General features: G+C 46.3%; 2 protein-coding genes across 7 annotated transcripts; both read right to left on the bottom strand.

Annotated features, from left to right (window-relative positions):
• Positions 1–25,806: 25,806 nt before the first annotated feature.
• ulk1b (unc-51 like autophagy activating kinase 1) lies at positions 25,807–130,297 on the bottom strand. 4 transcript variants are annotated; one of them, XM_078554532.1, is made up of 28 exons: positions 129,874–130,297; positions 129,303–129,395; positions 129,138–129,179; positions 103,675–103,707; positions 103,225–103,261; positions 99,228–99,401; positions 94,342–94,415; positions 89,301–89,402; positions 81,798–81,856; positions 77,713–77,795; positions 75,357–75,407; positions 74,574–74,662; positions 72,826–72,997; positions 70,438–70,498; positions 69,303–69,389; positions 67,645–67,770; positions 63,964–64,112; positions 62,819–62,902; positions 61,466–61,713; positions 55,401–55,585; positions 51,439–51,554; positions 48,804–48,941; positions 46,306–46,514; positions 44,008–44,189; positions 38,966–39,084; positions 31,279–31,436; positions 29,306–29,441; positions 25,807–26,554 (listed from the first exon to the last, which is right to left on the bottom strand). In XM_078554532.1, the coding sequence occupies exons 1-28, from the start codon at positions 129,961–129,963 to the stop codon at positions 26,499–26,501; spliced, it is 3,153 nt and encodes a 1,050-aa protein (XP_078410658.1). In that variant the 5' UTR covers positions 129,964–130,297; the 3' UTR covers positions 25,807–26,498. The 4 variants fall into 4 exon arrangements, with proteins under 4 accessions (XP_078410658.1, XP_078410657.1, XP_078410656.1 ...); XM_078554531.1 differs by having other exon boundaries at positions 44,008–44,186; positions 69,303–69,392; XM_078554530.1 differs by having other exon boundaries at positions 69,303–69,392.
• A 29,883-nt stretch (positions 130,298–160,180) lies between these two features.
• mmp17a (matrix metallopeptidase 17a) lies at positions 160,181–205,204 on the bottom strand. 3 transcript variants are annotated; one of them, XM_078554547.1, is made up of 10 exons: positions 205,078–205,204; positions 201,100–201,229; positions 195,955–196,238; positions 191,400–191,576; positions 186,664–186,763; positions 184,215–184,297; positions 178,533–178,685; positions 174,746–175,003; positions 161,007–165,269; positions 160,181–160,961 (listed from the first exon to the last, which is right to left on the bottom strand). In XM_078554547.1, the coding sequence occupies exons 1-9, from the start codon at positions 205,115–205,117 to the stop codon at positions 164,950–164,952; spliced, it is 1,545 nt and encodes a 514-aa protein (XP_078410673.1). In that variant the 5' UTR covers positions 205,118–205,204; the 3' UTR covers positions 160,181–160,961; positions 161,007–164,949. The 3 variants fall into 3 exon arrangements, with proteins under 3 accessions (XP_078410673.1, XP_078410674.1, XP_078410675.1); XM_078554548.1 differs by having other exon boundaries at positions 201,100–201,252; positions 205,078–205,161; XM_078554549.1 differs by lacking the exon at positions 191,400–191,576.
• Positions 205,205–255,822: the final 50,618 nt, after the last annotated feature.

Consider the following 255,822-nt stretch of genomic DNA (forward strand, 5'->3'; position numbering starts at 1 on the left):
ATTGATAGCGAAGTGGATGACCCCTCCCTTTAATCCTAAAATCCAGAACAAGGAGATGCAGGCTTGCGATTGCCCCATGGGTCAGCCCCAGTTGTCTGCCGAAACTTTGACAGATACTCCTGCAGAGGCTATGAATGGCATCTTCATTCGTTTCTCCTGTTTCTTTGCTGCCTTTCTTCTATTTAATCATTGGAAAGAGCTAAAACCATTGTGGTTGGCCCAAGACACAAACTCTGTTCCCTGGCCATCGATTCCGTCCCTCTCCCTGGCCACTGTTTGAGGCCGTTTTCAATTTCGGGTGACCGATTTGACTCTGAACTGTGCTTCTGACCCGCTACCCTCTCCATAACCAAGGACCACTCCCAGCTGCGCAATGGTCGCCTGTCTTCTCCCCTGTCTCTGCCCCATCTAGGTCAAATCTGTCATGAAAGGTGGGGAGAGGGTGGGGGATGGAGTTGGGGAGGTTGCGGGGGGGGGGTGAATGCGGTGCGATTGGCTGGCTTCTCCAAAAGGGGGCAAAATTCTACAAGATTCCCATGGGAAATGGGAGAGCTGTGGAACCATTCAGTGACTTGGAAAATACCACCTATTTCCCATATGACAGCCCATCTCTGAACAGAAGGTTGAATTTCCACCGGCAAAGAAACACCACTTACCTTCGAGGTGAATTAACAAACAGGCCTATGGAGACCATACCGGGGGTCTTCAGCCAATCACGGACACTTTAGCCCCCCAATTGAAAAAGGCGACTTTATATTCCAAACGCTCCCACGCGAAAAGCGGCGCTGGGAGATGGCCGAGGTGAGGAGGGAGCTGCACGGTGTTGAGGAACTAAACAGCCAGAGGAAACTATACTTCGAGGAAAGGGAGGAATGATGGTATTTGGGGTATGATGCTGAGAGTGACACCTTACAAAACGCTGAAAATGACCTTGATAACCATGTTTTAGTGCTGGGCACAATTCTGGTTTCCATGTTGTAAAAAGGATCTAGAGGCATCAGATAAGATGCAGAAAAGACTTACCAGAACGATTACAGAATTGAGAAGTTATGACCGTCATGAAAGGTTCAACAAGCTGGTGTTCCTTTTACTATAAATGTGAAAGCTGATGGGGTGACCGGGTACATGTAAAATAATGAAGGGGCTTTAATGGGGTAAATGTGAGGGAAACCAGAACAAAGGGCCATAAATGTAAAATAGTCAGTAATAAATCTAACAGGGAATTACAGAGAAGTTTCTTTACCCAGAGAATGGTGAGAATGTGCAACTCGATCCCACAGGGAATTGATGAGGTGAATTGTGTAGATAAAGAGGAAGCCGGATAAACACATGAGGTGAAAGGAATAGAAGGATATGCTGATAGGATAAGATGAAGTAGAATGAAGGAGGAGGTTCATGTGGAGCATAAACACCAGCACAGACCCGTTGGGCCGAATGGCCTGTTTCTATAAATTCTGTATAATTTAAACTCAGAGCATTCTTTTAAGAGGGCAAATTCGTTGGCTCAAGAAAATATTACAACTCTTTTGTCTCCTTTAACATGAGGGGCAATTTACATTAATGTCAGACTCTCCTTCAGCCTCCTGTTTGTCTCAAAGATTCACAAACCCCCCCGAGGTTCAGAGCTTTAACTAGACACGCCAGCGCTAAGCCAATCTGAATCACGCCGCTGTCTGTCGGTCAGCATACTCTACACATTCAGTTATCGTGGGTATGTGGAGCCCACATATAGTGTTCCATGGAAATCGTGTCTAATCAGCACTTGTGTGCAGCTGTCCACTTACACTGACTGTCCCACACAGTCACTCCTCCCGGAGTCTCCTCCATGTGGTCGAATATATTTGCAACAATCCTACAATTGGCCACTTTCTAGAAACATTCTCTGCTCTGGCGCATTGCAGCTGATTCACAAGCTCCCCCCCACCCCCCCACCCCTCGAGTTCAGACTAAAACCGCGGGCGGAAACTTATGGAGGCAACGGGGGATCTCGTCCGCCAGCTGAAGACTCAGCGAGACCCCTGCATCGCCTCCTCTTTTAGGGAAGACCCATTGCCTCTTGCCCCACTCAGGCCATTTAACGGGCCAGCGGTGGGCCTTCCCTGGGATCAAGGACCCCGGGGTGGAAGCCCCGCTCGCCGTGAGCTGCTGGCCAATCAGAGGCAAGGCGGCTCTTCTGTCCTCGCAGCGCCGCGAGGGAGGTGGTGGCTGCTGCCAGTATGACACCCATCCGTAGCCTCAGAGGGACCCAGGCACAGGTGAGTGAGTGATGGCGGGAAGGGGTTTTGCAGGGTGGGGGGCTCGGCAACAAGGGCAGGGATGGCTCTCAGGAGGCCCGCGCCCCTCACTCCCCCCACCCCTGCTTTCCGATGTCGGGTCCCTCGGTGAACGAGGGACCCTCCCTAGGAACCCGCAAGCAAACCTGCATGGCAAACCCCCTGCTGGGTGAATACCAACAGCGATAGGATGGAGGCCCTCAAGTAGGCATTAACTGCTCACGCGAGGGCCTCAATTGGCAGCAGGCTGTATACCGGCCTTCCCGCTACCGACTTAATCAGGGTGGAGGCGGGAGGGTGACAGGGACTCTACCTGCCGCCCTCTCGTTTGATTAAATTTCCCCCCGACCACCCACCAAACAGGCCATGGAGAAGGGCATTAAATTCTGCCCCCCTGGGTGTGGATAGCTGCTCACTTTCTGACTGTTTCAGTTGTCAGATTCCAGAGTCAAAGTTGTCCCTCAACCAATGCAATAAAAAAAAACCATATGATCCAGCCACTTATCTCGTTGCTGTTTGTGGGAGTTTGCTGGGCTGTGCCATGCTTCCCTACAACAGTGACCACACTTTGAAAGTATCGCATCGGCTGTAAAGCACTTTGAGATGTCCTGAGATGTGAGATGTCCTGAGATGTGCTTGGACCTTCCTAAGTGATCGGGGGGGGGACACGGGCTGATAGTCTGGTGCTCTCTGTCCAGCTGCTTTGGTTCGGATTGTTTTACTCCAGAACCTTGCTGATAATCTTATAAATGCTGACTTATAAATCCTGACAAGTGTCAGCTACTGAAAGCATCAGTGAAGAAACCACATCACTCCACAAGCAGGATTTGTGATTGAACAGAGAACATACTCATTTGAAGAGTTTTGTTTTGACTCAATACAAAAGACAGCCAGGGTGAGGCCGGTTAAATTATTTTCATATAAAAGCAAAATACTGCGGGTGCTGGAAATCCGAAACAAAAACAAAAAATACCTGGAAAAACTCAGCAGGTCTGACAGGGTCTGCGGAGAGGGACACAGTTAACGTTTCGAGTCCGTATGACCCTTCATCAGAACTAAGGAAATAGAGAAATGAGGTGAAATATAAGCTGGTAGAGGGGGGGATGGGACAGATAGAGCTGGATAGGGGGCCAGTGATGTGTGGAGGCAAAGAAGAGATTGCCAAATATGTGATAAACAAAAGGACAAAGGGATGTTGACGGTGGTGATATTATCTAAGGAATGTGCTAATGGGGAGGTTGCTTATAGAGAAGGGAGGGCATTCAGGCTGCGAGTCTGCCTGGGGCCATGGTATCATCCTCCCCATGCGAAAAGGCTTCTCTTGAATCTGGAACTGAAGTAGGTGGGCGTGACTGAATCCTGTTAATTCCTACAGTTTATAAAGCAAGACATAATACAAAAGCTATACGAACAGGAGCATAGGAATATAGGGTCAAGAGCATGTCATTCAACCCTGTGAGCTTGTTTCATCATTCAGTTCGATCATGGCTGATCTGTACCTTAAATTTATCTATCTACCTTCGTTCTATTATCCTTGACACCCTTGCCTGTGCCAGTTCTCTGGAGGAGCTTTAGTTCCACTTCCCCTGCTCTTTCCCCGTAACCCTGCACGTTTTTCCCTTTCAAGTATTTATCCAATTCCATTCTGAAAGTTACCATTGAATCTGCTTCCGCCGCCCTTTCAGGCAGCGCCTTCCAGATCACAACAACTCACTGTGTAAGAAAAAAAATGAAGTGCACGTTATTAATCAGCTCAAGAATTTCAAGCTGCCTGGGAAAGCGATTGTCAAAAATTTAAGAGATCTCCTTGTCCACAAGAGCTCGACCTAAATAAACCTCACATTCTCTCTTTGAAGGGGAAGAATCGCATCATGACCAATCAGCCCTAACTTGCGAGTTATTGGAATGACAGGAAAGGGGGGAGGCTATTGTCTATTGTGCACTGCTAGCATCTTATTCCAACTCTTTCATAATTTCCCTTTTTAAATATTTATCCAACTCCTTTTAAAATAATATCACAGTCTCAGCCTTAGTGGCCGCTTCTGGTAAACGCGTCCTTTGTTCCAATGACACCCTGTGTGAAAAGCTGTCACCCGACCTCCGGCGTTAATTCCTGTCATCAATTACTCCCGTCCACACTGACCCACCATGACTCCCTTTATCCCAGTCAGCAATTTAAATCCATTAATCAACTGACTCTCCTGAGTCCATTCTCATTTATTTAATTGAGCCAGAGTGTCGGGTGCAATGACTTCTGACTCCGCTCTTGCTCCGTTACCTCTGATGTCCCCCGAGGATCTCGCTTTGGCCCCAACCCCCTCCTATTTCTCATCTACACGCTGCTCCTCAAAGGCATCAGCCACAAACACAGCGTCAGTTTTCACACCAACAGCCAGCTCTGCCTGACCACCACCTCTCCCGGCCCCTCCACTCTCTCTCTTTAAATGATCAGACTGCCTGAATATCCGACGCTGGGTAAGTAGCAATTTGCTCTTCAGTGGCCAGTACAAACCCCAGCCCCCGGCTACGGACCCCATCCCGCTCCCTCGCAACTGGCCGGGGCTGATCTGGACTGTTTGCAATCTTAATGTCATATTTGACCCCCGAGCTGGGCTGCGTGTGCTGATGCTGCAGCTGCAGAGGGCACACTCCCTGACTACGTAGTTCCAGTGCGTATGTTACTGATGGCGACGTCACAGCTGCTGTCTGCATCAAAGATGCTGCAGGTCAAATTATAGGCCGGAAAAGAATTACACCTTGAACCGAAAAGGGCTCACAATGATACATCCTCTTGTCTAAAAGGAAAATGCCTTTTTATTTTAAAACAAAAAGGTGATATTTAAGCAGATAATTATTGTCAGGTAATTACTGCACTAGGTTGAGGTGGTAGGGATAAACGTTTCAAGAGAGGCTGCAAGGGCCTGGGAGAGGCTGTGGGAGGCAGGGCAGCGAGGGGTCGGGAGACACGAGGAGAGTGAGCCAGCGAGGGCTCGGATGGGGATGAGGTGGCGAGGGCTTGGGGGTGGGGCAGTGGGGGAGGCAGTGGGGGCTTGGGGGAGGGGTGGTGGGTGAGGCAGTGAGGTCTTAGGGGAGGGGTGGTGGGTGAGGCAGTGAGGGCTTGGGGGAGGGGTGGTGGGTGAGGCAGTGGGGGCTTGGGGGAGGGGTGGTGGGTGAGGCAGTGGGGGCTTGGGGGAGGGGTGGTGGGTGAGGCAGTGAGGGCTTGGGGGAGGGGTGGTGGGTGAGGCAGTGAGGGCTTGGGGGAGGGGTGGTGGGTGAGGCAGTGAGGGCTTGGGGGAGGGGTGGTGGGTGAGGCAGTGAGGGCTTGGGGGAGGGGTGGTGGGTGAGGCAGTGAGGGCTTGGGGGAGGGGTGGTGGGTGAGGCAGTGAGGGTTTGGGGGAGGGGTGGTGGGTGAGGCAGTGAGGGCTTGGGGGAGGGGTGGTGGGTGAGGCAGTGAGGGCTTGGGGGAGGGGTGGTTGGTGAGGTGGCGAGGGCTTGGGGGAGGGGCAGTGGGTGAGGCAGTGGGGGCTTGGGGGAGGGGTGGTGAGTGAGGCAGTGAGGGCTTGGGGGAGGGGTGGTGGGTGAGGCAGTGGGGGCTTGGGGGAGGGGTGGTTGGTGAGGCAGTGAGGGCTTGGGGGAGGGGTGGTGGGTGAGGCAGTGAGGGCTTGGGGGAGGGGTGGTGGGTGAGGCAGTGAGGGCTTGGGGGAGGGGTGGTGGGTGAGGCAGTGAGGGCTTGGGGGAGGGGTGGTTGGTGAGGTGGCGAGGGCTTGGGGGAGGGGCAGTGGGTGAGGCAGTGGGGGCTTGGGGGAGGGGTGGTGAGTGAGGCAGTGAGGGCTTGGGGGAGGGGTGGTGGGTGAGGCAGTGGGGGCTTGGGGGAGGGGTGGTTGGTGAGGCAGTGAGGGCTTGGGGGAGGGGTGGTGGGTGAGGCAGTGAGGGCTTGTGGGAGGGGTGGTGGGTGAGGCAGTGAGGGCTTGGGGGAGGGGTGGTGGGTGAGGCAGTGAGGGCTTGGGGGAGGGGTGGTGGGTGAGGCAGTGAGGGCTTGGGGGAGGGGTGGTGGGTGAGGCAGTGAGGGCTTGGGGGAGGGGTGGTTGGTGAGGTGGCGAGGGCTTGGGGGAGGGGCAGTGGGTGAGGCAGAGAGGGCTTGGGGGAGGGGTGTTGGGTGAGGTGGCGAGAGCTTGGGGGAGGGGCGGTGGGTGAGGCAGAGGGGGCTTGGGGGAGGGGTGGTGGGTAAGGCAGCAGGGGCTTGGGGGAGGGGCAGTGGGGGCTTGGGGGAGGGGCGGTGGGTGAGGCAGTGGGGGAGGGGTGGTGGGTGAGGTGGCGAGGGCTGGGGGAGGGGCAGTGGGTGAGGCAGTGGGGGCTTGGGGGAGGGGTGGTGGATTAAGTGGCAAGGGCTTGGGGGAGGGGCAGTGGGTGAAGTGGCGAGGGCTTGGGGAAGGGGCAACGAGGCGGGTGTGGATATGGGGCGCACAACAATGATGTCAGCAGTGGGAAGAAACACGCACCAGTGGGTTCTGGATAGTCATGCACAACTATTGTGTTTGATGTCAGAAGTCACCGTGCACAAAAGACAGGTTATCTGGCCATTATCGCATTGCTGTTTGTGGGACCTTGCTGTGTGTAAATTGGCTGCCATGCATATTATATTGAAGTGATTACACTTCAAGAGTACCTCATTGGCTATATAGTGCTTTGAGATGTCCTGATAGGTGCTATAGAAATGTAATTAGTTCACTCCAATGCTACAATTTAACTAGAATTACATTTGCAGCACATGAAAATTTGACCAATTATTCACACAGCAACTCAGATATAAAGCTCTTGGTTAACAGGTCATCCAATGCTCAGATACAGCGCGGTGGAAATTCCAATAGCATGTGGCCACTGGCTTTGATACAAGTCTGTTTCCAATCAGAATGAGAATAGGTGAATTAGCATCAAAGTGGGATTCCAAACTGGCCTTTGAGTGCTGGCTCCTAATCCTAGAGTGCTGTCTGACTTCATTCACTGTGAAACCACGCCGCAAAATCTGGAATCCAGATAAAGACGTGAGGAAGGGAATAGAAAGATATATTGACGTGGTGAGATGAAGTGGGGTGGGAGGAGGCTCGTGTGGTGAACAAAGGCCAGCGAGGACCAGTTGGGCTGAATGGTCTGTTTCGGTGCAGTAAATATTTTGTAATCGTTGCTTCCGAGACTGGCTGATGGAGGGAAAAACCAAAACCTCTCGAGGTCTCGAAGGGGCTTAAACCCCTCCGTGCTCTACCCAATTTCTCCAATGCTCAGAGCAGAGGAGCTCAAAGTCAATGTGTCCTCAGGCCTCAGCTCGTTAAGTCAGGCACCCATGGTGGCGCCAAATCGATCACCACCCAGGCCAACTGGCCTGTTGGGGCCTTACCAATTTTGCCCAGTGTTCAGGCCCAGGTAGGGTTGCGAATTGTGATGAAATGCATTCCTGGAGGGTTCATCACATGATTTTTCTCCCAGGCTGCAGCCATTGGTTGGCCAACACATCCACCTTTGTGATGTAATGCCTTCCTCAGCCAACTGGAAAACAAAAAGACTCATTACCCAAAGGGGGGGATACTTGACTGTCAGCCAATCAGCCTTTGTTTACCCATTTTCAATATTTTTATACCTGGTAAAGAGAAATCTTCAAAGAAAATGACAAAAAAACCCACAATTTTTTTAATGTCCTGATGACGTTCCTCCAGGATTGCACACAGCAGTGACCTGGAGATTGATCTTCAATTCCTGGAGACTCCAGGCCAATCCTGGAGGGTTGGCAACCCCCAGGCCCAGAGGGATAGAGAGGGGGAATGGGAAGAGGGAATGGGTTGGTGTGAGGTGGGTGGGAGAGGTGGTGGTTGAACGTGGGGGTGATAGAGCCCCTGCAGTTATGTCGTGGAGAAGGGAGGGGGAAATCCTGCTCCTTCCAACACCACAATATATTAAAATTATTCAGCAACATTTTCTCAACATACCCTTTAGGCTACTCCAGGCCAGAATACCAGTTGGAACTGGCACATCGCAGGCTCCAACTGGGCAAAGAAGTTTGGGGTCTGAAATGAGAGCAGGAGTCTAACGAAAGGCTGTGACTAATTAAGCTGTGGCCTGAATGCCAGTGTAATGGGCTGCAGGTCTCTGACCTGTTAAATCATAACTAGTACATAGGAAGATGGTTGTGGGTGGTTGGAGGTCAATCATCTCAGTTCCAGGACATCACTGCAGGAGTTCCTCAGGGTAGTGTCCTCGGCCCAACCATCTTCAGCTGCTTCATCAATGACTTTCCTTCCATCATAAGGTCAGAAGTGGGGATGTTCGTTGATGATTGCACAATGTTCAGCACCATTCGCGACTCCTCAGATACTGAAGCAGTCCATGTCCAAATGCTGCAAGATCTGGACAATATCCAGTCTTGGGCTGACAAGTGCCAAACAATGACCATCTCCAACAAGAGAGAATCCAACCATCGCCCCTTGACATTCAATGGCATTACCATCACTGAATCCCCCACTATCAACATCTTGGGAGTTACCATTGACCAGAAACTGAACTGGGCCAGCCAGATAAATACTGTGGCTACAAAAGCAGGTAGAGGGAATTTCGCAGTGAGTAACTCACCTCCTGACTCCCCAAAGCTTGTCCACAAGGCACAAGTCAGGGGTGTGATGGAATACTCCCCACTTGCCTGGATGATTGAAACTACAACAACACTCAAGAAGCTCAACACCATCCAGGACAAAGCAGCCCACTTGATTGGCACCCCATCCACTACCTTAAACATCACTCCCTCCACCACCGACGCACAGTAGCAGCAGTGTGTACCATCCACAAGATGCACTGCAGGAACTCACCATGGCTCCTTCAACAGCACCTTCCAAACCCACGACCTCTACCACTTCGAAAGATAAGGGCAGCACATAGATGGGAACACCACCACCTGGAAGTTCCCCTCCAAGTGACACACCATCCTGACTTGGAAATATACCGCTGTTCCTTCACAGTGGCTGGGTCAAAATCCTGGAACTTCCCCCCCCTTAACAGCAACGTGGGTGTACTTACAGCATCTGGACTGCAATGGTTCAAGAAGGCAGCTCACCACCACCTTCTCAAGGGCAATTAAGGATGGGGCAATAAATGTTGGCCCTGCTAATGATGCCCACATCCCATGGTCAAATCTAAAAAAAACTGGTTCTTGCTGCATTCATTTTAGGCCCATATAAGAAGCCCAACAATGGTAAAATTATACCCCAAAGAATCGATGAGTGAGCCAAAGTAGAAGCATTAAACCCTAGTTGCCTTGCCCCCTATAATCTCGGTCTTCCCAGCAACATGCTCAACTTTTAGGTCAAAGGGCAGCACCAAACTCTAGTGAAACAGCTGAAGGTTCTTCACATGGAGCTTTCCTAAAGACACCAGTGGATTATGATCAGTGTTAATTAATCTCCCTGGGATTACTTGAAACGTATACTTCAAAATGGTGATTTTCATAACAAGACTTAATGCTTCCTTCTCGATGATCGAGTATTTTTGTTGACATGCATTAAGTTTTGTTGAGAATAAACCAATTAGACGCTCTGCACAAATGTCATCCACTGTTGTACCAGCACTGCTCCTACACCTATATCACTGGCATTGACAGCTGCTTTAAAAGGCCAGTTGAAATCCAGAGCAGCCAAAACAGGTTCGTTCATTAATATGGCCTTCAACCTCTCAGGGCAGAATCCCCCAGTCAGCGAGACCCTCACATCTCCATCTGGCCTCGTCTCCTCTGGAGATCGCCTCCTCATCCCGTCCATGGCTCCACGCATCACACACACACACACACACAACTGGCATCCTTCTCATTTGGCCTCATTTGGTCACACTCTCTCCATCTGCCTTTTTGCAGGACAAGATTGCCTTGCCCCCTATAATCTCGGTCTTCCCAGCAACATGCTCAACTTCTAGGTCCAAGGGCAGCATCAAACTCTAGTGAAACACCCCGTGTCATTTCCATTTTCAGGTCAGCGGGGGTGCAGCCGAATCAGCTGTGCGCCCGCCGACCTGTCAATGGCCAATTGAGGCCATTGAGAAACTAATTAAAATCATTAATGGAACTGCCCGTCCAACCTTAAGGTCGGTGGACAGGCCGGGAGCCCTGGTGGGCTTTGGAAAAAGCATCAAACCTCATCCATTGGCGGGATGAGGTTTCATGAGGGTATTTAAATTTTTTAATAAAGGTTTCAGTTAAAGTTATGGACATATCCCAACTCATGTGACATGGTTAACAGTGAGGTTGAGTGTCTTGGGCTACAGGAAGATATAGACGGGATGGTCAAATGGGCAGGTAAGTGGCAGATAGAATTTAACCCTGAAAAGTGAGAGGTGATACACTTTGGAAGGAGTAATTTGACAAGGAAGTATTCAATGAATGGCATGACACTAGGAAGTTCTGAGGAACAAAGGGACCTTGGCATGTGTGACAATGATCTCTGAAGGCAGAGGGGCATGTTAGTGGGGAGGTGAAAAAGGCATATGGGACACTTACCTTTATCAATCGAGGCATAGATTACAAAAGTAGGGAGGTCATGTTGGAGTTGTATAGAACCTTGGTGAGGCCACAGCTGGAGTACTGTGTGCTGTTCTGGTCGCCACATTATAGGAAGGATGTGATTGTACTGGAGGGGGTGCAGAGGAGATTCACCAGGATGTTGCCTGGGATGAAACATTTAAGTTATGAAGAGAGGTTGGATAGACTTGGGTTGTTTTCATTGGAGCAGAGAAGACTGAGGGGTGTCCTGATCGAGGTGTACAAGATTATGAGGGGCATGGACAGGGTGGATAGGGAGCAGCTGTTCCCCTTAGTTGAAGGGTCAGTCACAAGGGGGCATAAGTTCAAGATGAGGGACAGGAGGTTTAGGGGGGATGTGAGGAAAAGCTTCTTTACCCAGAGGGTGGTGACGGTCTGGAATGCAATGCCTGGGAGGGTGGTGGAGGCAGGTTGCCTCACATCCTTTAAAAAATACCTGGATGAGCACTTGGCACATCATAACATTCAAGGCTATGGGCCAAGTGCCGGTAAATGGGATTAGGTAGCTAGGCCAGGTGTTTCTCACGTGTCGGTGCAGACTCAGTGGGCTGAAGGGCCTCTTCTGCACTGTGATTCTGTGAGGGGACATGTCAGGGAAATTCTTCTATCATTTTTATTGCAAATTTTAATTCCGAGCCGATCTCCCTGAGGCAGCATTTAGCCTCAGGGAGATCAGTGCACTGTTCTACTCTACATGTTCTTATGTGTTACTATAGGCCACCTGATCATCGATACACACAATTGTGTCATTGGCAATTACTTGGCTGGTTAACTTTTGAGAGGTGGCAGGAACTTTCTTCATCCCAAAGGACTTTGCATTGGGACAGGCCACCCGCGGTTATGAATGCAGACATTTCTTTGGAACTTGCCACTAGCCTTTAAGCTAGTCAATTATACTAAAAAAAAGTTTGAACCTCTATCGATGCAGTCCTCCAGTTGGGGAATTGGATAGGAGTCAGCTTTCATTACAGCATTAATCCTGCAGTAACCGATACAAAACACAAGTCATCTATTGGGTTTCAGCATCAATACCACTGGAGAACTCCAACTGCTCTGACTTGGTTCAATGATGTCGTTGTCCAGGATAAATTTAATTTCCTCTCTTACTCGAGCCAACTTTTCAGGATCGGGTCGATAAGGATTTTGTTTGATCAGTGTAGCATTTCCCACATCAACATCATGTATAGCTAAAGACTTTCACCCTGGTTTATCACTGCACACTGACTTATATTTCATAAGCAGTTTGGCTATGTCACCCTGAGACCTCTCTGGAAGATGGTGTAACATTCAACTAAATTTCCTAACACCTCAGTATTGGCCAATTTTGCCAGGGCCAGTTCAGTCTGCTAGCCTTCTATCTCTGCCTTATCATGTGAACCATCCTGTGTGTTCATGTTACCTTTTCCTTTTTCATAACCGCAAGTACATTCACTGAAGGACTAGCTTCAGGGTCATAGTGGGGTTTTAACATATTTATATGACACACTTGTAGATGTTCCTTTTTATCTGGGGCACTAATTACGTGTAATAAAAACATAAAATGCTGGAAAATCTCAGCAGGTCTGGCCCTGGCTGTGGAGAGAGAAACAGAGTTAATGTTTCGAGTCCGCATGACTCTCCTTCAACTCTGCAGAAGTCATATGGACTCGAAACATTGGCCCAGAATATTGCCCTCGACGCGCGGGGCGGGTCCGACATGCCGACATGCAAAATGACGTGCGATGATGTCGGGCGTTCGTCCCGATGTCATCGCTTGTCATTTATATATTTCGTTCGGCGGGCGCACTCCGGAGGTGGCTATGCGCCCGCCGAACTGTCAACGGCTTATTAAGGCCGTTAAAAAATCAATTAGTTTGCAACGCTGCCCGTCCAACCTTAAGGTTTGGGGGGCAGGCGAAGAGCCCAAGCGGCCTTCATGTTTTCCAGGAAACCTCATCCACGGGCCGGGACGAGGTTTCCTGAAGGTTTTATAAAGTTATTAATTAATCTTTGCACAAGTCACAAACACGTCCCCACTCATGCGGCACTGTCACATGAGGGGACATGTTTAAATAATTTTTAATTTTATTATTTAAAAGCTTTTATCATGTCCTTGATCTCCCTGAGGCAGCTCCATGCCTCAGGGAGATTGCTGTGCTCTTTCGCGCACTTGTGGACACTGGCTCTCCCTCCTCCCCCCCCGCCCACCCACACAGGTAGTGCTGAGTGCTACCGGCCGCTCGCGAGCGGCGATCGGATCCTTGCCCGCGCTCGCCCAACCCAGCCGTCTGACATAGGTAAGTTTCTGGCCATTAACACTGTTCCTCTCTTCACGGATGCTGCCAGACCTGCTGTGCTTTTCCAGCATTTTTTGTATTTATTTCAGATTTCCAGCATCCGCAGTATTTTGCTTTTGTACTAATGATGTAGTTTACCTTTATTGAGTCACCTTTTAACATAATAAGGTCCACTAAACCTAGCCTTCAGTGGCTCACCCAGCAACGGCAATCAAATCAGTACTTTATCCCCGAAACAAAAAGATGGAGCTTCCGCAGTGTTATCTGCTCGGTTTTTCATTACTTTTTGGGAAACTCCAGGGATTCCTGAGCTACAGCGCGAGCTTTGGACAGCCTTCCTCGAAAGTTGGACACATAATCAAACAATGCAATTGCTTCTTTCAGGCCCAGGATTCTTTCTTTAATTCACTTAAGTTGTCCCCACATTTCATGTCCACAGACTAACTGAAGGGGACTGAACCGTGTTGGCTCATTAGGTGCATCTGTAATGGAAAAAAAACAAAAATGAAACTTCTTTTTCCCAATCCTTGGGATATTCCAGGCAATAAGCCTTAATCATTGTTTTGAAGGCTTGATACAATCTTTCCAAAACCCCTTAAGACTGTGAGTGGTATGCAGATGAGTTAATCTGCTTCACGCCCAGGCTAAGCACTGCCTCCTTGAACACCTGTGACCTAAAGTTTGATCACTGATCAGATTGAACGTCTCTAGGTAACCCAATACTTGGTGAAAAACTAAATCAGCCTGTCAATTATGACCTTTGCAGTGATTTTCCTGAAGGGGATGGCCTCTGGGAATCGGGTGGATCAATCCATAATGGGAGATTATGGATTTGTGTTTTCGTTTTGCGTAGGGGTCCCACACAATCCTCTAGAGCCCTATGAAATGGCTCATCAAAAGTGGGAATTGTACCAATTCTTCAGCTCTGAAGAAGAGTCATACGGGCTTGAAACATTAACTCTGTCCTTCTCTCCACAGATGCTGTTAGACCTGCTAAGCTTTTTCCAGCATTTTCCGTTTTTGCATCAAAAGTGGGAATTGGAATTAAAGACGCTGGTCTAATCGACAGCCGGGGCTTCCCAACTAATTGACAGGTGTGACATGTCTTACAGTATTGAACCACATCTCCATGCAATCCTAGCCAATAAAAGTGCCTCATTATTTTAGCCTGAGTTTCCTTTATTTCGAGGTGACCTGCCATTGGAATCTCATGGGCAATTCTTAAAATTTGCCTGCGATAAACAGGCGGGTAACAATTTGATGGGCCACAGTCCACTCCTCACCCGCCAATTTCTGAGGAGGTCTCCACTCAATTGGCTATCTTTTAGATAGTAACATTGAGGGACCCTGTCGGATTCTTCCTCAGAATACGCAGGCTGAGAAAGGCCCTATAAACCTTCCCATGCAACCGCAGAAGGTGCAACACCTGCCCCTTTACTTCCCCTCTCCTCACCGTCCAAGGGCCCAAACACTCCTTTCAAGTGAAGCAGCATTTCACTTGCACTTCCTTCAATTTAGTCTACTGCATTCGTTGCTCCCAATGCAGTTTCCTCTACATTGGAGAGACCAAACACAGACTGGGTGACCGCTTTGCGGAACACCTTCGGTCTGTCTGCAAGCATGACCCAGACCTCCCTGTCGCTTGCCATTTCAACACTCCACCCTCCTCTCATGCCCACATGTCTGTCCTTGGCCTGCAGCAATGGCCTTGCAGTGAAGCTCAACGCAAACTGGAGGAACAGCACCTCATCTTCCGACTAGGCACTTTACAGCCTTCCGGACTGAATATTGAGTTCAACAATTTTAGATCATGAACTCTCTCCTCCATCCCCACCCCCTTTCCGTTTCTTCCCACTCCTTTTTGTTTTTTCCAATAATTTATATAGATTTTTCTTTTCCCATCTATTTCCATTATTTTTATATGTATTTCCATCCATTGTTTTAACTCTACCTTTTCGCCTATTTCAATCCCTTCCCTTCACCCCACCCCCACTAGGGCTATCTGTACCTTGCTTGTCCTACTTTCTACCCTTAATTAGCACATTCCTTAGATAATATCACCACCTTCAACACCTCTTTGTCCTTTTGTCTATGACATCTTTTGGCTATCTCCACCTATCACTAGCCCTCTATCCAGCTCTACCGCCCCCCCCTTTAAACCAGCTTATATTTCACCTCTTTTCTATTTTTACTTAGTTCTGTTGAAGAGTCATACGGACTCGAAACGGTAACTGTGTTCCTCTCCGCAGATGCTGCCAGACCTGCTGAGTTTTTCCAGGTATTTTTATTTTTGTTGTGGATTTCCAGCATCCACAGTTTTTTGCTTTTTGTTTTTACCTATAAACTAGCGTCTGCCTGTGGGGTTTCAACCAAAAAAGTTCAGCTAAATAATTCTGTCTCGCTATGGTCCGGTCTTTACCCTTATTCGTGTTCCCAGAAAAGGCCCCATCCAGCCAAATGCTTGAATTATCCTCCCTCTCAATTCATTCCCCTTCCTTCTGTCTAGCCTTTTGAGCTTGGACGCTGGTTACTACACAATCGGGGAACAATCCAGGATGTTCCTCTTGCAAAACTTCCATTTCTCTCACCTCAACCAGCACTCACAAAACTACTCTTTAATACTTTCAAACTTGCCAAATCATTACCCAATATAAAATCCACCCCTTCAACACGTAAAGTATAAACAATTGTTTGCTAAGTCACTTCCTATCAACTTTGTTCATAAATCCCATGAATACCCCCATTAACATTTTAACTTTTCACCAAATCACCTACGACACAAATCGTATCATCAGCCACAAATCAACGACAGAATTGCCCCAGTGTCCCTTAAAATATTAATTTGTTTACTTGTTTCATCAGGGGAGTAAGGGAATGTTTCTCCCTTAGAGACAAAACCTCTAATATCCTGACTTCCTTTATCAGTACTCAAGAAAGAATCCCCTTGACTATCCTGAGCCATATCCCCCATTTTAGTCGGTTCTGAGGGAACACTTATCAATTGTACCACGGCTACTGTTTTACCATTCAGCTTCCAACAATTTGCTTTGCCATGCCCTGCCTTATGGCAATAAAAGAATACATTGTTAAAATAACTTCTGTTGCCTATACTAACACTTTCATTGACTGGAACAACTTCTGCCTTCTTCCCAAAACTAGACATTTTTTTTTAACAAATGGAGACCTACTGCCCCCTAAGATAAAAGCAAAATACTGCGGATGCTGGAAATCTGAAACAAAAACAGAAAATGCTGGAAAAACTCAGCAGGTCTAACAGCATCTGTGGAGAGAAAAAAAGTTAATGTTTTTAGTCCGTATGAACCTTCTTCAGAGCTGGTAGATCTGCTGAGTTTTTCCAACATTTTCAGCTCTGAAGAAGTCATACTGACTCAAAACATTAACTCTGTTTTTATCTCTCCACAGATGTTCTTGGACCTGCTGAGTTTTTCCAGCATTTTCCGTTTTTCTTTCTACTGTCCCCTAGCTGCCTTTGTGATATATCATATTCATTTGCCAGAGTCACTGCTTCTGATACATTAGAAACCTTGTGATCTTCCAGTTGTGACCTGATGGTTATTGGATGCCATTTCAAAACTCTTCCATTATCATTAGCTCTCTCACGTTCTCAAAATTCTGTTTAAATTTTAGTGTTCTCTAGTCCCACAACATTTCTTTCTCCCTAGCCAATTCTAGAAACATTTTCAGTTGGTCTTTTCTTTAAAGGCTGAAATTTCGACTGATATGCTTCAGGGACTAGCTTGTAGGCATTAAGTACTGCAGTTTTAACTGTTTCATTATCTGAGCATTGTTCTACTGAAAGATTAGAATACACATCCATAGCTTTTCCAACCAAAACTCTTTGCAAAATGAGAGTCCATGTGTTCTTTGACCACTTTAGCTTTGTAACCACCTTTTTCAAACAAGGTAAAATATCTCTCAACTCCGTCTTCGGTGAATTTTGGCACTAGGTGAAGTTTCTTTGTTATATCAAAGGTTGGAGTCATCATCCGAACTATCTCTCCTTTCACCCCCTAACCTAAGTCTTTCTTTAGCCTGTTCCTATTGCCTGAACCCTCTCTCTTTGAAACTCCCGGAATCTTTCCTTTCCCCTTTTCCTCCCTTGATAATTTCTCTCTGTGAATTTCAACTTCAAGCTTTCGCATTTCTTTCTTTTTCAAGTTCAAGTTTTTGCTTTTCTCCATCTCAAACGTTTTCATCTGCAACTGAATTCTAGTTAACTCAACTGAATTACTATCTGGATTAACTTTCCCTTCTTTCTAAATCCAAATTCTCTGCTGTTACTCAACTATGTCTGCCTTCTTAATGCTTGTGTTTTAACTTCAACTCTTCTGCTAACCTGATTAATCTGATCTTGATTAACTGTTGCAATTCACTCAGGGATAAATTTTCCCTCTCCAGAAAAGTTGTAGCAACTGACAAAGCCATTCCGATTTTCAATAAGTATAGTCAAATTTACAGTGCAAATCTTACCAGCCTCAACCCCAGCAAGTCTTAGCACTTATAGTTTCACGTGGATTCAAGATCCTGGACGAGGTTCCAATTTATGTGACGATCCGGTTAGGGACCGGTAACTTTTTGTTTAAAATAGGCAAAGTTTGAAATCCCAGGCACTTACTGAGAGAATAAAGCCACAGGATTCTACTGTTTTAAGCAAACAAAATAAACTTAACTATACAAAATCAGAAAAGTAAAACAATTTACAATATCCATCTTATACTCTAACATTCAGAATTAACATTAGGTAAATATGGATCAACAAGCAAACTGGTTGAACACATCACATTGCACATTAAATGGCCGATGTGACCAAGACAGATCCCACAGATTTCTTAGCATCCCACCCAGATGTCAGTGACCGCTGTGAGTCACAAGATCTTGGTTAAACTCTGTCTCCCTCAGGAGGTAATTTGACTTTTCACTTTCGAAGATCTAGCCTCTTAATTCCCTGGAAAGTTGCTTCGACTTGGACTGCCTCAGCAACTGCTCATCTTCTGATGCTTCAATCTCTCCTGTGACTGCATTCCACAGGATTCACAAACCTGTAATCCCACCTCTAATTACCAGCACACTTACAACTTTTTCGCAGACTGCTAGCTTCACTAAGCTGGCGCTACTCCTGGATCTCTCTGAACTCCAGTCTTGCGGCTGCATGGAGCTATAAATGGCTCCCAGGGTTTCTTCTGAGCCCGAACCCTCTCCAGCACAGAACCAGTGACATTCCACCATCTCCTCAGCTCACCAGGACTTCTCCTGAGCTCCAGCTGCACAGAGCCAGCTAACAGCAACATTTTTGCTGCCTGGAACCTCTCCTTCTGCCTCCCAACACACCCAGTCACTTGGGGGCCTTACCTAGTCCTACTACCATGGGTCCGGTGGTCAAATTTCCAGTCCACCACCATGCGGGTGCCCTGGTGACCTCTGCAAGTGCTCCGCAAAGAGCCCAGAACACTGGGCTGAGCATACGTGGCCTTCCAACTCAGTGCATGCACATGAACTCCCAGGCCATGCCGCCACTCATAGTCCTCAGCCTCTGCCTGGAAAACACCCCAGAGAAATGGGTAAATTCACGTTTCTTAACATCTACAATTCTCCGAGATCTCTGCACTCCTCCAATTTTGGCCTTTTATGAAACCCCCCGCTTACTTTGCTCCACCATTTGGCGGCCGTACCTTCAGTTGCCGAGGCCCTAAGCTCTCTCTCCCCTTCTTTAAGATGCTTAAAACCTACCAGCCGTCTGCCCTGTATCTCCTTCATCTGGTTCAGTGTCAGATTTTGTTTGATAACTCTTCCTATGAAGGAGTTTGTGTTGGCGTCATGGTTACATGGCTGGACTAATAACGCAGAGGCCTAAACTGCATCCGGAAAATAATGACTGCTGTGGAATTTAAATTCAATTAAATAAATAAATCTGGAATTATAAAGCTATAAAACCCGGTTGTCGTAAAAACCCATCCGGTTCACTAATATCCTTCAGGGAAGGAAATCTGCTGTCCTTACCTGCTCTGACCTACAAGACCCCAGACCCACAGCAATGAGGTTGACTCTTTCCTGCCCCCTGAAACGATCTAGCAATCAGCTATCGTCATCCTTTCCTCAAAGGTAATTAGGGATGAGCAATAATTGCTGGCCCGACCAGCGATGCCCATGTCTTGTGAATGAATTCAGAAAAATGCCGCGGGATGTTTTACGTTCAAGGTGTTATAGAAATGCAACTTATAGTTGTTGTTGTAAACAGAGGGCCTCAGCAATGTCAAGTTTTTGAGTTGCTCCACTGAAAGCGGCATATAACCCTATGTAATATTTGAAATAAAAACAGAAGGCTGGAAAAACTCAGCAGATCTGGCAGCATCTGTGAAGGCAGAAGCAGAGTTAATGTTAATGTTTCGGAGTCCAATGACCTTTCACATGTAATAATAGCTGAATTACATCACTCATTCTAGAAACCTCGGCACAACTGATAGCGTGCGTGCTGCTGTAAGCTAAACCAGACACTTTTCTGAAGCCTTGTTCATATGTGTGTCTGTGCCAAGGCATTAAATCTTTGTTCTGGCAAGTTTTAGAGCCATGAAGACAAGCCATAAAACAAGCATAGCTTTAAATACAGTTGACTGTATTTCCCTAGTCGTCTAGTTACTGAATTATCGACAATGTCACCATGCAACTGTTGTCATGTGCTTATTTTTTAAATTCATTTACGGGATGTGGGCATCGCTGGCTGGGCCGGCATTTATTGCCCATCCCTAATTGCCCTTGAGAATGTGGTGGTGAGCTGCCTTCTTGAACATCTGCAGTCCATGTGGGTAAGGTACACCGACAGTGCTGTTAGGGAGGGAGCTCCAGGGTTTTGATCCAGTGAAGGAACGGTGATATATTTCCAAGTCAGGATGGTGAGTGACTTGGAGGGGAACTTCCCTCTGTTCCCATCTATCTGCTGCCCTTGTCCTTCTAGATGGCAGTGGTCGTGGGTTTGGAAGGTGCTCCATTAATACTGTACTTAAGCAATAACCTAAGCTCAAATCACTGAAGTGGGAATTGAACTAACAACTTACTGATTCAGAGGCAACAGTGCTACTCACTGAGCTAATACTGACACCTGTTTGGAGGGGTGGGGTGGAGTGGGGGTGGTAGAAGAAGCGTGTAGGTCTTGCAAAGAGCTGGCACATGCGCGATGCGCCAAATGGTCTCCTCTTCTCCTGTAAAAGTGTCATGAAAGTATAATAATTTTCAGAATATTTTTCTGGTTTATTGTGAAGTAGGTTTATAGGGGTAAGTATAGTTGGGTTAGTGTGTGATTTAATTACATTTGGAGTCAAGCAGACTGCAAGTTTAAATCATCGAAAGAAGCTAGGCGCTTGACATGCTAATGAGTAAACATGGATGCTGGCTTAGCATGTAAGGTGTGAAGGGAATTTGCATTTTTAGATAAATGAAGGGATATTTGGATTTCAAAGGGATTTTAGTTTGTTAACTAGCCAGATAAGCAAGGCTAAGGGATGTGTTTATTTTTCCCCAAAGGTTACTGGCAATATTGCACCATGGAAGTTTTTATACTGTGAGGAAGATACAGTTTCAAAGACATATGGGACAATAGAATTTACATATTAAAAAGAGAGAAATATATATATATATATATATATAAAGGAGAATGAAAGGTTATGTGTCAGGAGGTGGCCATGTAAGATCTAATAAGAGTGTGTGAAAAGCCTTAAGGAAGCATTAGTCTGCCGTCTTATTAAATGGAAGCTGGAGAAAAGCCATCTGGAATTCCACAGTCCAGGGTATTGTGTAAACTTGCTGAGTTTGTTTTAAATCTAAAATCTGGTCATGGACAGTTGCCTTAAAGGGAGTGTAACTGGGAGTCAGGTTAATTAGGAAATTTAGGAGCTATTATAGTATTTGTAGTCTTATGTATGTTATTGAAATCTTTTATATTTTGTTAATAAATATTTAAATCTAATTTTTAAAATCTCTAAAGGTCTTGATGGACTCATTACTTCTGAATTCGGTGTACGCATCTCGTCATAAATAACAATTGCAAAACCGTTGTGATAGCGCGACCAAATTTCCCTGGTGCATTTGGTCCGCCTGGCACACATCATCTGCCACATCATAACAAAAAGTTTATGACTTTTTCCCCCAGTGCTGTCTGTTCTGAAGATGTTTATCTTCCTGTAATACAAACTGGTCTCAAAGGTGCAGTCTGTGCCCTGATAGCGCTGAATTGTGCTTCCTGATACTGGGCTCCTGCCAATTACATATACCAAGATTAATAGCGATTTAAATTTCTCCGCTCTTGTGAATTTGTAAATTGTAACTTGTAAATTACACTTGTAAATTCTTAAGGCAGCAAGGCTATTGATTTGGGGTTTACACAGGAAAACAGATACTGTGGTGTTTTGATTCCTTCAAATGCCAGCACAAATCCCTGGGAAAAAAAAAGATTTAAGAGTCAGCAAAGACGTGGGCCTGGCTATAAATGGACTATAAAATCCCAGACTTTGTTCTTAATTCACACGCCAGAGAAATAGCTTCTGATTGTCTAACCTATCGAACCCTTTTAACATTTTAAACACCTCGATTAGATCACCCTTCAGTCTTTTACATTTCAGATAATACAATCCAAGTTCACGCGACCTGCCCATCGTAACTGATGGCACTAATCCAATTCCATTCCCAGAACATTTACAAGCTAAAGAAGTGAACCATTACAAAAAGAAACATTCTGTCCAAATTAAAGTATCACCAGCAATTCCTTTGGCAATTGCTGTATTCAGATCAGCAGTGAGCTCATTGGGGTGGATTTTGACTTTGTCACAGAGTCAAGGTGTGGCCCATCACCAAGCTCATAACTTGCTCAAACACCCACACACCAACACAATACCTAAAATGCTCTGGCCTTATGCAAGCCAATTATAATTTCATATTTAAAAAAAAAATGTAAACTTAATTTTTAATATTTTATACTTCTGTAAGGATACAGTGGCACACAGTCTGGAGTGTTACATGTTGGGTCCCGGACCACAAACACTAAGCAAGATCCATCAAATGCAGATGTGTGAATGGAGTGTACCCAGTAGTCCACATTCAATGATGGTGGGGTACGAGCTGGTAATGAGCCCCACAGGATAGCTAACTGATTAAAGATCAAATCAAGGTAATCAATGCATCGAGATACTCGTTACATTCCTGCATGGACAGGTTGACACTTTTCACAGCTCTGGTTGCTTCGCTTCCTGAATAAGCAGGAAGTATTCCAACAATTTCATCAACAGTTTAAAGCTGAACTTTATTTAAATCACGTAACATTCTCGTTAAAACTAAGAGTTTGAGACATCGAATGCAATGCTTACATTGCCAGAAGGGACTTAGTACATTTTTCTGCGTTAAAGTCGTTGTAGAATCACACAACTTCTAATTATATAATCTAAGAGCAAAATGCTACAGATGCTGGAAATCTGAAATAAACAGAAAATGCTGGAATTACTCAATGGCAGCATCTGTGGAGAGGGAAAAAGAGTTAACGTTTCAGGTCGTGACCTCTCATCCGAACTAACTCCCTTTAACATAGTAAAACATATAGTTGCTTGGTAGTACAGAACTTGAGTATTGCTGAGAAAAGAGACATGTTGAAGCTTTTTGTCTTGCACTCATCAGGACACTTGGCAAGAATATCAATATAAGGGGTGTTATGGCACAGCCGATGGTAAATGCTGAGTTGATCAAATCCCAAAGGGAAACTCGAAACAACTGCCACAACTTGTTTTGCAATTTGTAAAAATTTCAAGATGCATGCCTTGAATTCAGTAGTAATAAGACCACCAAGTCTTATAGGTTTTTACAAAACTAGATTAAACATTTATTAATAAGAGAAATGATTTTAAATACATATATAGATCTACAAATTACTACTATGATAACTTCTAAATCCTCTACTTAATCTGACTCCCAGTTGCACTTTCGATAAGGCAACAGTAAGACACGTAGATTTTAAAAGACCCAGGTAGGGTGACACACGATACTCTGAACCAGTTAAATTCAAAGTGAGTTTTCTTAACTTCAGTTCTTTGAAAACAGTAGCTTGAGGCGTAGATACTGAAAGCTTTTCACACTTTTTAGATCTTAAAAATGCCTACCCTTACACACAGCCTTCACTCCTTTATACATATTTTCCCCTTTGAATGCAAATAACCATTGTTTCACTATGTCTTTGGACTTTATCTTTCTGGTAATAAAAAATATCTCATAGCACTAAGTTTTACCAGTAACCTTTGGGAAAAGTAAACACACTGGGCAGAATTTTACATTCGGCGTGCGGGCACGTGGCAGACGCGCCGGAACATAAAATGACGTGCGATGATGTCGGGAGTGTGTCCCGACGTCATTGTGAACTCGCGCGATATTTCGTTCGGCGGGCGTGCGCCGGAGTTGGCAGCGTGCCCGATGATAATTAAAAGGCCTATTAAGGCTATTAACCAGGTAATTGAGTTGAATTTTACGCTGCCCGTCCAACCTCACGTCGGCGGGCAGGCGAAAAGACCAAGTGGCCTTTATGTTCTTCAAGAAACCTCATCCACGAGTGGGGTGAGGTTTCCTAAAGCTAATACTAATTAAATAAAAACCTCCTTTTGAAAATAAAAACATGTCCCATCTCATGTGACACAGCTCCGTGCCTCAGGGAGATTGAAGTGCTCGTTCGCGCGCATGCACAGGTTGCGCTCGCTACCACTCGCGATCCACAAAATCGCGGTGTGGAGCCGATCGTGGGCAGCAGTCGGCTCTGTGACCGCCCCCGCCCCCGCCCGATGACTGGAAAATCCTGGCCACTGTTCCTAAACTTCACCTGGCTAGGTGACACATTTCACCCCTCCTTTCAAAACAATCTAATAAATGTCCTTTTACACCTCACATTCTAAACTTCCCCCATGTTTACATCAAAGCCTTCAGACTAGCTGCCTTTAATCCAATGAGTCTCACACACACACACACACACACACACACACACACACACACACACATACACACACACGATACCACTATTTTACAATAAATTCCAATAACATTATGAGAATTATTATATCTTGCTGACAAGGGGAAAACAACAATTTACACTGTATGTGAAGAGAGTGCTGATTAGTTGGCAAGTGGCATTGCCATGGAGAATGCATCACTGGTGTTGACTGACAGTTAACTGCCAAGCATTGTTTGAAATTTAAACCAGGCAGGGACATGCCCTGACCAATCAGGGTCAAGCTTAGATGTGTCTCTTTCCTCAGCAATTGTAAAACACCCCCAAACGTGCATACCCCAGGGATGTAATCAGACCCACTGATCCACATGAGGAGACGTGTGTCCAAATGCACAGACCAAAGATTGACTTGAAGCAATTTGGACCAAGGATTGACACTTGAACACTGGGAATGCTCGTCCATTCCAGTCACAATCAGCCAATACCATGATCTCAAAGCTCTCTTCAAAAGGCATGGGGAGTGGAGCAGCTAAACTGGTTCCAACTGTTTTATTTAATTCTGGGTTTTTTGTACAATTCAAAGACAAAAAAAAAGTTACAGCACTCACGGAAATAAAAACTGAAAAGAAAATGTTTCCAGCATTTTTAACATTGCAGAATAACAAAATACACTTTGAACAGTTCCAACCTGAATATATATGTCGAGAGTGGAGGGCCAAGCTCCTGTGGAATCTGTCAAACAAAAACTACACATCAACAGTAAAGAAATAACCAAGAAATGGTTGTCTTGGAAACAGTTGGTGCTTTGAGTACAGTAAATCACTCCAGTTTGCTTGTTTCTCACTGACTTCAAAGCAATAAATACTAACTGATAACATTTATCTTACACAGTTCAGGGTTAAGTCAAAACCACTTGTAGCGAGTTTGGTGGCACTGATATCTTTGCTATATATATATATTCTTGTGTACACACAGTGGCTAATTTTCAAGTATTTATGCAAGATAGAGAGGGGGGCGGGGGGGGGGGGGAAGAAATCATTGGTTGACAACCTGTAAATCATAAGTAGCCTCGAGACAACCTGTAAATCATAAGTAGCCTCGAGACAACCTGTAAATCATAAGTAGCCTCGAGACAACCTGTAAATCATAAGTAGCCTCGAGACAACCTGTAAATCATAAGTAGCCTCGAGTTTCCAAACGCTGGTACATTCAAGTGACAATCTGCGACAGTGTGGAATCACAGGCACTCAGCCAGGTACACACCGTGCTGCACACCTTTCCATTCAAATTCTTTGACCGTCCCCAACCTGGTTTGCCTCAGTTGCCGATGAAAAACAAAGCAAAGTACTCATGCACGCGCACTCATGCACACGCACGCATCACAGACGTGCACACTCAACTATATCACCACAAGGGAACAGAATAAAAAAAAAGTCCACAAGAAACAATCTACAGGTGCGATTGTCTGTTGCCACTGCTTGTGTGTGTGAAATGCTACTTGGAAATCGCTCCCACGCAGACTTTGACTGAGAAATGAATAGGGCCCACACACACACACACACTCTCACCCCATACTGTACCAGCTGCATGCCGAGATTATCAGATAGTGCAACACAAAAACAACTAATGGATGGCAGGTGGGGGTAGGCGCTAGGGAGGCAGGGCTGAGTGTATCTTAGCTTTAGATTCCATCCATCTGTGATAACATTACTTGGGCCATCAAGCAGTTCAAGTTTTTAACCAACGCTAATATAAAGTGCACCTCTACTTACAGGCTAGTGTGTGGGGGTTGTTTTTGTGTGTGTGTTTGTGTGTGTGTGTGTGTGTGTGTGTGTGTGTGTGCGTGTGTGTTTAACACTTCAGAAAAAAAGTGAGGAAAGTGCTTCAAGGCAGCATTCAATGAAAAACAAAAAAAAAATACCAAAAAGCTTCGTTGCTCTAAAAATGTCTCACTGACTTTCTTCAGGTGCCAGGGCAAGTCTTTAAACCTCTTCCTTAATGGATCAACTGAGATTTTCTGCTTGCTTTTTTAATCAGGCAACAGTGTCCCAGCTGAATATTCTTCCTTTAAACCCAAATACAATGTCAGAGAGGATTCCCGCTAAACCTTCTCCTGGTCAGTCAAGCGTCTCGTGGAGAACCGATGAAGACCCCTCTGAGTGACTTTTGTTAGAAGAAATCTACATAGCAGACCAGAAACATCTGTAATTGCTGCAGTGGTTTTGCAGGGGAGGGACATTTTCACTGAAATGTCCCCAACGAGTCACTCATTTCGCAGGTTGATATGCACAATAAAAGCCCAGCTTGTGTCCAATGGCAACTGGGACGGTTGCAATAGGGTATCCAGGCATCCGCAAGGCCCAAGACCTGGGAAGGTGTTCCAGTGTGTCGCGTCACGCGCACAGTCCTGGTTGCAACGCGGACAGTCTGCGTTCGATGCTCTGCTTACCTAGAAACAAGACAGGAAATGACACCTCTGTTAGTCGCAGGAGGAGTGACAGTCAATGGACAGTAAGTTGGTACATTGACTGTTGATGCCGACTGGCTGGTATTAATGACACCTTGTTACACGGGGACCCCAACACCAACCTGCATTTGATATTCTACCATTGTTGTGACATGGAAATTCTGAAATATCTTTTGCCCCAGGAAACGTGAACAAAAAAAAAAATAGGGATTGTTGGACATAAAAAGACCAAGGGCTGCATCTTCTGGTCGGCAAGACCCCCGGCAGAGCCCGCTCACTGACGCGTAAAATGATGTGGGGGTGAGGTCGGGCGTGTGTCCTGACACCATCGCGCGTCATTTAGATTTTCAGAACGGTCAACAGCCACTTAAGGCCTTTAAAAAAGTAATTAAGCCAATTAGTGGACCTGCCCGTCCAACCTTAAGGTTGGACGGGCAGGCGAAGAGCCCAGGCGGCCTTCAGAACAGACATGAAACCTCATCCATGGGTGGGATGAGGTTTCACGAGGGATTTAAAATGTTTATAAAATGTTGAAATAAAAGAAATTGACATGTCCCAGTTCATGTCACGGTGTCACATGAGGGGACATGTCAGGAATTTTTTTTTTAAAGCTTCCAAAAATTTTTAAAACTTCCAGCGATCTCCCTGAGGCTGCACTTAGCCTCAGGGAGATGAGTGCGCTCTATTGTGCGCATGTCACACTCCCGGCTCAGGGAATCTACACCCCCCACCGCCCGCACAGGGAGCGCACAGCACTTCCAAGTGGATGTCACGCTGGGCGGGCCTTAATTGGCCCGCCCACGTAAAATGGCGGTGTGCCCCCAACTGGGGGCGCCAATTGGGAACCCACCCCCCACCTCCGTGCCTGCTCCCGCACATCACCCCCCCCATCCCCACTGATGCTGGGAAAATGTTGCCCCAAGGTTCCTTTCATTCACCTTTTCCTATCCTGGTACTCACATGACCCAATAATAATGGAATTATCGATTAATCACAATGATCGATCTCTATCAATAAGTCTACAATAGAACCAGACACGAGGTGAGGAGAACCCCAGAGTAGGAAGTGTAACTTTATCAGTCTATTTGTTCCCTACGCTGTAATTCGAGTTGGGGGGAGGGGTGGTTCAATCCCACTGACCACAGACACCCAGCGGTATCTCACTCCAATGCCCTTTAACCTGCAAGAGCAAGCGTTGGCGAGCTGCTTGATAGTGGAGGGTGTTATAGCCTATCTCGACACTGCTGATCACACACACACAACAGGAATCACTGGACAGCACCCAGACCAAGGACTGAAGCAGAATGAAAGAAGAACTTGCATTTCTATAGTACATTTCACAACCCCAGGACATCCCAGAGGGCTTTATAGTAAATGGGGTGTTTTTGAAGTGTAGTCACTGTTGTAATGAAGGAACAACTACAACCAATTTGTGCACAGCAAGATCCCACAAGCAGCAATGTGATAATGACCAGATAATCTGATTTAATGATCCTGGTTGAGGGATGAATTTTTGCCAGGACACTGGGAGAGTTTGGTCCACTCTTTTTGCCACAGGATTTATGCCCACCTGAAAGGGCAGACATGACCTCAGTTTAGTGTCAAAACCAAAAGATGGCATCTCTGACGGTGCTGCACTCCCTCAGTACTGATCCTCCGACAGTGAGGCACACTCTCAGTACTGACCCTCCGACAGTGTGGCACTCCCTCAGTACTGACCCTCTGACAGTGCGGCACTCCCTCAGTACTGACCCCAAGACAGTGCGGCACTCCCTCAGTACTGACCCTCCGATACTGCGGGACTCCCTCAGTATTGACCCTCCGACAGTGCAGCACTCCCTCAGTACTGACCCTCCGACAGTGTGGCACTGCCTCAGTACTGACCCTCCGACATTGCAGCATTTTCTCAGTACTGACCCTCTGACAATGCAACGCTCCCTCAGTACTGACCCTCTGACAGTCCGGCATTCCCTCAATACTGACCCTCCGACAGTGTGGCATTCCCTCAGTACTGACCCTCCAACAGTGCAGCACTCCCTCAGTACTGACCCTCTGACAGTGCAGCACTCCCTCAGTACTGACCCTCTGACAGTGTGGCACTCCCTCAGTACTGACCCTCCGACAGTGCAGCACTCCCTCAGTACTGACCCTCTGACAGTATAGCACTCCCTCAGTACTGATCCTCCGACAGTGCAGCACTCCCTCAGTACTGATCCTCCGACAGTGCAGCGCTCCCTCAGTACTGACCCTCTGAAGTGCAGCACTGGTTTATTTACTTTACAGCAGCATTACCTTTGAGGTGATGTGCTAAGAGATCTATAAGATAATGAAGCAGCTGGATAGCCTGCCCATTGAGAGATCCTGTAACAGACTGGGAAGGAGCAGGTGACATGTGAAACTATGTACAAGGGGGAATATCAATCCAGTGAGTGAACCAGCTGAACTCTTTCTCCCCATCAAATCTGTACGTTTCTCAGCACATTTATAAGCAGGAGGCTCAGAGATACGAAGCCTGAATGTTTGGATAATGAAACTGTCACTGATTGCAGTTAAAATGCCTCTGATAAAGCCAGCTCAAAAACACTAAATCAATGCAGATAAAATAATCCCATTTGAAAAGTTATGTCCTGCAGAGCCATGTTTGGCTATGGCTTTCAAAATTACCCTGGAGCTTGTTAAGTAGTAGAAAGAGCGTGTACACTGAGTACGACCGGCTAAATAAAAGTTTCTTACACTTGCTGATGTTGTCCACATCTTCCTGCTCAGTGATTATCTGTGAGAGACCCTCCATTAACAGCAGCGCCTTGTGGTACCGTTGAATACAATCCTCTCCCTGCTGAAACATCTCATCCAGTGCTGTGGACTGCACCTAAAATCAGACAAAAACACGGTGATCATTCTCCATTCTGTACTGTCATTTGACAGATGAACAGGTGAGGGCTCATGATCTTTAAACAAGTGGCCCTTTAACCTGTTTTGAGACCAAAAAAGTGAGAGAAACATCTGGCAAAATTCTTCTGCTCTCCCTCACAAAGGTTTGGAACGAGAGAGAATTTCAGCACCAGGAACATGCCATTCAGCCCATCAAATCCATACAGATATCCTTCCCCACAAGACTCCCTGTCTATGCTCACTCCACATTCCCTTTAATATTCCTCTTTCTCCAGCAACATTTTTTTATGCACACTAGCTTGTAGAGATTTGTGTGTATGGACATCTAAACCTCTCTGCTCTTCCACAGCTCCCACCATTAAGGAAATATTTCAATCTATCTTTCAGGGGTTCAAGGTTCAACCTCTAACTTCCCAGAGTTCATCCCCAGCTGCCACTCACCTAATCTGCCCTTATCTCTTTGTAACCTGTTACTTCCATCCTCGCCATTTCCTATTTCTCTTAATGCAGTGTCCAACATGGGGATAGAGTAGGAAAGTGGAATTGAGATAGAGGGCCCAGCCATGAATGGTGCAGCAGTCATGAGGGGTCGAATGGCCTACTCCTATTGTTCTTATATGTAAATCTCTATTCCTCCCTCCAAGTGCAACACTTATTTGGACTGTAACAAGCTGGGGCACCAGTATAGATACCTGGGTGCATCACTCATCCCATCCCACCAATCAGAGTTAGCTCCTTTTATCCCAATGCTCTGTCTCCTCCCTCTCAAACCAATCATCAATTCATCTCACAAGATGACTTCCAGCTGCCGGCACTTTCACATCTGCCAACACAGCTTCTGGAAGCCCTTATAGACAATACCGGTAGGCACATCCTTATCCACTCTGCTAGTGACGCTCTCGATATTCAACCAGGTTAGACAAACATGACACACCCTTGACAAACCCATCCTGACACAACCGATTAATTCAGAAAAGTCCACATGCTCAGTCACCCTGACCCTAATGGCCAAATCTAGTAGCTCCCTCACAACCAACAGCATACGATACCTCTGGATTTTCCCGCCTTCTGTCTTCCTACTAAACTAATGGAGTCATTTTATTATCAAACAGCACAATCCCTGAACCAAGGGAGCTTTGAGAAATTATGACAAAGACGGCTGAAATTTTCCCGCTTATTCCTTTGATACTCCTGTGGCAGAGACGATCACATCCTGGAAACTCGTCTATCACACGTCTCGTTACTTTCTCCGTTACCATTTTGCACTTACTTTAAAGCCATTAAGATCCCCCTCCCCTTTGTATCATTGATATTTTAGCCTCTTTCTCTATTGTGAAAAGGGATATAAAGTATTCAATTGACAAACCTGCCATTTGCTTATTGTCAGTTACAATTCCATCTGCATCTGTCTTTGACTGGTCCACATTCCCCTTTAACCTCTCTTAATATATTTATAAAAACTTCTACAGTCATTTTAATACCTCTGGAAGTTTATTTTCCAATTTCCTTCGTGCACCGCACTCATCTCCAGGCTGAGTGAGTGAGAGGTTAGGGGCAGGAAGAGGGGCACAGGGGCCAGCGGGAAAGGCGGGGTTAACCACTCCCGCTTCCTACAGCAATCGGCCCACTCTTCCTGTACCTCGTCCTGCTCCTTCTGCCTCTCTGCCAACTCCAGCCTTCCCTCAACACCTCCCTCCTCCTCCTTCCTGTCCACCAGTTGGTGAAAGGTCTCCAAGGCATCCCTCGGTTTAGAAGGAGCTCTGAAGAAGTGGGAACTGTTGTTACTGATGAGTAGCAGGCGCAGGTACTTTTACCATTTGCACGGTATGACTGTAGATGAGTTTCTCGGCAGTGATGCTGTTTATCCTGTCCATGAGCCGCTGCTTATCCACAAAGAAACGCTGTAGCCTGACAGTCAGACAGCGGCAGTGAGACACGCAGGACTTGTAGTGTTCATTCAGCTTCTTCACCACTGCAGAGACACAAAGCAGCAACTTCCTTATTTATAGTTCAAGTTTCATTTTATCCTAGGACTGTCTGTCTATTATTAAGATAATATCCCATTCTCTTAGATGACAATAATGAAAGGTAAGACTTGCATTTATGGAGAACCCATCATGGCTTCTCAAAGTGTTTTATAGCCAATGAGATACTTCTGAAGTGTGGTCACTGTTGAACAATGGATTTTCACACAGCAAGCTGCCACAAACAGCAATGAGATAAATGACCAAATCACTTACTTTAATGATGCTGGTTGAGGGATATATATTGGCTTTGAAGACCGGGTTCCTCTTCTAATAGTGTCTATGGGAGATTTTATATCCACCCCTTCGTTTAATGTATTCATCGAAAGATGGCCCCTCCGAAAGTGCTGTGCTCCTTCATAGACACTGGAGTGTCACCCTGGATATTCTGCTCAAGACTCCAGGGCGGAAGCTGAACCCACAACCTTCAGATTTAAGGGTGATAGACTGTGCGCTACACACCGAGAGAGAGCATGCGCCCTACACACCGAGAGAGCATGCGCCCTACACACCGAAAGAGGGTGCGCGCTACCCACCGAGAGACCATGTGCCCTACCCACTGAGAGAGCGCGTACGCGCTTCCCACCGAGAGAGTGCGCACTACCCACCGAGAGAGTATGCACGCTCCCCACCGAGAGTGCGCGCGTTACCCGCCGAGAGAGAGTGTGTGCTACCCACCAAGTGTGCACTACCCACTGAGTGTGCGCGTTACCCACCGAGAGTGTGCGCGCTACCCACTGAGTGTGCGCGTTACCCACCGAGAGAGTGTGCGCGCTACCCACCGAGAGTGCGCGCGTTACCCGCCGAGAGAGAGTGTGCACTACCCACTGAGTGTGCGCGTTACCCACCGAGAGTGTGCGCGCTACCCACCGAGAGTGTGCGCGCTACCCACTGAGTGTGCGCGTTACCCACCGAGAGAGAGTGTGTGCTACCCACCGAGTGTGCACTACCCACTGAGTGTGCGCGTTACCCACCGAGAGAGAGTGTGTGCTACCCACCGAGTGTGCACTACCCACTGAGTGTGCGCGTTACCCACCGAGAGAGAGTGTGTGCTACCCACCGAGTGTGCACTACCCACTGAGTGTGCGCGTTACCCACCGAGAGAGAGTGTGCGCTACCCACCGAGTGTGCACTACCCACTGAGTGTGCGCGTTACCCACCGAGAGTGCGCGCGTTACCCACCGAGAGTGCGCGCGTTACCCACCGAGAGTGTGCGCGCTACCCACCGAGAGTGTGCGCGCTACCCACCGAGAGTGTGCGCGCTACCCACCGAGAGTGTGCGCGTTACCCACCGAGAGTGTGCGCGTTACCCACCGAGAGTGCGCTACCCACCGAGAGTGCGCGCATTACCCACCGAGAGTGCGCGCGTTACCCACCGAGAGTGTGCGCGTTACCCACCGAGAGAGTGTGTGCTACCCACCGAGAGTGTGCGCGTTACCCACCGAGAGTGCGCTACCCACCGAGAGTGCGCGCATTACCCACCGAGAGTGCGCGCGTTACCCACCGAGAGTGTGCGCGTTACCCACCGAGAGTGTGCGCGTTACCCACCGAGAGAGTGTGTGCTACCCACCGAGAGTGTGCGCGCTACCCACCGAGAGTGTGCGCGTTACCCACCGAGAGTGCGCGCGTTACCCACCGAGAGAGTGTGTGCTACCCACCGAGAGTGTGCGCGCTACCCACCGAGAGTGTGCGCGCTACCCACCGAGAGTGTGCGCGTTACCCACCGAGAGTGTGCGCGTTACCCACCGAGAGTGTGCGCGTTACCCACCGAGAGTGTGCGCGTTACCCACCGAGAGTGTGCGTTACCCACCGAGAGTGTGCGTTACCCACCGAGAGTGTGCGCGTTACCCACCGAGAGTGTGCGCTACCCACCGAGAGTGTGCGCGTTACCCACCGAGAGTGTGCGCGTTACCCACCGAGAGTGCGCGTTACCCACCGAGAGAGAGTGTGCGCTACCCACTGAGTGTGCGCGTTACCCACCGAGAGAGAGTGTGCGCTACCCACCGAGTGCGCGCGCTACCCACCGAGTGTGCACTACCCACTGAGTGTGCGCGTTACCCACCGAGAGTGCGCGCGTTACCCACCGAGAGTGCGCGCGTTACCCACCGAGAGTGTGCGCGCTACCCACCGAGAGTGTGCGCGCTACCCACCGAGAGTGTGCGCGTTACCCACCGAGAGAGTGTGTGCTACCCACCGAGAGTGTGCGCGTTACCCACCGAGAGTGTGCGCGCTACCCACCGAGAGTGTGCGCGTTACCCACCGAGAGTGTGCGCGCTACCCACCGAGAGTGTGCGCGTTACCCACCGAGAGTGTGCGCGTTACCCACCGAGAGAGTGTGTGCTACCCACCGAGAGGGTGCGCGTTACCCACCGAGAGAGTGTGTGCTACCCACCGAGAGTGCGCTACCCACCGAGAGTGCGCGCATTACCCACCGAGAGTGTGCGCGTTACCCACCGAGAGTGTGCGCGTTACCCACCGAGAGTGCGCTACCCACCGAGAGTGCGCGCATTACCCACCGAGAGTGTGCGCGCTACCCACCGAGAGTGCGCGCGTTACCCACCGAGAGTGTGCGCGCTACCCACCGAGAGAGTGTGTGCTACCCACCGAGAGTGTGCGCGTTACCCACCGAGAGTGTGCGCTACCCACCGAGAGTGTGCGCGTTACCCACCGAGAGTGTGCGCGTTACCCACCGAGAGTGTGCGCGTTACCCACCGAGAGTGTGCGCGTTACCCACCGAGAGTGCGCGCGTTACCCACCGAGAGTGTGCGCGTTACCCACCGAGAGTGCGCGCGTTACCCACCGAGAGTGTGCGCGCTACCCACCGAGAGTGCGCGCTACCCACCGAGAGTGTGCGCGTTACCCACCGAGAGTGCGCGCTACCCACCGAGAGTGCGCGCTACCCACCGAGAGTGTGCGCTACCCACCGAGAGTGTGCGCGTTACCCACCGAGAGTGCGCGTTACCCACCGAGAGTGCGCGCGTTACCCACCGAGAGTGTGCGCGCTACCCACCGAGAGTGCGCGCTACCCACCGAGAGTGTGCGCGTTACCCACCGAGAGTGCGCGCGTTACCCACCGAGAGTGTGCGCGTTACCCACCGAGAGTGCGCGCGTTACCCACCGAGAGTGTGCGCGTTACCCACCGAGAGTGCGCGCTACCCACCGAGAGTGCGCGCTACCCACCGAGAGTGTGCGCGCTACCCACCGAGAGTGTGCGCGTTACCCACCGAGAGTGTGCGCGTTACCCACCGAGAGTGCGCGCGTTACCCACCGAGAGTGCGCTACCCACCGAGAGTGCGCGCATTACCCAACGAGAGTGTGCGCTACCCACTGAGAGAGCGTGCACGCTTCCCACTGAGCCAAAACTGACACTTCAAAAGTAACTTCCATAATTATGAAGCAACTGGGAATATCCTGAGTTCCTGAAAGGTGCTCTACAAATGCAAGTCTTTTCTTTGTAAGTGAGAGACCATGACGTGTGCAAATTTCTTGGTGAATAGAAAGGAAAGGAAGGCAGTCAAAATCCTGGAACTCGCTTCCTAACAGCACTGTGGGTGTACCTACACCACATGGACTGCAGCGGCTCAAGAAGGCAGCTCACCACCACCTTCTCAAGGGGCAATTAAGGATGGGCAATAAACACTGGCCCAGCCAGCGAAGCCCACATCCTTAAAATGAATTTTTAACAATTTGGAACGTATATTGGTGCAGAGAAGGTTAAAAGGAGATTTGATTGACATGTTCAATATTATGAAGGGCCTTGACGGAGTAAATAGGGAGAATCTGTTTCCACCGGTAGGAGGGTTGGACACAGGTTTAAGGTAATTGGCAATGAACCAGAGAGGAGATGAGCAGACTTTTGTTTTACACGGCCAGTTGTTGAGATCTAGCATGTGCTGTCCAAAAGGGCAGTGGTTCAGATTGAATAATAACTTTCTAAAAGAGAATTGGATAAATACTTTGATGGAAAAAAATCTGCAGGGCTGTGGAGAAAGGGCGGGTAGAGTGGGTCTAATTGGATAGCTCTTTCAGGCATGATGGACGAAGTTTGTTCAATATTGCAGGTGATTCCAGCACCACAGAATCATCTAGCCTTTGGTGAGCTGCTGCTGTGTTACCTGGGCAGATCCAAGCTGAGGCCGCGTACACCTGATTCTTGGGCGCATTCAAGGAGAAGGGTGGCTGAGGTGGTTTCCTATTGCTTTCCTCGTGGTGTTGACCATCGGAAAGCTTTCTCTGAGGTGCACTGCGCCCCCCCACCCCCCCCGGGGACATAGAATAACAGAGTGACTACAGAGGGTGGCCATTCAGCCCATCGTGTCAGTGCCAGCTCTCTGCAAGAGCAACTGACAAAGTGTCACTGCCTTACCTTTACCCGCAGTGCTGCACGTTTTCTTTGAAAGCCACAACTGAATCTGCCTCCACCCCCCACCCCCACCTCCCTCTCAGCAGCGCATTCTACATCCTAACCACATACTGCATTGTGTAGCCACACGTGGGAGCCAAGTGCGGCTGTAATCTCCAGATGGGGCATTAGTGGGCAACTCGATGGAATTCAGCCCAGGTTTTAAAGTCTTGCAGTTTTCTCTTATTTTTACACAGCATACATACTTTGAGTTGATAGTATTTGTCGTGAAAAAGAACATCTCATGGAAATTTAGAGGGGGTTGGAGGAGTTGGTCAGACCTTCACAGAATGGCAGCTGGGAGGTGCAAAGTCAAGGCAACAAAACACCAGCACTATAGGGAAGGTGTAGTTGCAGCGTGACTGTTTACATATGCAATCTCCTTTAAAAAATGTGGACACGGGAATTTGTGACAGACTGTGATCAGACAGAGTGCACAGTATGTTATTCTGCTGCTAAAATGTCATTGTGTCTCTTTTTAAGACTGCAAAGTCAAATTGTTCTTCTAATTAATTGAGGTCAACTAGAGTCCAATTGCATTTTAGGCTGTAGGACAGAATCAGGAAATAGTTGGCTATTTTTTTGTTCGTTTGTTCAATATTGCAGGTATTCTGACTCCAGCACCATCGAATCATACAGCACTGAAGGAGGTCATTCATCCATCATACCTGTGCCAGCTCTTTGAAAGAGCTATCCAATTAGACCCACTCTACCCGCCCTTTCTCCACAGCCCTGCAGATTTTTTCCATCAAAGTATTTATCCAATTCTCTTTTAGAAAGTTATTATTCAATCTGAACCACTGCCCTTTTGGACAGCACATGCTAGATCTCAACAACTGGCCGTGTAAAACAAAAGTCTGCTCATCTCCTCTCTGGTTCATTGCCAATTACCTTAAACCTGTGTCCAACCCTCCTACCTGTGGAAACAGATTCTCCCTATTTACTCTGTCAAGGCCCTTCATAATATTGAACATGTCAATAAAATCTCCTTTTAATCTTCTCTGCATCAATATACATTCCAAATTTTTAAAAATTCATTTACGGGACTTCAGCAGTACCTTCCAAATCTGTGATTGCAAACCACCTAGAAGGACAAGGGCAGCAGATGCATGGGAACACCACCGCCTGCAAGTTCCCCTCTAAGCCACTCGCCACCCTGACTTGGAAATATATCACCGTTCCTTCACTGTCGCTGGGTCAAAATCCTGGAACTCCCTCCCTAACAGCACTGTGGGTGTACCTACACCACATGGACTGCAGCGGCTCAAGAAGGCAGCTCACCACCACCTTCTCAAGGGGCAATTAGGGATGGGTAATAAGTGCTGGCCTTGCGAATGGTGCCCACATCCCGGGAGCGAATGTTTAAAAAAAGCAGGGAGATTCCATTTGGTGCTTTGCTCATTTGTTGATGTGCATTGAAAGTGATTGGGAACAGGGTTTGTGACAGGGGTATATGTAACTTGTCACAAATGCTTTCACTCCACACAGGCTCTTCATATTCATACTGCACACAGCGTTGTGACAAATATCGGAATGTTCAGCAGCTCACAAATCACAATCACAGGTGAAGGTGGCATCTTGGCATCAGACCAGAGACCCTTTGTTAAAAGCAAAAGCTACTCAACTGAATGAGAAGCAGGAGTCAGTTTTGTGGTCAGTTCTACAAAGGAGTTGTCACTAAATAACTCTGCCTGATGACTGGGCCATGTCGCTTGTCCATTGACGATGTGTTCTAGTAACTGGTGGCAATGCTTTACTGAGGAGCTGAGATCTGTATGGATTTTGTGACAAGCCTTCTACAGAAAAGCAGAGATCAAACCCCACCTGTCTCAGACTATCTTCAAAAACAAAACATAACAAGGCAACTGGGGGAAGAGTTGGGTGGGGGAACCAATTGGAAAGCTCTTTCAAAGAGCCAGTACAGGAATGATGAGCCGAATGGCCTGCTTTTGTGCTGTCTGATTTCATTACTCACTGATTCTTGGCCAGACATGGTGAGACCATATGGTTAGACAATGGCTGGGTGTCCAATTTCAATGCTGACTAAATGTATTCCGTAAAAGCAAAAAACCGGGGAATGCTGGAAATCCAAAACAAAAACAAAAATACCTGGAAAAACTCAGCAGGTCTGGCAGCATCTGCGGAGAGGAACACAGTTAACGTTTCGAGTCCGAATGACCTTTCAACAGGACTAAGTAAAAATAGAAGAGAGGTGAAATATAAGCTGGTTTAAGTTGGGGGGGGGGGGACGAGAAGAGTTGCTCTCTTGCCCACATGTCTGTCCTTGGCTTGCTGCAATGTTCCAGTGAAGCTCAACGCAAACTGGAGGAACAGCACCTCATCTTCCGACTAGGCACTTTACAGCCTTCCGGACTGAATATTGAGTTCAACAATTTTAGATCATGAACTCCCTCCTCCATCCCCACCCCCTTTCCGTTTCTTCCCCCTCCCTTTTGTTTTTTCCAATAATTTATATAGATTTTTCTTTTCCCACCTATTTCCATTACTTTTAAAAGTATTTCCATCCATTGTTTTATCTCTACCTTTTAGCCTTTTCTGATTCCTTCACCCCACCCCACCCCACCCCCACTAGGGCTATCTGTACCTTGCTCGTCCTTTCTACCCTTAATTAGCTCATTCCTTTAGATAATATCACCACCGTCAACATCTCTTTGTCCTTTTGTCTGTGACATTTTGGTTATCTCCACCTATCACTGGCCCTCTATCCAGCTCTTCTGGTCCCACCCTCCCCCCCCTACTTAAACCAGCTTATATTTCACCTCTCTTCTATTTTTACTTAGTTCTGTTGAAGGGTCATTTGGACTCGAAACGTTAACTGTGTCCCTCTCCGCAGATGCTGTCAGACCTGCTGAGTTTTTCCAGGTATTTTTGTTTTTGAAATGTATTCTGTACCCTTTCCCACACCAGCATTATCCAAAATAGCAGCAAGTGTATTATTGGAAATACCAAGGCAGTTTTGTCATTCTGAGCTCCACTTGAACCAAACACATTTCAGAACACTTGACAGGCTTTGTACATGAGTAATAGGATTAAACACAGGCAACATCAGCTAACCTTGTTTGACAGTCGATGATGGGCACAGTTTTCCTGCCTTGATCTGGTTCTTGCTCATGTGCAAGGTCGATGACAGAAGCTCTGCAACCTTCATGTAGAGAACCAGCTGCTCTGCGTAGCTGCAATAACAAAAAAACTGGAACATTATAGTCAGGAAAAGATAGCGCACGCGTCTGTGTGAGAGTCCGGGTGTGTGTGTGTGTGTGTATCGGTGCGAGTGTGTGTCTGTGAGAGTGGGAGGGATTTTCTGGCCCTGCCCATGGTGTGACCCACCGGACCAGATGCAGCTGGTCAGTCAAAACGGTCCATTGAATTTCAGCGGGACCGTGAAATCCCAGACTGTGTGTGTCTGTGTTGAGAGATCATGTGTGCGCGAGTGTGTGCGAGTGAGAGAGAGAGAGAGAGAGTCAGTGTGTGTGCGTGTGTACGCACATGTGTCTGTGTAAAACTTTGTGCGTCTTTGTGTGTTTGTGATGGATTTCACATGAGGTGTTAAACTGAGGCCCCTGGCAATGTAGCAAGGGGAAGGGCTACATTGAATCAGAAAGGATGGGAGACAGAAAATTCACGGGTGACTCTGAAAGACAGAGGAAGCAAAGGTTAGAAGGTTTACAGCACAGGAATTTGGCAGTATTAAAACGTATATAATTAAATGCAAGGACAAAGCCAATCGGCAGAGGGCACAAATAGACACATGGCAGCACGATACCATCACTATAACAGAAACGTGGCTGAAAGAGAGGCAAAAGTAGCAGCTCAACATCCCTGAATATAGAGTTTTCAGGCAGGATTGAGAGGGGGATAAAAAGTTGGGGGTGTAGCGCTGTTGGTTAAAGAATCAATTGCAGCTGTGAGGAGGGATGTAAACTAAATGAAGCATCAAATGAGGCCTTTTGGGTTGAGCTCAGAAATAAAGAAGTGGCAGCCATACTGCTAGGAGTGTGCTATAGACCCCCAAACAGTGGAAGGGGGTGAGAAGAGCAAATATGTTGACCGATTTCTGAGTGTAAAAACAAATGGACAGTAATCGTTGGGGACGTCAACTACCCTAATATCAACTGGGATAGGAACAATGTGATGGGCACAGAGGGTACAAAATTCTTGAACTGTATTCAGGTGAACATTTTTAGCCAGCGCGTAACAAACCCCGGAGAGGGAGTGCAATTCTAGATTTAGTCTTAGGGGAATGAACTGGCGGGATGAGGATTCATGTCCGTTTTTAACAAGTTTATTAAAGTTTCACTCATATTTATTAACATGTCCCATCTCGTGTGACAGTGTCACACGAGGGGGACATGTTAATAATGTTTTTCTTTCTCTATTTTTAAAGTTTTTTAAAACTTTCAGCGCTCTCCCCGAGACAGCACTTAGTCTCCGGGAGCAGTGCGCTCTTCCGTGTGCATACGCAACAGAGCGCACTCTGACAGTTGGGGAATCCCTCCCGACCCCGCACAGGAAGTGCATAGCGCTTCCCGTCGGGCAGCCCGCTGGGTGAGCCTTAATTGGCCCGCCCACTCAAAATGGCGGCGGGCCCCGTTTTGGCGGCGGCGATCGGTTGCCCGCCCACTGCCGAGCTGGTGGGGCCCGCCCGCCCATCGAGGGCTAAATTCTGGCCCATAATACAGTTAGACTCAGCATAATTATGGAAAAGGACAAAGATAGAACAGGAGTAAAAGTTCTAAATTGGGGGAAGACAAATTTAACGAAGCTGGGAGGTGACATGGTGACTGGGTCCAGCTACTTGAAGGGATATCAGTGACAGGCCAGTGGGAGGCATTGAAAGGCGAGATTCTATGGGCACAGTGTAGATATGTCCCCACAAAGATTAAGGGTGGTACTGCCAAATCCAGAGCCCCCTGGTTATCCAGAAGCATACAGGGTAAGATAAAGCAGAAAAAGAAAGCTTACGACAGTCACAATTAGCTTAATACTGTAGAAAGCCTATAGGAGCATAGAAAGTATAGGGTGAAGTAAAAATGGAAATTAGGAAAGCAAAGAAAGGATATGGAAAAATATTGGCAGATAAAATCAAGGGAAACCCAAAGATGTTTTACTGGTGCATTAAGAGCAAGAGAATAACTATGGAAAGGGTAGTGCCTATCAGAGATGTACACGGTAACTTGTGCGTTGATGCAGATGATGTGGGCAGGATTCTCAATGAATACTTTGTCTCTGTCTTCACTAAGGAGAGGGATGATGCAGACATTCTAGTTAAAGAGGGGAGTGTGAAATATTAGATACAATAAGCATAGTGAGAGAGGAAGTACTGGAGGGACTGACATCCTTGAAGGTGGATAAATCACCAGGGCCGGATGGATTGTATCCCAGGCTGTTGAAGGAAGCCAGGGAGGAAATAGCGGATACCCCGAGGATCATTTCCCAATTCTCACCAGGTACAGGCGAGGTCCCAGAGGATTGGAGGTCTGCGATCATTGTACCATTGTTTAAAAAGGGTGTGAGGGATAGGCCAGAAAATTATAGGGCGCTCAGTCTGACTTCTGTGGTGGGCAAATTATTAGAATCAATTCTGAGAGACAGGGTAAACTGTCACTTAGAAAGGCACGGGATTAATCAGGGACAGTCAGCTTGGTTTTGTTAAGGGAAAATCATGTTTTACTAACATTATAGAATTTTTTGAGGAAGTAACAAGGAGGATTGATGAAGGTAATGTAGTGGACGTGGCGGTGATGGTGTAGTTGCCTTGTCACTAGACTAATAATCCACAGACCCGGGGTAACCCTCTGGCAGATGGTGAAATTTGAATTCAATTTAAAAAAAGCCTGGAATTAAAAGTATAATCATGACTGTGAAACCAATGTCAATTGTCATAAAAACTCATCTGGTTCATTCATGCCTTTTAGGGAATGTGGTTGACTCTTAAATGCCCTCCGAAATGGCCTAGCAAGCCACTCAGTTCCCAAGGGTAATTAGGGATGGGCAATAAATGCTGGCCTAGCCAGTGACACCCACATCTCATCTAAGAGTTAAATGGATTTCAACAAGGCATTTGACAAGGTCCCACCTGGCAGGGAGAGAGAGGCCTTGGAGCGCATGGCAGACTGGTCAGAAAAGTAAAAGCCCATGGGATACAGGGGAATGTGGCGAGTTGGATCCAAAATTGGCTCAGTGACAGGAAACAAAGAGTCAATGGATGTTTTGCAAACGGAAAATGGTTTCCAGTGGTGTTCCACAGGGCTCAATATCGGGGCCTTTGCTGTTTGTTTGTTATAGATTAATGATTTAGACTTTATTGTGGGAGGCGTGATTGGGAAATTTGCAGATGGCACAACAATTGGCCATGTAGTTGATAGTGAAGAGGATAACTGTCAGCTCCAGAATGATATCAATGGCCTGGATGAGTGGGCAGAAAAGTGGCAAATGGAATTCAATCCGGAAAAGTGTGAGGTAATGCATTTGGGGAGGGCAAACAAAGCAAGGGAATACTCAATAAATGGGACGATATTGGGAGGGATAGAGGAAGTGAGAGGCCTTGGAGTGCATGTCCACAGGTCCCTGAAAGTTGCAGGGCAGAGCCCAAGCAGGGCAGAGCATATGGAATGCTTCCTTTATTGGACAAGGTATAGAATACAAAAGCAGGGATGTAATGATGGAACTGTATAAAATGCTGGTTAAGCCACAGCTGGGATTTTGTGTACAGTTCTGGTCGCCACATTACAGGAAGGACATAATTGCTCTGGGGAGAGTGCAGAGGAGATTTACAAGAATGTTGCCAGGACTTGAAAATTGCAGCTATGAAGAAATATTGGGTAGGCTGGGGTTGTTTTCCTTAGAACAGAGGAGGCTGAGGGGTGACCTGATTGAGGTGTACAAGATTATGAGGGATCGAGATAGAGTAGACAGGGAAGACCTGTTTCCCCAGGCAGAGAGGTCAATTACCAGGCGGCAGAGATTTAAGCTGATTGGCAGAAGGATTAAAGGGGATATTAGGAAAAACATTTTCACCCAGAGGGTGGTGGGTGTCTGGAATTCACTGCCCGATTTGGTGGCTGAGGCAGAAACCCTCAACTCATTTAAAACGCACCTGTATCTACATCTGAAGTGCTGTAACCTGCAAGGCTATGGACTGGTGCTGGAAGGTGAGACTAGAATGGACGGCTAGTTTTTTTCATCCAGTACAGACACCAGGGGCTGAATGGCTTCTTTCTGTGCCATAACTTTTCTATGGTTCTATGCCCCTCAAGTCTGTCTTGCCGTTCAAGGTAAAAGGATGTGACACATTGCCCCATGGCTGACTGAAGACAGATCAGTGTTAGACCATGCCTAATCTGTATCTCAAAACCCATTTACTCACCTGGGTTCTGTAACCCAGACTTAACAAAAAAATTTACCTTCAGTTTAAACTTCTCAGTTGACCCCCGCCCCCCAGCCTCAACAGCGTTTTGGAGAAATGACTTAGTTCCACTATCCTGTGTGAAGAAGTGACAGAGAGTGGGGCTAACTTGCCTGTATGTTCTGTTCCCATTGGTGGAGCAGAGGGAGTTAGTACAAGAGGGACTGTGAGGACCGCGTGCGCTGAGTATCAGCCTAAGGCTCAAGTTCTTGGATTGGGGCTCGAACCTCCAACTTTCTGATTCAACAACAACAACTTGAATTTGTGTATCACCTTTAACGTAGTAAAACGTCTCAAGGTGTTCCACAGGTGCATAATCAGAAAAAAAGTTAACACTGAGAACCATCAGGGGATATTAGGACAGGTGACAGGAGGCTTGGTCAATGAGATGGGTTTTAAGGAGTGTCTTAAAGGAGGAGAGAGGGGCGGAGTCATTTCCAGAGCTCAGGGCCAGAAGGAACATCCACCAATAATGGAGCGACTAAACTAAGTGATGTACAGGAGGCCAGAATTAGTTGAGAACAGATATCTTGGAGGGTTTTGAGGCTGGCAGCAAATACAGGGATAGAGAGGGGTGAGGCCATGGATGAACTTGAAAATAAGGTAAAAGGATGTGGTACATTGACCTATGGCTGACTGAGGGCAGATCAGTGAATAAGCTTGACTTGTGTTTTCCCTCCACGTGCCTCACCTCCACTCCTTGCTCAGCAGACTAATCTGATCGACCACCACGCTCTCCTGCAGCTGGCATGCGGAGGTCACTGAGCTGCACCCCATTTCGAAGGGGTTGCCTTTGGCGGAGGCAATCTCCATCACACAGTGGACAAAGACGAGGGTGAAACGCAGGTTCTTCAGGATCTCTGTGTGCTCCTGCTGTGAAAGACACAGACATGGGTGTGAATCCCATAACTGACGGACACTGAACCCATCGAACACATACATGACTCATGCGGACAACAATGCACCAATCTTAAACAATTAAAAATAAATCTTTTGGCAGTTAACAAATGTGCAAGTTGCAAAAGACATTCAACCATCAAAAGGATTAATCTTCATTTCACTGAGTTCAATTGTACTCAACCTCATGAATGTACAGAATGTGAATATTGCTGAAGAGACACGTTGCTGAAACTTTTCATCTTCCGCTCATCAGGTCAAATGCAAGAATGTCAAATTTTTAAACAACCACAACAATTTATACTACAGGAGAAGAGGGTGCTGATTGTTATCTCCCCAGCACATCCGCCCCGCCCTCCCTAACCCAATATCATCATAGTCAAGGTTCAGGTGTAAACCTTGGCTCAGTGGGTAGCACTCCCTCTCTCGCCCAAGTCAGATGGTTGTAGGTTCAAGCCCCACCCCACACAATCCAGGCTGACACTCACAGTGCAGTACTGAAGGGGTGCTGCACTGTCGGAGGTGTCACCTTTCAGGTGAGACCTTAAATTGAGACCATGTCTGCCCTCTCAGTTGGACGTAAAAGATTGTGTACACCACCATTCTAAAGAAGAGCAGGGGAATTATTCTCCATGGTGTCTTGGATCACTATTTTATCCCTCACCCAAAATAAATGAGATGGTCACTCAGTTAATGGCTGTTTGTGGGAGCTGCGTGCCATTTAGCTGCCACATTTCCTACATTTCAAGTAACTACACTTCAAAAAGCACTTCATGCGCTTTGGGACATCATGAGGTGAGGAAAGGTGCTATAAAAATGCAAGTCTTTCCTTTTTCAGCGTGTCCATTGGAATGAAAGCGTTTGAACAGACAGCAGAGTGGAGCTTCCTGGACTCTGGTAAGGGGAACGTGTACTCCTGGGTGCAGAACAGAGAAGGAGGCAACACAGACTCATCACATCAAAACTCTTCGCCTCCACGGAGCTGCCCCTGGGTTAATGAGTCTCCCTGTGGTGATGCAACTGGGACCTCTGTTCCTAGCTGTGAGGGCACCTTGTGCCCGATCCCTCTCTGGTAGATGCTAGCGCTGCAGGTCCTGACTCACTGACAAGGACTTAAAATCAGGTCCACTGCTCCAGCTAGCAGCTGTTCCAGCCAAGACAACATTTTTCTGCAGCAGCAGTTGACATTCCAACCGCTTCTACTCCTTTTGCTTCACAAAGACCTGCGTCAGCAGATGCTTTGTCAGCTCTGCCAAGCGTCACGTCAACACGATTCACCTCCTGTGCAGCCAGCAGCTGTCAAAAGCCAAACCAGGTGGAAAAAAAAGAGTGCAGGCTTTGATAAACTAAAAAGACCCAGTAATCAGCAGATCACAATTCCCTTAATGCCTCCCAAACTTTTGCCTTGGCGTGAATTACACAAAGGAAGCAGAGTCACCCGTCACTGAGGGGACAGGAGCACAGCAAAGACCAGTTCCCCAGTCAGGTGCTGAAACCAGTCGTGAGTTGCAGAGGACTCTGAACTTTGATTAAAAGCGCCCAAGGAAACATAAAGAGCCATTTCTCTGAAATGTACTTTTTTATACGAGTGCTGTGAGGTCCAGTATCTATCACCAAGTTGGTGGAAATCTCTCCCGTTCGACAGTCTGTAAAGTTGTGTTGGTGCTTTTGGAAGGGATGAATAATAAAACTGTGACCATGAATAGTGCTAAAAACCAAAAGGAAACATGCAGTCAAAGCTTTTCAACTTGCACTCATCAGGACAGAGCGGGAGGCAGAGTGGGTCAGCGAGGGTAGCGGGTGAAGAGTGAATGGAACTCGGTGAGAGTTAGCACACGGGCAGCAGAGTTTTGGCTGACCTCCAGTTTTAGGGAGGGCGGAAGATGGGAGGCCAGAAAACCCAGGTAGAACTTTCCAGAAACATTTCAACACTTGTCACTAGACAAAAAAAATTATTGCAGTAAAAATCAGGCACATGTGAACCTGTGCTTCACCTTGAGGATACAAGTTTAGCTCAAGTTTGTTAGAACGTTCTAGTTGTTGACATGCATCACTTCAAACACAAATCAAAAAATCTTTAAATTTTATCCACCTCCATAAGGGTTTCTTCTGGTAACTCCGGTGCTTCAAAGGTCACCATTGCCTCCATGTTTGTTGCGATGGTGTCCGGGTACGTGTACCTGAGACTCGAAGGTCCTTCATACGGCGCCGGAGACGATTCTGCGCTCGGACCTGCCGGCGAGCACTGGAAAACACGGCCACTGCTGGAGCCCACCGAGCTTATCGAACTGGAGGAACCCACTGTAAAAAGGCAAACAACAAAAAAAATAAAGCACAGAGACACAATTGGAGCGTTAAATCCAGTGGCTTAACCTCAAACCTCAGGCTAAACATGGGACCCAGTCACCGTGTTGGAATGTCCAATGCAAACAAAGACTTTAGTCTCTCTGCTGAGTGGCCCAATTGGAGCTTCTTTCACAGTGTTTTACTATAGACATACAGCAGACTTGCCCGTGGGCCATGTGGTGTAGGTACACCCACAGCGCTGTTAGGAAGGGAGTTCCAGGATTTTGACCCAGCAACAGTGAAGGAACGGCCGATATATTTCCAAGTCAGGATGGTGAGTGACTTGGAGGGGAAACTTCCAGGTGGTGGTGTTCCCATCGATCTGCTGCCCTTGTCCTTCTAGATGGTCGTGGTCATGGGTTTGGAAGGTGCTGTCTGAGGAGCCTTGGCGAATTCCTGCAGTGCATCTTGTAGATGGTGGATGGGAGTGAATATTTAAGATGGCGAATGAAATGCCAATCACTTCAACCAATTGTTTTGATTTGAATTTAGATTTAGCCAGTTTCTAACCCCGAGCTGGATCCACTCCTCTAATGCACGAGTGTTGAAGTCAGCAATTAGTTCTGGTCATGGCAACAACCAGGATATAATTCAAAGCTTCCAGATCCAGACCGGTATTGTATCGACATTGCATGGTAATTAATCTGGGGAAGGATTGCGTTAGTCAGAACGGAGAGGAATCAAACAGAAAGGTGAAGTTGCTGACACCTCTCATTTCCAAAGGGATTCCCAATGAAGACTCAAACAACACTGACGCGGAGTTAGATATAAAAAAATACTGAAGTGAAGATCAAATATAGACGGAAGACACCAGAATGACAGAGGGGGTCAAAGGGTTAAATGCTGGTTACAGAAAAAAGTCTTGTATTCCTCAGAGTTTTGAAGGTTGAAGGCTGATCTCATTGGACACGTACTTGGCGAGAAAAAAAATTTCAGGGTCAAGGGGGAAGAGCAAGGGAATGGGATTATTAGGGTAGCCCTTTCAAAGAGCTGACACAGACAGGATGGGCTGAATGGCCTCCTTCTGTGTTCTATGATTCCATGGGTCTGATCCCCACGGTACCTGGCTGAATGTTGTAAAATCCGGAAGTAATACCCTGCAGAGAAGAAACCAACTCAACACCTGACAGAGGTGTACAAGAGTTTGACAGGTTTAGATAAGGGAAATGAGGAAAAGCTGTTCCCAGAAGCAAGGGTGACGAATGATTTCAAAAGGAAACTGAATGGGCAGTTGAGGGAAATAACCCTGCTGGGCTACAGCGATAGAGCGGGGGAATGGGACTGATTGAGAGAGAGAGAGAGAGAGACAGACAGAGAGCCGGCATAAACTTAATGGGCTGAATGACCTCCTTTGGTGCTATAATGACTCTGTGCATACCTGGTCTGGACATACACGGGGCTCAAGTCCCTTAATGTTGTCAAGGCAACTTGCGATGGGCAAAAAAATGTAGCCCTGCCAGCGTTGTCCATATCCTGACCAAATGAACATAACAAATGTTGTCTTTGGTCTCCTTTGTGCACCTGAATGGGTTGACCTTATTTGATGTTTAACTGGAAGAAGGCTGATTTACAGGAATTCTGCCCTAGTGTCTAAGAATGCACCATCTCCAAGGGGGAATCACATGAGCGCCTTTGGAGGATGCAGTTGAAGATTTCTGCTTGCTGTTAATTTTGAGGTTATCTGATACATTGGACAGGGTTGCCAACCCTCCAGGATTCCCCAGGCATCTCCAGGTATGACAGACTAATCTCACCAGGACACTGTAGCCAGGGAGAAAAATCACTTCAGCGTTCAGGCACAAATATGTTTTTTCCTATTGAACACTTTACTGGTTTTAAAATGTAGGAGATGTGAAGTCATGTCTGTTTGAGTGACAGCCAAGAATCATCCAATCAGGTTAACGGAGAGTCTGATTGGCTGTGGGTAGGCGGGCCATCGTGATGATGGAGATGTTATGTGACCAATGGCAAGAGAGTGGAGGAGGGATGGTCCAATGGCAAGAGAGTGGAGGAGGGATGGTCCAATGGCAGGAAAGTGGAGGAGGGGTGGTCCAATGGCGGGTGAATGGAGATGGGGCGGTCGGAGGTGAGAGGTTATATAATGAAACTTCCAGAATTAGCAACCCCAACACTCCCCTCCCTGTGAGTGACTCCACAATAACGACCCAATCATTGATCAAAAAAGACTCAATCCTTCCTCCCGAATTTAACTGACCAAACCAAATAAATCAGTGGTGATTGTACCTGAAAACATCCTCGTTCTGCCAGAGTGGGTTGGGATGTCACTGGGTGGAGACCCAACTGTAAAAACCACAGGTGCCGGACTGCTGGAGTACGCCACACCAACTCCTGAAGATACATAACCTCCGTGAGCACATGGAGCTGGGAGAGAGAGGAAAAAACAGGAAATTAACTCACTGGAATCAGTCAGAGATTTTCCACAACACTGAGGAGGAAAACCTAACCGGGAGTGACTCCCGGAAACAGGCACAGTAAACCCTACACAAGTAAAAATCATTTCTCTTATTCTTTCACAGGGTGTGGGCTTCGCTGGCTAGACTAGTATTTATTGCCCATCCCTAGTTGCCCTTGAGAAGGTGGTGGTGAGCTGCCTTCTTGAACCGCTGCAGTCCATGTGGTGTAGGTGCACCCACAGTGCTGTTAGGGAGGGAGTAAGCCAGTACAAAGGAACAGCAGGAGGCCATTCAGGCTGTCAAATCTCTTGTTATTCAATTGAATCAACAATAACTGACACTGATAATAGTGCCCTCTACGTTGTACCGTTTTTGCTCCCAGCACAGTGGGCATCCCAGGGGAGATGCTGAGCTGTTGGAATCCATGAGCCAGCAACCAGTTTCCAGGTGGACCCGTGTGAGACAGGGACTCTAGCAGCCCTGGCCAGCAGACCGTTCCACACATTTCCCCGATCGAGCAAAGCCGTATCGCTAAAAATCCACAAGCGTTTGTGAACGATTGCTGTAACTGTGGGGGTAGGGGGGGGCAGGGGATCTGCTCCTAACATAAACATCGGGCTAAGCTTCCAGGTTGGCCGAATGGGGAGGAGAGACCCATCGTAAGGCCATTAGCCTGGTCGTGAGGGAGCAAACTAGTTCAGAGTTGGCGCAGGTATCCCTGGTCAGGCCTGGGTTAGCTCACATACCGCTGGAGGTATCAGTGTTAATAAATAGATTATCCGGTCATGATCACGTTGCCCTTTGTGGGATATTGCTGTGCGCAAATTAGCTGCCGGATTTCCTACAATACAACAACAATAACATGATTTATGTAGTGCCCTCTATGTAGTAAAATGTTCCAAGCCGCTTCACTGGAGCGATTATCAAACAAAACTTGACTCTGAACCACATGAGGAGATGGGCTACCAAAACTAGAGGTAGCACATAGAGTGTCTGAAAGGAGGAGAGAGAGGTGGAGAGGTTTAGGGAGGGTTAGAGAGGGAATTCTGGAGCTTGGGGTCCAGACAGCTGAAGGTATGATCGCCAATGACTATACATTTCAAAAGTACTTCATTGACTGTAAAGTGCTTTGGGACATTCTGAGGTTGTGATAGGCACTATAGAAATGCTACTTCTTTCTTTTTAATATGGCTTCAGCAGTTTGCATTTGGGTGGGGAGTGGCAGGGTGGGGTGGTGTGAGTGGCGCGGAGGTGAATTGGGGAGGATTGGATGGGGTGGGGTGGGGAGTGGCGCGGAGGTGAGATGGTGGGACAGAGTCTGGTCCTGCAGAATGGGGAGGGGTGGGTGTAGCTGAGTGGGGTGGGGAGGGAGAGAATCCCGAGGGAAAAAGGCCCATTGAGAGCAGTCGACAATCTGCATGGAAGAAGTCGCTGAATTGAGGTGTTAGAATCCGGTCAGCATTGGGAAACTGTCCGAGAAAATCTAAACTGTTCTCTTGTTTCTTTGTGAATGTCTCACTCCCTCCAATCCACTCTCCACCAGAATGAGATTACCTAATGAGGGCTTTTTGGGCTTCCTGTGTGGCAAGTTACTGACATGGTGGCGAGGTGAGGTCCTTAAATGAATATTAATATTATACTTAAGGGCCTCAATTGGCAGCGGTGACGTTGTGTGCGTGTGCGTGTGCCTGAATGAGTGTGTGTGTGTGTGTGAGACAGAATGAGCATCTGAATGACAGTGTACGTGTGAGAGTGAGCGTTGAGCGTCTGAATGAGAGAGTGTATGTGTGTGTGTGTGTGTGTGTCTGTGTCTGAATGAGAGTGAGTGCGTGAGTCTGAATGAGAGTGTGTGAGAGTGACCGTCTGAATGAAATCATGTCTGTATGTCAATGTGCATGTGTGTGTTTATAAGTGCTTGTGCGTGTGAGTGTGTGAGTGTGTGTGTGCATCAGCTAATTTAAAAGTTATAAAATGCAATGTTTTAATCTTGGAGAAATGAAATAGAAGCCAAAACAATGAGACCAGCAAAGCATTGGGAGTGGGAGATGCCAGGTCATGACATTAATCAGACGGTTTCACTCAGCACAAAGGGCACTTACAAACTGACACTCAACAATCTGTAACAGCTTACATTTATATAGCACCTTTAACAAATAAAACATCCCAAAGTGTTTCACAGGACTGTAACCAGACAAAATTTGACACCAAGCCACACAAGGAGATGTTAGGGCAGGTGACTTAAAAGCTTAGTCAAAGAGGGAGGTTTTAAGGAGGTAGAGAAACGGAGATGTTTATGGAGCGAATTCCAGAGCTTAGCACCTGGGCAGGTGAAGGCACGGCTGAGAACAGGAGGGCATTTCACTAACGTCTTGTGTACACCAATATGGAACTTACATCTCACACCATAAATTAAAAAGCATGTCTCCAATCAGCCTCCTTTGCGCTGGTCGTTGAGGACTCCCTACCTGTTACATCCATTGGTCTCTCGGCGTTTAGGCTGTCGTTGCTGACAGCTTCTGAGATGGGTCCTCCAAATGCAGCCTTTAGCAGTAAATCAGAGAGTTTGCCAGCGCTGAGTGATCTGCAGGTTGAGCAGGTAATTCATGAGCAAATAGAAGAAACACAACTCTCACAGGTTTGTTGATAATTCCTTCCTATCCTTCTCACGGAGTCATAATATGTCAAAGAATGAATTTCAATTACCAATTGCTTCAAATACAGTTGTAATTTAATATTTCATTTGTTATAGTGCACGTTTAACCCTTTGGGTGAAACCATATCTATGCAGGGAGCTTCTGAGGGTTAATCACAGGAATGGCTGACCCAGCTATCTGGTCTTGTCAGCAAAGTTCCAACCGAGTCAAATATTACGGCCAGAATTTTACGTCCCGTGGGTGGGAGGGGGCTTGCCCGACCCGTCCGGCCATGAAATAGCGCTGAGATAACGTTGGGCGAGCGTCCCCACCTCATCGCGCGCTCACGTGATATCTCACTCGGCGGGCGCGCCCAACAGTCGGAAGTGGGGCTGCCGTCAACTAAGCCCATCGAGGAGGGACCTGAAGGCGATTTCATGCAGCCCGTCCACATTGACCGTTGGCGGATGGGCTGTTCTCCCAGGCGACCTTCACATTTTTGCTCGAACCTCGACCCAGGGGCTGGATGAAATCTCCGTGGGGGAAATAAAATATTAAGAGATACCTGGGGACCTGGTTTTTTTTTTTACATATGAGGTTTGCTTTCAGGTGCCTGATTGTGCTGCACGGACATATTTTGCAGCATTTTTGTTGTTGTTTTGTTTATTCTGCGGGGGTCTGCAGCTCCCTGGGGCAGCCGTCGGCCTTCAGGGTGCTCAGTGGAAGCACCACCCGCGGTGTCGTAGCGCCCGCCCTCCTCCCACCCCCACAGGCTGTGCTGAGCCTTTCTCAGTGCGCGTTTCCCGCTGGCTGCCCGTTAATAGGCCAACCAGCGTGAAATCGCGGTCGGCGACTGATTGCAGTCAGGGTCCCGTTTCCCATCTGCTCCCAGGCCCACTGATCACACGCGTCCGATGAGTGGAAAATTCAGGCCTATATCTCTACTTGTATCATAGAATAGTACAGCACAGAAGTAGGCCATTTGGCCCATCGGGTCTGCACCAGCTCTTTCAAAGAGCAAGTATTTATCCACCTCCCTTTTGAAAGTTACTGTTGAATCCCCTTCCACCACTTATCAGTTCGTGCATTCCAGATCCTAACATTCACTGTGTAAAAGAATTGTTCCTCATGTCACCTCTGGTACTTTTGCCAATTCGCTTAAATCTGTGTCCTCTGGTAATCAACTCTTCAGCTATTGGAAACAGTTTCTCTTTGTTTACTCTATCTAAACTCTTCATGATTTTGAATAACTATTAAATCTTCTCTTAGCCTCCTCTATGGAGATCAACCCCAGCTTCTCCAGCCTGTGCACACATTTCTACCACATATATCACATCGGTGTTTTTATTATTCATTCATGTGATGGGCCCAGCATTTATTGCCCATCCCTAATTGCCCCTGAGAAGGTGGCAGTGAGCCACCTCCTTGAGCTGCTGCAATCCCTGTGGAGTAGCTGTTTAATAGGTGGATATTCGTTTAGCGAACCAAGCAGCAGTAGACACTATGTGGAACACAACTGCTTTATTGTTAAACTATAGTTCAGCACAAATACCAGATTCCACTCTTTCCTCTGGATGCTCTTCCCTGTCCAGAGGCAAAAACCACCTCACTAGTGAAAAACCCAGCTCTTAAGTATAGGTTTCAATGAACATCACCTGCTCTCAATTCACACTAAAGCTTGTTCTGCTTTACTCTTAAAGGGACCTCCATCTCTAACATTGTCATAGATACACCCACAGTGCTGTTAGGGAGGGAGTTAGCTGCCTTCTTGAACCGCTGCAGTCCATGTGGTGTAGGTACACCCACGGTGCTGTTAGGGAGGGAGTTCCAGGGTTTTGACCCAGCAACAGTGAAGGAACGGCGATATATTTCCAAGTCAGGATGGTGAGTGACTTGGAGGGTAACTTCCAGGTGGTGGTGTTCCCATGTGTCTGCTGCCCTTGTCCTTCTAGGTGGTAGAGGTCATGGGTTTGGAAGGTGCTGTCTATGGAGTCTTGGTGAGTTCATGCAGTGCATCTTGTAGATGGTACACACTGCTGTCTTTGTGCATCAGTGGTGAAGGGAGTGAATGTTTGTGAACGGGGTTCCAATCAAGTGGGCTGCTTTGTCCTGGATGATGTTGAGCTTCTTGAGGGGAGCTGCACTCATCCAGACAAGTGGAGAGTATTCCATCACACTCCTGACCTGCACCATGTAGATGGTGGACAAGCTTTGGGGTGTCAGGAGGTGAGTTACTCACCGCAGGATTCCTAGCCTCTGATCTGCTCTTTTAGCCACAGTATTTATATGGTTAGTCTAGTTCAGTTTCTGGTCAATGGTAACCTCCAGGGTGTTGATAGTGGGGGGATTCAGTGATGGTAATGCCATTGAACATCAAGGGGCGATGGTTAGATTCTCTCTTGTTGGGGATGGTCATTGCCTGACACTTGTGTGGTCTGAATGTTACTTGCCACTTGTCAGCCCAAGCCTGGATATTGTCCAGGTCTTGCTGCATTTGGACATGGGCTGCTTCAGTATCTGAGGAGTCGTGAATGGTGCTGAACATTGTACAATCGTCAGTGAACATCCCCACTTCTGACCTTATAATGGAAGAAAGGTCATTGATGAAGCAGCTGAAGATGGCTGGGTCTCCAGTTACCAATCCTGCTGCCAGTGGAAATAGTCTTTCTTCATTTACTCTTTCAAAATCCTTCATGATTTTACAATAGGGTTTATTTATGTATCCTCTTCAATTTGGTTTTCAGCTCTGAATACTGTGCAATGATATTCAGGTGCAATTCCAAGTTCACAACAAGAAAATCCCTCTTAAAGACTTCAAGTACCAAGGGGATACGGTGGTGTCGTGGTAATATCACTGAACTCGTAACCCAGACACGGGTTCAAAACCCACCACGGCAACTGATGGAATTTAAATTCAATGAATTAATAAATCTGGAATTGAAAGCTAGTCTCAGTGATGGTGACCATAAAACTATCATTGGTTGTTGTAAAAACTCATTTGGTACGGTAATGTCCTTTAGAGAAGAAAGATGTCAACTCTTAAACGGCTTGGCAGTTCAAGGGCAATTAGGGATGGGCAACAAATGCTGGCCTTGCCAGTGATGCCCATATTGATTAAAACCCTAATAAAAGAATTTAATCAGCATTAAAATAATGACTGATTCATTTCTGTATGGGTGAGAGAGGCCATTTGGCCCATCAAGCTCTACTATCCATAAACCTACAGTTAACGCTCAGCCACAACATCCAACTCTCTCTCTCTCTCTCTCTCTCTCTCTCGAGTTTTCACCGGCACCTCACGCATCATCACAACCATCAGCAAATACTAGAGCCATAAATATAGGATAATCACTGATAAATCCATTAAAATTCAAGAAAAACCTCTTTACCCAGAGAGTGGTGAGAATGAGAATGTGGAACTCACTACCGCGGGGAGTAGTTGAGGCAATTAGCGTAGATGCATTTAAGGGGAAACTAGGCTAACACATGATGGGGAAAGGAGTAGAAGGATTACAGATAGGCTGAGGCAAAGAGGAATGGGAGGAGGCTTGTGTGGAGTATAAATAGGCCAGTTGGGTCAAATGCCTGGTTCTGTGCTGTACAATCAATAGAACTCAATGTAAAGAATTGATTGTTCTCTGTGTGTGAAGAAGGGAGTATCATCTGGAACATGCCTTTTACCAGTTTGTACCTAGATCCCCTTGCCCTGCAGTCGTGGCTTCAGAGCAACCACGGGGTTTTAGTGTTGTTGAAAAGTTGCTCATATTAGGGTTAATTTGCAAACTGCTGATCACCTGCCAAACGGTCCCTTGATGTCATCGCCAGGCTTCAGTCCAAGGTCAAGGTGCTGATGCTGGAGGGGGCTCAGGTTTGGCACGGTCCTGTTGCGAGCGGAGGCCAGTGTGAGGCCCTGGTGAGCAAGCAGCGTGACAAGATTTTGAGAGCTGGGTGTCTCAGGGAATTCAAAAGGCGAGTGAACCTGCAAAAACAAAACCGGGAGTTTACTCTTTTTTTCAAATTCGGTTTTCAAGAAAGGACACTTGATTCTACTTTCTACTCAAGTCACAAATTTTCAAAAGTTCACAGTAAGTTTATGGTTATCACATAAGAATGCAAAAATAATCTGCCTCACCGACAATCTTCATGTCTGTGCTGGTGTGTGATTTTAAGATTGAGGCGATCTTCAGGTTTCACTGATTAATGTCATGTGATCAATACAGACCAAAGATCGAGTCCCAACATGGATCCATACCCACCCTGTGACACCAGGGGGAAACTTCCAACCCATTTTTGTCCCTGTTCTCTGGGTGGAATTGTTCCGGATTTGCACTAACTGCAGTAACGAGTGCGGAAAAGGACGTTTTGCCCGCTGGCCGCAATGGCGGGTTTTCGCGCTGTATCGTCCCAGTCCTGCCTCATTAATCATACATTCCCGAGAAACACGCTGTGTCCTCCGATTCACCCGCCCCGCCACTAACTCAGGCCTTCAGTAAACCGGGAGCCATATTTAAAGGCCGCCCCTCCACACAGCCAGCGCTCTTCAAGGGACAGGAAGCTGCTGCGAGCTGAGGTCTGTCAAAGGGAGGAAGTGTGCTGCCCCCAGATTTCGTGACCCCCCTCCCTCGAGCACCTACTGGACTCAGTGGCGGCCCGCCTCAAAGTCCTCTACCCCCACTCTGAGCCAAGGCCAGCAAACAAGGTCACCAATCCAGCATGGGAGGGGGTGGTCAGCACCAATGCCCTGCAAAGGAGGACGGCCACCCAGTGCAGGGACAGGATGAATGGTCTCATCCGCTCCTCCAGTGTAAGTCACTCTTCTCATCACTCTCAACTCACAAACCCCATCGCACATCCAGGGACAACACCACTAACTCCCACACACACCCTCACATCTCCTTCAGGCTCATGTCCTCTCGAGCTCCCGTCCTCATCCCCGTCCATGGCTCCGCTTACCACACCTACATTCCACCCACTGCCCTGTGTCCTGCTCACACTCTCTCCATCTGTTTCCATGCAGGAGAAGCTGCCTCACGTCAGCAGGGAGAGTTCCCGGCCTGGGGGGGGTGGGTGGAGTGGCCCACATTAGGCCCCTCACTCACTGTGAGGAGCGTGCCATTGCGCTGACAGGTGAGGAGACGATTTTGCCCAGAAGATTTTGTCCTTTGTGTTTGTTTCTTTGTAGATGTAAAAATTGCAGTTGTTTTGAAATCCCTGCATGGCCTCTAATCCCCCTCCATCTCTGTAACCTCCACCTAACCCAACACCCTCTGAAATCTGCAAGAAGAAATCACTGGGGGTGAGGTGATGCCACAGTGGTATTAGTAACCCAGAGGCCCAGGGTAATGCTCTGGGGACCTGGGTCCGAATCCCACCACAGCAGATAGTGGAATTTAAAAGTCGAATGAGGACCAGGAAACTACTGTTGATTGTTGTAAAAACCCATCTGGTTCACTAATGTCCTTACCTGGTCTGGCCTACATGTGACTCCAGACCCACAGCAATGTGGTTGACACTTAAATGCCCTCTGAAATGGCCTAGCAAGCTACTCAGTTGTAACAAACTGCTACAAAGCCTCAAAAAAAAGGAATGAAACCAGGCAGACCACCCGGCATCGACCTAGGCATTGGAAATCTCATTGGCAATCTCAGCCCTGACATAGTCATCCTCACGGAATCATATCTTACAGATAATGTCCCAGACACCACCATCACCATCCCTGGAGAAGAGCTATACAGTCGGGAGGGAGTTGCCCTGGGTGTCCCCAACATCGACTCCGGACCCCATGAAGTCTCATGGCATCAGGTCAAACATGGGCAAGGAAACCTCCTGCTGATTACCATGTACCGCCCTCCCTCAGCTGATGAATCAGTGCTCCTCCATGTTGAACACCACTTGGAGGAAGCACTGAGGGTGACAAGGGCACAGAATGTTCTCTGGGTGGGGGGCTTCAATGTCCATCACCAAGAGTGGCTCAGTAGCACCACTTCTGACCGAACTGGCCGAGTCCTAAATGACATAGCTGCTAGACTGGGTCTGCGGCAGGTGGTGACAGAAACAACAAGAGGGAAAAACACACTTGACCTCATCCTCACCAACCTGTCTGCCGCAGATGCATCTGTCCATGACAGTATCGGTAGGAGTGACCACCGCACAGTCGTTGTGGAGACGAAGTCCCGCCTTAACGTTGAGGATACCCTCCATCATGTTGTGTGGCACTACCACCGTGCTAAATGGGATAGAGTTCGAACAGATCTAGCAACTCATCCATGAGGCGCCGTGGGCCATCAGCAGCAGCAGCAGAATTGTACTCGAACACAATCTGTAACCTCATGGCCTGGCATATCCCCCACTCTACAATTACCATCAAGCCAGGGGATCAACCCTGGTTCAGTGAAGAGTGCAGGAGGGCATGCCAGGAGCAGCATGAGGCATACCTAAAAATGAAGCATCAACCTATAACACAGGACTACTTGCATACCAAACAGCATAAGCAGCAAGTGATAGACAGAGCCAAATGACCCCACATCCAACGGATCAGATCTAAGCTCTGCAGTCCAGAAACTGTACTGGACTAGCCAAGGGGAGTAGTGGGGAAGATGGGAAGGAAGGGGAAAGAAGGGAGATGAGGGAGGGAAGGAATGCAGGGCAGCTAAGGGAGAGAGGTAATGGAGGGAAGATCAAGGGAAGGAGGTAACCGATGGAGGCAGTGGAAGATTGGGACACAAAATGGATGGAGGGAGAGAGGGGATGGGGAGATGGGGGGCAAGGGGGAGAGGAGATGGGGGGGGGAAGGGGGAGAGGAGATGGGGGGGGAAGGGGGAGAGGAGATGGGGGGGGAAGGGGGAGAGGAGATGGGGGGGGAAGGGGGAGAGGAGATGGGGGGGGAAGGGGGAGAGGAGATGGGGGGGGAAGGGGGAGAGGAGATGGGGGGGGAAGGGGGAGAGGAGATGGGGGGGGAAGGGGGAGAGGAGATGGGGGGGGAAGGGGGAGAGGAGATGGGGGGGGAAGGGGGAGAGGAGATGGGGGGGGAAGGGGGAGAGGAGATGGGGGGGGAAGGGGGAGAGGAGATGGGGGGGGAAGGGGGAGAGGAGATGGGGGGGGAAGGGGGAGAGGAGATGGGGGGTGAGGGGGAGAGGAGATGGGGGGTAAGGGGGAGAGGAGATGGGGGGGAAGGGGGAGAGGAGATGGGGGGGGGAAGGGGATGGGGAGATGGGGGGGAAGGGGATGGGGAGATGGGGGGGAAGGGGATGGGGAGATGGGGGGGAAGGGGATGGGGAGATGGGGGGGAAGGGGGAGAGGAGATGGGGGGGGAAGGGGGAGAGGAGATGGGGAGATGGGGGGGGAAGGGGATGGGGAGATGGGGGGGAAGGGGATGGGGAGATGGGGGGTGAAGGGGGAGAGGAAATGGGGGGGAAGGGGGAGAGGAAATGGGGGGGGAAGGGGGAGAGGAGATGGGGGGGAAGGGGGAGAGGAGATGGGGGAGAAGGGGGAGAGGAGATGGGGGGGAAGGGGGGAGAGGAGATGGGGAAGAGGGGGAGTGGGAGAGGGGAAGGGACAAAGTCAAAGTCAGAGATGACACTTAACCTTCTCAATCAGTAACCGTGGAAACTGAATTGCAACCCTGTGCATAGCTGTGAGATTATATGTACGTGAAAAGCCTGCTGGCCACAAACAGGTCCCACAGACTTCCTATATTATTTGTACAGGACTACAGAAAGTATCCCAATATAATATAATAGAAAACCACACATTATCCTAACACAAAGGGTCAATGATCTGGTATTTTATATTCCCTCGAGTATGGAAGATTAAGGGGCTGATCTAATTGACGTGTTTCAGATGATTAAAGGATCTGATAGGGTCGATAGAGACAGTTTCCTCTGGGGTGGGGAGGAGGGAGTCCAGAGCAAGGGGGCAAAACTTTCAAATTCGAGCCAGGCCATTCTAGGGTGATGTAAGGAAACACCTCCTCACATAGAGAGCAGTGAAAATCTGGAACTCTCTCCCCCAAAGATGCTGGGGGCGCAGTAGAAAATTTTATAATCGGAGAATGATAGATTTCAGTGCTGATAAAGAGTCATACGGACTCGATACGTTAACTGTGTTCCTCTCTGCAGACGCTGGCAGACCTGCTGAGTTTTTCCAGCTATTTTTACTTTTATTTTTGTTTCAGATTTCCAGCATCCGCAGTATTTTGCTCTTACGATAGATTTTTGTTGGGCAAGGGGTATAAGGGTCATAGAACCAAGGCCGGTAAATGGAGTTAAGATACAGATCAGCCATGATCGATCTGAATGGCAGAGCCGGGTCAAGGGGCTGATTGGTCACCTCGTGTTGCTATGGTAGCTTCTCATTAAAGGACAGCATCATTAATCAGGGCAAACACCGTCAGTATCAAATGCTTCCTTTTCTACGTTATAAATTTAACGTCGGCTTCTGAAGAGTTCCATAGCACTGGTCACGCCCATAGGCGGACCCCTCATCCTCAGGATTTAGTCTATATTGCCCAATATCTTGTTATGTGATTGTGTTATCTCCTCGAGTACATTTGTAAGTGGCTGTTTCACAGAAAACTAAATCGGCCTCCTGTCGAGGTGGAAGAATGCTCCTGCAGGTATCTTGAGATGTAAAACCTCTTCACTTGACGTTGATGGTATGAATGCATTTCATTTATCCAAAGCAAATAGACAACCGGGCTGCATTCACAGCACTCTCCAATATATTTATTGTAGAGCAGCACAAACTGAATTGAAGTCTAGAAAGTATTCTTTCATGGGATGTGGGCATCGCTGGCAAGGCCCAACATTTGTTGCCCATCCCTAACTGCCCTTGAACCAAGTGGTTTGCTAGGCCACTTCAGAGGGCAGTTAACATTGCTGTGGTAAAAACAAAAAACTACTGCGGATGCTGGAAATCCAAAACAAAAACAAAATTACCTGGAAAAACTCAGCAGGTCTGGCAGCATCGGCAGAGAAGAAAAGAGTCGACGTTTCGAGTCCTCATGACCCTTCAACAGAATCGTGAGGACTCGAAACGTCAACTCTTTTCTTCTCCGCCGATGCTGCCAGACCTGCTGAGTTTCTCCAGGTAATTTTGTTTTAACATTGCTGTGGGTCTGGAGTCACATGTAGGCCAGACCAGGTAAGGATAGTAGGTTACCTTCCCTAAAGGACACTAGACAGGTTTTTACAACAATCGATGATAGTTTCATGGTCACCATTACTGAAACTAGCTTTATATTCCAGATCTATTAACGAAATTCAAATTCCACTAGCTGCTATGGTGGGATTTGAACCTACGTCCACGGAGCATGAGCCTGAGCCTCTGGATTACTAGCCTAGCAAATTACCACTACACCACCATCTCCTCTTGTTATGCTGGACTATGTCCACATTGACAAATTATTTCAATTAGATAGTTTGGGGAGGACAGGAGTTGCACTTAGAAGTTACAGGAGGAGAAACCAATGTCACTAAAAACAGGTTATCTGATCATTATCACAGAACGGATTGTGGGATCCTTCTGTGCAACAACTGGCTGCCATGTTTCCTACATTACAACAGTGACTGGACTCCAAAGATACTTCATTTGGTGCAAAGTGCTATGGGATATCTGTGAAAGTTGCTTTAGAAATGCAAATCACTCTTTCTTTGTCTAATATTTTAGCAAAGTCAAGTGGTAAAATATAAAAGCAGGATACTGCAGATGCTGGAAATCTGAAATAGAAACAGAAAATGCTGGAAATACTCAGCAGGTCAGACAGCATCCGTGGAGAGAGAGAAACAGAGTCAACGTTTCGGGCTGATGACCTTGCTTATGGCAAAACAAGAGTTTCCCAATCGAGCGACGGAGCTCTTACCTTTGTCGGAGATCCCACGATTGTTGGGAGTGGGCTTCTCTGAATGAGCTCCGAGAGTTTGGGAGATGTCCGCATCTGTCTGCAAGGCTGCAGTGCTGGCATCTGCAGGGGCTGGCTGTGCTGAACCTGTGCCATGTACGTCACCATGGGCTCTGAATATTGTTTCCTTATCTTCTGCCGGCACTGATGTGTGTCCGAGAGGTTAGGAGCACTGTGCAGTCTGGAACCCAATCCGTGCTGGTGTGGTTCTGGCAAGAAGAGGCATGTTTCCAACACGCAAATCCATTAGCACTGCTTAAAACTGTCCACGGCTATCACGGTACCATAGCAACAGTATCACAATAACACGGTAGCTTAGTAAGATGGTGATGTTTCTGGCAGGAGTAGACCTTTGGGTCACCTAGTCTACCCTTTAGGTTCTTGCTGTGATCCTAGAACTAATAGCCCCTTATCCCCATTCATTACCAGAGTTCACTCATTCTTTTTTCAAACTCTGATGATTTTTCTAAACTAGCAGCCCAAATTCTTAATCTGTTTTAAACTTCAGCCAACCTCTTTGACAAAAAACCTATTTGCCTGAATTTCCTTATTTTATTTTGACATCCTGAACTTTAACCTGGGTTTGAACTTTAACCTGTGTCCTCCAGGGGTCAATCCCTCTGCCCAAACTTTCTTGGAGCTCAATTCTTCAAAGCTGGAAAATCTTAAAAGATCTCAACCAAATCCTCCCTTACGTTCCTCTCATCCAAAGGGTAAAGTGCCAGAATGCGCAATCTTTGTTCAAAACATGCCTCCTACTTACACACCATTTCTATCCACACTTTTTAATTTAGGTTCCCCCCCCTGCCCCCCCACCCAGCTCCGTCACTTCTGTTCCCAGGTCTCAGGAGGGTTCCCTCTTCTCTTAGCCCCCTTTTGCCTCCCCTTCCTAAATGACTTGCTTCCCCCCCCCCACTTCCCAGTCTACCAAAAATTCATGGGAGCGTGGTTCTCCCTCCCTCTCCACCCCCGATCTCTTGTGGACACTCCTGCCCATTCCATCAGCCAGGTAGGCTGGATGATCAGTCTCAATCATGGCCGTTCCTGTTCCTCTGGTGGGCAGTCGTCACCCTGCTCACTCCTCCTCCCTCTCAAGACAAAGCTCCAGGCTGACTGTAGAATCCCCCCCCCCGGCCCAGCACCACGGTGTAGGGAAGTCAATGCTCCGGTCTTGAGTGTCAGCCAAAGCTGTCGGTGACTTGAGTTGCTTTGAAACTCCACAGCAAACCTGTGGTATAATTTACAAGACACCTCGGGCCAATTCGTCTGACACTAGTGAACAATGGGACTGATATAGTTGAGAGATGTACTTACCTGGAGATGTGTGCTTAACCCGTGCCTCTGATCCAATGGGCGATGTATTGGCAAACTGGTCCGGCTGCTCAGGAATTGTGCCAACTTCAACACAGAAGAAAATATTTCCAGCGTTGTGAGTTTTGAATAGATTTGCTCAATGAAGCCAGAAAAACAGCAATAAATATTCTAGTTCTCGAGCCATCACAGTTCTCCATGTTTAATTGATGGATCTGTGTAATAATTAATTTTTAAAAGCGGCACTACCGCGACGTGCTGTCTGTGTTGTGCGATGCAGAATGAAGTCCAGTACTGGAACACACAGCCCTTCTTCACATGAGCGTTTTATTAGCTCCAGTTCCGGGGCTATGGGGCTAAATTTTGTTTTTGTGGTCGGTGGGGGGGGTCCTGTCAACAGGCCCAAAAGTGGCGGGACAACCCCCTATCGGGGGTCTGTGGGACCCCGGCCACATCCTGCCACCAGCAGGTTATCAATGGGGAGGGGAGGGGTCCGTCAATGTTAAGGTCAGCCACCTGCCCCCCAAGGGCTGCTGACCAATCAGAGGACAGGGCCACCCGGAGTGGTAATCACCACTGGGACTGTATGTGGAAGAGGAGGATGCCAATGGAAGCACACTGCCCTCTCAAGGAGGTAGATGGTGTCTGGGGGCAGGCCCCGGCGAGAGGGTGAAGGTGAGGTTGCTGAAGGCAGGCTGGACCATTGCCACAGAGGAAGGGCCAAAGAGTGCCTGACTAGAAGGATCCCCACTCAGCCCGCAGGGGGTCGCCAGGGTTCACCTGGTGCTTCCCCACATGATCGAGCAACCCCCCTACCCCCGCTGATGTTTGTGAAATGCCAGCGGGTGAGAAGAGGCCCTTATTTGGCTCAATTGACCTTCAGGCTTTCCACACCACACACACCGCTGGCACGATGGCATGGCAGTGGGAAGATGTTGGGCACTCCAGGCCTCCCTCTGGCTCTCCCTCACCGTTTTAAGAGCCCCCCCTCTCCCCTCCCAGTCCGTCCCCAGAGGGAGGGTAAATTCAACCCGTTAACTCTCCTGACGAGTTCAGATCTAAACCCTGACAGAGAATCAAGCTCCTGATTTCCAACACGTTAAATATTCACGTCTGGGCTCATTATACAACAGTAGCTCAGGGCCTACCTTGTGGTGATGGCAAGTAAGGCTTCATACTTCCAGAAGATGGCCTTCGAAATGGGGAGGATCCTTGTTCTCCATGACGTGGGGGTGAAGCCCCGGGTTTGTTGAAACTCAGCGGGCTGGTGCTGCTTGACCTTCGCACTCCCCCAGACCTGAGGGGTAAGCAGTTACAACACAAGTCAAGCCAGAAAATACAGAAGCTTTGTCTTTCACTGACTTTGAATTCTGAAGAATTGCCCCTTAATGGAGCAGAGATTCCTCCAGCTCATCATTTCAGTGAACTAAACAAAGTCAGCATGGGTAGGTGAAGGAGGTTTCCCCGCTCATTGCCATCAAATTTTTCATTGAAATTATCAGCAAGTTAAAGCCACAGAATGATACAGCTCAACAGAGGCCATTCAGCCCATTGTGCCTGTGCTGGCTCTTTGAAAGGGCAATCCAATTAGTCCCACTCCCCTGCTCACTCCCCATAGCCCTGCAATTTTTTCCCCCTTCACGCTTTTCTCCAATTCTTTTTTGAAAGTTGTTATTGAATCTTCCACCGCCCTTTCAGGCAGCTTCTGCTCCTTCCCGATGAAAACAACTCACTGCTGGAGCTGGACTTATCCAGGCAAGTGGAGAGTGTTCCATCCTGACTTGTGCCTTGTCGATGGTGGACAGGCTTTGGGGAGTGAGGAACTGAGTTACTCTCTGCCGCATGGTTACGGGGAGAAGTCGGGAGAATGGGGTTGAGAAACTTAACAGCCATGATTGAATGGCAGAGCAGACTCGATGGGCCAAATGGCCTAATTTCTGCTCCTATGTCTTATGGTCTTATGGAATTCCCAGCCTCTGTCCTGCTCTTGTGGCCACAGTATTTATATGGCTAGTCCAGTTCAGTTTCCGGTCAATGGTAACCCCCCCAGGATGTTGTTAGCGGGGGATTCAGTGATGGTAAACCAATTTAAACTGGTGAAAGGGAAATCATTAATTTCACTCTTCATTAGTTTGTGAGATAAGGTACCATCACCAAGATACAGAGTTATGTGTCATGAATATTAATGTGACCATTATACCAGAGTTTGGATCCAATGCTGTTAAACATTGTTCTGCAAAACAATAATTTCTATTTACTCATGTTAAACCCCTTTGCTTCAGGGCAGCTTGATTTCTGAAATTTAAGGTCAGCCATGATATTGAATTGTGGAGCAGGCTTGATGGGCCCTGTGGTTCACTCCTCCTCCTATTTCTTATATTCTTATGTTTCCTGGTCACAACACTCATTTCAATAATCTAACGCCTTAAGGCTTCTTTAACTAAGTAACTCATGAAGACTTTGTTGCGGGTCGGAGGGATGTCATTGGAGGCTGATCGCTTTGGCTCAGGGCTGTTCCAAACTGGCATTAGAATTCAGAACGCACTCAACCAACACAGCTTCGGAGAGGATGCAGGGGAGATTTAACATGGTATCAGGGATGAGGGACTTAATTTAGCTGGGGAATCTGGAGAAGCTGGGAATGTCATCCTTGGAGCAGGGAAAGTTAAGGGCAGGTTTAAGTAGAAAAGTTCAACACTATGAGGGCATTCTGATAAAGCAGTTAGGAAGCAGCTGTTTTCAATGGTGGAGGGTCAGTAACCAGAGGGGACACGATTTTAAATAATTGACCAGAAACTGAACTGGACCAGAGGGGAGACGCAGAAATCTTTTTATGCAGTGAGTTGTTGTGATCTAGAATGCACTTGCCTGTAAGCAGGTTCAACACTAACTTTCGAAAGAGAACTGGATATGTACTTGCAATGGAAAAACTTACAGGGCTAGGGGGAAACAGCAGGGGTGTGGGACTAATTGGATACTTCTACCAAAGAGCTGGCAGAGGTACGATGGGCTGAATGGGCTCCCACTGGGCTGTATCATTCTGTAAACCCTCTGTGGCATTTTAGTGAACTGGCACCTGAAGCTGAAAGTCTGCAGTATTCCTGGGCACTGTCGGCTGATCACCAAGTTATATTACCACCTCCTCAGTGCAACTGGCTGGGGGGGGGGGCAATAAATACCAGTTTCACATGTCTTAAATTAAAAGCCAGCCAGCCGAGCTCATTAATTGGATGTCAGAGGGGTAGAGGAGGCTGGGAATCCTCCCACTCAGACACAGGTAACCTCGAAGGCCAACAGCTCAGCAGTTAGGGTGGTCCTTTGGTAATCTATGTGATGTTAGCTGCTAAACCCCTGCATTGCCCCTGCACACACTTGGAGTTCCTTAAACTTCATCTTCTGACTTTCACTTAATCTCTCTGGCCTTGCCTAAGTAGGGGTCTTGCCCCAGTGGGGAGTGTACTTGGTAAACAGAACCCTACTGTTAGGGATCTATTTCTCACCAGCTTGGTTTGGAGACTCTCAAACATTTGCTGGGTTCCAGACACCCGCAGCCTTCCTCAGCTATTCGATCCATCTTTCAACGTTCCTGCCCTATCCACCAGGGCACATATGACAGGTAGCCCAGGGTAGATCTCTAATTCCCCTCTAAGCTGGATGCGTGCAGGGCCACACAGCAGGTGGAATGTACCGCCTAGTGCAACACCCAGCCCAAGCCCATACACAACCCAACACTCCCTTTAAGATGTGCAGCCGCACATTAATCTTAAAGGGTCCATGCAGCGCATCAAACAGGTCATGCACAGCAACCAAAAGTTAGAGGGAAGATTCTAAGTCTCTCCATTTAGTTTTCCCTGTTCATCATTGTTCACTTTCTCCCAGTACTGTGTCAAAGCCAGGGTGTGAGATGGTACACAGTCATCTACACAATAATCTTGGTGGGGAGGAGAAAAAGGGGCAAGATTGTACACCCTTGATACAACCATCCCAGTTTTCACTCCATTAACTTCCAATGCAGTGAAAATCAGGCCCGTTCTGTAACAGGAGAATGATTGTTGCCTAGGCAATGAAGTTGAAAATCTATCCCCTCCCCTCCCATTATTGGTTGCAAGATATTGTTTCATGGTAAAATCCCTCAATGTTATTTTACTGACCTATCTCTTAGTCATTTGGTATCTTAGAACTTGAGTATTGCTGATGTCAGGGGAAGCAGCAACTTTTTACTGTATGAGAAGAGAGTGTTGATTGGTTGGCAAGTGAGGATGAGGTTGCCGATTGTCTGCTGGGCTCACCGTGGGGCGCATGTGTGTGTACTGGAAGTTTCATATATTAATACACAGGGCCCTGTTCTTTGCAGACAGAATATGTACACACACTGTGCCTGTTTCAGCTAAACAAAGTAAATGACAGCCATTCGCTGGATCATTCCTCAGGGCAGTGCCCTGACCAATCAGAGTCAAGCTTCCTAGTTTGAATTTCAAACAATGCTTGGCAGTTAACTGTCGGTCACCATTAACTGGTGCATTCTCTATGGCAACACCTCTACCAATCAGAGTCCACTTGCCAACCAATCAGCACTCTCTTGTCATACAGTATAAAGTTGTTGCTTTCCCTGACATTGGTATTCGTGCAATTGTCCTGATGAGTGCAAGACAAAAAGCTTCAACAAAATGTATTTTTCCAGCAATACTTAACCTCTCTCTCACCTGGGTAAGGTGCACTGATTTTTCTACTATACCAATTGACTGTCAGACTGAAGTTGAATTTGAACTGAAGCACTGCGAAGTGGTTGCATGTAACAGAGTCCCGATCAACTCACTGGGAAGACTAACCTTGGTGAGCTGCAGTGCTTTGGAGACTGAAGGTTCTGTTCTATTCGCTGGTAATTGAGAACCTGCGTAGGGACAGGGATAGGAACGGTGTCTCCATAGGTGCTGATGGATTCCTGGCTCGGCCGACTGCAAGACACAGGAAGACCTCATATCACAAGGTGTTTACTAAATCCAACTTTCTAGGAAAAGATGCAACAGGCATTTCTTCACAGCACACTCATAGTTACAGAGTTCCTGCACTTGGACCTATATTAGCAGAAGTTTAGAAGGATGAGATGTGATCTCATTAAAACGTAAAATTCTTAAGCTGCCTGTCAGGGTCGTTGCTGAGAAAATGTTTCCTCTGGTTGGAGAGTCCAGATCACAGTGTCAGGATAAGGGGTCATCCATTTAGGACTGGGGTGTTGTGAATCTCTGGAAATTTTGACTCCAGAGAGCTGTGAATAATCAGCTGTTGAGAATATTGAAACCTGGGAGTTTGATAGATTTTTGAGGACTGAGGGAATTAAGGGATTAAGGGAGATAGGGCAGGAAGGGGGAGTCGAGGTAGGAGATCTGCCGTGTTCTTGTTGAATGGTGGAGCAGGTCCGAAGGGCTGAATGGCCTCCTGCTCCTATTTCTCATGTTGTGTTCAAACCGATCCCAATGAGTGGAGACTGGAGTTCCAGCTCAGAATTATAGCTTGGAATCCAGCAGCATACCCGTGTCAGGTGGGTATGGGTGCCCCCCTTCCTCTCTGAATGGGTTGCAAGAGCCCAGAACTATGGCCCCCATCAGCTGGGGTAAGAGGTCAATGGAAGGAGGTTCATGTTGCGGCCTGTTAGACTGATAATCAGCCTGCAAATCCATCAGCACAAACTCCATAGTCAGCAAGGGCCTCGGGGTTGGCCAATCACGCCGACACTAAGACCAGACAGTGGGTATATTGTCAGGGAATCTCTACCATCCAATCTGTGTTAGAAATAGGAAAATTACAGAGCTTCAGAGAAGAAATGCTTAGATTTATATCGCCCCTTTCATAAACTCAAAGGGCTTCACAACCAATGAAGTACTTTTGAAGTGTAGTCATTGTTTTAATATAGGAAGCACAGCAGCCAATGTGTGCACAGCAAGCTCCCACAAGCAGCAATGTAATAATGACCAGATAATCTGATTTTAATGGGGTTGTTTGAAGGATAAATATTGGCCAGGACAGTGGGGAGAACTTGTCTGCTTTTCTTCAAAATAGTTACATGGGATCTTTTAGATCAACCTGAGACAGCAAACAGGGCCTTGGTTTAATGTCTTATGTGAAAGACAGTATCTCCAACGGTGCTCCCTGAGTACTGCACTGGCAATGTGAGCTGCGATTATATGTTACTGATATCTGGAGAGGGGTCTAAACCCACCACCCTCTGAATCAGGAGCGAGAGGATTTCTCAGTAGCGGCAACTAACACCAGCTCCGTTAAAGAATTAATGTTGGTCATGTAATCCAGTAAACAAGCTGTTAAGCCATCCTCTGTGACATTTGAGGTCCTGTCAGACATGCTGTTGGCACCTTCCTGATTTATTAAATGTCAGGTTTCCAGGCAATTGTTTTGAGAAAATGTTATCAGAACGTGTAATTACAAAAATCTCATTAAACCTCAATTTAGTCCAACACTGCAGTAGTCTTACCCTGAGGGGCTTGGGGAACTGCTGCAGGATGCAGAAGGAGATGATGGTCTCCCTTGACTTCCTAACCCTGTGGAGGTCAGAACTGAACTGCTGGAACAAAGAGAGCAGGGAACAAGGTAATTAGCCCCCATTACACATGAAGCACAGCACAGCAGTGATATTGGAACTGAGTACCATTAACAAGTAGAACTCCTAAGAGTTTAAAGGTGCAATTTGACTCAAAAAATACCTTTCACAACCACAAGACGTCTTAAAGTGCTCTACAGCCAATGAAGTACTTCTGAAGTGTAGTTACTGTTGTAATGTCGGAAACACAGCAGCCAATTTGCACACAGCAGAGATCCCACAAACAGCAATGCGATAATGACCAAATAATCTGTTTTGGTGACGTTGATTGAGGGAGAAACATTGGCCAGGACACCAGCGAGACCTGCCCTGCTCTCCAGAATAGCGCTATGGGAATCTTTTGCCTCCACCCAGTCAGATGGGTCCTCGGTTTAATGAGTCATCCAAAAGATGGCACCTCCAATAGTACAGCACTCCCTCAGTATTGCACTGGAGTGTTAGCCTGGATTTTTGTGTCCAAGTCCTGGAGTGGGACTTGAACCTGGAACTTTGTGACTCAAGAGGCAAAACTGCTACCAACCGAACCACAGCAGACTCAGTGTCAAAGCGGAGTGTAAAATACATATTGAGGAACAAACAGTCTCATTATGAGGGTGCGGCCACCTAGGACTGACAGAAGGAGACACTTCTTCACTCAGAATCTTTCGAATCCTCTATCCCAGAGGGCTGCGGATGTTCAGTCGCTAAGTATATTGACGACGGAAATCAATAGATTTTGGACGCTAAGGGAATTAAGGGACATGGCAATAATGTGGGGAAATGGAACTAAATGGCAAGTCCTGCTCTTATTTCTTAGGGTCTCAGGGCAGCTAGGGCTGGATAATAAATGCCGGTCCTGGCCAGTGAGATTAAATCAAAAGTACAAAGACTCACCCACAAGAAGATGGACCTGAACAACGGGCTGAAGTCCACTGGGGACAAAGCGTGAAGGAACTAAGTCTAGTCAAAGAGACTGCTAGACTTTGTGCACATGCCCCCGCTGTGTCATTAGAGAGAGAAACAGACTTACCTGCTGTAATTCAGGCTGTCAATCGCTGTCCTTCCTGCCATTGTGTCACTCATCAGCTCACCTGAAGAGCAAAAGAGCAAGTATTTACCCTCTCTTTTCAACAATACAACTGACAAAGTATTTACTTCAGATTCATAAAGTCATTTCAGCACAGGAGGAGGCCATTCAGCCCATTGAGTCCTTGCTGGCTCTCTGTGGAGCAATCCAATCAGTCCCACTCCCGCCCCCCCCGCCCCCTGCTCTCTCCCCAGCAACTTTATTTTCCTCAAGTGCTCATCCAATTTCCTTTAGAAATCATTCATCCTCTCCGCTTCCGCCCCACCTCGTGGGCAGCGAGTTCCAGGTTATTACCACTCTCTGCGTAAAAAAAGTTCCTCCCCGCTTTCCTGCTTATGAATTGTATAATAAAACCAACAGGAAACTTCTGAATTTACTCGGGCAAGTTAGCAACGGTGAGAATATTGTGCCAGAATCCGAAAAACTTTTCGCGATTAACTTCCTCTCTGATGTATCAACGGAACTTCTCCCACAAGTTAAAACTTTTGCAAGCTAGTATCAACCTTCATCATCATTTCAGAGGTCTCAGAATCTGGCAGGATATTTTATATTCACAATCGATCCGGAATATTGCATCCACTATAAAAATTCAAGTACGTCCAGGTGAAATATTTGTGAGTGAGATTGAAATAGGATGCAGCATAGAGACAGTGAACAGAGCATAGTTTGTTATTTCAGTTTCTCACTCAAGTTTGTTCCCACTGGAAACTCCGTCTTTTCCCCTCACATTCCCGATCTCAATCATTGATCGTCTGGTTATGTTATGTTTTAGTTAGTCCTCTCAGTTAAATGTTGAAGCCTAATTTGGAATTAAACACACGGGACAATGTGAAAGAACGTGCTGGCTCCATTAACACGTTGCTCTTTATATTAGAGTGAGAGGTTTCTAAAGATTGCTAAACTTTGGTATAGGATTTCATTTGTGTATGCAAATCAGTTCTGAGCTGTGTTTATAGTAATTTGTAAGTTTTGCTATGGTCAAGTACATTGGGTCGGGGGGCGGGGTTGGTGAAATTCATTGCACAAGGATAAAAATGGGAGAACACTGGAAATTCTCTATAATTAATGAGCCATGGGCAAAATTGAGGAACAGGAGGCCATTCAGCCCTTTGAACCTGTTGCACAATTCGGTTAGATCATAGTAGATCGCTACCTCAAAGATATTCACCCTCTTGTTTTAGACCCCTTGATAACCTAAGCCAACAAAAATCCATCAATCTCAGTACTTTTACTGGAGTGACAAGGATTCCAAATCCTCCCTCCCAGATACAAATCCGAGTTTGTTAAGGGGATATTTCTCGTTGCTCTGCTAGACTTACTTCTTCCCAATCAAAAGTGCCCAAGTTAGGACAAATTCCCCACTGCGCTAATCTTACTGAAAGTACTCAAGGCTTGTAACCGTTACTGGGTGTATTTTACAACACACTGCTGCATTACTCAGGACTTCATACAACGGGAATCCGAGTGTATTTACTCCACTTTAATGAGGAGAGAGAGCAGGTCTTTGCTGTGAGTCGGACATGTCAAGCTGCACTCAATTTGGACAAGAATGTTGAATCAAAGAAGGTACAAGAACAACAAATTGCATCTATATAGCACCTTTAATGTGGTAAAACAAGGCAAATTAGGGATGGGCAATAAATACTGACCTCACTGGGGATGCTCACATCCCACGAATGAATCAGAAAAAGTCCCAAGGTGCTTCACAGTTGTGTGATCAAACAAAATTTGACACTGAGCCACAGTGGAGACAACCACTGTCACTTGTTCAAAGGGAGCGAGAGAGAGGGTCATGAGAGAGAGGCGAGAGAGAGAGGCGGAGAGAGAGACAGAGAGAGAGACAGAGAGAGAGAGAGACAGAGAGAGAGAGAGACAGAGAGAGAGAGAGACAGAGAGAGAGAGAGAGACAGAGAGAGAGAGAGAGACAGACAGAGAGAGAGAGAGGCATGAGAGAGAGAGAGAGGCATGAGAGAGACGGAGAGAGAGAGAGACAGAGAGACAGAGGAGAGGGAGAGACAGACGGAGAGAGACAGAGAGAGAGAGACAAAGAGAGAGGCAGAGAGAGAGAGGCAGAGAGAGAGGAGACAGAGAGAGAGAGAGACAGACAGACAGACAGAGAGGGAGAGACAGAGAGAGAGAGAGAGAGAGAGACAGACAGAGAGGTTTAGGGGGAGAATTCCAGAGCTTAGGGCCCAGGCAGCTGAAGACACAGCTGCCAATGGTGGAACACAAAGAGGCCAGAATTGGAGGAGCACAGCGATCACTACATTGATGTTGGAGCTCTGTTGGTGTGAGGACCCTGAGTGACGTGGCTGGGGAACGCCGACTTACCAGGGTAGTGTGTTGGGCTGTTGTAAGGCACCAACACAAAGTCGTCGATGTCACAGGAGGAGTTCTTGCTGCTGCTGCCGCCCGACTCCTTGGAGCCCTGAAGGAATCCCGGGGTCTCCTGGGTGGGCGATGCGAGGGCTTTCTCACAGAGCTGCTGCATATCGGCCAGTGACTGTTTCCAAGGGAAAGGAAGGTGTTAAAGGAGCGTCTTTCATATCGCAGCATTGACAGAATTACAACATCGCTTCAGTGCCCCTTGGTGCACAGTGATTTGTTCACCTGTCAGCATCTTGAGAACTAAAGTTAAGAACAACGTAAAGAGAGAGAGAATAGTGCAAAGAGGAGTGTGAAGGAGACAAAAAGAGGAAAGATGAAACCAAACATCATGACAACAGCATCTAGAGAGCAGGTGATGTTGCTGCCTTGTTATGAGTGCAGTCGTGTTGTGCTTATGTTACAGGATTAGTCATCCAGGGGATGCGAGTTCACTTCCCACTAGTTTAAGAATTTGAATTCTGTTAATAAAATGTTGGCCTCAGTAAAAGGAGCCACAAAGCTGTTGGATTGTCGTAAAAACCCTACAAGTTCACTAATGTTCTTTAGGGAAGGAAATCTGTCATAAGAAATAGGAGCAGGGGTAGACCATACGCAGCCCATTGGCTCCACCAGTCAACATGATCATAAGAATATAACATAAGGAATAGGAGTAGGCCATTCGGCCCCTCAAGCCTGCCCCTCAAGCCTGCCCCACCATTCAATAAGATCATGGCTGATCTGCCCCAGGCCTCAACTCCTCTATCGTGCCAGCTCCTCATAGCCCTCAACTCCCCGATATTTCAAAGATCTATCTGCCTCCTCTTTAAATACTTGCAGTGATCTAGCCTCCACAACTCTCTGGGGTAGAGAATTCCAGACATTCACTACCCTCTGAGAGAAGAAATTCCTTCGCATCTCAGTTTTAAATGAGTGTCCCCTTATTCTGTAACTGTGTCCCCTAGTTCGAGATTCCCCCACTGGTGGAAACATCTTCTCAACATCTACCCTGTCAAGCCCCCTCAGAATCTTGTACGTTTCAATAAGATGGCTGATCTTGGGCTTCAACTCCACTTTCCCGCCCATTCCCTTAATTCCCCAAGAGACCAAAAATCTGTCTATCGCAGCCTTAAATATAGTCAACGATGGAGCATTCACAATCCTCTGGGGTAGAGAATTCCAAAGATTCACAACCCTTTGAGTGAAGAAATTTCTCCTCTTCTCAGTCCTAAATGATCATCCCCTTATCCTGAGAATGTGCCCCCGTGTTCCAGAATTCCCGACCAGGGGAAACAACCTCTGTGCCGACCCTGTCAAGCCCCTTCAGAATCTTGAACATTTCAATGAGATCACCTCTCATTCTTCTAAACTCCAGAGAACATGGGCCCAATTTACTTAGCCTCTCGCCAGAGGGCAACTCTCTCACACCCCAGAAACCAGTCCAGTGAACCTTCACTCAACTACCTCCAATACAAGCATATCCTTCCTTAAATACGGAGACCAAAATTGCACACAGTATTCCAGGTCTCAAAGCCCCATGCAATTGTAGCAAGACTTCTTTATTCTTGCACTCTGATCCCAATCTCACCCTCTCCCTTACCTCTCTGACTCTGAGTCCACACCCTCCAGTCCCACGCTACCCCACCCGCCCTCCCTCACCCCTCCACATTCTGCAGTGATTTACCGGACAGCAGTGAGGATTCACATTTACTTACGGGAGGTGAAGCAAGGTGGGATGTAGAGGAGCTGCTGCAAGAACTGGTGGACGCTGAGCTGGGATACACAGGCATCGGTACTGGAGCAGCTGTGAACAGAGGGGAAAGCGATGGGTTACTACCTGACACGAACACTTGAGACGGTCACACACCACACAGCAGTTACACATTACAATTCACAAATGTCTATCAGATTGTGGCATCAAGTATCGCAGTATAATGTTACACGCACTACTGGCTGTGGCCACCAGTCCCTTCAAATATCATTAAAAACAGATCACCCGGTCGTTATCACATCGCTGTTTGTGGGATCTTGCTGTGTGCAAATTGGCTGCTGAATTTTCCTACATTACGACAGTGACTACTTTTTAAAGGGACTCTTTTGGCTGGGAAACGTTTTGGGGCATCCCAAGGTAGTGAGAAGTGCCGTAGAAATGTGTTTATTTTCTCCTCTTTCTCTATTCCTTCTTTCCAAAAGCACCACTCTCCGACAGTGTTGTTTGTTACAGGGGGCTGACAGGTGACTGCCCAACCGCCCCCCCCCCCACCCCCCCTCCACCCTGAGCACCCGTGGGTCCTATTGTGTCTAAGTGTGATCAGCGTTCAATGTGCCTACGGAGGGGACGACAGCCAGAAGCGGGCGAACTACACACGAGGGCGATGAGGCTGGGAAACAAACTATCTGCTCGATCGAACTACAAAGGAATCTCTCTACAGCGCAGCCCGTAAGTCACTCCACACTCTCCTCCTGCTGACATAGATCAGTCTTTGTCCCTCACTTACATTTCTTCATAGAACAGCTGATGTCTAGAAACGGGTGATGAAAAAATTCACCTGTAGAAAGAAACACACTGATCAGCTTAACAAAACCGCTTGTATTGTCGCAGCTCATGGGAAGGTGCCGGAGCAAAATATAAATCAAAACTCATATTATTCTGTATCGGCTTCTTTTTAAAACTACAGCAAGATATTATTGTAGAAAGCCATGTGCGAGAGGAGCTGTTTTTCCACTTGCAAGCGGTTGGGAGCACAAAAGTTGCGTTCTGATTCTAGGACTCGGCCACTAAAGAGTTAACAAGACTGCAAACAGCCCTTCCATAAGAACAGGAGGAGGCCATTCAGCCCCTCGAATCTGGTCCACCATTCAGTTAGATCATGGCTGATCTGTACCTCATGCCCATTTCCCAGGCATTTGTTCCACAACCCACAATACCCAACAAAAATCTACCGCTTTCGGTGTCAGAAGGCTCCATCGACCCCCCAGCCTCAACAGCTTTTTGGGCAAGAGATTTCCAGATTTTTGACGACCCTTTTTGTGAAGATGTGCTTCCTGGTCTCACTCTCCAACTGCCTAGCTCTGATTTTCAGATTGTGCCCCCATGTTCTAGGCTCCCTGCCAAAGGAAATGGTTCCACTTTATTGAATTCCTGGCAAATCCTCTTATCATCTTACACAATGTCAAACTAAACAGGCATACAGGGATACATGCTTTTATTAACCAAGGCATTGAATAAGAGAGCGTGGAGGTTATGCTGGAACTGTATAAAACACTGGTTAGGCCACAGCTGGATAACCGTGTGGAGCTCTGGTCACCGCACTATTGAAAAGAGGTGATCGCTGGAAAATAAAGAGAAACACATTTTTTGTCTTGTGTCCATCAGGGAAATTCGCAAGAAAATACCAACATTAAATTGGCCTGACAAGTGCAAGACAGAGAGCTTTGACAAAAAAAGTCTCTTTATCAGCAATACTCAAGTTCTATACTACCAAAGGACTATTTGTAAAGGTGTGATTGCACTTGAGGGGGTGAAGGGGAGATTTCCAAGGATGCTGTCTGGAGGTTTTTTACTTATGAGAAAGGATTGGATAGGCTGGGGTTGTTTTGTTTGAAACAGAGGAGGCTGAGGAGAGGCCTGATATTGAAGGGCGTCAAATTGTAAGGAGTCCAGATAGAGTGGACAAGAAATACTTTTCCCCCTTTGTTAGGGGTCAATAATCAGGGGCTATAGATTTAAGGTAAGAGGTAGGAAGGTTAGAGGGGATTTGAGGGGAAATACTTTTCACCGTGAAGTATAGGGGATCTGGACGCTCTGTCTGAAAGGGCAGTAGAGGCAGAAACCCTCCATTTAAAAGGTACTTGGATATGCACTTGAAGTGCCATAACCTACACGGTTATGCACTAAGAAAAGACCCTAAGATGACTAAATTTGATTCCAGTCCAATACCAACCTAGTTAATTGCCCTCCGATATGGCCTAACGAGCCATTGAGTGGTTTCAAACCACAATGTCAACGCAAGGCGGCTGCTCAGCACAGCTTTTCAGGGCAACTAGAGACGGGCAATAAGGGCTGGTCCAGCCAGCAACACTCACGTCCTGGAAATGAGTAAGTATAAAGGAAGAAAAGAGTTGGTTCTGTATTGGTCTGGTACAGGATTTGGGTTGCTGGCTCCTTGACTGAAAAGTCTCGAATGGGTCAGACACTCATATAAAACTCGTCAGATTAATTGGGCTGTAAAAGGACTCGAGTGGTTGCAATGCCCCTTCTCTGCAGGGTTTGAGTCTCCTGACTTTAAGGAAGGATATGCTTGGCCGAGAGGGAATGCAGACCAGAGGTTCACTAGACTGACCCCTGGGTTGAGAGGGCTGTGCCCTGAGGAGAGATTGAATACAATGGGCTTGTAATCTCTGAAATTTAGAAGAATGAGAGGTGATCTCATTGAAACGTATAAAATTCCCAGTGAGTTTGACAGGGTAGATGCTGAGAGACTGTTATCCCCTGGCTGGAGAGTCGAGATCTGGGGGGGTATTGGCTCGGGATAAGGGGTCGATCGTTTGGGACTGAGATGAGGCAGAGTTTCTTCACTTGAAGGGCTGTGAATCTTTGGAATTCTCAAACCCAGGCAGCAGTAGATGCTCTGTCATTGTGTACACCACGCTCAGCGACAGATACAATCAAGGTTGAGGCTGATAAGATTTTTGGACACTTAAGGGAACCAGGGATATGGGGATGAGGCAGGAAAATGTTGTTGAGGTAGAAGATCATCCAGAGCAGCTGCGAAGGGCTGTCTGGTCAACTCCTGCTCCTATTTCTCATGTGCTTAGGTTCTACCCCAGTGAAGGTAAAGGCTGGTTACTCACTGAACTCCATACGGTCCTTGTAATTACGGAGCAGGAGTCCCAGGAGCAGGTGACGCAGGTGGCTGGATGTCTCCCTCGGAATGCTGTTGACAAAAGGATAAATCAAATGGCATGAGCTGTAAAATCAAGGCCGAGTGTTCAGTGTGAAATCTGATCCTTTTCCTGGAAGGTGAAGGCCAGTGGAGTCCACCATCTACAAGGCATAAATCAGGAGTGTGATGGAATACTCTCCACTTGCCTGGATGAGTGCAGCTCCAACAACACTCAAGAAGCTCGACACCATCCAGGACAAAGCAGCCCACTTGATTGGCACCCCATCCACAAACATTCACTCCCCCCACTACCGACGCACAGTAGCAGCAGTGTGTGTACCACCTACAGGATGCACTGCAGGAATTCACCAAGGCGCCCTCACGCCTTCCTCTCCCTCCCAGAAACATGATAGGGTCCCCCTTGTCCTCGTTTATCATCCCACCAGCCTCCGCATTCAAAGGATCATCCTCCACCATTTCCGCCAACTCCAGCATGATGCCACCACCAAACACATCTTCCCTTCACCCCCCCGGCGGCATTCCGCAGGGATCGTTCCCTCCGGGACACCCTGGTCCACTCCTCCATCACCCCCTACACCTCAACCCCCTCCCACGGCACCTTCCCATGCAACCGCAGAAGGTACAACATCTGCCCCTTTACTTCCCCTCTCCTCACCGTCCAAGGGCCCAAACACTCCTTTCAAGCGAAGCAGCATTTCACTTGCACTTCCCTCAATTTAGTCTACTGCATTCGTTGCTCCCAATGCGGTTTCCTCTACATTGGAAACACCAAATGCAGACTGGGTGACCGCTTTGTGGAACACCTTCAGTTTGTCCGCAAGCATGACCCAGACCTCCCTGTCGCTTGCCATTTCAACACTCCACCCTGCTCTCATGTCCACATGTCCGTCCTTGCCCTGCTGCAATGTTCCAGTGAAGTTCAACACAAACTGGAGGAACAGCACCTCATCTTCCGACTAGGCACTTTACAGCCTTCCGGACTGAATATTGAGTTCAACTATTTTAGATCATGAACTCTCTCCTCCATCCCCACCCCCTTTCTGATCCCCCCTTTTCTAATAATTTATAATTTTTCATATATATATTTTTCATATATATTTTTCGTTTCCCACCTATTTCCATTATTTTTAAATGTATTTCCATCCATTGTTTTATCTCTACCTTTTAGCCTATTTCGATCCCTTCCCCCCACCCCACCCCCACTGGGGCTATCTGTACCTTGCTCGTCCTGCTTTCTACCCTTAATGTCACCATTAGCACATTCCTGAGATAATATCACCACCGTCAACACCTCTTTGTCCTTTTGTCTATGACATCTTTGGCAATCTCTTCTTTGTCTCCACCTATCATTGGCCCTCTATCCAGCTCTACTTGTCCCATCCCCCTTCAACCAGCTTATATTTCACCTCATTTCTATATTTCTTAGTTCTGATGAAGAGTCATACGGACTCGAAACGTTAACTGTGTTCCTCTCCGCAGATGCTGTCAGACCTGCTGAGTTATTCCAGATATTTTTGTTTTTTTCCCTTCAACAGTACCTTCCAAACCCACGACCACTACCATCTAGAAGGACAAGGGCAGCAGATACATGGGAACACCACCACCTGGAAGTTCCCCTCCAAGTCACTCACCATCCTGACTTGGAAATATATCGCCGTTCCTTCACTGTCGCTGAGTCAAAATCCTGGAACTCCCTCCCTAACAGCACTGTGGATGTACCTACACCACATGGACTGCAGCGGTTCAAGAAGACAGCTCACCACATGGGACAGACAGCAGAGCCTGTCCATTGACTCCAAGTAATGGGACAGCATTCGGGAGCAGGGTTTCTAACTGATTTCAAAGGAACAATTTAATAGTGTAGGAGGAAAGGCTGGGGAAAATGGAACTAAACAGAGAGCTCCTTCAGAGAGCTGGCACAGGTGTGGTGTGCTGAATGGCCTTCTTCAGTAAAGCCCTATGATTCTGTCTTTTTAACCTCCCCACAACCCCCATTAACCCTGGGGCATTGAGTCCAACTGAAGCTCCCCTCCCCCATCTCAAATTATGGGACGTGGGCGTCGCTGGCTAGGCCAGCATTTATTGCTCATCCCGAATTGCCCTTGAGAAATTGAGTGGCTTGCTGGGCCATTTCCAAGGGCATTCAAGAGTCAACCACATTGCTGTGGATCTGGAGTCACATGTAGGCCCAGACCAGGCAAGGATGGCAGATTTCCTTCCCGATGGGTTTTATTGTTAATCGACAATGGTTTCATGAGACTTTTAATTCCAGGCTTTTATTGGATTCAAGTTTCACCAGCTGCTGTGGTGGGATTTGAAACCCACTCCCCAGAGCATTACCCTGGGTCTCTGGATTACTAGTCCACTGACAATACCACTATGCCATTGCCTCCCCTAACATGGCATTAGGCCACAGATACAGCCTGGCACGTCTGCTGTCCATTTGCTTAGTCACACACCGGACAGATTGTTAAACAGCTGGGGGAGGCCTGTCTGTGAGGCCGAAAGCACGTTCTCTAAATTGGCCTGCCACAATGATGCTCCCTCTCATATTACTCAAGTCCAAGGCCAGTTTCCATCCTCCCAGCAGCCTCATGTGAAATCAGGCCTCAGCCCTATGGTTTGCAAACATAAGCCTGCTTTCTGCAAGCATTGCCACGAGTCACTCAACGTGACATGGAGATGGCACACAGAGCAGCGACATCACTTCCTCCCGAGGCTGACCAGCAAAGGCAGCTGGGATTGCTCTCTGAACTTTTACCCCGGCACGTGGTTCCAAACCCCTCTGTCTGCAGGCTGTCAAGGTCCGAGCCAAAATCGAGTTCACACAGTCAACCCCTTTCTTGCCTTCACCCAACCCCTCCCCTGTCCCACCACCCCTCCTCTTCAGAGGCTGGTACTTTATAATGGGACACAGTCCTATTGGCTGACTTGTACTATTCTCAATGGCAGCCGGTGACTAGACCATAGGTCAATTGAGCCAGACAGTAGGTTTAAAAGTGCGTCTGCCGGGAGTGGGGGTGAAAAATTCAACCTGCCCAATCCCCCCCAGCCTGCCCTCAGGCTGCTTGGAGGCGCATTTAACTCACAGAGCCATTCGGGTAGCCCAAGCTGCCTCCAACCTGTAGAGGACTTCCGGTGGGGATACACAAGAGGCCAGTATTGGAGGAGCACCGTCGTTTCAGAGGGTTGTAGACCTGGAGGTGATTACAGAGATGGGGCAGGGTTGGGGGGAAGGCCATGGTAAGATTTGAAAACGATGATGAGGATTTTAAGATCGAGACGTTGCTTAACCAGGAGCCAATGTAGGTCAGGGGGCACAGGGATGATATGTGAATAGAACTAGGTGCGAGTTAAGACACCATTGCTGGGTACGCAGGAATGGAATGTTAGAGCCCCGATTATAAGGTTGCCAACTGTGATTAAATGTATTCCTGGAGGTTTCACCACATGACTTGCCCCCACGCTCCAGCCATTAGTCGGCCAACACATCCATCCTTGTGACGTACGGCCTTCCTACGCCAAATGGAAAGCAAAAAGACTCACTACCCAGTTGGATGATGCTGGACTGCCAGCCAAACAGCCTTTCCTCCCCCCGCATTTTCAATATTTTTATATCTGGTGAACAGAAATGTTCAAAGAAAATGACAAAAGAAACTTCTTTCATGTCCCGGTGATTTTTCTCCAGGGTTGCACACAACAGTGACCTGCAGATTGATCTTCAATTCCTGGAGACTCCAGGCCAATGCTGGGGGATTGGGCCTAGTTGATTACTTGCCCCAGGCACCATAACAAATCAAAAGGCAGGTCAGTAATCCCGGGAGAGGCACATATTCAATGGGGAGCAATGTTGCCAAGTCTGTTACCTCACCATCTCAGACATGCACTTGTTACATTCAGGGAAATGCTGGCTCTAGTTCCAAGTCTTCAATCTAACATGCACCAAATACTTGCAGCAATGTGTGAGCAGAGGCATCGGTAAATATAACAAACACTAGCTCATGGAAACATCTAGAAACACAAGTGGCTTACTTTGGTACTAGAGTCTTGTTTTTTTCATAGAATAGACGCAGGTTCTGTGGACTGTTGGCCTGTAACAGAAAGAGTCCATTACCTTCAATCCTTCCATCTTCATCTGACAGAAACACATAGTCCCTCGACCGCGCAACAACAACTTACATTTCTATACTACAACAATTTACATTGCGTTTAGATAGTGCCTTTTACATTGTTCAAGGTTCCACATTCTCAGGAACAAAAAGCTACCTACCCAGAGGAGCGGGTATCAGAGCAGGTGATCAAAAACTTGGTCAAAAGAGCTAGGTTTTAACGATCATCTTAAAGCAGAGAACAGGTAGGGGGACGGGGAGGTTTAGGGAGGGAATTCCAGAGCTTAGGGCCCAGGCAGGTGAAGGAGCGGCTGCCCATAGCGGAATGATGAAAATCGGGAATGCACAAGAGGTCAGAATTGGAGGAGTGCAGAGATCACGGAGAGTTCTAGGGCTGGAGGAGGTTAGAGAGACAGGGAAACAAAACATAGGCAGTTTCCATCAGGACTACCACGAGCGAGAGCTCAAATTTGGAGCAACTTCATTAAAGTGAAATTTGGTGCTGACTTACAAAACAAGCCCAGCCTTTTCAAGTGGTAACTATTCCATTTTGAAGCCAGTTCAAAAATTGAGTCCGATGTTTCTTGGGTGGTTAGTCAGGGAGCCATCATGGGATGGTCAGTGGACGGCGGGTGGATAGTGAGTGACAGTGGACGGCGGGTGGACAGTGAGTGACAGTGGACGGCAGGTGGACAGTGAGTGACAGTGGACGGCGGGTGGACAGTGAGTGACAGTGGACGGCGGGTGGACAGTGAGTGACTGTGGACGGCGGGTGGACAGTGAGTGACAGTGGACGGCGGGTGGACAGTGAGTGACAGTGGACGGCGGGTGGACAGTGAGTGACAGTGGACGGCGGGTGGACAGTGAGTGACAGTGGACGGCGGGTGGACAGTGAGTGACAGTGGACGGCGGGTGGACAGTGAGTGACAGTGGACGGCGGGTGGATAGTGAGTAAAGTTCCGGGTATGGTGTATGAGCAGTCAGTGGGTGGTCAGAAGACAGTGAGTGGATAATGAGCGGACGGTGAGAGAATGGGCCAGTGTTGGGTGAGTGCATGACGAGTGGACATTGAGCTAATGGTCAGCGGATGGTCAGAGAATGGTCCGGTGTTGGGAGAATGGACAGGGAGTGGATAACGAGCAGGCAGTGAGCGACTGTCAGAGAACGGGCCAGCGTTAGGTGAGTCGACAGTGAGTGGACAATAGGATCCTTTTACACCCATCTATCCTCTTTGTACAATTGAGGGGAGGCATTCACTTCCCACTGATCCAGATTTATCAATATACAACCTGATGACTGGATAATGGTGTTGTACAATGATCAGTGAATCAACAAGAGAATAAAAAAGATGATGGCAGCAACCATGCCACGTGAATACTGACCATGTTTGAAGGAATGTTGGAGGGATTATACTGAAAATTCCCCTGAAAATCAAAGAATTATAGAATCTAAACAGCACACAAAGAGACCATTTGGCCCATTGTGCATGTGCTGGCTCTTTGAACAGCAGGACAAATCCAACCTGGCCAATTACCACTCCATCAGTCTACTCTCGATTATCAGCAAAGTGATGGAAAGTGATGTCAACAGTGCTATCAAGCGGCACTCACAGTAACAACCCGCTCACTGACACCCAGTTTAGTTCCGCTAGGACCACTCAGCTCCTGACCTCATTACAGCCTTGGTTCAAACATGGACAAATGAACTGAACTCTCGAGGTGAGGTGAGAGTGACTGCCCTTGACATCAAGGCAGCATTTGACCGAGTGTGGCATCAAGGAGCCCGAACAAAATTTAAGTCAATGAGAACCAGGGGGAAAACTCTCCGCTGGTTGGAGTCATACCTAGCACAAAGGAAGATGGTTGTGGTTGTTGGAGGTCAATCATCTCCGTTCCAGGATATCACTGCAGGGGTTCCTCAGGGTAGTGTCCTCGGCCCAACCATCTTCAGCTGCTTCATTAATGATCTTCCTTCCATCATAAGGTCAGAAGTGGGGATGTTCGCTGATGATTGCACAATGTTCAGCACCATCTGCGACTCCTCAGATACTGAAGCAGTCCATGTCCAAATGCAGCAAGATCTGGACAATATCCAGGCTTGGGCTGACAAGTGGCAAGTAACATTCGCGCCACACAAGTGCCAGGCAATGACCATCTCCAACAAGAGAGAATCTAACCATCGCCCCTTGATGTTCAATGGCATTACCATCACTGAATCCCCCACTATCAACATCCTGGGGGTTACCATTGACCAGAATTATATGGGCTAGCCGTATAAATACTGTGGCTACAAGAGCAGGTCAGAGGCTAGGAATCCAGTGGCAAGTAACTCACCTCCTGTCTCCCCAGAGCCTGTCAACCATCTACAAGGCACAAGTCAGGAGAGTCAGGAATACTCTCCACTTGCCTGGATGAGTGCAGCTCCCACAACACTCAGGAAACTTAACACCATCCAGGATAAAGCAGCCCGCTTGATTGGTACCCCATCCACCACCTTAAACATTCACTCCACCCACCACCGATGCACAGTGGCAGCAGTGTGTATCATTTACAAGATGCACTGCGGCAACTCACCAATGCTCCTCTGACAGCACCTTCCAAAGCCATGATCTCTACCACCTTGAAGGACAAGGGCAGCAGACACGTGGGAACACCACCACCTGGACATTCTCCTCCAAGTCACTCACCATCCTGACTTGGAAATATATCGCCGTTCCTTCACTGTCGGTGGGTCAAAATCCTGGAACTCCCTTCCTAACAGCACTGTGGGTGTATCTATAATGCATTGACTGAAAATTTACGTGCAAGTTCCCAGAAACAGCAATGAGATAAATGACCAGGTAACCGTTTTTTTAATGCTATTAGTTGAGGAATATTGACTGAGACAATGGTGAAAAATCTTCCACTTATCTTTGAAATGGTCGAGGGATCTTTCTCATTCGCCCAAGACAGTAGGCGAGGCCTCGGTTTAAGGTCTCATTTGAAAGACAGCACCTCTGACAGTGCAGCACTCCCACAGTACTGCACTGGGAGTGTCAGCCGAGATTTTGTGCGCAAACCTCAGAAATGGGACTTGAACCCATGACCTTTCTGATGGTCATTAGCTGTGAGGCGTTCTCTCTAATGTGGCTCTTCCCTAGCTTTCTGATTCCACGTACTCTTTTTTATTCATTTACGGGATATGGGCGTCGCTGGCTGGGCCAGCGTTTATTGCCCATCCCCAATTGCCCTCAAGAAGGTGGTGGTGAGCTGCCTTCTTGAACCGCTGCAGTCCATGTGGTGTAGGTACACCCACAGTGCTGTTAGGGAGGGAGTTCCAGGATTTTGACCCAGTGACAGTGAAGGAACGGCCGATATATTTTCAAGTCAGATTGGTGAGTGACTTGGAGAGGAACTTCAAGATGGTGGTGATCCCATGTGTCTGCTGCCCTTGTCCTTCTAGATGGTAGTGAAGTGGGTTTGGAAGGTGCCACGGAGCCTTGGTGATTTTCTGCAGTGCATCTTGTAGATGGTACACACTGCTGCCTTTGTGCATCAATGGTGGAGGTTGAATGTTTGTGGATATCGTGCCAATCAAGCAGGCTGCTTTTTTCCTGGACAGTGTCAAGCTTATTCAGTGTTGTGAGAGCTTCACTCATCCAGGCAAGAGAAGAGTATTCCATCACTCCTGACTTGTGCCTTGTAGATGGTGGACAGGCTTTGGGGAGTCGGGATGTGATTTACTCTCTGCAGAATTCCCAGCCTCTGACCTGCTCTTTTAGCTAGAGTATTTATATGGCTAGTCCAGTTCAGTTTCTGGTCAATGGTAGCCCCAGGATGTTGATAGTGGGGGATTCAGTGATGGTAATACCATTGATCATCAAGGGGCAATGGTTAGATTTTCTCTTGTTGGAGATGGTCATTGAGTGGCAGTTGTGTGGCGCGAATGTTACTTGCCACTTGTCAGCCCAAGCCTGGATATTGTCCGGGTCTTGCTGCATTTGGACATGGGCTGCTTCAGTATCTGAGGAGTCGTGAATGGTGCTGAACATTGTGCAATCAGCGAACATCCCCACTTCTGACCTAATGATGGAAGGAAGGTCGTTGATGAAACCCAAGCCTAGATTTTTGCTCAGGTCTTGCTGCATTTAGACATGGACCTGAAAGGACCCAGCCACTAACTGCCTAAGAACACATCTTTGCTGTAAAACGATTTTGACCCTGTGAGGTGTAAGTGTCGTTTTTGTTAAATGGTTAGAATGAACATTAGCTGCAGGAACGCTAACCCATTGAACTGTATTCTGGTTTGCAGTCCTCAACAGTCCAGGAGGTCAGAGGACTGAATCATTCTAATCGAGTCACACCATTGTTTTAGCATAAAAGAGAAATTAAACAAATTTCCGCTCATTAATTGTGAACAAGAGCAATCATTTAATTTCCTCGCTCCTCTTGTACAGGCACAAGCTAATTGCATCACTATTAACTTGAAAAAAATCACTGCTGTCTCCCTCCTACATCATTGAGATAATGCATAACAATGGTCTGAATGGAACATCATTAGCAGGCAATGAGCAATTTCCCTGAAGAGCGGTTTCAGTGATCACTAAGATAAAAGCAAAATACTGCGGATGCTGGAAATCTAGAACAAAAATACCTGGAAAAACTCTGCAGGTCTGGCAGCATCTGCGGAGAGGAACACAGTTAACGTTTCGAGTCCGAATGACTCTTCATCAGAACTAAGGAAAAATAGAAAAGAGGTGAAACATAAGCTGGTTTAAGGGGGGGTGGTGGGACAGGTAGAGCTGGATAAAGGGCCAGTGATAGGTGGAGATAACCAAAAGATGTCACAGACAAAAGGACAAAGAGGTGTTGATGGTGGTGATATTAGCTAAGAAATGTGCTAATGGGGACATTAAGGGTAGAAAGCAGGACGAGCAAGGGACAGATAGCCCTAGTGGGGGTGGGGTGGGGAGGATCGAAATAGGCTAAAAGGTAGAGATAAAACAATGGATGGAAATACATTTAAAAATAATGGAAATAGGCGGGAAAAGAAAAATATATATAAATTATTGGAACAAGGGGAATCGGAAAGGGGATGGGGATGGAGGAGAGAGCTCATGATCTAAAGTTGTTGAACTCAATATTCAGCCCGGAAGGCTGTAAAGTGCCTAGTCGGAAGGTGAGGTGCTGTTCCTCCAGTTTGCGTTGAGCTTCACTGGAACAATGCAGCAAGCCAAGGACAGACATGTGGGCATGAGAGCAGGGTGGAGTGTTGAAATGGCAAGCGACAGGGAGGTCTGGGTAATGCGTGCGGACAGACCGAAGGTGTTTCGCAAAGCGGTCACCCACTCTGCGTTTGGTCTCTCCAATGTAGAGGAAATCGCATTGGGAGCAACAAATGCAATAGACTAAATTGAGGGAAGTGCAAGTGAAATGCTGCTTCACTTGAAAGGAGTGTTTGGGCCCCTTTACTTCCCCCCTCCTCACCGTCCAAGGGCCCAAACACTCCTTTCAAGTGAAGCAGCATTTCACTTGCACTTCCCTCAATTTAGTCTACTGCATTCGTTGCTCCCAATGCGATTTCCTCTACATTGGAGAGACCAAATGCAGACTGGGCGACTGCTTTGCGGAACACCTTCGGTCTGTCCGCAAGCATGACCCAGACCTCCCTGTCGCTTGCCATTTCAACACTCCGCCCTGCTCTCATGCCCACATGTCCGTCCTTGGCCTGCTGCATTGTTCCAGTGAAGCTCAACGCAAACTGGAGGAACAGCACCTCATCTTCCAACTAGGCATTTTACAGCCTTCCAGACTGAATATTGAGTTCAACAACTTTAGATCATGAACTCTCTCCTCCATCCCCACCCCCTTTCCGATCCCCCTTGTTCCAATAATTTATATATTTTTCTTTTTCCACCTATTTCCATTATTTTTAAATGTATTTCCATCCATTGTTTTATCTCTACCCTTTAGCCTATTTCGATCCCTTCCCCCCACCCCACCCCCACTAGGGCTATCTGTCCCTTGCTCATCCTGCTTTCTACCTTTAATGTCACCTATTATCACGTTCCTTAGATAATATCACCACCGTCAACACCTCTTTGTCCTTTTGTCTATGACATCTTTTGGTTATCTCCACCTAACCCTGGCCCTCTATCCAGCTCTACCTGTCTCCCACCACCCCCCCCCCACCCCACCTTAAACCAGCTTATATTTCACCCCTTTCCCATTTTTCCTTAGTTCTGATGAAGAGTCATACGGACTCGAAACGTTAACTGTGTTCCTCTCCGCAGATGCTGCCAGACCTGCTGAGTTTTTCCAGGTATTTTTGAATTTGTTCAGTGATCACTGGATAGTTAACAGCATCTCTCCCCCTCCCTCCCCCCTCCGCTTCCTTGATAGATAAACAATAATTCAAGTTTTCTGAAGAAAACCTTGGGGGCAACAATCTAACTGCAGTTAACTCCATCTTCACTGTGCATCTGGAGTACAGATATCCTGAGCTGGATTTTCCCTCTGGGGGTGTCAGACAGAGGTCGGGACTGTTACAGGCTGCTGAACCCGCCCCGGGGGGAGAGAAATCACTTAATGGCATTTTCACAGGGAACGGTCTCCTATCCATTTAAGGAGAGCGGGCTGCCACCAGGTGGACTCTCAGAGCTGGAAGGCCAATGAAAGGCCCAGCAGCTTGCGCGAAGCAGTAGCCTGCTGTAAAGGGTAAGTAGCAGAGAGGCCGCTTCAGCATAAAGGCACCCGCCCATTCACCAACTCTTTAAAAAAAAAATTTAATTGGCCAGGACACCACTGTGCAGGGGTGGGGGTGTGGAATTCTTTTATAGGGGGCTTTTAGCTGCACCTGCACTCGAGCAGGAAGGGGAGGGCCTCTAGGCTGGTCTGGAGTGCTGGCCATCCCAGTTGGTCAATATAAGACCATAAGACAGAAGTAGGCCATTCAGTCCATCGAGTCTGCTCCACCATTCAATGAGATCATGGCTGATTTGATAATCCTCAACTCCACTTTCCTGCCTCTTCCCCCGTAACCCTTGATTCCCTTACTGATTAAAAATCTTGTCTATCTCAGCCTTGGAAAATCAGATCATTGGGTCATTATTCCGTTGCTGCTTGTGGGAGCTTGCTGTGCTCAAATTGGAGGCTGTGTTTTAACATTACAGCAGTGACTGTGCTTCACGAAGCACTTTATTGGCTGTAAAGTGCTTTGGGATGTCCCGGGGCTGCGTAAGTCTGTCCTTCTCACACAGGCTGGGGAATGGATAAAGAAAGAACACGTATTTTTATTGTCTATTTCATAACCTCAGGAGGTCTTTCGTAAGGTGGGAAGTAGAAGAGGCAGGTCAACGCTTTCCGGTGCTTGAGGCTTTGAAGGGTTACAGGTGTCAGCCTAGCCACATGTATCCAGCAGCACGAGGTAGGCGATGAAGACTGCTTACCTGGAAAGGGGCTTTGCCAGTCAGGCACTGGTACACAATAGTCCCAATACTCCACAGGTCGGCCTTGGCATCATAATGCTGGGACATGATAACTTCCGGAGCCTGGTGACAGACGGCCAGAGAGAAGTTAGAATCGTGGCTTCATCAAAAACAAAAACACTGAACGTTTCAATTTCTCCAGAAAAAAATCTCTCAAATTCAAATACTGAGTCTGCACAATTTTTTCTGTGGAGAAGTGATGCGGAAAAGCAGACTTAGTCCAGGCCTATTTATCAAATGGTATCAATCCCACATTGAAAGGGAAAATAGGAACATGAGGTTCGCTATTCAGGCCCCTCGAACCTGCTCTGTCACTGAATTAGATCATGGCTCAACTGTACCTCAACCCCATTTATCCGCCTCTGCTTCATATCCCTTGCTACCCTTACCCAACAACAACCTACTTGATCTCAGGTCTTGAAAACTCTCAGCACATCCCAAAGTTGATGAGTCAAAATCCTGGAACTCCCTCCCCTAACAGCACTGTGGGTGTACCCACACCACGGGGACTGCAGCGGTTCAAGAAGGCAGCTCACCACCACCTTCTCAAGGGCAATTGGAGATGGGCAATAAATGCTGGCCTAGTCAGCAAAACCCACATCCCGTGAAAAAATAAATCTATATTTTTTACAAAGTCCTTTACAGCCAATGCAGTCATTTTATTTTTGAGGTGTAATGACTGTTGTGTTGTGAAAAATGCAGCAGCGAGCTTGCACACAGCAAGATCCCACAAACAGCAACATGATGCAGCCACTGCCTTTGGGTCTTGCTTAGTAAGCACAGCTTCACTAGAATGCTACTGGAGCTTAAGGGGTTAAATTTTGAGGACTTACCATATTAATTTGGATTGTCTTCCCTTGAATTTAGAAAGTTGAGGGAATGATCTAATCGAGGTGTTTATAGGGCGGATGGAGAGAAACTATTTCCCCTGATGGAGGAAAGAGAAACGAGGGGACATCATTTAAAATGAGAGCCAGGTTATTCTGGAGGGAAATCGGGAAGCACTTCTTCACACAACTGGGTAGTTTGAAACTGTCTCCCCGCAAGGTGTCTGTCTGTGGGATCTTGCTGTGTGCAAATTGGCTGCTGTGTTCTCCACATTACAACAGTCATTACAGCTTAAAATTACAAGTATTACATCGGCTGGATAGGGCCTTTTTTTAACATCTTTATTCTTTCACAGGATGTGGGTGTTGCTGACTAGGGCAGCATTTATTGGCCGTCCCCAATTGCCCCTTGAGAAGGTGGTGGGTGAGCTGCCTTCTTGAACCGCTGCAGTCCCTGTGGTGGAGGGACACCCACAGCGCTGTTAGGGAGGGAGTCCCAGGATTTTGTCCCAGTGACTCTGGGACGTGATGAGATCAATGAAAAGCAGTATATCAGTGTGAATGCTTTAAGGTTGAACAGCTGAGAAGGGTGGTGGGGGTGGCGGAGAGGGAGGGGGGCCTGGTAACCAGGACCTCAGAGATGCACGCAATGTCCTGTTGCTTTCCTCTTGCAAAAAGTTTTTGTTTCTAATCTGTGGTTTCTGTGGTAAAATTCTAACCTTAGAAGGTAAACAAACCCAGTTGATGTTTGACTAATGATTCATAACAACCTGTTATAGGATCTGAGCAAGAGTTACATCAGCTAACAGACTAATACATGAATCACTGGCTTGGAAAAGTTAAGTCTATTCACTTTCCATGCAGTTGCTCTACTGCTCCAGTAAAGACAAAGTTGCATCAGAAACCTTGGCCTTTGTTTTTATTCATTGTTTCACAACAATGCATTCTTGCTGCTTAATTGAGATAAATATTGGTCAAGAGAACAATTCTTGCTCTTCTTCAAGATAATGTCATGGGATCTTTTACAACCACTCGTCAGGGAAGCAGTGCCTCGGTATAATGTACGATTTAAATAGATCCAGACACATGGGTAGATATTTCATCGACCTGGCAGAGATAGGCTGAACAGCTGTGTTTCCTCAGAGCTGCTTGTGTTCCACTGTTGTAGCTTTGCAACAAATGCACCCACAGGTTGAGCAACCACCCTGGGGGGTTGTTTACAAAGTTCGGTCAGGTGGTGGAGGCGGCCTCAGGCCTGAGTCCAGGCTCAAAACCAAACCCCACCCTCCCCCAGCTCCTACCATCCCGCTAGAACCCCCCCCCCCCAACCAACCAAACCCTCGAGCTCCTGTCAGTACCTCCCCAGCTCCTCTGGTTCCCCTCAGCACCCCACTCCTTCGCTCCCACAGTCTCTCGTGGCGAGGTATCCCTTATTTTCTCCCCTCAAGAGTTGGTCACCGTGGCAACACAAACTCTTTGGGCCTACGCCCAGTGAATTTACGACATAAGGGAGAGGGGGCCAGGGATGGCAGCTCTTTGGAAATTCTTTGCCAAATAATCCCAAAGGATTGGGTTTGGCTCAAACCTCTCCAGACATCATGCTGAGAAATGACAAATGGGCAACTGGTCAGATGACTGGGCGACCGGGTGATAATGAGGTGTTATCCTATCAGCCTCACCCATGTTACTAGTGACAACTATTGAAGGCAGCATACACAGTAACCTGGGCCCGATGACACTATTTATTTACAACTCATGCTAGGGATGTGGGCATCACTGGCAAGGTCAGCGTTCGTTGGCCATCCCCAGTCGCCTTAAGAAGATAAAAAACAAAAAACTGCGGATGCTGGAAATCCAAAACAAAAACAGAAACAGAAATGCCTGGAAAAACTCAGCAGGTCTGGCAGCATCGGCGGAGAAGAGCACAGTTGACGTTTCGAGTCCTCATGACCCTCCAATAGAACTTCTGTACTCTTCTCCGCCGATGCTGCCAGACCTGCTGAGTTTTTCCAGGTATTTCTGTTTCTGTTTTTGCCTTAAGATGCTGGGGAGCCATCAGTTATCAGGCTTGATACAACAGAGTGACCACTTTGAGGAGCTGTCAGGGGTCAGTCATGTGGGTGCGGGATTAAGTCACAGAGGCCCAGGCTGGGTAAGGGCAGCAGGTTTCATTCTCCGAAAGGAGCATTAGCGAACCAGTGGGGTTTTTAACGACAACAGTCTCACAGTCACTTTTACTGAGACCGGCTTTATATTTCCCGACGGTTTCATTTGAAAAAAAAAGGAATCAAATTTCTCACGGGGCTGAATGTTTTTTCTTGTCGGGCGGGCGCGGACCCGACCCGGACGAGCGTAAGATGACGCACGATGACGACGGGCGAGTGTCCCGACACCATCGCGCACTCACGCGATATTTCGGTCTGTGGGCCTGTGCGGGAGTTGTCAGCGCGCCCGCCGACAATGAAGCGGCCTAACAAAGGCCCTTAATCAATAAACTGACTCGAATATTTTGCTGCCCATCTGACCGTTCGGTCGGCGGGTGGGCGGGCGAATAGGCCAAGCGGCCTTCGCATTTTTGGCGAAACCTCATCCACGGGCGGGACGAGGTTTCCACCAGTGATTTTTAAAAAAAATTACGAACTCCTAACGCTCATGTTTAACATGTCCCTGCTCATGTGATAGAGTCACAGGAGGGGACATGTTTTCATTATTTTTAATATCTTTACTTTTATTGCTAAAAATCTGAAGCTCCGAGGCAGCTCAAGGAGCTTTTACCGCGCGCGCGTTCCCGTGCATGTATGCACTTCCGCGCTCGGGCTCCTCCCGCCCCCACCCCGGCAGCGTAGAGCGCTGCAACGCGCGTTTCACGCTGACTGGCTGTTAACTGGTCAGCCAGCGAGAAATACATGTCGGGGCCTGATCGCGGGCAGCTTCGCGGCCGCTCCCGGCCAACGAGGGCTGAATCCCGCCCATGTGCACGCTAGGGTTGAACTCTCATTCTCCGGATTATTATCGGTAGCTTTTAGGGAACATCTTAAAAGGGAGGAGTGGTGGAGCGGCAGAGATTCAGGATGTCCACACGGCTTACAGCACAGCAGGTGGAGCAACGGGAGAGGGAAATGCCCCAGAGGCCAGAGCTGGAAACACACAAGAGTTCTTGGAGGATTGTACAGCTGGAGGAGGCTACAGAGATAGGAAGGGTCAAAGACAAGGAGGCATTTCAACATCAGGATGAGAACTTCATGACCACATGGTTGGTGGACTGGGTGCCAATGTAGAGCAGCAAGCACAGTGGGTGATAGGCCACTAATGTAAGTATACGTAATATGATGTCAGTGATATTGTAGCTGAAAGTTGCAATATATAGGATCATGGTACCTGCATATCTTGCTCTTGTCTAATTTTATTGCACGATTAGAAGGCTTTTTAAAATTCATTCGCAGGGTGTCAGGTTTCGCCGGCATTTTTTGCCTATTGCTAGTCGTCTTCGAGAAGGTGGTGGGAGGTCTTAGTAACTTAACTGCCCTGCGAGCTGGCCTAACAAGAGTGAACCGCACTGGTGTGGGGTTTGGAGTCACACATAGGCCAGACCTGGTAAAGGTGGCAGTTTACTGAGGGAACGCTGCACTGTCGGAGGGGCCATCTTGAAGATGAGAAGTTAAGCCACTCCCTCGCAGGAGAGGAATAAAAAATCCCATCTCACTATTTCGAAGAAGAGCAGGGGTTGGGGGGCTTCCCACTCCCCACTCCCCCCCGGCCAATATTTATCCCTCAGTCATCACCAAAGAAAACAGATTGTCACATTGCTATCTGTGGGATCTTGCTGTGTGTAAATTGGCTGCTGCATTTCTTACATTACAACAATGACGTCAAAAAGTACTCACTGGCTGTAAAGCACTTCGGGACATTGTGAAAGGCACCACATAAATGAAAGTCTTTCTCTCTAAAGGAACATTAAGGAACCAGTTGAAAGTTTGGGACAGTCCAACAGCTTCATGGTCACTTTCAACTGTAATTTGCTTTTTTTAATTTCCATGTTTTTAACTGAAACCTAATGCTCAAAATGTCACTGTGGGTTTGAAAGGCACGTTCTCTGGAGGTGATTAGTCATGTAACCACTTCACTATCAAACACTAAGAACAAAACAATTCAAACTCACTCGGGTGTATACTCACCATGTACATGGGCGAACCACACAAAGTTGCTGCCAACATGTTGGTCTGTAAATATCGGGCAAAGCCAAAGTCAGCTGTGTTCAAATTAGAGGAGAAAAGGGTTCAGCGATATTGCCAAAGCAAGTCCGCACTGTGTTTACACTTCAAACATTACAAGAGGTTTTCAACAAAGTAACACAGCCAGCATGTTTGGGGTGCACTCATGTTATCAAAGCAATCATTTCCACTCAATTGGAAATAACTCGTTAAGTTACACCCTTTAACTGTTATCATCATGGAGGAATCACCACCCCAAAGGGTTGCAAATCCTTCAGGATTGCTCTGGAGTCTCCCAAGAATCAAAGAGCAATCTCCAGCCCGAAGCTGCAGGCAAAAACACAAGGGGGCAAAATCATCAGGACATTTAAAACACTGAGTTCTTTTTCATTTTCTCCGAGTGTTTCCACTTAATCACACACACAAAAAAATCTGGAGGTGGGGCAGAAACGCCATTGATTGGTTAAGTCAAGAGTTCAATCAGATAAGAGTCTGTTCATGTTTTGATTGGCTATGAAACAACAGGGCAATGGAGTTGTGGGAATGTCAGGTGGGACAATTTGAAACAAGAAACCATGTGATGAAACCCAAGGAAGACATCCAACTAGAGTTGGCAATCCCATGTGATAAGTAGGCCCATGTTAGGAGAGACTTTCTAGGGAGTGAGCCAGATCTTCGACAGGGCAGATCTCTGACAAGATTTCTCTCTCTCCCGATTCACATCCAAGCCTATTTCTGCAGCTGACGAATGACTTGAAATATTTTTGGCAGGTTTTCCAGCCTCCTCTTTTGAACCCATAACTGTAGGGATGTCTAACTCTGGTTGGACATTTTCTTGGAAGATTTCATCACAAGACCTCCTGTCTCCAACTGCCCCATCCCCGCCAATGGGCACCTGGCGCATTCATTGTCACTGTGCCCTGCCTTCCTACAACCAAATTGGAATACCAAAAAACTCTTTCTGGCAGGATTTTCCCAATGGGATTTGGAATCCCAACGTTTGGAACAAACAGAAGTCCTGAGCTTGCAGGCAATAAGGCCGGTACAGCCATATTCCTGGAGATGGTCTCCTGATTGGGTAGCGAGCTTGGAGGTGACCAATTAAGGACGGTAGGTGGGTCCTCGATGCCGCCAGCCAAAGAGGGCCCACAGCTTTGGATCCTCACAGCATCACTGGCAGAGGTATGGGTGCTGCTGAGGTGGATAAAGAGGGCACCTCAACATGGAGGCACTCTCCCAGGGGTAAGTTTAAAATACAACTTCAGCGAGGCCAAGCAGACAGACCCCTCTGATTGGAAGGAAATTCCCTCCAGGTGAATTATACGGGCTGTGAGTGCAGCCTTTTCTGGAACTGGCCCCCTCTTTGGGGGGAATAGGGCCTCCAACTCCCATGGGCCCCATGCCTTCTGCTGGGAGGTCTCCTCCGCTAAGTTGAGGGCCTCCCTACGAGGCAGGGAGTCGCCTCGCTGCTGATTGAATACCGGCCAGCACTCGAAATGGTCCCTAATTGGGGCCTTCAATGTGCACATTGGTTTCTCTCCTCCGGTGAGCAGGCAGAGGATCTGCCTCTGGGCCATCCCTGGGATACTTCCCCAGCAGCGGGAGCACATTGGGATGGTTCCCCACTACTCTCCCAGCACCCCGTCTCCTATCCCAGCACCAGGCCACGAAAATTCAATCCTTTGTGACCTAGTTGGCAGATTCTTGACTGTTCATCGAAAAGTGTTTCCCCACCATTCCAATATTTTTATAACAGGCAAACAAGAATGTTAAAAGAGGAATTTATTTCTGCCCCTGCATTGTTTCTCCTTGCAGAAGCCTCCTGGTTTTTAGTCCCTGGAGGCTCCGGGGCAACACAGATCAGGAAATTTGGGTAGGTGGAATGAGCCAGGGTTGTAGGGGGCGGAGGATGGTGCAGAGACAGGTGAGGCCACCGAGGGATTTAAAGACAAGGGTGAGAACCTTTAAACTAAATGTTGGGGGACTGGAAGCCAATTTCAGGCTTGGGGTAAAAGGCAAACAGGACTTGCGGATGAATTGGATACGGACAGCGCAGTTTTGGATGAGCTCAAATTCCCAGAGGGTGGTGGGTGGGAGGCTGGCCAGAGATCACTGGGGTAGTTGCGTTTACAGATAATATCTGGTTGAGGGTTTCAGCAGCAGGTGATGCAGGGCCTGGAGATATTCAATATTACAGAGGTAGAAATAGGCAGTCTTGGCGCTGGAGGGGTGACGGGAGTTAAAAGCTCAGCTGGGGGTTGATGTTGCAAAGTGGGGGGGGTGAAAATGGGATGACGTTAAATCTTTATTAAATGCACTCAATGTATTTGCTTTTCTTGCAGGGCAGGGGATACCAGACTCTAAGAACTCAGGGTCAGATAAGGACAGCAAGATTTTCTACAGCAGAAATAACTAGTCAATTGGGTAACAGTGCCAAGGAAAACACTTGGGGAGGAAGAAAGCAGGCAGAAAGAGCCTCAATTTCTGGGCAACTTCTCACATTTCGGATACACAAGTTGGTGCCCAGACCCGAAAAGAAGCAAATTTTCTTGTTGGGACTAAGTAAAGCTCACAGCTTTCGATGAAGCCTGGTTAACTGGTCTGGCTCAAACTGGTTGGTTTTGATTATTGATTATTTACAATTCTTATTCTCTTTGTAACAGGAACGTAGCCTTCCAACAACACTCTTTATTCTAAGCATTGTTAAATTCTTCTCTGTCATTACTAAATATGGCACGAGAAGCAGCAACGTTCACGGAGAGAGACATGAACCAAGCCTGGAAAGGATAATGTTTTGCATTTGTACAGTGCCTTAAAACGTCCCAAAACGTTTCACAGAGGTGTCATTCATCTGGCACTGAGCCTCCTAAGGAGACATTAGTAGAGGTGATTAAACATCTGGCCAAAGGGGTAAGCTTTAAGGAGCTTCTTAGAGGAAGAGACTAAGGTGGAGGGATTTAGGGTGGGAATTTAAGAGCTGTGGTGAAGACAGTTGAAGGCACAGCTGCCAGTAGTGGAGAGGTTAAAATCAGATGTGCAAGAGGCCAGAATTGAAGGAGCATTGAGAGTTGTGGGGTTGGAAAAGATTACAGAGATAGGGAGGGAAAAGGCCACGCTAGGATATGAAAACAAGGATGAGAATTTAAAAACCAAGACATTGTTGAACAGGGACCTGATGGAGGTCAGCGAACGTGGGATGATGGATGATTGGGAGATTGAAGAGAGTTAGGATATGGGCAGCAGAGAGAGCTGCAAACTGTGAAATTAATCATTTAAGTTGCTGACTCGCGGTGAGTGAGATATCAGAGAAATGTTAAACATATCACGGAGACGGTTGGTATATTGTGATTTTGCTTGGACAATCCAATATTAGATTTTGACCGTCCAATCTTGGATCTGTGTCGGCAGGGAGCATGTTGAGTGTAGATCGCTGGGAAGACTAATGCATTGATGGCCTTTATCATGAGGGTGCTGGAATACAAAGCAGAGGAAATAATTTTTCAGCTGTCCAGAGTTTTGGTCAGGCCCCCCACAGAGTAACTGTGTTCAGTTCTGGACATCACAGTGCAGGAAGGAGATATTGGCCTTGCAAATTCACCAGAATAATATTGAGGTTAAAATGTTAAATTATGATGGCAGATTGCATAAACTTGGCTTCTATTCCCTCGAGTCCAGAGGCGCTTTGATCAAAGTGCTCTAAACGACAAAGGACCCGGCTTTCCCAGGATGTTCCTCATCCTCTTCCTCCCAGAGGAGAATCCCCATAGGAACCATTTGGCAACCAAATCCTTTTGTTTTGTTTTTTCTTAAAACAAACTAGAGATCGTTTTAAGGGAAACTCAAATAAACCTTCAGAAACCGTGTCCTCATCTGTTCAGGTGGGCGTAAAGATCCCACGGCATCCACTGACAAAGAAATGAGAGCTCTCCCAGTGTGCTGGCCAACATTTCTCCTTCAAATAGCTGCACAGATTAATTGCTCATTCATCTCATTTTGGGCTAAGCACTTTGGGATGGTTTTCCTGTGAGGAAAAGAGCTACGGAAATGCAAGTTTTATGTGCAAAATGGCTGCTGCATTTGTCTATGTGACAACAGTGAATGCCAAGTAATTCATTGGATGCCAAGCCAGATATTATTTCGTTCAGCTGAGGGGTGGCTTAATACAGATCTTTAAAATTTGAAAGGTTTTGATTGAGTGGATACAGAGGGAATGTTTCCCCTTGCGGGGAAGAGCAGAACTAGAGGCCGTCAATATAAGACAGTCCCCAAGAAACCCCATAGGGAATTCAGAAGAAACTTCTTTACCCAGAGAATGTGAGAATGTGGAACTCGCTACCACAGGGAGTGGTTGAGGTGAATGGTATTGATGCATTGAAGAGGAAGCTGGATAAGTACATGGTGGAGAAGGGAACAGCGGGTACGGTGATAGAGTTTGATGAGGAAGGATGCGAGAAAGCTCGAGTGAAGCATGAACACTGGAATGGACTGGCTGGGCCAAATGGCCTGTTCTTGTGCTGTGTATTCTATGTAATTTTAGGTAAAGCCCTTTGGGAATATGATACAATGTTGTATAAATGCAAGGTTTTCCCCCCAATATACTCAAGCTGTTATGTGCCTTATTCTAAAAGCCAAGTTATTCATAGAATGATAGAGCGCAGAAGGAGACCATTCGGCCAGTCATGTTTATACCAGCTCTTTGAAGGAGCTGTCCAAATAATCCCACTGGCCCTGTTCTTTGCCCACGCCCCCTGCAAAGTTAAACAGTACAATCATGGGGATAGTGTGTCCGAGAGGGACCCATCCCACAGCAACATACGTGGAGGGTCCCCACAGCCGGCCTGGACTCTCACCTATCTTGATGCGGATATTGTTGGGGTTGGATTTACGGCCTCCGATGCAGGACAGTAGGATGTTCTGTGGTTTCAGGTCACGGTGGATGACCCCTTTGCTGTGCAACATCTTCATGGCCCCCGCTATCTGCTGCAGGAAAAGTCGGATGGTGTCCTCGCTGAGGGTCCCCTTCGCTGGAAAGTAAACATGAGGTCAGGCACCAGCTTTTGGTTTAACTCGGAGACGTGTTCTCTCTTATCGGAAAAACGTACTGCAGCTGGTGAATCGAGTGACTGGGATTCAGGGTGCTGTGCTCTGAGAATGCGCTGTCATTGGCTTCCTAATCAACCTCTAATCCTATCGGAGTGCACGTACTGACCATCCCTTTGTAACCATTGGGCCGAGTGCTTTATGTAAAAGTACTAACCTGCAATCGGCAAGGCCCCAAAGCAGGGTCCTCGTTCACACTGTGACACTGCGCATTTACTCTGCATGCAGTCTCCTGTCTTCACCTTACACATCCAACCACGCAAAGCAACTCTTCAATTCAGCCATGTTATAAACTGAGACACCAATTTATCTTTATAAAGAAAGAATCCCAGAGAACAATCGATGTGCACAATAATTTTTTTTATCAAGTGGTCAATTCTCTGTGGCTGAACACCAAACAAACTGAGTGGACTATCAATACTGTGTGATGGTCTGTTTAAGGTTTTCTTTCTGTCTAACTCCTACAGTAAGTGACGAGGTTAAATGGATACAAGTTGAAAGCAGTAAAGTTACAAAAATGTGAAAATGGACCGTACCCTGTTCCCTGGGGGGGTGGGGAGGGGAAAGCTTTTAAAGTACCCTGTCACAAAGGAGGTTACATATTGGAAACAGGCTAGCAAAGGATTTAAGTACAAATCGACTGGTCCATTGAAAATCACTGCCTGTGTTTGAGTCAGTTCTGTCTACATACAGATTAAGAGGGCATACAGAGGGCATTAAGCTGCCCTCACCACAGGGGCTTCTCTGATCATGTAATATTTAAGAAGCACCAGTGAATACGAGGTCTACTAACCTTTTTTTTTCATTTGTTCATGGGACATGGGCATCGCTGACTAGACCAGCATTTATTGCCCATCCCTAATTGCCCTAGTTCAGAGGGCATTTTAAGAGCTAACCACATTACTGTGGGTCTGGAGTCACATGTAGGCCAGACCAGGTAAGGACGGCAGATTTCCTTCCCTAAAGGACATTAGTGAACCAGATGGGTTTTTACAACAGTCGACAATGGGTTTTGTGGTCACCATTAGACTTTCAATTACAGATTTTTATTGATTTCCAATTTCACCATCTGCTGTGGTGGGATTCGAACCCAGGTCCCCCAGAGCATTAAGAAAAAAGCAAAATACTGTGGATGCTGGAAATCTGAAACAAAAACAGGAAATGCTGGAAAAACTCAGCAGGTCTGACAGCATCTGTGGAGAGAGAAACAAGGTTAACGTTTTGGAGTCTGCATGACCCTTCTTCAGAGCTGGTCATACAGACTTGAAACGTTAACTCTGTTTCTCGCTCCACAGATGCTGTCAGACCTGCTGAGTTTTTCCAGCATTTCCTGTTTTTGTTTCCCAGAGCATTACCCTGGATCTCTGGAATACCCTCCAGTGACAATATCACTCCACCACCACCGCCCCAACCTATACAGAACACCAGCATTAGAACATCCAGCCAATCAGCACATTCTAGAAATCCTGTAGCTTTACTTAACACTGAAGAGACAGAACTTGTCTTGAGCGCTCCATGTAACTTCTCAAGGACTCTAGAGATATAGATAGTGCCTTACCTTTGAAAGAAAGGACTTGCACTTATATACTGCCTTTCATGGCCTCAGGCTGTCCCACAATGCTTCACACGTCAATTGATTTGTTTGGATTGTAGTCATTCTTGAAGTTTAGGAAATATGACAGACAATTTTCACACAGCAAACTCCCACAAATGTGATAATGACAATTCACCCATTTTATTAATGTTGTGAGACGAATAAATATTGGCCCCAGGGCACTGGGGAGAACTCCCCTGCTCCTCTTCAAAATGGTCCCATGGGATCTCAGCTGAAGTCATATCCAGCACAAAGGAAGGTGGTTGTGATTGTTGGACGCCAATCATCTCAGCTCCAGAACATCACTGCAGGAGTTCCTCAGAGTAGTGTCCTGGGCCCAACCATCACTGACCTTTCTTCCATCATAAGGTCAGAAGTGGGGATGTTCATTGATTATTGTACAGTGCTCTACACCATTTACAACTCCTCCAATACTGAAGAACTTCATATCTACCTGTGGCAGGACCTGGATGACATTCGAGCTTGGGCTGACAAGTGGCAAGTAACATTCGTGCCACACAAGTGCCAGGCAATGACCATCCCCAACAAGAGAGAGTCTAACCATCGCCCCTTGACATTAAATAGCATTACCATCACTGCATGCTCCACTATCAACATCCTGGGAGTTACCATTGACAGGAACTGAACTTATCCAACCATATTAATATCTTAGCTACAAGAGCAGGTCAGAAGCTGTGAATTCTGCAGAAAGTAACTCATATCCTGACTCCCCAAAGCCTGTCCACAATCTACATGGCACAAGTCAAGAGTGTGATGGACTATTCCCCACTTGCCTGGATGAGTGCAGCTCCAACAACACTCAAGAAGCTCGACACCATCCAGGACAATGCAGCCTGCTTGGTTGGCACCACATCCACAAACATTCAATCCCTCCACCACCGACGCACAGTAGCAGCAGTGTGTGTACCATAAACCATTTACAAGGTGCACTGCAGGAACTCACTTCAACAGTACCTTCCAAACACATGACCTCTACCACCTCAAAGGACAAGGGCAGTAGATGCATGGGAACATCACCACCTGCAAGTTCCCCTCCAAGCCACTCACTATCCTGACTTCACTGTCGCTGGGTCAAAATCCTGGAACTCCCTTCCTTCAGCACTGTGGATGTACCTACACCATATGGACTGTATCAATGAGGCAGCAAACCAATGAGGAAGCATGACCCAGACCTCCCTGTCGCTTGCCATTTCAACACACCACCCTGCTGTCATGCCCACATGTCCGTCCTTGGCCTACTGCATTGTTCCAGTGAAGCTCAACGTAAACTGGAGGAACAGCACCTCATCTTCCGACTAGGCACTTTACAGCCTTCCGGACTGAATATTGAATTCAACAACTTTAGATCATGAACTCTCTCCTCCATCCCCACCCCCTTTCCAATCCCCCTTTTTTCCAATAATTTATATAGATTTTTCTTTTCCCATCTATTTCCATTATTTTTAAATGTATTTCCATCCATTGTTTTATCTCTACCTTTTAGCCTATTTCAATCCCTTCCCCCCACCCCACCCCCACTAGGGCTATCTGTCCCTTGCTCGTCCTGCTTTCTACCCTTAATGTCACCTATTAGCACATTCCTTAGATAATATCACTACCGTCAACACCTCTTTGTCCTTTTGTCTATCTCCACTGGCCCTCTATCCAGCTCTACTGGTGCCATCCCCCCCACCCCTTAAACCAGCTTATATTTCACCTCTTTTCTATTTTTCCTTAGTTCTGTTGAAGAGTCATACGGACTCGAAATGTTAACTGTGTTCCTCTCCGCAGATGCTGTCAGATCAGTGGAGTTTTTCCAGGTATTTTTATTTTTGTTTTGCAGCAAACCTTGCTCTTTATGGGAATTTGCTGTGCATGTTTCCCACATTACAGCAATGTAAACACTTCAAATGTACTTCACTGGCTGTAAAGCAACTTGGGACACCATGAGGGCATGAAAGGTCTTTGTTTCTTTCTATCTATCTCGTTCAGGAGATAAATATACAAGTGACACTATCAGTCACACGCAATGATGAACTCTATTTGCACTGTGCTGAGTAAATACAGCCAGATGTAATCGTTTCTACAGCTGGCCAATCAGTAGCATCATTATTTTCTACCACTCTACAAAGCCATCTTTATTGCAGACTTACAATGGAGATAATCAGCAAGGTCACCACCATTACAGTACTGGAAAACACAAAAACACAGACGGTGAGTTAGTCAAGTTACATTGTCCAATTGTATGTGACACAATCTAAAATGGGTTATCAGTTGCAGTGTAACGTAAAAATAGATCAGACCAGGCAAACCCAGTCTGTAATCAGTTGGAAAGGAATCTCGGCTGCCGCAAGCTTCTGCTCACGCGAAACTGCAAGCCAGGTACAATAAATCGGACCCCGCTGACATCAGCAAACATTGTGTGGCAGGAACGTAGCCTGGGAGTTCAGGGAGAGTTGGGGCACCACACATGCTTTTCCCTAAACCTGGAGATTGCACTCTGATTCATAACATCTGCTTCTGGCATGGGCAGCTGTAACCTGAAAGCAAGAATTCATGACATTTAACCCACCGGGTAGCCCAAAGCATGTTGGATAACTCACCTCCATCACCAGATAGACAGAGTTTGCCACTTCCTGTAAAATGGAAAGATGACAATTAGAAATAATAGCATTTTGATACATTACACTCTTGCTAACCACTGGTCCACGGACCTTATTTCCTGTTGCTATGATTTTATGATCTTTCTCTTTGAATATTTCCCATTGTAAGCTGCTATGTCAACATTTACCATTCATCATTGCTATGTCAACTGTCACAATGTAGTTACACATTCTGACCACCAGGCTGGTTCCATGGAGTTAACTTCTGAAGTTTTTTTCCTCTCTCAACCCTGCGACAATTTTGTGCAGAGAAAAAATTTGCATTTATCAAATAACCTTGGACAGTGTCACAGATAATTTACAGTCAAATAAAGTTTACAAGGAGGTTTAAATCATTCAATTCTTTGCCACAACTTTTGGCCCCTCCCTTGTTGCAGTGATGGACTTGTATTGGGTTATTAATCAGCTTGTATCATCGGCTATCTGTCCACTCCCTCAGCTAAGCTTTTTTATTAATTCATTCAGCGGATGAGGTTAGTCGCTGGTAAGATCAGCATTTATTGCCCATCGCTAATTACCCTTGAGAGGATGATGGTGAGCCGCTCACTGAATGTCTTGCTAGGCCACTTCAGAGGACAGTTAAGAGTCAACCACAATACTCTGGGTCTGGAGTCTCGGCATAAAATCCCATCTGGTTCACCAATCTGGTAGTTTCATATTCATCATTACTGATACTAGCTTTATATTCCAGATTTTACTTAATTAATTGAATTTAAAGTCCCCAGTTGCCATTCAGTGATTATAAACTCATGTCAAGGATTATTCACCCAGTTCTCTGGATTACCAGTCCGGGAGCATAACCATTTACCATTCCCTGGTTACATGCAATGCCAGCTCCCAAATAAATTGCAAGGATCTCGAGAGTGTCCATGTGGACTGAACCACTGCACATGCATTAGTCAATACACTCGCTCACATGAGGTACTGCCTTTGTGGCGCCAACAAGGACTGACTCCATTCTTCCTTGCCAACATGCAAGACGTATCCACTGAGATCTGCAGCCCTACGCAATGGAAGTTACTGATGTAAAAGTACCATGTCATGGTGGTAGCACATGCGCTGGTCCCATCCCACATGCCTGTGCGTTGACAGGTGTGATGCCCTCCTTATGTCAAGGCATAAGACCAGAGCCTGCTCAATTCAACTCAACGTGAACCAGTGAGAGCTGGGGAAGTCTGTTCAAGAACATGGGCGGAATTTTCTGCTCTTGCTGATGGCAAGCCTGGAGGCAGGAAGGACATTTACTTCAGCGGGATGGTGGCATACTAGAAACCGGCTGGAGGCTTCCCATCTCCACCAGAATTAAGTTCTGTCGAAGGCCCATGGTCAACCTTCCTGCCCCGTCTATTGAGGCCTTTAAGAGGCCAATTAACGATCACTTAAGGGTCTCAGCTCACCACAGCCGGTATTAGCCCAGTTGCAAGCAGGGCTGTCACCATGTAGCGTGCACAACAAGTTAAACAGTTTGGGCCACTTGTCACACCATGGAGTTGGAGGTGGATGGTTTCCCTCAATCAAAGGCACTCAATGCCTGATCAAGGGACTGGATATCGGGGTGGGGGGCGCTGCTGAGAGCCATCTCCTGACTTGCTTCTGATCCCTCCTGCCCACCTCACCCCACCCCAACCCATCCCACATTACTCACCTGTGGCCTGCATCACTCAGGTGATCCTAGGACTCAAGTGCCTGTCCTTCTGGCAGCAGCCACGGCCTCCCCGGTGGCGCTACTGAGCACAGGAGCTGCCGCCCTCTGATTGGCCCCCAGGGATCTTGATTCCAGGGGAATTCCCGCCCGCGGCCTTGCCGCTGCCCGATCAGCTTGTGATTCAGCTGGCCTTCCCAAAAACCGGTATCTCACTGGCTCCCCAGTCAGCAGGCAAAATCCCCTGATGCCTCAACAACATTCTGCCCCATGACCCCATTGCGGTGGAACTTAAGTTTATCTCTGGTGATTCTGCTGACTGTGTGGGGTTTGTTAGTCCGTAGCCATTGTCTGTAATATAGGTTAAAGGTCCCTTTAACCCCAGTGTTAACCGGCTGCCAGACAGGGTTAATTGTATTGCTGATTGGTAAAGAAAATATGAAAAACAGACACCATTATTAGGTCACGTGATTTCAATAAATGCATGAACTTGAACTTTAACCTTTTTGTGTGTTTGTTTTAAAATGATACAAGAAAAATCATTTTGATCATTGCAAATATTTTACTTCCTTGGTTACTGAGTGGTGGTGTTTGTTAATAGATGTGTGTGTGTGTGTGTGTGTGTGTGAAGTAAATATCTACTTTGTCTATGAGGTGTTTTCTATTAAAATTAATTCTTGCAGCTAAAAACGGTTTAATGTAGCTCTGTATGTAACTCATCAGTGATTTTTGTTGGACAAACACTAATCTACACAATGTTCACCTACTGTAACAGATGTCAGTCTAGATAAACAGAAGTAGAGGGGATGATTTCCACCCCCCACCTCCCCCCAATGTCAATACGGCTACCAAAGCAAATCCTTCCCCAAGGGGTTTAAGGTAAAGAAAAATCTTGCACTCGAGCAGACCAGCACATGATGAACTAATTATCAGACTTCAGATAGAGCCAGTAATAAACAGGGCCATTTATAATAAACTTTAGCAGTATTAACTTATCTAAATATGTACACAGCCCAGCCTAGACTAGACTCTGCACGGAAAGTACAATGGAAGGTCAAACTGTACTCTCTGGACTCAGCTGTTATTAACCACTAGATACTTTATAGAGGGGATGGGAATCAGAGGATTGGACTTGTATTAACAACTTGCATTTATATGGCACCTTTTAATCTAGCAAAATGGCTCAAGTCATTTCACAGGAGTGATTATCTGACAAATGTTTGTTATCAAGCAATGTAAGGGGATATATTGGGACAGGTGACCAAAGGTTTGGTCAAGACGTAGGTATTAAGGAGCACCCTTAAGGAGAGGAAAGGGGTATAGAGGTTTAGGAAGGGAATTCCAGAGCTCATGCCCCAGGCAGCTGAAGATACGTCCGCCAATTGAACAGCAATGGAAATCTGGGAAATGTGAGAGGCCTGAATTGGAAAAGGGCAGGTATGCTGGAGGGTTGTGGGGGGCTGGAGGAAGTTACAGAGATAGGGAGGGTTTTTTAAAAATTCATTCATGGGATGTGGGCTTCACTGGATGGGCCAGCAATTATTGCCTGTCCCTAATTGCCCTTGAGAAGGTGGTGGTGAGCTGCCTTCTTGAACTGCTGCAGTCCATATGGTGTAGGTACACCCACAGTACTGTTAGGGAGGGAGTTCCTGGATTTTGACCCAGCGACAGTGAAGGAACAGCGATATATTTCCAAGTCAGGATGGTGAGTGACTTGGAGGGGAACTTCCAGGTGGTGGTGTTCCCATCTATCTGCTACTCTTGTCCTTTTAGATGGTAGTGGTCATGGGTTTGGAAGGTGCTGTCTAAGGAGCCATGGTGAATTCCTGCAATGCATCTTGTAGATGGTACACACTATTGCTACTGTGCGTCTGTGGTGGAGGGAGCGAATATTTGTGGATGGGGTGCCAATCAAGCGGACTGCTTTGTCCTGGATGGTGTCAAACTTCTTGAGTGTTGTGGGAGCCGCACTCATCCAGGCAAGTGGGGAGTATTCCATCACACTCCTGACTTGTGTCTTGTAGATGGTGGACAGGCTTTGGGGAATCAGGAGTTGAGTTACTCACTGCAGGATTCCTAGCCTCTGACCTGCTCTTGTAGCCACAATATTTATATGGCTAGTCCAGTTCAGTTTCTGGTCAATGGTAACCCCCAGGATGTTGATAGTGGGGGATTCAGCGATGGTAATGCCATTGAACATCAAGGGGCGATGGTTAGATTCTCTCTTGTTGGAGATGGTCATTGCCTGGCAGTTGTGTGGCGTGAATGTTACTTGCCACCTGTCAGCCCAAGCCTGGATATTGTCCAGGTCCTGCTGCATTTGGGTGTAGGGGCTGGAGGAGGTTACAGAGATAGGGAGGGTCGAGGCCACAAAGTGCTTTGAAAACAAGGAAGATGAATGCAATGGGTTGCTGCTGTTGTGAGCCATCCAAAGCAGTACCAGCAGGTCAATGCAGAATAATGATTATCAAGCAGGTTCGCAATCCGATTGCTACAGGTGAAAGATATTGGTGAAAGAGAGATAGAGAAGCATTGGTAGCTGTGATTCCTGCTCCCATTTGCTATGCAGTGATCCACTGGAAAGTTCCGTTTGAATGGGGCAGGAGGGCAGGGCGATTTTGGAGGGCTAATGGCGACTGCTATCAAATGAGGTCTGCTGCAGGTATCTTCCAGGGTTCAGCTGGTGCAGCCAAACCCCTTTATTTTATAGGAGTTTACTCACACCCACCCTACAAGCAATTAATTGAGAGCCTAACAGAGGGTCCTAACAATAGAGTGCCCATTCAAAGACTGGATGGATGCTCGATCTCTGCAAGTGTAGATAAGTTAAACTAGGTGAGATGAAGACTGGTTTGAATCATTAAGCTGCTTAATTCGTGGAAATGCTGAGAGGTCATTTGCCCCTGGCTGGAGGGTCCAGATCACGAGGGCAGTGCCTCAGAACAAGGGGTCGTCCATTTTGTGCTGAGATGAGGAGAAATTTCTTCACTCAGAGGGTTATGAATCTTTGAAATTCTCTACCCCAGAGATCTGTGGGTGCTCAGTCATTGAGTACATTTAAGATAAAGGTCAACAGATTTTTAGACACTAAGGGAATCAAGGGATATGGGAATAGGGTGGGAAAGTGAATTCGAGGCAGAAGATTGGTCATGTTCATAATGAATGGCGGAACAGGTTCAAGGGCTGAATGGTCTAGTCCACCTTCTACTCCTTATGTTCTTAAGGTGTAAATGTGCACAGCAATAAGTACAATTGGATTTGCTTAATTCAAGTTAGTATAACTTGGCTTCACGTAATGATATAAAAATAATGAACACATAATGCTATCCAATTTGGTGAATCAGTTTACTTCATATTTCAAGGGGAAATGTCCCTCTTTTCACCACCTTTATCAAGCCGACTACCTGCTCAACATACAGCTCCCAAAAGCCAGACTACTTTCCTTGGAGTCTTTTTTTAATTTATTCATGGGACGTGGCCAACATTGGCAAGGCTAGCATTTACCGCACATCTCTAAATGCCCTCGAGAAGGTGGTGGTGAGACACCTTCTTGAAGGACACCAAGAGGCCTCCACAGGCCACTTATATTCAATTGCATTGCTGTGGGTCTGGAGTCACATATAAGCCAAACCAGTATAGGACAGCTGATTTCCTTCCCTGAAAGATATTAGGCCTGTGTTCTTTTAATAAACGCTCTTTTAGCTGTTTGCAAAACAAAAATGTAAACAATGGGCCATCTTACAGGAGATCAAAGCATTTTCCAACCCAATGGTGATTAGCATTCTTCTAAAAACACAGACAAATGAACAAACCACTTATTGTTTCGTGGCTGGGATGAGGTAGATGGAAAGGGAAGAGCCACCTATGGAGTGTAAACGCTAACACTGACTAGTTGGGCCGAATGGCCTGTTTCTGTGCTTTACATTCTGTTTAATTCTACATAGAAGCAAACTCAGGTTAGCAATTTAACTACCTATATACCTATATAACTACCTCAATAAAAAACCAGCAGCATCGATGAAACACAGCTACATAACTGAAGTTATCAGGGTGATTGGAACGGATGTTGTTCAAGATGTCAAGGATTTGAGTCCTAATAACGGCCGATAATCCCATTTATCCTGCCCAATGTAAAGCAACACCTGGCACATAAAACAGGCCAACAGTTCAGTGTGGCTACGAGTGTAAGGAGCTACAATGTGGATGAGATATCAGTAGAAACCCGGAACTCTCTCTCAAAAAAAAAGGTTGTGGATGCTGGGGGCTGATGGCAGCTTTCACAACTGAGGCTGATAGATTTGTTTCTTGGGTAAGGGATGGATTTGAGGTAGAGATCAACCACGATCTAACTGAATAGCAGAGCCTGCTCGAGGGGCTGAATGTCATCCTCCTGCGTCTATTATTATAAGTAGGTCAGGGCTGCAAGCATTGAGATTAGTATACCTAATATTTTGGCCTTCAAAATTAATTAATGTTAATTAACAGAGGCGCTGAACTGAATTTCACACTCACGCTCCTGTCACAGGCTGCCCAGGGCAAAGAACTGCAAATAAGACAATCTACACAGCAAAGCTATCAAATTTAACAGTGGGTTCTGTTGCCTTGGTAAGTGACATTTAAATACAAGAATAATGAATCAGCTAAACATAACCAGTGACAGTCACTCACTGACTCATTCCTCAGGGCAATGTCTTTACCAAACAAAAGAACTCCGGAAGGAAGCGTCTTCTCTTAGCAGAGAGGTCAATAACCAGGAGACGTAGACTTAGATAGATTGGCAGAAGGATTAGAGGACAAAAACTAAAATACCTGGAAAAACTCAGCAGGTCTGGCAGCATCTGTGGAAGGGAGCACAGTTAACGTTTCGAGTCTGCATGACTCTTCAACAGAACGCGTTCTGTTGAAGCGTCATGCGGACTCGAAACGTTAACTGTGCTCCCTTCCACAGATGCTGCCAGACCTGCTGAGTTTTTCCAGGTATTTTTGTTTTTGTTTTCGATTTCCAGCATCCACAGTTTTTTGCTTTTATCTTAGAATTAGAGGACAGTTGAGAAGTAATCGTTTTCACCCAGAGGGTGGTGGGGGTCTGGAACTCACTACCTGAAAGGCTGGTAGAGGCAGAAACCTCTCATTGATATACGCTTGAGGTGACCTAGCCTACAAATCTATGGATCCAGATTTGGAAGGTGGGATTAGACTAGACAGCTCTTTTTCAGCCAGCAGAGGCAGATGGGCCAAATGGCCTTACCCTGGACCATAAATCTTTCTGTTTCCAACCTGTAAGCAGATCTCACTGCGCAATGCAGAGTAGCACAACAAGAGAGAATGGACCTGTGCTTATACAATGTATCATCTCTCTCAAAGACACTTTGCTCATTCCACTCACACCCTGACCTAGAATCATAGAATGGTTACAACACATTTGGCTTTTTGAGTCCATGCCAGCTCTCTGTAAGAGAGCAATTTAGCTTGTCCCACTCTTTCCTCATAGCCCTACAACTTTTTCTCTTCAGGTGCTTATCCAATTGCCTTTGAAAACCAGAGTTCCATCAGTATCCACCACCCACTGGAAACTTAGAGAACGCACCAACCCACAAAGTTCCTGTTGCTTGATTTTAAAATTCTCGTCCTTGTTTTCAAATCCCTCCGCCCCACCCCCATCTCTGTAACCTCCTCCAGCCCCTACCGCCCTCCGAGATCTTTGCACCCCTGCAATACCGGCCCCTTGGACGTTCCCAAATTTTAATCACTCCGTTGTTGGCAGCCATTTCAGCTGCCTGGGCCCCAAGCCCTAGAATTCACTTCTTAAACCTCTCCGCCTCTCAGGCCTTCAACCTATCTCTTTTGGTCGCCTGTCCTCATATCTCCTTATGTGCTTATTTTGTTCGATACCACTCCTGGGGCGCACCTCGGAGATTTTTTTAATCATATTAAAGTTGCGATATAAATGCAGGTTTATATTAGCTGCTTGTCTTAGCTAGCCAGTGGAGGTGTGGGAGGCAGTACAAATATTAGCTGCAGAGGGAAATATGATTAATAAGAATTTAATTCATCTTATTGAAAAGAGATCTTGATCATCAGGGGGCTGCTATTGATTTGATTATCCCAGTGCAATTGACTGTGTTGGGGCTTATCCACTTGTAAGCAAATCTGCTGTCAGACAAGGGAAGGAAGGGGAGGGGAATGTGGTACTGCAGTGGTGGGGGGAAGGGTAGAATTACCCTCTCTTTAGCTGTTCAGCTGGTTCAGCACCTGTTGATATGTCCCATTCAGCAGTCGGTGTGCAGCTCCCTTGCCTGTTGCCAGTGAAAGATAAAATACAAGGCCATTGTTCGGCTGAACATTGCGCACAAACCATCTGCTCCATTCTCAAACAGAGAGCGTTTCTTCTGCTGAAGGCAGGAGGTGGATGGATAAACAGCTTGCCAGTGTGACCAACTCATGGACAAAGATCTTCTTCAGTGCATGAGCTAATGAGGTCCGAAAATGTTAAGTAAACACAGCGTCTGCATGTTTGCTGTCACCCTCTTCGCATGGCCTCTAGAATCCACCGTAGACTGACAGAAAACAGTGGATAGATAGCACTCTTGCCTCTGAATCAGAAGGTTGCGGGTTCAAATCCCACTCCTGAAACCCGAGCACAAAACCGAGGCTGACACTCCCATCAATATTCAACCCTCAACAAACATCACTAAGAACCGATGACCTGGTCACCTTTTTTTATTATTCACAGGACAAGGACATGACTGGCAAGGCCGGTATTTATTGCCCATCCCCAACCGCCCTTAACTGAGTGCCTTGCTAGGCCATTTCAGAGGGCAAGTTAAGAGTCAACCACATTGCTGTGGGTCTGGAGTCACATGTAGATCAGACCAGGTAAGGACAGCAGATTTCCTTCCCAAACGGGCACTAGCACTAGTGAACCAGATGGGATTTTACAACAAACTGGTATTTTCATGGTCACCATTACTGAGACTAGATTTTTATTCCAGATTTATTTAGCAACTGAATTTAAATTCTCCAGATGCCACAGTGGAATTTGAACTCATGTCTCCGGATCACTAGTCTGGATGACCAGTCCAGTAACATAACCAGTGTGCCACTGTTTCCAATAATTAACACATTGCTGTTTGTGGGATCTTGCTGTGTGCAAATTTGGCAGCCATGTTTCCTACATTACAACAATGACAACACTTCAAAAATACTTCATTGGCTGTAAAGCACTTTGGGATGTCCTGAGGTCATGAAAGGCACTATAGAAATGCAAGTTCTTTCTTTTACTCGCGATTGAAAAGATCTTCTCATTGTAATGTGCACAATTACAAAATAACAATTGCAAGACCAAATTACAACATCAAACACAAGACATTTCAAGTGAGTCTGTTTAATCAGTAGATGAGGCACATGAAACCAAACCAAACTTGACCAGGAAATGACCCCTTCCCTCCCTCCCCCAGAGCCCAGTTGGTTGCCCCCAGCCAGGCAATGATGGGGTTGCTGCAACTTTAGTGTTGCTGGGTTACTAGGGGGAAATTGGCTAGAGATACTGTTCCTGTTTGTTATACAGCTGGTCTACTTAGAAAATTCTTAACACCTAGAAGACTTCCTGTGTCTAGAGGCAGATGAATCAGACACTTATGCCTGTTTTCCATAGCTGCTTTTTCCTGGAACAGGTCACCAGCCTGAAGTCAGACCCTATAGCTTGAGGGGCATCATTCAACATCTAGTATGACTGACCGAGAGAATCTCTTGCCGCTCTTACCACCTGCCATAGGCATGTTAGAAGGATTTGCAGGTTGATAATCAACCTGTTTGGTCATATTGTGAATGCACCTTCCTTGGTCATCAAGTCCTTGGCTGGGACTCGAACCCCAGGGTTTCTGGCTCAGAGGCAGGGACACAAGATCTGCCCCTGTTTAGAAAATTCCAAGTGCATTAATTAGTGCGTGAATACAGAGATTTGACAGGTGGGCTGAAATCGAGTGGCTTGGCCCCCTTGTCATGATTACATGGACTACTGACCACCTCCCACCAACATTCCCCGGACCCTAGGGTCTCAGACTCACCTCACTACCAGCCTAGGTCGAAAGCCTATGGCCTAAGCAATCGAAAAAAGGTCAAAGGAATTCAAGCTCACCACCACCTTCTCAAGGGCAATTAGGCATGGGCAATAAATGCCGGCCTCGCCAGCGATGCCCACATCCCATAAAATGGATTTTAAGAAAGTCAAAGATGGGCAACTGTGAGTCGAGTTAGACACAGGGGTTCTTGCCAGCTATAATCCTCCCTCAAATGAACAATCACAAACCTCTGATAAAGCACTAACTGTCTCTGAACTTTCAATGGCCCCTAGTCAGGGCAGGGAAAGCATAAAAAAAAGCAAATGATTGCATTTTAAAACCAAATCAAAGTCATTTTTTATTGGTGTAGATTAACTATTTTGTGTTATGCATGTGACAAATTATTGACCAACTGAATAAAAGAACAACTGTAAACCATTACAGGGGAGACACACAGATGGCTACCAGTATAATCACATCTTAAGCTTTTCTGCATTAGAACAGCTTAAAGGAGAAATTCAGTGCAAGAGGAAACCAGGCCAATCACAGTCTGCTTAGAATATACTTCTATTAAGTTTAGAAGTAAACAAAGAAAACCTCAGTCCCAAATGGAATCAAAACATCTCTTGTAGCCTAGATTTACTTTCAGGAGTTAACAGTGGATGAGTAAGGATGTTGCCTGGGCTGGAGAGTTTTAGTTATGAGGAGAGATTGGATAGACTGGGGTTATTTCCCCTGGAGCAGAGGAGATTGAGGGGGGACATGATTGAGGTGTATAAAATTATGAGGGGCATAGATAGGGTAGACAGGAAGGAACTTTTCCCCTTGGTGGAGGGATCAATAACCAGGGGGCATAGGCTTAAGGTAAGGGACAGGAGTTTTAGAGGGGATGTGAGGAAGAATTTTTTCAGCCAGAGGGTGGTGGGAATCTGGAGCTCACTGCCTGAAAGGGTGGTAGAGGTAGAAATCCTCATAACATTTAAGAAGTATTTGGATGTGTACTTGCGGTGGGGCCTAGTGCTGGAAAATGGGATTAGAATAGTTAGGTACTTGTTTGACCTGCGCAGACTCGATGGGCCGAAGGGCCTTTTTCTGTGCTGTAGGCCTCTATGAGTTGCAATCTTGGGCAATGGAAAAAATGCCAAAGCTTTGAGCTATGACTTTCAAGAAGGTGGAATTAAGCATCAGTCTTTGAGTATTTTACACAAGACTTATCAACATTTTACATTTTGTGCCTTTAGGGTCCTGCTTCACAAGAGCAACTAACAAACTAAATTTAACACCGAGCCACATGAAAATCCTAATGCCAATGATTGATTTTTAAAAAAAATACTTTCAAAGAATGTGGGCAAGGGTCGCTAGGCCAGAATTTATTGCCCATCCCTAATTGCCCTTGAGAAGGTGGTGGTGAGCTGCCTTCTTGAACCGCTGCAGTCCATGTGGTGTAGGTACACCCACAGTGCTGTTAGGGAGGGAGTTCCAGGATTTTGACCCAGCGACAGTGAAGGAACAGCGATATATATTTCCAAGTCAAGATGGTGAGTGACTTGAAAGGGAACTTCCAGGTGGTGGTGTTCTCATGTATCTTCCCTTGTCTTTCTAGAGGTTAGCTGTCATGTGTTTGGAAGGTGCTGTTGAGGAGCCTTGGTGAATTCCTGCAGTGCATCGTGTAGATGGTACACACTGCTGCTACTGTGCGTCGGTGGTGGGGGGAGTGAATGTTTGTGGATATGGTGCCAATCAAGCGGGCTGCTTTTTTCCTGGACAGTGTCAAGCTTATTCAGTGTTGTGGGAGCTTCACTCATCTAGGCAAGTGGAGAGTATTCCATCACACTCCTGACTTGTGCCTTGTAGATGGTGGACAGGCTTTGGGGAATCAGGATGTGATTTACTCTCTGCAGAATTCCCAGCCTCTGACCTGCTCCTTTAGCTAGAGTATTTATATGGCTAGTCAAGTTCAGTTTTTGGTCAATAGTAACCCCCAGGATGTTGATAGTGGGGGATTCAGTGATGGTAATACTATTGATCATCAAGGGGCGATGGTTAGATTTTCTCTTGTTGGAGATGGTCATTGCCTGGCACTTGTGTGGCGCGAATGTTACTTGCCACTTGTCAGCCCAAGCCTGGATATTGTCCAGGTCTTGGTGCAGTTGTACATGGGCTGCTTCAGTATCTGAGTCATCGTGAATGGTGCTGAACATTGTGTAATCAGCGAACATCCCCACTTCTGACCTAATGATGAAAGGAAGGTCATTGATGAAACCCAAGCCTAGATTTTTGCCCATGTCTTGCTGAATTTGCTGGAGGGAGTGAATGTTTAAGGTTGTGGATGGAGTCCCAATCAAGGGATTGGGACAATCAAGATATGCCTTGTCTGGGATGGTGTTGAGCTTCTTGGGTATTGTTGGAGCTGCACTCACCGAGGCGCGTGGTCAAAGGGGTAGGTTTTAAGAAACGTCTTCAAGAAGAAAGAGGCAGAAAGATTTAGGGAGGAAATTCCAGAGCTTGGGAACTTATGAGCTGAAGACAAGGCCATGGATGGTGGAGCAAAACCGGGTGAGCAGTAGAGGTCAGAAGTGGAGGAACACCACGGTCTCAGAGGGTTATTTGGTTGGAGAAGGTTACAGAGATAGGCAGGGGTGAGGTCATGAAACACAAAGGTAAGAATTTTAAGTGGGAGCCAATGTAGGTGGCTGAGTTCAGGTTCATACTTGGGGAGTATTCACACACAAGCTGCAGTATCAGTACGGGGTGATTGCTTTTTCAATTGAAAAGGCTTTGGTTAAGATGTGTTTGTGACACACAGTTCCTTTAAACTCAGCAAGGGTTGTCATTCCATTAAAAAATATACTTGGTTATTGCATCAGAGAAATCAACTGTTGGGCAAAAGCTTTGATTCCACTTAGTAATATTCAGCCTCGCAGAGGTTGAGTGGTGCAGTCTACAGGGTAGGATTCTCAGGAATTCTCAGTTCCCCAATGCGATGAAGAGCCAGAAGGGTGTAGGCCCAGCAAATTAGAAAGTTTCTACGCATTGAACCCCAGCTAAGAAGCCAGAACAGAATCTACACCTGAGGCCGACTGAAATGCAGTGGGATTGAATCCAGCTCTCTACTGGATACAAAGTCCTAACTGAAATGAATTGACCAAGGCCTGAATTTTTAAGCCTCCGTTTGTATCGGAACAGAGACAGGGCAGCCAGAGAATGGGCACTGGGGCAGCGTTGGGGGAAAGCCAGCCCTCCCCTTGCCAAAGGCCAAAAGTCAGACCTTTCAGGATTTTCATTGGGGTGGGTGGGCGGGCTTGGGAAACCCTCCGCAATCCCGCTGAGTGAGAAGAGGCGGGCCACAGAGGTGGGGCTAAGGCTTGGAAACGTCATGAAGGGTAAGTTACGGGATTTTAAGGGTGGCATTGGAGGCGAGTGAACATGGAGGGAGATCAGTAAGGACAGGGGGATGATTCCATCGAACGGCCAGATTTTGGGCAGGCATCCATTCTGATGGGCCCTCTCTCAGGCGGCCCCTCAACCAATATGTGCTCAGGTTTCTGGAGTGGGACTTGAACCCACAACCTTCTGACTCAGAGGCAAGAGTGCTAACCACTGAAGACTAAATTTTAAAAAACTCGCCATTCCCCAACACTGGCATCTCTCATCTCAATCAGCCCATTCACCATAACCCATGGATGAAATTGAAGCTACCACTGAACAATAAATATTTATATATCTATCTGGAGCGTACATGCTGATCTTTGAACATCAAAGGAAGGACTGGTTAGACCACCCACACTGGTTTATCAGACAGTGGAATGCCCATTAACCCTTTACAGGCCTGCTTCCATTTGCAAACCAATCTGCACCTGCAGCCTGAGGTTAGCATCTGCACCGGCGTCTTCCCCTTAACGGTTAGACTCTTTTATGAAACACAGCCAGGCTCACCAGGCCCAAAGCAGATGGTATGGGTTTTGGTTCAGTTCGAATACAGTTTTTCTGGCCATATTTCCTTTAAAACAAACATTTCTGTAGCGTGCAAATATGCAGCTGTGATTCAGTTCCTGCAAGAATTGAGAGGCAGCCCAAACATCGGACCTGAATGTCAAGTAGGAACTGCCTAAAAGTTGGTTCTGGAGAATAAATATGAACCAACAGAACAAAACATCATCTTACTGATTATCTTCCTATGGTACGGTTTCAAAAGTACACACACGCCAATGATTAAGAATACTAATTACCTGAATACTGGGAGTAAACCCATCCATTCAGCTGAATATTGAATTGCATAGAATTTACAGCACAGAAACTGGTCAGTGACTGAACAGGCATAAAATTCCAGCATTAATTGGAGTTTTCATTTTAAGAACATTCTGATCATCCCCCCACCCTCCCCCCCCAATCCAATTGGCTGCATGTATTCAACACGTCAGTAAGGTGCTGATGGAGGAACATGGGATCGCAAACAAACTAAAACATTTGGCCGTTCGATGGAATCGCCCCCTCGCCTCTACGCCTTCCCTCACTGACCTCCCTCCAATGTTAACTTGCCTCCAATGCCACTCTTAACCCCACCACCACCCCTCCCGTCAAACATCCGCTAACTTACCGTTCAAGAAGTTTCATGGCCTTAAGAGGAGGTGATGGCAGAGCAGTATTGTCACTGGACTAATAATCCAGGGACCCAGGGTAATGACCCAGGATCGGATCCCACCACAGCAGAAAGTGAAAGTTTAAACTTTTAATTCCAGATTTTATTGAATTAATGATAACCATTGTCATTAAAACCCATTTGGTTCATTAATGTCCTTTAGGGGAGGAAATCTGTTATCCTTACCTGGTCTGGTCTACATGTGACTCCAGTCCCACAGCAATGTGGTTGCCTCTGAAATGGCCTAGCAATAGACTCAGTTGTACCAAACTGCTAAAAAGTCTAAAGGAGTGAAACTGGATGGACCACCTGGCATTGAACTAGGCACTGGAAACAACAATGGCAAACTCAGCCCTGTTGACCCAGCAAAGTCCTCCTTACTAACATCTGGGGGCTGCTGCCAAAATTGGGAGAGCTGTCTCACAGACTAGTCAAACAACAGCCTGACATAGTCACCTCATGGAATCATACCTTACAGATAATGTCCCAGACGCCACCATCACCATCCCTGGGGATGTCCTGTCCCACTGGTGACACAGTGGTATACAGTCAGGAGGGAGTTGCCCTGGGAGTCCTCAACATCGACTCCGGACCCCATGAAGTCTCATGGCATCAGGTCAAACATGGGCAAGGAAACCTCCTGCTGATTACCATGTACCGCCCTCCCTCAGCTGATGAATCAGTGCTCCTCCATGTTGAACATCACTTGGAGGAAGCACTGAGGTGGCAAGGGTGCAGAATGTACTCTGGGTGGGGACTTCAATGTCCATCACCAAGAGTGGCTCGGTAGTACCACTACTGACCGAGCTGGCCGAGTCCTAAAGGGCATAACTGCTAGACTGGGTTTTTAAAAAAATTCATCCACAGGATGTGGGATTCGCTGGCTGTGCCCTCATTTATTGCCCATCCCTAGTTGCCCTTGAGAAGGTGGTGGTGAGCTGTCTTCTTGAACCGCTGCAGTCCATGTGGTATAGGTACACCCACAGTGCTATTAGGGAGGGAATTCCAGGATTTTGACCCATTGGCAGTGAAGGAATGGCAATATATTTCCAAGTCAAGGTCTGCGGCAGGTGGTGGGGGAACCAACAAGAGGAAAAAACATACTTGACCTCATCCTCACCAACCTGCCTGCCGCAGATGCATTTGTCCATGACAGTATCAGTAGGAGCTCACACCACACAGTCCTTATGGAGACAAAGTCCCATCTAAACGCTAAATGGGATAGATTTCGGACAGATCTAGCAACTCAAGACTGGGCAACCATGAGGCGCTGTGGGCCATCAGCAGCAGCAAAATTGTATTAAACCACAATCTGTAACCTTATGGCCCGGCATATCCCCCACTCTACCATTACCACCAAGCCAAGGGATCAACACTGGTTCAATGTAGAGAGCAGGAGAGCATGCCAGGAGCAGAACCAGGCATACCTAAAAATGAGGTGTCAACCTGGTGAAGCTATACCACAGGGCTACTTGCATACCAAACAGCATAAGCAGCAAGTGATAGACAGAACTAAGCGATTCCACAACCAACGGATCAGATCTAAGCTCTGCAGTCCTGCCACATCCAGTGGTGAATGGTGATGGAAAATTAAACAACTCACTGAAGGAGGAGGCTCCACAAATATCCCCATCCTCAATGATGGGGGAGCCCAGCACATCAGTGCAAAAGATAAGGCTGAAGCATTTGCTTCAGAAGTGCCGAGTGGATGATCCATCTCAGCCTCCTCCGGAGGTCCCCAGCATCACAGATGCCAGTCTTCAGCCAATCCGATCCACTCCATGTGATTTCAAGAAACGGCTGAAGGCACTGGATACTGCAAAGGCTATGGGCCCTGACAATATCCCGGCAATAGTACTGAAGACTTGTGCTCCAGAACTTGCTGCACCCCTAGCCAAGCTGTTCCAGTACAGCTACAACACTGGCATCTACCTAGCTATGTAGAAAATTGCCCAGATATGTCCTGTACACAAAAAGCAGGACAAATCCAACCTGGCCAATTACTGCCCCATCAGTCTGCTTTCGATCATCAGTAAAGTAATGGAAGGGGTCATCAACAGTGCTATCAAGCAGCACTTGCTTAGCAATATCCTACTCACTGATGCTCAGTTTGGGTTCCGCCAGGGCCACTCAGCTGCTGACCTCATTATAGTCTTGGTTCAAATATGGACAAAAGAGCTAAATTCCTGTGGCGAGGTGAGAGTGACTGCCCTTGACATCAAGGCAGCATTTGACCGAGTGTGGCATCAAGGAGCCCTAGCAAAACTGGAGTCAATGGGAATCAGGGGGAAAACTCTCCACTGGTTGGAGTCATACCTAGCACAAAGGAAGATGGTTGTGGTTGTTGGAGGTCAATCATCTCAGCTCCAGTACATCATTGTAAGAGTTCCTTAGGGTAGTGTCCTCGACCCAGCCATCTTTCGCTGCTTCATCAATGACCTTCCTTCCATCATAGGGTCAGAAGTGGGGATGTTCACTGATGTTTGCACAATGTTCAGCACCATTAACGACTCCTCAGATACTGAAGAAGTCCATGTCCAAATGCAGCAAGACCTGGACAATATCCAGGCTTGGGCTTTTTGTTTATTCATTCATGGGATGTGGGTGTTGCTGGCTGGGCCAGCATTTATTGCCCATCCCTAATTGCCCTTGAGAAGGTGGTGGTGAGCTGCCTTTTTGAACCGCTGCAGTCCATGTGGTGTAGGTACACCCACAGTGCTGTTAGGGAGGGAGTTCCAGGATTTTGACCAGCGACAGTGAAGGAACGGCGATATATTTCCAAGTCAGGATGGTGAGTGACTTGGAGGGGAACTTCCAGGTGGTGGTGTTCCCATCTATCTGCTGCCCTTGTCCTTCTAGATGGTAGTGATCGTGGGTTTGGAAGGTGCTAAGGAGCCTTGGTGAGTTACTGCAGTGCACCTTGTAGATGGTACACACTGCTGCTACTGTGCGTCGGTGATGAAGGGAGTGAATGTTTGTGGATGTGGTGCCAATCAAGCAGACTGCTTTGTCTTGGATGGTGTCAAACTTCTGACAAGTGCCAAGTAACACTGTGCCAGACAAGTGCCAGGCAATAACCTTCTCCAAGAAGAGAGAATCTAACCATCGCCCTTTGACATTCAATGTCATTACCATCGCTGAATCCCCCACTATCAACTTCCGGGGGGTTACCATTGACCAGAAACTAAACTGGACTGGCCATATAAATATTGTGGCTACAAGAGCAGATCAGAGGCTGGGAATCCTGCAATGAGCAACTCACCTCCTGACTCCCCAAAACCTGTCCACCATCTACAAGGCACGAGTCAGGAGTGTGATGGAATACTCCCCACTTGCCTGGATGAGTGCAGCTCACACAACACTCAAAAACTCGACACCATCCAGCACAAAGCAGCCCACTTGATTGACACCCCATCCACAAACATTCACTCCCTCCATCACTGACGCACAGTAGCAGCAGTGTGTACCATCTACAAGATGCACTGCAGTAACTCACTAAGGCTCCTTAGTGCCTTCCAAACCAACAACCGCTGCTATCTAGAAGGACAAGGGCAACAGACACACGGGTTCACCACCACCTGGACGTTCTCCTCTGATCCACTCACCATCCTGACTTGGAAATATATCGGCCGTTCCTTCACTGTCACTGGGTCAAAATCCAGGAACTCCCTTCCTAACTGCACTGTGGGTGTACCTACAGCTCATGGACTGTAGCGGTTCAAGAAGGCAGCTCACCACCACCTTCTCAAGGGCAACTAGGGATGGTCAATAAATGCTGGCCCAGCCAGCGAAGCCCACATCCCATGAATGAATAAAAAAACCAGGCTGCACTTTGTTAGTTCCCAAATCCTTACATTAGCAGTAATATAAGATTTGTTGTTGCAAGGTTTTACTTGTGCAAGTAACTTCAACTGGCCCAAGCCAGTGTTTATGCACTACATGAGCTTCCTCCCACCCCTTTTCATCTCAGCTTATCAGCATATCCTTCTATTCCTTTCTCCCTCGTGTGTTTATCTAGCTTCCCCCTTAAATGTGCCGATGCTATTAGCCTCCACCACTCCCTGTGGTAGCGAATTCCACATTCTCACCACTCTCTGGGTGAAGAAGCTGCTCCTCAATTCCCTGTTGGATTTATTGCTAACTGTCTTACATTTGTGGCCCCTTGCTGCTCTGTCCTCCCCCACAAGTCCAAACATCTTCTATGTTTATCTGATTGAATCCCTTCACAGTTTTAAAGATCTCTATCAGCTCACTCAGCAAGCCTCCTCTTTTCTAGAGAGAAAAAAAATCTATCAACCCCTAGGCATTGATCATGATGCTTTACTTTTAGGAATTTGCATTCCCAGTAGTTGTTTTTTAATTTTAAATTTACAAATTCATGTTGGGAACTGAGGCTAAAACAACAGTGTCAGAGTGAGAGACGATATATGCTCTTTAAATAAAGACGCTCTATTCGGTGAGACATGCGCCTGGGAGTCTGCGTGCACTCTAAGAGACATCTTCATTCAAACCATATTATTCATTGAAACTACAAGGGTCAGCACTGAGGCATTTGGACAAATGTGAACATTGCTGTATTTCGGCCTGGTTTAAATGAGGCACTCAGGACCATTAAGGGCATGGGCAACACCTTATCAATTCTATTAATAGGTGTCCTTAAGATTAGAGAGAGATTCGGAAGAGGTTGAGAAGATATTTCCACTTGTGGGAGAGCCCAAACTAGGGATCATAGATTTAAGAAAGTCTTGAATAAGTCCAATATGGAATTCAGGAGAAGTTTCTTTACCCAGAGTGTGGTAATAATATGGAACTCGCTGTTACTTCTGCCAGAACCTTCACCCTTGTCAACTATTCCAAAACGCGCTCTGCTGACTGCACAGCTCTAATCCTGTGGGTGTAACTACACCAGATGGACTACAGCGGTTCAAGAAGGCACCTCGCCAGCGATGCCCGCATCCCATGAAAGAATAATTTCTTTAAAAAAGAGCTGGCAGAGGCCCAATGGACTGAAGGGCTTCCTGGTCTTCCTGATTTTGTGAAACAGATCCCAGTGAACCTTTTTTCCCCCCCATGAGCACCATCCTTTAAAAATTGCTGTTCATTTTGAAAATTGGGGCAAACATTCTGAATGTTTGGTTGGTTGGAGTTCAGCGGCAAATAAGACAACATCGCCCCTAGTTAAAACTTTGCACAAATCCACATATAAACGGTGGATGCACCATATGTCCCTGACAAACACATCTGCAGGAAGTGTCACCAGATGCACGGGCTTGAGCTCCGGGTTTCGGAACTTGAGCGGCGGCTGGAGTCGCTGTTGTGTATCCGTGAGGCAGAGGACTACGTGGATAGCACGTCAGGGAGGTGGTCACACCGCAGGTCAGAAGCGCACAGACAGAGAGGGAATGGGTTACCACCAGGCAGTCTAAGAGAACCAGGGAGGTAGTGCAGAAGTCCTCTGAGTCTATCCTGCTTACTAATGGGTTTTCCATTTTGGATGCTGATGAGGGCGATGGTTCCTCAGGGGAGTGCAGCCAGAGCCAAGCCTGTGGCACCACGTACAGCCCAGCTGTACACTGGGGGAGGAAGGAGAATGGAAGGGCAAGAGTGATAGGGGATTCCATAGTCAGGGGATCAGACTGGCGTTTCTGGGGCAGTAAACGTGACTCCAGGATGGTGTGTTGCCTCCCTGGTGCCAGGGTCAAGGATGTCACGGAGCGGCTACCTTCTTTGAGGGTGGGGGTGGGGGCGGGGGCAGGGGGGTGGTGGGATCAGCCAGAAGTTGTGATCTACATTGGTATCACAACAGGTAGGAAGAGGGATGAGGTCCTGAAAGCAGATTTCAGGGAGTTAGGAAGGAAATTAAAAAGAAGAATCTCAAGAGCAGTAATCTCAGGATTACTCCCAGTGCCACATGCTAGTCAGCATAGGAATAGGAGGATTGATCAATTAAATACGTAGCTGGAGAACTGCTGTAGGAAGGGGGGCATCAGATTTCTGAGGCATTGGGACTAGTTCTGGGGCAGGTAGGACCTGTACAAACTGGACGGGTTACATTTTAACAGGACTGGGACTGATATACTCGCAGGGAGATTTGCTAGTGCTGTTGGGGTGGGTTTAAACTAGCTTGTCAGGGGGGTGGGAACCTGAGGGGTGGCCCAAATGGGAAGGAAGTAAAGTTGGTAACATGAAGTAGTAGTGAGACCAGAAGACAAGAGAAATAAAGCAGAGCATTGAGTATGCTTCGAATGTGGAATGATGTCAAAAAGACAAAGTTGAGGGCACTCTACCTGAATGCGCGCAGCATTCACAATAAGGTAGATGATCTAAAGGCACAAATAGAGGTAAATGGGAATGATATAATTGCCATTAGGGAAACATGGCTGCATGGTGACCAAGACTAGGAACTGAATTTTCAAGGATATTCGACGTTTGGGAAGGACACGCAAGAAGGAAAAGGAGGTGGAGTTGCGCTGATAATAAGGGACGGGATTAGTACATTAGTAAGGGAGGATCTCAGCTTGGAAGAACAATGTGTGGAATCTGTTTGGGTGGAGCTAAGAAACAGCAAAGGGCAGCAGACATTGGCTGGAGCTGTTTATCGGCCACCAAACTGTAGTGGTAATGCGGGGCATGGTTTTAATCAGGAGATGAGAGAAGCGTGTAGCATGGGAAATACAGTCATCATGGGTGACTTCAATCTGCATATAGACTGGGTAAACCAATTAAGCAGTAATGCTGTGGAAGAGGAGTTTCTGGACTGTGTTAGAGATGGTTTTCTAGAGCAGTGTGTTGAGGAGCCGATGAGAGGGCAGGCTATTTTAGATCTAGTATTATGTAATGAAAAAGGGCCAATTAATAATCTTGTTGTAAAAGAACCTTTAGGGAGGGATAAGTGACCACAACATGATAGAATTTTACATCATGTTTGAAAGTGAGGTAGTTCACTCTGAAGCAAGGGTGTCAAAATTGAATAAAGGAAATTATGAAGGCATGAGGGATAAATTGGCTGAGGTGGTTTGGGAAAATACGTTGAAAGGTTTGACTGGACAGGCAATGGATAGTCTTCAAAGAACTATTACATAGCTTACAGCACCTATACATTCCTTCAAGGTGCAAAAACCCCCAAAAAATCAGGAAGTTAAGGATTGTATAAAATTAAAAGAAAAGGCTTATAAAGTTGCCAGAAATAGTAATAAACCTGAGGATTGGGAGGTTTTTAGAATACAGCAAAGGAAGACCAAGAAACTGGTAAAGAAAGGGAGAATAGAATATGAATGCAATCTAGCAAAAAACATTAAAACAGACTGTAAAAGCTTCTATAGGTACATGAAAAGGAATCGTTTGTCTAAGACAAATGTGGGTCCATTAAAGGCAGAGTCAGGAGAATTCATAATGGGGAATAGAGAAATGGCAGAGAAGCTAAATGATTACTTTGTGTCTGTTTTCACTGAGGAAGATACAGGAAATCTCCCAGGTTTAGAGATCCAAGGGTCTAAGGAAAATGAGGGGTCGAAGGAAATTAGTATAAGTCAGAAGGTTGTATTGGAGAAATTAATGGGACTGAAAGTTAATAAGTCCTTGGGACCTGATATTCTGCATCCCAGAGTGTTGGAAAGGGTTGCTATAGCGATAGTGGATGAATTGGTGATCATTTTCCGAAATTCTATAGATTCTGAAATGGTTCCTGAGGATTAGAAGGTAGCAAATGTCACCCACTATTTAAGAAGGGAGGGAAAGAGAAAACAGGAAACTACAGACCTGTTAGCCTTACATCAGTAGTAGGGAAAATGCTAGAATCTATTATAAAGGATGTGATAAGTGGACACTTGGATAATCATGATCTGATTGGGCATAGTCAGCATGGATTTGCAAATGGGAAATCATGTTTGACAAACTTGTTGGAGTTTTTTGAGGATGTTACTAACAAAATAAATAAAGGAGAGTCGTTGGACGTAGTATACTTGGATTTTCAGAAGGCTTTTGATAAAGTCCCCCACAGGAGGTTGATAGCAAAATTAAAGCACATGGGATAGGAGGCAGTATACTGCCATGGATTAAGGATTGGCTAACAGGCAGAAAACAGATAGTAGGAATAAACGGGTCATTCTCACGTTGGCAGTGACTAGTGGGATTCCACAAAGATCAGTACTTGAGCCCCAGCTGTTCACATTATATATCAATGATTTGGAAGTTTGGTTAGACCACACCTGGAGTACTGTGTGGAGTTTTGGTCCCCTTACCTCAGAAAGGATATTATTGCCATAGAGGGAGTGCAATGAAGGTTCACCAGACTTGTTCCTGGGATGGCGGGACTGTCTTATGAAGAGGGATTGGGGAAATTAGGCCTGTATTCTTTAGAGTTTTGAAGAACGAGAGGTGATCTCACTGAAACCTACAAAATACTAAAAGGAATAGACAGGGTCGATGCAGGTAAGATGTTTCTCCAGGATGGGGAGTCTAGAACCAGGGGACACAATTTCAGAATAAGGGGGAAGCCACTTAGGACTGAGATGAGGAGATATTTCTTTACTCAGAGGGTTGTGAATCTTTGGAATTCTCTACCCCAGAGGGCCATGGAAGCTCAGTCACTGAGTATGTTTAAGGTAGAGATTGATAGATTTCTGATTAACAATAACATAAAGGGTTATGGGGATAGTGTGAGTAAAATTGAAGTGTTCTATCAGCCATGATCGTATTGAATGGCAGAGCAGGCTCGATGGGCTGAATGGCCTACTCCTGTTCCTATGTCCCTACATGCAGTCCTCAGCAAAGTGGAAGGAAAGATGCAAGCTGCATAATAGTTACAGCACAGGCCATTCGGCCTAACTGATCCATGTCGGTGTTTACGCCCCACACAAGCCTCTTCCAACCCTACTTCATCTCACCCTATCTAGACTGATACTCCAGTGCAGTGCTGCACTCTCCAAAGTTCTACCTTTCAAATGAGGTATTAAAACGAGCACCACCCACCCCCACCCCTTCTCTCTAAGGTGGGTGTAAAGATCCAAAAACACTATTTCAAAGAAGAGCAGGGGGTGTTTTTCCTGGTGTTCTGGGGTCATTATTCATCCCTCAATCAACATCACTAAAACACATTATCTTGCAATTATCACATTGCCGGTTGTGGAGGGGTTGATGTGTGCAAACTGGCTACTGCTTCTCCTACATTACAACAGTGACTATACTTTAAAAGTACTTCAGTGGCTGCAAAGCACTTTGAGACAATCTGAGGTTATGAAAGGCGTTACATAAATGTATTTTTTTTCCCCCTTATCAACATAAACTTCTATTCCTTTCGCCCGCAGCTGTGTTTATCCAGCTTCCCCTTAAATGGATCCAAACTATTTGCCTCAACTACTCCCTGTGGTGGCAAGTTCCACATTCTCACCCCTCTGGATAAAGAAGTTTCTTCTGAATCCCCTGTCGGGTTTATTAGTGGCTGCCTTTTATTTATGGCTCCCACTTCTACCCTATTCCATGATGAAAAGTGGCCTTTATCCTGTTCAAGAGTGTTACAAGCTGTTCAGCCAGAAGTTGCAGCTATGGTTATTTTTGGTGCTCGGCATTATATTAGCCGCAGCTCCTGCAATGGGTAACATTCGTCATGTTTGCTACAATCTGTCACATAGGGAGACCCTGCTTTGCCCAATCAAACCCCCGCTCTGTTTGCAACAGCCCATCTTACGTGGTGTAACTCAGCTGCGCACAGCCCCTCTGGGTGTTGTAGTTCCGCGGGTACCGGCTCTGCAAGAGGCCGATGGCTCGGTGGACTACACCTCCCAGCGGCCTTTGCGGGGAGAGCGCCACGCCGGCGCATTGGATAGCGGCAGGCTTTCCCCCCCCCCTCCCTCCCCTCCGTGCGCAGGCGCAGTGAAGCTCCGGGCCCAGGAAAATGTCAACACCATCCAGCGGGAGCGGGCTCTCCGCGCATGCGCGAGCTCAGCTGAACCCAAACAACAGGAGCCAGGAGATTTTCCCAGACAGGGGCATTCCGGGGTTCAGGGGGCGAATAATCCCAATAATACCAGGGGCAGAGAGGATAATCCCAATGAAACCTGGTACAAATCTCAAACAGTCCCAATGAAACCAGGGGCAGAGGGAATAATCCCAATAAAACCAGGAACAGTGGGAATAATCCCAAGAAAACCAAGAACAGTGGGAATAATCCCAAGAAAACCAAGAACAGTGGGAATAATCCCAATCAAACCCAGTACAGGTGTCAAACAGTCTCAATAAAACCAGGGGAAGAGGGGATAATCACAATAAAGACAAGAACAAACAAGTCCAGTAAAATCATGGGTAAATAGACCCAATAAAACCAGGGGAAGAGGGGATAATCACAATAAAGACAAGAACAAACAAGTCCAGTAAAATCATGGGTAAATAGACCCAATAAAACCAGGGCCGGGCCGAGGGGAATTTTTAAAAATTTGTTGGTGGGATGTGGGCGTCACTGGCTAGGCCAGCATTTATTGCCCATCCCCTAATTGCCCTTGTTCAGAGGGCATTTAAGAGTCCATATTGCTGTGGGTCTGGAGTCATACACAGGCCAGGGTAAGGACAGCTGATTTCCTTCCCTAAAGGACATTAGTGAACCAGATGGGTTTTACAATGATCAGCAATTGTTTCATGGTCATCATCAGACTTTTAATTCCAGATTTTTGTTGAATTCAAATTCCACCATCTACATTGGTGGAATTCGAACCCGGTATTACTGCGTCTCTGGAATACTGGTCCAGTGACAATACGACTGTGCCACCACCTCCCTTAAATGATCCTTCCTGCAATACACAAGGGCCCTCTCAAAATCAGCCACTGAAAATGGACTGATGTACAGTTCAGCAGAAGAATACATATTATTTTTCTTTATGTTGCATATTCCTTTGTTAGTATTTTGTTATCATTTTTTGACTAAGATATAGGCCATCCATTGTGACAAATTAATTCAAAGTAAATCATCTATTGCCAAGCTTCAAAAATCATTCCAATCATCAACAACAGAAAAATGTCATAAAATACAACAAACAGAAGCGTGGAAAATCCAAAAATAACATGCTGTTACCTGAAAGTCATACAGTGCCACAATATTGTCATGTTTCAGTTCCTAAAAGAGGAAATAAAGCCACAGGATTAGAGGGTTAAATTCCACATCCAATATTCCAGATGGCTGCACTTGTGCAATTGTTAAAGATTGAGAAAATTTTAAAAAAACAAATGATGTCCTTACCTTCAATATTTTAATTTCCTTGCCCAGAAGGGTCTGTGACTTTGCTAGGTTTTTCTTGTTGATGCATTTAATAGCAACTTCGCAATCGTGTTTCTGAAATAAAATTTTCAATTACTGAAAAGTCAAGATTTCCTAAACGAAATGAACCTCTCCCACTCCTATATAAAGTTACTGGGGGACGGGTAAAAACGTGCAAGTCTACCACTGTATCCATCAGGTCAGTCCTATGGAGGATTTGGGATGCGGAGAAGCCAACAGATTAATCTGAAAGTTGCTTTATGCTATTAAATCTGACTAGGAAAATGAACGTTGGGAGTATATATCTTGGAGGAGTGTGGGGGTCGATGAGGGAGAGGGCTTGTCGTAACTTGCCCCGGCTGATGCAGACAGGTGACAGGGTCTGCCCAACAGAATGTATACATTGAAAGAAATATAATGGGCATCCGATGGACGCATAGGAGACATACTGCAACTGTGCAGCAGGCGAGAAATAACAAAAAGACATAATGCAGATACACGGTGTGTACATTACCTGCAGTAATCCCCCATGCTACTGACCAGTGACATTTACCTCTGTGCATCGACCCTTGAAAACGACGGCGAAAGCTCCGTGCCCGATCAGATCCTTCCTGTTGAACTCGAATTTCCCCACGCTCTCCATGTTTTAAACTGCTCCTTCTTTTTAATTTTGCTGTAATTAATTGATGTTTTTTTTTTATTCCTCTCTTCCTCCACTCACCCCCCCCCCCCCACCTCTCTCTCCCCCTCCCCTTCCCCCCTTCCCCCCCAACCCTCCTCCTCCTTCTCCTCCTCCAGCCACGCCAGAGAGGCTTCAGATTAGGATTTGCCTGGAGCTGGGCAGATGTCTAGGCGGCCGGAGCAGAAAGCATCCTTCTCTCCTGCCATTCCCACGGGCTGTTGTTTTCTCTCCGCCGATGCCTTTTCGTGCATTTTTTTTTGGGTGGTGGTGGTGGTGGTTGTTAATATATATACATATATATATATATATTTGCTCTGGGTCAAGGCTGGCTGGCGTTTCTCAGACCTCTGCCCCCGTCCATGGTCGAGTTGCCCGCTGTTGGTTTCAGAGAGGCCGGCCTCGGGTGCTCCTTGTTTGTATCGGATCCCCCGGGCTGAATACTGTTTGTATACAAAGGGAAGCTGGAGGGTGGGGGGAGAGACACCGAGAGGAAAGGGAGCTACTCGCTGGCAACTGTTGCAGAATTCTGATACACAGCAAGGTGGCCAAATCCCAGTGAAGTCGATCGACACTTTGTGCCAGAGGCAACCAGACTCTCTGATCTCTGGGAGAGACACTGAATCCTTCGCAGTGATGAGACAAAGAGCCCTGTTTGTTTTCTCTCTGTGTGTAGATTAGTTTTGCTGGAATCGCGCAGGCGCATTTCTCTTTTTTTTTGCCCAGCTCCCTTTTCAGCTGATGAGCGGAAATTTCAGCAAATAAGCAGCCAGCAGGAGACTGCAGACAGGCAGATCAGGGTTTAACTGTTTCGGTGCACACAGACCACCATTCTGCACGTTCAACCTCCGCCAGTTGCAGGAGATGCAGGATATATATATATATATATATATTTTATTTTTTAAAAAAAAGCATGTCTCAGGTTTCATGAACAAGTGAGATGAAACGTGTGCAGATCGCCCAGTCAGCACAATCACACATGAAACTACAGCACAGGCCATTCGGCCCATTGGACCAGTGCCCGCACTTTTCCCAATTACTCCCACTTCCCCACTGCCCTTTTTCCCCCATCGCCCTGCACATTCAGCTTTTATCCAATTATCCTGTCATTGAAGTTTTAAAAATTCATTCATGGGATGTGGGCTTCGCTGGCTGGACCAGCATTTATCGCCCATCCCTAGTTACCCTTGAGAAGGCGGTGGTGAGCTGCCTTCTTGAACCGCTGCAGTCCATGTGGTGTAGGTACACCCACAGTGCTGTTAGGGAGGGAGTTCCAGGATTTTGACCCAGCGACAGTGAAGGAACGGAGATATATTTCCAAGTCAGGATGGTGAGTGACTTGGAGGGGAACTTCCAGGTGGTGGTGTTCCCCTGCATCTGCTGCCCTTGTCCTTCTAGATGGTAGTAGTTGTGGGTTTGGAAGGTGCTGTCGAAGGACCCTTGGTGAATTCTTGCTATGCATCTTGTAGATGGTACACACACTGCTGCTACTGTGCGTCAATGGTGAGGGAATGAATGTTTGTGGATGTGGTGTCAGTTAAGTGGGCTGCTTTGTCCCGGATGGCGTCAAGATTCTTGAGTATCGTGGGGGCTGCACTCATCCAGGCAAGTGGGGAGTCATATTCCTGACTCGTGCCTTGTAGATGGTGGACAGGCTTTGGGGAGTCAGGAGGTGAGTTACTCGCTGCAGAATTCCTAGCCTCTGACCTGCTCTTGTAGCCACAATATTTATATGGCTAGTTTCTGGTCAATGGTAACCCCAGGATGTTGACAGTGGGGGAATTCAGTGATGGTAATGCCATTGAACATCAAGGGGTGATGGTTGGATTGCCTCTCATTGGAGATGGTCATTGCCTGGCACTTGAGTGGCACAAATGTTATTTGCCACTTGTCAGCCCAAGCCTGGATATTGTCCAGGTCTTGCTGCATTTTGACTGCTTCAGTATCTGAGGAGTCGTGAATGGTGCTGAACATTGTGCAATCATCAGCGAACATCCCCACTTCTGACCTTATGATGGAAGGAAGGTCATTGATGAAGCAGCTGAAGATGGTTGGGCCTTGGACACTACACTGAGGAACTTTTTTTTAACACACACTATATTTTTTCTTTTCCCTCCTATTTTTAAATTTATTTCGATCTATTGTTTCATCTCCACCTTTTAGCCCATTTCGATCCCTTCCCCCCCACCGCACCCGCACTAGGGCCATCTGCCACTCGCTTGTCCTGTTTGTCTCCATTAGCATATCTTTTAGATAATATCACCACCATCAACACTCCTTTGTCCTTTTGTCTATGACATCTTTGTCAGTCTCTTCATGGCCTCCACCTATCACTGGCCCTCTATCGAGCTCTGCTGTCCCACCCCCTTCTTCCAACTTATATTTCATCTCATTTCTATATGTCTTAGTTCTGATGAAGGGTCATTCGGACTCGAAGCGTTAACTGTGTTCCTCTCCACAGATACTGTCAGATCTGCTGAGTTTTTCCAGGTATTTTTGTTTTTGTTTTTGTTTTACCCTGAGGAACTCCTGCAGTGCTCTCCTGGAACTAGGATGACTGACCTCCAACAACCACAATCATCTTCCTTTGTGCTAGGTATGACTCCAACCAGCAGAGAGTTTTCCCCCTGATTCCCAATGAGTCCAGTTTTGCTAGGGTTCCTTGATGCTACACTAGGTCAAATGCAGCCTTGATGTCAAGGGCAGTCATTCTCACCTCACCTCAGGCGTTCAGCTCTTTTGTCCATGTTTGAATCAGGGTTGTAATGAGGTCAGGAGCTGAGTGGCCCTGGCGGAACCCAAACTGGGCATCAGTGAGAAGGTTATTGCTAAGCAAGTGCCACCTGATAGCACTGTTGATGACCCCTTCCATTACTTTACTGATGATCGAGAGTAGACTGATAGGGGCGGTAAGTGGCCGGGCTGGATTTGTCCTGCTTTTTGTGTACAGGACATACCTGGGCAAATTTCCACATAGCTGGGTAGATGCCAATGTTGTAGCTGTACTGGAACAGCTTGGCTAGGAGTGCAGCAAGTTCTGGAGCACAAGTCTTCAATACTATTACTGGAATATTGTCAGGGCCCATAGCTTTTGCAGTATCCAGTGCCTTCAGCTGTTTCTTGATATCACATGGAGTAAATCGAATTGGCTGAAGACTGGCATCTGCGATGTTGGGGACCTCTGGAGGAGGCCGAGATGGATCATCCACTTGGCACTTCTGGCTGAAGATTGTGGCAAATGCTTCAGCCTTATCTTTTGCACTGATGTGCTGGGCTCCTCCATCATTGAGGATGGGGATATTTGTGGAGCCTCCCCCTCTAGTGAGTTGTTTAATTGTCCATCACCATTCACCACTGGATGTGGCAGGACTGCAGAGCTTAGACCTGATCCGTTGGCTGTGGGATCGCTTAGCTCTGTCTATCGCTTGCTGCTTATGCTGTTTGGCACGCAAGTAGTCCTATGTTATAGCTTCACCAAGTTGACACCTCGTTGACAGCGCAGAAAAAGCTGGAATTACTCAGCAGGCCTGGCTGCATCTTGTAATTGGAATCTTGTGCCCTTCCCCCATTGCGAGTCTGATGGCAAGAGGGCATTTAATCATGCAGGAGGGTGGGGGGCTGGCGACCCTGCCCCTCAGATTAAGTACATGCAAGGAAGGCCCGTGGACAGCCTTCCTGCCCTGCTGCCAACTGCTCACTTCAGGGCCTCATCCCATTTCCACTGGTATTAACTCAGCGCCAGGAAGGGAAATTCGCCATGCGGGGAGTGTGACAAGCAAACTCTCTGGCATGTTTCCTGGCATGCTCCTGGGTCCGTTGTTCAAAGGAACTCAGTGCCTGATCGAGGAACCCAGCATTGGGAATCGGAGGGCCCTCTGCAAGCCTCCTGCCCTTGCTGCCAACTCTCCTCCCTATGACCACCTTCCCCCACCCCCCAACCGCCCATCACTTACCCAGGCCTGGGTCCATGGAAATCCTGGGCCCCTGGTGGGTGTCTCACCAGTGCTGCTGCTGGGAACTGAGAAACTGCCAGCCTCTCTTTGGCCAGCAGCTCTCAGTGGGCAGGACTACTTCTGCCCTGGGGCCCTTGATCCCAGGGAAGGCCCACCCCTAGCCTGTTAATGCCTGAGTGGGCAAGATACAGCCGGGCTTCCCTAAAAGAGGCGACGTGGGGTTTTTGCCAACTCTCCAGCCACCGGCTGCAAGCCCCAGTCACTCCCACAAGAGTCCGCCCAGAGTTAACAGTTCAGGTTGATGACCTTTCATCGGAATCTCTCTCTCCACAGATGTGTCTGACCTGCTGAGTATTTCCAGCATTTTCTGTTTTTTGTTTCAGATTTCCAGCATCTGCAGTATTTTGCTTTTGCACCTCGGTTATTTGAGCCTGTTTCCACCAAACATTCTCAAGTGCACTTCAAGATAACACCAGTACATCCACCTTAGAGCCTCATACTAATGTCTCATCTGAAGGACAGAACAGTACTCCCTTGAAGTCTCAGCATAGATTTTGTGCTCACAGCGCTAGAGTGGGACTTGAACCCAGTGCAGTACTAAGAGAGTGCTGCACTGTCAGAGGTGCCGTCCTTCAGATGAGACATTAAACTGAAGACCCATTTGCCTTCTCGGGTTGAAGAGCAGTGGAGATATCCCCAGTGTCCTGCTAGTATTTATCCCTCAGTCAATGACACAAAAAAACAGATCATTTGGCCATTATCACACAGCTGCTTGTGGGAGCTTGCTGTGCTCAAATTGATTTAAAAAAAAATTCATTTACAGGATCTGGGCATCACTGGCTGGGCCAGCATTTATTGCCCATCCATAATTGCCCTTGAGAAGGTGGTGGTGAGCTGCCTTCTTGAACCGCTGCAGTCCATGTGGTGTAGGTACACCCACAGTGCTGTTAGGGAGGGAGTTCCAGGATTTTGACCCAGCGACAGTGAAGCAGCGGTGATATATTTCCAAGTCAGGATGGTGAGTGGCTTGGAGTGGAACTTCCAGGTGGTGATGTTCCCATGTGTCTGCTGCCCGTGTCCTTCCAGATGGCAGTGGTCAAGGGTTTGGAAGGTGCTGTCTAAGGAACCTTGGTGAATTCCTGCAGTGCATCTTGTAGATGGTACACACTGCTGCTACTGTGCGTCGGTGATGGAGGGAGTGAATGTTTGTGGAATGTTTGTGGCTGCTGTGTTCCCTACGTTACCATAGTGAATGCACTTCAGAAGTACTTCATTGGCTGTAAAGCGTCTGAGATATCTGGTGGTAGTGAAAAGTGCTATATAAATGCAAGTCTTTTTTCCTTTCGTTATAAGTAGTTGCCCTTGGGAAGGTGCTGGTGAGCCTTCTAGTTAAACTGCTCCCACAGTGCCATGGCTTCACTTTTCCTTTTATTGTAGAGCAAATCTATCTTTTCATCTTCAGCGTCAATGAGGAACAGGCCATCACCTGTCTTTTCAGATATAATACCACCAAACATCCCATTGAGGTTCCGACCCAGCGAAGGTGAGTGAACGCTGATATACGTCCCAGACAAGAACGTGAGAGATTGGAGGAGAACTGGGAGCTGATGAGAGTCCCATAGCATTGCAGATAGAGACGGCAAGGAAGTCCTGGGCGGAATCTTCCATTCATGGAACTGTCTCTCTCGCACGCTGTCTGAAAAAGCAGTGGGACGCCTGTGCTGACCCTGAGGAGGAAGGCTTGCTGTATCCCCGGCCCCTCAGTCGGTTCAGTGGAGAGCGGTGGGCCCTCCTCCAGACTGAGCATCCCGGAAGATGTCTTCCCGCCCACCAAGAGCTGCTGGCCAATCAGAGGCCAGCAGCTCTTGCATTTGGCTGCACTGTGGAGCAGGCTGTGGCTGCTGCCGGAACAACGCCCCCGCGCATTCCAGTATCGCAGAGCAACGCAGGTGAAAGATAAGTGCTGCTGGGGGGGGGTGGGGGGGCAGGGGGGTCAACAGCAGCACCCCCCCCAACAAACCCCCACCCCATGTCTATGCCCCGATCATGCACAGATTAGTGAAGATGCCCCCTCTCCCAGCTGACATGCAGCTTGTACAGTTTTACCAGTCATGCAGGTTGCATGTCAGCTGGCCGGCCTGGAGCTGAGAAGATTGCAGCAGAGGCGGCAAGAGGCCCTTAAGTGCTCATTAATTGGCCACTTAATGGATATAATTCCTTCAGCTTATTTACTGTATGAGGCACAAGGCACCAATCACTCATAAGGGACTGGGTAAACATATTGTGTGTTTACTTACTAAGACTAGGCACATGAGAACAGTTATATATAGGTATAAAGCTCAAAGGCATCAGAGCTGTGCATGTGTGTTCTGCTCAAAGCAAAAGTGAAACTAAGGCTGGACCACATGACATGTTTCTTTTAGTGATGTCATTCCTTAGAGGCATATTACAACAAGAGACAGCATGGATATGGAATTGGTTGGCTGACAGGGAGCAGAATGGTTGTTTTTCAGACCGGAGGAAGGTATAATGGGGTTCCCCAGAGGCCAGTACCAGGGCCAATGCTTTTCTTGGCCTATATTAATGACTTGGGCCACGATATTCTCAATGGCAGAGAGCTTCTCTGTCATTGCCTAAATGGCGGAGGAGGCTGAAATCTGGAAGACCCAATCCCCAACACGGCATTTACCATTTTTGTGAAGGAGGGAATGGGGCTGGGTCGAGATTTGTGTATGTGCTTTTCGCAGAGGCAACTGCGCATATAAAACAGCAGCTGGCTCCAGTCATGTCCGATTTTTGTAATCCAGGAATGGGAAACACCCAGATTTGATCTGGTAGAAGCAGATCTAAACTTTGCAGAGTCCGTTAGAGAGTTATGGTACCCCTTTGGATATGGTCCTGGGACATCTTTGGGGAAGGCCAGGTGCCCTTTGGGAGAGGTAAGGTGCTCTTTGGGATTGTTAAAAGTGGACATAAGTGTGCGTAAAAACTGTATATACTTATTGGACCTGTCAAGAGAGTTGTGAAGAAGAACTGTCAAGAGGAACTGTCAAAAGCAAATGTTAAGCCATAAAGGCAATTAAAACTCCTGCCCTTTAAGTCTTAAAAAAAGTGTGGAATGTAAAAATAATAATTGTTTGCTATTTCACTCTGTCTGTTGACATAACCCTGAGGGCTACCATTACTCGGTTTATGCTGCATGGCTGATTTCACAACCTTCCATTATCACAGTGGGATGCCTTCCATTTCACGGTTTAATTGACAGCTCCAAGTGGCTATGGACTCTTTGAAGTGGGGTAATGATTTCCAATGCTCGTTTTTATAAGGGATAAATCACTTTAATTAAATTAGTTCTTATAAGAGATTATGTAGTTGAAGGAATGTAAATGTAGTGAATGGGTTTTTATGAATGAGGGTGCTTTTCTTTTTAAAAAAATAAAGTGTGATGGAATAGAACCTAACACTGTATATTTTTTATAAAATATATCCTCATGGCTATTTCTTAATTTTACACTGAGCCTTTCGGCTGAACAAAGACCATTCAGATGGCTGGTCCTATATCAGTGAGTTATTGCCTGTGACTCACCAGAAGAAAATAAGCCATGTCACAATGTTGGAGATGTCACACCTCCTTATTTCTGAGGAACTACTAACTGACCACTTGGGGGCTGCACAGCCCAACTTCAAAAGGAGCTACACAAAGGCTATTTGCATTTGGTAGACCAGGCTTGCCAGCGGATTAGGACAACCTACTAAGTCAATGGCCTCTCCAACATTTATTTTAACCCATAATAGCAGGGATGTTAGCAGTCCTGAAGACCAAGCTGAATTCCAGATACTAGAGAAACATCCTTTGTTGAAGGCCTTGTGGAGAGGTAAGGTCACATGACCCAAGACCCTGGCTTGTTGAACAGGTTAATATTGCCTTCCTGAGCTGCAAGCCAGTCTGCTGCTTTAACATCTGACTAGCGGGCCACATAGAAGGAGCTCTGGCCATCTACCCTGCCTCTGTTGAAAGTTCTGTACCATCGCCTACAAACTGATTCATCTCTGCAAGTCTAGTTCACCTTGTGAAGTCAACGCCACTGGAAAAATGAATCATACAGCATCGGTTTTCAACCCGCTGATCTCTGTGAAGGAATTCTCATGGGACTTTGATTCTGGGCTCTGGACCTCACGTGAACCAACATTTATTTTCCCTGTGGTCTCTAAAGTAAAACCTTCTTTCCTCTATCCCTCCCTTTACTGTATGTGTGAGGAGGGGGACGCTGCAGACCCTCCTCTCTGCGGTTTCTTTCAACGTGTGCAATAACCTAACCTTTTGAGTTCATCCCAACTCCAGTTCGCTGTGGGGTTATTAGTAGGAATTGGATCACACAAAAACCGAGGGAGTGGGAAATGAGCCAGCGTTTATTAAAAAAGAAACAAATCAAAACACCTTTCTGTTTACGGACGGGTGGTGAGAGGAGAAATTATTGCTGTTTGAACTGAGCCCCTTCCTGTCCGTTACAGAAGTCTGCAATAGGCACTCAGAACTTTATTTTATTTAATATCAGCATGACTCCTGAGTTCTGCCCATTGTGGATACTGGGTGAATTGACGTGGTAGGTGTAAGGGTGGGGCATGAGTTGGCGCTAAGTTGGGATAGGGGCTTTAAAGGGCCATGGAGGAGTGGTTAGCGGGGTATAGGCTGGCATAAGGGGTATGAGGGGACATGGGAGTGTGTGGAGGTGCATATGTTAGCATGGAGGGAGCATGTGGCGTGTGTGGTGGGGGTGATGAGACGTGTGGGGTGCAGCACTGTTTTTTTGTTTTAATGTTTTTTTTTAAATCCTGGACACAGTGTCACGCGCAGAGGCAGGACTTCCACCCAGCCTGCCCCAACACCCAGCAGCCTTCACACTCATTCCGGGGTCAATCCGGCCCAACTCCCAGAGAACCCCGCCCACCCCGGAATGAAAATCCCAACTCCCAGGGACCTTTCTCCCAGGTCGAGTTTGTGGAACAGGGGAATGTCTGGACTCAGCGCTTGTGAGTCAGGAGCGAAAGTTCAGGCTGTGGGCCTGAGTGTGCAGGGCATGACCTCAAAATTTGCAGATGGCACAAAACTGAGAAGAATTGCAAACCATGAGGATGGCGACGATAGACTTCGAGAAGGTGGAATGGGTGGGCATGCGCCAGGGTAAAATTTAATACAGAAAAATGTGAAGTGATTCAATTTGGTAGGAAGAATGAGGAGAGATAATATAAAATAAAGGGTACAATTCTAAAAGGATTGCAGAGGAGCAGTGGGACCTGTGCATAAATAAATATGCATAAATAATTGAAGGTGGCAGGATAGGTTTAGAAAGCAGCTAAAAAGGCTAATGGGATCCTGGGCTTTATAAATAAAGGCATGAAGTACGAAGCAAGGAAGTTATGATGAACCTTTATAAAACACTGGTTTGGCCTCAGCTGGAGTGGAGTATTCCAGTTTTGGACGCCACACTTTAGGAAGGATGTGAAGGCTTTAGGGAGGGTGTAGAAAAGATTCATGAGAATGTTCCAGGCCATGAGGGACTTCGGTTATGTGAATAGATTGCAGAAGCTGGGATTGTTCGGCTTAGAGAAGAGAAGGCTGAAGGGACAGTTGATGAAAATGTTCGAAATCATGAGGTGTCTGGACAAAGTAGATAAAAGAGAAACTGCTCCCATTGGTGGAGGGGTCGGGAAATAGGGGACACTGATTTAAGGTGGATTGCAAAAGAAGCAATAGTGAGGCGAGGGAAAAAATAATTACGCAGTGAGTGGTTAGGATCTGGAATGCACTGAGAGCGTGATGGAGGCAGGTTCAATCGTGGCTTTCAAATTGGATAGTGGAGTGGGACTAGCTGTTTTTGCTCTTGCAGCATGTCAGCACGGACACAACAGGCTGAATGGCCTCCTCCTGTACTGTAACCATTCTATGATTCCATGATTTCTTCCCTAAACCTGTCCAACCCAATTATCCACCTCTCTCCTGAAACTCTACCTCTTTGACCCAGCTTTTGGCCATTTGTCCTAAAATCCCAATAAATGTGTTGCTTTATAATGCTCCTGTGAAATGCCTTGCAAGGTTTTATTATGTTAAAGGCACTAGGTAAATACAGGTTGTTGTTCTCTGGGGCACATTCTGCCCACTGGCCTGGACACTGACTTTACTCTGAAGCTCTCTTCCTCAAGTCCCTGCCCTGTTTCCCCACACCAAGAGCCCTCATCTAATTGCCTTACAGTTTGGAGTAGATTTTAACCCCTCACCTTCTGTCCTACTTCTTCACTGCCTGATTGAGATACATTAGGTGATCTTTGTAAACTATCAGCACATTCTCAACCTTTTCTTTAAGAGAAAAGCCCTGTCGACAGCTACTTGAAATACCCATTCACATGCGATAATCTCCGTTAACTGCTCCATTGTGTTGCCAGTTTCCAATTCTCTTGACCTTTCCTCCTTGTTCTCTGCTCTCCTCTTCATTTTCTTCAGCCCTGGTTAAAGGAATCTGCTAATCTCAAAAGTTAACACTAATCTGTCTTTTCCGTTTTCAAATAGGTTGCGTTTGTTGCCAACATCGTGCATGTACAGTGGTACTGTCTTACCCCGTGAGGTTGTTGTGAGCGATGGAGCAGCCAGGAGCGGAGACGCTTATCTAACAGTTATCTAAGACAGTGATTAAAAAAAAGCCTCACCCTCCCCGAGTCGGTTGGGTGGAGGGGAGGAATGGAGCTGGGGTCGGGATAGGGAGGGAGGGGAGGCAATTCCGAATTACAGCCTCCACATCCTGCGTTTGCAGCTCTGGGCCTTCTTCCTGATGACAGGCCCCGGGGGTTAAGGGGAAGAGTCTCTGGAGAGGGAGATTCAGAAACTGCGGAGAGGCTGTGACCCGGCAGCCCACCCACTGCGGGGCTCAGAAACCGGGTGAACAGCTTCAGGATCCAAATAAGATCCAACCAGCACTGTGTCTCCCACAAGTGATATCATTGGATTTCTGCACAAGTGCAGGCAAGTCTACATCCTCAGACATGCTCAGACATGTATCAGCTGCCATCTTGCTTTAGCAGGAGACACAGCGTTTCAAATATTGTCTGTCCTGCTCTTCACTTCCAACATTTTCTGTTTACATTTCGGATTTCCAACATTTGCAATTTTCCCTCCCTTTGTTGCAAAACAGTTTTGGACTCATTAAACACAGCAATTTATCTTCATAATGGCCTATCCCTCACTACCTCTGTAACCTCTTCCAGTCCTACAACTCTTTGCGATCTCTGCGCTCCTCCAATTCTGGTTTCTGTTGCACAGCCCCCACTCTCCTGGACCCACCATTGGCAACCATGCCTTAAACTGTTTAGGTCCTAAATTCTGGAATTCACTTACTAAAAGTCTCCATTCCCCCCCACCTCTCTTTCTACCTTTAACAGACTACTTAAAACAGGAAACATCAAATCATCGAAAACCTGTGCCACAGAATGTGACCCATCAAGGTCAGAAAACCGTTATCCATCTACAAACCTGCCTCTTTAACCAAGCTTTTAACAACCTGTATTAATATCTCCTCATTGTAGTCAGACTTGCTGAGCCGCTGCAGTCCCTGTGGTGTAGGTACACCCACAGTGCTGTTAGGAAGGGAGTTCCAGGATTTTGACCCAGCGACAGTGAAGGAACAGCGATATATTCCCTAGTCAGGATGGTGAGTGGCTCGGAGGGAAACTTCCAGGTGGTGGCGTTCCCATGTATCTGGTGCTCTTGTCCTTCTAGATGGTAGAGGTTGCAGGTTTGGAAGGTGCTGTCTAAGCAGTCTTGGTAAGTTGCTGCAGTGCATCTTGTAGATGGTACACACTGCTGCTACTGTGCGTTGGTGGTGGAGGAAGTGAATGTTTAAGTTGGTGGATGGGGTGCCAATCAAGTGGGTTGATTTGTCCTGGATGGTGTCAAGCTTCTTGAGTGTTGTGGGAGCTACGCTCATCCAGGCAAGTGGAGAGCATTCCATCACACTCATGACTTGTGTCTTGGAGATGGTGGACAGGCTTTGTGGAGTCAGGAGGTGAGTTACTTTCCACAGAATCCCTACCCCCTGACCTGCTCTTATAGCCACAGTATTTATGTGGCTAGTCCAGTTCAGTTTCTGGTCAATGGCAACCCCCAGGATGTTGATAGTGGAGGATTCAGCAATGGTAATGCCATTGAATGTCAAGGGAAGATGGTTAGATTATCTTGTTGGAGTTGGTCATTGCCTGACACTTGTGTGGCGCGAATGTTATCAGTCCAAGTCTGGATATTGTCCAGATCTTGCTGCATTTGGACAGGGACTACTTCAGGGTTTGAGGAGTTGCAAATGGTGCTGAACATTGTGCAATCATCAGTGAACATCCCCGCTTCTGACCTTATGATGGAAGGAAGGTCATTGATGAAGCAGCTGAAGATGTTTGGGCCGAGGACACTACCCTGAGGAACTCCTGCAGTGATGTCCTGGTGCTGAGATGACTGACCGCCAACAACCACAACCATCTTCCTTTGTGAATTGTCAAAAGAATGAGCGAGAAGATGAGGAAAAGAATGTTTATGCAGTCACATGGTGTGGCCTGGAATGCACTTCATGAAAGGCCAGTGGAAGGAGGTTCAAGAGTGATTTTCAAAAAGAAACCTGATATATACTTGAAGCGAGAACATTTGCAGGGATTTGGGGAAGCAGCAGGGGAATGGGATTAATTGTGTAGCTATTCTGAAGAGCCAGCACAGCCATGATGGACCAAATGGTCGCCGTATGTGCTGTAACATCCTATAATTACAGGTTAAATTGAGATTCTGCTTCCTTAATGACTCGGGTACTAAAACTCAACATGGGCTGAAGTCCTGTGAGGTAGGAAGGAACCAGATGCATTCCTTGACCTGTTGGTTCAACTCAGCTGAGGGTGGTGCTACAAGTAGAGAGAGCCCTTAGCTGAGGAGAGAAGGAAAATCAAAGCACGGCTCCCTTTCCTTGTTGGTGGATACCACTTTAATCAGAAAGAAAATCAAGCAAGGTGCTGATTTGTTATTTCCCAAGTCCTTCCGTGAGCCAAGATCTATTTATAACCCAGGAAATGAAACCCAGGGCTAGGCTTCTGAACAAGTGGAGGTCATTGGGCAGGAACCCAGGTAGGATTGCAAGGCGGGAAGCCAGAAAGAGAGTGCCAAAGCAGAGTGGTATTATAAAACCATCTTTTATATCAAAAATGACAATTTATTGAGTGAGCTGAAACCTTGGGATAGGTTATTCAAAAGACTGACAACTGTATCTTTTAAGTGACTGTAACAGCAATTCAGAAAATGGATGAACATTTGCATAACTCCACCTTGCAAATTACAAAGTTATGGATAAGGAGTTGCACTGTCTGGGAGTAGCCCAACAGGACAATCAGATTAAATGAATGAATTGTCACCCCCTGAACGGCTCACAGACATCCAGACATAATCTATTTATTCAGCTGGGTGTGGACCAAGCCATTAAACTCAAGCAGACTGGACAGTGGACCTCTGCTGAGAAGAGGGCTCTGCCAACCACCTAATCATTTTAAACAATGGAACTTGAATGACAGTTCCCCAACTTGCTATGATCATATTTAGTGACTGGCTAGTTTTTGAATGGAGGTCGTGCGATAGCAAGCTAACCCTTTGTGTTAAAAAAGAAACTACTGTTCCAGAGTCAGTCAGACAGACCATGAGTGGGTCAAAGTGAGAGGAGAACTTGTAGTCTCTCTCTTACCAACGTACGAACCAAGAGCAGGAGTAGGCCGTTCAGACCCCTCGAGCCTGTTCCGCCATTCAATAAGATCATGGCTGATCTGATTATGGCCTTAACTCCACATTTCACCTACCCCCGATAACCTTTGACTCCCTTTATGGTGAGTCAAGAATCAATCTACCTCTGCCTTAAAGATATTCAATGATCCTGCCTTCACCGCTCTCTGGGCAAGAGAGTTCCAAAGATTCACAACCCTTTGAGAGAAAAAGATTTCGCCTCATCTCTGTCTGAAATGGGAGAGCCCTTATTTTTAAACTGTGTCCCCTAGTTTTAGTCTCTCCCATAAGGGGAAACATCCTTTCAGCATCTACCCTGTCAAGTCCCCTCAGGATCTTTAATGTTTCAATAAGATTGTTATGTCACAGCTAGTGGTAAATGTTGAGTTGTTCACATCCCAAAGGGAAAATTGAAACAATTGCCACGTCTTGTTTTGCAATTTGTATAAATTTTGAAATACTTGCCTGGCTATGTTGAAAATTGCCCAGGTATGTCCTGTACGCAAAAAGCAGAACAAATCCAACCTGCCAAATTACTGCCCCATCAGTCTACTCTCGATCATCAATAAAGTAATGGAAGGGGTCATCAATAGTGCTATCAAGCGGCACTTGCTTAGCAAATGCTCACTGATGCTCAGTTCAGGTTCCGCCAGGGCCGCTCAGCTCCTGACCTCATTACAGCCTTGGTTCAAAGATGGACAAAAGAGCCGAACTCCCGAGGTGAGGTGAGAGTGACTGCCCTTGACATCAAGGCTGCGTTTGACCGAGTGTGGCATCAAGAAGCCCTAACAAAACTGGAGTCAATAGGAATCAGGGGGAAAACTCTCCGCTGGTTGGAGTCATACCTAGCACAAAGGAAGATGGTTGTGGTTGTTGGAGGTCAGTCATCTCAGCTCCAGGACATCACTGCAGGAGTTCCTCAGGGTAGTGTCCTCGGCCCAGTCATCTTCAGTTGCTTCATCAATGACCTTCCATCATAAGGTCATAAATGTGGATGTTCGCTGATGATTGCACAATGTTCAGCACCATTCGCGACTCCTCAGATACTGAAGCAGTCCATGTCCAAGTGCAGCAAGACCTGGACAATATCCAGGCTTGGGCTGACAAGTGGCAAGTAACATTCGTGCCACACAAGAATCAGACAATGACCATCTCCAACAAGAGAGAATCTAACCATCGCCCCTTAATATAAAAGCAAAAAACTGCGGATGCTGGAAATCCAAAACAAAAACAAAAATACCTGGAAAAACTCAGCAGGTCTGACAGCATCTGCGGAGAGGAACACAGTTAATGTTTCAAGTCCGTATGACTCTTCAACAGAACCTTAATGTTCAATGGCATTGCCATCACTGAATCCTGCAATATCAACATCCTGGGATTACCATTGACCAGAAATTGAACTGGACTAGCCATATAAATACTGTGGCTACAAAAGCAGGTCAGAGGCTAGGAATCGTGCCTATCCACTATCTACAAGGCACAAGTCAGGAATGTGATGGAAATCTCTCCAATTGCCTGGATGAGTGCGGCTCCCACAACACTCAAGGAACTCAACATCATCCAGGACAAAGCAGCCCGCATGATTGGCACCACATCCACAAACATTCACTCCCTCCACCACTGACGCACAGTAGCAGCAGTGTCTACCATCTACAAGATGCACTGCAGGAATTCACCAAGGCTGCTTCAACAGCACCTTCCAAACCCACGATCACCTAGAAGGACAAGGGCAGCAGACACATGGGAACACCACCAGTTGGAAGTTCCCCTGCAAGTCACTCGCCATCCTGACTTGGAAATATATCACCGTTCCTTCACTGTCGCTGGGTCAAAATCCTGGAACTCCCTCCCTAACAGCACTGTGGGTGTACCTACACCACATGGACTGCAGCGGTTCAAGAAGGCAGCTCACCACCACCTTCTCAAGGGCAACTAGGGATGGGCAATAAATGCTGGCCCAGCCAGCGAAGCCCACATCCCTTGAGTGAAAAATAAATAGAAAAAAAAACCCAAACACAGACACATAGGCACATCCCGGGATTTGGCTGGGATTTTCCGGCCCTGTTGTGGGTGGGACCTGCTGGGGGTGAGGCGATACCCCAGCCAGAAACCCAGCAACTTGCAGTGGCACCGGAAGATGGCGGCGGCGGGCGGGGGCAGAAAATTCTGCCCTTAGTCTATTTTACAATAAATTCCAATAACGTTATGTGAATTATTACATCAGCTTGATAAAGACCACCCCTCATTCTTCTAAATTCCAATGGATACAGACCCAGCCTGTCCCTCTTTCCTTGTAAAGTACCAGTCAAGTGAACCTTCTCTGAACTGCTTCTAATGCATTTACATCCTTCCTTAAATAAGGAGACCAAAACTGTACACAATACTCCAGATGTGGTCTCACCAGTTCCCTGTAAAACTCTAGCAAAACATCCCTGCTTTCCTATTCTCTCCCGCTGTTCTACCATCGTGTGTCCAGCCTGTGTCTGACCAGCAAATCCCACAGGCAGCAGCTTCGCTGTAAACCAACCAGCTGCTCGCTTCAGGGAAAGAGACAGAGATTGTCCTCGAGACTTTACATCGTCTCCGTGCAGAATCTGAACACGGCCTGAAACCACCCAATCATCCTTTGAAAGGTGAGAGGAGAAATGTCGAGAGGAAAGGTCGGAGGAGGCGGACAAAGATGGGAGACGTGTCTGAGCTTATCCAGTGAGCTTGAATTCATTGTGTTTGTGTTGGGAGAGAGGGACTTTGCCTGGTTGTCACACTCCATTGGGGAGAGGTGGTTCTATTATACATGAGATGTTGTCTATAGATGCGTTCAGTAAATGGGTGATTTTTATTTCTGTGTAGAGTCTTTAAACTGATCCCACCGTTGATCCTCGACTGAATTAAGGCCTTTTTTATTTTTAACACCTACGTTTTTTCACATTCCTTAAACAACACCATCTAGAAGGACAAGGGCAGCAGACACATGGGAACACCACCACCTTCAAGTTCCCCTCCAAGCCACACACCATCCTGACTTGGAAGTATATCGCCGTTCCTTCACTGTCGCTGGGTTGAAATCCTGGAACTCCCTTCCTAACAGCACCGTGGGTGTACCTAAATAAATGCTGCCCTTGCCAGCAACGCCCACATCCCGTGAATGAATAAATATTTTTATAAATCATCAACCTACCCAATCCATATATGATTGGCAGTCTTTTGGGCCGTCAAACCATTTAACCCACGCTCCCTCCTTGTAACCTCCTTCTGTGTGTGTGTGTGAGTTGGAGCATTTTTGTTTTGTGTATCGAGTGTTGAGGACAATAAATATCGGGCCTGAACTTCTGTGGAGTAGCGATTAAGAGTCAGATTGCCGCTCCGCTCCTATTTTTTTACCTTGTAATTTTTTCAAACCTGTCGTGCCCCACCTTCCGAATCAGACCGTGCAAGGGAGGGGGCAGCAGGTTCCAGAGGCCTTCAGTTGAGCACTGCTGAGTTGGAGGCTAGGGATCTACACCTCCTGCTCCTTGGCACCGGCTGCCGTGTATCAGGTAGGCTTAAAGGCCCAGACAGGGAGAGGGTAGGTTTGCCAGGTAAGTGGTTAAAAATTGACGGGCCGGTGTGGGGTGGGTGGGGGTGGGGGGGGAGGGGGGATGGTCGGGCACTCGGCAGGGTGGGGAGGGGTCGGACAGCCGGTGAGGAGGGAGTCGGACAGCTGGGAGGGGCGGGGTTGGATAGCCGAAAGGGCGGTGGGGAGGCACTCGGGGTATGTTGGGTAAACAGTCCGGAGGGTGGGTGTGGACGGTCGGGTGGAGTGGGGGGAAGTGGACAGTTGAGGAGGGGGCAGATGGTCTGGGGGGGCAGACAATCAGTGGGGAGTTGCCAGTCAAGAAGGGGAACCGGACAGTCAGGAGGGGGCTGGGCAGTTGAGGGGTGGAGCAAACAGTTGGTGGGAGGGTCAGACGTTCGGCAGTGAGGGGGAGGTTGCATCGGGTCGGGCCTGCGGAGGTAGTTGGGCGTTAGAGGGTGTCCCAGGGTGGTAGGGGCTCCATGACGGAGTAGTCGGGGGATAGGGGGGGGTTCCCCTGGTGGTTGGGAGGTTGGAAATAGTCCCACGGCAGGGGAGTTCAATGGGTGGTGGGGGGTGTTGAATCCCATGGAGGGGGTGAGGGGAGTCCCCTGGTGGGTTTAGGGATGGAGGGGAATCCCGCTGGGAAGAGAGTCCCTTGGTTGGGGGTTGTCAGGGGGTGTGGTAGACATGTGGGGAGGGTAGTCGGGGTGGGGGGAGTCCTCTGGGTGTTCAGGGTGTGGGAGGTGTCCTGTGGCGGGGGGGACCGGGGAGGTCGGTATAATTGTCATCCAGAAGTTAGAAGGCGTTTTAATCCTTCTAATATTTCCTGGGTAACTATTCCTGTGAGACAGCCAGAACCGTCCAAAGTTTGTGATTTTCGGATGGTCCCCGGGGCAGGGCAATTGCCCTTCGGAAGTTTACCCTTCTCAGGGCAATTGCTGTGCAAACCTTACCTACCCCCCCACCTCAATCAGTTACACTGCTCTGGAGCTCAGAAGTTACAGCCCACTGTTCCCTTTCATTTTAAAACTTACACGGAAACCTGTGCGTGTCTTTTATAGTCACTAACTTGACAAGCAAATTCTTTCAAAATACCTGTTGCAGCCAACCAAGAGGCAGGAAGAGAGGGGAACCATTCTACCCCTCTGTCCTGGCCGTAACAATGGGTTTTGAGGTCAGGGTGGAAGGTGCCTCAGGTCAATCACGGTGACAGGGTTTGGGTTAATAATCGGGTCAGATACACTGGAGGCCACAACAGGGAGGAAAGGTAAAGCAGGTTGGGGTGATCAAGGGCAGCATCTCTGATATCACCATGTGTCAGCTGTCACGCTCTCACCTCTGAATCACAAGGTTCTGTCTGGGTTCAAGTCCCACTCCAGTGATTAAGCATAAGAATCGAGGCTGACTCTCCAGTGCAGTACTGAGGGTGCACTGCTCAGTGGGAGGTGCTGTTTTTCGTCGAGATGTTAAACCAAGCCCCCAGCTCTCCCCTCGGGTGGATGTAAATGATCCCACGGCCACTATTTTAAAGAAGAGCAGGAGAGCTGTCCCCGGAATCCTGACCGGTATCTATCCCTCTTCCAACATCGCAAAAAAGACTTATCTGTCATTATCACATTGCTGTTTGTGGGATCTTGCTGTGCACAAATTGGCTGCTGCATTTCCTATATTCCAACAGTGGCCACACTTCAAAAACAATTTCATTGGCTGTAAAATGTTTTGAGGTGTCCGGTGCTCATGAAAAGCGCTATTTGAATGCCAAGTCTTTTAGTTATTTCACTTGACTGGTTGTGAAGCACTTTGGATTAACTTGAGAGATTTGAGAAATGACTCTTTTGATACAAGTTCTTCCTAAGGTTCACTGGATGTGAAAGAGAGCAGCAAAATAATCAGAACTCAATCTTTAGCATCGATCCAAAATTTTAAAGCCCAAGAAAACCATGATTATTAGTTTTTAATTTATTCTTGAGATCTGGGTGGCACTGGCAAAAACAGCACTTGTGACCCATCGCTGATCGCCCTTGTGGTGGTGAGCTGCCTTCTTAAACCGCTACCGTCCATGTGGTGTAGGTACACCTACAGGGCTGTTATATTCCTGCCATCACTAAGACTATCCACCTTCATAACGTCACTCGATTTTGCCCTGTCACGGTTCATCAGCTGCCGAAACCCTCATTCATGCCTTTGTTACATTAGACTTGACTATCCCAACACACATATCTGCTTTCCCGCACCCTACTCTCCGTAAACTTAAGGTCATCCAGCACTCTGCTCCCTGAGTCTTGCACCAAGTCCCATTCCCCCATCACTCCTTGTTCTTGCTGACCTACATTGGCTCCTGGACAAGCAACATTTCGATTTTAAAATTCTCAACCTTGTTTTCAAACTCTCCCTTGACTTTGTCCCTCCCTATCCCTGTAATCTTCTCTAGTCCCGCAACCCTCTTGAGATATGTACACTCTCTTCATTCTGGCCTCTTGAACATCCCCAATTTCCAAGTCAGGATGGTGAGTGACTTGGAGGGGAACTTCCAGGTGGTGGTGTTCCCATCTATCTGCTGCCCTTGTCCTTCTAGATGGTAGCGGTCGTGGGTTTGGAAAGAACTGTTGAAGGAGCCTTGGTGAATTGCTGCAATGCATTGTGTAGATGGCACACACTGCTGCTACTGCATCACTCGTGGTGGTGTGTGGATTTTTAAGCCTTATTCCAGAGTACAGAGAGAGCAAGCCAAAAGTGATGACAGACACATATCGGGACACCGAAACTAAGAGTGTGGCGTTATGCAGCCACACCCAAACTGGAAGCCATGCACACCCAGATAGGAACAGAGTGCCAACAACTCCCCTCTATGGGAATGCAGGAGTCAGCTGTTACAGAAACAATTAAAGAAGCAAGGGTGAAGATTGAGATATACTGAGATGGAGGCACCCAAGGCAGCTCTTGAGGGCAATTAAGGATGGGCAACAAATGCTGATCTTGGCAGATATACTCACACCCGTGAATTAATTATAAAAAGCTGCGATTAAGATGGGTGGCAAGTTAAAAGAAAAGCTGAGACAGAGGATAAGAGTGGAGCGATTAAGAAACTGACAAAACAGGATCTGGAAGGGGTTCCCTGGGACTTGCCAACAGAATAGATTATGCACAGGGAAACAAATTTGCTTTGAAGAAGCGATGCATGACTTGTTATGTAAGTCAAGAATATACAAGCAGACACTTAGAGCAGAGAGGCTAGTTGCATGAAACTAACAAAAGCAGACACCTTGGCAGCAAGGGGTGAAAGGGCAAAGGAAGTGATGTTTACTACAAAGTCTGAATCCTATTAATAGTGCCTTTAAACCAGAACCAAAGGCAGCAGAACTGGAACTAAAGATTCATGGAGAAATTAAAATTAACCACAGCTCGAAAATCAAAGACATTCCACAGCACAGACTATCACTGATAAATTTGCGGATTAAATTACAATTCCTGACCTGTCAACTTCTTATCTTGAAATATTAATGAACATTTCATTGTGCTGGAAAAGTTGCTTGTGTACCTGACTTTGAGAAGTCAATAAACTGTTAATCATAAATAACATAATAATGACATTCAATGGCATTGCCATCACTGAATCCCCCAACACCCCCCTCCCCACCGCACCCCCCCAACTCCCATCAACATCCTGGGGGTTACCATTGACCAGAAACTGAACTGGACTAGCCATATAAATACTGTGGCTACAAGAGCAGCTCAGAGGCTAGGAATCCTGCGGTGAGTAACTCACCTCCTGACTCCCAAAAGCCTGTCCACCATCTACACGGCACAAGTCAGGAGTGTGATGGAATACTCCCCACTTGCCTGGATGAGTGCAGCTCCAATGACACTCAAGAAGCTCAACACCATTCAGGACAAAGCAGCCCACTTGATTGACACCCCATCCACAAACATTTACCCCCCCCCACCACCGATGCACAATGGCAGCAGTGTGTACCATCTACAAGACGTAGTGCAGGAATTCACCAAGGCTCCTTCGACAGGACCTCCCAAACCCACGCCCACTACCATTTAGAAGGACAAGGGCAGCAGATGCAGGGGAACACCACCACCTGGAAGTTCTCCTCCAAGTCACTCACCATCCTGACTTGGAAATATATCGCCGTTCCTTCACTTTCCCTGGGTCAAAATCCTGGAACTCCCTCCCTAACAGCACTGTGGATGTACCTACACCACATGGACTGCAGCGGTTCAAGAAGGCAGCTCACTACCACCTTCTCAAGGGCAACTAGGGATGGGCAATAAATGCTGGCCCAGCCAGCGATACACACATCCCACGAGCAAATATATATATATATATAAAAATTCTCTGGTTACTGACCCTTCCAACAGAGGAAACAGTTTTTCCTCGTTTACCCTTCACCATTTTGAACACCTCGATCAAACTTAACTTTCTCGGCTCTAAGGAGAACGTTCCCAGTTTTTCTCATCTCTCCATGTTCCTCACCTGTAGTACCATTCTAGTAAATCTCTTACATAGGATTACACAGGATACACGGCACAGAAAGAGGCCAATCAGCCCAACGTGTCCATACTCTACTCGAGCCTCATCCCACCTTTCCTCATCCAAATCGATTATCATGACCCTCGATTCCCTTCTCCCACAAATTTCTTAAAAAAATAAAATGGGCCAATTATGTAATTAGGTTTCCACATTATTGGGCACTGAATCTGCATGGTGCTTGTTGTGGATAGAGTCGTGAGATTTGCTTTCAGAGCACACGCACACTTACACACACCCACACACACAAACACCCACACACACACACACAAACACACACATTCAAACTCATGCTCTCATACACACTCACACACTTACACACAGACACACACACCCACACAAACACCACACATTCACTCTCACTCACACACTCTCACGTACACACATGCATACACACACACACACAAACACTCATACGCAAGCACACACTAACCCCCACAGACACACACACATTCAAACTCACGCTCTCATACACACTCACACACTTACACACAGACACACACACCCATACAAACACCACACACTCACTCTCACTCACACACTCACACACTCACACACACTCATACATACACACAGGCACACACACACTCACTCGCACACACGTACTCACACAATCTCTCTCACACACACACACATGCATACACACACACACACACACTCACACAGGCATACACATAAACACTGATGCACATTCACACAATGGGTGCAAGTATGTGTCACTGTAAACTGATTGATACACAAATGAAGCAAGCCTCAGGATGTATTTAGAGTCAGTCAGACACTCAGTCCCTTTTGACACATACTCTGTAATAGAGGCATTATTTATTTAAACGAGTGCTTTTACAGGCCAGTGTGTTTGCTTCCTGTTATTCCAGCCCCTCCCTTTCTCCTCTGTTGGAGTCGCACAGCAGCAGATTTGTGTTTTCTCCAAAGCCTATATTTTGCTGCTCAGACACAAAGGCGCTTGAATGGCTTCAGTAAGCTTCTTAAAGCTGCTTCTCATTGTTTGCACATGCTTCCTGCAGAGGGGAAAGCCCTTGTTGAAATCATGCCTGCCTCATACTGACAGTCAGGACTCAGAGTGAGGGGAACTCGGTTAGGGATGAGGGTAAGAATTTAATATGCCTGATTGGTAAAAGTTATAGGCAGATTGGGGAATGTCGCTTCAGTGCTAGTGCTTGAGTGATGGAAGACTTTTAAAATATTGGGTTTTAAATAAGGCGTGAGGACACATGATCCATTGAACTCAAAGCCACATGATGTTAGGTTCGAGTGTTGGCATGAAAATTGTGGATTTTTGCACAGCACCAGCTACAGTTTCACGTTAAATAGATAAAACAAAATTAATAATAAATATACATTTAATGGTAAAACTAATTTTTATTCTGATAAGATACTTGTGTTACGGGCGTGGGGGTTGGTAGATTTTTAATAATGGGGACAGAGGCAAAAATATTGAGAACCCCTGATCTTGACTAGTCAAAGAGATGGGTTAAGGGAAATGACATGAATACTAACTGAACTCAAAATACTGTGGGTTGTAAAATTTAATCTGGAATCAAAACAGAAAATTCTGGAATCACTCAGGAGGTCAGGCAGCATCTGTGGAGAGAGAAACAGAGTTAACATATTGAATATGTTCCCTCAGTACCTGAAATGTTAACGCTATCACAATTCTGATCACCAATATTATAATAAAGATATATAGAGGAACTGGGTGGATAACAGAGTAACAAAGATGATACCAGAAATGTGGGGGTGTACCTATCAGGAGAGGATAAATTGACTGCGTCTCTTTTCTCTTGAAATGAGGAGGTTGAGGGGCTGACTTGAGAGGGATCTTTAAAACTTCAAAAGATTTTGATAGAGTGGATACAGAGAGAATGCTTCCTTTTGTGGGGAAGAGCAGAACTAGAGACCAACAATATAAGACAGTCCCCAAGAAATCCCATCGGGAATTCAGAAGAAACTTCTTTACCCAGAGAGGGGTGAGAATGTGGAACTCAATACCACAGGGAGTGGTTGAGGTGAATAGTGTAGGTACATTTAAGGAGATACTGAATAAAAACACGAGGGAGAAAGGAATAGAAGGATATGCTGATAGGTTGAAATGAAGAGAGTGGGAGCAGGTTTGTGTGGAGAATATGAACTCATGGCAAAAATAAAAATACCTGGAAAAACTCAGCAGGTCTGGCAGCATCTGCAGAGAGGAACACAGTTAACGTTTCGAGTCCGTATGACTCTTCAACAGAACTAAGTAAAAATAGAAAAGAGGTGAAATATAAACTGGTTTAAGGGGGGGTGGGGGTAGAGCTGGATAGAGAGCCAGTGATAGGTGGAGATAGCCAAAAGATGTCATAGACAAAAGAACAAAGAGGTGTTGAAGGTGGTGATATTATCTGAGGAATGTGCTAATTAAGGGTAGAAAGCAGGACGAGCAAGGTACAGATAGCCCTAGTGGGGGTGGGTTGGGGTGAAGGGATTGAAATAGGCTAAAAGGTAGAGATAAAACAATGGGTGGAAATACATTTAAAAATAATGGAAATAGGTGGGAAAAGAAAAATCTATATAAATTATTGGGAAAAAAAAGGGGGGGGTGTCGGAAAGGGGGTGGGGATGGAGGAGAGAGTTCATGATCTAAAATTGTTGAACTCAATATTCAGTCCGGAAGGCTGTAAAGTGCCTAGTCGGAAGATGAGGTGCTGTTCCTCCAGTTTGTGTTGAGCTTCACTGGAATAATGCAGCAGGCCAAGGACGGACATGTGGGCATGAGAGCAGGGTGGTGTGTTGAAATGGCAAGCGACAGGGAGGTCTGGGTCATGCTTGCAGACAGACCGAAGGTGTTCTGCAAAGCGGTCACCCAGTCTGCGTTTGGTCTCTCCAATGTAGAGGAAACCGCATTGGGAGCAGCGAATGCAGTAGACTAAATTGAGGGAAGTGCAAGTGAAATGCTGCTTCACTTGAAATGAGTGTTTGGGCCCTTGGACGGTGAGGAGAGGGAAAATAAAGGGGCAGGTGTTGCACCTTCTGTGGTTGCATGGGAAGGTGCCGTGGGAGGGGGGTTGAGGTGTAGGGGGTGATGGAGGAGTGGACCAGGGTGTCCCGGAGGGAACGATCCCTGCGGAATGCCGCCAGGGGGGGTGAAGGGAAGATGTGTTTGGTGGTGGCATCATGCTGGAGTTGGCGGAAATGGCGGAGGATGATCCTTTGAATGCGGAGGCTGGTGGGGTGATAAGTGAGGACAAGGGGGACCCTATCATGGTTCTGGGAGGGAGAGGAAGGAGTGAGGGCGGATGCGCCGGAGATGGGCCGGACACGGTTGAGAGCCCTGTCAACCACCGTGGGTGGAAAACCTCGGTTAAGGAAGAAGGAGGACATGTCAGAGGAACTATTTTTGAAAGTGGCATCATCAGAACAGATGCGAAGGAGGCGAAGGAAATGAGAGAATGGGATGGAATCCTTACAGGAAGCGGGGTGTGGAACTGGTTCTGTGTTGTAAATAATTTGTAAATTTGAATAAATGAACTGAAGCTGTCAATGAAGACAGAATTGATTCCTGGGATGAGAGGGTTGTTCTATGAGGAGAGATTGAGTAGAATGGGCTGAAGTTGTCAAGTGGGTAGAAGAATGAGAAGCAACCTCAGTGAAGTATATAACGTTCTTAGAGAGCTTGACGGGATAGATGTTGAGAAGCTGCCCACCACCACCCTGCACCCTCCTCCCACCACCCCCCGCGCCCCCCTCCTTCCCACCACCACCACCAACTGGCAAATCTAGAACCTATGGTGTAGTATAAAGGGTTAACAGATGGCATATGCTAATGTATGACATAGATGATGATGTACCACTGACATGGGTCAGTTAATGTGCTAGACTCTCTCACGAGAGAGTGAGGTTGGAACACCATGTCCAAGAGAAAACTTGCCTAACCTGTTTTGATGTAATACTAAGAAACAAGTGTTATACAGAGTATGATTACAGTCTGTCTCCTAAACAAATACCACGCCTAGAGTCCACAGACAAGAAGGACCACCTCAGAACGCACGAGGGTCATAGTCTCGGATAAGAGGTCAGCCCTTTAGGCCTCAAATGAGGAGAAATGTTATCTTTGGAATTCTCTACCCCAGAGAGCTGTGCATGTCATTTTCAAGACTGAGATCAGTAGATTTTTGGACACTAAGAGAATCAAAGGATATGGAGATAGGGCAGGAAAGTGGAGTCAAGATAGAAGACCAGCCATATTCTTGATGAATGTTTGAGCAGGCTCCAGGGACTGAATGACCTACTTTAGCTCCTTTTTTTAATGGTCTTAAATTAATGTGAATAATAAGGCCATTGCCGAAAAAAGACATTTTGTCGAAGCTTTTCGTCTTGCACTCATCAGGACAATCGCAAGGATGCCAATGTCAGGTATTCTTGTGATTGTCTCGATGAGTGCAAGATGAAAAGCTTCAACAAAATGTCTTTTGTCAGCAATACTCAAGTCCTGTACTACCAAATGACTATTTGAAAAAGGTTATTGGAAACACATTGCATTTTGTTAGCCAAAATATCAGCCGCATAATGAAAATTTTCTGAAGTCAAATGAGATAAAAGCAGGACAAAGACTGATGTTAAATAATATTTATTCATATGATCAGGTAAAGGCAATTATTCCTTATAAGGAAGGACGAAAGAGCTTGCATTTCTATAGCACCTGTAATAATGCCAAGATGCCCCAATGAGCTTTACAGCCAATAAAATACTTCCTTTGCAGCCAATTTTCACACAGCGAGATCCCAGAAGCAGCAATGTGAGAATGGCCAAATAATCTGGTCTGGCGAAGTTTTTTGAGGACTTCTCTGCTGGTGTCTCAGCCAACATTCTGCCCTCAACCAGCACTACTGCGAAGGATTACCTGACCACTTATTTCATTTACTGCTTGTGGTTTGCACATGATTATTTTAAAATTAATTTACGGGTTGTGGGCGTCGCTGGCTGGGCCAGCATTTATTGCCCATCCCTAATTGCCCTTGAGAAGGTGGTGGTGAGTTGCCTTCTTGAACTGATGAACCCACAGTGCTGTTAGGGAGGGAGTTCCAGGATTTTGATCCAGTGACAGTGAAGGAACGGCGATATATTTCCAAGTCAGGATGGTGTGTGGCTTGGAGGGGAACTTCCAGGTGGTGGTGTTCATATATGTCTGCTGCCCTTGTCTTTCTAGATGGTAGAGGTCAAGGGTTTGGAAGGTGATGTCTAAGGAGCCTTGGCGAGTTGCTGCAGTGCATCTTGTAAATGGTACACACTGCTGGCACAGTGCGTTGGTGGTGGAGGGAGTGAATGTTTGTGGAAGGGGTGCCAATCAAGTGGGATGCTTTGTCCTGGATGGTGTAAAGCTTCTTGCATATTGTTGGAGCTGCACTCATCCAAGCAAGTGTTTGCCAATACAATAGCAGTGACTACACTGCAAAAGTAATTCACCAGGCTATGCTAAGTAGATTGTTATAGAAGTTTAAGTTCTTTAACTTTCCCTCAGGGTGCAGCATGATATATTATATATGATACAACAACAACTTGTATTTGTGTAGGATCTTTAATGTCATATAATGTCCCAAGACTTTTATTATCGCGATTATCAAACAAAATTTGACACGGAGTCACATAAGGAGATATTAGGACAGGTTGGTGAAAGAGGCAGGTTTTAAGGAGTGTCTTAAAGATGGAGAGAGAGGTGGAGAGGTTTAGGGATAAATTCCAGAGCTTAGGGCCCAGGCAGCTGAAGGCGCGACCACCAATGGTGGGGGTGAAGAGAATAAAGTTGCTGAGATTTCACTTGCTCCACTTTGTTCAAAGTGGAGGCCAAGGGGTTGCATGTCCTCTTCTCTACTCACAGTGACATTCACATCTTATACACAATTAGAGAGATGCCTTTGGTGCCACTTAGTGGTGAATGGATAAAACAGCATTAGCAGCAATCCCCATAAAGCTCAACACTAGCTCATTCCCCAGCCCGGACCTTACTGTGTTAGGTCATCTTCTCAGATCAATTAATATTTTTATTATTATCAATACTGGATTATGCCAATTGTCTGAAATGTTTGTCTGCTTCAACTAAACATTTGGTTTAAATTTGTATGTACATTATTCCTAACACACCCTTCATGACCTCAGGATGTCCCAAAACATTTTACAGCCAATGAAGAACTTTATTTTGAAGTGTAGTCACTGTTATAACGTAGAAAATGCAGCAGCCAATTTGTGCACAGCAAGCTCCCACAAAGAGCAATTAGATCATCTGTTCTGGTGATATTAGTTGAGGGATAAATATTGACCCAGTGCATCAGGGAGAACTCCCTTGATCTTTTTCGCAAAAAGTTTCATGGGATCTTTTATGTCTACCTGAGAGGACAGGCAGGACCTCAGTTTAATGTCTCATCCGGAAGTCAGCATCTCTGGTGGTGCAGTGCTCCCTCAGTACTGCCTCTCCGACGGAGCAGCAACTCACTAAGGCTCCTTTGACAGCACCTTCCAAACCCACGACCTCAAATACCTAGAAGGACAAGGGCAGCAGACGCATGGGAACACCACCACCTGGAAGCTCCCCTCCAAGTCACTCACCATCCTGACTTGGAAATATATCGCTGTTCCTTCACTGTCGCTGGGTCAAAATCCTGGAACTCCCTCCCTAACAGCACTGTGGGTGTACCTACACCGCCTGGACTGCAGCGGTTCAAGAAGGCAGCTCACCACCACCTTCTCAAGGGCAATTAGGGGTAGGCAGTAAATGCTGGCCCAGCCAGCGAAGCCCACATCCCATTAATGAAAATAAACAGTCTTCTCCCCATCTCCAATGTTTTTACAATACACAAAAGTGTACAAGGAAAATTAATAAGCATCCATTTGTAACACCCCCTGTGATATTTCTCCTTTTATTTTTGCAGCAGTGTCTTAGAGATTAGTCTTCAATTCCTGGAGACTCTATGCCAATCCTGCTTCTCGTTTGAAGCCTGGTTTGGCAGCCTTCCATTGAAAGGGAAGCTCAGGGGCCGATATGAGTAATAGTCATGTGGGTGAGGTACCAGAGCAGAAAGGGTGCCCAGAGAACATGCCCCAGAGAAAGTTAGTGTGTCTCCAAAGAAATATAAACATTGAGCAGAGTAAAATAGGAATCTATTGCCCTATGCAAGTGCATGGTTTTTGAAACCATTTTGCATTCCTTGAGAATCTTGGGCAGAATTTAGTGCTTAACTGCACCAAAAGCCAATCTATTATAAGCTAGAGCGATTCTCCAACTAAACACTTCTTTTATAAACCAGTCATTGTAACAGCCAATTAAAGTCTCCGCTAATTTCACAGAGTGCAATAGCATCCATGCAAGTACAGATTAGTAATTAATTGACGCTTATGACACAGAAGGAGGCCATTCACTCCATCATGCATGTGCTGGCTCTTTGAAGGAGCTATCCAATTAGTCCCACTCCTCCGCACCCTTGTCCTTTCCTCATAGCACTGCAAATTTATTTATTTTATTAATTATTGTCAATATTAACGCTCTGGCAAATCTAAATCTTCTGTGCACCTGCCACTTCAGATCATAATGCTTTTATTTTGAGGAAGGATTAAACTCGGGTTCCTTTGCCCCACGGTGGGGTCATGCACTATGCAATTTCTGGATCACTGAAGTTCGGATTTCGATTCCTGCAGGGGTTCAGGTTGACTGCTATAGGGTTTGAATGCTTGTGTTTTTTTTAAATTATGAGAAGAAACATATACATATATATGTACATATATGTATATTTTAAAAATTACATCAGTCCACATCCTGTCAACTTTGGCTAGTCTAAGTTCCTGTGACTACAATTGCAATGAAAACTAGCCATGTAAACATTTCATGCTGCAGTTGTAACCTCCTACTAGTGGGGATGCTGTAGCTCCAACATTGACAGGATGGTGTAATTATTTTAAGGACTACTCATTGGGTCTAATGTAGACCTGGTAATCCTGGACGCAGTAAGTACGGTACTCGGGGTTTGGTTAGGTTAGGTTTGGTTCAAAAACAGTTCCCTTAAAGGGGGCCTAATGCTTGTTTTAGACAACCCCCAGGATACTCTCTAGACAATCAGTATGGCATCAGACAGGTTTCTGATGATGTTTGGGAACAGGAATGTTAACTTCCTAAATTGGACCTCTTTGTACCTGCATTCCATCTGTAAAATTAGCATAATAATGTTCTAAGAGTGGCCAAGATAGCAGAGGGTTACTGGTACCTGTACAGATGCAGCCTAGTACAAGTCACTGCCTTAAGGCCGGACAGGCCAAATAAACTCAATCAAGTTAAGGGAAAGCAGACTGAAGAAAAAGAAGCATTTACTTTTTTTAAAGCACTTTAATAACATCTCTCAGACACATTCTAACACACTTCACATTAAATGAATTACTCTGAAGGGCAGTCACTGCAGCTAAGTGCGCTTTGGCACACAGCAAGATCCCACAAACAGCAACAAGTTCATCTGTTTCTGGTGTTGTTAGTTTGAGTGATGCTGTGGAATTTAGTAACAGGTACCTAGGGCATCAGGCCAGGCACAACCTCTCACCCAACAACTGTCACATTCTACAACGCTGAAGCCTCTCAGCAGTCCAGTGAAGGGTTCAAACAAGGTTCCTTGCTTAGCTCATGAAATCAAGAATTTCTGTGACTTTTTTTTGACGAGTTCAGAGAGAGGAAAGGCCAAACACAAGTTCAACTCCCCAGCTTCTCTCCTGGTGTCCTTCCAGTGTCAACTGAAGCTGCTCCAGATATCAATTAGGAACCAGCCATGAACAGAGCAGGAGAGGCCATCACTGCTGAACAGGACCCCCATCCCTCATTCGTTTTGGAATGAGCTATATTGTGGCACTGGCATTGAGTTGAATGAATTGACTGAATGTTGAAATGTTAGGCTAATGTATTAGTTGGTGACGGTACAAACAGAGCTGTTTTACTGGGGAAGCATATAATGGGCCTTGATCTAATTGCACCCATTTATTGACATAAGTTAAAATCACTCTGTGTGGTGTGCAAGGCATTGGATATCAGGAATACTACAGGGATTCAGGGTAAGAGAAAATTCAACCCACTCACTATAAACCAGTTGTGTGTGGCATACACTTTCCAATGACTAAAGACATGACCCTAGGCGGCTCTGGTAATACCAGGCAGAGACAAGACAGAGTGAAACCGTACTTAGTCAGGTAGCCCAACATTATCAAAAGCTGACATGTGAATTCTCCAAGGACTACTTTAGAATCTGCACATACTTCTGAAGAAATATAATCACTCCAAATATTCAGAGAAATTATAGGAACGTTAAACCGTGTAAATAATTTCCTTCTAAATTCAGTATTTGGGATTAAAATCTCTAAATTGGGAAGGATCATAATAGATGTAGCAAATATTTTATTGTAATAATTGTAACTAAAAATGATCTTGCAATGATTTGAATCCAGAGATTCTCCTAGCTTTCCACCCAGCACTAGCTGAGGAAAGGTTGAACAAGTCGAGCCTATACTCATTGTGCTTTCGAAGAATGAGCGGTGATCTTCTTGAAAGATGTAAGATTTTGAGGGGGCTTGACAGGGTGGAGGCTGAGAGGATGTTTCCTCTTGTGGGGGAATCTAGACCTAGGGGGCACAGTTTAAAAATAAGGGGTCTCTAATTTAAGACAGAGATGAAGAGGGATTGTTTTTCTCAGAGGATTGTTAATCTTTGGAATTCTTTTCCACAGTGAGCTGAGTTAGACGGATTTTTTGATGGACGAGGAAGTCAAGGGTTATCGGGAATAGACAGGAAAGTGGAGTTGAGGCCACGGTCGGGTCAGCCATGATCTTATTGGATGGCAGAACAGGCTCGAGGGGCCGAATGGCTGACACTGCTCCCATTTATGATGATACTTATGAGCTCAAAGTCAGGCTGCACCACTCTGCGCCCTCTTCAAAAGGTTTCATCCCGTCTTTGTGTCTGTTCTGCTAACACCAAAGCCAGCAATGCACCACACACTCAGCAAGGTATACGGCAGTGTCGTGGTTAAATAGCAACCCAGTAAAACACAAGTTCAAATTCCATCGTGGGTAGCTTGAAAATTTGAATTCAGTTGGATGAAAACCTATTATCATTAAAAGTGAGCATGAATTAAATTATCATTAAAAATCAAACTAGTTCACTAATGTCCTTTAAAGGACATCTGTCACCCTTGGCCAGTGTAGCCTACACGTGACTCCAGTCCCATGCCAATACGGTTGCCACTTAGCTGCCCTCTAGCCAGTATCAAACTATGTCAAGGAATAAAACCAGATGGAGCAGTGCATGGACTGTAGCAGCAAGGAGAGGTCCCACCATTACCCTCTCAAGGTAACTAGGGGTGGGCAGTGAATACTGTGACATCCACAGCCTGAGGACTAATTTTATAAAAAAAAGCTTCTTGGGAATTTTATTCAGAATCTCAATTATCTCCCATTGTACATCTTTGACCCGTATCGGAAAGAAGCAGCAGTGATGAGTTATCACAGATTATTATAAATGAATTAGTTTATAATGATCAAGTTAAGGATGGCATCAAATTGAAAGGACAGGCGTTCAATGTTGTGAAAGTTAGTGGTAGGCCAGAAGATTAGGAAGACTTTAGAAACCAGCAAAGTATGCCAAAAAAGTAGAGGGAGAAATTATGTTATGACAATAAACTAGTAAAAAATATAAAAACAAACAGTAAGAGATTCTACAAGTATATAAAAAGGAAGAGAGTAGCTAAAGTAAATGTTGGTCCCTTAAAGGAGGACACTGGGCAATTAATAATGGAAAACAAGGAAATGACAGGGACTTTGAACAAGACAGTAAAATCATCCCAGCATTAGTTTAAAATCAGGGGGCAAAAGGCAGTGAGGAACTTAAAACAACCAATATCACTTGAGGAAAAAGTACTGGGCGAACTAATGGGACTAAAAGCTGACAGGTGCCCTTGACCCAATAGCCTGCATCCTAGGGTCCAGAGTAAAGTGGCTGCAAAGATAGTGGATATAATGGTTAATATTTCAAAATTCCCTAGATTCTGAAAAGGGCCCAGCAGAATGGAAAACTACAAATGTAAAACCCCTGTTCAAAAAAAGGAGAGAGACAGAAAGCAAGAAACTATAGGCTAGTTAGTCTAACATCTATCTTTGGGAAAATGCTGCAATCCACTATTAAGGAAGTTGTAGCAGGACATTTAGAATATCGTAATACAATCAGGCAGAGTCAATGTGGTTTTATGAAAGGGAAATTGTGTTTGACCAATTTATTGGAATCTCTTTGTGGCAGTAACAAGCAGTGTGGATAAAGAGGAACCTGTAGATGTGGTGTAGTTCGATTTCCAAAAGGCATTCAATAAGGTGCCGCATCAAAGGCTACTTCAGTAAATAAAAGTTCATGGTGTAACATATTAGCATGGATAGAGGATTGGTTGGCTGACAGGAAGCAGAGAATAGGGGTAAATAGGTCTTTTTGGGGCTGACAGGCGGTAACTAGTGGAGTGCCACAGGGATCAGTGCTGGGGCCTCAACTATTTACAAGCTTTTTAATGACTTGGATGACGAGGATGTCCTCATACATGAATCACAAAATATTATTATGCAGGTACAGCAAGTAATTAGGAAGGCAAATGGAATATTGGCCTTTATGTAAAGGGGGTGGAGTATAAAAGTAGGGAAGTCTTGCTACACTGTACAGGACATTGGTGAGAATGTACCTAGAGTTTAGTGTACAGTTTTAGTATCCTTACTTAAAGAGGGCTATACTTGCATTGGAAGCAGTTCAGAGAAGGTTCACTAGGTTGATTCTTGGGATAAAGGAGTTGTCTTATGAGGAAAGGTTAGGCAATTGGGCCTAAACTCCTTGGAGTTTAGAAGAATGAGAGATGATCTTACTGAAGCATATAAGATCCTGAGGGGGCTTGACAGGGTAGATGCGGAGACAATGTTTCCCCTCGTAGAAGAATCTAGAACTCGGGGGCACAGTTTCAGAATTAGGGGATGCCCAGTTAAGTCGGAGATAAGGGGGAATTTCTTCTTTCAGAGGGTTGTGAATCTTTGGAATTGTCTACCCCAGAGAACTGTGGAAGCTATCTCATCGAATATATTCAAGGCAGAGATGAACAGATTTTTGATCTGGAAAGGAGTCAAGGGTTAGGGGGAACAGGCATGAAAGTGGAGCTGAGGCCAGGATCGGGTCAGACATGATCTGACTGAATGGCGCAGCAGGATCAAAGGGCCGGAGTGGTTGAAATGAGTAGTGCGGATGCATTTAAGGGGAAGCTAGACGAGTATGTGAAGGAGAAGAGGAAGGAGGGTTACGATGGGAGGAGGCTTGAGGGCAGCATAAACACCAGCACAGACTGGGTGGGCCGAATGGCCTGTTCCTGTGCATTGTATTCTATGTAATCCTGCTGCTCCTATTTCTTATGTTCTAAAATGGAGGTGTTACCGGACTGGGAGCCAAAGTAGGTCAGCGAGCATAGGGGCAGTGTGGTCTCAGTTAGGATATTCATCAAGGCTTCCCTGATGGTGGAATACCCCCACAATGTCAAGTCATTCCAGTCACCTCTGGGTCACTACGGGGAGTTATGTTTGCTTTCTGATAATATCCAATTCAAACAACATTGCCTGAACAGAGCCTCAAGTACCAACGTAAAACTAAAGCATTGCCTAGTGAGTGAATAATATATATGTAAATAAATAAATAAATGCAGTGTATTTTAATACCAGTGATTAACATCCCATTTCATGGTATTGAGTGACAGGAATGCCAATAAACTCTTCTTGATCATAGCTATACAAAGGTCCTCGGACTCTACTCCTTTATTGTATTAAAAAAATAAATTGTTCGAATTTTCCTTGATGATCAAGAACACTTTCAACCAAATTCCTTCATATTGTTTTTTAAAAAATGTCGATCCATCGTGAATCCACCCCGCCTCAAACGTTTCGACCAGACTTGGCACAGCTTTTCATTTTGATAGTGGGTGCTCTTTATCTTCAGACTCTTCCTGGCAAGGCAGTGAGGATTTGTTTTGACATAATCATTGCTGCGTCACGAAGCTGTTGGTACCAACATTGACGAATGTCCATATTAATCCAATCTGAGCCACAGTGACACCACAAAGATAACGGCCAGACTCGCTTTGCGCCTCAGCAGAGCGACGAGTCTCGATGTGTCTGCAGCAGATGTGCAAGAGCAGTTCCTTTTCTCGTTCCCCGACCTGGTTTCATCGTGGTGACCCTGGCCTGTTCGGGGTCTGGAGTGGCCCTCGTCTGAAATCGATGAGTCCGCCTGCATCTCACTGCACACTAGCCAGTCCCTGGCCACTGACTTTGGGTATCCGGGGTCCACTTCCATGTTACTGTGTGTCACTTTCCAGTAATTCTTCCCCTTAAAGAAATAGGCTGCGCCTAATCAGGAGTGCAAAATGCGAGAATAGAAAATAAACTTTCAGTACATTTTGCATTTGATTTATTCATGTTTCATATTTGATGTCTTTGTGTGCAGGTACTGGTTAAGCCTCAGATAGTCATATTTCAAAGTGTCACATGTCATGCATTTTATTTATTTGTTCCACTGCAGAGGAAGCTCACATAATCTAGGCTGATACTTCCAGTGCAGTACTGAGGGACGGCTGCACTGTCGGAGGGTCAGTGCTGAGGGGGTGCTGCACTGTCGGAGGATCAGTACTGAGGAAGTGCTGCACTGTCAGAGGGTCAGTACTGAGGGAGTGCTGCACTGTCAGAGGGTCAGTACTGAGGGAGTGCTGCACTGTCAGAGGGTCAGTACTGAGGGAGTGCTGCACTGTCAGAGGGTCAGTACTGAGGGAGTGCTGCACTGACGGAGGGTCAGTACTGAGGGAGTGCTGCACTGTCAGAGGGTCAGTACTGAGGGAGTGCTGCACTGTTGGAGGGTCAGTACTGAGAGAGTGCTGCACTGTCAGAAAGTCAGTACTGAGGGAGTGCTGCACTGTTGGAGGGTCAGTACTGAGGAAGTGCTGCACTGTCAGAGGGTCAGTACTGAGGGAGTGCTGCACTGTTGGAGGGTCAGTGCTGAGGGAGTGCTGCACTGTCGGAGGGTCAGTACTGAGGGAGTGCTGCACTGTCGGAGGGTCAGTGCTGAGGGAGTGCTGCACTGTCGGAGGGTCAGTACTGAGGGAGTGCTGCACTGTCGGAGGGTCAGTACTGAGGGGGTGCTGCACTGTTGGAGGGTCATTACTGAGGGAGTGCTGCACTGTCAGAGGGTCAGTACTGAGCGAGTGCTGCACTGTCGGAGGGTCAGTGCTGAGGGGGTGCTGCACTGTCGGAGGGTCAGTGCTGAGGGAGTGCTGCACTGTCGGAGGGTCAGTACTGAGGGAGTGCTGCACTGTCAGAAAGTCAGTACTGAGGGAGTGCTGCACTGTTGGAGGGTCAGTACTGAGGAAGTGCTGCACTGTCAGAGGGTCAGTACTGAGGGAGTGCTGCACTGTTGGAGGGTCAGTGCTGAGGGGGTGCTGCACTGTCGGAGGGTCAGTACTGAGGGAGTGCTGCACTGTCGGAGGGTCAGTACTGAGGGAGCGCTGCACTGTCGGAGGGTCAGTACTGAAGGAGTGCTGTACTGTCAGAGGGTCAGTACTGAGGAAGTGCTGCACTGTCGGAGGGTCAGTACTGAGGGAGTGCTGCACTGTCGGAGGGTCAGTACTGAGGGAGTGCTGCACTGTCGGCGGGTCAGTACTGAGGGAGTGCTGTACTGTCAGAGGGTCAGTACTGAGGTGGTGCTGCACTGTCGGAGGGTCATCACTGAGGGTATGCTGTCTGTCGGAGGGTCAATACTGAGGAATGTTTCACTGTCAGTAGGCCAGCGCTGAGGGACTCCAAGGTGTTGTCTTTCTGATGAGATGTTAAACTGAGGCCCCATGTGACCTCACAGGTCCATGTAAAAAAAAATCCATGACACTCTTTCAAAGAACAACAGGGGAGTTCTCCCCGGCGTCCTGGCCAATACTTATCCCTCAACCAACATCACTAAACCAGATTATTTGGTCATTATCACACTGCTGTTTGTACATGAATTGGCCGCCTTGTTTCTGATGTTACCACGGTAACTACACTTCAAAAATACTTCTTTGGTTGTAAAGCACTTTGGGACATCCTGAGGTTGCGAAAGGCGCTATATAAATTCAAGTCCATTTTCTTATGTCACACTTGCACCTGATTGGCTCATGTCATGTTGTCAAAAGGGCAATACATCACAACACTTTAATAAAAGGTTTAAAACAGAGAAAGAGAAACATTTTTTCCTGCTTCATCACCTGAATACTCGAATTTATAAGCAGACCCCAACCTCGAGGAGATTTTCACAGCAACTACAATGAGGCTGTAATTGATTTCAGGTTGTGTCTCCATCTTTAAACAGGGCATAAACAAGCAAAGGCCTTAAAGGGGCAGGTCACATAACACAGATCCTCCTGACCAGCTAAACTCCTGAGATTGGAAACCATCTTGGACATTACTACAGCCAATCAGCACATGTTAAGCAATGATCTCTTAGCTTCAATGTTTACTGGAGTTTCACAAGTTTATTTTTCCTCATATACAGTGCATGCAGAAGAAAGGGAAGTGACAATTGATAAGCAATCAAATTATTGGGGAAAGAATGTTTTCGGGAAATACTTAGCACCGGCAACTTGCATTTATATAGCGCCTTTAACATTTGCAAAATCTCCCAAGGTGTTACACAGGAGGTGTTGTCAAACAAAATATGACATTGAGTCACATAATGAGCCAAAACTTGTTCAAAGGGGCATCTCAAAGGAAGAGAGAAAGAGAGGTGGAGGGGATTAGGGAGGGTATTTCAGGGTTTAGGGCCCAGGCAGCTGAAGGCATGGATGGATGGTAGAGTGGCTGAAATCAGGGATGTTCAAGATGCTGGAATTGGAGGAGTGCAGAGATCTTGGAGGGGGGTGGGGCTGGAGGTGATTACAGGGATTGGGAGGGGGGTGGGTCTGAGGGTGATTACAGGGATTGGGAGGGGGGTGGGGCTGAGGGTGATTACAGGGATTGGGAGGGGGATGGGTCTGAGGGTGATTACAGGGATTGGGAGGGGGGTGGGGCTGAAGGTGATTACGGATTGGGAGGGGGGTAGGGCTGGAGGTGATTACAGGGACTGGGAGGGGCGGTGGGGCTGAAGGTGATTACAGGGATTGGGAGGGGGGTGGGTCGGAAGGTGATTACAGGGATTGGGAGGGGGGTGAGGCTGAAGGTGATTACAGGGATTGGGAGGGGAGTGGGGCTGAAGGTGATTACAGGGATTGGGAGGGGGGGTGGGGCTGGAGGTGATTACAGGGATTGGGAGGGGGTGGGTCTGGAGGTGATTACAGGGATTGGGAGGGGGGTGGGGCTGGAGGTGATTATAGGGATTGGGAGGGGGGATGGGGCTGAGGGTGATTACAGGAATTGGGAGGGGGGTAAGGCTGAAGGTGATTACAGGGATTGGGAGGGGGTGGGGCTGAGGGTGATTACAGGGAGTGGGAAGGGGGTTGGGGTTGATGGTGTCAGCTGTGGCTCAGTTCATAGCACCCTCGCCTTTGAATCAAAGGGTTGTGGGTTCATGTCCCACTCCCGGAAAACCAAGAACTGTGATTGTACTCGAAAGAGTTGCAATCTGTGACTGTTGATAACTCGAAAGAGTTTGATGGTGATTACAGGGATTGGGAGGGGGGGTGGGGCTGAAGGTGATTACAGGGATTGGGAGGGGGGGTGGGGCTGAAGGTGATTACAGGGATTGGGAGGGGGGGTGGGGCTGAAGGTGATTACAGGGATTGGGAGGGGGGTGGGGCTGAAGGTGATTACAGGGATTGGGAGGGGGGGTGGGGCTGAAGGTGATTACAGGGATTGGGAGGGGGGTGGGTCTGAGGGTGATTACAGGGATTGGGAGGGAGGTAGGGCTGAGGGTGATTACTGGGATTGGGAGGGGTGTGGTGTGAAGCCATGAAAGGATTTGAAATGAGGATGATTTTCAGGGCAGTTTTGTGAGGCTCTACAGCACTCGTGAAAATCCAATGTTGTGCATCCATGGGTCTGAACATGGGTTCCTCTCAATGGATGTAGGGCTTCTGAATTGAAGATTAATGCCCCATCCTAGCACCTGACTATAGCACTGAAGTGTTAAAAACACAGAATGGAATGGTGCTAAATAAATATTATAGGAACAATAAGGGACCAACAACCCCTTGACGTTATTCTGCCACCATTCAATTAGATCACAGATGATTGGTACCTCAAACCACTTTACCCACCTTTGTCCCATATCCCTTCATACCCTTACCTGACTAAAATCTATCCACCTCACTCTCGAAAATTACAATTGACCCCAGCATCTAGAGCATTTTGGGGCAGCAAGTTTGAGATTTCTGCGATAGGTTAGCTGAGATACTGTAGTAATTATGGTTTTATTTAGTGTGTAATGTACCTTTAAGAATAATACGTGTTAGGAGAGATCACATGGTCTGTAGTAACCAGTAGGGGAGTAGCATAGGCTACCTCAGAAGTCAGTGTGGAGATAGAGTTGGAATTGAAACCACACATGTAGTTGCTGCTGAGTATATTGTAAATAAACTTAAAGTTTCCAACCAAGGAGTGTCTGAAGATCAACTCCTTCATTAATAGTACAACTCGGCCACCCTACAACAAACTGGCGATGAGGGTCGAACAGAAGAAATCAAGCTAGAAAGAAATCGGCACTGTACCTTGCCCAGTGATTGTAAGTAGCGAGCTCCATTAGAATTGAAGAAGTTATCCTCTCTCAAAATGCTGCAATTTGGGAGAATTGGTCCTTTTGAACCCGTTACAGACGATTGGTCTCAATACATAGAACGCCTCATGTTCTTTTTTCTTGTGAACGAGATTACAGGGGAAGAGAAGAGGCGAGCCATCCTCTTGAGCATTTGTGGGAGCAAAACCTACAGTCTGATTCGAAGTTGGATGACACCCACTGCTCCAGATTCAAAGAATTTCGATGAATTGGTGGAGGGTCACTTTCAACCAATGCCCCCAGTCACGATGCAGAGGTTCAGGTTTAATTCGTGAAATAGAGCCCTGGGTGAGACAATTGCATACTACGTGGAAAATCTGAAGCAGCTAATGGATATGACACTTTGGACAACATGCCCAGAGATCGTTTAGTGTGTGGTGTGAAAGATTATTGTCCGAAGCGAATCTGGATTTTAAGAAAGCGCCAGAGATGGTGCTGGTCATGGAAAGCACAGTAAGAGATTCAAAAGCAATAAAGATTGCGTAAAATGGCGCCGTCCTCTACATCGGGTGGGAAACCTCAGCCGAAAGTGGTGCGAAAAAAGCGAGACTCTGCCGAGAAACGGGAAACAGCCCCCGCTAGCTGAAGAATAAAGAAAAATAACTTAGCAGCAAAATTGAAGAATAATTTTAATAGAGGTGGAAACAAGGGGCAGATTTTTCCTATGGCGGGCGGGCTCGTTGGGAGCAGGCGAGGGCAGTTGCGGAGCCAATTGCCGCCCGCGATCGACTCCACGCCGCCAATTAAGGTGTAAGACGTGGCCGGCAGCGCTACCTGTGCAGGCGGTAGGAAGGAGCATGCACGCGAAAGAGCACTTCAATCTCCCTGAGGCACGGAGCTGCGTCAGGGAGATCGAATCGATCTTAAAAATATTAAATTAAAGGTGTAAAAATTTATTTAAACACGTCCCTGGGACATGTTTTCATACTTATGAAAATTTATTTATTTATTTGATAAAATCTTTAGGAAACTTCATCCCGCTCGTGGATGAGGTTTCCTAAAAAATGCGAAGGCCGCTTGGGCTTTTCACCTGCCCGCCAACCTTAAGTTTGGGTGGGTAGTGTTCACAAGTACTTCAGTTAACTTCTTAATGGCCTTAATAGGCCATTTACATTTTGGCGGGCGCGCAGTTGACTCCGGTGCGTGCCCGTCGAATGAAATATCGCAGGACTACGCGGTGACGTCGCGACATTCGCCCAATGTCATCACGCACCATTTTACGCGTTGGCGTATCGGACCCGCCCCCGCACTCTGACTGAAAAATTCTGCCCAAGGAGTCTCTTAGCGATTGGCAGTTTAAAAAATATCGAATGCTACTATTGTCACAGAAATGGACGTATGATGAGGCAGTGTAAAGGAAAGATTCAAGCAGGCTTGTAAACAAAAGAAGAAACCCAATGAAATCTACAACGTAGAAGAGCCTGAAACAACAAAATCTGACATTTAATCGTTGTTTAATCTGAAAGTTGGAAAGACAGAACCGATATTTGTCACAGTGAAAGTAAATGGCAGACCTGTTAAAATGGAAGTGGACACGGGAGTTTCCACTACAGTAACTGGGGAACATACCTTCAGATATCTGAATAACGGTGAACATAATTAAGTTTAGAAGAAACAGCTGCCAAGCTCAAAACACATACAGGTGAAGATATTCAAGTCAGAGGCATAAGCACAGTAACTGTCCATTATGGAAGCCAATCGGCAAAGCTACCCATGATGGTGGTAGCAGGCGAGGAGCCAAGCCTCCTGGGGTGAAATTGGTTAAAGGAGATTAAGTTAAAATGGGCTGAAATTTTCCAGTTGAGAGCAAGTGGGCTGCCACAGCTACTTAGAAAGTACACCACTGTCTTCAAGGGTGAACTGGGGAAAGTCCAGAGTATCATATGAGCCTGGAAGCAATCCCTCACTTCATGAAGGTGAGACCGGTACCACATGCCCTGCAAGTGAAAGTCGACATTGGACTGAACTGACTGGAGAAACTGGGCGTTATACAACCTGCTCAGTTCTCAGAATGTCCCATAGTCCCAGTCCTTAAACTCGACCAAAGCGTCTGAATTTGTGCAGACTACAAACTGACGGTTAATAAAGTAACTAAGCTAGACAGACACCCCATTCCAAAAATCAAAGACCTGTATGCCAAGCTGGCAGGAGGGACAACGTACACAAAGCTTGATATAAGTCATGCTTATCAACAACTAAAGTTGGATAATGCCTCCTGGAAATTTGTCACAATTAATACCCACAAAGAGTTGTACCGATATACATGGTTGTCTTTCAGTGTCTCCTCAGCTTATGTCACTTTCAGAGAACAATGGAAAGCTTACTGCAGGGACTGCCCCAGGTTGTAGTCTATTTAGATGATGTACTGGTGATAGGATTCACTGAAAAAGAGCTTTTAGCAAACTCAGAAGCTATCTTAACACATTTCTTGCAAGCTGAAATGCCTCTACAAAAAGAAAAGTGCATGTTCCAAGTGAGGGAGGTAATCTATTTGGGTTACCGGGTAGATTCACAGGGCCTCCACCTGGTTGAGGAGAAAGTGAGAGCCATAAGAGAGGCACCTGTGCCAAAGAATACCTCCGAGCTCAAATCATTCCTAGCAATGATCAACTATTATGGGCGGTTCTGACCCAATTTGTCTACAGTGCTGGCCCCCCTCCATTTTCTACTCAAAAAGAACCAATGTTGGTCTTGGGAGGCGCCCCAGAGAGAAGCTTTCATAAAGGTGAAGCAATTGTTGCACTTGTTCAATCTATTAGTGCATTATGACCAGACGAAAGAATTGGTGCTGACATGTGACTCATCTCCCCCTGGAGTGGGAGCAGTGCTCTCCCATCGGATGGATGATGGCACGGAACGGCCATTAGGATACGTATCAAGAGCAGCGGAAAAGGGATACTCGCTGATAGAAAAAGGCCTGTCCATCATCTTTGATGTCAAGAAATTTCACCAATACGCACACGGCCACTATTTTACAATCATTTCAGACCACAAACCATTGCTAGGATTGTTTAGTGAGGACAAGGCTATACCACCCATAGCCTCAGCAAGAATACAACGATGGGCTTTAATCCTGGCAGCATATGAATACACTTTCATACATAGGCCTGGAAATCAAATCGCAAATGCCGATGCCGTTAGTCAAGAGAATGCCCTTTACAAGAAAATGATGAGCACATCCTAACATGAGTTCCACAGGAACTTGTTTTACTGCTCCATTTCTTAGATTCCTCACCGGTGTGTGCTCGAAAGATCAGAGACTGGACAAGTTGGGACCCAGTCCTATCTCAGGTATGAGAACAAATGCTACATGGTTTGTCACAGGAGCCCGTATGTGACGAAATGAAACCGTACTTCAACAGAAGACATGAAATAACCAGCCAGGATGGCATCTTATTGTGGGGAGCACGAGTGATAGTTCCTCCAAAGGAATTGAACTACACAGTGCACGTCCAGGAATTTCCCGAATGAAGACCATAGCGTGCAGCTATCTATGGTGGCCTGGGATGGATTTACGAAACAGAGAGTTTAGTAAAGCACTGTGTGCAATGTCAGCAACTGCATAAGTTGCCAGTGACAGCTCCATTACACCCATGGGAGTGGACAGGTAGACCCTGGGTGCGGTTACACATTGACTACGTCGGACCTTTCCTGGGAACAATGTTTCTGCTCATTGTCGATGCCCATTCAAAATGGTTGGATGTACATGAGGTGAAGTCACCAACGTCGGCTACTATAATTGAGAAACTACGTCAGAGTTTTGCCACTCACGGGCTACCAGAAGTAACTACCAGAAGTAGTCATTTCCAATGACGGCATGGCATTTACGAGTGTTGAGTTTCAACGGTTTATCAGCCTCAACAGTATCACTCATGTGAAAACTACACTGTACCCATCCTTCCTCAAACGGACTGGCCGAAAAGACGGTTCAAATGTTTAAGACAAGCATGAAAAATCTAACTGGCGATTCCTTAGCAAGCAAGCTAGCTCACTTTATTTTCCATTATAGGACCACCCCTCACACAACAGGTGTCACACCTGCGGAGTTATTGTTAAAACGCCGTCTCAGGACACGTTTGAGCTTAATAATGCCGAATTTAGAGGGGAAGGTGGAAAGGTGTCAGGGAAGCCAGAAAACCAGACATGCCTGGCATAGTCAGGAGAGGAAATTTACCGTGGGAGAGCCGGTATACGTGAAAAACTTCGGGGAAGGACCAAAGTGTTTACCGGGTGAAATAAATGCGGTGACAGGACCGCTATCTTACCACGTGCAGGTGGAAGGCCGGATCACCTGTAAACATGTGGACCATTTAAGGAAGAGAGAGACAAATCTTCAAGATTTGGTTCCACCAATGGTTACGGCCGCATCTGCGTTTCCTGTTGAGGATACTCAACCCAGCACTGACATGTCTGATGTTCCTGTAAGGGTTGAGGATACAGAGCTGCAAATGCCCATTGAAGCACCTGATGCTCAGGCAACTCCGGAAAAGGAGGTCACAACTTCATGACAAAGAATCTGAAGTTGTGGAGCTGCGACATTCCACACGTACCAGGAAACCACCAGAAAGACTGAACTTGTAAATTCCTTACCCAGTGTGAATATTATGTTGTGTTGAAAAAAATGTACTTGTAAATACAATATGTATAGCTGAGTTAAAGGTGAAGAATATAATAATTATGGTTTTATTTAGTGTGTAATGTACCTTTAAGAATAATACTTGTTAGGAGAGATCACATGATCTGTAGTAACCAATAGGAGAGTAGCGCAGGCTACCTCAGCAGTCAGTGTAGAGTTAGAGTTGGAGTTGAAAGCACACATGTAGTTGCTGCTGAGTATATTGTAAATAAACTTAAAGTTTCCACCCAAGGAGTGTCTGCTGATCAACTCTTTCATTAATAGTACAACTCGGCCACCACGCAACAGATACTGAGGTTGTAAGGATGGGAAATGGAAAGATTCCTGCCCCACCAGCTCAGTAAGGCTGGGATTAAGATATGTTAATGGGAAAGGGTGAAGGTAGCTTGCTTCTCATTCACAACTCAACACTTCACCTTGGCTAACGGTGACATTCATTCTCAAGTGGAAATAACATACCATCAGACCATTTCATAGCATCATCAATCTGGCTGGGCAAACCCTTCCACAAGACTGTGTCCTTTGGATAGTCTGGGTCCATTTTCCGTAGGTGGTCATCATATCTCCAGTACTGATTGTCCTTAAAGAAATAGGTCTTATCATCATGGGGACAGACAAAGGCTGCATCAATACTCTTCACAGACAGACCAAAGTCGCTGATGAAGCGTGGGTAGCTCTCCTCCACATTGTTATCTTTGAACACCCAGTACCGTTCTCCTGTCAAACAGATTGGAGAGATGCATTAAGAATTAACATACATAGAAGTAAATCGTTCCTTCTATCTGGTTAGTCTACCATTTTTTTCAATAAAGCTTCGGGCTCCCACACAAACATAGAATGGGGACAGCACAGAAGGCGGCCATTTGGCCCGTTGTGCTTGAGCTGATAAGCAGAAATGTTCTCCTTACAACAAAGGCAAAATACTACAGACGCTGGAAATCTGAAACAAAAACAGAAAATGCTGGAAAAACTCAGCAGGTCTAACAGCATCTGTGGAGAGAGAAAAACAGTTAACGTTTCGAGTCCGTGTGACTCTTCAGAGCTAAAGAGAAATAAAAATGTGATAAAATTTATACTGTTTAAGGGGGGGCGGAGCAGGTGAAGCTGGATAGAAGGCCAGTGATAGGTGGGGGCAAAGGGGAGATTGACAAAGATGTCATGAACAAAAGGTCAAAGGGGATGTTAATGGTAGTGGGCACTGGCTAAAGGAAGTGCTGATGGTGGTATTAAGGTCAGAAAGCAGGATGTGATAATAGCAGGACAAGGGTAAGCACTCTGGAAAGAGCAACATAAACCAGTGATAGATGGCTCTTGTGGGGGTGGGGTTTTCCTTACATCTGACCACCAACCAGTTTTGGCGGTTAGGTGCAAAACAGCTGTTAGGCCCTTCATTTACATATGAAGGAGGCAGTGACCCGGAATGTCTACAAATGGAATCTCTACCAGTACGGTGACTTTGGTAAAATGCAGGCGGAGATCAGGTGCCTGATGGTTTTACTCCCCATAGGGAGCTTTGGGCTCTCCTTGCCACTGTTGATACAACAAGGAGCAATCCCATCCCTGGTATCCATTAACTAAAAGAAAGATGGAAGGGGCTGGGGCTCTTTTCTCTGGAGAAGGGAAGGGTGAGGGGTGACCTGGTAGAGGCATTTAAAACGCTGGAGGGTTTGATAGGGTCGATGTAAAGACATTAATGTTTCCATTTGTCGGGGAAAGAAAAACTTAGGGCCATAAATATAAGATAGTCACTAATGCATCCGATAGGTGATTCAGGGGAAACCCCTTTACGCAGAGAGTGGTGAGAATGTGGTTGTGATGACCTGATAAGATGGAAGCAGATTTAATACACGCTTTCAAAAGAGAATTGGATAAAGGAAAAAAAAATCTCGTAGGGCAATGAGGAAAGAGTAATGGGACTGGGATTAACTGGATAGCCCTACCAAAGAGCTGGCACAGGCTAGATGGACCTAACAGCCTTCTCCTGTGCAGTATTGTTCTATGATTCTATCGTCTGGAACTTGCTAACACAAGGAGTGGTTGAGATGAATAGTTATATAAGCACATGAGAGAGAGAGGAATGGAAGGATGTGCCGATAGGGTGAGATGAACATGGGAGGGAGATAGCTTGTCCAGAACACAAGCATGGACCTGTCGGGCCAAATGGCCTGTTTCTGTGCTTTACAATCTACGTAACTAAGCTTGGAGGCAGAAATGGATCTGTGAAACATACTCCTTAAGGTTTATTTCAGGAGAAATTGTTCTACAATGAGCACTTTAACCTTTCATTTCTCAGGATCTTTTAGATCAAGATCTAAGGCTGTTAATCATGAAACAAGTAGTTTATTATCAAAGAACACCAACTCAGCTTCTAGCTCCATGTCTGCTCTTTGTATTGACTGCACAGTGTGACATTGAAGATAAACCTTGTAAGACACAATACTTACACATCAATGATTTCCAAAATCTGTATTGTAGGATTCAGTATTTCTAGGGAAAATATTGTATCTAAACCACAGAGACTTGAGCTGACAGTCTGGGCTGTTGATCCCAGTGTGATACACCAACACAGCACAGGGCAGGGATTAAAGATGGGGCCTTTACAGGCCTGCGCTCAGTCTTGTGCTGGCCATCAATATGATGCACCGTTGTTTGGCTCCAAAATTTTAAAATATAGGAACAGGAGGCCATTCAGCCCCTCGAGCCTGTCCCACTATTCAATGAGATCATGGCTGATCTGCACCCTAACACCATCTACCTGCCTTGGCTCAGTATCCCTTGTTACCTTTGTTTAACAAAACTCTACCGACCTCAGATCTAAAATGACGAATTGAACCCCAGCATCTACTGCTTTCTGTGGGAGAGAGTTCCACACTTATACTTGAGTGAAGAAGCGTTTCTTAAATTCTCTCCTAAGTGGCCTGGCTCAGAACTTAAGTTCTGCCACTTGTTCTAGGCCTCCCCTCACCCACTACCCCAACAACAGTGGGTCAAGTTTCTCTCAATCTACCCTCTCAATTCCTTTTGAAATTCTAAAACCCTCCATCATCTATAGTCCAGGGAAAACAAGCCTAGTTTATGTAATCTCCCCTCAGAATCTTACCATTGGTAACATTCTGGTGAATCATCACTGCACTCCCTCCAAAGACCAACATATCCTTTTGAGGATTGAGTTCAAATTCTCAACCTTCGTATTGTGGGATCTCAATTCATGCCCTCTGGACTAACTCCTGTGAGGCCTTTGGTAACCACACCAGCCACAGTGGTGATCAGGGCCATTCCTAAGGGGACTCCAATTTCAGGGAGGTACATTCCCACCCTTTACAGCAGGAATACTCACAGAAAAGCAATGTGTCCGTTATGTGCGATGGCCAGTATAACAGGCTATGGTGAGAAGCCCCGAGCTTTAACAGAGGGTTTTGTTACTATGAATGTTGGGCGAGACATCTTCAAAGGAATTACAACAGTTCCTAACACATGAGGTTGCCAGAGGGAGTAGGAAGATTGTGGTTCCCAGCCGGACTCCCCGTGAATGGGAAGGTTAAGGGGTGCGGGCGTGGAATGGGGGTGTTCAAAATTTTGAAGGATTTTGATAGAGTAAATGCGGAGTGACAGTAGGGTCACAGATTTAAGGTGACTGGCAAAAGAACCAGGAGCGACACAAGGGAAAAAATTGATGCTGTCAGTTATAATGCGCTGCCTGAAGGGGCGGTAGAAGCAGATTCAACAGTAACTTTTAAAAAGGGAATTGGATAAATACTTGAGAAAGGAAATGAAAATTGCAGGGCTATGGGGAAAGAGCAGGAGAGCGGGGCTCATCGAATCGCTCTTTCAAAGAGCTGGCACAGCCACAATGGGCAGAAAGGCCTCCTTCCGTCATTCTTTGATTCTATGAAGTCTTATCACACCTTTACGACCTGTTTACTATACTGCAGAAAGAAACCACGTGTACAACGCGACCACCGTAGCCCTACTGAAATCACATACTGCGATTGTCAGACCACCCGGGCAATGTCCGAGCTTGTAAATACACACAGCTACTTCTGCGCAAAATAAATGGAATACTTAAGATGGCGCAAGCAACAGCTTTGAAATTGTCTTAATGCAAATGGTTAATGGTTATCTGTTCTGACCAATATAAACAACTGCCTGATTTTAAAGGTGGATATTTTAAGTGATGGAGATTTCATGTGGATGGTTTGAAGCAGGTGAACTTGCTACACTCTGGAAGATGGACACCAATTCTTACCTTTGAAAAATACTATTTTGTGATCTGCAGTTCGCTCATATACAGAGTCCACGCCATCCATGTTGCTAGGTAACCCGCGCCAGAAGCGTTGGATCTCTGCTGGCTGAAAGGAGACCAAATGCCTGTTTCGGGTCAATCGCCAGAAATACTTCCCTATTGGAGCAAACGCAAAAAGTTACTGAGGAAACTGAATGCAAGTGCAGAAAACCAATAGTGCAGCTTCTCAGTCTAAAGTGCAGTGGCTCAAACTCCTCCATGCCCTCGTCCCTTCCCTATCTCTGTAACCTCCTCCAGCCCCTACAACCCTCCCTATCTCTGTAACCTCCTCCAGCCCCTACAACCCTCCTTATCCCTGTAACCTCCTCCAGCCCCTACAACCCTCCCTATCTCTGTAACCTCCTCCAGCCCCTACGTCTCTCCCTATCTCTGTAAACCCCTCCAGCCCCTACAACCCTCCCTATCTCTGTAAACTCCTCCAGCCCCTACAACCCTCCAAGGTCTCTGCACTCCTCCAATTTTGGCCTTTTGAGCACCTCAATTTTAATCACTCCACCACTGGCAGCCTTGACTTCAGCTGTCTAGACCCTAACTCTGGGATTTTCTCCCCAAACCACTCCATCTCTCTACCTCTGTTTCCTCCTCGAAAATGCTCCTTAAAATCTACCTTTTTGATCAAGCAGTCCTAATGGCTCAGTGTTAAATTCTGTCCGATAAAGCTCTCATGAATCACCTTAGGACATGTTTACTATGTTAAAGGTGCTACATAAAGGCTAGATGTGTATTGCCATCATGGCCTCTATCATAACAGAACAAATTGATTCCTGATGGCTGTTTCCCCTTTCATTGACCTATTCCTTAGAATGTTACTCTGTTGTATGTCCTATTTAATACATTTCTGGATCAAGGAGATAGTCTTGGTTCCTGCAGTTATTGTCTATTCCAGGAGATGGGGCTATGAACCAAAATAGAGACTCCAATAAGGTAAATGCTGCATCGCTGCAGTGACAGCATAATTGGAAAGCTTAATGTTTAATATCACTGCATCAAATTCATCACAACAACACTCTCCATTCTGTTGAATGGCTTCCCATTCCAAACATTTGTCAAATCTTTCAGTAATAGTTTTTATGTATTGCTTCATTTCCAGGCTTATTCCTTGGGAATTGTGGTTAGGAACATCAGTATTGCACAGGATATGAATCACAATCGGTTTAACAGCAGTGGATTGGGAGCTGGCCCTTGGCAATTGAGTGAAGGGTTAAGGGAGTACGAACACCCACAGGAAGAGGAGGAGGCCATTCAGCCCATCAAATTGGCTACCGCACTTCCTAGATTACAATAGTGATTACACTTCAAGGTATTTCATTGGCTGTACAGTACTTTGTGACATCCAGTGGTTGTGAAAGGTGCTACATAAATGCAAGTCTTTCTTTATCAGAGCCTGCTGTGACATTGTTTTCAGCTGTGACACCTATTAATGTACCTATCAATCCTCACTCCCTGCCTTTTATAAAGTATGACCTACAATCTACAGCACAGAAACCTAACTGGTCCACGCTGGTGTTAATGCTCCACACGAACATCCTATCACCCCCTCTTCATCTCACAGCGCATCCTTCTATTCCTTTCTCCCTCATGTCTTTGGCCAATTTCCCCTTAAATACTCTTCACCTCAATCACTTGCCACCACAAGGATGGAATGAGTTGAGGTAGGGTTGGAGGAGCCTCATATGAAGCATAAATGCCATCACAGACTCAATGGGCTGAATGGCCTGTTTCTAAGCCATATATTGTATATAAAGTAACTGCTATGGAGTTGGGTAACAGAGAATCACAGAATTGTTGTGGTGCAGAAGGAGGCCATTAGCCTCATCGTGTCTGAACCGACTCTCTGAATGAGCATTATGACCTAGTGCCATTCTCCTGCCTTTTCCCCATTTCCCTTGTACATTGTTTCTATTTAAATAATCATCTAATGCCCTCTTGAATGCCTCGATTGAACCTGCCTCCACCACACTTCCAGGCAGCGCATTCCAGACCCGAACCACTCGCTGCGTGAAAAAGTTTTTTCTCACGTCATATTTGCTTCCTTTAAATCTGTGCGCTCTCATTCTCGATCCTTTTACAAGTAGGAACAGTTTCTCCCTATCTACTCTATCCAGATCCCTCATAATTTTGAACCCCTCTATCAAATCTCCTCTTAGCCTCTCCTCTCCAAGGGGAACAGTCCCAACCTCTCCAATCTATCCCATAGCTAAAGTTTCTCATCCCCGGAATCATTCTTGTAAACCTCTTCTGCACTCTCTCCAATGCGTTCACATCCTGCCTATAATGTGGCGCTTGGAACTGTACACAATATTCCAGCTGAGGTCTAACTAGTGTCTTATATAAGCTCAGCATAACCTGCTTGCTCTTGCACTCTATGCCCCTATTGCACCATTGGCAGTTGTGCTTCCAGTTGCCTGGGCCCTAAACTCTGGAGTTCCCTCCCTAAACCTCTCCACCTCTTTCCACCTTTAAGACGCTCCTCAAAGCCTACCTCTTTGGCCGAGCTCATTGTTGAATTTTGTTTGCTAATCGCTCCTGTGACGTGCCTTGGGGGTTTTGCTACATTAAAGGGTGCTGCATAAATGCGAGTTGTTGTTGTAGACAAGGGAAGGAAGCACCTAGAAGTGAGAGGGGCTGACAGGATACATTGTCAGTGGAGCACAACCAACAAACTCAAGCAAAATAATTCACCAGAATGGTACCTGGGATTAAAGACTTCATTCATATAGAGAGGCTGGAGAAGCTGGCATTGTCCTCCCAGAGAGGGGTGAGAATGTAGAACTCACTACCACAGGGAGTGGTTCAAGTGAATAGTGTGGATGTACTTTAAGGGGAAGCATTTCCAGTGGCGAGAGGGTTTTATTTTTAAATACATTCTTTGCAAGGCCAGCATTTGTTACCCATCCCTAATTGCTCTTGAATTGAGTGGTTTGCTAGACCATGTTAAAGGACAGTTAAGAGTCAATCACATTGCTGTGGGTCTACAGTCATATGTAGGCCAGACCAGGTAAGGACAGCAGATTTCCTTAAGGATAACAGTGAACCAGATAGGTTTTTTAACAATAATCGATGATAGTTTCATGGTCACCATTACTGAGACTTGCTTTATATCCCAGATTTATTGACTGAATTCAAATTCCACCAGCTGCCTTCTGAACCTGTGCTGCCAGAGCATTAGCCTGGAGACCTCTGGATCACTAGCCCAGTGACAATACCACTACGCCACTATCGCCCCCACGGCTAGTAACCAAAGGACACAGATTTAATCTAATTGACAAAGGAACCAGTGGGGAAAGGGGAAACATGTTTTTATGCGGTGAGCAGCCTTGATCTGGAAGGCGCTGCCCGAAAGGGCGGCGGAAGCAGATTCAATAGTAACTTTCAGAAGGAAATTGGGTAAATACTTGAAAAGGAAAAAATTTACAGGGCAGTGGGGAAAGGGATAGCAGTTTCAGAAAGCAAGCACAGGCACAAAGGGCTGAATGTCCTTCTTCTGCACTATAAGATTCTGTGATTCTATGAAGATAGAAAATCGTGGAAAATAAATGAAAGAGGCATGCATTATATTTATGATTTATCTAAACTGCGTTGGCTGGACAGAGCCAAGTTTCAATTTATTTCAGTCTCCAAAATAAATAATCTTTCAGCTCTCTAGCTGGAAGCAGACTGTCAGATCTTGTACTGTTAGGTTTCAGTTCCTATCGGGAAGTCTGTCTCCACTTCCAGCCCAATGCTGGTATTTTTTATAGAACAACAATCTGAATACCTCATCGTCCAAGTCCTGACCGTTCTATCATTGTAAATATTCACATAAATAGGCAAGGAAAATTGGAGACAGCTGCCTGCTCTCACAGTTTGAAAAGAGTAGATTATACCTGAGGGCTAACAGGACACCAATGTTGGATGCAGGTCTTACCACGAACATTTGTCAAGGCATCACCGTGTTCCAAACTGCCAATGACGTAATGCAACGTGTCCGTAATGAACCCTGACATGATGGGATATCACACTGTGAGGCAGCATCGTACAGCACAAGACAGGAATAAGCTTCTCCCTCACCATCACTGCCACCAGCTGTTCCTGTAATAATTCCAAGCCTTTTACCTCCACATACCTCTACATGCTGATTCAGTCATGGGGCTTAGATTTGCCTTTGGCAAGTTGTAACTCATTCCCCCTAAATCCCTTTCGCACATCTTAGTTTGCAGTAGGGTTTAAAATTGCATTTTTCATGATCTGTTGAATATCGTGTCAACCTCCACAAGGTCCCTAAGAGAAAAGCAAAATACTGCGGATGCTGGAAATCTAGAACAAAGACAGAAAATGCTGTAACAGATCTGAAGGAGGGTCGTACGGGCTCGAAACGTTAACTCAGTTTCTCTCTCCACAGATGGTGCCAGGCCTGCTGAGGTTTTCCAGCATTTTCTGTTTTGGTCCGCAAGGTCTCTTCTGAGGAGCCCAAGTTTCTCCAGTGTTTCCTCGGTGTTTATTCTGCTCAAATTTTCTCAATGTGGCACATTCAGGGATTTTAATGTCACTCTGCTGTCTCAGTGACCAGAACCGGACATGGTGCTCAAGGTGGGGACTGACCAGAGCTGGACATGGTGCTCAAGGTGGGGACTGACCAGAGCTGGAAATAGTGCTCAAGGTGGGGACTGATCAGAACCGGACATGGTGCTCAAGGTGGAGACTGACCAGAGCTGGACATGGTGCTCAAGGTGGGGACTGACCAGAGCTGGACATGGTGCTCAAGGTGGGGACTGACCAGAGCTGGACATGGGGCTCAAGGTGGGGACTGATCAGAGCTGGACATGGTGCTCAAGGTGGAGACTGACCAGAGCTGGACATGGTGCTCAAGGTGGGGACTGATCAGAACCGGACATGGTGCTCAAGGTGGAGACTGACCAGAACTGGACATGGTGCTCAAGGTGGGGACTGATCAGAACCGGACATGGTGCTCAAGGTGGAGACTGACCAGAGCTGGACATGGTGCTCAAGGTGGGGACTGATCAGAACCGGACATGGTGCTCAAGGTGGAGACTGACCAGAGCTGGACATGGTGCTCAAGGTGGAGACTGATCAGAACCGGACATGGTGCTCAAGGTGGAGACTGACCAGAGCTGGACATGGTGCTCAAGGTGGGGACTGATCAGAACCGGACATGGTGCTCAAGGTGGAGACTGACCAGAGCTGGACATGGTGCTCAAGGTGGGGACTGATCAGAACCGGACATGGTGCTCAAGGTGGAGACTGACCAGAACTGGACATGGTGCTCAAGGTGGAGACTGACCAGAGCTGGACATGGTGCTCAAGGTGGGGACTGACCAGAGCTGGACATGGTGCTCAAGGTGGGGACTGATCAGAACCGGACATGGTGCTCAAGGTGGGGACTGACCAGAATTGGACACAGTGCTTTACATGAGACTGACGAGAACTGGACATGATGCTCAAGGTGAATGTGACCAGAAGCAGATGGTCGGGTGGGTATGAATGGGAATATTAATCAGCATCCAAAAACCACTATAGCCAGGAGGTGAGGGGTAAGATGCGGGCGAGAATATCGGTATTGGATTACCGTAATTGCTCACACAATCTCGCAGCAAGAGGAGTTAAATAGTGAATTACAATCCTTACCTTTGAAGAAGAAAGCTTCTCCCCTGATCTGAGCCACTGCATCAAAGTTGGTATTGCATCTGTCAGGAACGTCAGTTCTAGGCCTGTGAGAGAATGGAATCAGATCAGAAACATATCTTTCTTTATACACCAACCAGTAATTGTGCAGAATCTCCACAAGAGATTCACTTTTCATTCAAACAGAAAGTGCTGGCAAACACTCAGCACCTGTGGAGTAGGAGTTACAGACCCTCCAGGATTGGTCTGGAGTCTCCAGGAATTGAAAATTAATCTCTGGGGCACTGTCATGAGCAAAGTTCAGGAAGGAAAATCAGAAGCATTCGCTTGTTGGTACAAAACTTGAACATTGCTGAAAGGGGAGACATGTTGCTGAAGCTTTTCATCATTCACTCATCAGGACAAATGCAAGAATGCCAAATTTCAAAGGGTCACAACAATTTATAGTAAAGGAGAAAGGGATACTGATTGGTTGGCAAGGTGACACACCTTAGCCTTTTCTCCTGTGGTATTAAATTGTTGTGATTGTTTGAAACTTGGCCCTTCTTGTATTAGTCCTGACGAGTGCAAAATGATAAACTGCAGCAACAGGTCTCTCTTTTCAGCAAGATTCAAAAGCAGAGGCAGTAAAAAAAAATCGTTGAACACTTCTACATCGTAGAAAAAATGTCTGTTTGACTGACAGTCAAGGATCAAGGAATTAATTTACTAAAGAGTCCGTTCCTTTTCCAATCAGCTGTGGAGGGTAGGGTGTCACGAAGATGGACATGTTGGGTGACCAATACTGAGAACCTGAGGATGGGCTAGCTGGAGCGGGGAGGTCAACCTTCAGGAATACATCCAGCCAGAGTTGGCCAACCGACTGTGGGAGAGGGAAACACAGCAGAGAATTGAGCCCAGGTGACAGGGGCCTTGCCCGGTTGCTGGATAGCTGATCAGAGCTCCGCGTGCCAACCAGGGACCCAGGGGGTGCAAATATAACCCTCGAGAGCTGCCAGCCAACCAGAGCTCTCCAGGCAGCACCGGGGAGAGCTACTAGCGGCTGGCAATGCCCCCACCAGGATCAATGAGAGACATAGGCCACAGGTGAGTGAGCGGGGAATGGGGGTAGTGGGGAGTGGGCTCGCTGACTGGGAGGAGGGACAGGGGTGTGGCTCTCAGCCGGCACTGCCCTTGCCCAACGCTGGGCTCCTCAATGAAGCACATGGTGCCTTTGACCGAAGGAGCCCTAGGAACCTGCAAGGGAACACAACAGGGCCTGGCTGTCTGGGCTCTCCGGATGGTGATTGCCCTCCCTGCTGCTGGTTCAATACCTGCTGCGGTGGGATGAGGACCTTAACTGAGCATTAATTGCCCACTTAAGGGCCTCAATTGGCATTAGGGTGGATAGACCATCCACCCAGACTTAACTGGGGTAGAAGCGGAAAGGAAACGGGGCCCCACCCAGCCCCCTTCCGCCTGATAATATGCCCCCCAGCATCTAAACTTGTCTTGGGGGCGGAAATTAAATTCCGCCTATAGAGTTACCATCAGAGTAGCTCATTGACTCTGAAACAGTAAATCTATCACTTTCTTTGATTGCTGGACTTCAAGGCTAGGTTAAACTAGTAAGTGAAAAGTAATTGTGTTTTACTTAGCAAGTCTCAATCAACACAAAGTAATTATACATAAAACAAAGGTTGCTATTTTACAGGGCTACTTCTTTGACAGCACCTTCCAATCCCTCTCCCATCTAGAAGGACAAGGGCAGCAGATAGATGGGAACACCACCACCTGGAAGTTCCCCTCCAAGTCACTCACCATCCTGACTTGGAAATATATCGGCCGTTCCTTCACTGTCGCTGGGTCAAAATCCTGGAACTCCCTCCCTAACAGCACTGTGGGTGTACCTACACCACATGGACTGCAGCGGCTCAAGAAGGCAGCTCACCACCACCTCCTCAAGGGCAATAAATGCTGGCCTTGCCAACATGATACAGGGTTGATTTTTGGCACATATTACAAACAGAGTAGCTGACTCTTTGTGACCTCTGAAGTTAGTTCGGGTCAATGGAGTGGGCCCATCTGGCAAACAGCAACCTGGGATTGATTAAATCAATGGACAGAAAGAACCTGAGCAAGAAACATTGTTCATTCACATCAAATCTCAATGTCCCAGCCATAATGATAGTGTCCAAACATCTAACGGCATAAGAGAGAGTCTTTCCACTCAGCTACTTATCAAGGCAGAGGATAAGCGTACCAGGGGGCAGAATGTGTTCCCATTCCATCAACACCCACATTCCTGGAATTAGTTTTGCAAAAAACATGGGAGATGGTCCCTCTGAGGGTAAAGTTGGTTTCACAGGTTTCTCATCGTGCAGTACAGTTGGCTGCAGGGAGGGGGAACTGAGTGTGGTGGGGAGGAAATGATTGTTTGACGCGCTCTCCCCCGCCTCTACTCTGTACTTACTGAGCAGACGGCCGCTTCTCTGGAGGTTCTGGGAGCAATGGGTGATCTGATGAATTTTCCATTTGGGTTTGGCTGGTGGGGAACAGTAACTCTCTGATACCTCCACGCGGAGAGAAACACAAAGAAACACAGTGAAAAAAAACCACACAAAACAGATAACATTTATCCTGACTAAAACCGAATTAAATTTAAAGCAAACCCAGTTTTAAAGTATGGCCATGTAGTGTCTCTTCTAACAGGTTTTAATTTCATCCCCGTTGGTATTGCATGGTTAACTTGAATGGTTTAGAGCAATCAGGAGCTCCAAAAAGCCACACATACAATCTTTCAGTCCCACTGTAAAGGTGGTTGGTTTCTCATTTAGATCCGAGCAATTCCCTTCATTCCACATATGTATTAAATCAACGAGTGACATTTCTAATTAGCAATATTCTTTCCAGTTCACTGACTAACCATTTACTCTTTTATGCCCAGGGAATTTACTACAGCTTTCAGAATCTGCCTGGAGTTTTTCAAGGGGACACCAGAGAGCAATAGTAGGAAAGATTGTCGTGACAGTCGGCTGAACAACCTTGAAATAATCCAACACATTCTATCGCCATTCTTTGGAAAACAATTCAACCTTTTGTGAACGTTAAACTAATTTGGTTGTATTTGAGCTGCTATCAGTTCAAAGGTTCTGGGTTCAATTCCCACTCCAGCGACTTGAGCAGGAAATTAGGCTGACACTCCAGTGCAGTACTGAAGGAATACTGTACGGTCAGAGGGTCAGTACTGAGGGTATACTGTACAGTCAGAGGGGCAGCACTGAGGGAGTGCTGTACTGTCAGAGGGTCGGTAATGAGGGAGTGCTGCACTGTCAGAGGAGCAGTACTGAGGGAGTGCTGCACTGTCAGAGGAGCAGTACTGAGGGAGCACTGCACTGTCGGAGGGTCAGTACTGAGGGAGTGTTGCACTGTCGGAGGGGCAGTACTGAGGGAGTGCTGCACTGTCAGAGGGGCAGTACTGAGGGAGTGCTGCACTGTCGGAGGGTCAGTGCTGAGAGAGTGCTGCACTGTCAGAAGGTCAATACTAAGGTAGTGCAGCAATGTTGGAAGGTCAGTGCTGAGGGAGTGCTGCACTGTCAGAGGGTCAGTACTGAGGAAGCGCTGCATTGTTAGAGGGTCAGTACGGAGGGAGCACTGCACTGTCAGAGGGTCAGTACTGAGGGAGCGCTGCACTGTCAGAGGGTCAGTACTGAGGGAGTGCTGCATTGTTAGAGGGTCAGTACTGAGGGAGCACTGCACTGTCAGAGGGTCAGTACTGAGGGAGTGCTGCATTGTTAGAGGGTCAGTACTGAGGGAGTGCTGCATTGTTAGAGGGTCAGTACTGAGGGAGCACTGCACTGTCAGAGGGTCAGTACTGAGGGAGCACTGCACTGTCAGAGGGTCAGTACTGAGGGAGTGCTGCATTGTTAGAGGGTCAGTACTGAGGGAGTGCTGCATTGTTAGAGGGTCAGTACTGAGGGAGCACTGCACTGTCAGAGGGTCAGTACTGAGGGAGCACTGCACTGTCAGAGGGTCAGTACTGAGGGAGCACTGCACTGTCAGAGGGTCAGTACTGAGGGAGCACTGCACTGTCAGAGGGTCAGTACTGTGGGAGTGCTGTGCTGTTGGGAATGTCTTCTTGCAGATAAAACACTGAACCAAAAACCCATCTGCCCTCTCAGGTGAATGGAAAGGATCCCATGGTCACTATTTGAAAAAGAGGAGAGGTTTTCTCCCCAGTAGTCTGGGCCAATGTTTATTTCTCTATCAGCATCACTGAAACAGATGAATTGGCCACATCTCTTTTGCTGTTGGTGCGAACTTGCTGTGCAAAATCTGTCTGTCACACCTGCCTGTGGAACAACAGTGCCCACATTTCAGAAAATGCATTAAATAATTCGGGTTATCCTGTGGATTGAAGGTGGAAATTGGTGTGTATTACATCCATTTTCTCAAATCTATACAGTATCCTCAGGATGCCCTGAAGCATTTCACGGTCAATAAATTACATATGAAGTGCAGTCACTGTTATGTCAGCAATTAGATCAGCGAATCCATGCACAGCAAGATCCCACAGACAGACAGACAGGCAAATGACAAGTGATTCTATTTCTGCTGACATTGGTTGAAAGGGGAGGCTGAGTATCAGCCACAACACTGGGTGAACTCTGATCTTCCACAAAATGGTGCCGATGAGATCTTTTGCAGTAACCCAAGAGGGCAAACAGGGCTGCTTGGATGCCTCACCTGGAAGGCAGCACCCCTGACAGTGCAGCACTCCCTCAGTCCTGACCCTCTGACAGTGCAGCACTCCCTCAGTCCTGCACTGGGACTGGGAGTGGGAGCCTAGATCATGTGCTCAAGTCTGCGGAGTGGTTTCCAATTGGGGTAATTTGTTATTCAACAAACAGGGATTTTTTTCTAAGCACTCCCTCCATCACCCCGCATTCAGGGGGGTTGAAGGGAAAGAGTAGGGGTGGACAGTGTCTAACACATTGACCGTCTCCAGTCTGTCAGTGAAAGCTGAGGCACAGGAAGGTTTAATGTAAAAGCATTTTAAAAGTTTTTTTTAAAAAATGTGTCATTTTTCTAGTTACCCTTGAGAAGGTGGTGGCAAGTCTCCTTTTACTGATTCGACATCCAGTGCATTTCCTGCAATTAGATATTGGGAAGACTGAAACGACTGCCTTCAGTCCCCGCCATAAACTCTGCTCCCTCGCCACTGATTCTACCGTCTCCCTGGCAAACGTCCAAGGCCGAACCAGATTGTTCACAACTTTAGTGTCATACTTGACCCCAAGATGAACTGCCAATCACATTTCCACATCTTCACTAAGACTGCTTTACCTCTGTAACATCACCCATCTCCGCCCCAGCCTCAGTTCACCTGCTGCTGAACTCCTCAATTGTGCCTTCATTATCTTGAGACGCAATTAATCAAAAACACTCCTAGCCAGGCCTCTACATTCTACCCTCCATAAAAGTGAGGTCATTCAAATCTCCGCCACCTGTGATTTGCATCAAATACCCTTCCCCTATCAGCCCTGTGCTCGCTGACCCATACTCCTGGCTCCTGGTTAAGCAATGCCTTGATTTTAAAATTCTTAACCTTGTTTTCAAATCACTCCATGGCTTTGCCCCCTTTCCATCTCTGTAATCTCCTCCAACCCCATAACCCTCTGAGGTCTCTGCACTCTCCCAATTTCAGCCTCTAGAGCATCCACAATTTTAATCTCCATCATTGGCAGCCATACTTTCAGCTGCCTGGGGCTTAAGCTCTAGAATTGCCTCCATACACCTCTCGGCCTCTCTACCTCACTTTCCTCCTCTAAGACATTCTCTAAAACATACCACTTTGACCAAGCTTTTCACCTTCTGCCCTATTATCTCCTTGTTGCCATGTTTTGTTTTAACACCTCTGTGGAGCACTTTGCCACACTTTATAGCATTAAAGACACCATATAAATAGAAGTTGTTGTTGTTGTTGTTGTTCATGAACCACTGCAGCCCATGAGGTCGAAGTTGGAGCAGGACAATGTGGGCCTCTCCCACTCTGTCCCCATTGCTGCCTCAGTAACTAGCCAGCCCACCACCCCACCACCCCAATCTGCACTTTAGTTCTCTGGCAACCATGGGTCACATGAGGTCTGACCCCGCCTCACCAACTTGGCCTCCACACTCCTTATTCCCAACAGTGACACAATTCCCACCAGCTGTGGCCAGGACCAAAGGAGTTAAAAATCTCCCCAGCCTTGCGTTCTGCCGGGGCTGGGTGGTCTGACTTCCATCACAAATTAACGATGGGCTTTCAGTCTTCAAGAAAACATCATTTGCACCACATGTGATCAGAGGGACCTGATCGGTGACCAGGATCTTTGGGGAGGAGGTGCTGCTACTTTTATCCAGGCAGATGAACGTGAAGCCAATTCCCGTCACAATTCATCTTCATTCAAAACAAAGGAATACAGAACGGTTTAAATCTAAGCTTTTAATATCAAAGGCAGTCACAAGTGATATATTCCTGTTAGGCAGATGTAAAGGTTGTTCACAAGAAGAACACAGCTGGAAATCAAATGCATTCTTCCAGACAGTTTGATTTTTATTAAATTCTTGCAATGATTGATTAGTCCAGAGAAATCATAAATCTTTTCACATAAGAACTCAGCTGGTCAAGTACATCAAGTTCAGGCTCATCGTTAAATTAACGACAACAGTGACAGGGAGAGAATGCTGCTGAGGTGATTTTTAGCTGGAATAATATGCTGGTGTTTATTGAGGAAGTTTTCCTGAAGCCTGTGTGTAACCCAGTGCAACTCAAGCTAGGAACACAGAAATTGTTAGACTAAGAAAGACCAAGATCCCTCTAGTTCACCTTGTCCTGTCCTGATAATCACATGATACATTGATAATGGAGTTATTGACCAGTCACGGGGATCAATCCCTATCTGACTCAACAACAGAGCCGGACATAAGATGAGGGAAACCCAGAGTGGGGGAGAACTTTGGGAACCATATGTCCAAAGTCAGCATTCCTCCCCAACCTACTCCACTCACCGCACATCAGGTCTCAAATTACTCTGTACTCGATCCCAAAATGTGATTTCTAAAAGAAATCAATCTAATTTGCAATTGAATGAATCAATACTCTCTGTTTCCACTGGATCCCAAGTGAATAAATGGAAGAAAGGTTTGACAGGATAGAGTTCGAACCATATATCTGCCAGATTCTCAATCGGTCATCATAAGGCAGGTGATACTGGAGAGGGTCACCCACAGGGCCCAGGTAATAAGGTCTCATTATGGATTCATTAGCTGAGGAATGAGACAGTCCAATGGCGTGGCCAAATTCATGGACAGCTACAGCAAACAGGTCCATCTCACGAGGATCTGTAAGAAAGAAAGACACCTTCTCAAACTGGCTGATAGATCATCCATCATCATTATCGTTCTCATCCGTGTTTTCAAATCCCTCCATAGCCTCGCCTCTCCCTATCTCTGTGACCTCCTCCAGCCCCACAACCCTCTGAGATCTCTGCGTTCCTCCAATCCTGACCTCATGCACATTCCTGATTTTAATTGCTCCACCATTGGCAGCCCTGTCTTCAGCTGCCTCAGTCCCAAGTTCTGGAATTCTCCACCTGAAACCATTCCGTCTTTCTCTCCTCTTTTAAGATGCTCTTTAAAACTATCTCTTTGACCAAGCCGCTGGTCACTTGTCCAAGTATCTCCCTATGTGGCTCAGTGTCAAATTTTGTTAGATAATCCCTGTGAAGCACCTTGGTATATTTTACTATTTTAAAGGCATTATATTAATGCGAGTGGTTGTTATTTTTGTTACTGCAAATAAATTTGAAGATGTTTGCTTGCCTCATGAACAGAGATGCCAGCACACTTTGCAAGAAGATGGGATTGCTGAGCCTACTGCGTAACCACTAACGACGATATGGGGTTGGTAATGTGGTGGTGAAGTTACCGGACTGCTTGCTCCTGTCCAATGAGCAAACAAAGTCCTCCCGTCTACTTGGCCCTCTTCCAGATTGGCAGCTCCCCTTTCTGGGGAGGCTACACTGGGTGGAAGATGCATGGTGCAGAGTTAAAACTATTCTGGGGTTTGAACGATGTCATCAGACCGTGACCTCCGCATTTTAGTGAGGCCTTCGACTGCCCGTGATGAAGGAACAGGAGGAGGCCATTCAGCCCCTTGAGCCTATTCCAGCATTCAGTGAGATCCTGACTCCATCCACCTGCCTTAGCTTCATATCTCCAAAGTCCTTATTTAGCAAAACTCTACCAATCTCAGATTTACAATGATTAATTGAGCCCCAGCATCTACTGCTCTTTGGGGGAGACAGTTCCAAAATTCTGCCACCCTTTGTGTGAAGAAATGTTTCCTAACTTCGCTCCTGATTAGTCTGGCTCTGAACTGAAGATTCTAAGTGGGCTGCTTTTTCATGGATGGTGTCCAGCTTCTTGTTATTGGAGCTGCACTCATCCAGGCAAGTGGAAAGTATTGCATTGCACGCCTGACTTGTGCCTTGTAGATGGTGGTCAGGCTTTGGGGAGTCAGGAGGTGAGTTGCTTGCCAATGGATTCCTAGCCCATGACCTGCTCTTGTTGCCACAGTATTTATATGGCTAGTCCAGTTCAGTTTCTGGTCAATGGTAACCCCCAGGATGGTGATAGTGGGGGATTCAGTGATGGTAATGCCATTGAATGTCAAGGGGGTTAGATTCTCTCTTGTTGGAGATGATCATTGCCTGGCACTTGTGCAGCACGAATGTTACTTGCCACTTGTCAGCCCAAGCCTGGATGTTGTCCAGGTCTTGTTGCATTTGGACATGGACTGCTTCAGTATCTGAGGAGTCGCGAATGGTGCTGAACATTGTGCAATCATCAGCGAACATCCCCATTTCTAACCTTATGATGGAGGGAAGGTCCCTGATGAAGCAGCTGAAGATGGTTGGGCCGAGGACACTACCCTGAGGAACTCCTGCAGTGATGTCCTGGAGCTGAGATGATTGACCTCCAACAACCACAGCCACCTTCCTTTGTGCTCGGTATGACTCCAACCAGCGGAGAGTTTTCCCCCAATTCCCATTGACTCCAGTTTTGCTAGGGCTCCTTGATGCCCCACTCGGTCAAATGCGGCCTTGATGTCAAGGGCAGTCACTCTCACCTCATTCCATTAGCCTTTTTGATTATTTTGAAGAGCTACGCTGCCTCCTGAAGCCTGGGAGTAAACATTGCAATGGCCGTGAGGGCAGCATCACCCCTCAGAGCAGAATGCCGTGCCCATTAAACCCTCTCACCCCCTGTATGCCCTATTCACATCAATCTTCCTGAATACCTCTTACAAGGTTAATAAATGTTAAACAGGTGTACGATGCAAACAGACAAACAAGAAAGCAATATAACTGAATTGTAAATAACCCTCCGTGTGTGCGGCAATAGGACCCTGTTAAACATCAACCTTAGTGTGTTACGTTTAAATGCCTTCTTTAGCCAGGGGCTGAGCAGATAGATTTTATGTGTTTTTAATAGATTTCTCATCTTGCTGGCAATGCCTTCTAACAAAAGAGACACCTGCACCTGAGCAGATTTCCTCAGAGATTCAAGTAAAGGTCTCTCCTGCTTTACCTGGTACTCATGGAGTCAATGCACCAATTTATTTCCGACACCAATGTATTTCTGATAATTTGGACCATTTCATCTGTGAAAGGTCAGGCCTGAAGAATTACCCAAATATAATGACTGCATCAACTGCACATTCCGGCAAGAGAATTAGGGGGAAGGGATGAGGAGAATTCTCAGTGAGTGGTTGTGATCTGGAGTCCGCTGCCTGAAAGGGGCAGTGGAAGCAGGTTCAATAATAACTTACAAAAGGTGGGGGGATTGGACAAATACTCGAAGGGGAAAAATATAACCGAGCAGGAGTGGGGGAGTGGGACTAAATGGATGGCTCTTTCAGAGGGCTGGTACAGACAGGATGGGCCTCCTTCTGTGTTGCTTGATTATAAAGCATACAAGGATGATTGGCCATAATTTCCACAATACAGTTTCTGCCTGTAATGTGACAATCCATGAGAAGAATACTAATGTGTTGTTTCTGGTGAGTGTTCTGATGCTGCTGATAATCCCCTCGCCAGGTCTGACAGGGTCTGAACTCCTTAATTAGATTATGGTTGAGATGTTGCTCCAGTTAGCGCTATCGATGACACTTTGGTAACCGAGGGTTGATGCAGCCCTTTAACTCTTCATATTTAACCTTTCACCGCTGTAATCATTTAAACTGCCGATATTAAAAATATTAAAAAGGCTGTGCTGTAGTGTAGTGATTATGGAATCAGAATCATAGAATGACTCACAGGAGGCAGCTATACAAGAGCTATCTAATTATTCCCACTCTCCGCCTGTTCTTTCCCCATAGCTCCGCGATTTCTTTCCCTTCATGCATTTATCCAAATTGCCTTTGAAATTTATCCTTGAATCTGCTTCCACCACCCTCACAGGCAGTGAATTCCAGATCACAACAACGATGCTATGTAAGAAAGTGTTTCTCCATGACACCCCTCATTCTTTTGCCAACCACATAAACTCCAAGACCTCTGGTTACCGACTCTTTAGTTTCTCCTTACTCACTCGGGTGAATTTATTCATGATGTGGGAGTATCCATCAAACTTCCTCTTAACTTTCTCTGCTCTAAGGAGAAGAGTACTGATCCTCTGACAATGCAGCACTCCCTCAGTACTAATCTTCTGACAATGCAGCACTCCCTCAGCACTGATCCTCTAACAATGCAGCACTCCCTCAGTACTGATCCTCTGACAATGCAGCACTCCCTCAGTACTGATCCTCTGACAATGCAGCACTCCCTCAGTACTAATCCTCTGACAATGCAGCACTCCCTCAGTACTAATCCTCTGACAATGCAGCACTCCCTCAGTACTAATCCTCTGACAATGCAGCACTCCCTCAGTACTGATCCTCTGACAATGCAGCACTCCCTCAGTACTAATCCTCTGACAGTGCGGCACTCCCTCAGTACTGACCTTCTGACAGTGCAGTATTCCCTCAGTACTGACCCTCCGACAGTGCAGCACTCCCTCAACACTGACCTTCTGACAGTGCAGCATTCCCTCAGTACTGACCCTCCAACAGTGCAGCACTCCCTCAGTACTGACCCTCCAACAGTGCAGCACTCCCTCAGTACTGACCCTCCGACAGTGCAGCATTCCCTCAGTACTGACCCTCCACAGTGCAGCACTCCCTCAGTACTGACCCTCCAACAGTGCAGCACTCCCTCAGTACTGACCCTCCGACAGTGCAGCATTCCCTCAGTACTGACCCTCCACAGTGCAGCACTCCCTCAGTACTGACCCTCTGACAGTGCAGCACTCCCTCAGTACTGACCCTCCGACAGTGCAGCATTCCCTGAGTACTGGCCCTCCGACAGTGCAGCACTCCCTCAGTACTGACCCTCTGACAGTGCAGCATTCCCTGAGTACTGACCCTCCGACAGTGCAGCACTCCCTCAGTACTGACCCTCCGACAGTGCAGCACTCCCTCAGTACTGACCCTCTGACAGTGCAGCGCTCCCTCAGTACTGGCACTGAAAGTATCAGGCTGGATTTTGTGCTCAGCTGTCTGGAGTGGCGACTTGTCCCCAGTAACCTCCTGGCTGAGAGGTGTAGGTGCTACTCACTGCGCCCTGCACTGACATCTTAAAACACCTCCTGTGCCCCTGGCTCTAACATTTGGAAGTACCTGAAGATCGGAATGTCCAATTCTCATCGTCATCAAAATGGACATCTCCTGCAATCGGATTGTCCCCCGGGAAGAAGGCGTGAGCGACAGCTCCCCCTGGCCCATCGAAGGGGTAATGGTCGTTGTGATGCGACTTTGGGAAATCAATGAGAATATCCGCGTTGTCCCCCGCCACCTCATGGAAGTTGAGCGGTGCGATGTCACTCCAAACCTTCAGGGCGTAATACATAAGGGCCCGAATGGTGTCGTGGCCTAAATGGGAGGACTTAGGAAATGTCCTGACTCTGCAGATGATAAAGACAATCTGTAAGCCTTAACCTCATTACTGCTAATGAGTGACAATAGTGCACTCAATCACTTGTTCATGTCACTGGAAACACTATGTGATACTATGGTCTTTTAAGTTTTAGCTGAAAAGCGATAATGATTTTAGAAACTGACATTTGCATTAAGATTAAAATGTCAGTAGCTTATTCTGGGGCTACACTGGCGGAAAGCAGGTGTGGCAAGACTGACCATTCATCACTGCAAACTGTAACTACTTCTCAATGATATCCATGAACAACATTTTAATAAAACAAGGCAGTCACGCCTTTTTGTCCCAATTTATCTCTCCCGCATAAAGAGCTTCACAAAGGGCTAAAAGCAAAAAACTGCGGATGCTGGAAATCCAAAACAAAAACAGAAACAGAAATACCTGGAAAAGCTCAGCAGGTCTGGCAGCATCGGCGGAGGAGAGCTGTTGAAGGGTCATGAGGACTCGAAACGTCAACTGTGCTCTCCTCCGCCGATGCTGCCAGACCTGCTGAGTTTTTCCAGGTATTTCTGTTTCTGTTTTTGCTTCACAAAGGGCCTCGGGCAGGGTGAGGGGAGATTTATCCGAAATTAGGTCTTCGGTTATGTGGAGAGACTGGAGAAGCCGGCATTGTTCTGACAGCAGGAGTTGGTTAAGGGGAGATTTACCTGACGTGTTCAGAACTGTGGGTGGGTTTTGATAGAGTAAGTAAGGAAAAACTGTTTCCAGTGGTAGGAGGGTCATTAACCAGAGGGACACAGATTGAAGGCATTTGGCAATAGAACCCAGAGGGGGCGGGGATGAGGAGATAAAAGCAAAATACTGTGGCTGCTGGAAATCTGAAATAAAAACAGAAAATGCTAGCTAACCTCAGCTGGTCTGACAGCATCTGTGGAGAGAGGAGCAGAATTAACGTTTCGAGCCCCTATGACTCTCCTCCAGAGATGAGGAGGATGTTTTTGATGCCGTGAGTTACTGTGAACTGGAACGCACTACTCATAAGTGCGGTGGAAGCAGATTCAATAGTAGCTTTCAAAATGGATCTGGATAAACACTTTGGTCCCCTTACCTCAGAAAGGATATTATTGCCATAGAGGGAGTGCAACGAAGGTTCACCAGACTTGTTCCTGGGACTGTCCTAGGAAGAGGGATTGGGGAATCTGGGCCTGTATTCTCTAAAGTTTCAAAGAATGAGAGGTGATCTCATTGAAATCTACAAAATACTTAAAGGAATGGGCAGGGTCGATGCAGGTAAGATGTTTCTCCTGGTTGGGGAGTCTAGAACCAGGGGACACAATTTCAAAATAAGGGGGAAGCCACTTAGGACCGAGATGAGGAGAAATTTCTGTACTCAGAGGGTTGTGAATCTTTGGAATTCTCTACCCCAGAGGGCTGTGGAAGCTCAGTCATTGAGTATGTTTAAGGTAGAGGTTGATAGATTTCTGATTAACAATAACGTAAAGGGTTTTGGGGACAGTGTGGGTAAAAGACATTGAAGTGTTCGATCAGCCATGATCGTACTGAGTGGCAGAGCAGGCTCGATGGGCTGAATGGCCTACTCCTGTTCCTATGTTCCTAAAAGGAAAAATTTGCACCGCTACGGGGAAAGAACAGGGGAGAGGGACTAATTGGATAACTCTTTCAAAGAGCCGGCACAGACACGATGGGCTGAAAGGCCTCCATTCTTGCCGTACGATTCTCAATGGATAAAGGCACCATTTGGGATAGGAAGTGCTGGGTCTTATCCCTTGCTGGTGAAGAATTAGTCAATCTCAATCAGGGCAATAGCTGAGGTTTTGTGATTCATCTTGACGCTGTGGTCTGGGGAGCTGGGGATGATTATCACTCCTATTTGCCAGTGAAAATGAATGAAGAGAGGCACATGTCTGGGCACCGGGTGAGGACAGATTGTATTTAGCTGCGATGCTGTGCTTCAGTTGTCTGCCAGGGAACAGATGCATAAAATCATAAAATAGTTACAGCACAGGAGAAGGCCATTCAGCCTGTCATATCTGTGCCAGCTATCTAGAAGATCAAATCACCTCGTGCCATTCCCCCATCCTTTACCCATGCTCTGCAACATTTTTTTTCCTTTGAGGTGCTTTTCCAATTCCCCTTTGAAAGGGCAGAATTGACTCTGCCTCCCCAACACTCTCAGGTAGCACATTCCTGATTCTAACCATTGACTGTGTAAGAACATTTTCCTCATATTGCCTTCTGGCACTTCTGTCAATCATCAACTGCATGAAGGTTGTGTAAAGTACCGAGTTCCCAGCCCCCGAGGACACCTCATCCGTTATGAGTCAGGACCAAAAAGGCAGAGCTAGAAATATTTCTCTTCGTATTTTCATTAATCGAGCTGCTTCACAAAATAAAGTGGAACAAGAGGCGGATATTCCTCGATTGGGTAGATAGAGGAAAATCCATTTCATTAAAATCATCGAAACTATTTCCTCTGGTGGGGGAGTCCAGGTCAAGGGGGCATAACCTTAAAATTAGAGCCAGTCCATTCAGGGAGGATGTCAGGAAGCAGATCTTCACAAAATGGGGGAGTGGAAATTTGGAGTACACACCCTCAAAAGCCGGTTAATCTTGGATGTCAATTGTATTTGATTGATGGGTAGATTTTTATTGGGTAAGGATATTAAGGGATATGGAATAAAGGTGGGTAAACGGATCTGAGTTACAGATCAGGCATATTCTAATTGAATGGTGGTCAACAGGCATGGGGGGGGTCGAATGGCCTCTTCCTTTCCCTATAAATTTGGTTCAAAATCCAGGCCCAAGTGAAAATTTGATTGTCTTTTCTCGTTCCTTATGAAGAAGATTCAGCTGTCAGCTAGCTCCAACATCTTGACATTCACTAAAAGGCGTCAGTACCTGATATCACCGCTGAAAGTTTAATCAGTAAAAAAACTGGAGCTGACTAAAGGACAGTTCCTTGCTTGTTAATAAAGCAGTCAGTTATCAATATTTATTGTAGTGAAGATTGATGCACCTCACTGTTCAGGGTGATAAGTAGTGTATCAAACAATAACATTACACGATGCGGGCACCAGCATCCCAATCTCCAATATCCAATAATGATCTCCCTGCTTCTGGGGATTGCAAAAATTCCTGTATTCCACCAACAATCAAATAAAACTAAAGGACATGTCAATGGCAGCTAAAATTTGAGTGGCATTGGGTTGTTAAAGTAGTTTCTGTAATTGTTATTCCATGCAGTGTAGATCACTGCAGCCTCTCTCTTGCCCTAGAACCCTCAGATCTCTGCGTTCCTCTAATTCGTGCCGCTTCAGAATCCCCTGATTTCCATTGCTCCACCACTGGCGGCTATGCCTTCAACAACAGGGGTCTAAACTCTGGCATTCCCTCTCTAAACATCTTTTCCCTCCTTTAAAGCATTCCTTAAAACCTACCTCTTTGACCAAGGTTTTGGTCACCTGTCCTAATACCTCCTTATGTGGCTTAGTGTCAAACTTTGTTTGGTGATTATTTTGAAGGTGCTATAGAAGTACGAGTTGTTGTTGTCAAGAAGAAGCTAGACATATATATGATAAAGAAAGACTTTCATTTTAACAGCACCTTTCACAACCCCAGGGTGTCCCTAAACACTTTACAGCTGATGAAGTATTTTTCAATTGTAGTTGCTGTTATAATGTAGGAAACACGGCAGCCAATTTGTGCATAGCAAGCTCCCACCAATCACAATATGATGATTAAGTGTTTTCGTGATGCTGATTGAATGACAAATATTGACCAAGACACCAGGGAAAACTCAAAGAAAAACAGAAAATGCTGGAAAAGCTCAGCAGGTCTGACAGCATCTGTGGAGCGAGAAACAGAGTTAACGTTTCGAGTCCGTATGACTCTTCAAACCGACTTGAAGCGTTAACTCTGTTTCTCTCTCCACAGATACTGTCAAACCTGCTGAGCTTTTCCAGCATTTTCTGTTTCTCGTTCAGATTTCCAGCATCCGCAGTATTTTGCTTTGACCAGAGAAAACCCACCTGCTCTTCTTCAAATAATTATCACAGGAACTCTTACATCCAACTGAGAGGGAAGACAGGGCCTCTGTTTCACATCTCATCCAGAAGGCAGCACCTCCAACAGTGCAGCACTCCCACAGTGCTGCTCCGGGGTGTCAGACTGGATCATGTGGCTCAAGTCTCTGGAGTGGGACATACAACCTCATGATTCAGAGGCCAGTGTGCAATCCATTGAGCCAAGGCTGACTTTATGCAATGTTGACCATGTTAATGTCAACACATTTTACATTCTACCCCTACACACTTTTACGTAATCACCTTCCTTCCTTTAAGGTTCCTGCACAAGCTCCCATTCCCATAGTTTTGTGGCTGCACAGCCCACCATGAGGCTGCTGCCAGAAAGTGTTTTTGCTCCTCGCTTGCAGGGACTCGCTCTTTATCATCCCTCTGAATCCTAATGGGGAAAGACTGACCTCTTCCAGGCGGGCACAACTGAATCTGGGCAAGGCGGGGATCAGGACAAAAAAAAATTCCACAACCTGCGAGCACCCATCTCTGGACAGAGGACTTTAAATTGTCACTTCCAAATGACTTAGCAGGAGAAAGAGATCTGATTAAGTGGTATGAGCAATGGAAAAAAAAAACAAAGCAAGTAACTGGACAAGCATCATTTGTAATAAGAAAGAGTGAAATTACTTATAGCACTTAAATATATTACATTCCTCCAAGCAAGTAGCCTTGTTCCTAAAGTGCTATTGCCAATAAATTTTACATCAGATTAACTGAAGCAGCTTTCATCTTTTCACAACTGTCCATTAATAATCTCAAATATGAGGATGCAATGAAATGATTGATGATTACCTCCAGGATATATTTCTCTTATTCCATTTAGTTCCAAGCCGGACAGATCTTTTCCTCCTGCTTATTTCTGCTTCGGCGATATCAGGCAGTGAGCAACGAGGTGTCTTCATTAGCGTCAATGTGGCTCGGTCTACAATTCAAACAAGCCAATTGCTTTTTCACACAGGAACAACATAAATGAACAGGGTGAGTGAACTTTCGTTGCACTTAAGTCCCTTCACCAAAGGTTTCAACCACTGCCTCTCCCATGATAATTCCACTAACGGAAAGCCAGAAGAATGGCGACACAGGCATGATGGGCTGAATGGTCTCCTTCTGTGCTGCCAGGTTCTATATAGAGGCGAAAAATGAATGGGGGGGAAGGGGAGGGAGGAGAGAAAGGGGGTATGGTAACGAGAATAAAGAGATGGAGGAAGGAAGGGGAAAAGGGAATGGAAAGAGTCGGTAGCAAAATCAAAGCAGGATGTGCTGGCCGGAATTTTCTGGCCCTGTTGGCATCGGGTGTTATAATGGGGGGGGTGGGTGGGGTGGGGGAGGGGTGGGGGGGGTGGTGGGTGGGAAACAATATGGCAAGAAGGCCAAAAATTGGTTTTACGCCATCGTGAAATCAGTTTGCTCCACCCGTCAATGTCGGGCAGTGTTTTCTGTCGCTGCACATCGGGAACCTAATTTCAATACTTTAGCAGCTCATTATAAGCCCTGCTCACCTGATTCATCCCCCCCCACCCACGCTGGATGATGTGGGCACGTCAGCGTGCAATCACACCGATATGTTTCACAACTGAACATAAGCGACGTGTACCTGGTGAGCTGCACTTCACTCGGGACTTCGAGGTTTGTTTCCCTACCTTGCTTCAGGCAGCACTCACGGCCATCAGCTCCAGGCTTCACAGGCAGCACCACATCACTTTCAGGGGGACTCACGGGCGGGTCTCTACCCACCAGACCAGCTGTAAGGCAGGGGTGGCTTTCCAATGGCTGCAGGGCTAGGGCTTGCTTAGTGAAGAGGGAGAAGTGGCCTCAGACAAGGGAAGAGGCTGCAGGGCGAGGGCTGTACTGGGGAAGGGGGGTATCCCAGGGTGTGTGTGGGGGGCACTTGCTGATCTGTGCAAGTGGCCTCAAGACAGTGAGGGCTGAGGAGGCAGCCTCCAGAGGAGATGAGGCCAGATGGCGATGTGAGGGTGTGTGTGAGAGAGTGAGTGGTGATGTCCCTTGAGCTGGCAGTGAGTGAGATGCTAGTGAATGTGTGATGGGCTTGAGTGTGTGAGTTTAGAGTGATGAGATGGTTGTCTTACCCTGGCGGCACGGATGAGATCATTCATCCATTTTCTGCACTGGATGGCCAACCTCTTCTGTGCAGCATTGGCACTGACCACCTCTCCACACCTCCCAAGCTGGAGTGGTGAGACTGACCGGCCTCCTGCAGTCAGAGTTGGGGTAGAGGACATAGTGGTGGGCCTCCATGGTATTCATAAAACGTCCCAGGGATGTGTCACTGAATCGGGGAGAGGGTGGCTGCACTATTCTTGGCTTTTGGGCCCATGTCTTCTCCGGTGCCTTCCTGGGCTGCAACATTAAAAAGTGTGTGGGCGGCTGCAGTTTAAATACGGCGCCCAGCGTGAGGAAGTGGTGAGATAACAGTGTGGTGGGAAAATCAGAGGCCGTCCACCAGCGAGACAGTGTGTTTCCTGTGACTGCATAACCAATGAGGCGGGAATGGGACAATACGGCGTGAAAAACCCCCCCATTGTGGCCAGCGGGTAAAATGAATTTTTTCCCGCCCATTACCGCACTTATTGCAAATCTGGGACGATTCTGCCCCTTGGTTTTGAAACGTAAAACACAAGATTTTTATTGAAGTGTACCAATAATTAAACATGTACGTAGTGATGGAAAGCATCTCCCAATAGGAAGGCTGTTGTGAATTTTGCAATAGAGTATTGTAAACTGGGTAAACATTGAGGGTCATTCTAGAAAAGGGACTAAGAACCATTTAAGATACTGTGAATACAGATGTGCGACAGAGACCAGGATTTTCCCGTCGGCGATTTGGGGGCGGGGCCAAGGGCTAAATTCTGCCCAGAGCCTGAGTTTTAAACTGTTTAACTATTGGATTCTATGCAGCAATAAAGTGATGACTCCCAACTTCACAAGATAGATGCTTAGAATAAACACCACAGAAACAGGCCATTTGATCCAACTTGTCCTAGATGGTGTTTATGCTCCACACAAGACTTCCTCCCACTCCAGCTGACCGATCTCAGCTTTTCAGCGTATCTTTCTATCCCCTTTTCTCTCATGTACTCATCTAGTTTCCTTTTGAAAGCTTCTTAGCTTTTTTTGTTCAACCACTCCCTGTGGTAGGGAGTTCAACATTCTAACCTAGGGGTTTCTCAATGGGGGTCACGAGATGATCATTTGGGGTCATGAGCTCTGAAGGAGCAATGGCAACTGTTGAGCAGAGACTCTGATGGGACGTTCCCGGGATCGGCACTGAGGCTCCATTACATGGTACACAATTCTTAGATCCAAGGCCTCATCAGAGTAATTAAAATGGCATGGACAGAATCATTGGCCTCCACTCAACAACTGCCCCCACCCCTGACCTTAATAATTCCCCTAACCCCACTCAACAACCTATGTTTCCCCCACCCCTCCTGCTTTCACTCTAGGTCACACCAATTTTCAAGCATTAAAATGGGGTCACAGTGGGAAGACGTTTGGGGAGCACTGTTGTAGCCATTCTCTGAGTTAAGAAATTTCTTCTTAATGCCCTAAAGGTCCCTAGTTTTTGATACTCCCACAATTGGAAACATTTCTCCACATCTCCAACGCATTCATCAATTTAAAGACCTCTATCAGGTCACCTTGAAGTCTCTTTTTTTGAAGAAAAAGACCTAATCTCTTCCATTATTTCTGCAATCCTTGTTCTCTATTATCAATTCTCCCGTTTCGGACTGTAAGGGACCTACATTTGTCTTCACTAATCTTTTTCTTTCTACACACTAATAGAAGCTTTTACAGTCCGCTTTTATGTTCTTTGCAAGTTTACTCTCATACTCTACTTTTCCCCTCTTAATCAATCTTTTGGTCCTTCTTTGCTGAATTCTAAATTGCTCCCAATCCTCAGGCTTGCTACTTTTTCTAGCAACTTTATATAACTCCTCTTTGGATCTAATACTATCCTTAATTTCTTTTGTTAGCCCATGGTTGGGCCACTTTTCCTGTTGTGTTTTAGTGCCAGAAAGGAATGTATAGCTTTTGCAATGCATACATTTGTTCCTTAAATATTAGCCACTGACTATCTAACCTTTCTCAATTAAACAAAAGCTTGGGAGACAGACATTTCGCTATGGCAAAGCCTTGACCAATCATGGTCGACTTGCCTGGCTTGAATTTTAAAAAAACAGCTTGGCAGTTAGCTGTTCCTTGATGCATCCTCCAAAGCAATGCCTCTACCAAGCAGAATCCACTTGCCAACCAATCAGCACCTTCTTCCCATGCAGTATAAATTGTTGTTCCCTTTGAGATTTGGTATTCTTGCAAATCTGTCCTGATGAGTACAAGACAAAAAGCTTTGACAGCATGTCTCTTTTTTCAGCAAAACTCAAGTTCTGTACTACGAAATGACTATTTGCGCATTTGCCGGTGAGAGGAAAGGAAGACTTCATTTTGATTGTTAGCAGTGTTTTACTTTGTTGGTTACTGAATCTGGGAGGCGTTTGTTCAGAAAATGCCCACGGGTGGAGTACATTTACCTGTACTGGGTGTGCAGCGTTTTAAAATTACTCTAACTAAAACTGTGTCACCTTTGTCACATTGTGACTATCCAGAGATTCCTATTGGCTGGCATTGATCTGGAACAACACTGCTCATTCTGTGCGCTGTTGGACTGAGTCAAAATTACTGATTGAAAAATGTAAGTTAAAAAACGATTATTTGAAATGCCAATTTGGCTTTGAAAATAACAGCACGTACCTATTACTCCATTAATTTCAAGGCCCCCAAATTTCTGCATGGCTTTAATGGCCTTTGTTAATGCTTCTTGGGTTTGAAGTTGTCCAGTAACAGGGTCTGGAGGAGGTAGGTACCCAAACTTAGTCAACCATTCCTATGGAATCAAAGAAGGTAACAACTTAACGCAGTTAAGAAATTGGATTTCATTCTCTTGAAGTAGCAATCCATCCGGTATTTTTCATTCAGCAAACTGTCAGCATTGGCTGAAATCCATTTGCAATGGAGAGATAAAATTGTTCTTACAGTCCAAACATTTATTTCACAATCTGTGGAGCATCTTGTGTTAAGGCTGGAGGTTTAAGGAACAGGAATATCCAATTAGACCAGGGCAGTGCTTGTCCTAATAGACCAGCCACTAGCCACAGTCTAGGTCAACTGGGGATCCAGGTTTAGTTAATTCTATTTCTGATCAGTAAATCAATTAATGAGTAATAGGCTGAGTCATTGGTCACATAATCTCAATGTGTACATGTAACCTTTTTGCAGGTTTTGCTGTTGAAAGGGTAAGGAAAGGAGTGAGTACGTGTGTCTTAATCCTGAACGTTTTACTCTCCCGGTTACCGAACATTTTTTTATTCATTCATGGGGTGTGGGTATCGTTGGCTGGGCCAGCATTTATTACCCATCCCTAGTTTCCCTTGAAAAAAGTGATGGTGAGCTGCCTTCTTGAACCGCTGCAGTCCATGTGGTGTAGGTACACCCACAGTGCTGTTAGGGAGGCAGTTCCAGGATTTTGACCCAGCGACAGTGAAGGAACGGCGATATATTTCCAAATCAGGATAGTGAGTGACTTGGAGGGGAACTTCCAGGTGGTGGTGTTCCCGTCTATCTGCTGCCCTTGTCCTTCTAAATGGTCATGGTTGTGGGTTTGGAAGGTGCTGTCTGAGAAAGATGGTGGTAGATGTTCTTCATTAAATACACACGTGGAGCACGTTTACCCGTATTGTGTGTGAAGCGTTTTCTACAAAAGTGAGTCCATATGCATTAATACACTTTAGCCATTGTCAATCCTGTAGCTAGTTTGCGATTTCTATTGGATAACCGTGGTTTAGACCAACACAGTTCATATCTGGGGCTGAGTCAACATTACTGGTTAAAAAAAAGAACAATGCTGTCAGCTGCTGTTTTAAAGTATTTGGATCATTTGCAAGGAGCTTGCCAAAGCAGGAATGTGGCAGTTGGGACAATGTGAGGTTATCCAATTTGGCAGGAACAAATAGAAATGCAGAATAAGATTTAAACAGAGGGAGCCAGCAGAATGCTGCAGTAGGGAGGGGTCTGGGTGTCCTGGTACATGAATCACAAATTGTTAGCCTGCAGCTGCAGCAAGTAATTAAGGCAAATGGAATATTGGCCTTTATTGCAGTAAAGGAGATGGAGCATGAAAGTAGGGAAACATTGCTACAACTGTCCAGGGCTTTGGTGAGATCACACCCAGATTACTGCATACTGCTTTGGTCTCCTTGCAATCGAGGCAGTAAAGGATCCTTTGGCTGATTCCTGGGACAAAGGGGTTTTCTTACGAGGAAAGGTTTAGCAGGTTGGGCCTGTACCCACTGGAGTTTAGAAGAATGAGAGGTGATCTTATCGAAACAAATATGATTCTGAGGGGGCTTGATGCAGCGGACGCTAGGAGGATGTTTCTCCACATGGGAGGGATCTAAAATTGGTGGGTGTGGGGGAGATGGTAAGTTTCCTAATAAGGGGTCACCTATTTAAGACAGAAATGGGGAGGAATTTCTTCCCTGAGAGGAATTTTCTGCCCCAGGGAGCTATGGAGGCTGGGTCATAGAATATATTCAAGTCTGACTTAGACAGATTTTTGAACTATAGGGGAGTCAAGGATTATGAGGAACAGACAGGAAAGTGGAGTTGAGATCAGCCATTATCTTACTGAATGCGAGGGAATGTACAGCCTTTTCCTCCTCCTATTTCATATGTTCACATGTAGGACTATGTACAAAAATGAAAAGGACAGCAGGGAACGACAAACAGACAAACACAGGCAGACCGTCGAAGGACAGACAGACAGTCAACAGGCAGACGGCCCACCACCCGTGGAGAGCTGAGGAAGTTAAAGATAGTATCAACTCAAAAGAAAAAGGATATTCAACAAAGATGGGAGGAAGGATAGAATATTGGACAGAAAATAAAGAAGAATGACTCAAGGATTAATAAGGAAGGAGAAATTAGAGTAAGAGAGAAAGCTAGCTAGAAATATAAAAACAGATAGTGAGAGTTTCTACAGGTATTTGAAAAGGAAAAGAGTAAATAAAGTGACTGTTGGTCCTCTAGGGAGTTAGGATGGGGAATTAATAATGGGAAATAACAAATGGTGGTCGAATTGAACAGATATTTTGCAATTGTATTCGCTGTAGGAGAAACAAATAACATCCCAGAAATAAGTGTGAATTTGGAGGTGAAAGGAAAGGAGGAGCTTAAAACAATTACAATCACTAGGGAAAGGAGACTGAGAAAATTATTAGAACCAAAAGTTGACAAGTCCCCAGGTCCTGATGGTCCCAGGGTCTTAAAAGAAGTGGCCGCAGAGATAATAGGTGCATTGGCTTTAATTTTCCAAAATTCCCTTGATTCTGGAAAGGTGCCATCAGATTGAAAAATAGTGGGGAGAATTTTCAGCTCAGCGAGCGGGGATGGGGCCTGCTCACCGAGATGTAAAATGACGTGGGGGTGATGTCAGGCATGTGTCCCGATGTCACCGCACATCATTTAGATTTTCAGTCCAGTGGGCAAGGCCAATAATTAACTAATTAACCCTATTGAGAAAGCTGCCCGTCCAACCTTAAGGTTGGTGGAGGGGGGCAGGTGAAGAGCCCAGGCGGCCTTCGCATTTTTCATGGAACCTCATCCACGGGCAGGATGAAGGGTTTATAAATTAAATACATTTTTTCATTAAAGTTCATTGACATGTCCCGGCTCACGTGACACTGTCACGTGAGGGGACATGTCTTAAATTTTTTTTTCTTTATTAAAAGTTTCCAAACTTAAAACTTATCTGCCTGAGGCACCACTTTGCCTCAGAGAGATTTCTGCGCTCTTTCGAGCACATGCGCGGAAGAGTGCACCTCCGACTCAGGGACCCCCTAGCCCTCTGCCCGCACAGGGAGCGCACACCGCTTCTGGGTGCCAGCCCAAGTAAAATGGCGGCGCGGACCTGATTGGGGGCAAGAAAGGAGGAAACTACAGGCCAGTTAGCATCACGAAAATGCTAGAATTTATTATTAAGCAGGTTATAGCAGGGCACTTAGAAAATCTCAATGCAATCAGGCAGAGTCAACATGGTTTTGTGAAAGGGAAATCATTTATGACTAATTTATTAGAGTTTTTTGAGGCAGTAACAAGATAAAGGGGAACCTTTGGATGTGTTGTACTTAGATTTCCAGAAGATATTTGACAAGGTGCCACATCAAAGGTTACTATGCAAAATAACACCTCATGGTGTAGGTGGTAACATATTAGCATGGATGGAGGATTGGTTAGCTAACTGCAAACAGAGAGTCGGCATAAATGGGTCATTTTCAGGTTGGCAAGATGTGATGAGTGGAGTACCACAGGGATCAGCGCTGGGGCCTCAGCTATTTATGATTTATATCAATGACTTGGGTGACGGAATCAAATGTATGGTTGTTAAACTTGCTGATGACACAAGAATAGGTAGGAAAGTAAGTTGTGAAAAGGACATAGAGAGCTTCCAAAGGGATATAGACAGGTTAAGTGAATGGGTAAAAATTTGGCAGATGGAGCATAGTGTAGGAAAATGTGAACTTGTCCACTTTGGCAGGAAGACTAGTGTGGGAGAATAAAATACATATGCAAGATATCAAAGGGTTAAGTGGTTAACTAGTTATAGCAAAAGCGTGCATAACAGAGGTCATGCAAATTACAAAGCTGCTTGACCCTTAGTAATTAATAACATTGAAATTTTTATCTTTGGCATGCATACATTTGTTCTATCTTAGTTTATAATTACACAGAACCTTGGGTAGTTACACAAAAACCTTGAGTAGCCCATCTGGCGATTAGTCATCTGGACAGACAACAGATAGCGTGACTAGGCCCTGTCTCATGTGCTTGTTTTCATTCCTCCACAATAGCTGACAGAGCGGGTTTGTCTATTACTTGATGTAATGGTGCAAGGACACTTCTTTGTAGTATTCCACTATGGTTTAACCACTTAACCCTTTGTTATCCTGTATATGTATTTTATTCTCCCACAACTAGAAATGCAACATATTATCGAAACCGACAGAAATTGCAGAGCTCTGAGGTACAGAGAGATCTGGGCGTCCTGGTACATGAATCACAAAAAATTGGTATGCAAGTACAGCAAGTGATTTGGCAACTGAAATGTTGCCATTTATTGCAAGGGAAATGGAATATAAAAGTAGGGATGTCTTGCTACAGTCATACAGGGTGTTTGTGAGACCATATCTGTATACAGTTTTGGTCTCCATATTTAAGAAAGGATATAAGTGCATTAGAAGCAGTTCAGAGAATGTTCATTTGACTGATGCCTAGGATGGGGTGGGTGGGTATCCCATGGGGAGAGGTTGGACAGGCTAGGCCTCCATCCATTGGAGTTTAGAAGGCTGGGAGGTGATCTTATTGAAACATGTAACATCCTGAGGAGACTTAACAGGGTGGATGCTGAAAGGATGTTTCCTCTTGTGGGAGATGTTGTAATGTGCCTTTAAGGGATAGCAGCATGCTATCACTAGAAGGGAAGTGTGTCATGTGATCCAATCTCAGTTTCACTTTGGTCTGCGAGCAGAACACAGCACGCACAGTCTTGCTGATGATGTCTTCAAGTTGTCTACCTTTGTATAAATGTTCCCATGTGCCTTGTCTAAATAAATGAACCCACAACATGCTCACCAATCGCTTACGGGTGATTGGTGCTTATATCATTATAAAAACATGACAGGAAAGACTAGAACTAGGGGATATAGTCTAAAAATAAGGGGCCTCCCAATTAAGACTGAGATGAGGAGATATTTTTTTCTCTCAGAGGGTCATGAATCTTTGAAACTCTCTTCCCCAGAGAGCGGTGGAGGCTGGATCAATGAATATTTTTTAAGGTAGAGGTAGATAGATTCTTGACTAATAAGGCAGTCAAAGGTTATCGGGGGTGGTGGGAATGTGAAGTTGAGGCCACAATCAGATCAGCCATGATCTTGTTGAATGGTGGAGCAGGCTTGAGGGGCCGAATGGCCTACTCCTGCTCCTAGTTCGTATGACAGACAGACTTGCTTTCATATAGTACCTTCCATGGCCTCAGGGCATCCCAAAGTACTTTACAGCCAATAAAATGTTTTTTTTAGTATTGCATTAAGTGTAGTCGCTGATGTAATGTAGGAAATGCGGCAACCAATTTGTGCACAGCAAGATCCCACAAGCAGCAATGAGATAATGACTCAATAGTTTGACTTTAGCGATGGTAGTTGAGGAATAAATATTGGCCCAGGACACTAGGGAGAACTCACTTGCTTTTCTTCAACACAATGTCATGAGATCATTTAGATCCATTTGAGAGAGGGCAGATGCAGCCTTGGTTTAGTGTCTCATTAATTCTCAGTAACATCAGTTTATTTTTTAATCAACTGTATAAAATGCCAAAAGGTAGTGACTTTATAATTTTGACTTTATTTCCCCACCACCACCACCCCAACATTCCTCACTGGTGGGAATCCTTAATATTGGATTAAACCATCAGAACAAGCAGATCTGGTTTGCTACCAAGTGAAACTCGCTGTCATCTTATAGAGCAATCCTTCAAATAACAAAACAGACAGCGGTGAAAATGTGAACTTTACAAATATCTTTTTAAAAATAAAGGCCAACTGTAGGAAGGTTTTAGCGTGCCATTTTAATTAACTGATTATTATATCTCAAACAAAAACAAACCTACAAACAATTGGCAATAGAATTTCAGGGCATAATCTTGTCAAGTTTCAAGATGAGCACCAATTTAATTATTAAATGCATTGAGGAATCTTGATTTGTACAGCCTGGCTGGAAACCTGACTACAAAGGACTTTAAATGGACAAGAAAAAGCATTGGCAGTACTTCATCTTTGAGTTCTATGGTTTGAGCTAGACGAAGGGCTCTAATGTATGACCAATGATAAAAGCAGGGATGATACCATTCCGAATGACAGAAAAGATTTATGAGAGAGAGGGAGGAGATAAAAGAATTGCAGCGAAATTATTAAGAACTCTTTATTCAAACAAAGAACCTTCACAGTAGTCCTGGAAAAGTCATTCGAAGAGATAAATTAGCCTCAGATAGACTTTTCAGCAGCCACTGTCTCAGTGATAACCTTAGAGTCTGAAAGTGTAGGGTACAGTCCCCCACTCCCGACAGAACCCATTGGGTGGAGACTGGAATATGGTCCCTAAACACTGGATCGGCAACCCCATTGTGTACTTGAAGCTGAACGGTGTGACCACGGGTTTCCTGCCTGTGAGTAAATGATCTCACTCTAGCCAGTGTGACTGATGCCCAATGTCTTGTGGCCAAATCAGTGCGGATGGCCCCATATGAAAAAAAGAATAGGTGCAGATTATCAGACTTATCAGGGGAAAGTTTGCTGAAAATACAAACTGTGTGGTATGTAAAACGGAACCATCTCAGCCACTCTTTTATTCATTCATGGGATGTGGGGGTCGCTGGCTAGGCCAGCATTTATTGCCCATCCCTAATTGCCCTTGTTCAGAGTCAACCACATGGCTGTGGGTCTGGAGTCACATGACCAGGTCAGGTAAGGTCGGCAGATTTCCTTCCCTAAAGGGCGTCAGTGAACCAGATGGGTTTTTACGAAAATGGTTTCATAGTCACCATCAGATTTTTAAAAAATTTATTTCAAATTCACTATCTGCCGTGGTGGGATTCAAACCCGGGTTCCCAGAGCATTACCCTGGGTCTCTGGAACACTAGTCCAGTGACAATACCACTACGTCACTGCCTCCCCCAAGGGGAGGAGGAACATGCATTTCTATAGCACCTTTCATAAACTCAGGTTGTCCCAAAGTGCTTCATAGCTAATGAGCTACTTTTGAAGTGTAGTCAACAATGTGATAATGACAATGTGAACCTGTTTCCAGGTGATGGCTGATGGATAAATATTAGCCAGGACACCAAGGGGAATCATCCTGATTTGGAAATATATCGCCGTTCCTTCACTGTCGCTGGGTTAAAATCCTGGAACTCCCTCCCTAACAGCACTGTGGGTGTACCTACACCACATGGACTGCAGCGGTTCAAGAAGGCAGCTCACCCACCACCTTCTCAAGGGCAATTAGGTATGGGCAATAAATGCTGGCCTGGCCAGCGACGCTCACATTCCATGAATGAATAAAAAGTAAACTTCTCCTGCTCTTTTTCCAAATAATGCCATGGGATCTTTTACATTCACCTGAAAGGGCAGATGGAACCACAATTTAACGTCTCATTAGAAAGACAGCGCCTCTGACAGTACGGCACTCCCTCAGCACTGCACTGGCAGAGTCAACCGATATTATGGGCTCAAGTAGGGGGCTCATGAATATCACATGAGAGATTTGAGTTACAAACTGCTCTGGGGGCAAAGCACAACAGTTAAGGGCCTTGTCCATCAGTTGTACCATTATAACAGAATTCTGCGTTGGTTCTTTCTTCCCTTAAATAATTGCAAATAAGATTGAGTTAACTCAAGTTTCGGTCTGCGTCTGATATGCTCCAATTCTGTGTCATATCATTTAGGGCATGGATTACTGCCAATAGTGTGGTTCTCATTCACCAATTACAAAAAGGTCCAACCTCGAACCAGAGGGATAAACACTGGCTCAGAGGAAATTCTGTAACAGACAAGAGATTAATAGTTTGATAGAGGCACAGAATGGCTCAATATCACAGAGGTACCTCTGTGCTCAATGTGCATTTGTTAAAAGAAATGAGAAAGTGAAATAAGATATGAATAAAATAAACAAAAACAGACAAATAAATGAACTTAATATGGGAAGCAGAGAGGTAAGTGGATTTACCAGTATTTATTATATTGCATAAAATGTTATTAGGAAAATTGATAACATGAGCTGTTACTGAGGATGGAGGTGGTGGGAGCAGTAAGTTAATTCTGGTGATTTCGCTGCACAGAATGTACAGCACAGAAACAGACCATTCAGCCCAACTAGTCTGTGCTGGTCTTTATTATCCACACGGGTCTTCCCCACTGTTCCATCTCACTCATCTCAGCTTTTCAACATATCTTTCTATCCCTTTTTCTCTCATGTACTCATCTAGTTTCCTTGTGAAAGATCTAAGCTTTTTGCCTCAAGCACTCCATGTGGTATCGAGTTCCACATTCTAACCACTCCGAGCGAAAAATCCTACCTGTTGGGTTCATTAGTAACTATCTTGCATTTTTAGTCCCTCGTTCTGGATTCTGCCAGAAGTTCTCTCCTGGTTTACCCTGTCCAGCCCATTCACAATTTTAAAATCCCCTTTCTGCTCCCCCTAATTTCCTGGGATTCCTAAAAGTTCTCTATAAATTCTGCAAGTAAATGATGTGTCTTTTACAATCCACGTCTGTTCATTCAGTTAAGTAGATGTGAGAAGTCCATTCCAAGACTGACCCTTCCACTTGTGTTTGTATTTGTTAAATGCCTAATGTGTGTTCCAGGATCAGCTCCTTACAGCTTTTTCCCAAGATGTTGGGCCAATGGAGTATTTGTTTTGATTCATGGGATGTGGGCGTCACTGGCTAGGCCAGGATTTATTGGCCATCCCTAATTGCCCTTGCTTAGAGGGCATTTAAGAGTCAGCCATATTGCTGTGGGTCTGGAGTCACATGTAGGCCAGAACTGAACACAGCGACTCCAGATGGGCACTGGCCATGGCTGCAGATGATGGATTTTGATAAAGAAAATCACAGGTGCCAATCATCAGCCAATTTGATCCATTCCACATGGATAGAGAAATAGCCGAGTGAGTTGGATACAGATATCAGTTACCAGAACCATCCCAGCTGTAGTGAAGATCTGTACTCAAGAACTGCCTGTGGCCATAGCCAAGCCTCCTGCATTATGCTGTGAGCAGCCTCAGGCGGTCCCTTTAAGGGCCGTTGCTTGGGCTGATCAAAACTTAGTCCAAGCGGGTGGAACAACGGCCTTGATTTACATGGTTAAGCAGCCTTCGGCCTTGTGTCAGGTGGCCAAGTTGCTCACCTTTGTGTAGGCTGAACGGGCGGAGAGAAAGGCTGTTTGGCAGACAGTCACCAATCATCCAATCAGGTGGGGCACCACAGGATGGACATGTTGCGTAACCAATGGCAGGAGTATAGGGGTGTGGCAGTTGGTGGCACGATACATGTGATGACAGCTTCTGCAATATGCCCAGAGTTGGGAACCTGAATCCCATTCTTTTTCATCTATTCACATTCATTGATTCTAACAGAACATCGGATTCTCATCCGATATCATGTGCTACCTGCTGAAGTTGAACCACCAGGGGCTGTTCACAATGGTCACCCAGGAAGCTTTGAAATGTTTTTGATGAGTTGAGGAGCAGCCGAAAGAGAAATAGAGAGAACAAGATAAGGAATGATAGTGAGAGAGAGAGATGAGGAGAGAGTGATAAGGAGAATGAGATAAGGAGAGTGAGATAAACAGACAGACGGAAGTAATGAGGAAAGTGAGATAGAGAGACAGGCAGAGTGAGATAAGGAGAGCAAGATAGAGAGAGGCAGAGTGAGATAAGAAGAGTGACATAGGGAGACAGACAGAGTGAGATAAGGAGAGTGAGATAGGGAGACAGACAGAGTGAGATAAGGAGAGTGACATAGAGAGACAGGCAGAGTGAGATAAGAAGAGTGACATAGGGAGACAGGCAGTGTGAGATAAGGAGAGTGAGATAGAGAGACAGGCAGAGTGAGATAAGGAGAGTGAGATAGAGAGACAGGCAGAGTGAGATAAGGAGAGTGAGATAGAGAGACAGGCAGAGTGAGATAAGGAGAGTGAGATAGAGAGACAGGCAGAGTGAGATAAGGAGAGTGACATAGAGAGACAGGCAGAGTGAGATAAGGAGAGAGACATAGAGAGACAGGCAGAATGAGATAAGGATAGTGATATAGAGAGACAGGCAGAGTGAGATAAGGAGAGTGAGATAGAGAGACAGGCAGAGTGAGATAAGGAGAGTGACATAGAGAGACAGGCAGAGTGAGATAAGTAGAGTGAGATAGAGAGACAGGCAGAGTGAGATAAGGAGAGTGACATAGAGAGACAGGCAGAGTGAGATAAGGAGAGTGAGATAGTGAGACAGGCAGAGTGAGATAAGTAGAGTGAGATAGAGAGACAGGTAGAGTGAGATAAGGAGAGTGAGATAGAGAGACAGGCAGAGTGAGATAAGGAGAGAGAGATAGAGAGACAGGCAGAGTGAGATAAGGAGAGTGACATAGAGAGACAGGCAGAGTGAGATAAGGAGAGTGAGATAGAGAGAGAGGCAGAGTGAGATAAGGAGAGTGAGATAGAGAGACAGGCAGAGTGAGATAAGGAGAGTGAGATAGAGAGACAGGCAGAGTGAGATAAGGAGAGAGAGATAGAGAGACAGGCAGAGTGAGATAAGGAGAGTGAGATAGAGAGACAGGCAGAGTGAGATAAGGAGAGTGAGATAGAGAGACAGGTAGAGTGAGATAAGGAGAGTGAGATAGAGAGAGAGGCAGAGTGAGATAAGGTGCTAAAGAAACAGTGAGATTAAGAGAGAGCAAAATTCTGGGTATGGGAAAAGCAGAAAGTGGGATAAGGACAGTTGAGAATAAAAAGATTAGGACAAGACAGACATGGACCAAGGCCACAATATTTTGATCTCAGGGATTGGAAGAATTGTGGCTAGTTAATAACTGAGAGAGAGGCAGCATGAAAAAACAACAATCATCCCAGTGTAACTGAAATGTAGCTATGGATCAAAGTTAAATTATTTTTATTAATTCCGAGTGTCATTTATTACCCATTCCTAATTGTTCCTGAGGAGGTGGTGGTGGTGTGCAGCCTTCTTGAATGCTATTGACTGGCTTGTCCAGCCTTGCCAGAGGCCTGATTAAGAGTCAACCACATTGAAATGGATGTGAAGTCACATGTAGGTAAGAATAGTAGCTTTTCTTCCCTAAAGAATGTTAATGAATCAGATGGGTTTTTTAAAAATGATAATCCGATAGTTTCAAGGTCATCGTTCCTGATACCAGCTTTTTTAATTCCAGATTTATGTGATTTTAAAAAAATTCTCCCATGGGATGTGGGTGTCACTGGCCAGGCCAGCATTTATTCCCCATCCCTAATTGTCCTTGTGCAGAAAGTATTTAAGAGTCAGCCACATTGCTGTGGGCCTGGAGTCACATGTAGGCCAGACCAGGTAAGGACGGCAGATTTCCTTCCCTAAAGGACATTAGTGAACCAGACGAGGTTTTATGACAATCGACAATGGTTTCGTGGTCATCAGCAGGCTCTTAATTCCAGATTTTTACCGAATTCAAATTTCACCATCTGTTGTGGTGGGATTCGAACCCTGGTCCCCAGAGCATTACCTTTACCCTGGATCTCTGGGAATACTAGACCAGTGACAATACCACTGAATTTAAATTCCCCAGCTGCCATCGTGGGATTTAGACTCATGTCTCCGGATCCTTAGTCCAGGCCTCTGGATTGTGAGTGCAGTAAGATATAACCAGTCATGTTCCCGTATCCCCTACCTACAAAACCCTGGCTTCCTACTGATTGTGGCTGTTAGGATTTCAGGCTTAAAATCCCAAGTCCTGAAATTTTCTGAGATATCAGGAACAGTTTAATTGACCTTGGCAACAGCTGAAGCTCAATCTGCAGAGTCCTGCTGTGCAGAGATTGGTGTTTGTGTTTCCAAGCTTACAGCATTGGCTGTAAAGTGCTTTGGGATGCCTTGGCTCTCATGGTAAGATGCACTAAGGTGCAGGCCTTTTATTGATTTAATTAACACAGTGAATGCAAATAAAATTAACATTAATATTTTCTGAACCAACATAATGCCTTTTGTTTCGCTGGCCGGAATTTCCCAGCCCCGTTGGCATCAGGGGTCAGGGTGGACAGAGGCATGGGGGGGGCGGGTGGACAACATGGCGAGAAGGACAAAAAGCCAGTTTCACGCTGTGGTGAAACCAGTTTCCGATTGTCCGCGCCACCCGTCAATGGCAGGGCCGCATCTCCCACCACCGCACGTCAGGAACCTAATATCAATACTTTAGCATCTCATCATCAGCCCAGCTCGCCGGAATCACCCCCCCCCACACCAAATTTACCACCGATCAGTGCGACTTCAGAACGATGCACTTCACCACTGCCTTTAAAAGGCGTGCACCTGTCGACCAGAACTTTGAGGGAACTGGGAGGTGAGCGCACACAACCTGGCACAACACTCGCGAGCATCACCCGTAGGATATCAAGGAAGAGGTGCCATGCATTCGCGGGGGGCACTGTCAAGTCACTTTCCCCTGACTGGTTTTCAGTGCGGTGCCAGGGCCAAGGGCTCCAGTGCAGGTCAGGCCGGTGGGGGGGTCACAGGCAACACAGACAGGCTGAAGGAAATACTCAAGCACGTGCCGGGGGTGGGGGGTGGAGTGGAAGGGAGGAGGAAGGGGGGAGTGAAGGAAGCAGCCACGCACCTTGGAAAAGCTGGTCAGAAGTGAGCATTCTTCCGCAGCTGAGACCGTTCAGCTGCATCTCCATTGAGAGGCTTGGAGTCCGGCCTCTGAAGCTTTTCTGTCCACACAGGGCAACGCAAGAGCATGAAAGGGCCACCAAACACACCAGAGCTTTTCACCCTCAGGCGCAGACTGCAAATTAATGTGCGTTTTAAGGGGCAACAGAACAATTGCCCGACTGGGCAAGTTGTAGAATCTCACAAAATGTGGTCATGGCGCAGTCACTGGTGGAGGTGCTCACAGCCCCTTGCAATGTCTTTATTAAAGTTTGGACCAGCATCCATCATGGTTCAGGCTAACAGCGCAGCCTTGCAGTGCGAGTTAGGAGAATGCCTGTGCCTGAGCTGAGAGCACAGCAGGCAGACCAATGGGCAAAGCTGCCGCCAATCGGTCAGGTGGAGTGGGGCGGAGGTGGGTGGGGTTTCGGACAGCCAATGAGCGCACTACACACTGGTCATCCCAGTGGTGACCAGCACATTCCTGCATGCGTGAAGGGGCCTTCAGACTAAACCAAGAGAGGCTCTTAGTACACCCATGCTCACCCACACGTCTCTCTCTTTGATCCTGTAGGAGGAGAACATCAGGATCATGGAGTCTGGTGATTTAGCGGATGCCTCATGGCTCACAGGGAGCAGAGAAGAAGGAGAGAGGCAAGGGAGGTGCCTGGCTCGGCACAGGGAGGAGCACCTCCCTCTAGATAAAGGGGCTGCAGGGTCTGCTGCGCCCACAGCTGAAGATCCACAGAGAGCCATCGCCTGTAGGTGCCTCATGAGGCCCGGGGTCTATAGATGGTGCCTGTCATTCCTGCAGGTGGCTGAGAACCAGTGTTGCTGAAGACTGCGCATTGTCCAGGGAACTGGTCGGTCACATACGTCACTTGCTGCAGGATTTGGCATCACAGGGACATGGAGGGCATCCACTGCCAGTAGCCGTGAAAGTAACCATGGCACTTAATTTTTAGGCCGGTGGCTCCGTCCAGGGCTCCACAGGTGGCCTGTGCTGAATCCCTCAAGCCTCCACACACAAGTCTCCTTCAACAGCACCTTCCAAACCCATGACCACTACCATCTAGAAGGACAAGGGCAGCAGACACATGGGAAAACCACCACCTGGAAGTTCCCCTCCAAGTCACTCACCATCCTGACTTGGAAATATATCGCCGTCCCTTCACTGTCGCTGGGTCAAAATCCTGGAACTCCCTCCCTAACAGCACTGTGGGTGTACCTACACCACATGGACTGCAGCGGTTCAAGAAGGCAGCTCACCCGCCACCTTCTCAAGGGCAACTAGGGATGGGCAATAAATGCTGGACCAGCCAGCGAAGCCCACATCCCGTGAATGAATTTTAAAAATGTGAATCAGGAGGTCACGAACGCCGTCTTCGTGAAGACACAGAACTTTGTGCATTTCGCCTGGGATCAGGAAAGCCAGGAAGCAAGAGCGCTGGGATTTGCCCAGGTCACAGGTGCAGGGTGCCTTCCACTGCACTCACATGGCGCTCAGATCTCTATTGCAACAAGCAGTCAACTACATCAACCGCAAGGGCTTCCAATCTCTGAATTTTCAGCTGGTCTGCGACCACCACAAATACATCCCACGGGTCTGTGCACAATTCCCAGTGAATATCCATGACTCCTACATTCTTAGCAGGTCTAGATCCCTGACATCTTCCAGGGTCCACAGAGGCTGCAGGGTTGGCTCCTCAGGGACAAGGGCTACCCACAGAGGCCGTGGCTGATGATGCCCGTTCGGCAGCCTCAGACTGCAGCAGAGCGACGCTATAACGAGGCTCTTGCCGCGACCCAGGCTGTAGTACAGGAAACAACAGGCATTTTGAAAATGAGGTTCCGGTGCCTCGACAGGTCAGGTGGAGACTGCAATACAGTCCCCAGAGGGTGTCACACATCATCATCACTTGCTGCGCGCTCCACAACCTGGTGCTGCAATGGGGGTAGGACCTGGTTCAGAAGGAGATACAGGAGCTGCACGTCTCCTCTGATGAAGAGGACATCGAAGGGGATGACGGTGATTAAGTCTTCCAAGGCCAGGATGCTGGCTATTGGGGCATCATACTGGCCAGACGAGGCAGGCGCACTCGAGAGGCCCTCATAGCTGCAAGATTCGTGGAGGATGATGATGAGATGCAGTGAGGTCAGTCCTGACATCCTCACCTTGCATCTGTGAATGTTTGACTCCTGTGTGGCTGATGGCAGCGCACATACCCTCAGTGCTCAGGTTCCTGTCCTGGAGACTCAGCAGAGGCCCTAATAGTCTCTCGATTCCAGGAGGATGATGACGACATGCAGTGAGGACACTCCAAAGATCTTGACATTGCCCCTGTGAATGTCTGACTCCTGTCTGGCTCAGGGCAGCTTGCTTTTGCTCTGTGATCAGGGTGATATCATAGAGATGCAGCCACGAAACTTTAAATGCATCTGATCCTTTGTCTGCCTTCAGCACCTGACGCCTTCAGGAGCACACCATCACAGGTCACAGATGCTGAAGAGATGGGGGGCCAGCCCCACCTTAAATATGCTGAGAGCACACAGAGAGAATGAGGGAACTCTGTGGTGCCTGCCCACAACATTCTGGCAGCAATGACCAGCACCATGGAGGTGCAGGCATCAGTAATGTGTCCACTGAGGGTGAGGCTGGACCATCACTTTGGTCTGAAGGTTACACACTACACAGGGAAGAGGCCCAGGACTGAGACACCTGCCTTTATCTTGTGCAGGGCTCAAGGTTTCACATCTGAGTGACACGAACACTGCTCATCAGAACAAGGAGTCATAGGCCAGGAGACACCCTTGGGAGCTTATTTACAATAGTGAACATTATGTACAAGTGGGTTCAATTAGGGTGTCATCAGATTCTTCTTCCGAGGTGTCTTCTGGGCTTGAGTTGAGGACCTGGGTTTTTGACTCTATTGGCTGTTTCCCAGATGTGCCTGTGAAAGCAAGGAGAGATAATAAGTGTATGGCAGGGGACTGCGGAACAGGGGAACTGACTCACAGCCTGGTTGTCTGACGGATGTTGCACTGCTGGATCCCCACTCAGTTGAGCATTGACAACCTCACCGTCAGCACAGGAATGGTCCAAATCATCGCCGGCCAGTGGATGACTATTTTCAAAGTCTGTGAGGACCTTGATGATGGGAATTCCTCCACCAGCCTGCAACCTCTCCCTCTTGTTGTGTGCCAGCTTGTCCTGCATGAATACAGATGGAGAGAGTGTAAGCAGGACGCCTACCAGGCCAGATGAGAAGGATGCCTGGCGCATGTGTGGGTGGTGAGTGATGCCTTGGACAGGATGAGGACACAATCCACGGGGCAGATGAAGTGTGTGTGAGAGGGTGAATGGTGATGTCCCTTGAACTGGCAGTGAGTGAGATCCCTGTGGATGTGTGATGAGTTTGTGAGTGTGTGAGTTGAGAGCGATGAGAAGAGTGACTTACCCTGGCAGAAAGGATGAGACAATTCATCCTCTTTCAGTATCTTTTTAACCAATCAGATTCATGAATGGTAAGAGTAACAGCACAAGGACTGAGCAGGAAGTATAAATTTGAGTTGGTGAATTCAATGTCAAATCTAGTAAATATAAAATAATACAGTAAAATAAAGAGAGGGAAAGAAAGATTAAGTGAGAGAAAAAAAAGGGATTGAAAGGAAAAGTTTTAAAAAAGGTAAATTTAAAATCTGACATTTATGAAATCTCCAACAATTAAAATCTGAAGGAATGTGACCCCACACCTGTAAAAGTTAATTTTCAGTGCCAGTGAGGCTGATTGGAAGTCAATAAAAACTTGACGCATCGGTAAACGGGTACTTGGGCTGAAATGGAAAAGACTACTTGCTGTGGTGAGTTTAGTTTACAACTACCATGCAGACTTAGTAACTTCAGGCCACTCAATATATCAGGGGTATGGTGGCAGAGTAGTTATGTTTCTGGATTAATGATCCTGAGATATATGAGAAGCTGGGGAATTTAAATTTAATTAAATAAATCTAGAATAAAAAGCTGGTATCATGAATGGTGACACTGCATCATTATAAAAGCCCAACTGGTTCACTACTGTCCTTTAGGGAGGGAAATCTGCTGTCCTCACCTGGTCTGGCCTACATGTGACTCCAGGCCCACAGCAATGTAGTTGACTCCTAACTGTCCTCCAAGATGGCCTATCAAACTATTCAGCTGTATAAAAACAGTTAGAACTGACAGTAGCGGTTCAAGGAGGCAACACACCACCATCTTCTCAAAGGCCTTTAGCAATGGGCAACAATTGCTGGCCTTTCCAGCAACACCCATGAGTGAATCAAAAAAGATGTTTCATCGAGGGGTCAGGCAATGAGATGTTATTTTCACAAAGCTACTGGCACATTTCAGACTGCGACTTTTGGATTTCCGTTTTTTGCGCATCTGCACGTTGCCTGGGGTTTGTGTGTCATTTACGCATAAATAATGGAGACACCATTAGCCTCATCATTATTTTGACAGAAAATTATGGCCTAATGACTCGTAACTAAGAGGTACTTGGGTTCCGATGAAATCTATACTGTAGAGTAGGGAACAGAGCATAGCCAGACTGTGGAAACATGCACGAGTCTCGAGAAAATGCCCAGGGGCTTGCAAGAACTTCACAGCCATGTAATATAGTATTTAATATTAATAAGGTCATGTAAAGTTAATGTAGTATTCATATCAGCAATGGAAAGACAAAACCACGACTCAGTGGATGATAAATGAAATCGAGAATACGGTGAAACAAGAAAAGAGGGTGTATGATGCACGTCAGGTGAATTCTTCAAGTGAAAACCAAGCCAAATACAATAAGACAAGAGGGGAAGTGAACAGGAAAATAAGACTGGCAAAGAGAAGATATAAAAACAGAATGGCAGTTAACATAAGAGGCAACCCAAAATTCATTGTTCAGCGTGTAACTAGTAAGTGGATAGTAAGGGTCAGGGTGGGGCCTATTAGGGACGAAGAGGGTGATATATGCTTAGAAGCAAAGTGTAAGGCTACGACACTGAATGAGCACGTTGTATCAGGGATTACTCTAAGGATGATGATGCCGGCAGAATATTGGTAAAAGTGGGGATGGTAGAGGTAATCAATAGGGTGAAAACTGAGAGGCAGGATGTACTAGAAAGGCTGGCAATGCCTAGAGTGGATGGGTCGCCTCGTCTGGATGGCTCACATCCGAGGTGGCTAAAGGAATTGGGGCTGGAGGAAATGGAAGGAGTTGCCTTAATCTTTCAAACTTCCCTAGATATGGGAGCAATGTCAGAGGATCGGAGGGTGGAAAATCTCTCATCCTTATTTAAGAAAGGATGTGAGGACATTCCTAGTAACTACTGGTCAGTTTAACATCAGTGGCAGGTAAGGTTTTAGAAACAATAACGAGGGAAAAAAAATTCAACAGACGCTTAGAGGGATTCGAGTTAATTAAGGAAAATGTTATATATTGGAGCTATGCAGAGATGACACTAGTTTCTACATATGTAACAGGTTTTATTCACAACGCTTTAAAATGTTTGCTCCATGCTTATAGCTCTCTTGTGCTTCTCACAGCTTTGGAAACTAGCTTACAACTTTCTTTACTTTTCTCTGAGTCTAGACCCACGCTTAACTAATCAAACACAGTGAATATCAATAGAAAACAGATTCACATAATCAAACACAGAACAATTGAACACTACAAAGAGCCACCACAGATTTGTAAAAGGCAAATCATGATTGATTAGTCTAATTACATTTTTTGATGAAGTAACAGAGAAAATTGATGAAGGGAATGTGGTGGATGTTTTCTATATGGATTTTAAAAAGCCTTTGACAAAGTACCACATAAAAGGCTGGTTAACAAAATTGAGGTTCATGGAATAGGAAAGTCAGTGCCAGCGAGGGTAAAAAACTTGCCCCCGAACAGGCCCTCTACCATTTAGGAGCTAATTTACATTTTTTGTGGGCTCATTAAGATCCTGTCTCCAGAAGGATTTTTAATTTTCTGTGAGATGGCTGGAATTCAAAAGCTTTTAGGTTTCAGACCAGTTGCAGTGAGGCGAGAACCATGAGATGAAAGCGGGAGAGTTTTACAAGGTAAGTAAAATGGTTTTGCCTCTCGGAACTTAACAGGTTCAAATTCTAATTCTCCCTGTATTGCACTTAACCTTTTATAACTGAGCAGTTTAAATTTATGTTTCAAACGTATCTTCTAGTAATAACCTACATTTTTAATTTGAATATTTGAAGTGGCTCACTTTGATGTGATTGTTTCTGCGCCATAGCTCAGTAAAAATGGTACATATTTAAAGATAATTAAATAGTCCATCTGTATCCATTTTCCTGGAAATAACCACTGATCATTTGAAATACAGCACATCTATAGGGATGGTAAGAATGAAATGTATGTTCTTTAACAGTTACCTAACCTGGGATTAGGTTTAATGCAATGTTTATTTTGAAACAGTACAGCCTGATTCTCCGGCAGGAGGAAGGTGGGCCATTAACTTCCCCGCTCCGGGGTTCCCGGCCTTGGAGCTGCCTAACCAGATCCGTATCCAGGCCAGTCAAGATCCCGACCCCAGGAAAATCCCGCTTCCTGGCAGGCTGTCAACAACATTGGATTTGAACCTGCCTCCACCCCCATGACTCTATTAAAGGTACAAGTCAGGGGCATTTCTGGAGCTCAAGGTTTTACAGAGCAAAGAGAACATATAAGTAAAGAGAAAAGGTAAGAATGGATGCTAAGACGTATGCATGTATTACGTGAAGCACTGGAAGATAAAGAGGGGACTGAGTGATGACAGAGGTATTTTAAATAATGAAAGGATTTGATAGGGTAAACGTAGATGTGGCCCAGATCATCCAGTCTCAGATTCCGGTCCCAAAGCAAAGACTCTTCAGAAATTGCCTGGGAAGTTTCAACTTCCCATGGACAATCCCCAGCTCCCCTGGACCATCTGAAGGGGTCTCCAAACTCTGAGTTACAGCCAGAGACTTCAGATGGTTCCAACCTACTTACCTGATTAGTTACCCAGGAAATATTAGGCAGAGAAAAAAAAACATGTCCAACTCCTGAGGAACTATACAACTGAAACCCTGACTCTCCACTGACACCCACTGACCCTCCTTCTCCTCACCAACCCCCCCAACCCTTCGACTTCCTTTCCGATCCTCTGGCTCCCCCCCATCTCTGACCCTCCGGCTCCCCCGTTTGACCCTCCAACTCCTCCCACACCCCTCTGACCTTCCCACTCCACCCTGGATCCTCCGGCTCCCCCGATATTCCGACTCCCCTGACCAGACCTTGCCAACCTTCCCACCCTGTCATCCTACCCGCATTCCTCATACACGATCATTCACTAACACCGCTGAAAAGCCATTTAAATGTCCCAAAGCTTCTCACTGTATCAGTGAATGAAGACTTACCAAAATACGGCAGCTGGTGCTGTAAAAAGGGGGTGTGACTTGGCTTCCGTGGACAATCCTGCCCTATGAGGAAGGACTCAGAGAACAGGTACACACTCCATTTCTGAGGATTCCCTGTTCAGAAGTCCAACAGTGATCGCCACCCCTCAGAAAATTCGGCCCATGGTGTTCACTTTGAAACCAGAACTAAAAACCATAAATGTAAATAAGTAATTCATAAACCCAACAAGGAATCCAGGAGAAACTTCTTTAACCAGAGATTGAGGAGAAAGTTGAACTCAGTAGCACAGGGAGTGACTGAGGTGAATAATAAAGGTGCTTCCACATAATAAGGGAGAAAGGGAGAGAAGGATATGCTGAGAGAGTGAGATGAAGAGAGTGGGAAGAGGCTCATGTGGAGCATGAACGCTAGTATGGACCAGGTGGATCAAATGGCCTGTTCCTGTGTAATAAATACTGTGTCATGTCAGCTATGAGTGTTCTGAACAAAATGATTGTAGATTATCAGCTCAGACAGGAAGCCTTGGTCAGAGAGAGAGGAATGAAAATAATGTATTGATTCTGTTCCCAGGATAGGTTCACTGCGCAGATATAAATGATGCTGAGTGGGCAGATCTCCCACAAGGAAATACCTCAGCTGAAATGTTTAACACTGACAGTGTGCGCAAAGATTTACTTAAGGTTTGATTTAGACTTAGGGACAGGAATCGAGGAATGCGGGGACCAAAATGGGCGTGGATTGTGAACCATGCCTGGGGGATTTTTAACTCACTTACAGGCCCCAACGTTGTCTCCTTCCCAAAACTATTGGGAACTTGTGGAGATCAGGCTGATGTCTATCTCTGTAACCTCATTCCATCCAACAAACTTCCAAAACCTCTGCACTCCTCCAATTTTGGCCTCTTGCACAGCCCCAATTTACATCGCTTCACCATTGGCAGCTGTGCATTAGCTTCAGAGGCCCTAAGTGTCATAATGATATAAAGGCACCAATCACTCATAAGGGATTGGGCAAATATGTTGTGGGTTCATTTATGAATTCTAACCACATGTGAACAGATATACATGGGCAGAAAGCTTGAGGATATCAGAACTGTGTGTGTATGTGTGTGTGTGTGTACTGCTCCAGGCCAAAGTGAAACTGAGGCTGGATCTCATGTGTCATGACCACAGATCATAGCCCCGAATTACTTATGGACATGTTGGACTTTTAAGTAAGACATGTGCCTTTTTTTAAAAAAGGACCTACAAGCAAAAGCTGGCTGAGACTGTAAAGTAATCACTTGTTGGAAAATTCCTATGTGGATTACATGTGACCAACTAGCCCAGAGAGAATGGAATGTCGCACTGAAAAAGGTGTCAAGGCCTCCTTCAGACAGAGACATTTCAAAGGAAGAGATGCAATGCAAAAGAACTGATTACTATTTCAGTAGAAACCATCTCCTGCTGAGTTATATCTCAGACTGTGAACATGATTTGAGTTGAAAGAAAGCAGTTTCTGGGTGAAAGGCATGTTTGCTTTTCCCTTCCAGGAATGCACAAAGTGGGTTAAAAGCCCAACTGCAACCCTGGTCTCTGTGTGCTAGTTTTGGTGTTCCAGGCCTGGCGTGCGAGGATGTGCTGTGAATGTCACAACTGAAGAACATTAACTAGGCATCCCTGCGCTAGAAGGTAAAAAAGTCCTCTCTCTCTGATTGCTGGAGGCAAGTCACAGGTCAGCAAAGCCACAGTCAAAAAGGAAACAGGGCAATGCCTTTCAGGTAACCTGCAGAACCAAGAATCTCCAAACCAAATGCTCAACTGCCAAAGTCAGCTCTACACCCAACTTAATGGCAACAATATTTCATCAGCTGCTTCTCACAGACAAGCCAAAGACTGATTCATACATTTTTTTAAACTTCTATTTCTGGACTCACTTCTCATTTCTAATCTGTGTGTATGTGTGTTGCATTTTTATTATTTTTTCTCACATTTTAGTAACTAATAAACTCACTCTTTCTTTGACTCAAGAAAGCCTGGTTAAACTGGTTCCTTTTAAAACATAAATACGTTTGACTGGGAAAAGGCACCCACGCGGGAAGGGATCCTTTTTAAAATTAACCTTGTTGTGACCAATCGAGGGGGTTGAATAAAGAAGGGGAGTCAGTTCATCCCTCCTCACCTGGGAGCATCACAATTTGGGGTACCTCACCTGGGGAATGGTCGTGACACATGACACAATTCCCTTAAAGTTATGGCATACTGCTATCCCTTAAAGACATATTACAACATTTCCTTTCTTTTTAAAGATACTATTCCCCCTTCCAACGAAGTATAGCTATTTGCAATACACGTTCATGTTTAGTTATCATTACACAAGTGCATAGAACTGATGAATCTATGAGTCTGTAAAGTATAGAGGTAAACTGCTGGTGTACCCAGATCTTATAATGGTAACCTTGTCTGGAGGTTTCTTTAATTGCTCACAGTGATCTGTGGGATTGTCATTTTTGGATGTTGTTCTTGGTTGCATTTGGGATCTTGTCCGAGATGCAATAGGACTGTACAGTGGTTGAGGAACTGGACGTAGATCTGATTCGTCCTCAGTTACACCTCATGGTTGCGCCTTTGTATGTAATGACTTCATAGGACCTTGGTTCCTCGTCACCTCGGCTGGTTGCCATGTACCTTCTGTGGGATCTTGAATGTGAACTCATCCCAACTCCAAACTTAACAATTCTGTACCTGTGCTCATTGGCCATCTTCTCTTGCAATTTTAAAAGTTGCTGTCTAGTTTCTGAGAGAGTAGAATGGTAAAGAGTAGGTAAATTGGTGTGCATTGACCTGCCAAACATAGATACCATCTCACTGTCCGATGTGTTTGCCAAGCTTATCTGCCCTAAGAAAGTTGGGAACTACTCGCTATTAGTCAAGATTGACACAGAGGCAAGGGCCAGCAGACTACCCCTGCGAATTCTAAAAGACATGTATCAGCAGATGTGGAAGGCCATGGCAAAACCCACCACTGCAACTTTCAGTGTAAAATGGTTCACTAATTCCATACACAGGTTCAATAGCCCTGGATCACAAGTACAACCAAGCCTACTGGGTGTCACGGATGTTCTACAGCATGGAGACTAAAGGCCCAGCAACTGTAGGTCTACTGGCATGTCATGACCTCACATTAGTGACAATCCATGGAATCAGTCAGACCTCATGGGGCAGATCAACCTCAGAACCTACTCTTATCACCTCAGTTAATGACCTATCAAAATATCCAGAATGTTTTGACAAAATTGGCAATTTCAAGGGAGCTGCAATGTTACACTTGCAGGAGAGTGCAAGTCTATCAATTGATCTGGTACATTTTGCACAATGCAAATGCCATCAGCTGCAAGAAGAAACGGCAAAAGATTTTACACTACAGGAACCGTGGAAAACCACCATTGAAGGATGGCCTGATGGCCAGGCAAGGTACTGCTAAAGACATCCAGAAACTAATTGCTCCCTCTGGGTGAGACAATGGGACACCATGGGAGATGTACATCATCTCATCAAGAAATCCTGTGAGCAATGTCCAGACAGATTTGTGAATTCGCTTCCCGCTTGGAATATACAAAGGAGGGGTTAAAAGTGACCGGAAAAACTGCCCCAATGTCTGTCTGTTGGTGGATGTTCTGAGAAAGAGCAAGTGCTGGAAGTTTGTCTCAGAAGTAACAGCCACACACACAGTACCCCTGAAAATCACCATTTTGCAGCTATCCCGATCTCTCTCCCTCCCTCTACCGAATTCAACATGACTGGGACCTAGAGACCAATTACTCATCTACCGGAATCAATTCCACTGAAATCTCGAATCGCAAAGGCCACAAGGCTCAATCACCTACTCGACACAAGTCAAGGACTGTTCCATATACCCTTTTTGAAAATATATATATATTCACTTACTTCAAGCTAAATTCTTACTTTTAACCTGTATGACTGTATACCTAGAAACATACATGGAAAATAGTTGCAGGAGTAGGCCATTCGGCCCTTTGAGCCTGCTCCACCATTCATTATGATCATGGCTGATTATCCAACTCAATAGCCTGCTCCCGCTTTCTCCCCATACCCTTTGATCCCTTTCACCCCAAGAGCTATATCTAACTCCTTCTTGAAAACACACAATGTTTTGGTCTCAACTACTTTCTGTGGTAGCGAATTCCACAGGCTCACCACTCTCTGGGTAAAGAAATTTCTCCTCATCTCAGTCCTAAATGGTCTACCTCGTATCCTCAGACTGTGACCCCTGGTTCTGTGACCCCTGTTCCACCATCGGAAACATCCTTCCTGCATCTACCCTGTCTAGTCCTGTTAGAATTTTATAGGTTTCTATGAGATCCCCCCTCATTCTTCTGAACTCCAGTGAATATAATCCTAATGGACTCAATCGCTCCTCATATGTCAGTCCCGCCATCCCAGGAATCAGTCTGGTAAACATTCACTGCACTCCCTCTATAGCAAGAACATCCTTCCTCAGATAAGGAGACCAAAACTGCACACAATATTCCAGGTGTGGTCTCCCCAAGGCCCTGTACAATTACAGCAAGACATCCCTGCTCCTAAAGTCAAATCCTCTGGCTATGAACGCCAACATACCATTTGCCTTCTTTACCGCCTGCTGCACCTGCATGCTTACCTTCAGCGACTGGTGTACGAGGACACTCAGGTCTCGTTGCACATTCCCCTCTCTCAATTTATAGCCATTCAGATAATAATCTGACTTCCTGTTTTTGCTACCAAAGTGGATAACCTCATATTTATCCACATTATACTGCATCTGCCATGCATTTGCCCACTCACTCAGCTTGTCCAAATCACACTGAAGCATCTCTGCATCCTCCTCACAGCCCACCCTCCTACCCAGCTTTGTGTAATCTGCAAATTTGGAGATATTACATTTAGTTCCCTCATCTAAATCATGAATATATATTGTGAATAGCTGGGGTCCCAGCATCAATCCCTACGGTACCCCACTAGTCACTGCCTGCCATTCGGAAAAAGACCCATGTATTTCTACTCTTTTTTTCTTGTCTGCCAACCAATTTTCTATCCATTTCAATACATTACCAATCCCATGTCCTTTAATTTTACATGCCTAACTCTTATGTGGGACTTTGTCGAAAGCCTTCTGAAAGTCCAAATAAACCACATCCACTGGCTCCCCCTCATCAACTCTACTAGTTACATCCTCGAAAAATTCCAGTAGATTTGTCAAGCATGATTTCCCTTTCACAAATCCATGCTGACTCTGTCCAATTCTGCCACTGTTTTCCAAGTGCTCAGCTATTAAATCTTTTATAATGAACTCTAGAATTTCCCCCACTACCGACATCAGGCTGACTGGTCCATAATTCCCTGTTTTCTCTCTACCTCCCTTTTTAAATAGTGGGGTTACATTAGTTACCCTCCAATCTGTAGGAACTGTTCCAGGGTCTATAGAATCTCGGAAGATGACCACCAATGCATCCATTATTTCTAGGGCCACTTCCTTAAGTACTCTGGGATGTAGATTATCAGGCCCCGGGAATTTATCGGCTTTCAATCCCATCAATTTCCCCAACACCATTTCCCTTCTAATACTGATTTCTTTTAGTTCCTCCCTGTCACTAAATCCTATGTTCCCCAACATTTCTGGTATGTTATTTGTGTCCTCCTTTGTGAAGACAGAACCAAAGTATGTATTTAGTTGGTCAGCCATTTCTTTGTTCCCCATTATAAATTCCCCTGTTTCTGACTGTAAGGGACCTACATTTGCCTTCACCAATCTTTTTCTCTTCACATACCTATAGAAAGTTTTTATGTTCCCCGCAAGCTTACTCTCGTACTCTATTTTCCCCCTTTTAATCAATCCCTTGGTCCTCCTTTGCTGAATTCTAAACTGCTCCCAATCCTCAGGTCTGTTGTTTTTTCTGGCCAATTTGTATGCCTCTTCCTTGGATCTAATACTGTCTCTAATTTCCCTTGTAAGCCATAGTTTGGCCACCTTTCCTGTTTTACTTTTGCGCCAGACAGGAATAAACAATTGTTGCAGTTCACCCATGCACTCTTTGAATGTTTGCCATTGCCTATCCACCGTCATCCCTTAAGTAACGTTTCTCAATCCATCATAGTCAACTCGTGCCTCATACCATCGTAGTTTCTTTTTTAAGATTCAGGACCCTAGTCTCAGAATGAACTACATCACGCTCCATCTTGATGAAGAATTATATCATATTATGGTCGCTCATCCCCAAGGGGCTTCGCACAACTAGATTGCTAATTATTCCTTTCTCATTACACAATACCCAGTCTAGGATGGCCTGTTCTCTAGTTGGTTCCTCAATGTATTGGTCCAGAAAAACATCCTGAATACACTCCAGGAATTCCTCCTCTACGGTATTGTTACTGATTTGATTTGCCTAATCTATATGCATATTAAAGTCACCCATAATTGCAGATGTTCCTTTATTACATGCGTCTCTAATTCCCTGTTTAATGCCATTCCCAACATCACCACTACAGTTTTTTGCCCCTTGGTGTTTCTCAGCTCTACCCATACAGATTCTACATCGTCGGAGCTAATATCTTTCCTCACTATTGCGTTAATTTCTTCTTTAACCAGCAATGCAACTCCAACGCCTTTTCCTTTTTGTCTGTCCTTCCTAAATACTGAATACCCCTGGATGTTCAGTTCCCATCCCTGGTCACCCTGCAGTCATGTCTCCGTAATCTCGACTATATCGTACCTGTTTACATCTATTTGCGTGGTTAATTCATCCACTTTATTGCGAATGCTCCTCGCGTTAAGGCACAAAGCCCTAAGGCTTGTCTTTTTTAACATTACTTGTCCTGTTCCCACTATTTTTCACTGAGGCCCTGTTTGATTCTCGCCCTTGATTTCTCTGCCTATCACTTTTCTTATTCCCCTTTCTGTCTTTTGTTCTTGTACTTGATTCCCCGTCCTCTGACTCCTTGCATAGGTTCCCACCCCCCCTGCCATTTTAGTTTAAACCCTCCCCAACCACTCTAGCAAATATTCCCCCTAGGACATCAGTCCCGGACCTGCCCAGGTGTAACCCGTATATGCATGTGTTTTATCCTTTCTTGCCCTTAGTAGTTAATAAATTTACTCTTACCTTTAACTCAAGACAGTCTGAACAAATTGGCTCCTTCAAAACCAGAACGATTGGGTCTGGGAAAAAGGTCTCTGCAAAAGGGATCCTTTTAGATTAAATCTTGTTGTGACCACCGGGGGGTTGTGGGGTGGGTGGGGGAACTAAATAAAAAGAGGGAGCCAGTTCAACTCACCCGGGGCATAACAGTTTGGGGGTGTGCCAGCCAGACGGTGACAAATGGAGGGGTGACGCCTGGATCAACAACCTTGGGCTGGGTCATAACACCCATAAGGGTTTGTGTAAACATGTTGTGGGTTCACTTATTAATTCTGGGTGTATGTGAACAGATATACTTACGTTGCAGATGTGAGGTGTGGGAGCTTTTGGATGCCAAGGCGATCCAGGACAAACACATCTGCAGGAAGTGTAAGCAGCTGGAGGAATTCCGGGTCAGGGTTATTGACCTGGAAGCTGAGCTGCTGACACTGTGCAACATTAGGGAAGGAGTTCCTGAAGATGGTCACGCCTCTGAGAATAGGGTCGTCTGTTTTTGGTCAGCGGTGAGGGACAGGAGGGCGTGACCGTGAGTGAGGCGGGTAAAGGAACCGAGCTGACAGTTGTGGGGGAGCCTCAGACTTTGCAATTGTCAAACAGGTTTGAGGTGCTCACAGCCTGTGGGGATGAAAGCCAGGTTTGCAAAGTGGATGAGCTGACTGGCCCATGCCACCATGGTACAGGAAGCCGTTCAAGCGGGGAGAGCAAACAGGAATATAGTTGTAGTCGGGGACAGTATAGTGAGGGGGATTGACACCGTTCTCTGCAGCAAAGAGCAAGAGTCCATACAGCTGTATTGCCTGCCCAGTGCCAGGGATTGGGACATCTGCTCAGGGCTGGAGAGGAACTTGGAGCGGGAGGGGTGGATCCAGTTGTCATGGTCCATGTAGGTAACAATTACATAGGTAGAACTAGGAAATAGGCTCTGCATAGTCAGTATGAGGAGCTAGGCACTAAATTAAGAAGCAGGACCTCAAAGGTAATAATCTCTAGATTATTACCTAAACCATGTAGCAAATTGGCATAGGGAGAATAAGATTAGAGGGATGAATGTGGCTCAAATGCTGGTGTGGGAGAAGTGGGTTCCAGTTCGTGAGGCACTGACACCAGTACTGGGGAAAGTGGGGGCTGTACCATTGGGATGGTCTGCACCTGAACTGTGCTGGGACCAGTGTTCTAGCAAGCCGCATAACTAGAGAAATAGAGAGGGCTTTAAATCAAACAAGAGGGGTGAGGGATCAAGCTTGGGTAGATGTTGCAAATCATGGGGTAGAGTCAAAATAGGAGAGCAAAATAGTCACATGGGAAATGAGGGTCAGAAAATGGCAGGAAAGGGAATTAGAGAAAAAACCTGAGCGCAGCAACAGCTTAGACTAGATCTGAACAAAAATAACAAAAGGGCAGAACTAAAGGCTCTGTATGTGAATGTGTGTAGCATTCATAACAAATATGAACTGACGGCGCACATTGAAGTTAATAAATATGGTCTGATAGCCATTATGGAGACATGGCTGCAGGATGACAAGGATTAGGTCCTGAATATTGAGAGGTACATGACATTCAAGAAGAATAGGAAGCTAGGTAAAGGTGGAGGGGTAGCACTGTTAATCAATGATGGCATTGGTGCAATTGATTCAGGAGATCAGGATATAGAATTGGTTTGGGGTAGAGATGAGGAATAATAGGGGAAAGAAGTCACTAGTGGGAGTGGTCTACAGACCCCCTAACAGTAACCACAATGTAGGACACTGTTTACAAAAAGAAATATTGTGCGCTTGTGACAAAGGGACATCAATAATCATGGATGATTTTAATCTACATATAAACTGGAAAAATCAGATTGGCCGGAATAGCCTGGATGAGGAGTTCATAGAATGTTTTCAAGATAGTTTCTTAGGGCAGCATATTCAGGAACCAACCAGAGAGCAGGTTATATTAGACTTGGTATTATGTAATGTGACAGGATTAATTAATGACCTCAGAGTAAAGGCACCCCTAGGTAGCAGCGAGCACAATATGATTGAATTTTACATCCAGTTTGAAAGGGAGAACAGCGGGTCTCTAAGACTAGTATTTTGAACTTACATAAGGGCAACTAGGTGGGCATGAAAGCTGAGCTAGCTAAAGTGAACTAGGATACTAGACTAGGGGGTAGATCAATAGTGAAGCAGTGGCAGACATTTAAGGGAATATTTCAGAATACTCAGAAAAAGTATATTCCTACAATAAAGAAATATTCTAAGGGGAGGACCCACCGTCCGTGGTTAACTGAAGAAGGAAAGCATCAAACTTAAGGAAAATGCATATAACTGCACAAAGATGAGTGGCAGGTCAGGTGACTGGTCAGTATATAAAAAATGGCAGAGAAGGACTAAAAGATTAATCAGGAGAAAGAAATTAGAGTACGAGAGGAAGCTAGCTAGAAATGTAAAAATGGATAGCAAGAGAATCTACTGGTACTTAAAAAGGAAAAGAGTAAATGAAGTGAGTGTTGGTCCTCTAGAGAGTGACAGCGGGGAGTTAATAGTAGATAATAATGAAATGGCTGATGAAATGAACAAAAATATTTTGCTTCTGACTTCTCAATAGAGGATATCAAAAACATTCAAGTAATAGCTGTAAATCGGGAGGGAGAAGGGAGAGGGGAACTTGGTGAAATTACAATAATTAGGGAATGAGCAAACTGATGGAGCTGCGGGCTGACAAGTCTCCGGGTCCTGATGGATTTCACCCTAGGGCAGGAGTGGGGGACCTACACCCCTTGGGCTGGATCCGACCCAACATAGCATTTATCATCATCGTTACGAATTTGCTCTGGATAAAAGCGTCAGCCAAATTACTCGAACAATATTTAACAATATAATATTCAAATCCAGCCATTGCATTAAAACAGTGGGTGAGTTGAACGTTTCAGCGTTCTCTCTAAGAAAAAACTAACTTAAGTTGATTTTTTATGTATGTGTGGTTTATGACTGTGTGAATGGCCTGTGATAAGAAAAAAGTTCCCCACCCGTGTTCTAGGGTCTTAAAAGAGGTGGCTAATGAGGTAGTAGATGCATTGGTGTTAATTTTCCAAAATCTGCAAAATTCTGGAAAGGTTCCATCAGATTGGAAATTAGCAAATATAACCCCACTATTCGAGAAGGGAGGGAAGCAGAAAACAGGGGCTGGATTTTGCCGTTGGCGAGCAGGGGGCGGGGCCCGCTCGCCGACGCGCAAAATGATGCAGGATGACGTCGGGGGGAACCAATTGAGGCCATTGAAGGATTGTTAAAGCAATTAAAGGACCTGCCCATCCAACCTTAAGGTTGGTGGGCAGGCCATAAGCCCCGGTGGGAATTAGAAAAAACATGAAACCTCATTCACCGGCGGGATGAGGTTTCATGTCGGGTTTAAAAAACTTTAATAAAGTTTGAGTGAAATTTATTAATGTGTCCGATCTCGTGTGACATTGTCACATGAGGGGGACATGTTAAGGATTTTAAAAATTTTCTATTTTTAATGTTTGTACAAGTGTCAGCGATCTCCCTGGGACTGCACTTAGCCTCAGGGAGATGGCCGCTCTTTCGTGTGCATGCGCAAAATTGCACACTCTCGCATTTGTGGAATCTCCCCCGGCCGCACAGGGAGTGCATAGCGCTTCCCACCGGGCGTCACGCTGGGTGGACCTTAATTGGTCTGCCTACTTAAAATGGCGGCGGGACCCGCTTCTCCGCCAGGGATCGGCTCCCTGCCCGCTGGAGATTGGGTCGGGCCCGTCCGCCCAATAGGCAGAAAATTCTGCCCCAGGAAACTATAGGTCAGTTAGCTTGATATCTGTCATGGGGAAGGTGTTAGAATTGATCATTAAGGAGGTTGTAGCTGGGCACTTAGAGAAACTCAAGGTAACCTGGAAGAGTCAGTATGGTTTTGTGAAAAGGAAATTATGTTTAGCCAATTTATTGGAGTTCTTTGAAGGAGTAACCTGTGTCGTGGATAAAGGGGAGCCTGTAGATGTACTGTACTTGGATTTCCAGAAGGCATTTGATAAGGTGCCACATCAAAGATTATTTTAGAAAATAAAAGTGCATGGTGTAGGGGGTAACATAGAAGATTGGCTGGCTGGCAGGAATGTGCATAAATGGGTCATTTTCTGATTGGCAGGATGTGACGAGTAGAGTCCTGTAGGGGTCTGTACTGGGGCCTCAACTCTTTACAATTGAAATGAGGGGAGCGATGGCATGGTAGCTAAATTTGCTACCTAAGTTAGGTAGGAAAGTACGTTGTGAAGAGGACATAAGGAGGTTGCAGATGGATATAGACAGGTCGAGCAAGTGGGAAAAAAAACCTGGCAGATGGAGCATAATGGGAAATGGGAAATAGTGGGAAAATGTGAAGCTGTTCACTTTGGCAGGGAAAATAAAAAAGCAGAGCATTACTTAAACAGAGAACGGCTGCATAATTCTGAGGTGCAGAGGGATCTAGGTGTTCTAGTACATGAGTCACAAAAAGTTAGTATGCAGGTACAGCAAGTAATTAAGAAAGCTAATGGAATGCTATCCTTTATTACGAGACGGATTGAACATAAAAGTAAAGACACTATGCTTCAGTTATACAGGGCATTGGTGAGACTGCATCTCGAATACTGTGTGCAGTTTTGGTCTCCCTATTTAAGGAAGGATGTAAATGCATTGGAGGCAGTTCGGAGGAGGTTTACTAGATTGATACCTGGAATGAGTGGGTTGTCTTATGAGAAAAGGTTGGACAGACTGGGCTTGTTTCCACTGGAGTTTAGAAGAGTGAGGGGTGATTTTATTGAAGTAGATAAGATCCTGAATGGTCTTGACAAGGTGGATGTGGAAAGGATGTTTCCTCTTGTGGGTGAGCCCAGAACTAGGGGTCACTGTTTTAAAATTAGGGGTCTCCCTTTTAGGACAGAGATGAGGAGAAATTTTTTATCTCAGAGGGTTGTGCAACTTTGGAACTCTCTGCCTCAGAAGGTGGTGGAGGTGGAGTCATTGAATATTTTTAAGGCGGAGGAAGATAGATTCATGTTAGGCAAGGGAATCAAAGGTTATCGGGGGTAGATGGGAATGTGGAAATCGAAACACAAACAGATCAGCCATTATCCTAATGAATGGTGGAGCAGGCTCAAGGGGCTGAATGGCCTACTCCTGTTCCTATTTCGTATGCTCGTATACATGGACAGAAAGCTTGTGGACATTATAGCTGCAACGCTGTGTGTGTGTGTGCTGCTCCCAGCCAAATTGAAATTGAGGCTGGACCACATGTCACTGCTCCCTTAAAGTGATGGCATGCTGCTATCTCTGAAAAGTATATTACAACATTAAGCTCTAGAAATCCCCTCCTAAACCTCTCTGTTTTTCTATCTCTCTCTCATCATCTGGTTTGCAGTCAAATTTTGTTTGAAAATCGCTCTTGTGGAGCCACCATAGAACATTTTACTACACCAAAGGGTGCTACAATCTACCAGGCACAAGTCAGGGGTGTGATGGAATACTCCCCACATACCTGGATGAGTGCAGCTCCCACAACACTCAAGAAGCTTGACACCATCCAGGACAAAGCAGCCCGCTTGATTGGTACCCCGCCCACAAACATTCACTCCCTCCACCACCGACGCACATTAGCAGCAGTGTGTACCATCTACAAGATGCACTGCAGGAATTCACCAAGGCTCCTTTGACAGCACATTTCAATCTCATGACTACTACCATCTAGAAGGTCAAGGGCAGCAGATAGATGGAAACACTACCAGCTGGAAGTTCCCCTCCAAGTCACTCACCATCCTGACTTGGAAATATATCACCGTTCCTTCACTGTCGCTGGGTCAAAATCCTGGAACTCCCTCCCTAACAGCACTGTGGGTGTACCTACACCACATGGACTGCAGCGGTTCAAGAAGGCAGCTCACCACCACCTTCTCAAGGGCAACTAGGAATGGTCTCCAGCGAAGCCCACATCCCTTGGATGAATAATAAAACTGCAAGTCGTTGCTGTTCTCATCATCAGGATCCCATGGGATTGTCATCGGGATGTAACTCTGTCATTTAAATCAGACTCCAGCTTCTCCAAATTCAAACAAGTAAAAATAATAGAAACCGGAACACATCATAAACCACCCCCGAGTAGATGTGGGTTTGATGAGCAGCTCTTTAAGTTCTCCACACAGATACTGAGTGGGTAAAATTCTTGCCTCTGAAATGAAGATCAAGGGCCTGAATTTTTCGGGTGGCGGGCAGGCTCGGCGGGAGCGGGCAGGGGTGGCCGCAGAGCTGACCGCCGCCCACGATCGGCTCCGCGCCACCATTTTACGCGGGCGGGCTAATTCAGGCCCACCCAGCGTAAGACGCGAGCGGTAGTGTTCAGCGCTACCTGTACGGGCGGGGGGGGGGAAGGAGCACGCGCGCGAAAGAGCGATTCGATCTCCCTGAGGCAGATTGAAATGCTTTTGAAATGATTAAATAAAAGGTTTAAAAATTTATTTAAACATGTCCCCTCATGTGACTGTGTGCAAATTGGCTCCACACTTCCTGCTTCACAGCAGTAACTAAAACATACTTCATTGGCTGTCGAGTGCTTTGGGATACCCTGAGGTGGTGAAAGGTGCTTTAGAAATACAAGTTCTTTCTTTTATAAAATCCTCTTATAATATGTTTTAAAGTATTCTAGAAACTTCCCATTATAATTACACACTACAGAACTGGGAGTAAGATTTCAGGATAGGAGAGGTCATTTCACTGCGCTATACAAAGCTTTAAGTGATTATATCCTTCGCAACATCGCAAGACTTAAAGAACAGGAAATATAAATTCCTGCGCGGGACCAACAGTTTTAGTCAAACTGTTCATTTTTATTATTATCACGAATATTTATTGCACTCTTGTAGATTGCCAGATAAACACTCTAGGATGTCTCTGCATGGGATGAAATTATGAACTGGTAAAGCTTTTTAGGTTCTGTTTTCACATTTAATGTTCCTTTGTAATAAATCATGAGAGGAATGGAAACTGCAGAGAAAAGAGATAAGCACATTTTTGATCTGCTGTAATAAAATGGCAGATTGGAATGTTTTCAACGCTTTCAAGCACAAAGGATATTCCAGGGGGAAAATTCTAAGTGAAAAAGCTCACATTTGTACAGCACATATCATGTTGTCAGGGCTACCCAAAAAGCCTCATCACCAATACTCTTCGAGTGCAGTCCCTGGCAAAGATGTCCACCAACTTGTGCAAAGCAGGTTTTGACAACCAGCAGATGAACTAATGATCAGGTTTTTGGGCTGTGTCAGTTCAGGGACCAGTACTGATCAGGACACTAAAGGGGAGACCGTCTTGAAAAGAAATACGGAGAAAGGGTTGGGGTGTGGGACTGATTGGATTGCTCATTCAAAGAGCTGGCAGAGGGGAAGTGGAGTAAATGGCCTCCATCTTTGTTCCATAGTTCTGTAAATAATGCCACGGGATCTTTGACATCCACCCGCGAGGGCAGACAGGGCCTTGGTTAAATGTCTCATCTGAAAAACAGCATCTCCGACAATTCAGCACTCCCTCACTCTATCCCTCCAACCCTCAGAATTAGCCTGGAGCCTCCAAGAACTAAAGGCTTATTTTCTGGACATAGTTTCAAGCAACAACAGGGATGTGAGACCATCTTTGCTTATTACTTATGTGAGGGGACTTAGATCTCAACCTGTATATGTTTTATAATATAGATAGAGATATCCTCATGGCTATTTATAAAATTTCAAAAAACTGGCCAAAGTCCTTTTAAAATGGCTGAAGCTATGTCTGTCTGTGACCCTCGAACTAAAGGAGACACCATAGCATTATCGCAAAATTTTTAAAAAATTCATCCACAGAATGTGGGCTTCGCTGGCTGGGCCAGCATTTATTGCCCATCCCTAGTTGCCCTTGAGAAGGTGGTGGTGAGCTGCCTTCTTGAACCGCTGCAGTCTATGTGGTGTAGGTACACCCACAGTGCTGTTAGGGAGGGAATTCCAGGATTTTGATCCAGCGACAGTGAAGGAACAGCCGATATATTTCCAAGTCAGGATGGTGAGTGGCTTGGAGGGGAACTTCCAGCTGGTGATGTTCCCCAATATCTGCTGCCCTTGACCTTCTAGATGGTAGTGGTCGTGGGTTTGGAACGTGCTGTCTAAGGAGCCTTGGTGAATTCCTGCACTGCATCTTGTAGATGGTACACACTGCTGCCACTGTGCGTCGGTGGTGGAGGGAGTGAATGTTTGTGGATGTGGCGCCAATCAAGCGGGGCTGCTTTGTCCTGGATGGTGTCAAGCTTCTTGAGTGTTGTGGGAGCTGCAATCATCCAGGCAAGTGGGGAGTCACACTCATGACTTGTGCCTTGTAGATGGTGGACAGGCTTTGGGGTGTCAGGAGGTGAGTTACTCGTCGCACGATTCCTAGCCTCTAATCCCCATGATGTTGATAGTGGGGGATTCAGTGATGGTAATGCCATTAAACATCAAGGGGCAATGGTTGGACTCTCACTTGTTGGAGATGGTCATTGCCTGACACTTGTATGGCATGAATATTACTTGCTGCTTGTCAGCCCAAGCCTGGATACTGTCCACGTCCTGCTGTATTTGGACATGGACTGCTTGCACTAACTTGCACCTCATTATCTTTGAAGAGACACTAATAACCCTCTATGGGCTGCAGAGACCAAATTCAAAGAGAACTATACAAAGGCCTCATAAACCAGGCTGGCCAACCAGAGTCTACTCATCTGCTAGGGCAACGGGCACCTGAAACAATATTTCTTTTCTCTGTGGTCTCTGCACTGGTCTTTCTTTGCTCTCTATCCTTCTTTTACTTTATGTATGCAAAGGAGGTAACGTTACAACCTCTCTCCTGCCTTTGAGTTTGTGCAAATCAACTAATCTTTTGAGTTTATCCTATCTCGAGTTTGCCCGTGGGGTTATTAATAGAAGATTGGATCCCACCAAAACCGAGGGCTTGGGAAATACGCCACTGCTTATAAAGTGGGGGGGGGAAGCAAATCAAAACACCTGTTTATGGACATGTGGTGAAAGGGGAAATTAACCCCCTTCCTGTCCGTCACAACCTAGAACAATGTTGGAGATGGCAAAGGAAAGCAGTTTGTCCAGGCTTGGTGGCTGAAGGAGGTCATGGGATGAATCCTCCAGCCCTACTTTAACCCAGAATTGGCAACTCACTGCAGTGCCAGCCTATTTTACGTGCTCAAGAACATTATGGGTTGGATTGCACTGTGCCCTCCACCACTGTATTGAAGGCGGAGAGCTCATAGAATAAACCAGGCGGCCTTCCCACCACCTTCCTGCCCATCCCCAACCTGTCTCCTACATTACACTGGGCGGAGAAGGCGTCAGGCAGCCCAACCATCCTTAGGCCTACTTAATGGCCACTTACAGCCTCATTCCATCTCTACCACAATTTTACTGGAGGTTGGAGAAGGCAGGGGCAAGGCGGTAGCTGGCAGCTTTTACTGTGCAGGCTGCTGAAGTGGGGTGTAACCTCTTTTAGGAGCCCCCCTATGTCCACTGGAGGCACCGCCCGCCAACAACAAACCCCCGTTTAACCCTTCCCCCCTCCAGCCTCTCTAACCCGGCCCCCCAACATCCTCACCCCTGTTGTATGTTAGTTGGACTGGCTGAGGAATGATTGCTGAGACATTAGTATGTCTAAACAATAACTGATTTATGAGGTATAACAAAACTACATACAGATATACATGACTAGGTGTTACTCTGCTAAAGCTAGAAAATTCCCCCTCTCGACTCTTGGTCACGTGTCTCTCCTACATCATCATTATGGGCAGTGCTATTTACACAGTCCCACTCATTAACCCTTTCAACCCTATTACTGCAACCCCCATTGCTGGGGTCTCCATCCTCAATACCGTACTTACCTCTGAGTTTGGGCCAGATGGCACTTCTTCCTCAGGGGCTGCCTGTAGCCTCAGCAGTGGCTGCCTCTAGATCGTGGCCGGCAGCTCTCTAGGGTAGGACGTCCTCCCAGATGGGGGCAGCAGTTCCACTGGGAATCATTTAAGGCTGTTCCCAGTGTAATATCACTGCGAGGCAGCCCGATTCGGAGTCCGCTGGCTGATGGTCGGTTTTTCCGTTGGGGGTGGTGGGGAATACATCGCCACATAAACTACAGTCTGGGTGACTTAAACCACAACCTTGTCACTCAGACCCCATCAAACAAAACCAACACACGCACACACACACACAAAAGGTCATGGGCTAGGGGCACTTTTGACCAAATGAGTCATAGTCATTATGGCACAGAAAGAGGCCAATCATTCCATCGAGCCCATATCAGAATGAGGCCACATTTTGTTCTTATTTAATGATGTTCTGTGATTTTTAAACCTGTACCTAACAGATTAAATTCTATTTTGCTACATTCATTACTATAACTACAACAATATGCATTTATATATGACACATTTTTACGAACATGCGAAATAAAAGTAGGCCATTCGGCCCCTCGAGCCTGTTCCGCCATTCAGTAAGGTCAAGGCTGATCTATTTGTGTTTCGAATTCCACATTCCCGTCTACACCAGTTAACCTTTGATTCCCTTGCCTAACAAGAATCTATCTACTTCTGCCTTAAAAATATTCAATGACCCCGTCTCCACCACCTTCTGGGACAGAGAATTCCAAAGTTTCACAACCCTCTGAGAGAAAAAAATTCTCCTCATCTCTGTCCTAAGAGGGGTACCCCTAATTTTAAAACAGTGCCAATGAAACATCTCAAGGTGCTCGATTGGCATCTTATCAGCCAACGTTTGACACCAAAGTCACACACAGTTGTCAGGACAGATGACCGAAGGCTTGGTCAGAGACATAGGACGGGATTTTCTGGTCCACGGGTAGAGGGGGTGGAACCAGAAAATCCCACCGGTAGGTTTTTAAGGAGTGTCTTAAGGGAGGGAGAGGTAGAGAGTCCGAAAGGTTGAGGGAGGGAATTCCAGGGAACTCTGGGCCCAGGCAGCTGAAGGCACGACCGCCGGTGACAGAGGAGTGAAAATCGTGGATGCACAAGAGATCTGAATTGGGAGAGTGCAAATACCGGGAAGGGCTGTGGGCTGGAGGAGATTACAGAGAATAGGGAGGAAATAGCCAAGGATGAACATTTTAAAACCGAGGCATTGCCAGACCAGGAGGCAATGTAGGTCAGTGAGTACGGGGAGATGAGTGAATGGGACTTGTGAGTTAGGACACAGGCAGCAGAATTTTGGATCAACACAAATTTATGAAAGAGGGTAGACAGGAGACTGGACAGGAGATTACACCCAATGTTCTGGGAGAACCCATACGTCAGTGAACTTTATTACAGTTCTCAATAGTCACAAAAACTTAAAAGGTGTGGAATGGAGTAACTGTGTGCAGGCATAACACTAGAGAGGAAGGGGACTGGAAATCTGGAACTCCCTCTGTCAAAAGCCGGTAGGTGCTGAGGGTCGACTGAAATTTTTAAGTGTGATAAGACTTTGGTTGCGTCAAGTGTTATGATCGAGGTAGATAAATGGGGCTGAGGTACAGACCGCCTATGATCTAACTGAATGGAAAAACAGATTCAAGAAGCAGAAATGTGAGCAACTGTTCACCTGTTCCCCACGTTCCTACAACAGGGAAGGAAGTGAGCAAGTTAGTAGTGAAAACAGAAAGCTAAAAGCTACTGCGGATGCTGGAAATCCAAAACAAAACAAAAACAGAATTACCTGGAAAAACTCAGCAAGTCTGGCAGCATCGGCGGAGAAGAAATCAGTCAACGTTTCGAGCCTCCATGGCTCCATGTTCTGCCGAAGGGCCATGGAGGCTCGAAACGTTGACTGATTTCTTCTCCGCCGATGCTGCCAGACTTGCTGAGTTTTTCCAGGTAATTCTGTTTTTGTTAAGTTAGTAGTGAAGTCCAGCGATAGCCGGGAGTCAGGCTGGAAACATCGATGTTAACATCTGCATCCAAAATTCCAAACACCCAGCCAGTCTAGAATGAGTTCCAAAATCCAAATCCACCCTGAATATAATGCTTGGCCATTGATATGAATACATACTCTCCAGCCGCCTCAAAACCAATATATCCTTCCTGAGGTGTAGTGGCCAGAACTGAATTCCAGATGGAGTCTGACAAATGCTCTGTACAAGAAACTTCCCCATGTTGAGACATACAAAAGGTCAAACATTTTTTTTTATAAAATCACCTACAAAGACCAATGCAAACCACCCTTTAGATGTAAACAAATAGCAGTAAGGGATTCTCTGAGGCATCAGCGCTGAACTAAACAGCTCGCGGAAGATTGTAGTGCAAACATTATGATTCCCACTTGAAAATGTAAAAAAGACTTTAGTGCCTTTCACAATTGATATCCTAAAACATTTTACAGACAATGAAGTGCTTTTTGAAGTGGAGTTGCTGTTGTAATGTAGGGAGACGCAGCAACCCAACTTGTGCACAGCAAGCTCCCTCAAAACAGTAACGTGATAGTGGCCTTGATAACCCAGTTTACTTATGTTGGGCTGAGATAAAAATTGACCAAAGGCACCAGAGGAGAACTCCTCTGCTCTTCTTCAAATGGTGACATGGGATCTTTTACATCCACTTGTGAGGCCACACATGGCCTTGGTTTAACACAGAGTTCTGCAACCTGCAGCTCTGGAACTGAATGCAGCTCTTTAACACCCCATGTGCTGCACCCAACCTTTTCCAGTTGGATTACTTTCACATGCAGAAAGCCTGAAAAATTACATTTAGAAAAGTTTTTTTATTGTGGGGATAAAAAGCTAATCAACATGCTGCACTTTATGGTTTATAAGGATTATTTTAACGAAAATAAACATTGTTTTCTAATGGAACCTGTTTGAGTGCTTTAGCTACACCATGACCATGGATAATGCTTTTGGTATAAAGAACAGGTTTTATGGTTGTGACCATTATTGTTTCTAATATAGCTCAGATAATAAGTATTCTGAATGTGCTTTTAGAAGCTATTTTTCAGAATGAGAATCAATAGCTGAAAGCTTCTTAATCCTATGTATCTTAAGATGACTACTGACAAAAAATGTCAAAAAAGACAACAATTCAGAATTGGGTTTATTTTAATTTTGGTTTTTTTCTGTACTGATGCATAAATTCAATACGTGCACTTGTTTTTTTATTATGCACGCAAATTTGGTATTCGACCAGAGACACTTGACGATTTGCCAAGTGTTTGGAAAAGCTGAGTTTTTGGTTTTCTGGCTCCCAATAGATTTTAGGCAATTTTTTTTTTAAAAAAAAGGTTCTTGAGGTAAAAATGGTGGCTGAGCCCAGGTTTAACATCTCATCCAAAAGATAGTACCTCCGACAGTGTAGCAATCCCTCAGTGGGAATATCAGCTAGATGTACGTGGTCAAGGCTTTGAGAGTGCCACCTACTGGACTACAGCTGACACCTTGCTGACCATTTCCTCTCCTTATACATCTGGACAGGAAATGACTTCTCCTTCGACAGCACCTTCCAAACCCATGACCATCTAGAAGGACAAGGGCAGCAGATAGATGGGAACACCACCACCTGGAAGTTCCCCTCCAAGTCACTCACCATCCTGACTTGGAAATATATCGCCGTTCCTTCGCTGTTGCTGGGTCAAAATCCTGGAACTCCCTCCCTAACAGCACTGTGGGTGTACCTACACCACATGGACTACAGTGGTTCAAGAGGGCAGCTCACCACCACCTTCTCAAGGGCAACTAGGGATGGGCAATAAATGCTGGGCCCAGCCAGTGAAACTCTTTCGAGTTATCAACAGTCACAGATTACAACTCTTTCGAGTACAATCACAGTTCTTGGTTTTTCCGGGAGTGGGACATGAACCCACAACCCTCTGATTCAAAGGCGAGGGTGCTAGCCCAGCCAGTGAATCCCACATCCTGTGAATGAATAATAAAAAGGAGCCTGTCTGTGGAGTGAGGTTAGACAGAGCGATTGGTTCATTAGTTAATGAATGAGGAATGAAGTCCAAATTGTAATTCAATCAATTAGCATACTTGTTAAAGTTAATTGGTTAATTAGGTTCAAGAATATTAGAGTTGTCAAAGATGGTTTCAGCTAATGGATGGTGAAGGTCAGATGAAAGCCTCAAGGCTGAGGTCAAGCGTTCAGAATGGTCATAATCGAGTTATCAGTGAACAAGAGCTCAATTCACAAAAGGTCCACTAAACATTAAACTGAGAGCAGAGATCCCTGACGGAAAACAAATACGATGGTTTAATCCTTCTCAATGTTCTACAGAAAGTTTTAAGTCATCAAAAGCACTGCCTGATCTGGTACCGAGTCTGATCTGAAAATGCCCCAGATTTGATCAATGCCCTGTGTCTTTCACAGGTTTTGGCTGTTTGGAATAGGCTTGTTCCAGTTAATGGAGGAGGCCGCAATCTGCTACCTGGCTCAGAAACGATCTAGCGACTTGTGCTGCCACGTGGAGCTCGTGCAGCAGTGGGATGAACATACAAACAAGGAGCAGGAGTAGGCCATTCGGCCCCTCGAGGCTGCTCTACCATTTAATAAGACCATGGCTGATCTGACAGTAACCTCAAATATGCATCCCACTGGCCCCGGGTAACCTTTCACCCCCTTGTTAATCAAGAATCTATCCAGCTCTGCCTTAAAAATATTCAAAGACTCTGCTTCCACCGCCTTTTAAGGAAGAGCGTTCCAAAGACTCATGAACCTTTGAGAAAAAATTTCGCCTCATCTCCATTTTAAATGGGCAACACCTCATTTTTAAACAGTGACCCCTAGTTCTAGATTCTCCTACAAGAGGAAACATCCTCTCCACATCCACCCTGTCAAGTCCCCTCAGGATCTTAAAGGTTTCAATCAAGTCACCTCTTACTCTTTTAAACTCCAGCAGATATAAGCCTAATCTGTCCACCCTTTCCTCATAAGACAATCTGCCCATTCCAGGTATTAGTGTAGTAAACCTTCTCTGAACTGCTTCTAACGCATTTACATCCTTCCTTAAATAAGGTGACCAATACTGTGCACAGAACTCCAGATGTGGCCTCACTAGTGCTCTGAAGCATAACCTCCCTACTTTTGTATTCAATTCCTTTCACAATAAATGATAACATTCTATTAGCTTTCCTCATTACTTGCTATACCTGCATACTAACCTTCTGTGATTCATGCACTAGGACACCCAGATCCCACTGAATCTCAGAGCTCCTCAATCTCTCACCATTTAGATAATAAGCTTCTCTTTTATTCTTCCTGCCAAAATGGACAGTTCCACATTTTCCCACATTATATTCCATTTGGCAGATCTTTGCTGACTCACTTAACACATCTATATCTTTTTGTAGTCTCCTTTTCACAAATTACTTTCCTTCCTATCTTTGTGTCATCAGCAAATTTGGCAGCCATCCCATCCAACCCTTCATCCAAGTTATGTATGTAAATTGTAATCAGTTGGGGTCCCAGCACTGATACCTGTGGCGCACCACTCGTTACATCTTGCCAACCTGAAAAAGATCCATTTATTTCTATTCTCTGCTTCCTGTTAGCCAGCCAATTCACTTTCCATGCCAATATGTTACCCCTATACCATGAACTTTTATTTTACATCATACCTTTCATATGGCACTTTATCAAATACCTTCTGGAAATCTAAGTACAGTACAGTACACAGGAAATTAGAGGACTAATCCCCCTTGGGACAGTGGAACAGGAGGAGGCCATTCAGCCTTCTCATGGGAAATTAGGGATGGGCAATAAATACTGGCCTAGCCGCACCCCATTTAAAAAGCCCTTCACGCCTGCTCCGCCCTTCAATTAGATCATGACTGACCTCTACCCGAACTCCATTCGTCCACCTTGGACAGAAATTTTAGGTCGATCGGCGGGTCCGGAATTGGCCGGGGAACGGACCACCCACCGTGATCGGCCCCCTGACCGCGGTTTCACACTGGCTGGCCAATTAACGGCCAGTCAGCACGAAGCGCGCGCTGAGAAACTCAGCGCGGCCGGGGTGGAGGCGGGAGGAGGACGGGCGCTGATGCCAGGTGCGGGCACGAGCGAGCGAGCGCTGACCCACTGAAGGCAGGGAGCTGCCTCAGGGAGCCGAATACCTGAAAAGCATTAAACAAAATTTTTTAAATCGGTAAAAGAAAAAGTCCAAGCAGCACAATCAGTCACCTGAACATATTCGCAATAAAAATGCTGTCCATAGATTTTTATTTTTCTTTCACTTAATAACGGAAACCTCACCCCCCCACCTGCCCTTGGATGAGGTTTCATTAAAAATGCAAAGGCCGCCTGGCTGATTCGCCCGCCCGCCAACTGTAAAGTTGGACGAGCAACATAAAGTTAAAGACAATTGCACCGTTAATGACCTTAATCGGCCTCTTAATTGTCGACAGGGGCGCTCCCACTTTTGCGTGTGCCCGCTGACCAAAATATCGTGCGAGCACGAGGCCATCGCCTGGTGAGAGTTCAGGCCGGATCGGGTCGAGCGCTTGTCTGCCCGCCAAACGGAAAATCCTGCCCCTTGGCTCCACACTCTTTGATACTTTTACCCAACAAATGCCTAATTGAGTTCTGCCTTGTACTTTGCAATTAACCTCCAGTGTCAACAAAATTTATGGGGGAGAATGTTCCAGATTTCCAATACCCTTTGTGTGAAGAAGTGCTTCTTCATTTCACTCCTAAGCTCCTTGCATTAATTTGAAGGTTTGGGATTCACTGACTAGAGGAAATAACTTCCCTCGAAAATGGTAAAATTACTTGACGGGGTAGTTAAACACCCCAATCCTCCAAACTAAAAGGAATACAACCCAGTGCAACTTAGCTGTCCTCATAATTTAACCCTCTTGTAGAGTAAAGGGTTAATGCGTATCTTAAAATAGACAATGATGTTAATGATGATGTAAGCATGATAGTAGATCAGATGACCAAGGGACTCTGAAGGAGCAGGACACAGAACAGTCTGTGCAAAGAGAGTAATGTTTCTTACCAATGCGATCTTGGTTGTAAATAAATAGTTTAAGAAAAACTTAATACAGCCCATGTCCAAGTCACTCGCAGTGTAAGAGGAACCGCATTCAGCCCAGAAGCCAACACAAAGCACAGGACAATGATATCATTCTGGTGCATTTGTGCTGCACCCCACTTCCTTCCTGGGGTACAGCGCTCAACACGGAACTCCAGGTGAGGTCTGACCGGGGCTGTGTACAACTAAAGCAAAACTTTATCCTCTTTGTATTCCAGATTCCGTGGGCTAAAGCCCAACATTCCGTCAGCAACTAAATCTCTTTTCCTACATCATTGTTTGTGGTCTCCCACCTTTACCATCCCGAAGGTGATATATAAATGCAAGTTATGGTTGCGGTGTGGAATAGAAGTGATCATTTCTATTCTACACAGCAAGAAACGTGGGCTGGCATTCCACCTAGGAAAGAACGCCTCTATTCATTTCCTGTCATATATATATAGATTCTCAGGGCAAGCCACCACTGAATCACGCTCAGGCATCCTCTCTATGTGCCCACGGGCTCATAGGTGACCAGAGGAGAAGGTTGGAACCTGAATCAAAAGGAAAATAACGTCTGAGGGGGGGGGAAAAAAAATCAAATCATTGAATGAAGAACAAGACTGACTTAGCCAAGTCCCCGACATTTAAGACAGCTGTTAACAGCCAAGCTGCTGTTGCATCCATTACACAGATAGTCCAATAACTAACCGCCCAGGCAGCACATTACTCAGTCAATTCAACAGGGGCCAGGTGCACCTGAGTCAGACATTACGTTCAACCTACTTTCGAAAGTCCAACAGTTAGTAGGGCAGTGGGCGTAATTCAAACCAATCAACAAATAGACACAGAGGTTGGAAAGAATTTCCTCACACCTCTCTCTCCCCCCATCACTTTGAAAGAAATTGTACCTCTTGATTACACCAATTACAACAACAAGTTACATCTATGTAGCACCTTTAATGTAGTAAAACATCCCACAGTGCTTGAAAGCAGTGTCAACCCAAATTTGACACCAAGCCACATAAAACATTATTCAGAGAGTGCTTGGTGAAAGGTTTTAAGGAGTGTCTTAAAGGAGGAGGGAGTGGTGGAGAGGCAGAGAGGTTTAGGGAGGGGATTCCACAACTTAGGGTCTACACAGCTGAAAGCATGTCCACCGATTGTGAAGGAAATCGGGGATGCGCAAGAGGCCAAAACCAGCGTGCAGAGGCCTCGGAGGGATGGAGGGCTGTAGGGGGTTATATAGATGGCAACACACACACACACACACACACACATACAAACACACACAGACACAGACACACAGACACACACACATTAAACTGCACCACTTTCAGGGTCTGTTTGAAGTGAAAATACTGGCTCTAATCAGTTAAATGTGATTACAGATTAAAACAGACATTGGGAGATTATTAAATAATGTCCTTTAATCCCTTGCACTGAGAGATTATGGTCTTGTGATGAGTTAGAAACATATTAAAAAAAAGCAAGATTATCTGTTGCATTACCAACTGATATTAAGCAGGAAGTACAGTGTAAATGAAGGGGGATCAGCAAATTAACAGATAAAGGAAATGCAACAATTTCAAAGAGGACAAAACAGATCAAATGAGAAATGACTAGAAGGCTTGCATTTATATAGCATCAGAGATATAAATTGTTCTTGTAATTGGTGTATTCAAGAGGTGCATTTATATAGCACCTTTCACAACCTCAGGATTTCACAAAGTGCATTACGGCCAATGGGACCACTTTTGAGGTGTAGTTACTGTTGTAATGTAGGCAATGCGGCAGCCAATTTGTGCACAGCAAGATCCCACAAACAGCAACATGATAATGACAAGACAATCTTTCTTTCGATTGATGTTGATTCAGGGATAAATTCTGGCCAGGACTCCGGGAGAATTTGCGTGCTTTTCTTCAAATGGTCTTGTGGGGTTTTGCACCCACCTGACAGGGCAGGACGGGTTTCGGTTTAACATCTCATCCAAAAGTTGGCACCTCTGAGAGAGTGCAACACTACCTCGCTGGAAATGTCAGCCTGGATTATGTGTTGAGGTCTCTGAGTGGGACTTGAAGTCATGAACTTTTGACCCAGAGTTGAGCGTGCTACCCACTGAGCCACAGCTGAACCCTCAGACCGCTTCCCAACCTTAAACCTGACACACAGCCTTGCATCTCCCTGGGAAGAGAGTAACATTTATGACCAATCCAGGAAAATTTATGGAAAATTCTTCTGGCACTCCCCTCATCTATTTTCAATAGATCAGCTGCATTAAAGCAATCTGTTCTCCTGAAGTGTGGCCAGGTATTCAAGGCTTAAACAAAAACAGGGACAGAAATACCTGGAAAAACTCAGCAGGTCTGGCAGCATCGGCGGAGAAGAGCACAGTTGACGTTTCGAGTCCTCGTGACCCTCTGTTGAAGGGTCACGAGGACTCGAAACGTCAACTGTGCTCTTCTCCACCGATGCTGCCAGACCTGCTGAGTTTTTCCAGGTATTTCTGTTCCTGTTTTTGTTTTGGATTTCCAGCATCCGCAGTTTTTTTGTTTTTAACTCAAGGCTTAATCTTACTTTACAATGCAGAAAGGTTGATCTTCCAATAGTCTAGGGCAGGGAGGGTGTGAGGTGAAAGGTGAAAGGTAATTGGACACCAATCTCTGTCTACCCCCGGCGTCAACTGCGGACCTGTGTAGATGGAGGTCCGCAAGCTGTAGCTCCTAGATCTTCTGACTGAAGACAGTGACGGACAGAAGAACCAAGGAAAGGAAGGTGACAAAATGTTATTTAAAAGACACCAGTGTCAGGACCCTGGGACTCAGAATGTTGGATTCCAAATATTGAATGTTGTGCTGAACATGGGCCATGTTTTGTGCTCTGCTTCAAACTGATTGGTTTGATAAATTCAGGTCCCTTGAATATGTAAATATCAAATTAAGTTCAATACTGAAAACTGTGAGGTGGTAGAATGAATAAGGAGGTCACATGTTCCTGGAAAATAAGAGTCTCATTGAGGTAAGGAGATCAAAGGAATCTAGTGGAACTGATGTACAAATTACTAAAAATAGCAACACAGGTTAATAAGACCATAAAAAAGCAAACATTCTAGAGGGATAGAATTGAAAGGCTTTATTGTAACTTTAGCTCGATGTTGCTTGGAGTGCTGCACAGAGTTCTTGTCTCTTTGTTATAAAAAGGTTACAGGGGCATTGGAGAAGAAGCAAAAGAGATTTACAAAAATGATGCCAGAACTGAGAGGTTATCAGAAAAGACTGAACTGGCTGGCACTCATCTCTAAGAAAAGAGAAGGCAGAGGGGTGACCCGATAGAGGTCTTTAAGATTAGGTAGGACGTTTGATTGTGTAGACTTAGAGATGTTTCCACTTGTAGAAGAGACCAGAACTAGGGGCCTAAAAATAAGTTGACGCTAATAAATCCAATCGGGAATTCTGGAGAAACATCTTTACCCAGAGAGTGGTGAGAATGTAGAACTCGGTTGAAGTGGATAATAAGGGAAAACTGGAAAAAACAAATGAGGGAGAAAGGAATAGAAGGATATGGTGACGGGGCTGAGACGAAGACGGGATAGGAGGAGGAGGCTCATCTGGAGCAAGAACACCAGCACGGAGCAGATGGGCCAAATGGCCTGCTTCTGCGCTGTAAAATTCATTGTCTTTCCATATCAAACAACGAACAACACTCCCCAGGATTAGGAAGCATCACACTCATGAAGCAGTACTCTGGTACAAGTCACAGGTGTCACATTTTATTTAAAAGCTGCAGTGAGTCATAATTCCAGGTGGTTTTCATCTCAATCTCCTTCAAAGGGTTTGAGATCTGGCTGCATGTAAGAGACTACAGAGTTTTGCATTGGTTTTTTTATTTGCCAGTTCAGAGAATGCTCAAGATTCATAAGCATTGTAACCCACCATTGCAGTAGAAAGCAGGGTACAGATACAAAGGATCTATTCTGGACTGAGGTTGAAGTTGGTCTTATGGTCTTAGGTTCAGGTTTCCCAATTAATTAGATTGACTTCACATTTCTGATGTTTGCCAGCAGTATTTGATTTTCCAAATCTCCACGGGCCATCATTCAAAATCCATCCAATTACTGATCGAATGCAGGTAGTATAAAGAATACTTCAAAATGATGCATGGCAACATTACTTCAAAGCTCCTCACAAACTTCAGTCGGTTTTTTAAAGGAAGAGAGAGGTACTTCACAGTTAGAGGAATGGAATACAGTGGTTTAGAGCCCTGTTGCATTGAGCAGATGTCTGTAGTGCTTATAGACTAAGTCTCTGCACGACATTAAGAGGTCACTCTTAGGATGAAAGTAACATCAAAAGCACTTGCTGGGGAGGATAGTCATTATCGTCAGTGTTAGATAAAGCATCACTTTTGTTAGACTCCCAACTTTGGATCTCACATCAGGGATTACTTTACTCTGTCGATGGCAGGATTATGATTGGGTCTCTAAAACAGCAAACGTAATCTGGAGGCCAAATTCATTGTATTCTTGACTGTATTGGACGTATTAGACTATTTCAAAAGAAAATTCAATAAATTTTCTTTTAGCCCAAATCACGCATTTACTCAGTGACTCACCTCTGGGTCAGAAGTTTGTGGGTTCATGATCCCATGAAGAGAATTGAAGGCTTAATCTAAGCTGACCCTCCTATTGCAGTACTGAGGCAGCCCTGCACTGTCTGAGATGCTGCTTTCAGAGAGACATCAAACCAAGGTCCCATTTACCTCTTCAGGTGCATGTAAAAGGTCCTTTTAGACCAAAATTACCGCTCAACCACAAAAAAAAAACGCTGTCTTAGAACAGTGCTTTAGAAATGTGCAGGAGGTTGCTGCTATTTCTTTCTTACCACTAGGAGGTGCAATTGAATCATCGTTTTAGCTGTGGATAAACCTATGAGTGAATTTTCCTCAAACGTACAGGCTCGGAGCCCCTGGGACAACTGCCTAGCCTTAGAGAGTTCAAATCCATCCCACTAATTTTATATCATCAAATTTGTAAAAGAGAAATCAGATATTGGGGAAATGTTACTGCCCAACAGCAGAACTACTCTTTGAATTCCCAAATTAAAACAGAGAGCAAGATTTTGCAAAAATATCCACAGGTAAAAAACGGAAAATCAGAAGAAAGAGTAAGTTAGGACGTGAAATGCACAGCTTTATAAATTAAAATAGGTTTTGCTATTGCCTATTTAAATCATGGGAACACATTTGCATTTCTCCATCGCCTTTCACGACCTCAGGATGTCCCAAACCACCTTGCAGCCAATGAAATACTTTCATTGTGGTCACGGTTGCAACGGCAGAAAACACGGCGGTCAAATAAGCACAGCAAGATCCCACAAACAGCAATTGGATAAATGTTCAGATAATTCGATTTCTTTTTTAGTACTGCTAGGTTGAGGGACAAGTGTTGGCTCGGGCACTGTAGGGGGTCTGCCCTGCCCCACTCTTCTTCACATTGTGACCATGGGAGAGGGCAAACGGGTCCTCAGTTTAACATACCACCTCCGACAGTGCAGCACCCCCCCATCTCAGTACTGCACTGGGAGCGTCAGCCTGGATTACAATGCTCAAGCCTCTGGTGTGTGGGGGATTTGGACTCATGACTCAAAAGCAAGAGTTCAAACGTATTGAAACACAGCTGACATGATATGGTAATGCGAACGCCATCTCATTTAGGAAATGGATCAAGCTAAATTAAAAATGGAAATCCTGCCATTCTCAGATCGATCATCCAATCAGTGCGGAAACTCGCAAAAAGTATTAACACCGAATCTAATGCATTAAATATTCGGTCTATGTTTTTTGTAGGTGATCAAATTCTAAATAAAAACGAATGCATTTTTTTTTTCGGAACCCCCATTCTGAAAGGGTTTTAATGGTAAACACAGCATTACATAGGGGACCATTCTCTATTAGGCTTTCTGACCTTCCCCTCTCCCCATCTCGAACTCACTAGGGCTGCAGGTTCAGAGATACTTCTCCTTGTAGTTCACATCGAAAGACATGAATCCTGAAAATTTCTGCATTGTAGTGACTTTCAGGGAGCACCGCCTTGTCTGTGGAGGATCCGAATGTCTGACCCACTTGTGAGTGAGCAAGTGGTTTGACTTAGGGGATGGTCAACTGTTCACCCAAGTTGTGGAGGCAACTATAGCAAATCTGCCCTGGGTTTCTGTCACCACGGTCTGGGGGGGATGTGCTGTTCAGATAAAGATCACCAGTTACCTATCAGACAATGATCCATCGGGGGGAGCTCTGCAACAATCTCAGTCTTGGACAGATATATATAAAAAAAAATGCTTCTGTGTAAGGAAAAATCGGATC

Source organism: Cetorhinus maximus, chromosome 12 (assembly GCF_964194155.1).
Source record: "Cetorhinus maximus chromosome 12, sCetMax3.hap1.1, whole genome shotgun sequence".
In the NCBI taxonomy this organism is placed as follows: Eukaryota; Metazoa; Chordata; class Chondrichthyes; order Lamniformes; family Cetorhinidae; genus Cetorhinus; species Cetorhinus maximus.

Coding starts and splice junctions, on each gene's coding strand:
- ulk1b (XM_078554530.1), bottom strand. CDS start 129,963: ATGGAGAGCGTGGGGAAATTCGAGTTCAACAGGAAGGATCTGATCGGG. Junction 129,396..129,873: donor TCAAGGGTCGATGCACAGAG/GTAAATGTCACT, acceptor ATTTTATTTCAG/AAACACGATTGCGAAGTTGC. Junction 55,586..61,465: donor TCGTGGGATCTCCGACAAAG/GTAAGAGCTCCG, acceptor TTGTTTTTGCAG/GTTCACTCGCCTTTTGAATT.
- mmp17a (XM_078554547.1), bottom strand. CDS start 205,117: ATGCAGAAATTTGGGGGCCTTGAAATTAATGGAGTAATAG. Junction 201,230..205,077: donor TGAAATTAATGGAGTAATAG/GTACGTGCTGTT, acceptor TTTGAATTGTAG/ACCGAGCCACATTGACGCTA. Junction 178,686..184,214: donor AGAAGCTTTCTTCTTCAAAG/GTAAGGATTGTA, acceptor TTGCTCCAATAG/GGAAGTATTTCTGGCGATTG.